At 45.1% G+C, this 284,697-nt stretch overlaps 10 protein-coding genes and 2 pseudogenes across 53 annotated transcripts in view; 3 read left to right on the top strand and 9 right to left on the bottom strand.

The window, feature by feature from the left end:
- Positions 1–72,664, bottom strand: part of TAF1 (TATA-box binding protein associated factor 1) — a 122,868-nt gene extending 50,204 nt beyond the window's left edge. For 6 of the 15 annotated variants that reach the window (XM_082376960.1, XM_082376959.1, XM_082376950.1 and 3 more), the window contains exons 1-32: positions 72,234–72,664; positions 71,102–71,216; positions 70,844–70,960; positions 67,409–67,528; positions 66,045–66,286; positions 65,459–65,677; positions 64,850–65,068; positions 64,289–64,496; positions 62,546–62,722; positions 62,052–62,179; positions 61,851–61,958; positions 61,560–61,733; positions 60,944–61,117; positions 60,610–60,714; positions 58,630–58,830; positions 58,319–58,460; positions 57,772–57,902; positions 57,041–57,121; positions 38,869–39,018; positions 38,571–38,690; positions 38,090–38,265; positions 37,326–37,504; positions 35,675–35,888; positions 26,598–26,763; positions 24,989–25,200; positions 21,739–21,847; positions 21,430–21,528; positions 20,961–21,138; positions 17,743–17,810; positions 16,209–16,331; positions 14,328–14,420; positions 14,165–14,249 (exon numbers count right to left, since the gene is read on the bottom strand). In XM_082376960.1, the coding sequence (XP_082233086.1) occupies positions 14,165–14,249; positions 14,328–14,420; positions 16,209–16,331; positions 17,743–17,810; positions 20,961–21,138; positions 21,430–21,528; positions 21,739–21,847; positions 24,989–25,200; positions 26,598–26,763; positions 35,675–35,888; positions 37,326–37,504; positions 38,090–38,265; positions 38,571–38,690; positions 38,869–39,018; positions 57,041–57,121; positions 57,772–57,902; positions 58,319–58,460; positions 58,630–58,830; positions 60,610–60,714; positions 60,944–61,117; positions 61,560–61,733; positions 61,851–61,958; positions 62,052–62,179; positions 62,546–62,722; positions 64,289–64,496; positions 64,850–65,068; positions 65,459–65,677; positions 66,045–66,286; positions 67,409–67,528; positions 70,844–70,960; positions 71,102–71,216; positions 72,234–72,434 (4,834 nt within the window). In that variant the 5' untranslated portion in view covers positions 72,435–72,664. Of the gene's footprint in view, positions 11,334–14,164; positions 14,250–14,327; positions 14,421–16,208; positions 16,332–17,742; positions 17,811–20,960; positions 21,139–21,429; positions 21,529–21,738; positions 21,848–24,988; positions 25,201–26,597; positions 26,764–35,674; positions 35,889–37,325; positions 37,505–38,089; positions 38,266–38,570; positions 38,691–38,868; positions 39,019–57,040; positions 57,122–57,771; positions 57,903–58,318; positions 58,461–58,629; positions 58,831–60,609; positions 60,715–60,943; positions 61,118–61,559; positions 61,734–61,850; positions 61,959–62,051; positions 62,180–62,545; positions 62,723–64,288; positions 64,497–64,849; positions 65,069–65,458; positions 65,678–66,044; positions 66,287–67,408; positions 67,529–70,843; positions 70,961–71,101; positions 71,217–72,233 lie in introns of those variants that run through there. The other 9 variants (XM_082376956.1, XM_082376949.1, XM_082376961.1 and 6 more) reach the window with 5 other exon arrangements.
- A 3,660-nt stretch (positions 72,665–76,324) lies between these two features.
- Positions 76,325–84,501, bottom strand: LOC309620684 (rho-related GTP-binding protein RhoG-like; annotated as a pseudogene). Its single transcript, XR_014249885.1, has 2 exons — positions 84,400–84,501; positions 76,325–79,728 (listed from the first exon to the last, which is right to left on the bottom strand). The product of XR_014249885.1 is annotated as a rho-related GTP-binding protein RhoG-like (transcript).
- A 14,760-nt stretch (positions 84,502–99,261) lies between these two features.
- ITGB1BP2 (integrin subunit beta 1 binding protein 2) lies at positions 99,262–132,422 on the bottom strand. Of its 4 annotated transcripts, none has more exons than XM_082377440.1 (11): positions 131,823–132,422; positions 131,518–131,567; positions 131,372–131,428; positions 131,149–131,294; positions 130,177–130,271; positions 130,012–130,070; positions 129,799–129,869; positions 129,580–129,679; positions 129,196–129,309; positions 128,885–128,947; positions 99,262–99,486 (listed from the first exon to the last, which is right to left on the bottom strand). In XM_082377440.1, the coding sequence occupies exons 1-11, from the start codon at positions 131,884–131,886 to the stop codon at positions 99,385–99,387; spliced, it is 921 nt and encodes a 306-aa protein (XP_082233566.1). In that variant the 5' UTR covers positions 131,887–132,422; the 3' UTR covers positions 99,262–99,384. The 4 variants fall into 4 exon arrangements, with proteins under 4 accessions (XP_082233566.1, XP_082233567.1, XP_082233564.1 ...); XM_082377438.1 differs by lacking the exon at positions 99,262–99,486 and adding an exon at positions 128,117–128,524; XM_082377441.1 differs by lacking the exon at positions 128,885–128,947.
- Positions 132,423–132,525: 103 nt separating this feature from the next.
- Positions 132,526–153,567, bottom strand: NONO (non-POU domain containing octamer binding). Of its 4 annotated transcripts, none has more exons than XM_082377289.1 (12): positions 146,039–146,145; positions 145,300–145,356; positions 140,450–140,609; positions 139,125–139,318; positions 137,580–137,881; positions 136,591–136,686; positions 136,200–136,396; positions 135,770–135,854; positions 135,237–135,339; positions 134,615–134,654; positions 134,279–134,388; positions 132,526–133,543 (listed from the first exon to the last, which is right to left on the bottom strand). In XM_082377289.1, the coding sequence occupies exons 3-12, from the start codon at positions 140,598–140,600 to the stop codon at positions 133,409–133,411; spliced, it is 1,413 nt and encodes a 470-aa protein (XP_082233415.1). In that variant the 5' UTR covers positions 140,601–140,609; positions 145,300–145,356; positions 146,039–146,145; the 3' UTR covers positions 132,526–133,408. The 4 variants fall into 4 exon arrangements, with proteins under 4 accessions (XP_082233415.1, XP_082233414.1, XP_082233412.1 ...); XM_082377288.1 differs by having other exon boundaries at positions 145,300–145,351; positions 146,035–146,137; XM_082377286.1 differs by lacking the exons at positions 145,300–145,356; positions 146,039–146,145 and adding an exon at positions 153,336–153,567.
- On the top strand, positions 153,161–168,647 carry ZMYM3 (zinc finger MYM-type containing 3). 7 transcript variants are annotated; one of them, XM_082377013.1, is made up of 25 exons: positions 153,161–153,261; positions 155,066–155,751; positions 156,736–156,779; positions 157,104–157,176; positions 157,610–157,904; positions 158,142–158,319; positions 158,673–158,891; positions 159,184–159,334; positions 159,586–159,701; positions 159,869–159,955; positions 160,083–160,233; positions 160,486–160,658; positions 160,865–161,030; positions 161,710–161,807; positions 161,890–162,052; positions 162,329–162,441; positions 162,582–162,756; positions 162,941–163,087; positions 163,534–163,637; positions 163,967–164,135; positions 164,435–164,586; positions 165,181–165,295; positions 165,883–166,137; positions 166,922–167,039; positions 167,163–168,647. In XM_082377013.1, exons 2-25 carry the CDS (start codon positions 155,085–155,087, stop codon positions 167,353–167,355), a joined length of 4,122 nt encoding a protein of 1,373 aa, XP_082233139.1. In that variant the 5' UTR covers positions 153,161–153,261; positions 155,066–155,084; the 3' UTR covers positions 167,356–168,647. The 7 variants fall into 7 exon arrangements, with proteins under 7 accessions (XP_082233139.1, XP_082233140.1, XP_082233137.1 ...); XM_082377014.1 differs by lacking the exon at positions 153,161–153,261 and adding an exon at positions 153,641–153,680; XM_082377011.1 differs by lacking the exon at positions 153,161–153,261 and adding an exon at positions 153,736–153,860.
- An 82-nt stretch (positions 168,648–168,729) lies between these two features.
- Positions 168,730–175,602, bottom strand: LOC309620699 (large ribosomal subunit protein eL33 pseudogene; annotated as a pseudogene). Its single transcript has one exon. The product of its transcript is annotated as a large ribosomal subunit protein eL33 pseudogene (transcript).
- Positions 175,603–178,297: 2,695 nt separating this feature from the next.
- Positions 178,298–222,206, bottom strand: GJB1 (gap junction protein beta 1). 5 transcript variants are annotated; one of them, XM_082377496.1, is made up of 2 exons: positions 222,093–222,206; positions 178,298–179,807 (listed from the first exon to the last, which is right to left on the bottom strand). In XM_082377496.1, exon 2 carries the CDS (start codon positions 179,789–179,791, stop codon positions 178,937–178,939), a length of 855 nt encoding a protein of 284 aa, XP_082233622.1. In that variant the 5' UTR covers positions 179,792–179,807; positions 222,093–222,206; the 3' UTR covers positions 178,298–178,936. The 5 variants fall into 5 exon arrangements, with proteins under 5 accessions (XP_082233622.1, XP_082233619.1, XP_082233623.1 ...); XM_082377493.1 differs by lacking the exon at positions 222,093–222,206 and adding an exon at positions 184,831–184,969; XM_082377497.1 differs by lacking the exon at positions 222,093–222,206 and adding an exon at positions 182,839–184,733.
- NLGN3 (neuroligin 3) lies at positions 200,834–243,240 on the bottom strand. 4 transcript variants are annotated; one of them, XM_082377110.1, is made up of 8 exons: positions 241,420–243,240; positions 238,205–238,861; positions 237,506–237,565; positions 233,504–233,563; positions 231,770–231,919; positions 225,402–225,587; positions 222,093–222,882; positions 200,834–221,456 (listed from the first exon to the last, which is right to left on the bottom strand). In XM_082377110.1, the coding sequence occupies exons 2-8, from the start codon at positions 238,659–238,661 to the stop codon at positions 220,613–220,615; spliced, it is 2,547 nt and encodes an 848-aa protein (XP_082233236.1). In that variant the 5' UTR covers positions 238,662–238,861; positions 241,420–243,240; the 3' UTR covers positions 200,834–220,612. The 4 variants fall into 4 exon arrangements, with proteins under 4 accessions (XP_082233236.1, XP_082233237.1, XP_082233238.1 ...); XM_082377111.1 differs by lacking the exon at positions 237,506–237,565; XM_082377112.1 differs by lacking the exons at positions 233,504–233,563; positions 237,506–237,565.
- Positions 243,241–243,319: 79 nt separating this feature from the next.
- On the bottom strand, positions 243,320–265,298 carry MED12 (mediator complex subunit 12). Of its 9 annotated transcripts, none has more exons than XM_082376930.1 (46): positions 265,046–265,298; positions 264,428–264,532; positions 264,029–264,220; positions 263,733–263,892; positions 262,837–263,018; positions 262,538–262,648; positions 261,938–262,192; positions 261,426–261,572; positions 261,163–261,262; positions 260,895–261,031; positions 260,534–260,665; positions 260,069–260,195; positions 259,354–259,583; positions 258,755–258,835; positions 258,453–258,623; positions 258,106–258,250; positions 257,889–257,939; positions 257,447–257,565; positions 257,104–257,247; positions 256,501–256,664; positions 256,169–256,300; positions 255,516–255,743; positions 255,195–255,339; positions 254,901–255,021; positions 254,439–254,540; positions 254,221–254,334; positions 253,794–253,969; positions 253,446–253,625; positions 252,310–252,381; positions 251,726–251,859; positions 251,396–251,557; positions 251,044–251,155; positions 250,795–250,884; positions 250,193–250,302; positions 249,832–249,967; positions 249,403–249,564; positions 248,050–248,424; positions 247,676–247,859; positions 247,315–247,520; positions 247,083–247,160; positions 246,936–246,990; positions 246,773–246,860; positions 244,619–244,844; positions 244,070–244,216; positions 243,813–243,894; positions 243,320–243,595 (listed from the first exon to the last, which is right to left on the bottom strand). In XM_082376930.1, exons 1-46 carry the CDS (start codon positions 265,142–265,144, stop codon positions 243,552–243,554), a joined length of 6,513 nt encoding a protein of 2,170 aa, XP_082233056.1. In that variant the 5' UTR covers positions 265,145–265,298; the 3' UTR covers positions 243,320–243,551. The 9 variants fall into 9 exon arrangements, with proteins under 9 accessions (XP_082233056.1, XP_082233057.1, XP_082233050.1 ...); XM_082376931.1 differs by having other exon boundaries at positions 247,083–247,157; XM_082376924.1 differs by having other exon boundaries at positions 246,773–246,990; positions 265,046–265,297.
- Positions 265,299–265,744: 446 nt separating this feature from the next.
- IL2RG (interleukin 2 receptor subunit gamma) lies at positions 265,745–271,688 on the top strand. The gene is made up of 8 exons (XM_082377365.1): positions 265,745–268,227; positions 268,422–268,575; positions 268,789–268,976; positions 269,174–269,313; positions 269,720–269,882; positions 270,442–270,556; positions 270,807–270,876; positions 271,218–271,688. The coding sequence occupies exons 1-8, from the start codon at positions 268,008–268,010 to the stop codon at positions 271,392–271,394; spliced, it is 1,227 nt and encodes a 408-aa protein (XP_082233491.1). The 5' UTR covers positions 265,745–268,007; the 3' UTR covers positions 271,395–271,688.
- Positions 271,689–271,833: 145 nt separating this feature from the next.
- Positions 271,834–274,454, top strand: LOC309620149 (uncharacterized protein CXorf65 homolog). Its single transcript, XM_082376216.1, has 4 exons — positions 271,834–272,515; positions 272,718–272,852; positions 273,187–273,291; positions 273,714–274,454. The coding sequence occupies exons 1-4, from the start codon at positions 272,353–272,355 to the stop codon at positions 273,986–273,988; spliced, it is 678 nt and encodes a 225-aa protein (XP_082232342.1). The 5' UTR covers positions 271,834–272,352; the 3' UTR covers positions 273,989–274,454.
- Positions 274,455–274,633: 179 nt separating this feature from the next.
- Positions 274,634–281,760, bottom strand: FOXO4 (forkhead box O4). Its single transcript, XM_082377265.1, has 3 exons — positions 280,856–281,760; positions 276,389–277,454; positions 274,634–276,066 (listed from the first exon to the last, which is right to left on the bottom strand). The coding sequence occupies exons 1-3, from the start codon at positions 281,318–281,320 to the stop codon at positions 276,059–276,061; spliced, it is 1,539 nt and encodes a 512-aa protein (XP_082233391.1). The 5' UTR covers positions 281,321–281,760; the 3' UTR covers positions 274,634–276,058.
- Between the last annotated feature and the right edge of the window lie 2,937 nt (positions 281,761–284,697).

The raw sequence follows: 284,697 nt of genomic DNA, 5'->3' as shown, positions 1-284,697 counted from the left end.
AATGATAGAGATCTCTATGTACTAACAATAAGACAGGATCAGTAAAGATGTCAATTCTCCCCTAATTGATCTATAGGTTTAACTCAATTCCTATCAAAATCGCAGCAAGACTTTTTTGTAGATATAGACAAGATTCTTCTAACATTTACGTGGAAAGGCAAAAGAATAAGAAAACAATTTAGAAAAAGAATAAAGTGAAAGGAATCACTCTACCTGATGATAAGACTTACTACATAGCTACAGTAATCACGGCAATGTGCAGAGGGACAGATACATAGGTCAGCGGAACAAAGTAAACCCAGAAACAGACCCACACATTTAACTGATTTTTTACAAAGGTGCTCACAGCAACTCACTGGAGTAAGAACAGTCTTCTCAACAAACAATAATGGACCAATTGGACATCCACAGGCAAAAAGAAAATGAACCTCAACCTAAATCTCATGCCATATATAAAAATAAATTCAAAATGGGTCATGGGGCTTCCCTGGTGGCGCAGTGGTTAAGAATCTGCCTGCCAATGCAGGGGACACGGATTCAAGCCCTGGTCCGGAAAGTTCCCACATGCCGTGGAGCAACTAAGCCCATGCGCCACAACTACTGAGCCCACGCGCCACAACTACTGAAGCCCGCGTGCCTAGAGCCTGTGCTCTGCAACAAGAGAAGCCACCGCAATGAGAAGCCTGCGCACCGCAACAAAGAGTAGCCCCCGCTTGCCACAACTAGAGAAAGCCCGCATGTAGCAATGAAGACCCAACGCAGCCAAAAATAAATTAATTAATTAATTTTTTAAAAAATGGATCATGGATTTAAATGTACAACAATAAGAGAAAACCTTTGTGACCTTGGGTTAAGCAAAGACTTCTTAGAGACATACCGGAAGCACAGTCCAAAAAGAAAAAATTGATAAATTGGATTTCATCAAAATTAAACATTTATGCTCTTCCAAAGTTACTGTCAAAAGACTGAAAAGAAAAGACACAGGCTAGAAAAAAATCTTTGTAAATCATGTATCTAGGGACTTCCCTGGTGGTGCAGTGGTTAAGAATCCGCCTGCCAATGCAGGGGACATGGGTTCGAGCCCTGGTCTGGGAAGACCCCACATGCCGCGAAGCAACTAAGCCCGTGCGCCACAACTACTGAGCCTGTGCTCTAGAGCTCGTGAGCCACAACTACTGAGCCTGTGTGCCACAACTACTGAAGCCCGCGTGCTGCAACTGCTGAAGCCTGTGAGCCTAGAGCCTGTGCTCCACCAACAAGAGAAGCCACTGCAATGAGAAGCCCGCGCACCGTAACGAAAGAGTAGCCCCCGCTCGCCGCAACTAGAGAAAGCCCACGAGAAGCAATGCAGACCCAACGCAGCCAAAAAAAAAAATCATATATCTAATCATATATCTAATAAAGGGCGTACCTATAAAGAACCCTCAAAACTCATTAATCATAAGAAAACAACGCAATTAAAACCAGGGCAAAGAAATGAACAGACACTTCACCAAAGAAAATATATGGATGGCAAATAATCACATGAAAAGATGTTTAACATCAACAGCCATGAGGGGAATGCAAAGTAAAAACACAATGAGATAGATGAATGAATACAATTTTTTAAAATAGTGGTAATACTAAATACTGCAGAGAAACGATGATTCATACATTGTTGGTGGGAATGCAAAGTGGTATGGGCACTCTGGAAGAGTACAGCAGTTTCTCACAAAACCACACATGCATCTACCATCATATTCTTAAGCATTTATCCCAGAGAAATGAAAATTTATATTCACACAAAATCCTGTACACTAATGTTCACAGCAGCTTTATTCATAATAGCAAAATACTGGAAAACTGAATGTCTTTCAATGATTGAATGGTTGAACAAACTCTAGTGAGATGGAACACTACTCAACAATTTAAAAAATTAACTACTGACACACACAATAATCTGGATGGATCTCAAGAGAATTATATTTAGTGAAAAAAATCAATCTCAAAAATATTATATTATTCTTTATATAACATGCTCAAGTTTCAAAACTATAGAGATGGAGAAGAGCAAAGAGGTTGCCAGGGAACAAGGAGAACGGTGGGTGCACGTGGAGGGACATGGAGGCAAAGGGGTAGCGTCAGGGAGTTCTTTTGTGATGACAGACCAGTTCTAAACCTTGATGGTGGTGGTGGTGGTGTGATGGCATAAAACTGCATAAAACTATACACATGCACAAATGAATATACATTTTTTTAAAGGTGCAAATTGAATAAGGTCTGTAATCTAGTTAATGGTAATGCATCAATATCAATTTCCTGATTTTGATATTGAACCACAGCTATGTAAGATGTCACCATTGGAGGAAGGTGGGTGAAGGGTATATAGGACTCTACACTATTTTTGTAATTTCTTGAGTCTAAAATTATTTCAAAATGGAAGCTTAAAAAAGAGGATCAGGATATATTCATGAGCAAAGAGAGCAACTTACAGAATAATTATCTATAAAAATGACAATTTTTGTAAAAAAAACCCCAAAAGTTAAAAACTATTTATGTGTAATTACTTAACATGTTTTGTATAAGTACAGAAAAAAGTATAGACAGATATACGCCAAACTGTTACCTCTAGGGAATAAAACTATGGGAGATAGGAGCGGGAGGGCAGGAACAAGTGTTTGTTTGTTTTTTTTTCCCAGGAGAAGGATGGATTTACCACTTGCAGCAAGTAAGGAGAACACTGGGGATCTTTCCCAAAGCAGTGTCTCCGGAAGAAGCTTTAATATTTAATTCTATCTATTTCTGTATTGTTTGACCTTTTTGTAAGTATGAATTATTAAAGAGGTCTATCTGACAGGAATGTGAATGATAGGTTAGAAAGAGATAAGTCTAAAGGCTGGGACACTGGCCAGGTGACTACTTATTGTAATAATTTAGGCAAAATATAATGAGGGTTTTAGTGATATGCTGGAAGTTGGGGATTTATTCAAGGGAAAGAATCAAAAATAACTCTGAGGTTTCCAGATGTAGCTACTCAGTGACGCTAGTACCTCATTCAACCCAGATTGGAAACAGTAAAGGAGTGAGTCAAGTAAAGGACAGAGGGAGAAAACTGGAATAGAGAAAGGTTGGAAGAACACTCAGTTTGAAGCATGTTTCAAGTTCCACTGGGACATCCAACAGGAAATGTTCAGCAGGTGGTTGGGATATATATAGATCTTTCCCCAGAATAGAGTTGAGAGTCATCAGGGAAGAGGTAGTAATTAAAGTTGTAGGAACAGGCAGAAGAACATTCAGTAAAGGAGATTGAAAAGGAATGGTCAAAGAGGTAGGAGGAAAGTAAGAGCTGAAAGTTGTTATGAAGCCAATCATACTACAGTTTCAAGGAAGAAAGGGTCAGTAATGTCAAATACTGGGGTGAGGTCAAGATAAGGACTTGAAAAGTGCCCACTATACCAGGCAATTATGTAATACTGTTCACTTGGTATGCCGGGCAGGGTAGAACCAGATTAAAGCTAAGTGAGGCATGAATGGCAGGTAAAGAATAGGAGAGAGACGTTACATATTCGTTTAAAAGAAAAAAGAAAAGAAAAGAAAAAAAAAGAAATCCTCATCCATGCTACAACATGGATGGTTGAACCTTGGAAACATTATGCAAAGTGAAATACAAGCCAGACACAAAAGGACAAATATTCTATGTACTGTATGATTCCATTCATATGAGGTACCTAGAAGAGGCAAATTCACAGACAGAAAGTAGAATAGAGGTTACCAAGAACTGGGGGAATGGGAGAATGTGGTGACTGTTTAATGAGTACTGAGTTTCTGTCTGGGATGATGAAAAGGTTCTGGAAATTGATAGTGGTGATGGTTGCACAACACTGTGAGTGTACTTAATGCCACTGAATTGTAAACTTAAAAATGGTTAAAAAAGGTAAATTGTTATGTTGTGTAGATTTTACCATTTTTATGATCAAAAGAGATTTTATTCTCTTCAGTGATGTGAGAGACTTAACCTGTATGTAGGAATACTTATATCTTGGCCCCAATCTAAGGAGAGTCATTGACAAAAAAAAACAAAGAACCTTAATATTTATTAATGGCCAAACTTACAGAGTAGTCTCAAGGACAGACTTAAAAACTAGTATACAGAAATACTTTAAGCATTATATTAACCTATGAACAATACTATTCTTCAAACTGATTGAAACCTTTAGATTTAATAATCACTTTGGGGGCGGGGAGCACATGTACAACAGTAGCAAAACTTTTAAATTAACTAGGAATAGGGACTTCCCTGGTGGTGCAGTGGTTAAGAATCCTCCTGCCAATGCAAGGGAAACAGGTTCGATCCCTGGTCCGGGAAGATCCCACATGCCGTGGAGCAACTAAGCTCGTGCGCCACGACTACTGAGCCCACGCACCGCAACTACTGAAGCCCACGTGCCTAGAGCCCATGCTCTGCAACAAGAGAAGCCACTGCAATGAGAAGTCCGCGCACCGCAACGAAGAGTAGCCCCTGCTCGCTGAAACTAGAGAAAGCCCACGTGCAGCAACGAAGACCCAATGCAGCCAAAATTAAAATAAATTTATAAATTAATTAATTAATTAATTAACTAGGGAAAAACTCAACAAGAAAAAAGTAGATGCTCAATAGCAACAAAAACTATAAAACATATAGAAATAAACAAAAGATGCCTAGAAATTATACAAAAAACCTAGAAGTTTTTGTTGCGGGAGGTAAAAGAAAATGTGAACAAATGAAGAAACATGAGCTCCTAGATGAAGAAACGTATTATTATAAAGATATACACTCTCTTCAAATTAATCCACAAATTAAAATGTCAATATTATCTACCTACCTACCTATCTATTTATGGACAAGATAGAATCTAACAAAAATGATCCTAGAGTGTATTTAGGATACTTGGGTGAAGATAGTCTAGCAGAGGAATTTAAAATTATAAAGTCTGAATGATGATCACAGTGATACTATCTGGTGGTAACAGTGCAGATTGGATAAACAAACACATAAAACAAAACAGAAAGCTCCAAAATAGGTTCAAGAATATATATAAGAATTCAGTATATGATAAAGGTGGTATTTTGTACTAATGTAGAAAAGGATAGTCTATTCCATAAATACAACTTGGACACTGGCTGATCCTTTGGAAGAGAAAATAAGTTAGATATTTACCTTATACCTTAGATTCTATTTATAAAAATCAATAAACATTCAAACGTTTAAAATGTTATATGTATTAGAAAAAAATACAGTTGGATATCTTGGGGGTAGGGAAGGTCTCTTAAACAATTATACCAAAGATAGAAATCATAAAGGCAAAGACTGATAAATGTAACTACATAAAAATGAAGTTTCTGTATGTCAGAAAATACCATAAACCTAAAAGACCTCTGGGCATGATAGAGTAACTGCTATTGGACTAGTCTTCCCACTGTAACCGGAAAACTGGAAAAAACATGAAACAACTGTTTCCAACCAGGAAGTATAGGACTGTGATTCTTGGGAGAAAGGAAATAAAGGAAGTGAGCCCTACAATTGTCCTTGGCTTTCTGCCAAACCCAAGAAAAGCACAGCAGTCTCGCTAAGCCATAGAGCCAGATAGTGGAGTCTGAGGAGGCTAAAACAGCTGTAAATTGCAGGACAGATCTGGAGAGAAGAGAACTCCACAGAAAAATAACCTAAGATCTTCAGAAAGGCTCTCTTGAGTCTTCAGCTGAATACTAAGCTGCACACGTACATGACAAAACTCCGGAAAGAGTCCTATAAGCAGAACAACTATTAGAGCTCACACAGGGTTGGGAATTACTCAAACAAAAGTGTAGGAAAAAACTACCCTAGAGATTTTTTGGGTAAATTTATTTTTTATCTAATCTAGATTGTAGGGTCCTATTGAGCATTCTAAAACATCAGGCACTCAGATTTTATGATATATCATCTACTTATTGTAGGTAAGATGGCTTCTTCTTGGAGTTGACTTTTTGGTTTGAAGAACACCGGAGGAGGAACTTGCTAGGAAATTCTTTGGGAAAAGGGATTTCGTCATGAATAGCTCGGCATAATCTATTGGTACAGACTATGCAGTTTACCTTAAATTTAAATCAAACGTTAAGTATTAAGGCCTCTGCCAACTACTTAAGACTTTGTGGCTTTGTTAAGACCAGTAAAAAATGTGGGCTGTGTTTTTCAGATAGGATTTCTTTATCTGTATGACTCTCTCACTGACATGGAATGTTGTGTGCCTTTTAAGACTACTGCAAATAGTTCCAATCCCAAGTTTTGGGTTTCCTTGATTATTAACATTCCTTCAAATGTAATTTGAACATGAACAGAGGCTCTGAGATTGATTCAGTACCTATGTGGTATCTGGAAGGCCTAAAGGCCTAAACTCCGATATCAGTGTGCAGTCCATCACCACCACCTCAAGTACAAGACTGTGTCCTCCAATGTGTACTGCATACTTCCAGGTGCAGTTTCATCTGGAGTATTACTTATCTTCCACTTGTTGCCCGATGATAACCTTAGTGTTAAGCATTCTAGCTACGTACAATATAGCTCATGTGTCATATACATGATAATACGGGATATGTCAATGAAGGTATATAAAATGCTATGGAAATACGCCACTATGCAGTGTGATATTATGTGTGAAGGATCTGAATGGAAAGAGTCAAAATAATGTTAACTAGAGATACCATTCTACTAATTTTGGTTAGTAAAATTTTTTGAAATAAAAATTTTAAAGCAGGGAATAGATTCCACATGGACTTTGTTACTGTTAATTAGAAACAGGCAGGTTCGTATCTGGCCAAACCAACACAGTTTTAAACAAAAGTATTATTTTGTGTATAGTACCTGATGGTAGGAAACATCTCATATGTGCCTTCAACTCCATGATGGGTGTCCTATTAGTATAAAAAATGTGACATTTCTTATCTCATGACACCACTTACCCTTACAGCCCTATTCAGAGGTTTCTTACACTCTCGCCCACTGGTTAAGGATGTGGGGAAGACAGCCTTCCAGGCTGTCCACTGCTGCTACCAAATTATTATTTACTTCCCCTTGGGGAAAAGAAAAAAATCCCTCCTACTTTGAGGCTTGTTCTCTACTATGCCAGAGGTTGAAAACCAGCTGCCTTGGAGCCAGATTTGGCCTGCAGATAGATGTTTTTATTTGGCTTGCACAGTTAAAAAAAATTTTTTTAACTATTTTGCAAATACGAAAAAATTGGGAAATGTCATACACACACAAATCCAGATTTTCAGCTTCTCCTGAAAAATTAAGATACCTAGTGACACTGGATACTCATCTCCTTAGGAAAACAATCAGATGTAGTAAAGTACAAGCCTCTTTAGATGGAATATGTACTCTTCCAGTTTACCACAATCCACACCTGGCCCACCTCACTCATTTACATTACTTGCCTGGCCCCTATAGGCCACTTGAGTCTGAGATCTTTGCTCTTCACCTTTACTCACCATCATTAACCTACTCACATTCACCAAGGACTTGCACACCTGGCACAATCTTCTTGGCTCCAAATCCCTCCCCATCATGGTGGGTTACTCTAACGTTCACATGTACCACCCATCCAAAATCCTTGCAAATCTTCATGCCAATGGTTCGCATCTCCACTCCAGCCAAACATATCCACGACTATATCCAGAATGTTGTCTTTACTAAAAACTGCTTCACCTCTGAAAGTTTCAATGCCAATATACTACACTTCCTTATCACAGCCTTGTATCTGTCCAGTTTTTTCATTCTCTCTCTCTGATCTCAAGGAAACTTGCATCCCCATTAACTCCTGTCTCTATCAAGCCTCTCCTGGCTTTAGTTCAAAAACTAAGGCAATGTGTAGCAGTATACTGAAGAAAGCTATAGGATCACTGTCATTTATCTTTCTTCATCAGCAGTTTTACTTGAAGATGGAGGTGAGAGTGGGGGTGGGGGAGGGGGAGGATATAAAATAATTTGGTAAGAAATTTGAAACATGTTAAAGTACAAAGAGATTTCGCCTAATACAAAATCAGTATAAATTTAAAAGATAAAACATGAATTGCCAAAGAAACTTCAAGCTTTTGTAGAGCTGCTTTGGGATAGTCCCCCTAAACTAGAGGCTATGTAGTCATAATCCTCTGCTATAAAGGGACCTTTGGTGACAAAGTTTGAGAAGCTCAACCATCAACTCTTTTTTTCTTGCTAACACTATCAATTCCCGATCTTTGTGACACATCCAGAAACAAAATCCCAATCCTGAATCAATTCTACCATCTGCCTTGTTTCCTCACGTGGTTTGATGAGCACTGACAAGTTACCCAACTGTGCCAATTGATGCTGTTATAAAAATGAATGATCTCCAACTTCAGCTGGACCCTCAAAGGCTGCTCAATGTTTCTGAAATGTCTCTAAGTCAGCTCCTTTTCAAATTTCCTACAACAGATAATTCAAACCCTTATCTACATTTCTCTTCAAATTCTCTCTCCCAACCACCTCACCCACTCTTAGCAAAAGACCCCGTTTCCTACTTTGCAGAGAAAATGAGAGGCTACTGGGCAGAAACTTTCTCAATGTTTATATTCCCATTCTCATAGGGATCCTATCTTATATTCTTAATTTTCTTCTCTTTCACCTATACAAACGTCCCCTCTGTCCAAATGCCTTCGTCCCCTCCAAAACATTGATTACAGTCTTCCATCTTCCCTTCACGGGCAAATTTCAGTCTCCACTTAATTCTCACTCATTTATATCTTCTGTAGTCTGGCTTTTGATTCTACCACTGCACTGAAATAGCTCTTCTAATGACCGTTCTCTTTGGTCTTCTCCGTAGCACTTCACCTGTTGGCCATTTTCCTCTTCTCTTGGTTTCCAGGACATTACTCTCTTCTGGTTTTCCTTCTTTCACTCTGGTCACTCCTCAGTATTCTCCACCTGATCCCTTAAATGTTGATTTGGTATTTGTCGAGTATATTCTCATCCTACATTCTCTCTTAACAGTGGTTCTTAACTTTTTTGGGTCACATACAACTTTGGTAATATGATAAAGCTATGGTCTGAAAAACATACAACCATATTTCACCTACAGCATCAGGGGGTTCAAGGAATGTACCCTACTCCCTATTTGAGCTCATCCACTTATATTTTTATATGCTGATGATTTGAAAAAAATATCCATATGTACAAATAGTACAGACTTCTCTTCTGAGCTTTGGACCTCTATATAGCTAACTACCTACTGAAAGTCTTCACTTGGATGTCCTATCTCAATACAAGATAGCCCAAATTGAACTCTACCACTTTTCTCCAAAACCACTCCTCCTGTATTTCCTATTACAGTCAGCCCTCTGTATCCACAGGTTCTGCAACCATGGAAATCAACCAACTGTAGATTGAAAATATTTGCAAAAAAAATTCCAGAAAGTTCCAAAGAGCAAAACTTGATTTTTCTGCACACTGGCAACTATTTACATTGTATTTATAACTACTTACACAGCATTTACATTGTATTGGGTATTGTAGGTAATCTAGAGATGATTTAAAGTATATGGGAGAAAAAAAAAAAAAAGTATATGGGAGGATGTGTGTAGGTTATATGCAAATACTATGCCATTTTATATAAGTGACTTGAGCAACTGTAGATTTTGGTATCCATGGGAGTCACGGAACCAATCCCCCGCAGATATCAAGGGACAACTGTATTAGTCAATGGCACCACCAGTTTGCCCAAGTCAGAATTCTGAATGTCATCTGACTTATCCATCCTTCCAAAAAACGGAAATTTCTTTATTTTTAATTACAAAAGTATTTCATGCTCAATTAAAAAAATTCAAACACCTAAGTACAAAAAAGTATAAAGTGAAGATTATCCTCCACCTCTCCCTTTAGTAATTCTACTCTGTGACAACAATTGAACAAAATAGTGACTGAGCCCTTTAGATGGGGGATGTGCTCTCCAGTTCATCCATTCCTACTGAGCCTGTTTTACCCATTTATGTTACCTGTCTGGCCTCCATAGGATCTGAATTTGCAACTCCTTCTGTAAATACTGTTGAGTGATCTAGTTTTCAACAGTACATATCTTGGATATATTCTGATATCAGCATATGTAAGGTACAGCTTTATTTGTTAGCTAATCTACCATTCTGATGGCTAAACAGTATTCTGTCATATAGATGTACCGTAATTTAACCAATTTCCTATTGTTGGATATTTAGAACGCTCCTATATTTTTGCAATTACAAACAATGCTTCAATTACAAACATATGTACATTTGTACGTATGCCTTTGCAAACCTGTGTGGAGTATTCCTTTGAGAGATGAACTTGCTTAGTCAAAGGGAATACACATTTATAGTCCTCTAAAAAGTTTGTACTGATTTATGTTCTCACCAAGAGCATAAGAGTACTTGGCATCATTTTGAATTCTCCCTGTCCTTTACCCATACCCTCAACTTCCAACCATTTATGAAGGTATCAATCCTACTTCCTCAATATCTCTACCATCTGTCCCCATCTTTCCATTCTTATTGCTACTTAACTTAGTTCAAGCTCTCAGTACTTTTAACTTGGACTGCTGTCAATAGTTTCTTTACTGGTCTCCATATTTCATTTCCCTTCCTATCTATTCTTCAGATAGCTTCCAGAATGATCTTACTAAAATACCTGTTATGGTGGTCTGTCCTTTTAAAGGCATACTAGGCCTTTCATTACTTGGCCCCATCTAACTTTAAAAACTAATCTCTTAACACCAAAACTAGCTCCCACTTTGCACCCTAGCCAAACTCAACTATTTGCACTGCCCTATCCAAGGCACTCTCATCTTTTTAGCATTTGCACTCTCTACCTGGAACTTCTTCCCCACCCTTCTCCACTTGACTATTTGCTTGGCACAGCAGGTGCTCACTAAAGAATTAGCTACAATAATCATCATCCTTCAAAATTTAGCTCAAAAATCACCTCCTCATGAAAGAGTTTCCTGCCTTCCATACCAGTAGAAAACTTGAAAAGATGAAAATGAAGGCAACCGCAACCTTACATCTCAGAAATAATCACTTATCACCAGCACGTCTTTTTTCTATGTATCTTTTCTTAAAAGCATAACTGAGATGACATAAAGTTATGTGTTCTGCTTTTCTCACTTAACATTCTAAGCACTTTTGTCATTAGTTTGTTTTTTTTAACACCTTTATTGGAGTATAATTGCTTTACAATGGTGTGTTAGTTTCTGCTTTACAACAAAAAAATATGGAACGCTTCACGAATTTGCGTGTCATCCTTGCGCACGGGCCATGCTAATCTTCACTGTATCGTTCCAATTTTAGTATATGTGCTGCCAAAGTAAGCACTGTCATTAGTTTTCAAAATAAGCTTTCAATCTTTACATAGCAATCCATCATACAGGTGGCACAATAACTAGTCATTCCCTTTACATTAACCGTTCAGGTTATTTCTAATTAATATAAATGACATTATCATGAACAGCTTTGTCTATATCTCTGATTAGGATAGATTATCCTACCACGTGCTAAGCACTTACATGCATTATTTTATTTAATCCTCACGATAGCCCTCTGAGGAGGGTATTATTATTTTCCCCATTTTACAGAAAAGAAAGCAGAGTCTAAGTTACTTGTCCAAAGTCACAGTGCTATGAAGTGGTGGGGCCAATATTCAAATTCAAGTCTACCTGACTATAAAGTCTGTTCACTTAACTATTTTTAAGTCTCAATGCTGTCAAAGAGCTTTCTAAAAATGTCTAACAATGTTACACTGCCAACAGCATATGTGAGAGTACCTGTCTCACTAGCATTTTGAATACTTCCATTAAAAAAGAAATTGAAAAAAAAAAAGAGAAATTGAGCTCATCTAATAGGCAAAAAAATGGTCTGTTTCAATTTGCATTTCTTTGATTACTAGGTACAACTGAATATTCATTTTCACTTGGTATTTAATTTTTGTCTTCTGTGATTTGTCCATCTGCCCTCTTCTCATTTCAATTAGCATCTTCTGGGTTTTTCTTGTTGCCTTACATAAGCTCCTCATAAATCTGCCCTCTATCTTCAGGCAGCCATTACCAGGCCAAGCATCCTCTCTGTAACACTCTTGCTTGCTTATTACTTGTTATACTCATTTTTAGACACCTGTGAGCCTGCCAACTTCTATTACCAGAATTTTGGCTGATTAGCTTTAGGTGCTTTCAGGAGACAATAATGGAGAAATAAATGACCTGACAGAAGTCATTTCCACTTTCCAATCAGCAGTAAGAAGGGCACAAGGGACGATGCAGATTCTTTTAACGCAACCCAGATGGAACAAAAGTGGAAGGCTCATCTCCTACAACTTCTCTTTTTTTTTTTTTTAAATTTATTTATTTTATTTATTTATTTTTGGCTGTGTTGGGTCATCGCTGCTGCGCGCGGATTTTTCACTAGTTGCGGCGAGCGGGGGCTACTCTTCGTTGCGGTGCGCGGGCTTCTCATTGCGGTGGCTTCTCCTGTTGCGGAGCACGGGCTCTAGGCATGTGGGCTTCAGTAGTTGTGGCTCACAGGCTCTAGAGCACAGGCTCAGTAGTTGTGGCGCACGGGCTTAGTTGCTCCGCGGCATGTGGGATCTTCCCGGACCAGGGATCGAATCCGTGTCCCCTGCATTGGCAGGCGGATTTGCAACCACTGCGCCACCAGGGAAGCCCTCCTACCACTTCTCTTAATGAAATATATAGGTTCTAGTCAAGTACAGTTCCTTGAACTTGCCCTGTTCTTTCATTCCTCCATGATATTCTATTCACTATACCCAGAATACCCATTTCCTCATCTGTCTTTCTGGTTGTCCCCTCCGTCACCTCCTCTTTCTAATTCTCTGTCCCTTCTATCTGGCAAACTTAACAGCCACACTACTTGGGTTCCTGAATATTGTGCAGAAAAGTCATACAATCAGGTGGATTTTTAGCTGAGACCTCAGTATGCTAGGCAATTCTCTCAAATGCCCTTAGCTCCCTCTTCCGTTTTGCTTCAGGAGTTATTTGGGATTGTCATTTTGCTGCCTAATTCTTTCAACGTTTTTCCATTTAGGATAATGTAAAAGCTCTTAAGTATGACACACGGCATACACTAGGCCCTCTTATGATTTGACACCTGTCTACTTCTCTATATATAACCAGTCATTCATCAACATGTACACTTAACTGCAACCCCAATAACTTGTTTCTTAAACCCAAGATGTAATTTCAGGTCCCTGTGCCTTCATATATTGCTCTTCTCCCTGCCTAGAACCCTTTCTCCTCATTTTTTGGTTAGCAAACTCCATTGATCTTTAGAACTCAGCTTAAGAAAACTCCCTTCCCGAAAGCTTCCTCTAATCCCACTCTGATTTAGATATCCTGTTTCTGTTTTCCTTTGGCACTCTGTGAATGCATCTAGCATAATACTTAAGTTCTGTAATTTTTCTTTTCTGTTTTCCCAACTAAACTATAACCAATTTGGAGGCAGAGAACATATCTAATTTGACTTTATATTTGTAACATCTATCAGTGCCAACACATATTAGGTGCTCAACTGATGTTCACTTAAGTGAGCCATTCAAAACTGAACTGTATTAACTTGTTTATGAAGCCTTCCCTAACCCTTAGGTGAAGGTACTCCTTCCTCTCCTCTAGGGCACTTTGTACATCCTTCTAATATAGCCCTTGCCAAGCTGCATTTTAACTGTTTCTCTTCACTGACATGAGGACAATGATATCTTTCCCACTGGTAGATTAAGTAGCTAGCACAGCACCTGAGATACATTATTCAATCATTTCACATATTGAGCAAAAACTCCATGCTCTGAGGAAGCACACCCATAGGTGAGTTTTCACATCTCATGGAAAGCAGTGATGGCCCAAAGTAATATCCATTTGATTTTTATTCTCATCTCATTTTTCGGTGCTTTCCAAAGTTTAGAAAATAAATATACGTTGTTTTTTCATCATTAAATGTTATTAGCAAACTTTACAGAACACACTAAAGTACATGCCTGTTTAAAAAAAAAATGCAGAGTAAGTCACATGACTGATTCTGCTGACTATCATGGCTCAAGCCTGCTTTATGCACTTAAATTTTAATAATGCTAACTAATGTTGGATGGATATATTGATGGAAAGAGAAAAAAAGGAGAAATACCCACCATTGTATTTAACACTGTTGGCCAGAATAAGGTTGACATCGTCTAGAAAGCTCTCCCGACTCTGATACTTGTGCTTGGAGATATTCTGTGATTAAAAGAATCAGGGACTCAGATACACAAAGTTACTTGGTTCCCAAAAGACATTTTAGACCAAATCACTCACCTTACGTATGGTCTCTAAATCCATTGGACTGACAATCACTTTGTAATAATCTGGAACAAACTTCTTATTAACTGGGTGATGAAATGGCCAAGACTAGCAAAAAGAAAGCATGAGAAATTAAATGGAAACCATTCTTTATACCAGAGATTCTCAAACTTCACTGGGTCACAAATATTCTTAAGACTCCGATAAAAGCTATGGACCCTTTTCCCAGAAAGACACATAATCATACAAAACTTTGCATATAATTTAAGGGGATTCCTTTATGGGTTCATGTGCCCTGGTAGGGTAAGGATCCCTACTCTATATTCACAATTAAAATCTCTCATTCCCTTGTCCCATGCAGAAGGTTTACACCAGGGGTCCCCAACCCCTAGGCCATGGACCGGTACCGGCCCGTGGCCTGTTAGGAACCGGGCCGCACAGCAAGAGGTGAGCGTCGGGCAGGCAAGTGAGTGAGCAAGTGAAGCTTCATCTGTATTTACAGCCACTCCCCATCGCTCGCATTACCGCCTGAGCTCCGACTCCTGTCAGATCAGCAGCGGCATCAGATTCTCACAGGAGCGTGAACCCTACTGTGAACTGCGCATGTGAGGGATCTAGGTTGCACGCTCCTTATGAGAATCTAATGCCTGATGATCTGAGGTGAAGCTGAGGTGATGATGCTAGCGCTGGGGAGTGGCTGCAAATACAGATTAGCAGATGATAATTAATGATAATTAGCAGAGAGGTTTGACTGCACAGAGACCATAATAAATCAACGGCTTGCAGACGCATATCAAAACCCTATCAGTGAGTGGCAAGTGAAAACAAGCTCAGGCCTCCCACTGATTCTGCATCATGGTGAGTTGTGTAATTATTTAATTATACATTACAATGTAATAATAATAAAGTACACAATAAATGTAATGCGCTTGAATCATCCTGAAACCGTCCCCCACCCACCATCCGTGGAAAAATTGTCTTCCACGAAACCGGTCCCTGGTGCCAAAAAGATTGGGGACTCTGGTTTATAGCGTTACTGCATACACAACATACGTCTACAACAGAAAAGGAAACTCAGTTCAGAATTCCCTAGGGAGGATCATTACAACAAAATGATACACAGAATCAACATGGTACCCCTGCCATAAAGTTGCAAGACAAAAAATGAAACAAAAAACAACAAACGCGGGACTTCCCTGGTGGCACAGTGGTTAAGAATCCGCCTGCCAATGCAGGAGACATGGGTTCGAGCCCTGGTCTGGGAAGATCCCACATGCCTCGGAGCAACTAAGCCCGTGAGCCACAAGTACTGAGCCTGCACTCTAGGGCCTGTGCGCCACAACTACTGAGCCCGTGTGCCGCAACTACCGAAGCCCGCACGCCTAGAGCCTGTGCTCCACAAGAGAAGCCACCGCAATGAGAAGCCTGCACACTGCAACAAAGAGTAGCCCCCGCTCACCACAACTAGAGAAAGCCCGCGCGCAGCAACGAAGACCCAACGCAGCCAAAAATAAATAAATAAATAAATAAATAAATAAATAAAAAGACAATGAATGCTGGGTAATTATCAAACTCTCATTTGTTAAGAAGCACCTCTAAATCCAAAACCTCCCATTAGCTGGCATCCTAATTTCTCTCCAGGGCTATTCAGGAGCATTAAAATACTGAATGCCAACAACAGGTATAAAGAACCTCTCTATATCACAGATTCCTGGCCTCTTTGATTTCAATAATGCACTCATAGAGCAAAACGGTTTCTTTTTAAAATTATATACCATGTTGAATTGACAAACACCACGCTCCAGACTCTCCAACATACATACACATGCATACATCCTTTCACCCTTTCCCCTCCCCTGTACTATCTTCACAATATTTAACACACAGACCACTTACATCTGGAACTGCCATCATTTTCTGGGTGACAATGTTGTCCAGAATAAAAGAAAATGCCACTTGGTCATCATCATCCAGCAAGGGGTTGATAGCTTTCTCTAAACGAGCCAATTTGTCTTCTTTCTGACATGAAACAAAGCAAAGGAAAGGCAGGGGTTTCCCTGAGGTATAATCACCATAGAGTATTAAGGATAATTTAAGGTTCAGTTGTCTATTGCCCTTCTCCCAAAAAGCCTAACTTTGAATTGTGGTCTATTCAGTTCCAGACAAAAAGTCCAGATAAGAGAAATAATATTCCAGTAAAAGGATCAAAAGAGATGTACTGACCAATTCCTTTAGGTATTCTATCTTCTATTCTTGTAGAACATCAAAAATATACATCCCTGGGCATCAATAGCTTAGCTCCCACAACAAACACATCTTCACCAAATTAAGTTTTAATTATCAGACTGCTTTTGCCATAAAACTATTGCTGAAAACACTGAACACATTATTGTTGAGTAGTGACTTTTGTGTAAGGGAATCTAACCCAATAAATTCATTTTAGACTGTACTAGGAAAAAGTTTGTGTGTCAACTGCTCCATATCCTCACTCACTAAAACTCAGTCTTTTGTTTTTTTGTCTTTTTAAATTTTAGCCTTTCTAAGGGAGGTATGCAGTGTTAACTAATCATGGTTTAAATCTGTATCTCCCCGGGCTTCCCTGGTGGCGCAGTGGTTGGGAGTCCGCCTGCCAGTGCAGGGGACACGGGTTCGAGCCCTGGTCTGGGAGGATCCCACATGCTGCCGAGCGGCTAGGCCCGTGAGCCACAACTACTGAGCCTGAGTGTCTGGAGCCTGTGCTCCGCAGCGGGAGAGGCCGCGACAGTGAGAGGCCCGCGCACCGTGATGAAGAGTGGCCCCCGCTCGCCGCAACTGGACAGGGCCCTTGCACAGGGACGAAGACCCAACACAGCCAAAAAATAAAAATAAATTTAAAAATTAAAAAAAAAAATTTGTATCTCCCCAATGATCAATCAAGTTGAGAATCTTTTCATGTTTACTGGCCATTTGGTTATCCTCTTTTATGGAATTTCTACTTCAATATTAACATCATCATACTTATATTTTTTAAGCCTATTAAGGTACCATTTTTTTTGTTGTTAAGAAGATGAAATACAGATAGATTATCTTTTAAAAATTAAAATTTCTCCCTGCCAAAACAGTCCCTTAGCTTCAGCTGACTTCCTGGGAAGTCAATTTCCTTGGCCCTTTCTAAAGAGTTATGTGGATTTTATATTTTAATCGTAGCCCTACTATTTAATAGCCATGATGCCCAAGACAAATTAGTTTCTTCTATGGACCTCAGTTTTTCCATCTACAAAAGGGAAGGATTAGACTACATGATTTCTAAGGTCCCCTCCAGACTCTAACGTACAAAAGACCGGCTACTCCCTCATTTCTCTACTCTTCCTTCTGTTACATTCCCTACTTCCTCAATACTGGTACCTGCCAGCTTCATTCTACTGCTTTTCTCTCATTTTAAATGTCTTACCTCTTTAAGTTTTTCATCACAGAGATCCAGCATGGATTGAGAGATCTGGGTCAATGAGTGCTTCGGCCCTAGATTACAGAGGAACAATAAAAGAGATGGGACCACTAAAAATGGGAGGCAAGAGCTACCAACACCTCTCCAGATTTTTAACTCATTTACTTAATCACCTAATATGTGCCAGGCACCAGCCTAGCTGCTGGGTTAGACAAATGTATCAGTCTTATCTCCATTTTTCAGTGCCTAACACATAGCAGATGCACAATATGGATGAATAAACTAATTTTAACTCTCTCCCTTATTTGTGTATATCCATACATAGCAGTACTACTGTCGATACTGTTGCCTTTAATACCTTGAAAATAAAACTATGGATGGGGAATGACAATTTGTTTAAGGATGGCTAAGGAGACCAATGAATGATTTATAATCTTTCCATACTTAGCATACAAAATTTGTGACTGCAATTTTTGTTTGCAGAACTCATGGTTTGTGATGTCCACCCAACATATGGCTAATCCAAAGCCTTTGTCAGAAAAGAACCTCCACCCCACCTCAGACTATTACTTTAGTTTCCCTGAAATCCGTAACAAGAGCTTCACAGAATCCTCCAACTATCTCCTACATTCCCTGCTTATGGCTACCCTAATTTAAGCTCATCATAGGGATAGTGAAAACATTTTCATGTAAAAAAACAGTAATTCTGGCTACTTCCTTTCGGTATACTTTCTTATCTTCCTCTGTCAATTCTTTCGTGTAAGTGCTCCCCAGAGCCTAAAACTCAGCTCTTTTCCCAACTACTTATTAATTAGTTAACAGGGATTTGTTTATTCATTCAACAACTGTTTAATGACTGTCTGTGATATGTTCAATGTTGAGAATAAAGGGAAAATAAGACACAGTCCCTACCTTAGAGAGTTCTTGGTTTAGTCAAAGAAAATGATACGAAAATAAAGCATTGCAAGACAGGGTGTAAGTGCTTGAAGTATCTACAGATGAAATGATATGATGTCTGGAAATACAGGCTAAACAATGAACAAGACTGGCCATATATGCTGGTGATTGTGGAACTGGGTGAATAGGTGCACTGAAGTTTATTTACTTTCTCTCTACTTCTGTATATGCCTAACAATTTCCATAATAAAGTTTTTAAAAAGTGAGTGTAAGTGCAAATAGAGGAATACACTGATTACTACGAACTATGGAGGGGTTGCAACGTGTTTTAAGTTGTTTTACAACAATTAAATCTGAGTACCAGGGAGGAGTAGGGAAGGCTTGTTGTGAATGACAATCGAGCAGTGTTATTAAAACAAGAGAAGTCTATCAGGTAGACAGTAGGGCTGAAAAACATTCCAGAGGGAGGAAAAAGTATGCAAAAACATGCTAAGTAAGCAAATTCATGGAAACATGAAACAATAAATTTCACAACAGGAATCACAAGTAGTTTGGTACAACTGGAATACAGGTAGGTATGTGTGGAGGAGAAATAGGAAATGGAACTTGGAAAGGCAAGAAGGGACATATTACAATGGTCTCATAGGAGATACAAAGGCACTGGAGATTTTAAGCTAGAGAGTAATTTTTCAAATTTGTGTATCAGAAAAAAATACCCTGTCAACAGTATGAAGAATTAAGGCAAGCAGCAGAGAGAAAGTTTGGAAGCTATTGCAAGAGGTCAAACAAGAGACGACAAGGGCTTCAACTAAGATACTAGCAATGGAGACCAAAAGGAAGGGGATGTATTCCGGCAAAATTTAGAAGGTACAATTTATGCAACTTAGTGATCTATGAGTATAGGTCAGGGAGAGTGGAATAACAATGGCCAACATTTCTAGGTTGTACAACTAGATGGACAGCAATACTAGCAATGGTGGCACTACTACTATTAACACTATTATCCGCATTTGGGTATGAGGAAGAAGGAAGATTGAGTTAGAGGGTGACGTGGTGAAAGTCATAACTTAAATTTCCAAATTTTTACGAACACTGCCACCTAAATGACCCACAAGTACCTCAAGCTCTGTATTTTCAAAGTCAACTCTTACCTTCCCATTCCCCTTCCAAGCTGATTTTTGTTTATGCATTTATCCTTGTCACCTTGAATGACAGTTGGGACTAATAAATTTATTCTTCCTTTGTATGTGTCTGGTACTCTGCTAGGCCCTTGGAATACAAAGATGAATAGTCTCTCTAGGAGGTCACAAAGTGATGGGAAAATCAGATATATAAACAATTATATATAACACATAAGAGCTATAAAACTTGATTTAATTGTGTTAGGGGGGGCACAGAGGATTGAAAAAATGGGTGCTTTGGGCAATCTGAATAAGTCTTCATGAAGAGATGATATGAGTTGGTCTGGAAATATGAATGGAAATGGAATAAAGGGCACTCCAGACAAAGGGCAAATACTGTACAAAGGCATGAAGACATGGTATAGGATATTTAGTTAAATACAACATAGAGCATAGCAGGAGTCTCTATCTATAGTAGGTCTGGGAGCCAGTCACTGGAGATGAGACTAGATAAATGGGTCAGGCCTGCTTGTGAAACGTATTAAAATCTAGGTACTACTATTGTCCCATGTGTGCAGGTAAGAAAACTGAAGAGGCTATGAGAGGTTAAATAAGTTGTCTAAGGTAACTCAGTTAGTAACTGGCAGAGCCATAGTTCATACTCTATCTGTAACCTTAATCCCTACACTAAGGATACAACTGGAAACCAGAAAACTTTATCCTCTACATGCAGAAGCTATACTGTTGCTTGAACTCTTTAAGACTCAGAAAACAGATTTCTTCCTCCTTGCCTTTCCAGCTTTTGAGCAAAGTAGACATATAACAGCCCCCATAACAGATTTGTAGACCAACTCAAAGACAAATATGGTCAACAAGCACATACTCTGTGGGGGTTCCATCCACACTGAATGCCCCTCCCTTCTGTTTACTTAGGCTCACTCCTATCTCCCACTGCTTCTCATGCAATTGTTTCATTTCAACAGATTCTCTAAATTCTCTAGAGGATACATAAAAAAGTGGGAATAAAAAGAAGCAATACTTATTAAATGATTAAAATGTACATTACCTGATTTTCATAACCCCAAAATGCACTAATACATTGTAGGTCCTTTCAGTCAGTCCAATCTAGTCTAAATTTAGGACTAGTAAGGGATAAATAAGGATCTGAAAGGTGACCTTTGCAGTCAAAGAACAGGTGATTCTTACCATTGTAGGTTGCACTATTTTTCACAATTAGCTCCAAATGCTCTCTGAACTCTTCCCGAGATGGGTAGAGGCGTTTACGCACATTTTCACGGAGCGTCTGTAAGTCCATTGGTCGGGTGATAATTTTGTAGTAGTCCTTTACAACCTTTGCATTGACTGGAGTGTGGAAAGGGTACGTCTGTGCAAACAAGAACCAGCATCATCCATGAGCAAAGAACAGTTGCCAGACCAATTCCTGAAGACTCTCTCACATCTTACCTGTCTCTACCTGGCCATCAACTCTCAAAGGAATCTTTCTAGATGGAGCAGGTCTGTTTCCTCTACTAAACTGTTAAAAAATAAATGAAAAACTATATCCCAAAGACTTAGGAGTTCCAGGTTCCTAGGACTACACTCTACTGCCATCTATCTGAAATCACACAGAACAGCCTTGCCACCCATACTGTAGATCTGAATGCAATGAACTCACATTTGGAAGATCTCTCATGTCATTGATGATAGACTCCAAAATGGATGACAATGTCACCATGGGGTCTGTCCGGCGCCGGTGAATGGACTTATGAGGTCTCTAAGGAAAAATAAGAATGCTTCTTTAGATTAAAAAAAAAATAAACACAATAAATATATATTTTGGAAACCCTGTAATGAACAGTACACGTAATTCTCAGGGCAAGGCCAAAGGGAGAGAAACTAAGGCTATATCAGGGCCATGGCTTAGAGGGCTGGGGGAATTAATGAGAACCCTATCTGGTCAGAAAGCAGCAATGCCAATACTCACATTCAAATAGTCACAGTGAACAGTGGTTCCAACTCGCCGTTTCTTCTTGGGAGGAAGTTGCTGCTTAGGGAACTTGAGAACCAGAGATTTTCTGCGAACCTCATCTGCACTGCAATCAATAACACTTTCATAGTGTGCAGTCCCTATTTCTAGTCCCCAGAAAAAAAGCAATTACAATGAAAAAGTCCAAAGTACCTGAGCATGAGCCTGGGGAGGAAAAAGCCAAACCAAAGGCCAGACATCCACATTCTAAGGCTCAGATCAGGCAAGGCCTCATAGGATCTCCAAATTAATAAAGAACTAGGCAAGCCACAACTTCACCTCAGTTTCCTATTTGGAAGATAAGGGAACTAGGCTAAAGGAATTTCAAGAATCCTCCCAGCTCCAACATTCTATCTTTGGGTTAAAGGGCTAGGAAATTTAACTTACTCAGAATAGAAACAAGGAAGAAATTAAAGCAGGTTTGAAAAGAAAAACTAATTTGAGTCTCCCTCAATCATTAAAAGCCCATCCACCTTTTTCCCTTCCATCATATGGGATCAAGATACTACATTTTCCTTTTCTAATGTGCTTCAAGACGTGACTACTATAGATATTGATAAATTAAATTAACGAGGATGGAAAACAACCCTCAAATCTAAACAGAAACAGAAACAAATGAATATAACTGCATATCAAATTAATTAAAAATTATATACTCAAAAAAGAATTCAAATATATTTTGAATATAATACCCTGACTGTACAACTTCAGTGGCATATAATCCAAGGACAACAAATTACAGAAAACACCTTGAACCTACTGTACAGATTTGTTGTTGGTAGTAGTATTGGTATTGTAATTCTCAAACTATTTTGTACATATCATAGGACAGAGCAAATGAATAAATATATTGATGTTGGGAACCAAAGAAAGGATAAAAATATGAAACGGAGGAAGATGAGGAAGAAGCTGTAGATACAATTTGAATTGGAGGTATTGATATGAAGTTGTGATTTACAATATATGTATATTTCCTAGTTCTGTCTACTAAGGGCCTAGAAGCAATGACATCTCAGTGGCAATGAGCATACCTAACACCTAGATATTGGTTTCTAAATACCATTCCCCAATAAAAGGGACCAGGACTCCCTGAGAAATGGCTGATTCTGGGTCTGGGACAGGGAAATTTCAAGGACAGCCTGGAACATCTCGTGCCAAAAAGCAAAGAAGTTTTCAAAATTTATAGGGTCATTTCAACAGGACACAGGTCAGGCTTGAAGGGATCAAATTTGGGGCAATCTGGCCATCAAAATTAATAATGATGTTAATAGATTTTAATATATTAAAGTTTCCAAAAGAAAGAATTTCAGAATCTATAGTAATACCCAAACAAAAAAAGGGAGGGGGAAGCTCTTCACAGAATGCCAGTTAATGTAGAAAGAATGAAAAGAATTAGAAAAACCACCATTAAGCAACCCCCAATGTAATAACTGAGTTATCAGGTAATGATCATCAATGGATGTTAAAACTATTGAGAGAAAGATTGTTAGCAGGATAGACCACAGTCCCTAGTGACACCTTGAAGGCAGCCTCTGAGCAGAGGACCCAGCTGAGCTGTGCCCAGACTCCTGACCCATAGAAACTGTGAGATAATAAATGTATGTTGTTTCAAGCTACTGAAAAAAAAAGGGACTTCCCTGGTGGTGCAGTGGTTAAGAATCCGTCTGTCAATGCAGGGGACACGGGTTTGATCCCTGGTCCGGGAAGATCCCACATGCTGCAGAGCAACTAAGCCCACGAGCCACAACTACTACTGAGCCTGCACGCCACAACTATTGAAGCCCGTGTGCCCTAGAGCCCACGTGCCACAACTACTGAGCCCGCATGCTGCAACTACTGAAGCCTGCACGCCTAGAGCCCGTGCTCCGCAATAAGAGAAGCCACTGCAACAAGAAGCCCACGCACCGCAATGAAGAGTAGCCCCCACTTGCCACAACTAGAGAAAGCCCACGTGCAGCAATGGAGACACAACACAGCCAAAAAAAAAAAATTAAAAAAAAAAAACCAGGATATTCACCCACATATTAATTACAATGGAAAAAACATACCTTTATTATAGAGGAATCTGGGGATTAACACTTTAATAAGATAATCAAAATACTGAGAAAACCTGACGTTATCTGCTTCCTGATGTGGTGCAGTAAGTACATAATACCACCTATGTTGTAATCTTGCCAAAGACATTTACTCTGAATATAATCAATGGGAAAACAGACAAATCCAGAATGTGGAATATTTTATGAGACCATTGGCCTGGACTCTTCAAAACATTCAAAGTCATGAAAACCAAAAAGGTGGGGAGGATAGTTCTAGATTAAGAGAGACTCAAAATACTTAATGTTTGAACTGGAATTGGATCCTGAAGGGGGGTGAGGGGCAGGCAATAAAGGACGTTGAGACAACTGGGGAAATTTGAATAAGGACTGAATATTAGATCCTATTGAATTAATGTTAATTTTCTTACGTGTAGGAATAGTATCATGTTTGCCACATCTTTATTCTTAGGAGATGTGTGCTAAAGAATCTGAGTGAAATGCCATGATGCCTAAAACTTCCAAATGCTTCAGCAGAAAGAAAATGTTTTAGATATATAAAGATGAAACAAATGTGACAAATGTTAACAGCTGGTGAATTTAGAGGAACAACAAACTTTATTATTTCTTCAGCTTTTCTGTAGGTTTGCAATTTTCAAACTAAAAATTTAGGGGAGAATTTTTTTTTATTTAAAAACTTTTCTACTTGATTATCAAATTCTCTGAGGGCAAGAGACAGATAAGTATAAGCACAGTTTGTCTCCTTAATCTTTTTGGATGGTCCATTATCAGAACATCTGAGATCAGGGACCTTACAAATATTACAAGTGCTGGAAGTAGAATAGGAAGAGCATCTACTATATGCCAGGCACTATACTACATTTTTTATATAGTCTCCCTCATTTTACCTTCATAGCTACCATTGTAAGGGTGATTTTATTTTGTAAATAAGGAAACTAAGACTCAGAAAAGTTAGGCAGCATGCCCAAGGGCAAGTGGTGGAGCTTAATGAGTGCTTCACAAGACTAATTTTCATTACCGGCAACAATTAGTGAGGAAAATCCATCAAAGTTCCTATGTCCTACATTCCACTTCAGAGAACACATCACATCCACCCCTGCCACCCATTGATATCACCAACCTCCAACAGATCTCTCCCACCTGCTATCTCTTACCTCTCAATTAGCTGTTTCCCTAAGACAATCTTGGTCCCTTCAACCTTGATAAGTTCTTCATTATCATTATGAATGACTGTCTTCTCCAACTCTTCCTCCTGCTCCTCTGTCATGGCAACAGGGTTGGAAGGTGGAGCATTTGTTTGATAATAAAGGGGGCAGAATTTGTTTGTTCTCATGTGCCCAATGGCACCACAAGCCCCACATTTCAGCTGCAAAAGGAAAAGTATCAACACGTCAGAGGTAAGCAGGCTTCTTTGTGTTAGCTTTAAGAAATATACAGAAGGTAGAAGAGAAACAAAGGCAGGCCCAGAACTTTTATTCTAACAATCATTATATGCCTTTCAACCAGAAGGCACTGGACAAAAGTGCATGTATGGAAATGACACATTAAAAACAAAATGAAATCCAGAGACTGAACATTACTTTAAAAACCAAGTGAGGGAGAAAAGGGAGAGGATTTTTACCCCCAATTTAAGTTGTAAACTATGAAAATATTAAATATGCGTAAGAAAGGCTATTGGAAGCCCAAGGCTGCATTCAGCCTCACAGGCAGCCAGCATGGGTGTATTCCCAGCCTCAAGGAAGAGGCTTAATAATACCAAGTCTCCGGGAATTCCCTGGTGGTCCAGTGGTTAGGACTCCGTGCTCTCATTGCAGAAGGCCTGGGTTCAACCCCTGGTCAGGGAACTAAGATCCCACAAGCCATGCAGAGTGGCAAAAAACCTGAAAAAACCCAAGTCTCCATCTTACTTTTGCAACTGCCCTCAGTTTCATCTGTAAAGTGGATCAATACTGTATCATACAATACTTATATAATATCGCATAGAAGAAAGAAACATTAAAATACTTGATGACCTCAGTACGTGTTAACAGCAGCTCACACTGGTTGAGAATTTTACACTTTATAAAGTGCTCCTCATGCATTATATACTTTAATACAACACCAGTGTGAGACAGGTATCATTTTATAGAAGAGAAAACAGGTTTGGAGAGGTTACGGTCACAGAGCTACTAAATGGCAGAACAAGAACCTGAACCCAGATCTTCTGTTTCCGAGTCCATGGCTCTTTCCACTGTACCACAGTTGCCTCAATTTTTTTTTTAACATCTTTATTGCAGTATAATTGCCCCACAATGGTGCGCTAGTCTCTGCCCCACAACAAAGCGAACCAGCCATACACATATATATAGTTGCCTCATTCTGTGATGCACGTTACAGTTACACTGCACAGTAATATCTGGAATCCCACCTAAATTATGCAAAGCAACCTGTATGTTTTTTTCTGTTGCTTCTTTTAGTACATGCAATTTAAAAACAAGATGTGTTCATGTAAGTACATACATGTACATGTTAAAAAAAATGCACCACACCTATCTCAACTCACAGAAAATATTTCCAATGGATGAAGTATAAATGACACCCAATGACACCAGATCAAGTCTGGTGTTGTCAGTAGCAGTCGCAATAGTACTAATAACACCCAAGTGGCCACATCAATTCAAACTAGTTTTCCACAATACTGCCCTCATTCCCAGTAAGGGAGGATGCCAAAAGCTAAGGGAAAAGGTATGCTTTCTTAGTTATGATCACACCACATATACTTACTTTTAGGTCAGGACGCTCCTTCATTTTTTTGGGCTTCTTCTCAGGAGGACCCTTAAGCTTCTCCTTTTCCTGGTTTCGCTTAAGCCGCCTCAGTTGCTCTTGAATCCTCCGCCGTTCTTTTCGCATCTCTTCTCGATGCTGTTCATCAAAAAGGGCAAATTTACGACTAAATAATGGGGAAAAAAAAATCACAGATCCATAAGCAAACTTAAACCAAGAAGACTGTCCTGATAGCAAACATCTCAGAACTAAAGTAATCCACCAAGAATGAAACAAAAGGGGCTACCTGGCATCCCCATCTACCCTGCTCATCAGTCTTCCACGAGCAGAGAGGCACCTCTCTCAGAATGAGAAGCCCTGAGGAGTCCCTAAGATTTTTGCCAACCAACCAATGAAAACACAAAGGACCCAGTGGAACTAAAAACATGCCTTTATTTTGCAGCAAATTTGGAATTCTCCCTGTGATTTGGCTTTGTTCAAACCCAAAGTTCTAAAGGCAAAATGGTTCCCAATTAACACAGACTTCCAGGGACAACTGTGCAGAATCCTGTCACTAAAACTCAAGCATCAGGAGGAACCAAGATGGTGGAGTAGAAGGACGTGCTCTCACTCCCTCCTGTGAGAACACCAGAATCACAACTAGCTGCTGCTGGACAATCATCGACATGAAGACACTGGAACTCACCAAAAGATACCCCACATCCAAAGACAAAGGAGAAGCCACAATGAGACGGTAGGAGGGGTGCCATCACAGTAAAATCAAATCCCATAACTGGTGGGTCGGTGACTCACAGACTGGCGAACACTTATACCACAGAAGTCCACCCACTGGAGTGAAGGTTCTGAGCCCCACGTCAGGCTTCCCAACCTGGGGGTCCGGCAATGGGAGGAGGAATTCCTAGAGAATCAGACTTTGAAGCCTAGTGGGAATTGATTGCAGGACGTCGACAGGACTGGGGCAAACAGAGATTACACTCTTGGAGGGCACACACAAAGTAGTGGGCGCACCAGGACCCAGGGGAAGGAGCAGTGACCCCAGGGGAGACTGAACCAGACCTACCTGCTAGTGTTAGAGGGTCTCCTGCAGAGGCGGAGGGGGTGCTGTGGCTCACGGTGGGGACAAGGACACTGGCAACAGAAGTTCTGGGAAGTACTCCTTGGCGTGAGCCCTCCCAGAGTCTGTCATTAGCCCCACCAAAGAGCCCAGGTAGGCTCCAGTGTTGGGTTGCCTCAAGCCAAACAACCAACACGGAGGGAACCCAGCCCCACCCATCAACAGTCAAGTAGATTAAAGTTTTACAGAGCTCAGTTTACTGAGCTCTGCAGCAACAGTCAGCTCTACCCACCACCAGTCCCTCCCATCAAGCCTCTTAGACAGCCTCAACCACCAGAGGGCAGACAGCAGAAGCAAGAAGAACTACAATCCTGCAGCCTGTGGAACAAAAACCACATTCACAGAAAGGCAGACAAAATGAAAAGGCAGAGGGCTATGTACCAGATGAAGGAACAAGATAAAACCCCAGAAAAACAACTAAATGAAGTGAAGATAGGCAACCTTCCAGAAAAAGAATTCAGAATAATGATAGTGAAGATGATCCAGGACCTCGGAAAAAGAATGGAGGCAAAGATCAAGAAGGCGCAAGAAATGTTTAATAAAGACCTAGAAGAACTAGAGAACAAACAAACAGAGATGAACAATACAATAAATGAAATGAAAACTACACTAGAAGGAATCAATAGCAGAATAACTGAGGCAGAAGAACGGATAAGTGACCTGGAAGACAGAATGGTGGAATTCACTGCTGCGGAACACAGTAAAGAAAAAAGAATGAAAAGAAATGAAGACAGCCTAAGAGACCTCTGGGACAAAATTAAACACAACAACATTCGCATTATAGGGGTCCCAGAAAGAGAAGAGAGAGACAAAGGACCAGAGAAAATATTTGAAGAGATTATAGTCGAAAACTTCCCTAACATGGGAAAAAAATAGCCACCCAAGTCCAGGAAGTGCAGCAAGTCCCATACAGGATAAACCCAAGGAGATATTTGCCGAGACACATAGTAATCAAATTGGCAAAAATTAAAGACAAAGAAAAATTACTGAAAGCAGCAAGGGAAAAATGACAAATAACATACAAGGGAACTCCCATAAGGTTAACAGCTGATTTCTCAGCAGAAACTCTACAAGTCAGAAGGGAGTGGCATGATATACTTAAAGTGATGAAAGGGAAGAACCTACAACCAAGATTACTCTACCCGGCAAGGATCTCATTCAGATTCGATGGAGAAATCAAAAGCTTTATGAACAAGCAAAAGCTAAGAGAATTCAGGACCACCAAACCAGCTCTACAACAAAAGTTAAAGGAACTTCTCTAAGTGGGAAACACAAGAGAAGAAAAGGACCTACAAAAACAAACCCAAAACAATTAACAAAATGGTCACAGGTACGTATCGATAATTGCCTTAAACATGAATGGATTAAATGCTCCAACCAAAAGACACAGGCCTGCTGAATGGATACAAAACCAACACCCATATATATGCTGTCTACAAGAGACCCACTTCAGACCTAGGGACACATACAGACTGAAAGTAAGGGGATGGAAAAAGATATTCCATGCAAATTGAAATCAAAAGAAAGCTGGAGTAGCTATACTCATATCAGATAAAACAGACTTTAAAATAAGGAATGTTACAAGAGACAAGGAAGGACACTACATAATGATCAAGGGATCAATCCAAGAAGATATAACAATTATAAATATATATGCACCCAACATAGGAGCACCTCAATACATAAGGCAACTGCTAACAGCTATAAAAGAGGAAATTGACAGTAACACAATAATAGTGGGGGACTTTAACACCTCACTTACACCAATGGACAAATCATCCAAAATGAAAATAAACAAAGAAACAGAAGCTTTAAATGACACAATAGACCAGATAGATTTAATTGATATTTATAGGACATTCCATCCAAAAACAGATTACACTTTCTTCTCAAGTGTGCACGGAACATTCTCCAGGATAGATCACATCTTGGGTCCCAAATCAAGCCTCAGTAAATTTAAGAAAACTGAAATCATATCAAGCATCTTTTCTGACCACAATGCTATGAGATTAAAAATGAATTACAGGGGAAAAAAACGTAAAAAACACAAACACATGGAGGCGAAACAATACGTTACTAAATAACCAAGAGATCATTGAAGAAATCAAAGAGGAAATCAAAAAATACCTAGAGACAAATGACAGTGAAAACACGACGATCCAAAACCTATGGGATGCAGCAAAAGCAGTTCTAAGAGGGAAGTTTATAGCTATACAAGCCTACCTCAAGAAACAAGAAAAATCTCAAGTAAACAATCTAACCTTACACCTAAAGGAATGAGAGAAAGAAGAACAAACAAAACCCAAAGTTAGCAGAAGGAAAGAAATCATAAAGATTAGAGCAGAAATAAATGAAATAGAAACAAAGAAAACAATAGCAAAGATCAATAAAACTAAAAGCTGGTTCTTTGAGAAGATAAACAAAATTGATAAACCATTAGCCAGACTCATCAAGAAAAAGAGGGAGAGGACTCAAATCAATAAAATTAGAAATGAAAAAGGAGAAGTTACAACAGACACCACAGAAGTACAAAGCATCCTAAGAGACTACTACAAGCAAATCTATGCCAATAAAATGGACAACCTGCAAGAAATGGACAAATTCTTAGAAAGGTATAACCTTCCAAGACTGAACCAGGAAGAAATAGAAAATATGAACAGACCAAATCACAAGTAATGAAATTGAAACTGTGATTAAAAATCTTCCAACAAACAAAAGTCCAGGACCGGATGGCTTCACAGATGAATTCTATCAAACATCTAGAGATGAGCTAACACCCATCCTTCTCAAACTCTTCCAAAAAATTGCAGAGGAAGGAACACTCCCAAACTCATTCTATGAGGCCACCATCACCCTGATACCAAAACCAGACAAAGATACTACAAAAAAGAAAATTACAGACCAGTATCACTGATGAATATAAATGCAAAAATCCTCAACAAAATACTAGCAAACAGAATCCAACAACACATTAAAAGGATCATACACCACGATCAAGTGGGATTTATCCCAGGGATGCAAGGATTCTTCAATATACGCAAATCAATCAATGTGATACACCATACTAACAAATTGAAGAAGAAAAACCATATGATCATCTCAATAGATGCAGAAAAAGCTTTTGACAAAATTCAACACCCATTGATGATAAAAACTCTCCAGAAAGTGGGCATAGAGGGAACCTACCTCAACATAATAAAGCCCATATACGACAAACCCACTGCAAACATCATTCTCAATGGTGAAAAACTGAAAGCATTTCCTCTAAGATCAGGAACGAGACAAGGATGCCCACTCTCACCACTATTATTCAACATAGTTTTGGAAGTCCTAGCCACGGCAATCAGAGAAGAAAAAGAAATAAAAGGAATACAAATTGGAAAAGAAGAAGTAAAACTGTCACTGTTTGCGGATGACATGATACTATACATAGAGAACCCTAAAACTGCCACCAGAAAACTGCTAGAGCTAATTAATGAATATGGTAAAGTTGCAGGATACAAAATTAATGCACAGAAATCTCTTGCATTCCTATACACTAATGATGAAAAATCTGAAAGAGAAATTATGGAAACACTCCCATTTACCACTGCAACAAAAAGAATAAAATACCTAGGAATATACCTACCTAGGGAGACAAAAGACCTGTATGCAGAAAACTATAAGACACTGATGAAAGAAATTAAAGATGATACCAACAGATGGAGAGATATACCATGTTCTTGGATTGGAAGAATCAACATTGTGAAAATGAGTATACTACCCAAAGCAATCTACAGATTCAATGCAATCCCTATCAAATTACTAATGGCATTTTTTACGGAACTAGAACAAATCATCTTAAAATTTGTATGGAGACACAAAAGACCCCGAATAGCCAAAGCAATCTTGAGGGAAAAAACCGGAGCTGGAGGAATCAGACTCCCTGACTTCAGACTATACTACAAAGCTACAGTAATCAAGGCAATATGGTACTGGCACAAAAACAGAAACACAGATCAATGGAACAAGACAGAAAGCCCAGAGATAAACCCACGCACCTATGGTCAACTAATCTATGACAAAGGTGGCAAAGATATACAATGGAGAAAAGACAATTTCTTCAATAAGTGGTGCTGGGAAAACTGGACAGCTACATGTAAAAGAATGAAATTAGAACACTCCCTAACACCATATACAAAAATAAACTCAAAATGGATTCGAGACCTAAATCTAAAACCGGACACTATAAATCTTTTAGAGGAAAACATAGGAAGAACACTCTTTGACATAAATCACAGCAAGACCTTTTTTGATCCACCTCCTAGAGGAATGGAAATAAAAACAAAAAATAAACAAATGGGACCTAATGAAACTTCCAAGCTTTTGCACAGCAAAGAAAACCATAAACAAGACGAAAAGACAACCCTCAGAATGGGAGAAAATATTTGCAAATGCATCAACGGACAAAGGATTAATCTCCAAAATATATAAACAGCTCATTCAGCTCAATATTAAAGAAACAAACAACCCAATCCAAAAATGGGCAGAAGACCTAAACAGACATTTCTCCAAAGAAGACATACAGATGGCCAAGAAGCACATGAAAAGATGCTCAACATCACTAATTATTAGAGAAATGCAAATCAAAACTACAGTGAGGTATCACCTCACACCAGTTAGAATGGGCATCATCAGAAAATCTACAAACAACAAATGCTGGAGAGGGTGTGGAGAAAAGGGAACCCTCTTGCACTGTTGGTGGGAATGTAAATTGATACAGCCACTATGGAGAACAATATGGAGGTTCCTTAAAAAACTAAAAATAGAATTACCATATGACCCAGCAATCCCACTACTGGGCATATACCCAGAGAAAACCGTAATTCAAAAAGACACATGCACCCGAATGTTCATTGCAGCACTATTTACAATAGCCAGGTCATGGAAGCAACCTAAATGCCCATCAACAGACGAATGGATAAAGAAGTTGTGGTACATATATACAATGGAATATTACTCAGCCATAAAAAGGAACGAAATTGAGTCATTTGTTGAGAAGTGGATGGATCTAGAGACTGTCATACAGAGTGAAGTAAGTCAGAAAGAGAAAAACAAATATCGTCTATTAATGCATGTATGTGGAACCTAGAAAAATGGTACAGATGAGCCAGTTTGCAGGGCAGAAGTTGAGACACAGATGTAGAGAATGGACATATGGACACCAAGGGGGGAAAACTGCGGTGGGGTGGGGATGGTGGTGTGCTGAATTGGGCGATTGGGATTGACATGTATACACTGATGTGTATAAAATTGATGCCTAATAAGAACCTGCAGTATAAAAAAACAAACAAAACAACTAATACTAAACTTTCATTGGGTTATCTGTATGGAAATATGTCAATATAAATGTTTCAGACATTACATGAAATTTCTAAAAATCTTATATTTGTATTTGTATGGAAATATGCATGGAAATATGTTAATATAAAGGTTTCAGACATTATATGAAATTTCTAAAAATCTTATATTTGTATTTGTATGGAAATATGTTAATATAAATGTTTCAGACATTACATGAAATTTCTAAAAATCTTATATGTTCTGGTATAATGTTATAAGTAATAATCCTAGCTATTACTTTAAAATGTATATCTCAGAAATAACTAATTTTCTTGTCAACTGCATTATTATGAACTTTCATCAAATCTTTAACAGTGGTCATTTTTAAGTCCTTTGTCATTTACAGACAGTTCTGGGTGTACTCTGATGCTTTTGCAAATACGTTCCTATAAAAGGGTTTCATCTTCAAGAAATTCATGGAAAAGACTCTGACAAGTACAGGTTTCTGGTAACTGACTGTACTGCTGAACTGAATGAATAAGCATTTTCAGAACTCTAATGAAAAACAGATGAACTCATAAAAGTGCTAACAAAAGATCAAGATAAAAAAAAAAATTAATTACATGGGACTGAGTGAACTGATGAGGATGAGTATAATTTTTGTGACTTTCTGTCAGAATTTAAAAAAAAAATCCCACAAGGACTCAGAGGCAAAGAATATACAAATCAATTTTCACTGCAAAGTAAAGCAGCTGTTACAGTGGAGGATTACTGGACTGAATGTCAATATTATGACATAGTATGAGTGTGTTTCATGTTTGGTAATTGCAATCATTGTTGCTTTTGTTGTGGTCATCCATGTACAATGCTTGGTGTCAGTCTACTTATCTCTTGTAAAAATAAAATACAGTTTGTGTGTGTGAAAAAAAAAAAAAAATTACAGTGAGGTATCACCTCACACCAGTTAGAATGGGCATCATCAGAAAATCTACAAACAACAAATGCTGGAGAGAGTGTGGAGAAAAGGGAACCCTCTTGCACTGTTGGTGGGAATGTAAATTGATACAGCCACTATGGAGAACAGTATGGAGGTTCCTTAAAAAACTAAAAATAGATTTACCGTATGATCCAGTAATCCCACTCCTGGGCATATACCCAGAGAAAACCATAATTCAAAAAGACACATGCACCCCAATGTTCATTGCAGCACTATTTACAATAGCCAGGTCATGGAAGCAACCTAAATGCCCATCGACAGACGAATGGATAAAGAAGTTGTGGTACATATATACAATGGAATATTACTCAGCCAAAAAAAGGAACGAAATTGAGTCATTTGTTGAGACGTGGATGGATCTAGAGACTGTCATAGAGAGTGAAGTAAGTCAGAAAGAGAAAGCCAAATATCGTATATTAACGTATGTATGTGGAACCTAGAGAAATGGTACAGATGAACTGGTTTGCAGGGCAGAAGTTGAGACACAGACAAACAAACAAAAAAAACAACTAATACTAAACTTTCTTTGGGTTATTTGTATGGAAATATGTTAATATAAATGTTTCAGACATTACATGAAATTTCTAAAAATCTTATATGTTCTGGTATAATGTTATAAGTCATAATTCTAGTTATTATTTTAAAATGTATATCTCAGAAATAACTAAATTACCTTGTCAATTGCATTATTATGAACTTTCATCAAATGTTCACCCATGGTCATTTTTCAGTCTTTTGTCATTTACAGACAGTTCTGGGTGTACTTTGATGCTTTTGCAAAAACGTTCCTATAAAAGGGTTTCATCTTCAAGGAATTCATGGAAAAGACTCTGACAAGTACAGGTTTCTGGTAACTGACTATACTGCTGAACTGAATGAATAAGCATTTTCAGAACTCTAATGGAAAGCTGATGAATTCATAAAAGTGCTAACAAAAGATCAAGATAAACAAAAATTAATTACATGGGACTGAGTGAACTGATGAGGATGATTATAATTCTTGTGACTTTCTGTTTGAATAAACCCCCCCCCCCCAAAAAAAAATCCCACAAGGACTCAGAGGCAAAAAATATACAAATCAATTTTCACTGCAAAGTAAAGGAGCTGTTACAGTGGAGGATTACTGGACTGAATGTCAATATTATGACATAGTATGAGTGTGTTTCATGTTTGGTAATTGCAATCATTGTTGCTTTTATTGTGGTCATCCATTTACAATGCTTGGTGTCAGTTTATTTATCTCTTGTAAAAATAAAATACAGTGTGGGGACTTCCCTGGTGGTCCAGTGGTTAAGAATCCTCCTTCCAATGCAGGGGATGTGGGTTCGATCCCTGGTTGGGGAACTAAGATCCCACGTGCCGCGGGGCAACTAAGCCTTTGCGCCACAACTAGAGAGAAGCCTGCATGCCATGTAGAGCCCGCGCACCACAACAAAGACCTGATGCAGCCAAAATAAGTAAATTGAAAAAAAAAAAAAAAAGCCAAAATACAGTGTGTGGGTGTGGAAAAAAAAAAGAATATTCAAAAAATAAAAAAAATTAAAAATTAAAAATATAAAAAACTCAAGCATCCACCCTCACTCCCTTCCCCATCATTATCATTCTCCTTATCGCACTGGAAAGTGGGGAGGGAGTCAAACTCACATGAATTCCTCATCTTTTGTGGTCCGTATACGCACATAGGCATCAATGACAGCTGGCTTTCGGACGGTCTCACAGCGAACATATTCCTTCCCCTCTTCATCGCGAAACGTGCGATAAATCTTGAGACAACGGCCAGTGGCAGAAGAGTTAAGGCTAGTCACAGAAGCTGTGTCATCATCTCTGTGATTGTTTCCTGCTGCTGCTGAACCTGCTGCTGCAAGGCAGAAAAAGATTTCCACACATTCCCCCTACCACCCAAATGGCCATTTTCTTGGGGTTGAGTGGAGACTCCGAAGCTCAACATCCCACAGAACTATGGTTCTACAGAAAGCATCAGTCACCACCAGCCCCAAGAATACACTGAGTTGTCCTTTCCTGACTTCATTTTACCACTGTCAGTGTTCTCGTTTTTGTTAGTACAGAAAGTTCTGAAAGGATCTCAAAGAAACACGTTTGTTATATAGGGGACAGAAGAGCAGTAGCTGTATTCTGATTCCTCTGAACAACAGCGCAAGAAGAAAGTCCAAGCAGGAAGCAGTTGATGGTCACATTATAGAAAAGCACCCAAGCACCCACGGGAAATAGATGGCACCACAGAAAAAATCCAGAGTCTCAAGGCCTAGAGTATGCTTCTCCAACTTTAATATGAATGAATAGGAATCATCTGAGGATCCTGTTAAAATACAGATTCTAATTCAGTAGGTTTGGGGTGAGACCTGAGATGCTGCATTTCTAACAAGCTCCCATGTGATGTAGATACTGCTGGTCCAGGACCACACTAGAGGAAAGGCTTTATCACATCTTTACGAAGTAGCCAGAACAACAGAATTACACAAAGCTTTTACAGAGAGGAAACAAAGGAAAGGCTACTGTGAGTGAAAATAGTCATTTAAATCTTCATCTTCAGCCTTTATCCTCTCTCTCAGTATCTACATCCAAGTTTTCAACTGCCTGCTTGACATCTATACTGGGAGTATCATGGGGACCTCAAACACCACATATTACACCTTTCCTTCTTAAACCTGCTTCTTTTTCTGAAATTTACTACTTTAATCAATGGTACCACCACCATCTTTCTAGCAAGCAAGAGTGAAATCTTAAGGTCCCTTTGATTTTTCTCTTTTCATTCCCAGTGACCAAATCCCAAACCAGTTTAGGCCTTTCTCATTCCCACCGTCAACTTATGCAATTTTGGGTTGGTGATTTTAAACTTTTTAGGGTCTAAGACTCCTTTGAGAATCTCCTGAAAGCCATGGATCTTCTCAGAAAAGGCACATTTGCACAGAATTGTACATGTGATTTCAGAGGGTTCATGAACAACCCCCCAGTTCATCCACAGATTCTGTATTAAAAACTCTTACCCTCTAGGATGAATGCCCAGAAAACTCAATTGATGTACAGCACTGATAGCCCTGGCTTGGCCAGGCCTAATACAGACAGAGGCAGTAGTGGACTGGCAGCATCTCTTCAATTTGTGCCCCACAGACAAACCTAGAGTCCAGTTTGCAGAATCTCTCTACCTCATCTATAGGCTTCCCTACACTCATCCCCTACTTCTTCTGCCTCCAGCTTTACCTCAGTTATTAGCGTGGTTATTTACACTTTCTTGATCTTTCTTTTTCTTGTCTGTCTGTGAAGTCACTACCCTCACCCAGTAGCATCCGCTGCAGTTCCTTCCGCTCCTGCTCCTCCCGCTCACGTGACAGCTGAGAGCTGGTTTTCTTATTCTGCAACATGTTCTCGATGTTCTTTCCCATCTCCTCAAAGTCACTGTCTTCAGCTGAGCTGCTATCTGTGTCAGTTGATAAGATTTCAGTTGATGACAAAACCCTAAAAAGAAAAAACAATGTTAAGAAGAGGGAAACATAAATGTGTAGAAACAACTGAAGAAATACAGTTTTAGTTTAGGCAAGAGTAGGAAATTGAGAAATCAACCTTAAAAAAGAAATATTCAAAATCCACTAAGACATGGGACCCTGAACAGAGAAGCTCTACAAAGTTTTCCCAGAAATTTAGTCACAAGGCAAGTTCAAAATATGAAATAGTACTGCAACTCTTTCACAATTCCTGGAAAAAGCCTGAGAAACAAATCAGTACATCGGTCATTTTTAATAGGGCATTACCATCCTCTAACCACTAAGCCTACTGTTGCCTATCACCACTGTAATGGCTGCCAGGTCCAAGTAGGCCACAAAAGTTGCCATGGAACCTAGCAGTTCTTGCCATTCAAAACCTTTGCCAAGCTGCTTTGAAGGGAGTAGGTACTCTAGCAGTATTATGAATAGACACCACCCTGAAATCTCAGATACCTGACCACTAGTCACTTTATTAGGTGACCTTCTCTTCACTATAAAATCATGTCTGGGACCCCTCCCCTTTCCAGCTTGGATTTTCTACAGCACTAAAACAACACACTTGTTCTGCAGGTCAAAGATGCGCTGACATTCCTCTTTGTAACGCTCTTGATGCTCAGCCACAGAAAACCTTGATCCACGGGCAAATTTACTCATGGGCCCCTCTCCAGAGCGGGCCTGTTCTGTTGACATTGTGCGTACTACATCGATCACTTCCCAGCGGGACAACTTTTTAATCTACAAGAGACACACACACACACACACACAAATCATTCAGGGATTTCAAAGGACAAACCAGGGTACACGGTTAGAGAGTTAGACCAAAACCAAAAAAACAAAAAACACAACAACAATGAAATCACCCAAAGCAGGTTAAACAGAAAGCTTTGGGAAAGCTAACTCCTGAAAAAGTATCTAAGATCCAGTTTACCACAACCTACCCTACAAAATTCTCCAGATTAGTTCCTAGCATCTGCCTCCAAGCTTTTCCCTCTCTATACAAAGCCCCTAGGAGCCTGTAAGTCTTCCTCTTCCACACCCACCTCTTCCTCAGGCACGCCAAATTTACGTAGAAGTTGCTTGGCATTTTTCAGTGAAAGGCGACGGAGGTCTGCATCTGTTCCTGTCACTGTCTTCTTCACTGGCTGAGGCTCCTTATCATCCTACCTCAGAAACAAAACAAGAGAGAATCCTAGTAAGCTGAACTCTTTATGGTAGGCATTTAAGTCATCCTGTCAACATTTTAATGGCTTTCCAGATCCCCACCCATTCATCTCCATTCCTTAACCTCTATTTCTTCCTCCCTTGATTTTTAACCTCTAGAAATTCAGACAGTCTCACCTTCTGCTGTGTTGGTTTGTTTGGAATCTTCACATAGGAGAATCCTTCACCACACCCTGTGGGATCTGCCACCCCAGTCACCTCCAGGAGACACTTGCCCTTCATGGCAGCAATGAAGGCCCTTGTGGTGTTCCAAGGAGCAGTGCGAACCTGAGTTATAGAAAAAGATTCAAAGGGTGGTGGGAAACATTTGCTCTAGCCATACTTAGAAGGTGGGGATAATTACAATAATGTACAATTTGATGCTTTCTTAAACTGTCCACAGAGATCAATAGTTACATAAAGCTGCCCAGTACTCAGCCTGCTGTTCTTTCCTATGGTACTTAAATCATGATAATAAATAGAGGCCAAGATCTCAGTCAGTATAAGTAGGAATATGTGGAACAGTGGTACCCCCTTCAGCCCCATATCCCTTGGGTTTGACTGAGAGTTCTAAAAGACAGTGTTGCCCCCACCCTCACGATGCTCAAAGAGTTAAGTTAGATTGATGACCACATTTGATTGCCCAATTGCTCAAACGCCTTCTTCAGAATGACTCTCACAATTAGATGATAAGCATGCTTTACAAAAGCACTGGCCCCAATCCCAGTAGCAATAAATCAAAGTGTATTCTACCTCTGCCACTGGTTTGGTCAAAAAGGCCTGTCCTCTCCTGGGACCCTGAATAGTGTTCATCAACCCCATAAAATAATCAGGCAGTTAAGACAAGGGGAATGTGCTTGTCCAAACAGACCAGTCAAGAGTATAAATTATTAGCTAGAAAGAGGCCAATTCTCTACTCAAGATTCAATCTTGAAGGCCATTCAACAGAATCTTTAATTTTGGAAATTCTTAGACATCCACTCACTGTTAACTCCAACCTCAAAAGAATAGTACAACAATGCTTCTTTAGTCACTCTGCCTGACCTCACTGACAATCATTCACTCACTTAACAAATATTTATGGAATATCTAGCACATGTCAAGCACTACTTTCTCAAGGACCTCATGTTAGTGAGGGAGAGATAAATAAACCAACAAATTCAATACTGCATGATCAGTGCCATGATAGGAAAGTAAAAAGTGCTGTATGTACACAAAGAAGGAAAGGATGGTGATCCAATCTGAATGAAGGGTGGGAGTGAGGGCAAGAGTCGGGGAAAGCTTCCAGGAGAATATAACTTGTAGATGAAAGCCAGATGACAGAGGAGTGGAGAGAAAACATTCTAGGCAGAAGGAATAGCAGTTGCAAAATCCTAGAAGACAGCAGAAAGAAATTAAGGGAACTGAATGAACTTCAGTATATTTGGAGCTTAGAGTATAAGATGGGCAGTGACAGATGAGAGGAGGTGAGAGTTGTATTACAATACAAGACCAAAATCATGTAGAGCCTTATGAATCATGTTAAGGATTTCTTCCTAAAAGAAATGAGGACCCAAAGGAAGTCTTTGGGCAAGAGAGTGATATGACCAAATTTTTGTTTTAAAAGATCATTTAATTTTTTTTTTAATTTATTTATTTATTTATTTAATTTTTTGGGGTTATGTTGGGTCTTCGTTTCTGTGCGAGGGCTTTCTCTAGTTGCGGCGAGCGGGGGCCACTCTTCATCGCGGTGCACAGGCCTCTCACTATCGCGGCCTCTCTTGTTGCGGGGCACAGGCTCCAGACGCGCAGGCTCAGTAATTGCGGCTCACGGGCCCAGTTGCTCCGCGGCATGTGGGATCTTCCCAGACCAGGGCTCGAACCCGTGTCCCCTGCATTGGCAGGCAGACTCTCAACCACTGCGCCACCAGGGAAGCCCGATCATTTAATTTTTTGACAAATGGTACTAGAATAACTGGACATTCATATGCAAAAAAAATGAACCTTAATCTACACCTTGCACCTTAAACAAAAATTAACTCAAAATGGATCTAACCATAAGATCTAAAACAATAAAACCTTTAGAAGAAAATATAAGAAAAAAACTTTGCAACCCTGAGTTAGATTAAAATATCTTACATATAACACCAAAACCACAAGCAACAAAGGAGAAGATTTACAAGTTAGACTTCAGCTCTTCATAAGACACTGCTAAGACAATTAAAACACAAGCCTCAGATTGGGAGGAAAATCTTTGTAAATCACGTACCTGATAAAGAACTCAGACCTAGAATACATAAAGAACTCTCAAAACTTTAGAAGAAAACAAACAACTAATTAAAAATAAAAATGGGCAAAAGAGATACAGACCCTCAACCAAAGAAGATAACTGGATGATAAATAAGCACATAGAAAGATGCTCAACATCTTTAGCTATCAGGGAAATGCAAATTAAAACTGCAATGACAGGAGCATTAACCAAGATGGCAGAGTATAAAGACGTGCTCTCACTCCCTCTTGCGAGAGCACCAGAATCACAACTGGCTGCTGGACAATCATCAACAGGAAGACACTGGACTTCACCAAGGAGGATACCCCACGTCCAAGGACAGAGGAGAAGCCACAGTGAGACGGTAGGAGGGGCGCAATCAGAGTAAAATCAAATCCCATAACTGCTGGGTGGGAGACTCAAAGACTGGCAAACACTTATACCACAGAAGTCCACCCACTGGAGTGAAGGTTCTGAGCCCCACGTCAGGCTTCCCAACCTGGGGGTCCGGCAACGGGAGGAGGAATTCCTAGAGAATCAGACTTTGAAGCCTAGTGGGAATTGATTGCAGGACGTCGACAGGACTGGGGGAAACAGAGACCCCACTCTTCGAGGGCACACACAAAGTAGTGTGCGCATCGGGACCCAGGGGAAGGAGCAGTGACCCTGGGGGAGACTGAACCAGACCTACCTGCTGGTGCTGGGGGGTCTCCTGCAGAGGCGGGGGGTGGCTCTGTTTCACCGTGGGGACAAGGACACTGGCAGCGGGGGATCTGGGAAGTGCTCCTTGGCGTGAGCCCTCCCAGAGTCTGCCATTAACCCCACCAAAGAGCCCAGGTAGGCTCCAGTGTTGGGTTGCCTCAGGCAAAACAACCAACAGGGAGGGAACCCAGCCCCACCCATCAACAGTCAAGTGGATTAAAGTTTTACGGAGCTCTGACCACCACAGCAACACTCAGCTCTACCCACCACCAGAGCCTCCCATTAAGCCTCTTAGATAGCCTCAACCACCAGAGGGCAGACAGCAGAAGCAAGAAAAACTACAATCCTGCAGCCTCTGAAACAAAAACCACATTCACAGAAAGATAGACAAGATGAAAAGGCAGAGGGCTATACACCAGATGAAGGAACAAGAAAAAAACCCAGAAAAACAACTAAATGAAGTGGAGATAGGCAACCTTCCAGAGAAAGAAATCAGAATAATGATAGTGAAGATGATCCAGGACCTCGGAATAAGAATGGAGGCAAAGATTGAGAAGATGCAAGAAATGATTAACAAAGACCTAGAAATTTAAAGAACAAACAAACAGAGATGACCAATACAATAACTGAAATGAAAACTACACTAGAAGGAATCAATAGCAGAATAACTGAGGCAGAAGAACGGATAAGTGACCTGGAAGACAGAATGGTGGAATTCACTGCTGCGGAACAGAATAAAGAAAAAAGAATGAAAAGAAATGAAGACAGCCTAAGAGACCTCTGGGACAACATTAAACGCAACAACATTCGCATTATAGGGGTCCCAGAAGGAGAAGAGAGAGAGAAAGGGCCAGAGAAAATATTTGAAGAGATTATAGTCGAAAACTTCCCTAACATGGCAAAGGAAATAGCCACCCAAGTCCAGGAAGCGCAGAGAGTCCCATACAGGATAAACCCAAGGAGAAACACGCCGACACACATAGTAATCAAAGTGGCAAAAATTAAAGACAAAGAAAAATTATTGAAAGCAGCAAGGGAAAAACGACAAATAACATACAAGGAAACTCCCATAAGGTTAACAGCTGATTTCTCAGCAGAAACTCTACAAGCCAGAAGGGAGTGGCATGATATACTTAAAGTGATGAAAGGGAAGAACCTACAACCAAGATTACTCTACCCGGCAAGGATCTCATTTAGATTTGATGGAGAAATCAAAAGCTTTACAGACAAGCAAAAGCTAAGAGAATTCACCACCATCAAACCAGCTCTACAACAAATGCTAAAGGAACTTCTCTAAGTGGGAAACAAAAGAGAAGAAAAGGACCTACAAAAACAAACCCAAAACAATTAAGAAAATGGTCATAGGAACATACATATCAATAATTACCTTAAACGTGAATGGATTAAATGCTCCAACCAAAAGACACAGGCTTGCTGAATGGATACAAAAACAAGACCCATATATATGCTGTCTACAAGAGACCCACTTTAGACCTAGGGACACATACAGACTGAAAGTGAGGGGATGGAAAAAGATATTCCATGCAAAGGGAAATCAAAAGAAAGCTGGAGTAGCTATACTCACATCAGATAAAATAGACTTTAAAATAAAGAATGTTACAAGAGACAAGGAAGGACACTACATAATGATCAAGGGATCAATCCAAGAAGAAGATATAACAATTATAAATATATATGCACCCAACATAGGAGCACCTCAATACATAAGGCAACTGCTAACAGCCATAAAAGAGGAAATTGACAGTAACACAATAATAGTGGGGGACTTTAACACCTCACTTACACCAATGGACAGATCATCCAAAATGAAAATAAATAAGGAAACAGAAGCTTTAAATGACACAACAGACCAGATAGATTTAATTGATATTTATAGGACATTCCATCCAAAAACAGCAGATTACATATTCTTCTCCAGAGCGCACGGAACATTCTCCAGGATAGATCACATCTTGGGTCACAAGTCAAGCCTCAGTAAATTTAAGAAAATTGAAATCATATCAAACATCTTTTCTGACCACAACGCTATGAGATTAGAAATGAATTACAGGGAAAAAAACGTAAAAAAGACAAACACATGGAGGCTAAACAATACGTTACTAAATAACCAAGAGATCACTGAAGAAATCAAAGAGGAAATCAAAAAATACCTAGAGACAAATGACAATGAAAACACGACGACCCAAAACCTATGGGATGCAGCAAAAGCGGTTCTAAGAGGGAAGTTTATAGCTATACAAGCCTACCTCAAGAAACAAGAAAAATCTCAAGTAAACAATCTAACTTTACACCTAAAGAAACTAGAGAAAGAAGAACAAACAAAACCCAAAGTTAATAGAAGGAAAGAAATCATAAAGATCAGAGCAGAAATAAATGAAATAGAAACAAAGAAAACAATAGCAAACATCAATAAAACTAAAAGCTGGTTCTTTGAGAAGATAAACAAAATTGATAAGCCATTAGCCAGACTCATCAAGAAAAAGAGGGAGAGGACTCAAATCAATAAAATCAGAAATGAAAAAGGAGAAGTTACAACGGACACCACAGAAATACAAAGCATCCTAAGAGACTACTACAAGCAACTTTATGCCAATAAAATGGACAACCTGGAAGAAATGGACAAATTCTTAGAAAGGTATAACCTTCCAAGACTGAACCAGGAAGAAACAGAAAATATGAACAGACCAAATCACAAGTAATGAAATTGAAACTGTGATTTAAAATCTTCCAACAAACAAAAGTCCAGGACCAGATGGCTTCACAGGTGAATTCTATCCAACATTTAGAGAAGAGCTAACACCTATCCTTCTCAAACTCTTCCAAAAAATTGCAGAGGAAGGAACACTCCCAAACTCATTCTATGAGGCCACCATCACCCTGATACCAAAACCAGACAAAGATACTATAAAAAAAGAAAATTACAGACCAATATCACTGATGAATATAGATGCAAAAATCCTCAACAAAATACTAGCAAACAGAATCCAACAACACATTAAAAGGATCATACACCACGATCAAGTGGGATTTATCCCAGGGATGCAAGGATTCTTCAATATACGCAAATCAATCAATGTGATACACCATATTAACAAATTGAAGAATGAAAACCATATGATCATCTCAATAGATGCAGAAAAAGCTTTTGACAAAATTCAACACCCATTTATGATAAAAACTCTCCAGAAAGTGGGCATAGAGGGAACCTACCTCAACATAATAAAGGCCATATATGACAAACCCACAGCAAACATCATTCTCAATGGTGAAAAACTGAAAGCATTTCCTCTAAGATCAGGAACGAGACAAGGATGTCCACTCTCACCACTATTATTCAACATAGTTCTGGAAGTCCTAGCCACGGCAATCAGAGAAGAAAAAGAAATAAAAGGAATACAAATTGGAAAAGAAGAAGTAAAACTGTCACTGTTTGCGGATGACATGATACTATACATAGAGAACCCTAAAACTGCCACCAGAAAACTGCTAGAGCTAATTAATGAATATGGTAAAGTTGCAGGATACAAAATTAATGCACAGAAATCTCTTGCATTCCAATACACTAATGATGACAAATCTGAAAGAGAAATTATGGAAACACTTCCATTTACCATTGCAACAAAAAGAATAAAATACCTAGGAATAAACCTACCTAGGGAGACAAAAGACCTGTATGCAGAAAACTATAAGACACTGATGAAAGAAATTACAGATGATACCAACAGATGGAGAGATATACCATGTTCCTGGACTGGAAGAATCAACATTGTGAAAATGACTCTACTACCCAAAGCAATCTACAGATTCAATGCAATCCCTATCAAATTACCAATGGCATTTTTTAAAAATTTATTTATTTATTTTTGGCTGTGTTGGGTCTTCATTTCTGTGCGAGGGCTTTCTCTAGTTGCGGCAAGCGGGGGCCACTCTTCATCGCGGTGCGCGGGCCTTTCACTGTCGCGAACTCTCTTGTTGCGGGGCACAGGCTCCAGACGCACAGGCTCAGTAGTTGTAGCTCACGGGCCTAGTTGCTCCGTGGCATGTGGCATCTTCCCAGACCAGGGCTTGAACCCGTGTCCCCTGCATTGGCAGGCAGATTCTCAACCACTGCGCCACCAGGGAAGCCCCCAATGGCATTTTTTACGGAGCTAGAACAAATCATCTTAAAATTTGTATGGAGACACAAAAGACCCCGAATAGCCAAAGCAGTCTTGAGGGAAAAAAACGGAGCTGGAGGAATCAGACTCCCGGACTTCAGACTATACTACAAAGCTACAGTAATCAAGACAATATGGTACTGGCACAAAAACAGAAACATAGATCAATGGAACAAGATAGAAAGCCCAGAGATAAACCCACGCACCTATGGCCAACTAATCTATGACAAAGGAGGCAAAGATATACAATGGAGAAAAGACAGTCTCTTCAATAAGTGGTGCTGGGAAAACTGGACAGCTACATGTAAAAGAATGAAATTAGAATACTCCCTAACACCATACACAAAAATAAACGCAAAATGGATTAGAGACCTAAATGTAAGACTGGACACTATAAAACTCTTAGAGGAAAACATAGGAAGAACACTCTTTGACATAAATCACAGCAAGATCTTTTTTGATCCACCTCCTAGAGGAATGGAAGTAAAAACAAAAATAAACAAATGGGACCAAATGAAACTTCAAAGCTTTTGCACAGCAAAGGAAACCATAAACAAGACGAAAAGATAACCCTCAGAATGGGAGAAAATATTTGCAAACGAATCAACGGACAAAGGATTAATCTCCAAAATATATAAACAGCTCATTCAGCTCAATATTAAAGAAACAAACACCCCAATCCAAAAATGGGCAGAAGACCTAAATAGACATTTCTCCAAAGAAGACATACAGACGGCCACGAAGCACATGAAAAGGTGCTCAACATCACTAATTATTAGAGAAATGCAAATCAAAACTACAATGAGGTATCACCTCACACCAGTTAGAATGGGCATCATCAGAAAATCTACAAACAACAAATGCTGGAGAGGGTGTGGAGAAAAGGGAACCCTCTTGCACTGTTGGTGGTAATGTAAATTGATACAGCCACTATGGAGAACAATATGGAGGTTCCTTAAAAAACTAAAAATAGAATTACCATATGACCCAGCAATCCCACTACTGGGCATATACCCAGAGAAAACCGTAATTCAAAAAGACACATGCACCCGAATGTTCATTGCAGCACTATTTACAATAGCCAGGTCATGGAAGCAACCTAAATGCCCATCAACAGACGAATGGATAAAGAAGTTGTGGTACATATATACAATGGAATATTACTCAGCCATAAAAAGGAACGAAATTGAGTCATTTGTTGAGAATTGGATGGGTCTAGAGACTGTCATACAGAGTGAAGTAAGTCAGAAAGAGAAAAACAAATATCGTCTATTAATGCATGTATGTGGAACCTAGAAAAATGGTACAGATGAGCCGGTTTGCAGGGCAGAAGTTGAGACACAGATGTAGAGAACGGACATATGGACACCAAGGGGGGAAAACTGCGGTGGGGTGGGGATGGTGGTGTGCTGAATTGGGCGATTGGGATTGACATGTATACACTGATGTGTATAAAATTGATGCCTAATAAGAACCTGCAGTATAAACAAACAAACAAAACAACCAATACTAAACCTTCATTGGGTTATTTGTATGGAAATATGTTAATATAAATGTTTCAGACATTACATGAAATTTCTAAAAATCTTATATTTGTATTTGTATGGAAATATATATGGAAATATGTTAATATAAATGTTTCAGACATAACATGAAATTTCTAAAAATCTTATAGGTTCTGGTATAATGTTATAAGTAATAATCCTAGTTATTACTTTAAAATGTATATCTCAGAAATAACTAATTTTCTTGTCCACTGCATTATTATGAACTTTCATCAAATCTTTTTTTTTTTTAATTAATTAATTAATTAATTAATTTTTGGCTGTGTTGGGTCTTCGTTTCTGTGCGAGGGCTTTCTCTAGTTGCGGCAAGCAGGGGCCACTCCTCATCGCGGTGCGTGGGCCTCTCACTATCGCCGCCTCTCCTGTTGCAGAGCACAGGCCCCAGACGCGCAGGCTCAGTAGCTGTGGCTCACGGGCCCAGTTGCTCCGCGGCATGTGGGATCCTCCCAGACCAGGGCTCGAACCCGTGTCCCCTGCATTAGCAGGCAGATTCTCAACCACTGCGCCACCAGGGAAGCCCCCATCAAATCTTTAACTGTGGTCATTTTTAAGTCTTTTGTCATTTACAGACAGTTCTGGGTGTACTCTGATGCTTTTGCAAATATGTTCCTATAAAAGGGTTTCATCTTCAAGAAATTCATGGAAAAGACTCTGACAAGTACAGGTTTCTGGTAACTGACTGTACTGCTGAACTGAATGAATAAGCATTTTCAGAACTCTAATGAAAAACTGATGAACTCATAAAAGTGCTAACAAAAGATCAAGATAAAAAAAAAATTAATTACATGGGACTGAGTGAACTGATGAGGATGAGTATAATTTTTGTGACTTTCTGTCTGAATTAAAAAAAAAATCCCACAAGGACTCAGAGGCAAAGAATATACAAATCAATTTTCACTGCAAAGTAAAGGAGCTGTTACATTGGAGGATTACTGGACTGAATGTCAATATTATGACATAGTATGAGTGTGTTTCATGTTTGGTAATTGCAATCATTGTTGCTTTTGTTGTGGTCATCCATGTACAATGCTTGGTGTCAGTCTACTCATCTCTTTTTTTTTTTTTTTTTTTTTAATGATCTACTCATATTTATTGAACAACTTGGTGCCAGGTTCCAATGTTTAGTCATTTTATTTAGGCTTTTGGTTACTACACTTGGTAAAATTTTCTCATACACTTTCCCTGCAATTATATATGCTGCCACTAGGTAACAGTAGTCGTATCAGTATTCTGGGAGGTGTGTGTTTTGCCCATGTCTCAGGTAAGAAGCCACCTATTACAGACTTATAAGTTCGCATTTTTTTTTTCCACTGTAACAGCTCCTTTACTTTGCAGTGAAAATTGATTTGTATATTCTTTGCCTCTGAGTCCTTGTGGGATTTTTTTTTTAATTCAGACAGAAAGTCACAAAAATTATACTCATCCTCATCAGTTCACTCAGTCCCATGTAATTAATTTTTTTTTTCATCTTGATCTTTTGTTAGCACTTTTATGAGTTCATCAGTTTTTCATTAGAGTTCTGAAAATGCTTATTCATTCAGTTCAGCAGTACAGTCAGTTACCAGAAACCTGTACTTGTCAGAGTCTTTTCCATGAATTTCTTGAAGATGAAACCCTTTTATAGGAACATATTTGCAAAAACATCAGAGTACACCCAGAACTGTCTGTAAATGACAAAAGACTTAAAAATGACCACGGTTAAAGATTTGATGAAAGTTCATAATAATGCAGTGGACAAGAAAATTAGTTATTTCTGAGACATACATTTTAAAGTAATAACTAGGATTATGACTTATAACATTATACCAGAACATATAAGATTTTTAGAAATTTCATGTAATGTCTGAAACATTTATATTAACATATTTCCATACATATTTCCATACAAATACAAATATAAGATTTTTAGAAATTTCATGTAATGTCTGAAACATTTATATTAACATATTTCCATACAGATAACCCAATGAAAGTTTAGTATTAGTTGTTTTGTTTGTTGTTTTATACTGCAGGTTCTTATTAGGCATCAGTTTTATACACATCAGTGTATACATGTCAATCCCAATCGCCCAATTCAGCACACCACCATCCCCACCCCACCGCAGTTTTCCCCCCTTGGTGTCCATATGTCCATTGTCTACATCTGTGTCTCAACTTCTGCCCTGCAAACTGGCTCATCTGTACCATTTTTCTAGGTTCCGCATACATGCATTAATATACGATATTTGTTTTTCTCTTTCTGACTTACTTCACTCTATATGACAGGCTCTAGATCCATCCACGTCTCAACAAATGACTCAATTTCGTTCCTTTTTATGGCTGAGTAATATTCCATTGTATATATGTACCACGACTTCTTTATCCATTCGTCTGTTGATGGGCATTTAGGTTGCTTCCATGACCTGGCTATTGTAAATAGTGCTGCAATGAACATTCGGGTGCATGTGTCTTTTTGAATTACGGTTTTCTCTGCGTATATGCCCAGTAGTGGGATTGCTGGGTTATATGGTAATTCTATTTTTAGTTTTTTAAGGAACCTCCATATTGTTCTCCATAGTGGCTGTATCAATTTACATTCCCACCAACAGTGCAAGAGGGTTCCCTTTTCACCACACCCTCTCCAGCATTTGTTATTTGTAGATTTTCCGATGATGCCCATTCTAACAGGAGTGAGGTGATACCTCATTGTAGTTTTGATTTGCATTTCTCTAATAATTAGTGATGTTGAGCATCTTTTCATGTGCTTCGTGGCCGTCTGTATGTCTTCTTTGGAGAAATGTCTATTTAGGTCTTCTGCCCATTTTTGGATTGGGGTGTTTGCTTCTTTGATATTGAGCTGAATGAGCTGTTTATATATTTTGGAGATTAATCCTTTGTCCGTTGATTCATTTGCAAATATTTTCTCCCATTCTGAGGGTTGTCTTTTCGTCTTGTTTATGGTTTCCTTTGCTGTGCAAAAGCTTTGAAGTTTCATTAGGTCCCACTTGTTTATTTTTGTTTTTATTTCCATTACTCTAGGAGGTGGATCAAAAAAGATCTTGCTGTGATTTATGTCAAAGAGTGTTCTTCCTATGTTTTCCTCTAAGAGTTTTATAGTGTCCAGTCTTATATTTAGGTCTCTAATCCATTTTGAGTTTATTTTTGTGTATGGTGTTAGGGAGTATTCTAATTTCATTCTTTTACATGTAGCTGTCCAGTTTTCCCAGCACCACTTACTGAAGAGACTGTCTTTTCTCCATTGTATATCTTTGCCTCCTTTGTCATAGATTAGTTGACCATAGGTGCGTGGTTTAATCTCTGGGCTTTCTATCTTGTTCCATTGATCTATGTTTCTGTTTTTGTGCCAGTACCATATTGTCTTGATTACTGTAGCTTTGTAGTATAGTCTGAAGTCAGGGAGTCTGATTCCTCCAGCTCCATTTTTTTGCCTCAAGACTGCTTTGGCCATTCGGGGTCTTTTGTGTCTCCATACAAATTTTAAGATGATTTGTTCTAGCTCCGTAAAAAATGCCATTGGTAATTTGATAGGGATTGCATTGAATCTGTAGATTGCTTTGGGTAGTATACTCATTTTCACAATGTTGATTCTTCCAATCCAAGAACATGGTATATCCCTCCATCTGTTGGTATCATCTTTAATTTCTTTCATCAGTGTCTTATAGTTTCTGCATACAGGTCTTTTGTCTCCCTAGGTAGGTTTATTCCTAGGTATTTTATTCTTTTTGTTGCAATGGTAAATGGAAGTGTTTCCATAATTTCTCTTTCAGATTTCTCATCATTAGTGTATAGGAATGCAAGAGATTTCTGTGCATTAATTTTGTATCCTGCAACTTTACTATATTCATTAATTAGCTCTAGCAGGTTTCTGGTGGCAGTTTTAGGGTTCTCTATGTATAGTATCATGTCATCCGCAAACAGTGACAGTTTTACTTCTTCTTTTCCAATTTGTATTCCTTTTATTTCTTTTTCTTCTCTGATTGCCGTGGCTAGGACTTCCAGAACTATGTTGAATAATAGTGGTGAGAGTGGACATCCTTGTCTCGTTCCTGATCTTAGAGGAAATGCTTTCAGTTTTTCACCATTGAGAATGATGTTTGCTGTGGGTTTGTCATATATGGCCTTTATTATGTTGAGGTAGGTTCCCTCTATGCCCACTTTCTGGAGAGTTTTTATCATAAATGGGTGTTGAATTTTGTCAAAAGCTTTTTCTGCATCTATTGAGATGATCATATGGTTTTCATTCTTCAATTTGTTAATATGGTGTATCACATTGATTGATTTGCGTATATTGAAGAATCCTTGCATCCCTGGGATAAATCCCACTTGATCGTGGTGTATGATCCTTTTAATGTGTTGTTGGATTCTGTTTGCTAGTATTTTGTTGAGGATTTTTGCATCTATATTCATCAGTGATATTGGTCTGTAATTTTCTTTTTTTGTAGTGTCTTTGTCTGGTTTTGGTATCAGGGTGATGGTGGCCTCATAGAATGAGTTTGGGAGTGTTCCTTCCTCTGCAATTTTTTGGAAGAGTTTGAGAAGGATGGGTGTTAGCTCTTCTCTAAATGTTGGATAGAATTCACCTGTGAAGCCATCTGGTCCTGGACTCTTGTTTGTTGGAAGATGTTTAATCACAGTTTCAATTTCATTACTTGTGATTGGTCTGTTCATATTTTCGGTTTCTTCCTGGTTCAGTCTTGGAAGGTTATACCTTTCTAAGAATTTGTCCATTTCTTCCAGGTTGTCCATTTTATTGGCATAAAGTTGCTTGTAGTAGTCTCTTAGGATGCTTTGTATTTCTGCGGTGTCTGTTGTAACTTCTCCTTTTTCATTTCTGATTTTATTGATTTGAGTCCTCTCCCTCTTTTTCTTGATGACTCTGGCTAATGGCTTATCAATTTTGTTTATCTTCTCAAAGAACCAACTTTTAGTTTTATTGATCTTTGCTATTGTTTTCTTTGTTTCTATTTCATTTATTTCTGCTCTGATCTTTATGATTTCTTTCCTTCTGCTAACTTTGGGTTTTGTTTGTTCTTCTTTCTCTAGTTTCTTTAGGTGTAAGGTTAGATTGTTTACTTGAGATTTTTCTTGTTTCTTTAGGTAGGCTTGTATAGCTATAAACTTCCCTCTTAGAACCGCTTTTGCTGCATCCCATAGGTTTTGGGTCGTCGTGTTTTCATTGTCATTTGTCTGTAGGTATTTTTTAATTTCCTCTTTGATTTCTTCAGTGATCTCTTGGTTATTTAGTAATGTATTGTTTAGCCTCCATGTGTTTGTCCTTTTTACGTTTTTTTCCCTGTAATTCATTTCTAATCTCATAGCGTTGTGGTCAGAAAAGATGCTTGATATGATTTCAATTTTCTTAAATCTACTGAGGCTTGATTTGTGACCCAAGATGTGATCTATCTTGGAGAATGTTCCGTGCGCACTTGAGAAGAACGTGTAATCTGCTGTTTTTGGATGGAATGTCCTATATATATCAATTAAATCTATCTGGTCTATTGTGTCATTTAAAGCTTCTGTTTCCTTATTTATTTTCATTTTGGATGATCTGTCCATTGGTGTAAGTGAGGTGTTAAAGTCCCCCACTATTATTGTGTTACTGTCGATTTCCTCTTTTATAGCTGTTAGCAGTTGCCTTATGTATTGAGGTGCTCCTATGTTGGGTGCATATATATTTATAATTGTTATATCTTCTTCTTGGATTGATCCCTGGATCATTATGTAGTGTCCTTCCTTGTCTCTTGTAACATTCTTTATTTTAAAGTTTATTTTATCTGATATGAGTATAGCTACTCCAGCTTTCTTTTGATTTCCCTTTGCATGGAATATCTTTTTCCATCCCCTCACTTTCAGTCTGTATGTGTCCCTAGGTCTAAAGTGGGTCTCTTGTAGACAGCATATATATGGGTCTTGTTTTCGTATCCATTCAGCCAGTCTATGTCTTTTGGTTGGGGCATTTAATCCATTCACATTTAAGGTAATTATAGATATGTATGTTCCTATGACCATTTTCTTAATTGTTTTGGGTTTGTTTTTGTAGGTCCTTTTCTTCTCTTGTGTTTCCCACTTAGAGAAGTTCCTTTAGCATTTGTTGTAGAGCTGGTTTGGTGGTGCTGAATTCTCTTAGCTTTTGCTTGTCTGTAAAGCTTTTGATTTCTCCATCAAATCTAAATGAGATCCTTGCCGGGTAGAGTAATCTTGGTTGTAGGTTCTTCCCTTTCATCACTTTAAGTATATCATGCCACTCCCTTCTGGCTTGCAGAGTTTCTGCTGAGAAATCAGCTGTTAACCTTATGGGAGTTCCCTTGTATGTTATTTGTCGTTTTTCCCTTGCTGCTTTCAATAATTTTTCTTTGTCTTTAATTTTTGCCACTTTGATTACTATGTGTCTCGGCGTGTTTCTCCTTGGGTTTATTCTGTATGGGACTCTCTGCGCTTCCTGGACTTGGGTGGCTATTTCCTTTGCCATGTTAGGGAAGTTTTCGACTATAATCTCTTCAAATATTTTCTCTGGCCCTTTCTCTCTCTCTTCTCCTTCTGGGACCCCTATAATGCGAATGTTGTTGCGTTTAATGTTGTCCCAGAGGTCTCTTAGGCTGTCTTCATTTCTTTTCATTCTTTTTTCTTTAGTCTGTTCCGCAGCAGTGAATTCCACCATTCTGTCTTCCAGGTCACTTATCCGTTCTTCTGCCTCAGTTATTCTGCTATTGATTCCTTCTAGTGTAGTTTTCATTTCAGTTATTGTATTGGTCATCTCTGTTTGTTTGTTCTTTAATTCTTCTAGGTCTTTGTTAATCATTTCTTGCATCTTCTCAATCTTTGCCTCCATTCTTATTCCGAGGTCCTGGATCATCTTCACTATCATTATTCTGAATTCTTTTTCTGGAAGGTTGCCTATCTCCACTTCATTTAGTTGTTTTTCTGGGGTTTTTTCTTGTTCCTTCATCTGGTACATAGCCCTCTGCCTTTTCATCTTCTCTATCTTTCTGTAACTGTGGTTTTTGGTCCACAGGCTGCAGGATTATAGTTTTTCTTGCTTCTCTTGTCTGCCCTCTGGTGGTTGAGGCTATCTAAGAGGCTTGATGGGAGGCTCTGGTGGTGGGTAGAGCTGACTGTTGCTGTGTCAGTCTACTCATCTCTTGTAAAAATAAAATACAGTGTGTGTGTGTGAAGAAAAATAAATAAAAATAAAACTGCAATGACAGACCACTTCACACCCACTATAGGCGGGCAATAATAATAATAGCAATAATAATAAATAGAAAATAACGAGTGTTGATAAGGATGTTGGAACACTGGAACCCTCATACACTGCTAGTAGGAATGTAGATGGTGCAGCCACTGTGCAAAAGTCTGGCAGTTCCTCCAAAGGTAAAACAGAGTTACCATACAACCCAGCAATTTCACTTCTAGGTATTTACCCCCCCGCCAAAAAAAATGTATGTCCATATAAAGATTTATACATGGATATTTAAGGCAGCTTTATTCATAATAGCCAAAAACTGGGAACAACCAAAATCCCCTTTGACAGGTGATTAAACAAACTGTAGTACATCCATACTGTCGTATACTACGCAGCAATAAAAGGAACAAACTATTAATACACACAACCACCTGGCTGAATCTCAACATAATTAGAGTGAAGAACACAGACAAGAAAAAATTTACACTTTCAACAAATGGTGCTGGGAAAATAGAATACCCATGTACAAAATAATGAAGGTGGACCTTTACTTTACACCATAAAGAAAAATTAACTCAAAATGGGACAAACACTGAAATGTAAGAACTAACAATGTAAAACTCTTAGAAGAAAAGACAGGGGAAAAGTTTCCCGACACTGGATCTGGCAATGATCTCCCGGATATGGAACCAAAAGCACAAGCGACAAAAGTAAAATTAGGTAAACTGGACTACATCAAAATTTAAAATTTCTCAGCAACAAAGGACACAACAGAGTGAAAGGCAACCTATGGAATGGGAGAAAATATTTGCATAACATGTATCTGAAAAGAGGTTAACACCCAGAATATATAAACTCCTGCAACGCAACCACAAAAAGCAAACAACCCAATTCAAAAATGGGCAAAGGGCTTGAACAGACATTTCTCAAAATAAGGCACACAAATGGCCAACAAGCACATGAAAAGACACTAATCATCAGGGAAATGCAAATCAAAACCACACTAAGATACCACCTCACACCCATTGAGATAGCTACTTATCAAAAAAACAATAAATAACAAATGCTGACGAAAGTGTGGGGATGTTGGAACTCTTATACACCATTGATAGGAATGTAAAACAGTGCAGATGCTTTGAAAAACATTATGGAGGTTCCTCAAAAAACTACTGATAAAAATAGAATTATCATATGATCCAGTAATTCCATTTCTGGGTATATATGCAAAAGAATTGAAAGCAAGGTCTTGAAGAGATATTTGCTCACCCATGTTCATAGCAGCACTATTCACAACAGCCAAGAGGTGGAAACAATGCAAATGTCCATCAATGGATGAATGGATAACCAAAATAATATTCCATGGTATATGTGTGTGTGTATACATATCACAGAATATTATTCAGCCTTAAAAAGGAAGGAAGAGCTTCCCTGGTGGAGCAGTGGTTAAGAATCTGCCTGCCAATGCAGGGGACACGGGTTCGAGCCCTGGTCCGGGAAGATCCCACATGCCGCGGACCAACTAAGCCCATGCGCCACAACTACTGAGCCTGCGCTCTAGAGCCCATGCGCCACAACTACTGAAGCCCGCGCGCCTAGAGCCCGTGCTCTGCAACAACAGAAGCCCACACTCCACAACGAAGAGTAGCCCCCACTCGCCACAACTAGAGAAAGCCTGCGTGCAGCAACAAAGACCCAACACAGCCAAAGATAATAAAAAACAAAACAAAAACTCTCAAAAAAAAAAAAGGAAGGAAATTCTGACACATGCTGCAACCTGAATGAACCTTAAGAATATTATCCCAGATGAAATAAATCAGTGATATAAAAACAAATACTGTATGATTCCACTTAGGTGAAGTACCTAAAGTAGTAAAATTCATAGGGACAGAAAGTAAAATGGTGGTTGCCAGGGGCTAGGGGAGGGAAAAATGGGGAATTACTGTTTAATGGGTAATAGAGCTTCAGTTTTGCAAGATGGAAAGAGTTCTGGAGATTGGTTGTATAACAGTGTGAATGTACTTAACACTACTGACTACACACTTAAAGGTTAAGATGGTAAATTTTGTGTATGTATTTTACCAATTAAAAACAAAAGAGTACATGTAACTGTATGATTCCATTTATCTAAAATTCTAAAAAGTGCAAACTAATCTATAGTGACAGGAAGCACATCAGTGGTTGTCAAGGGACAGGGAGGGTAGAGAGAAGGGAGGAGAGAGGAGAAAGGGATTTCAAAGAGGCACGAAGAAACTTTTGGGGGTGACAGATACACTCATTATCTTGTCACGACAATTTCACAGGTATAAACATACAACAAAACGTACCAAATAGTACACTTTAAACATGCGCCGTTTATTGTATGTCAATCATCTCAATAAAGCTGTTTTTTAAAAAAAGGATAAATGGGATGTACTAATAAAGATTAAAGCTGTACCTCATCATCAATCTTCATCTGGAAATCTTCCTCATTTTCTTCTTCTGGAGCAAAAAAGGACTTCTCACCATAGCCAGCATCCTGGAAGAGGACAAATCCATGCGTAAGACAAAGCACAAGTTTCAATGAATACCAAGTACAGAACACCAAAGCCCATTTTGCATAAAGAATGGATTCTGTAAAGTCTTAGGCGTACCTATCACCATTCTACATCCTTAGGCTAATACATGTGGATAGTTAAGGCCCATAAGGAAGCGAAATAGAGATGCTCATTAACTCAGTGGGACAGAGCTGTGCTATCCCACCCCAGCTAGATCTTTCCTATTTTGGCCTGATAAGGACATTATGCTTCTCTAAACCACATGTCCAGCATCATCATCATCTCTGCCCACCTGGAAGGCTATGGAAAACAACTAAGAAGTACTTTCCCTGCTAACACACCTGTCTTACAAAGAACAGAGATTAAAACCACCACCCAAATGAATGAGCAACCATTTTCAAAGCAAAACAATATGCCCTAAGTCCCTCACTAAGCCTTCCCACTGGTATTTAGCTACAAGGCAGTTTACCCCAGAACTGATGTACACAGAGTACATCATACAGTTTGACTTTATAAATAATTGGTAATAATCTAGTAACCATCATTCGTAAGCCAGTGAGAAAAGTCTTCATCCTCATCTCTCTGAAAAAAACCCATAGGCATAAGTAGTGCCTAAGAGGAAGGTGTTCACCTTCAGCCGCTGCTCTGCAGCTATCATGCTATAATAAGCGCAGCACTGCTCTGGAGACACCATAGCCCTGATCTCCTCCTCAGTTGGTAAACGAAAATCAGACTTCAGCACCCACCAGTTTGAGTCCATGCCTAGAAAAGACAGAGAAAATGAGACCATTCTGAATCCCAAAGGCCCTTTCATTGACAGCCAACAGGGATGGCAAAACAAGACTGAACTAGGCAATGTCCTAGAAGGTATCAGGCCTAGCCACAGTTAGCCTGACTGTCCGGCAAAGAAAAGCCCTGCTGCTAGGTTTCCTACATCTCACGTAAGACATCCAACAATCACACTGAATTTCCTGACAGGCAAGATTAAATAGCAAAAAAAAAAAAAAAATTAAATAGTAATCAGAGCCTCCATAATTAGAAGATTTGCTACCTCCTTTTGATGACTTTATTGTTTTTTTTCTATTTTATTAACTGTATGTTTATCCTTTTAACTGGAAGCCCTAATTCCTTTCTTGGAGAGAGGCAGAGAGGACATATAATCAGTCACAACTGATGACCTGTGCGTTTGAAGTCAGCGCAGAGCTTTAGCCTCTTCCGGATGCTGCTTTCTGAATGGGAAGGAAAGGCTTTTTTTATATCTTCCATTCGGATCCGCCGTGGCCGATCTTTACTCTTCCAGAACAGGCGGTAAATAAAAACCTGCCCAACAAACCGAATTTTTTTTATTTGGCAAAGTAAGGATAAAAGTCCTCCCCAGGGCCCCTTCCCCTGCTAATCCCCTATGTGTTTTGATCTTTCCTGGTGTGCCCCCAAATCCACATATCCTTTGACGTACACCCAGACCCCCTCCCTATCCTCTCATTCTTACTTGGAGAAAGTCTCGAATATGTGTATTGGCCCTTTTGGAGTTGGGCCCAGGAACTTCAAACAAGGGGCACTGCTGTCCAACCACAAAAATATCCACTAATTCTCGAATATAGTAACCTTGTCTTGTGCGAATGATAAGGAAGTCAGTTTCTGGCATCTTATGAAGATAAATTGGAGCACGAAAAAGATTGTTCTCAAATGCCTAACAAAAATAAAAACACAAAAGTTATATACAGAGAAACCCTGGAAATTTAGTAAACTAATGAGAAAGGAAAATCAAGCTTGTTTGCTCTCTATCCCCATTATGCCATCTAAGGTGTATCGAATAACGTAAACAAATTATAACATGGAATATCAAATGGGATTAGACAGATAATTTTTTACCCACTGGCTACCTTTAAGAGTCAGTAGTGGGGAAATTACAGGATTTGGATTCAGATGACACTGGCTCTGCTACTCACTGTATGATGTCAGATAAATTACTTAATATCTATGAGCTTAATTTTCCTCATCTACAAAATGGAGATATTTAAAACGCCTATACCTCACACGATTGCTATAAAGATTACATATGAAAATCACTTTATAAACTAACAAGTACCATACTACTACCCTAGACCTAGCATAGCCCTTGACATAATATGTGAGATCAAAACATTTGTTAAGTAAATTAATAAAAAAATAAAACAACAAAAACAACTAATGAATTAGAAAGTGTGCTAGAAAAGACAGACCAAACATGCAGGACAGAAACATTTGAGCTTGTTTAAGTAGCAGCCAGATGAGGATCAACTATCACAAGAACCTGTGATTCTAAGGAAAGACTTCTCAAAAAAATCAGAAAAGTAGAAAAGAGAGAGGATCTTCAATAGATAGGTGTGGAAAGAAAATTCTAAATGTGGAAAAGAGTTACAGGAGAAGGTAAAAAGGGATCTCTCTGAGAGACTACAAAAGTAGCCACAAAAGAAGGGGATGGACTGGTAGAAAATCTCAATAGCAAGTTACAGGGATAGGAACTCCAGGAACAGTATGAAGGTGATACTCAAAATTTGGTGGGAAATGGACTACAGATGTAAAGGATAAAAAAACAATGTGCTTTGTGGATGTTTTAAGAGAATAAGCAATAGAAACAATGGAATAAAGTAGGTACAAGAGCAGGTAAAATGGTTAAGATTGCCAAGAGAAATGAAGTGGGGCGGGAGTGGGGGGGGAACAAGGTAGAAGAGTGCTAAAGATTTCCTCACATCATTTGTGGACCTCTGTACCTTCCCTTAACAAGATATGTAAAAGCTAGGTTAGCAGAGGGCATCTCTATACCCATCAGAACAAAGAGGGGAAAAAACCATTTCACTACAGCTGGGGACTGTAAGTAGCACAGTTCAGGGTGGTTCAATACTCAAAATGACCACGACTACTATAATCAAAACATACCCATCTTACACATACAAATTAAACATTCATAAATTAACTATAGTAAATTTTTTTTTAAGATTTTTTTTTAATGTGGACCACTTTTAAAGCCTTTATTGAATTTGTTACAATACTGCTTCTGTTTTATGTTTTGGTTTTTTGGCCCTGAGGCATGTGGGATCTTAGCTCCCCAACCAGGGATCGAACCTGCAACCCCTGCATTGGAAGGTGAAGTCTTAACCACTGGACCACCAGGGAAGTCCCTATAGTAAATTATTAATCCCAGGTTGACTTCCCTATGCCACCCAGATGTTTCTGGACTTCTTACCACTATGTATTTTCAAAAAACTATTGCAAATTTAACTTACTGAATAACATAATAAGGAGCCAGTTTCAATAAAAAGATGCAAAAAATTTTTGGATTATAATCATTTTTAGTTTATATTGCTCTTTCCCATATTTGATGTATAAATAGTATCTCAATCAACTAGAATTGGTCCTTTCCGGGCTGACTAGCTCCTCATCTGTCAATTTCCTTAGGAAAGAGTTACAACAGGAAATAATTCCTCACCTGAAGTAATTGTCCAGGATGGAGTGAGCCTAGAAAAGGAGATGTATGGCAGTAAACAGTTTCTCCATATTTACAATCTGGGGCTCCGGGATCTTTTCCGGGTTTCTATAAGGAATGCAGCAGACCCAGTTATTATCCCAGAATATAATCAATAAGCCTACACAAAATATTCTATGAGCATAGCATTCTACTAATAGTACTACCTGCAAAATGGATATCATTCCTTCCTCCCAATAAATTCCTAGTATAAAATAACAAAATACACGTTCACATATGATCACTGGATATTTAACTACAGCTATACTAACAACAAAGATTTTCTGAGCAGACTCACCCGCTTATAGTAGTTTTTAATCTTGGTTGCCATGCCAACCTGCATCATTAATGGTCCATTTTCCTCACTATATTCTGCAAGAATAAGATCTCCATCTTTGCCTGTGAGGTCCTGAGGTGTGCGCATGAAAAACATCTCTCCACCACCTGAAGCTTGCCTCTCTTGTTCTCTCATCTGCCGAGAACAAAGACAATACGGTACAGCTACTGACAGGACAATAATTACAGAGTGATGTTGTTCACTGAGACATCAAAAACTTTTACTTGCCTTTTTTTTTTCCAACTTCATAGCAAAAATTGTCAAACATAAAGTCAAAACTATGAACACCTATTATCCCACCACTTAGATGTAACTTTATATTTTGCCATATTTGTTTTATCTGTAACTATCTCTCAATAGATTTTGCTGAACCGTTTTTCAAAGTTGCAGTTACCATGGCACTTCACAGCATTTTCACATGCATCTCCCAAGGACATTCTCCTAAATAACCACAATAACATTCTATCACATCTAAGAAAATAAATAATTTCCTAGTATCATCTAATATCCAGTCCATCTCCCCCATTTGTACTCCAATGTCTTTTATAGCTGTTTTCTTCTAACCAAGATAACCAACCTTAGCCTTCTTTTTGATGTGCTTTAGCAAGGGCTGGACTGAGTGGGGACCTGGCTGAGATAGTGCCCCAAAAGAGTACTTCTTCAGAGGTGGGCGATGGAACTGCCGTAGTTTAATGGGCCCCATGTGGGTGGGAAAGAAGGGCTGCCGTAATTCCACAGCAGGAATTGAGTGCTAAGACAGAAATATAAGGGTTCAAATTAAACTCCAGCCTAGGCAAGATTTACCCATATCCTCCATCAGAAGAAAGCAGTGGTTCCCATTCACCACAGAAAAAAATGCTACTTTTACCTGGATAATATTTCCTCCAAAGGTGCCTCGAAGACCCTGTTGCTTAGGGTAGTAATATTCATCATTGGAGAGATTCCATGGATCTTTCACTTCTGGCTGAGACATGTTCTAATGATACATCATCAAACCTTAGTCAGACTACCCTTCTCCATTACCTTTCTTTGTTCTTCTAAACACCAAACCCCTTTTCCCTTCACAGACCTGCTGTGGTTCCTCCTTGATGACTCCTGTTTTCCCTAACAGAATTCGACTCTTCTTCAGAGATGATTCCTTCTTACTCTCCTTGGAGGGAGAGTTAGAAGTAGCCTCTTCCTTTTCATCTGGAATTTCTGAGGAAACAAAAGTCACCCTGGAGTTGTTATCCCTGAAGATTCACCTTTCCTACTGACACCTTTGCAATTCCTAACCAGATTTCTCATCCTTCTCCAGACCACTTCTAGTCCATGATTAACTCCAACCAAACTACACTCCTGACATCTCCAAGGTACTACTTTCCAACATTCCTACCTTATGAGTTTTCCCTAAACAATACACAAATACTAGAAACTGACAGCCACAACTTTGCTGTCTCAAACTGCTATCGAGAAGCTTCTAGTCTTGACCTTCCCAACCCTTCTGATTTGCTCCTGCCCCAGACATTAGCAGAGCAAGCTGTCAATTATGGAGGAGAAACACTGACCCAGCCAGTACCATACCCAAAATGAGGTTCTCATCATTGGGATCAAGTGTCAAAACAGGAGGCTCCAGGAACCGGGGCATGGCCTGAGCATCCCAAATGATATTGTCCTCCCAGCGTCCATACACTAGCTCCTCATTGTCAATGGGAAAAATGGAGTACCAAGGTTTGTCATCATCCAGGGTTGCTGCAAAACCTAGTCAAAACATGAGGAAACAATAACAAACAAAACATTTATGCCCCCTTCAATTCTAGCAAAGGGAAAAGGAGCAAATGCTAGTAGTTACTCATGTGGCTACTGAAAAGGAACCTAGTGGATACAGTGTACTTTTAAAAATGTTGCAGGGCTTCCTTGGTGGCGCAGTGGTTGAGAGTCTGCCTGCCAATGCAGGGTACATGGGTTCGAGCCCTGGTCTGGGAGGATCCCACGTGCCGCAGAGCAACTGGGCCCGTGAGCCACAACTACTGAGCCTGCGAGTCTGGAGCCTGTGCTCCGCAACAAGAGAGGCCTCGATGGTGAGAGGCCCGCGCACCGTGATGAGGAGTGGCCCCTACTTGCCGCGGCTGGAGAGAGCCCTCGCGCAGAAACGAAGACCCAACACAGCCATAAATAAATAAATAAATAAAAATCTTAAAAAAAAAAAAAAATGTTGCAGACAAAAATGTTCACTGCAATGTTTTTTTATAATAGTCAAAATTTAAACAGCTAAATGTTTAATAACGGACTGATTAAATAAATTATGGTAATAAATGATGGTAAAATATGCTAACAATAAATGTAGTAAAATACATTATATTTAAAATACAATAATTATTGGTAAATTATGAAAACATCCATGTATGACTGCTATGTAACTAATAAAGTGTTTAGATAGAAGGGAAGGAAAAAGAAAAAAAACTATTTCTTAGATTTAGAAGACATTTTTGGTTTTCCTCTGAATTATAAAAGAAATCCAGATTAACTCAAGAAAATTTGGAAAATACAGGAAAGGTATAAAGAAAACTGCGACGCTGTTTGTGATCTTACAAACTAGAAGGAACCACTGGGAATCCCATAGTATATTCCCTTTTAGTAAACTTTCTGTTTATATAGTGTGTTTTTCTTTTTCACTTATGCAAACAGGGTATCAAATATGCCCCTTCATATCTGGGGGTTTTTTTCCATTTAAAATGAGTTTCCCATGTCATTAAACATTTTTATGAAGAGCTTTAAATGACGTAAAATAATATTACATTACGTGAAAAACACAACATGTAAAATTGTACCTATAGGAATGAGCTCAGCTATATACACACAAAAGACAGAAAACTGAAAGAAAAATACACCAAAAAGTTAAAGCTGATAGTCTCTAGATGGTAGGATTACCAGTGATTTTTGACACTGTACTGTATCTTCAAAGTTTTCTACATTAAGCATAGCATACCTTTTTTGAGTGTCCACGTGTATTTAAGGAGGAAAAAAGCAAATTCTAGAATGATAAAGATAAAGGGCCTTTGGAAACAAAAGTAGACTATAAAGATAAAAGCATTGTTACAGTTCCGAAAGATCTTTAACTTCAAAGTAGTTTTCACATTTTTCTAATGAGAAATCAGAGTCCAACCTAGCTCATTAACAGTGTAAAAAAAACATTACAGACTAGAATCAGGGCTCAGATCCAAAACATTTCACTGTCCCTCAGCAGCCAAGATCACAGCTAAGCCTACTTAAGATGACTGAGATGAAGGACAGTTTGTGCTGGACACAGCAGGCATAGATGCACACCTTGTTGAACATTGTAAGCCATGGCATTCCTAGTCATGCTGGAAGGAAGCCAGCCTGCCAAGCTTGCACGCTGTGGTTTTGTCCCTTTGTGTTTGACATCCTCCCCATCCCAGATGATATCATCCTCCCAATGCAGCTGTGTCACCATCAGGAAGTTTTCATCAGCCAGAAGATCAGTGCCACTGCTTTCCTCAAGTTTCCTTAAGTCCTACACAAGCAGGAGAGGAACAACAAATCCCTGAATGGTCACTCGTCAGAGTTCCCACTCCAAATCCCACAACAGATACATCAAATGTGGTCTCTGACTTGAGAGAAGAACCTGATGACGAAGGAGCATCTGCCTCCTCCCACTCCTAGTCTGGCGCAGCACTCATCTCACAAACAGAATCCTTGCAGTGGGGCCAAGTTGCCAGGGTGATATACCACACCAAACAAAAGGCTTGGACACCTCAATCTCCCACCAAGGAAACCCTACCTAGTGTCTCCCCAGTTGAAAAGTAAAGTAAAACTGATAGGGCTCTGGGCACAGTGATTCCTTTCTTACATACCAGTGTTACTTACCTCCATCATTCTACATTTCATCACAGGTTCAAGTTCCATCTTTCTCAGTTTGAAGCCATAGTCAAACCCACTGCCATCTTCAGGAACACCCAGCATATCATACCACAGTCTAGCAGGACCATAACGCCACTCAGCCACTCTTGGTTTGGTGTCTGTCACTTTATCTGTATCTCCAGTTGACTGGGAAAACTTGGACTCCACAGGAGCCATCATTGTGATCTGTAACAGAATAAAGTAGAGGGGAGGAAGATATCCTGATCCCAGATGCCCTAAGGCTACAGGGAGTTAACAGGCAGGAGGGGAACTCAGAGGAGCCATAAGGATGATTCTTGAACAGGACTGCAGTTAGAATGTAAACAATGGAGGTATATCATGGCATACTCTATCATTCAACTTTCCTACTCATCAGTGTATCACCATCTGCCTGCCCCCAATACTTTTCTATTACAACAGGGAAGGGACAGCCACTGGGATTGAAATCGTGATTACTTAATGATAATCAGCACGGGACACTGCCTGCTAAGGTATTATTTTCAATTTAGACATAAGCTAGGGAGAACTCATTTGTTCCCCTCTTAGATCTTAATTCCAGATCTCTACTTTGCCTACTTCATCATCAGAGAGACACTGCTCTGGAGGTGGTGGTGGAGCGTAGTCGTAGTTCCACAAAGATTTCTGGTTGACTTCTGATTCTACTGAGCACTCCACCTCCTGGATCTGCTCTTCCTGTATTAGTTCACGGTGCTTCTTCTTCCTCTTTCTCCGAGCACTCCGCCAAACAGATGGGACATTCTTCCCTGGTCCAAAAAGACGTAGGAAGCGTAACACCTAGAACACAAAACATGCTTCTATGTCAGAGACTCAATGTCATATAGGAAAACAGTAGCTCTGAGTCTGGAAACTCCCTTGAGGATTCTACTCAACTGTGAGGGAGGGATCAAGAAATGCTGAACTCAGATTTATAACATCTACCAAGAAAGTAAAGTGCTCCTTAATAATTTGGACTAGTTCTTTTAAAACAGAAAGGACAACTTCTAATGAGAATTCTATAAATCACATGTACTATCAATGCACAAAACTTAAAAAAAGGAAACCCTTAGATTCTACCCATTCCGTATTCAGTATCTTAACAACACAACCCAGTATCTACAAGAGGGCAGTGGTTTGCAATGTGGGCATTCTCCACAGAAAGTACCTTCCCAGGACGAAATTCTGGGAAAAGTTCTGTGACACTCGGCAACAGCTTGGTGGCATCATGCTGCATAATCCCAGCCAATGGTAGGGTCAGCTTTCCATCCTCAGATTCTGCCTGTGTTGCTTCCTGAGGTCCCATCTCAGATTCTGAGTCAGAGGAACTACTGAAGTCCACTTTCTCTGAGGCCAAAGAGGAAGGGGCAATGATGGAGGGCAAGATGATGCCTTCTCCATCCTCAGACACTGCAACAAGGAAGAGAAACCCCTTTGGCATGTAACTGTGAGCATATTTCCTCAAATTCAGCCAACACCCACTCTAGGCTTAAGCATGGCTCAGTGGCAGGGGATACAGTTCCAAGCACCCAGATTACTAGTATGCAACCCAGAAAACTCATTCCAACTCATTATCTCCCACCATCCCCAACTCACCTTGTACCTGGTACCCTGGGGTTGTGATGAGAGAAAACAAACACTATTACTACATTTACTACTTTCTGTAAGTATATTAGGTTAAAGAAATGTGACCAATAGAAAAATTACATAACACTTTTATACCAGTCAGGCCTCATGTCCGATTCAGGGACCCATAAACTGGAGAGATTTTTTAAGCCCACAGGGTAACAATGAAATTATTTAGCATAAAATAAGATCTATGCCACAAAGTTACCAAATGCTACTTAGCCTGCAGACTAAGAAGGAAATGGCTTAAAACTCTAATAGGAGACACTTAGGTTGACATAAGCCTCAAAATACAGGAGATCAAAGACACTGCTCTTCCCCAATCTTCTAGCCTAGAACAGGGTTACTTACTGCTGTTGCAGACATAGGAATAGGTGAGATGATCATTAAAGACCCTGCCTTTGAAATCTCTGACTCTGACAGCTGGCTCTAAATGACTTATACACATTCTAGGTGCCTTCCTATTTAATCATTTCTTTTAAAGAGAGTCATCTAAACAGGTAGTTTCCAAATACCAGTACAGATCAGTTGCATCAGAAATTACTTGGGGGAATTCTCTGAAATCCCTGAGCTCTACCTCAGATCTTCTGAATCAGATTCTCCAAGGGTGAGAGTCAGAAATCTGTATTTTTTTTAAAGACTTGAGGTGATGCTGATGGGCAGCCAGATTTGAGAACCACACTGACCTAAACTACTTTTTCTTGAGCGCATGTTAAAATACTGTTGTCAAATGTTTTAAAAGTAAAATTTCCCTTTAATACTGAAATTTGAAAATTGTATGAATCACTTCTAGAAGTTGTGTCTTTTCCTAGCAGCTTAATTTTGATAGCCCCCTATGAGCATGCCAAAAATTTGGATCAGGAATGGAACTTGCTCCTTAGAAAAAAATAGACAGTCTCTACTTACCACCAGTAATAGCATCCTGGTCCTTATCCTTCTTCATTGGTCCTGGGGGTGGAGGTGGAGGAGGCATCAACTTGCAATCAATGTCTTCACAATCAGCATCATAGTCATCCTCATCATAATCTAATAAAACCAAGAAAGTGATCTCCTCAATATCCAGAATGTCACACAACAGCCTTGAGCTCCCTTGTCATTCAAGAATTTAAAGCACCACATGAAGAACTAGGCAGATGCCTTGAGAACACACAACAGATGCAGCTTCTGCCTTCAGAAAGAGATGACACCATATCACCAAGTGCTGTTAACACCATGTATATCTCATACAGGAATTTAGGAAGCTCCCAAGAACTGTTTAAAACCTTTGCTCCTTCTCCTGGTCAAACCCTGTTCCTTTATTTTCATGCTACTCAATCTCATAACTGAATTTAACATTCTTCTTTCCTCTGTCAGCTTAAGACTGGACTTTTTTCTCACCTCCCAAGTCTTTGACACATTTTTTTCTGTCTACCTTCTACAGTCTGTTATTCTTTTCACTACCCTTTAACCAGTGGCATCACTCAATACTTAGTCCTGAACACTCTGCTTTTATTCCTCTATACACTCTCCATTCCCTTTCTAAAGAATCACATTTATCCAGACTAAACTCAAATCTGTTATGTCTTGCCCTGACTTAGCCCCTCTACGATTGCACTGCATGTTCTGCTGCCTGAAGAGCTTTTCCATTCATATATTCAACAACTGCATTTCGTATCACACTGAAATATCCTTCAACTCTTTTAAATTCCCTTTTGTTACTATCAATACCACCTCCATCCTCATTTTCCCAGCTTATGATTTTAGCCTCCTGTCTCCTTCATCAATCTCTTACCCCCAACACACCTTTTCCAATCAATCATTAATAGTAGTCATTATAGCAACTTCTATTCACTGAGCTCCCATTATGTGCCATGTACTTTTAGCTATTTTACCTATAATCCTCCCAATAATGCTGCAAAGTAGGAATTATTCTGAGATACAGAAGTGAAGTGACTTAGGGTCATACATGTTTTAAGTGACAAAGTCAGAATTCAAGCCTGGTTTAACAACAAAGTGTCTTTCCAACACGCTTCCTCACTCACCAAGTCCTACCGATGTTTTATCAGCAACTCTCAAGTCTGACCCTGCCTATCATTTTCCACAATTGTCACCCTACTCCAGACCTTGATAACTTTACATCTAGCCCACAAGAACTGTCTCCAAGTTAGTCTGCTCCTTTACCCTTTTTCTAATCAAAACCCCAAAGCAACAAGCATCACTTTTCATTTTCATTTAGGAAGGAAAGACAACTAACATTTATGGAGCATCCACCATGACACTGTCCTATGTAGGTGCTTTCATACCATGTGATAATGAACTTGAATTCCCACCAAAGTCCTATTAATGAGGTAGGTATTAATACACTTACTGCAGAAAAAAAACTGACAGATTATTACAAATGAGAAATCCAAGCCTCAGAGACTGAGCAACTTTTCCAGGGTCAAACTAAATATGGAGTTGGGACTTGAACCTATGACATTCTGACTCCAAAGTCCATCTTCTTTTCATTATACCATCCTGCTTCTTACTCAACAATCTATATCAGTTTACAATTCTTTATGGCAGCAAACCCCAAGTAATGTGTACATAAAGGTGCTGTCAAATTGCTCTATGGTTGGTTCTTACTTGTTTTCCACTCCTTCCAAGAAAACCTGCTGGCCAATTCCCCGCACACTACTTGCTTATTTCTATCTCCAAACCTTTATGCAAGCCATGTTTCCAAACCACAATACCCTGCTGCGTCCTCTTCATCAAACCTTATCTTTCAAAATTTTGCTCAAAATTCACCTCCATGAAGCCTCTTCTAATGACCTCCATCTACTTCTAATTATTCCAAAGAAACACCCTTATCAATCAAGCCGTGTGAAGGGGCCAATGCCAGGGAAGGAGGAAGCTAAGGGCATAGATAAAGGTACCCTCAGAGGACAAGAGAACTTGGAAATGAGCTTCCCACACTGACTGAGACTCTATCAAATACAGCATCCTCCTTTTCCAGGAGGTCAGCTCACACAACCCAACTAAGAACCGCTCACCTATCCTCTTCCTTACCATTCCTAGCCAAGACAACAAATCCAAAACTGAAAATTACAACATGCCCTGAAAAATCAGAGCTGCTACCACCTCCCCCTCAGCCTATGTCAGGGTGCTCAAACAAATAGTTATGCTATTTGACTTAGTCTGGCAGCCCTTCAAAATTAAGTATAACACTCTATACAGAAATATGAGCTGGCAACTAGTTTATGTCTTCTTATTATTAATAATTATGTTTTGCATTCATTTATCTCACCTTCCCCAAATGATAACAATATCCCTGAAAGTAAGGCCTGTATCTTCTATTTTTCTAGGTTACTTCTTGTGTATGTGGTGCAGTTAATTCTCTTTATATAAGAAGCACCCAAATCTATTAACTGGCTCTGAAGAAACTAAGTTCAGCTCTCTACCAAGGTTTTATCTATACTTCTCAGCAGCCTGAAATCTAATTCAAAGAGGTGGATAATGAATAAACAGTGAACAACTTCACACAAAGTCCCAAACAGTGAAAGGTAGTATAGGGCAGTGGAAAGAATGAACTAGGATCAGCAAGTCTAGGTTCCAGACTACAGAGCCGAGCTCCTCAAAAATCAGAAAATGGATTTTATTATCTTTGTACTTTACTATCACAGTTTATAGGACATAACGGGTGCCTAATGCCTAATAAACTGAAATGCTGAATTAGAAGGTCTGCCACTAGCTAACTACAGAACTTCTGATAAAGTTCCACATTTTATTAAAGTTTTCTGAAGTTCCAGGTTTCCATATCTATGAGGAGGTAAAGAATAAATAACCACTAAAACCCCTTCAAACTCTGACATTTTGATTCTATAATGTAGCACCTTATACCAGGGAGGAAAACCTATGTTGTGAGCAAGCATTAAGCACACTGTGTCGCCCAGGTAGTGAGTGATTAACAGAAGTTGAGCCGATAAATACATGTGCTCGTTTATATACAACATTGCATACTTAATCTTTCTTGAACTACCAATTCCTTGAGGGCAAAGACTGAGTTTAAATAGCATCTAAAACAGTACTGTGAACCCCATAGGTACTCAAATACCAGATGATAAGGAGAAGAGAATTATCATCCTTATTTGGCATTCACCAAGAATATGGGACTAACCAGTATGAGGAATAAAAGCCTGAGTATAGTAACGCTGCCCCAGAACACAAAAGAGGACAGCAGCTACTTGGAACTGAGCTGACAAAGGGAGAGAAGCAAAGACATAAAGAGCAGAAACAATGACAGAAAGCTTGGATAGAAACAAACTGGACTACACAGCAAGAAAATGTACTGGAGTGCTCTTACTGATGGCACCAAAGAATCACCTGCATGGCAAAGGGGCTGCAAGGTCCCCATTGTTTGCTGGTATCTTCGGCTTTCATCTTCTGCTACCTCATTAATGTCTGAATAGTCCACAGCATCTTCTGTACTCCTGATCCATCCTATAAATAAAAGGTGGGGGGGGTAGATCTAAACAAAGAGCAAGAAACTTTCACTCCCTCAGATAATTCCCATTGAAAAGTACATGTACAGTAAGTGGCTAGCCTCCTCCCCCACCTTACTCCCCATGACCCAGACTTCACCTTCATCATTTACCAGGGCACCGTCAGTCCCAATCCATTCTTCATTTGCTGTGAGTTCAGTGATCAGGCTGCCCAGACCCAAAGCCCCCAAGCCTGCCAAGTACTTCTTACACTCCTGAAAAAGGGACAGCACCAGAATCAAAGACAATACCTAAACCTAAGTTTCCCACACCCACAAGGCTTATTTCCCAGATCCACGACAAAGCTATAAATCCATCTGAAAAACGACTCGGCAGCGTGCTAAAAGCAGCATCGTATCTGAGAACTGTAAAGTACATCTTCCACTAAACTCCACATTGATCAGATCTTTATTAACACATCATGTCCAATTTCATCACCATCCTTTAAACTAATGTAAGGAAAGATTATTCAAGGAACCCCCACCAAGACTAAATAAATGGAACAGCAGTTGCCTGAATAAAGGCTAAGGAAACTGAGGTCATTCCGATCAGAGAAAGCAAGGCAAGAACTTTACTGCTGTCTTTATTGTGTGTTGCAGGGAATGAGGAATATTGGTCAGTATTTTCTCCTTGAGGAGACGAACTTAAGATAGGTGAGTGTCAGGCACAAGAAACAATTTCATGAATGTCAGTGAACGGTGGGAAAACTATGTAAGAAGTGCACTGGGACCAGAAGGGGTCTGCCCCGGATGGTTTGAACATTGGCTGTTCTAAGAACTGGGACCTGAACCACGTGATTTGGTGCAGGTCCTGTCCTCTCGCTCTAGAGCCACCTCTAGTCAGCGGTGGCACAAACGCAGTTTCAAGAATCTCCAAGGTTCTCGTAGCAAAGGTCTGAAAGCACTCTCACTAGGTTAAGCTGCTATTTTTCCATCTAACTAGCTCCAAAGCCACCCATATCAGCGCCGCTGACGTCCCAGAGCTTGCCTACTGTTCTCCTCTCTTGTCTCCACCCTCGCCCAAACTGAGCCCCCTCGCTCTCCGTTACTGCACGATCTACTGGCATGGCAACTGCTTCTCTGGTCCTCTTCGCGTACGTTAAGTGCGCCCTCTCACTGAGGGAGGGCCGCATCGCCCTCTTTTTCCGGTTCCTAAGACCACTCAACTCTCCTCACTCCACCTTTTCCTTAGCCGATCCACCCCCAGCCCTATCCCCACGCCCACCCCCTCACATCATCCAAGACGCTTTCCCCCTCCAGCTGCCCGGCTCCATTGATGTTGCCGAAAAGGAAACCGGTTAAAGAAAATGGGCCGCCTCCAGCGGAATCTTCATCGCTGTCCGTGTCTGACATGATGGCGGCGTAGGCGCCGGCAGCCGCTACGGGGAACAGCAAATCCCAGCCTCGCCCCACAAGCCGGAAATAAAAATCCATGTCGGCCAGAAGTGACTCACAGAGTTCAGTGACCAGCCCCTACCGGATGCGGAATAAAGAAAAAAAGAACCGGAAAGGCCGCCAGTCCTACGAGAAAGGAGAATTGGTGTCACTACCTTACTAGAGGCTTTTGATTGGACTATACGCGATCAGGAGGCTGGATCTGTGAAAAGCGGTTAGTCAAAGAAAATGTTCGGTCCCGCCCCCTTCCACTTACCTAAGCAGGAGCTGTCTCAGTGCACTGGGGGGGGGGGGGGGGGGGGGAGGGGAGGGGAGAGAGAGAGAGAGAGAGAGCGCTTCCTAGGTCACGTGATCTACGTCCTGGTAACCGCACGTAACCACGCCACAGGACACGGAAGTAAAGATTAGAACCGGTTTTTCTTGTCTGTGTTGTCTCCTCCTGTACTGTTTCGTTCGAAAGAGAAACTGGCAGTGTGCCAAAGGTACCTTTGCAGTTAGTTGTTTTGAATTGACATTTACCCGTAGAAATGGATTTCCTCCCCCCTTTTTTGGGGGGGAAATGTGAAAGTAAAAGATAAGTAAAACGAGCAGGCGACCCTTCACCTAGATTCACAATTTTAACATTTTTTTTTTAAAGATAACTGCAACTTTTTTCAAAGTTATTTATTTATTTATTTATTTATTTATGGCTGTGTTGGGTCTTCGTTTCTGTGCGAGGGCTTTCTCTAGTTGCGGCAAGTGGGGGCCACTCTTCATCGCGGTGCGCGGGCCTCTCACTACCGCGGCCTCTCTTGTTGCGGAGCACGGGCCCCAGACGCGCAGGCTCAGTAGTTGTGGCTCACGGGCCCAGTTGCTCCGTGGCATGTGGGATCTTCCCGGACCAGGGCTCGAACCCGTGTTCCCTGCATTGGCAGGCAGATTCTCAACCACTGCGCCACCAGGAAAGCCCCCCACAATTTTAACAGGTTTTTTTTCCTGAACCATTTAAAAGTGAGTTACAGATATCGTGATTCTTCACCCCTAAAAATAGACTTTTTTCTACACAACCACAATACCATTAGCACATCTTTAAAACTTAACATTAATTCAATATCACTTAACATACAGTCCGTATTTAAATTTCCTCAGTTGTCCTAATTGGAGCATTTTACATTTCAATCCGGGATCCACTCAAGGTTCATGCATTGTATTTGTTTATCTCCCTTTAGTCTCTTAATCCAGAATCCACCAGCATTTTTCTTTGTGTTGCATGACACTACGTATTTGGAAGAATCCAGGGAAGTTGTCTTGAAAATATTCTATAGGCTGAATTCGTCTAATCTTTTCTTCAAAGTGATTCCGGTTAAATATCTTACCGGTCATCAGAAGGCACAATGTCAGGTTGTTCCAATGTTGGTGATGCTAAATTTGATCACTTCAAAAAAGTGGTGTCCACCAGATCTCTCCATCGCAATGGCACATTTTTCCTTCTGTATTAGTAAGTAACCTATGGGGTGGTACTTTGAAATTCTGTGAATATTCTGTTCTCTATCGCCCTTGCACCCAAAGGTTTTAGCATCCGTCGATGATCGTTGCCTGAATCAATTATATTGGAAGAGTGCAAAAGGGTGATTTTTCTAATTCTTAATTCCTTCTATATTTATTAACTGGACTTACTCAGTAAAGAACTTTCCCTTTTCTTACGTCCTTTCTTGTATTTTTATTTTAATGTGTTACAATCTAACAGCATCATTATCCTTTTTGATCCTCAAACTGTTACAAATTTGTCCAATAGTTACCACTTCACTCTGGCTCCTGTATCCTTTTGACATGACCCCAATTAGTCTTTGAGCACTTCCTTGCTTTTTGGCACAAGATGTTCCAAGCTCACTCTGTGCATTCCCTGTCCTGGATCTGATATAAGACATTTCTCCAAGGAGCCCTGGTTCCTTTTAGTGGGGAATGGTGTTTAGAAAGTGGGGCATCGGGACTTCCCTGGTGGTCCAGCGGCTAAGACTCCGCCCTCCCAATGCAGGGGGCCCAGGTTCGATCCACATGCGACAACTAAGAGTTCGTGTGCTGCAGCTAAAGATCCCGCACGCCGCCACGAAGATCCCGCGTGCCGCAACTGAGACCCGCCACAGCCAAATAAATAAATAAATTTAAAAAAAAACAAAACAAAACTGGGGCATCATTGCTTGTAGGCCCTTTCAGTGGAGAGAGAGAAAAAATTTTTAATGAATGAGTTTATACTAATACCTTCGATTCAAATCTAATACCACAGGGTTCTCCCTCACCGTTCCCCATTTCATATTTGTATCTTGCTTCTCTTACAATGAAAACTCTGGTTCCTAACACCAATATATTACTCTTTTCAGAATTACAAGACCAATACCACTACCAACAGTTAACCTAAGTAAAGTTCAGAAGTTCTTTGCAGTTTTCTGTCCTTAGACTATATCCTATTAAAAATTACGTGAATCTTTTTTTTCCTCTGTGGAGTTGTTTCCGTTTGTATTCAACTTTAGGATTTGCTTTTATTGTCCTTTTTAATAAAAAGGATAAAAATTTTATACAATTTTTATTTTTAAAAAATGTAAACTTTTACATGGTTCAAAGTCAAAACTATATAAAAAGCTATTTCCAGAGAAGTCTTGCTCCCATGCCTATGCTCTCTGCCCCATTGTCACCCACTCCCTGTAACCATTTTCATTAATTTCTGGTTTATCCTTCCTGTGTTTATTATTTTTTTCAATTGAGGCGTAATTGACATTAACATATTAGTTTCAGGTGTACAGCACGATTCGCTATTTGTATTTCCTGTGTTTCTTTTTGCAAATATATGCAAATGAGTATGTTCTTATCTCTTCTTTTTCGTTATATACCCATGTATTGTTTGATTCTGTTTATATGAAATGTTCAGAAAAGACAAAGATTAGTGGTTGCCTAGGGCTGGGGGTGGGAACGGGGATTAACCGCATGAGGGATCTCTTTGGGGTGATGGAAGTGTTCTCAAACTTAATTTTGGTGATGGTTGCATGACTCAGTAAATTTACTAAAAATCATTAAATTGTACTTGAAATGGGTGAATTGTACAGTATGTAAATTATACCTCAATAAAGCTGTTTTTAGTAAAACAAAAAACATGGTTTTGCACTTCTTTACTCGTGCACTTACTAGTGTACCAGCGCTATTTACAGTTGCCAGCCAGGATTGGGGGAGTGGTTCTTTGTGGTTTTTTTTGGGGGGGGAGGAGATCAAACCCACTCCCTCAGCAGTGAAGGCACAGAGTCCTAACCACTGGACCACCAGGGAATTCCCTAGTTCATTTTTATAACAAACGGGAAGGAGATTTTTCTGAGATAACTGGAAGAGGCAAAAAATATTAAATGATATATCTTATCTTCACAACCCAGCCCCTAGCACAGTCAAGCCTGTAACACAGTAGGAGCTTGATAATTGTTTACTGAATGTAGTGTAATAAGTGAGGAAAATCACCAACAAGGAACTAACTGGTCTGTCATTATTGAAAACCAGGAAATGAAGCTAAATCCTGGGGATGAATAGGTAGGGGGTGGGCAGGAACTAGACAATCAATGTTAGCAGGGCAGACAGTTCCTTACCCTGATTATCTGATGTAGAGAAATAAGCACAGCTACGCATAGGTGCCATGTGCAATATGACAATTATAGTTATTTCATCCTTTGCAAGCTGAAAAGCATTTAGAAACCACTCAAAGCAAAGGGGTGGTGGTGAGGAATTGCTTTGATTTTTTAGAAAGCAATGGACCCAGTAAAATCAGAAAAGTTTACTACCATTCCTTATGAATAATTTAAAAGTGATATTAGCATGTTAGTCTTCATACAAATTCCTTTCAAGTATAAAAACCAAGATGTCAGTGTATGCTTAAGACTATTAAATCAGACCAATACAAAACCACTCTCTCAGACTTGTGGATCACACCTCCATTTATTAGAGGACACAAATTTGCCCAAACCAAACCCAGGCTTACATTTGGGAATTTGCCAGGCAAAGGGAGAGCAGGAGGCACTATTAAATTAAAATCCAACTTAAAAGATTTCAGTAGCTAAATAGAAAGTTCCCAGAGACCCAGGTGACAGCCATGTTTCTAACCCCTTTGAACCATGAAGTCCTGTGAGCACCCAAGGTGGCATCAATCAGAACATCCTGAGACTGGAATACACTTTCATTTGGCTGCCTTTGGGAAAACCCAGTGACTCTACCCAAGGGCAGTGGGCACAGTGCCCAGAAGCCAGTTGACTTCTACAGTGGCCACGTTACTGTAACAGTAGCCCCACTTTCCAAAGTGTTACTGGGCCTTAGTTGAGGAGGTCCACCCTCACCCTCTTCTAGTTGACTCACTTCTCATACAGAATCCCTGCCACCCTCAGGAGGCCCTGAGTCACACACTGGAAAATAGATACAGTACATTGGACCTGAGATAGAAGGCAAGCGCTGGACAACAGTATTCATCCTGGATCCTCCACAGCTTTAGACAATCAGCAGTGTAGAAATATACACCAATGAAGTACTATGTGGAGTGGAGGGTACAGTCATGAAGGAAAAAGAAAACAAAACACTAGTCCACCGTGAGGGAAAAGGCAACCAGAAGAAAAGGAGGAAGAATAGAGAATTTACATAACCATTTTTAGAAAATATTTATTTATTTATTTATTTTGGCTGCACCGGGTCTTAGTTGAGGCAGGCGGGCTTCTTAGTTGCGCCAGGCAGGATCTAGTTCCCCGACCAGGGACCAAACCTGGGACCCCTGCATCGGCAGCGCAGAGTCTTACCCACTGGACCACCAGGGAAGTCCCTACATAACCTTTTATCTTCTATCAATACTTGATATTTGACCTCCAGGTTCCAGGTTCTCCAAGAGTAGCGTTGCCAGATTTAGCAAATAAAAATACAGGATGCCCCATTAAATTTGAATTTCAGATAAACAGCAAATAATTTTTTAGTGTAAGTGTGTCCCAAATATTGCACTTATACTAAAAAATTATGGTATTTTATCTGGCAACCCTCTCCAGGAGGTTCAGTTAGCCTGAGGTTACTCTGATCATATCCCGTCAAAGGGCAACAGCAAGATGATCACAGAGCGAAGCTCAGGCACTCCACCCACCCCAAGGGGAGGTATGTGTTCCTTTTAGCTCCATTTCCCAAACTCTCAAAAATCCCATGCTATTCTGGCAGGGTGAGAGGATATGTGCACAGTGGAGTTGTCAACCACTATTTGCCAGGCAGAGGAGTTAAGGTTTCCTTCCATATCAAATGAGGAAGGTCAAAAATACAACTAGGGAGAAGGAGCAGCAGGCCCACTGAGCAACTCCAGCAACACCGCCACCAGGGCGACGACAGCCCTGCGGCCTGGAAACCCAACGTACCCCAGCCCTGTTGGAGCAACCTCAAAAGGCACACAGGGCTGAACACACACACAGGGAGATACACAGAGGAGGGAGGAACAGGAAGAGAGCAAGGTAGTCTTTATAGTGACTCAGAGGAATGACAGCAGAAGAGAAGTATCAGAGGCATTCACAGAATCCCCTGACAGTGACTGGCAGGACATTTTATTTCATTGGTCGTTTCATTGGTTTTATTTAGGGGGTTAATCTTCAGTGGTCTTTCCTTCAAGCGGAAGGATGATGAGAGAAAAAAGAGCCACACAGAAGCCTCAGAGACACAGCTCTTCAGAGGGACTGTTCATTACACATCACCGTGCCTATTGTGCTAGCAGAATCTGAGAGCAGATCTGAACATCAGATCCCACAGCCAATATACTATCGTGATTAAGTGCCAAACCCACCTCCTGAGGATGGAAGAGGAACCAATAACAAGGCCATGGCTGGTAAACATTCCTCTCAAAGGCATGAAGAGGGAAACAGCACAAAGAACAGGACCACATTATGCTTTTTTCACAGTCTCCGCCATGGGAATTCCCAGTGCCTTGTAATCCAGCATCTCTAAAACTGTGTTCCCAGAGATGTTAATAGGTGTGTTGCATGGGACCAAAAAACAAAAGTTCAGTGAAATAAGTTTGGGAAATACTGCGTACTTATTAAAAGTTATAACTTCCTGCAGTAGAAGAAACGATTTGGCATTATTTAAATCACTGGTTCCTGCCTTATTTGACCACAGAACCCTTTTAAGAAACATCTATTACCATCTCACAGAACTCTAGGAATGCTGCTTAACCATTATTGCAAAAATATCTCCTCTCAAGAATGGAAAGAGCATGTCAACATTGGGAACACCCAGGAATCACACATAAGATGGTTTCCAAACATTAGTATATCAGAAAGCTTAAGGCAATGATTTGAAAACTTGGAGAACCTTGTCCTTCTGGGAGGCACTTGCTCAACGGTAAATACAGCCAGGGACGCTGAAATTAGATTTCAAACAGCCAAGCAAAAGCCTACAAACAACAGCGCTAGGCTGCTCTGCTTAGTCGTGGCCTGGCCAGGACAGAAAAGAACAGCGCTTGGTGGCATCTCCTCTTACCACTTCGACAGGAGAGACACACACACTCTCACTCTCTCAAACTTCCTCCAAAAGGTTCAGACCAAACTTCAAAGCAGCCAAGTGCAAACTAGCCTCTCTTTGTTCCTCCAAAAGCTGAATAACCTGGAGTCTAGGGTTTCCAGGGGAAGAGATAAGTGGCTCACGCTGGCATTGTTAAATGCTGTCAAAGGAATTCCCCCTTATTCTCCTTAGGTGCAGTCCCCAAGCAGCACCCCAAAAGCTATAAGAGGACACACTTCTTGCTGTTCTTCTTTGTAGCAGGGTAAAGCACAGCCCGGACAGCTTCTGAAAATACCTCATGGACCCCATCCTGCATCAGGGCTGAACATTCCAGATACTTCACAGCCCCCACCTGCTTAGCCAGGGAAGTGCCTTGCTGAGGAGTTGTGGGCACTAGGCTCTGTTCCTTCAGCTTCTTCACTGTCTCAATGTCACTTCGCAGGTCCCTCTTGGTGCCTACCAGCAAAACAGGTACATTGGGGCAATGATGGGAGACCTCTGGGTACCACTTATGCCTCACATTGGCATAAGAAGATGGGTTGCCAATGGAGAAACAAATGACGAAGATATTGGTCTGGGGGTAGGAGAGTGTTCGCAGTCGGTCATACTCCTCTTGGCCGGCTGTGTCCCACAGGTTCAGGCTGACGATCTGGCCGTCCACAGATGTCTGGGCACTATAGTTGTCAAAGACAGTAGGGATATACTCCTCGGGAAAGGCGTTTGTCGTGTAACTGATGAGGAGGCAGGTCTTACCTACAGCCCCATCTCCCACAACCACACATTTAATCGTCTGCATTCTTCCCTTGGAGTCCTACGGACAAGAGAGAAAGAAAGAATGTTCACAGACATCTGGTTAATTTCAGGAGCCTAAGCCGTATAAACATTTCTCTCTGAGGAGAAAGAAAGGAGGTGAGACCCCCCCACACCGCCACCGCCACTTGCCTGGCCTCTTAACACTATAGAAGAGTCAGCTGCGAAAGGTTGCAGAGGGCAGGAATTCTTACCACGGAGTCCATGGACTGCTAGAGGATAAGCTTCAGTAGATTCTAGAAGCCACCTCTGCAGCTGTGTGCAATATTATGTGCATAAGGAAATTTTTCTGGAAAGAAGATCCAAAGCTGTCATCAGACTCTCAAAAAGGACTGTGAGCCCAACAAGATAGGTATTTATGTTGCAGTATCGTCATAAGGTCTGCGTATACAGTATCAAAGGTTCTAAAATATAGCAGATGCTAAATAAATGTTAACTAATTAAAAAACAAAAAAAATTGGCATAGAAAGAAGGTTCCCAAGGTTGAAACGAAAGGAAACACATCTCTTACTTTGGGTCTGTGGCTATAGACTTAGCAAAGGACACTCTGTTCCTGAGCAACAGTGACGTCATAATACTGGAGAGGAAGGTAGGCCAGTCAGACTCAGCCATACAGAGAAGCGGCTAAGAGTCCAGACTCTGAAGTCAGACCTCCTGGAGTCGAAAACCAGTCCTCTCTTTTCCTAAGCTTTGTGAACTCGGGCAAGTTTTTAACCTGAAGCTTACATGAAAGAATGCATGTGCTGTATGCTGTACTTATTAGTGCCTGCCACATAGGAAGTACTCATTAAGTGTTAGAAGCTACTATGACTTCACAGAAATTACTAATCTGCCGGGGAAGGCAAAAGTTCTATAATGTGAGTACAATGCTAGACAAACCAGGGGGTCTCACCCCTTCCGACCTTATCTGAGTAAAACTACATGTCATAACACCACTATATTCTCGTCCATTTCTTCAGGAATCAAGTATTTGTGAGTTAATGGTACAACACAGATGATCTCCAAGGAGCACGTTTACTATGAGCTCCCATGTCTGTACCCCCTTATTAATATTCTGTCAATGCCCTACTGTGTCAGTGCCTCCACAGCACTCCATTTTCTTTAGCTTCTTAACTAGTACCCTCATTTCAGACCCGATCCTCACAGCATTAACTTCAAGTGTCCGAACATGGAGGAAAGCGGACACATTATCATATGTATTTGATTATGGAAAAAAATTTGAGAATCAATTAGTTTCTCACCTTGGGAATGTGGGGGAATAGACGCATTCCCCCATCCTGCTGTCTTATTAGCTAAGGTCTACATTAGGTCCATATCATAGACAAAAACCAGACAAAACACAACAGCTCATTTTGGGTCAAGGGAAAAAAAAGTTGGCCTTCTCAGCATGCTTCGCACAGGCCCGCTAGGGGTAGCTCTCTCCTCACACAGCCAGCTCTGCCCAGTGAGGCGTTCCACCTAGAAGCCTTCCTTTCCTTGGCACAGGTCCCACAGCTAAAAGTCCAGAGCCTGATTCAGCTCTAGTAGGCAATCATCCCAGAAGACTCACTGACCATAGCTGTCTTTTTCCATCTAGGAATATGCATGAGGATCAAACACACAAAGTCAATGGAAACAGGGCAAAGTCACCACCACACTCCATGAGAATAGCCTTCCTTGACTTTTCCAGTTTGGATTCATTTCTTTTGCCTCTGATAGCAATCACTGCCTGTACAACTCATCTTCCCAGCCGCCTCTACGTATCATCCAGTGTCTCTGCTCAAAGTGACTGCTTTCAGGACAATAGTGCATCTGAGGGGGTTGCTGAACTAGAGCAAAACTCTTAGGCACAAAGACCGTTTTGCATCCCAAGTTCAGCTCCTCACCTCTATAACTAGGAAAAGCCATCTACACTCTTTTCTACTTGTTTACGTCTACCAGTGCTCCTGGTATATATAATAAATACCAGGCCTACATGATGAAATGCACCTAGAACATCCCAGGTCTGAACAAAACCAAAACACCCTCACCTATAGCAAACTCTCAAAGAAAGGGAAGGTTCAGCAAAAGTGGGAGGGGGCTGCTTTGTACAGTTGACTCATTCATTCAGCCCACATATTCATTATACGATTTTCTCTGCTTGTGTGTATATTTGAAATTCTCCATATTTAACAAGTTTAAAAATAAGACTAGGGCTTCCCTGGTGGCGCAGTGGTTGAGAATCTGCCTGCTAATGCAGGGAACACGGGTTCGAGCCCTGGTCTGGGAAGATCCCACATGCCACGGAGCAGCTGGGCCCGTGAGCCACAACTACTGAGCTTGCGCGTCTGGAGCCTGTGCCCCGCAACGGGAGGGGCCGCGATAGTGAAAGGCCCGCGCACTGCGATGAAGAGTGGTCCCCGCACCGCGATGAAGAGTGGCCCCCGCTTGCCGCAACTAGAGAAAGCCCTCGCACGAACCGAAGACCCAACACAGCCAAAAATAAATAAATAAATAAATAAAGTAGCTATAAAATTTAAAAAAAAAATCAGTAGATTCAACTGACTATGAAATTCTATATATAGATTTAAAAAAAAAAAAAAAGACTAAAAAATATAATCCAAGAGAATTGAAGACAGGATCTCAAAGAGATAATCGCACACCCATGTTCATTGCATCATTATTCACAACAGCCAAGAGGTGGAAGCAACCTAAATGTCCATCGATGGATAATGGATAAAGAAGAAAAAAAAATATATATATATATGTATAATTCAGCCTTAAAAAGAAAAAGGAAATCTTTTCATACACTACAACATGGATGAACCTTGAAGACATTATGCTAAGTGAGATAAGCCAGTCACAAAAAGCCAAATATTGCATGATTCCACTTATATGAGGTATCTAGAATAGTCAAATTCATAGAAACAGAAAGTAGAATGGTAGTTGCCAGGGGCTGGGGGAGGGGGAAATGGGTAGTTGTTTAAGGGGTATAGACTTTCAGGTTTTCAAGATAAAAAAATTCTAAAGATCTGTTGCACAAAAATGTGCATATACTTACTGTACTGTACACTTTAAAATGGTTAAAAATACTAAAAATAAAAATAATAGTTTTTAAAGGGCTGGGAACTCTGAGAGAAGGCTAGGAGTTACAAGAGAGAGGCAAATATTCTGTTTATCACCAATATGAGAAAAGGTTGTTTCGTTCAGCTCCAGCATCCAGCACAATGCTGTCCGGTTACAGATCACCCATAGCTTTCCCCTCATCACCACCGCTATCCACACACTCTCCCAGGCACTACTATGCACAATGCACTGCTAGGAGGGACTCAAAAAAGGGTTAAAAAAAAAAAGAACGATGATAGAAGTTTATAGTCTTAGGGTAAAGGCAGGACTTCTATAAGAAGGTAAACAATAATACACAGTAAAGCATGGTCCAGAGAAAAATAAGTTGCTATGAGGAAACAAGGGGAAATTAAAAACTGAGAGCCTGTTACAGGCATTGTGTAAAATACTTTCACATATCTTATTTAAGCTTCATAGTAGCACTGTAAAGTAGACATCACCTCAGCTCAGAGATCATTAAATATGTCTCTAGGATTGGAAATTGGAAGAGGCCTGGAGCTGCAGAGACCAACACCTCAGAAGGCATTCACTTTTAACCTTGGAATTACAGTTTCTTCTAAATCTTCCATTCTCATCTGACAAAGCATCCTTCTTCACATGTACATTTCCCAGCAGTCACTTTTCTCCTAGGTTAGAGGCACAACATAAAAGACCCCATAACTGGACTTCCCTGGTGGCGCAGTGGTTGAGAATCTGCCTGCCAATGCAGGGGCACGGGTTCCAGCCCTGGTCTGGGAAGATCCCACATGCTGCGGAGCAACTAAGCCAGTGTGCCACAACTGCTGAAGCCGGGGCGCCTAGAGCCCGTGCTCCGCAACAAGAGAAGCCACTGCAATGAGAAGCCCGCGCACCCCAACGAAGAGTAGCCCCCGCTCCCGCAACTAGAGAAAGCCCGTGCGCAGCAACGAAGACCCAACGCAGCCAAAAATAAATAAATTTAAAAAAAAGACCCAGTAGCAGTAAAGACAAGAATGCAGCTCAGAATATTACTATTTCTAGCACATTCTCCCCCCAAGTCTCACCCTTTCCAAAAGTCAAACCCACTTGAAATCACTCTTTCTGAAACTAAAACAATTCAGCAGAAGACCCTCATTTTTATTTACTACTTTCTGCAACTTAGTTATCTACTAAATCCGGGAAGCTTTTTCACATTGAAGACTGACTTTTTGGTTCAAGTCCAGTCAAAGACACCCCAGGGCGAAGGAAGCCATGTGAACTCTCCCCAATCTGGAGCCAGGGGAGGCTATCCTGCGCTTGGAAACTTAACCAGAGAGGCAATTCTAGTGACCCATCGATAGCCACCGCAAGCCCGCTCGGCCCTTCCCTCACATCCTTTCCACCGAGGGTCCTTGGTTCTGGGACTTCAGATGGACTCGTGAGCCTGGGACAGAGAGGTGCCTCACGTCGGATTCACAAATAGGAAGAGCTGGCTCGATCTTCCCCGCTATACATACAACTCATCCCACTCTCAAATCCCTTCCATCCAAGGAGTGGCTCATGTACTAAGGTAACCGTCCCGGGGATGGGGAGACTCGAGAAAAGAGCGGATGAGGGGGCCGCCTGGGGGATGGTTCTCCATAAGGATTACCCGGCAAAGTAGTCGTCCTCCCGCGCTGTTGAACCGCCGCTGGCAGAGCCTCCCAGGCGTCTCTCGCTGGGCTGGGCAGGCTCGGTGGGCTCGGCGCCACATCCGGGCAGCTACCGAGCCCCGCCCCCGTCGTCGGACGCCGTCCCCCACCCGGTGCCCCGCGACCTCCTGGGAAATGGAGTTCTAGCGCCCGCCGCGTGCTCTGCAAGTCACTGGCTTCTAAACTACACCTTTGGGTAATCAAGGATCTCTGGGGTCCCAGTTCCTCGGTTCGGAGGTCCCCGAGCTTCACATTTCCCGTGACAAAGTGAGGCCGCCTCCTCCTCCCCAGACCGCTGTTTTCTCCTCAAGACAAATATTAACATAAAGAGGCAGTCAGGGAACTGAAAAAGTGTTAGTAAAAACGGAGGCGGTAAAAGAAGAGTTAAGGTAGCTGTCACCATATATTAGTTTGCATTTTCTAGAGTTTTATATAAATGAAATCATACAGTATGCACTCTTTTTTTTTAACAGCTTTATTGAGATATAAATTCACAGACCATACAATTCACTCACTTAAATTGTACAATTCAATAGTTTTTGATATATTACATTATTAATTTTTTAAAATAGTGGTAAATATATATAACAAAATTTGCCATTTCAACCATTTTTAAGTGTACAATCCAGTGGCGTTAAGTACATTCGCAATGTTGTGGAACCATCACCCTTGTCTATTGCTGAAACTTTTTCATCACCCCGAATAGAAACTCTGTACCACTAAGCAATAGCTGCTCATTCCCCTCTTCCCACAGCCCCTGAAAACCAACCTCTAGTCTACTTTCTGTCTCCATGAATTCGACTTTTCTAGCTACTATTCATCTATTGATGGACATTTGTATTGTTTCCAACTTTTGACTATTGTGAATAATGCTGCAGTGAACACTGGTGTACAAGAATATGGTTTTGTTGATTTTTCTCTATTGTTTGTTTTCTATCTCACTGATTTCCACTTTGATCTTCATTATTTTTGTTCTTTGAGTTTTATTTGCTCTTCTTTTTACTGAAGTGAAAGCTGAAGTTATTGTTTTGAGACTTCCTTCTGTTCTGATATAGGTGTTTAGTGCTTAAAAATTATCCTGTAACTGTTGTTTCAGCAGAATGTCATGAATTATATGGTGTGGTTTCATTTTTATTCAGTTCAAAATATGTTCTAATTTCTTTTTTGATTTCTTCTTTGTCCCATGTGTTGTCTAGAAGTGGATTATTTAGTTTTCAAATATTTGAGGATTTTCCAGAGATGTTTCTGTTATTGATAGGTAATTTAAATTCCATTATTCATATTTTGTGTGACTTGAATCCTTTCAAATTCATTGAGACTTGTTTTGTGGCCTAGAATATAGCCTATCCTGGTAAATACTCCATGTACACTTGAAAAGAATGTGTATTTTGCTGCTATTGGGTGGACTGTTCTATAAATGTCAACCAGGTCAATTTGGTTGATAGTGTTATTTACTTCTACTATATCCTTGCTCATTTTATGCCTACTCGTTCTATCAGTTATTAAGAGTATTGAAATCTCTGACTTGAATTGTGGATTTGTCTATTTCTTTTTACAAGTTTAACAGTTTTTGATTCATGGATTTTTTTTTTTTTTGGCCGTGCCACGCAGCATGTGGGATCTTAGTTCCCGGACCAGGGATCGAACCTGCACCCCCTGCAGTGGAAGCGCAGAGTCATAACCACTGGACCACCAGGGAAGTCCATGATTCGCGTATTTTATAGGTCTTATATTAGATGCACAAGTGTTTAGAATTGTTATGTCCTCTTCATTAATTGACCCCTCTATCATTATGAAATTACCTTCTTTATTCATGGTATCTTTGCTCTGAAATCTACTTTGTCCAATATTAATATAGCCCCTCCAGCTTTCTTTTGACTAGTGTTATCATGGTACATCTTTTTTTTACATACTTTTACTTTTAACCTATTTGTGTCTTTGTATTTAAGGAGTATTTTTTGTAGGCAGCATACGGTTGGGTCTTGCTTTTTTTACCCAATCTGATCATCTTTACCCTGTAACTGGGGTGTTTAGACCATCTACATTTAACGTGATTGTTGATTTGTGATTGTTAGGTTTGAGTCTGTCATCTTGCTATTTGTTTTCTATTTGCCCCATCTCTTCTTTGTTCTCTTTTTCTGCCTTCTTTTGGATTAATCAATATTATTTTTATTCCATTTTATCTCCTTTGTTGGCTTATTGGCTATACCCCCTTTTTTTTTTGGCCACATTGAGCGGCATGTGGGATCTTAGTTCCCCAACCAGGGATCAAACTCACGCCCCCTGCATTGGAAGCATGGAGTCGTAACCACTGGACCACCAGGGAAGTCCCTAGCTATACCTCTTTGTTTTTTTATTTTAGTGGTTGCTTAAAGGTTGATGGTGTACATCTATAAGTTATCAGTCTACCTTTAAGTGTTTATTATACCACTTCACAAAGAGTATAAGAACCTTACATTATTATACTTCCATTCTCTCTTCCTGGACCGCTCATTGTGCATTCTACTTTTATCTCATGATACATTGTTATTATTTTTGTTTAAACAGTTACTTTTTTTTTAATTTTATTTTTTTTGGCTGCGTTGGGTCTTCGTTGCTGCACTCAGGCTTTCTCTAGTTGCAGCGAGCCAGTGCTACACTTCGTTACGGTGCACAGGCTTCTCATTGCGGTGGCTTCTCTTGTTGTGGAGCACGGGCTCTAGGCACCCCGGCTTCAGTAGTTGTGGCTCGCGGGCTCAGTAGTTGTGGCTCACAGGCTCTAGAGCGCAGGCTCAGTAGTTGTGGCGCACAGGCTTCGTTGCTCCGCAGCATGTGGGATCTTCCCCAACCAGGGCTCAAACCCGTGTCCCCTGCATTGGCAGGCAGATTCTTAACCACTGTGCCACCAGGGAAGCCCTAAATAGTTACTTTTTGTTGTTGTTGTCTTTTTAAATTTTTATTTATTTATTTATTTATTTTTGGCTGTGTTGGGTCTTCGTTTCTGTGCAAGGGCTTTCTCTAGTGTGGCAAGTGGGGGCCACTCTTCATCGCGGTGCGCAGGCCTCTCACTATCAAGGCCTCTCTTGTTGCGGAGCACAGGTTCCAGATGCGCAGGCTCAGTAATTGTGGCTCACGGGCCTAGTTGCTCCGCGGCATGTGGGATCTTCCCAGACCAGGGCTCGAACGCGTGTCCCCTGCATTGGCAGGCAGATTCTCAACCACTGCGCCACCAGGGAAGCCCTAAATAGTTACTTTGTAATACTGCATTATTTAGAGCAGTTTCAGGGTCACAGCAAAATTGAGCGGGAAGGTAGAGAGTTCCCATGATACGTCTGTTACAATCAACAAACCTACATTGGCACATCATTATCATCCAAAGTCCACAGTTTACCTTAGGATTTATTCTTGAAGTTGTATATTCTACGAGTTTTAACAAACGTATTCACCATTATAGTATTATACAGAATAGTTTCACTGCCCTAAAAATCCTCTGTGGCCTGCCTATGCATCCCTCCCTCCCTCCTAACCCCTGGCAGCCACTGATCTTTTTACTGTCTCTTAGTTTTGCCTTTTCTAGAAGGTTATATAGTTGTAATCAATCTTTAGCCTTTTCAGATTGACTTCTTTCACTTAGTAATATGCATTTGAATTTCATCCATGGCTTTTCATGGCTTTATAGCTCATTTCTTCTTTTTTAAAAATAGAGTTTATTTTTCAGAGTAGTTTTAAATTCAAATCAAAATTGAGCTGAAAATAGAGAATTCCCATATATTCCCTGCCCTCTCACATGTACAACCTCCCCCATGATCAACATCCTACACTAGAGTGGTACAGCTTTTACAATTGATAAACCTACACTGATATGTTATTACTACCCAGAGTCCATAGTTTGCATTAGAGTTCACTCTTGGTGGTGTACATTCTATGAGTTTTGACAACTGTATGATGACATGTATTCACCATTATAGTATCATACAGAATAGTTTCACTGCCCTAAAAATCCTCTGTGGTCCACCTATTCATTCCCCTCTCCCCCCAATATCTGACAACTGCTGATCTTTTTATTGTCTCCATAGCTTTGCCTTAGTTGGAATCATACCATATGTAGCTTTTTCAGATTGGCTTCTTTCACTTAGTAATGTGCATTTGAGGTTCCTCCATGTCTTTTCCTGGCTTGATAGCTCATTTCTTTTTAGTGCTAAGTAATATTTCATTGTCTGGATGTACCACAGTTTATCCATCTACCCACTGAAGGACATCTTGGTTGCTTCCAAGATTTGGCAATTATGAATAAAGCACTATAAACATCTAAGTGCAGGTTTTTGTGCAAACATAAGTTTTCAACTCATTTGGATAGACACCAAGGAGCATGATTGCTGGACCATATGGTCAATTATCTTTTTAAAACAGCTTTATTGAAATATAATTTACATACCATAAATTCGTTCACTTTAAGTGTACAATTAAATGATTTTTAGTAAATTTACAACGTTGTGCTACTATCATCACAATCTGATTTTAATTTTTTATTTTTTTCATGTCTGATTTTAAAACATTTCCATCACCCCAAAAAGATCCTTCATGCCCAGTTACAGTCAATCCCTGTTCCCAACCCCCGGGCAACAACCACTAATCTACTTGTCTCTAAAGTTGTCTTTCCTGACCATTTCACATGAATGGGATCACACAGTATATCATCTTTTTGTATTTGGTTTCTTCCACTTAGCGTAATGTTCTTGAGTTTCATCCACAATGTAGCATGTATCAGTATTTCATCCCTTTTTATTGCCAAATTATATTTTTTCTTTTTAAATCAAATATATAGAGGTATAATTTATATACCACTAAATAAGCTCATTTTAAGTTTATAGCTTGATGACTTCTGACAAATGTATGCACCACATAATTACTACCACAGTCAAGACATACATTTCCATCACCCCCAAATAGTTCCCTTGTACCCCTTTGCGGTCAATCCTTACCACCCCTAGCCCCAGAGGACCACTGTTCTGCTTGCTGTCACTGAAGATTAATTATACCTTTCTAGAACTTCATATAAATGGAATCATAGAGCATTTACTCTTTTGTGTCCTTTTTTTTTTTTGGAATAGGATATCTCAGATAACTGAGCAACTGCTCCAGAGAAGCATGGTTTTCAGCACAGTTTTATATCTTGTCAGAACAAAGAACATCAAACAAGTTAGGGATACATTCCTTCAGAGTTTCAAAAAAAAGCAGATCAGTACATACACAGTGAGTCTCTATGGCCCTGGCACCTGGGAAGGGAGTCTTATCATCGAAGGAGTACTAGCACTGGTATCCCAAAAGGGAGGCATTTAATCTTTATTTTTAATATGGACATTATTTCTGGTCAGTGTACCCTTTTCTTTAATAATTACAGCAGGTGTACAATGTATGTTTGATAGGCCACAAGCAGGTTGTTTTAGCTAGCATAAAATTCAAGTTAAATCATGCATAAGCCAGAATGACTTCCCTCATACCTCAATATGTGAAAATTTCTTTCATCACATTGTATATGATAGCTTGATAGTTACCTTCTTAACTTGTATAAGTATTTTGATTTTTCAAAAACCATGAGCTGCTAATTATTTTCTCAGCATAATATTTCTGAGATTTATTCGTGTTGTGGGGCATAACAGTAGTTCATTCCCTTTTATTGCTTAGTAGCATTCAATCGCAAGGATATATAGCAATTTGTTTCTAGTTTGGGGCCATTATGGATAAAGTTGCTATGAATATTGTATATAAGTCTTATTGACGAAAATAATAAATAATCTATAATAGGAAGAGAAAAGAGTTTTACTTGAGCCAAACTGAGGACTATAGCCCAGAAGACAGCCTCTCAGATAACCCTGAGGAACTGCTCCAGATAAGCATGGTTTTCATCACAATTTTATATCTGGTCAGAGCAAAGAACATCAAACAAGTCATGGATACATTCTTTCAAGGTTTTCCAAAAACAAACCAAAAACCAAATTGGCATGTGCACAGCGAGTCAGTACTGGCCTTGGCACCTGGGAAGGGAGCCTTATCATGGAAGGAGTATCAGTATTGGCATCTCAGGAAGGGAGGCATTTAATCTTTATTTTTAACATGGACCTTGTTTACTTCCGGTCAATGCGTCCTTTTCTTTAATAATTAAAGCAGAGTTACAATCTATGTTTGTTAGGCCGCAAACAGGCTGTGTGCATAAAATTCAAGTTAACTCAAGCCAGAATGACTTCCCCGTACCTCAATATTTGAAAATTTCTTTCATCAATCAGTCGTTTTGTGGACATATGTTTTCATTTCTCTTGAGAGATACCTAAGAGTGGAATTGTTGGGTCATTGGGTAGGTGTATGTTTAACTTTGTATGTTTAACATTTTAAAAAACTATCAAATAGTACAGCAAAGTGGTTGTACCATTTAAAATTCTAATGTATGCGAGTCCTGGTGCTCCACATCTTCACCATCACTTAGTATTGTCTTTTTAATTTAGCAATTCTAGTGGGTATATATAGTGGTATTTCACATGTGTTTCCCTGATGCCCAATGATTTGAGAAGCTTTTCATTTACTTAATTGCTATTGATACATCTTTCCTGGTGTAGTGTCTGTTCAAATCTTTTGCCCATTTTGTTATTAGGTTGTTTTCTTATTTAGAGTTGTAAAAGCTCTTTATATATTCTGGATACAAATCCTTTCTCAGACATAGGTATTGTGAATATTTTCTCCCACTCTGTGGCTTGCCTTTCATTTTCTTAAATGAAATAGCAGAAGTTAATTTTGATGATGTCCAATCAAATTTTTCTTTTATGCTTAGTGCTTTTTTTTCATCCTCTCCTATATAAGAGAACATTGCCTATATTCTTATATATTTTATAGCTTTTGTTACTGTTGTGAATGAAATTTCATTTTCTACTTAGTTATTGCTTATATAGAAAGTTATTGATTTAGATATATTTTATAAGTGGCCATCTTGCATGTAAATATTTCTTTTTTGTTTAATAACTTGTAAGTTGACTCTCTTGGATTTTCATATCAACTGGAAATAATGACAGTTTTGTCTTTTTCTTAATATTTATTTATTTATTTATTTATTTATTTATTTGGTTGCACCAGGTGAGCTCCTTAGTTGCAGCATGCAGGCTCCTTAGTTGTGGCATGCATGTGGGATCTAGTTCCCTGACCAGGGATCGACCCCGGGCCCCCTGCATTTGGGAGTGTGGAGTCTTAACCACTGCACCACCAGGGAAGTCCTGACAGTTTTGTCTTTGCCTTGCCAGTATTTATACCTCTTATTTTGATTTCTCATTTCATGGCATTGGTCAAGACTTCCAGCATAATGCTAAATGGTAGCTAAATTACCTATGAAGGTCTGAGATTAGATTTTGGAGAATAACAGTGAGACTGGAGAGAAGCTAGAGTCACTACAAGGAAAGAATCAACAGAATTTGGTAACTAACTGAATAAGGGGAATGAAAGAGAAACACAAGTTAGAAATAACTAGGATGTTAAGCTTAGGAACAGGGAGAATGAAATATCCATGATCAGAAATGAGGAAACGAAGAGAATTACTTGGCATGGGGGAAATCGTAAGCTCAATTTTAGATATTTTCAGTTTGAGTTTACAATAGGGCTTTCATGCAGAAGTGTCCTGTAGGCAGTTAGAAATAAAGAACTGGAGTTTGGATGAGAGGCCTGAGCTAGAGATGAAGATTTTAGTCATTAACAAAGGTGATGTTTATTTTTTAATTGATGTATAGTTGATTGACAGTATTATATTAGTTTCAAGCAAAGGTGATAGTTGAAACAGTAATGTAGATTAGTTACCTGAAAAGGAAAGTTAGAGAAAAGAGAAGAGTTCAACATTGGGCCTCAAGGGTACAGGTAGGAGGAAGTAGAGGAGCCAAGAAAAAATAAAAAAGAAGGATTTAGAACAGAAGAACATGCAGAATAGCTTTAAAAGTTATGAGGAATAGTCAACAGTGTCAAATAGGAAAAAGAGCTTAAGGGAAACAAGGAGTGGGAGTGGCAGAGCTTCCGAAATTGTCAATAAAAATATATGAAGGATGGGGCTTCCCTGGTGGCACAGTGGTTAAGAATCCATCTGCCAATGCAGGGGACACGTGTTCGAGCCCTGGTCTGGGAAGATCCCACACGCCATGGAGCAACTAAGCCCGTGCGCCACATCTACTGAGCCTGTGCTCTAGAGCCCGTGAGCCACAACTACTGAGCCTGCGTGCTGCAACTAATGAAGCCCACGCATCTAGAGCCCATGCTCCACAACAAGAGAAGCCACCACAATGAGGAGCCTGAGCACCACAACAAAGAGTAGACCCTGCTTGCTGCAACTAGAGAAAGCCCACGCGCAGCAACGAAGACCCAATGGCAGCCAAATTAATTAATTAATTAATTAAATTTAAAAAATATATATCTGAAGGTTGACAACTGCAAAATAAAACATTTTTGAGCTACTAAGGGAAAACTAAATACAGACTAGGTATTAGATGATATTGAGAAATTATACATTTTATTGAGTGTGATAATGTTATTGTGGTTGTATTTAAGTCTTTATCTTTTAAAGATATGAGCCAAAATATTTAAAAGTGAAATGATATGATGTATAGGATATGCTTTAAAATACTCCAGCAAAGTTTTAATAATAATAATATTAATAATAATAAATGCGAGGGATAAATAAGACAATAATAACAGAGTGTTCGTTATTACTGAAATGGGTGATGGGTTCATGGGGGCTCATTATACTATTCTCTCTTCTTTGTATATGTTTGAAAATTTCCACAATGAAAGGTTTAAAAATGCATAATTTGGTATGACCTCCAAGATATATCGTTAAGACAAAAGCAAGATTCAGAACATGTGGATGGTATGCTATCATTTGGATAAGAAAAAACTTAAAAGAAAGACCATGAATGTTTGCTTGTATATGCATAGAATATCTCTGAAAAGATTCTCAAGTAACTGATAACTTTAGATGTTTCCTAGAAGGAGAACCTGTATGGCTTGGGAACAAGAGTGAGAAGGAGATTTTTAAATTGTATATCCTCTTAAAACGTTTGAAATTTTGAAACTATGTTAATATACAAAAAAGTAAATAACACTGAAAATAAATAATTTCTGATAATATGGTTTTGACTGTTGTACAACTGTTAAGAAAGGATTCCTAAAAAAATTTTTTAAAAGAAAAAAAAAGGATTCCTAAAATAAAAGGTATAATGTAGCCAATAATTTTAATAAGTTTAGAACCAAAATTTCAACTAATTTTACAAAAACATTAGAGGTGGGAAAGAATATGAGGGGAGAACTATAGGTACTAAATAATTATTGCTATGTACAGAAAAAATGTAAGTTTAAATATGTTTTTAATATAGGGGTTATTACTCATTGACTAGAAATGAGAACTAGAATTAGAGGGAAAAAAGGAACAAGGACAACTTGATCAGCCAAGCAACCAGACAGATCAATGCAGAGACAGAAGACTTGAACAAGACTATAAACCAGATGACTGTTGGCTCGGGGCTTTGGATAGCCTCAGGATGGGAGGTGATAGCCAGGGGAACCAACCATGTGATTAGAGGATTGGAACTTTCAGCCCCATCCCCTGACCTCCAAGGGAGAGGGGCTGGAGATTGATGTAATCACCAATGGTCAATGATTGAATCAAACATGCATATCAAAATGCACTCCCAGAAATATCCTAACCAAAGGAGTTTGGAGAGCTTCCAGGTTGGTGAAGATGTGGAGGTACTGAGAGGGTATTGCACCCAGAGAAGTCATGGAAGCTCTGCACTCCTTCTCCCATAACTTTATGTATCTCTTCCATCTGGCTATTCCTGATTTTTATCCTTTTATAACAAACCAGTAATCTAGTAAGTAAACTGTTTTCCTGAGTTCGGTGAGCCATTCTAGCAAGTTATCAAACTCAAGAAGGGGGTTGTGGGAACCTCCGATATGTAGCTGCTTACTCAGAAACACAAATGACAACCTGGACTTGCAAATGGCATCTGAAGTGGGGGCACACTTGTGGGACTGAGCACTTAAATTGTGGGATCTGATGCTATCTCCAGTTAGATAGTGTCAGAATTGAGTTAAACTATAGAACACCCAGTTGGTGTCCGCTGAGATCTGGAGAATCTCTTGGTGTGGGAAAAACACTCACACATTTGGAATACAGAAGTATTCTATGAGTAGAGGAAATGAGTATGTCCCTTTCACAGACAATCTACCAAAAATGGCCCATAAAGAAATAGAAAATCTGAAAAGACCTATAACTACTAAGGATATTTAGTCAGTAATTGAAGACTTCCCAACAAAGAAACACTCAGGATTAGATGGCTTCACTGGTGAATTCAATCAAACATTTAAAGAAGAATTAATACCAGTACTTCTCATTCTCTTCTAAAAAATTGAAGAGGAGGAAATACTTCATAACTCACTGTATGAGGCCAGCATCACCCTGATACCAAAGCAAGACAAAGACACCACAAGAAAAGAAAACTACAGGCCAACATCCCTGATGAACATGGATGCAAAAATCCCCAACAAAATACTAGCAAACTTATTTCGACAGCACATTAAAGGGATCATATACAATGGCGAAGTGGGATTTATCCCTGGGATGCAAGGATGGTTCAACATATGCAAATTAATCAATGTGATATATGATATTAACATAATAAAGGGTTTAAATCACATGATCATCTCAATAAATTATATATATATGTATGAATACACACATACACACACACAGTTGTAGGGAAAAAGTGATCTACAGATTCAGTACAATCCTGATCAAAATTCCAATGGAATTTTTTGCAGAAATAGAAAAATCCATCCTAAAATTCTTTTGGAATCTGAAGGGACCCTGAATGGCCACAACAGTCTTGAAAAAATAACAAAGTTGGAGGACTCACACTTCCATATTTCAAAACTACCAACTACTACAAAGCTACAGTAGTCAAGACGTGTGGTACTGGCATAAGGAAAGAAATATAGATAAATGGAATAGAACATAGAGCCCAGAAATAAACCTTCACATATATAGTTAATTGATTATCAACAAGGTGCCAGAAGATTCAATAGGAAATTGACAGGCTTTTCAACAAAAGCACAGGCAACAACAACAAAAAATAGATAATTGGAATGTATCAAAATTAAAATATTTTGTGCATCAAAGGATACTATCAAGAAAGTGAAAAGATAATGTATGGAATGCGAGAAAATATTTTCAAATCATATATCTGATAAGGGAATAATATCCAGAATAGAAAAAGAACTCCCACAACTCAAAACAAAAAAACAAACAGCCCAATTCAAAGATGGGCAAAGGGACCTCCCAGGTGGTCCAGTGCTTAAGACTCCAGGCTCCTAATGCAGGGGGCCCGGATTCAATCCCTGGTCAGGGAACGAGATCCCGCATGCCACAACTAAAGATCCCGCGTGCTGCAACTAACGATCTCGTATGCTGCAACAAAGATCTCGCACGTGGCAACGAAGATCCCGCATGCTGCAACTAAGACCCAGTGCAGCCAAATAAATAAATATTAAAAAAAAAAAAGATGGGCAAAGAGCTTGAATAGATATTTCTTCAAAGAGGATATATACAAATGGCCAATAAACACATGAAAATATGCTCAACACATCATTAGTCATTAGGGAAATGCAAATCAAAATCACAATGTGATACAACTTCATACTTATTAGGATGGCTATGATAAAAAATGGAAAATAACAAGTGTTGTTGAGGATGTGAAGAAACTGGAACTGTAGTCAATTTATGACAAAGGAGACAAGAATATACAATGAAGAAAGGACAGTCTCTTCAATAAATGGTGTTGGGAAAACTGGACAGCCACATGCAAAAGAATGAAACTAAACCACTATCTTACACCATACACAAAAATTAACTCAAAATGGTTAAGACTTAAACGTAAGACCTGAAACCATAAAACATCTAGAAGAAAATATGCGTGGTAAGCTCCTTGACATTGGTCTTGGTGATGATTTTTTGAATCTGACAGCAAAAGCAAAAGTAACAAAGGCAAAAATCAACAAGTAGGACTACATCAAGCTAAAAAGCTTGTGCACAGCAAAGGAAACTATCAACAAAATGAAAAGGCATCCTATTGAATGGAGAAAATAATTACAAATCATACATCTGAAAAATACAAAGAACTCATACAACTCAATAGCAAAAACAAAAAAACAAAAAAACAATCTGGGCAGAAGATCTGAACAAGACATTTCTCCAGAGAAGACATACAGATGACCAACAGGTACATGAAAAGATGATCAACATCATTAATCATCACAGAAATGCAAATCAAAACCACAATGAGATATCACCTCACACTTGTTAAAATGACTATTACAAATAAAAAAACAAACACACACAAACAACCCAAGAAATAACAATTGTTGGCAAAGATGTGGAGAAAAGGGAACACTTGCTCACTGTTGGTAGGAATGTAAATTGATGCAACCACTATGTAAAACAGTATGGAGGTTCCTCAAAAAATTAAAAATAGGACTACCATATGATCCAGCAGTTCCACTTCTGGGTATTTATCCAAAAAAACCCAAAAATACTAATTTGAAAAGATATATGCACCCCCATGTTCATTGCAGCATTATTTACAATAGCTCAGATATGGAAACAATGTAACTGTCCATCAATGGATGAATGGATAAAGAAATATATATTATTCAGTCATTAAAGAGAATGAAATCTTGCATTTTGCAACAACATGGATGGATCTTGAGGGCATTATGCTAAGTGAAATAAGTCATACAGAGAAAGACAAATACTGTATTATCTCTCTCATATGTGGAATCTGAAAACAATAACAACAACAACAATCTCCAAGCTTACAGATACAGAGACCAGACTGGTGGTTGCAAGAGGCAAAGAGGGGTTTCAAGAGGTGGGGAGTAGGGGTGGGAGAAATGTGTGAACTTTTGGGGTTTTTTTAGTTTAAATAATTTTTTAAAAAGGAAATTGGAACTTTTGTACATTGCTGGTGGAAAGGTAAAAATGTTTGCAGCTACTGTGGGAAATAGTTTGGTGGTTTCTCAGAAAGTTAAACATAGAATTACCATATGATACAAAAACTCCACTGCCAAAGAAATTGAAAGCAGGGACGCAAACAGATACTTGTACACCAATGTTCACAGCAGCATTATTCACAATAGCCAAAAGGTAGAAATGACCCAAGTGTCCATCAACAGATGAATGGATAAATACAATTTGGTATATACATGCAATGGAATATTATTCAGCCATAAAAAAGAATAACATTCTGATATATGCTACAATAAATATGAATCTTGAAAACATTATGCTAAATGAAATGAGACAGAAAAGTTCAAATATTGTACAATTACACTCATATAAGGTAGGTACAATAGGCAAATTCATAAAGACAAAAAGGGGGCTTCCTTGGTGGCACAGTGGTTAGGAATCCGCCTGCCAATGCAGGGGACACGGGTTCAAGCCCTGGTCCGGGAAGATCCCACATGCCGTGGAACAACTAAGCCCATGCACCACAACTACTGAGCCTGCACTCTAGAGCCTGCAAGCCACAACTACTGAACCCACATGCCACAACTACTGAAGCCTGCGTGCCTAGAGCCTGTGCTCCACAACAAGAGAAGCCACCACAACGAGAAGCCCGCGCGCTGCAACCCAGAGTAGCCCCCGCTCGCTGCAACTAGAGAAAGCCCGCGTGCAGCAACGAAGACCCAATGCAGCCAAAAATAAAGATAAATAAATTTATATTTAAAAAAAGACAAAAAGTAGAATAGAGTTTACCAGGGCTGTTGGGAAGGGACAATGGAGAATTACTGTTTAATAGGTACAGAATTTCTCTTTGGGATGATGAAAAAGTTCTAGAAATAAATAGTGGTGAAGATTATACAACATTGTGAATGTACTTAATGCCAATGAATTGTACACTTTAAAACGGTAAATTTTGTGTTATATATATTTTGCCATAAAAAATGCAAAAAGAAAATCAAAGGCCAAAGGAGAAATTCAGAAAATATATTTCAACCCACATAACAAAGGCCTGATTTACCTAGGACACAAACAGCTTTTACAAAGCAATAAAAAAGAGAAATAGAAATAGAAAACTAGGCAAAGGACATGAACAATACACACACACACACACACACACACACACACACACACACATGGAAAGAAATATATGTGACTTCTAAGTATATTAGAAAGCTTAGGGAATTCCCTGGTGGTCCAGCGGTTAGGACTCTGCACTTCCACTGCAGGGGGCACGTGTTCGATCCCTGGTTGGGGAAGTAAGATCCGCATGCCACACGGCACAGCCAAAACAAAAATAAACAAACCAAAAAAAGCTTAACCCTACTCATGATAAAAAGATTGTGTTAAGATACCACTCTTTTCCTATAAAGATGACAATATCAGAAAGTTTGATAATATATTGTTTTGGCGAGGCTGCAGAGAAATACTCTCATATTTTGTTGTTGGATTGTAAATTGGTATATTTTTTGTAAGGCAACTTATCAAAAAAATTTTAAAGTGTGCTCACTTTGGCAGCACACATACTAAAATTGGAACGATACAAAAGATTAGCATGGCCCCTGCGCAAGGATGATACGCAAATTCGTGAAGCGTTCCATATTTTTGAATGTATGTATAACTGAATCACTTTGCTGTACACCTGAAACTAACACAACATTGTAAATCAATTATACTCCAATAAAACTTTTTTAAAAAAGAAAAGAAATTTTAAGTACATATGTCTTTTTATTGGCAAGTAACAGAAAACCCAACTCCAATAGGCTTAAACAATAAAGAGGATTTATCAGTTCAAATAACTGCAAATTCCAGGGGATAAGTGAGCTTTGAAATTGGTTTGATTTTGTGGATCAACAATATCACCAAGGACCTAATTTCCTTCCATCTGTCAGTTCAGTCGTCCAAAGTGTGAGCTCCACTGTAAATCTGACTCCCTTCTTGGTTGCAAAAGGGCTGCAGCACTTGAAGTCTTCATATCAGCTACACCATACTGTCCAAAAGAAGAGACAAAGCTGGCTTTTGTTCTCTCTCAGAAGAGCAAAGAAAAACAAAAACAAAAAAAACCCTTCTTCCCCCAAATACTTCAAAAAATATCCTCTAACATTTCACTGACTTGCATCATTGGCCCATTCCTGAAATTTCCCCTTGACAGGACAATAGTATACATTGATTGGCTAAGGCCTGGGTTGCTTGAACCAATAACTGAGGCATGGGGGATGGACTTACCCTGATTGGGTTACATGTGTGGTGTACCCCCTCCAGAAGCTGGGAGTGAAATCAATTCTACCCCCTTCAAACTTTATGACTGCTAAACAATGGGGAAGATATGGAATGGATGTTGGGCAGAGAATAACATCAACCACTATATACTTTGATACAGCAACCATACTTCTAGGAATTTATCCTAAAAATATGCTGACCCATGTGTACAAATAAGTATGTTCAGGGAGATCGTTTATAATAACAGGATATTGGAAACAACCAAAATGCCTGGCACTGGTTAAATAAATTATGATGTAGCCATACAAAAGAATAAGGCAGATGTAAATGTATTGATATGACACAATCTCAAAAATATATTAAGCGAAAAAAGCAGAGTGAATAGCCTGCTACCATTTGTGACAAAAAGAGAGACGAAATGGATATATGGATATGATATATTTTAAGTGAAAAAAGTATGATAAACTCCCATTTTCATCAATAACCAGACAGATAGATATCCAAACACATGTGCACACACACATATATACCCATTTATACTTGTATATCCATGGTTTGCATAGAATATATCTGGAGGATAAACAAGAAACTGACAGTGGGGTTCTCTGGAAAGGGAACCAAGGGAACTAAGGAATAGGGGTAATATATAACTTTAATTGTATATCCTTTTATATTGCTTGAGTTGTTTTTTACCATGTGCATGTATTTTTAGTTAAAAAACAAAAATATTTATTAGTTATAGGTTTCTATTTTTTACCTGTCAGATTATCAAAGATAAAAATATTTTTTAGGGCTTCCCTGGTGGCGCAGTGGTTGAGAATCTGCCTGCCAATGCAGGGGACACGGGTTCGAGCCCTGGTCTGGGAAGATCCCACATGCCGCGGAGCAGCTGGGCCCGTGAGCCACAATTACTGAGCCTGCGCGTCTGGAGCCTGTGCTCCGCAACAAGAGAGGCCGCGATAGTGAGAGGCCCGTGCACCACGATGAAGAGTGGCCCCCACTTGCCACAACTAGAGAAAGCCCTCGCACAGAAATGAAGACCCAACACAGCCATAAAAATAAATAAATATATATATATACATTTTTTTAATAGTTTTATTGGTCAAGATGGCATAGTAGGAAGACTCTGAGCTCACTTCCTCTCACAGCCACACCAAAATTACAACTATTTACAGAGCAACTATTGATGAGAAAGACCAGAATCTAGCAGAAAAGATCTTCTACAGCTAAAGACATAAAAAAGGAACCACAGTGAGATGAGTAGGAGGGGCAGACTCACAGTATAGTCAAGACCCACACCCCAGGGTGGGCAACCCACAGATGGGAGAATAATTACAATTGCAGAGGTTCTCCCCATGGAGAAAGCGGTCTGAGCCCCACATCAGGCTCCCCAGCCCAAATGTCCAGCATCAGAAAGATGATCCCCCAGAAAGTTTGGCTTTGAAGGCCAGTGGGGCTTACTTTCAGGGGAGCCAGAAGGCTGTGGGAGACAGAGATTCCATTCTTAAAGGGTGCACACAAAATCTCACACACTCCAGGACCCAGGGCTGCAGCAGTAATTTGAAAGGAGCCTGGGTCAGACCCACCTGCTGATCTTGGAGAGTCTCCCAGAGAGGCAGGAGGCAACTGGAGGTCACCCTGGGGACACAGACACTGGTGCTGGCAAGCGCCATTTTGGAATACTCCCTCTAGTTTATTAGCCTGGGGACCCAGCCCCGCCCCTGCCCATCAGCCTATAGGCACCCATACTGGGATGCTTCAGGCCAAGCAGCTAGCCAGGCAGTGACAGCCCCACCCACCATCAGGCAAGCTGCCTTAAGACCCCCTGAGCCCACAGTTTCCCCTGGACACAGCCCTATCAACAGAGGGCCCAGGACCCAGCCCCACACACCAGAGCACAGGCACTAGACCCAGGACCCCCAGGGGCCTGCAGCTAGAGACCCCAGGACCCAGCTCTGCCTACCAGTGGGCAGGCACCAGCCTTAGGACACCCTGGGACCTGGACCCACCCACCAGTGAGCAATCTCTAGCCTTGGAAGCAGTCTCACCCACCAGTGGGCAGACACCTGCCCAAGGACAACTGCAGCCCCACAGCCTGCACTGGCAGGACTCAGACCACCCACCAGCAGGCTGGCACTAGCCCTGGGACCCACTGGGCCACGCCCTCACCCACCAGCAGGCCAACACCAGCTCTGAGACATCTTGAGGCCCTCAGCCAGCTGCTCTAGGATCCATCCTCAATCACCAGTGGGCTGACACAAGCTTCAGGACACCCCAGACCCTGCAGCTATGTCAAGAACTGGCCTCACCTACTAGTGGTCAGACTCCAGCTCTGGGACCCCTGGGCCCTTCAGCCAGAGACCCCAGGACCTGGTTCTACCCACCAGTGGGCTGGCACTAGCCCCAGGACCCAGCTTCACCCACTGGTGAGTGGGCACCAGTGGCGAGATCTCCTGGACTCAAACCCCACCAACCAATGGGTGGACACCAGCCCCAGGATCACAAAAGCCTGCCTTGTCAGTACCCAGCTGAAACACCAGCAGGCAGAGAGCAGCCCTGGGAACCCCACAGACCATGACTCTTCCCACCAGCAGACCAACTCCAGCTCTGGGACACCTTGGGCTCCTCAGCCAGTGGCCCTGAAATCCATGCCAGTGGGCTGACACCAGCTTCAGGACACACAGGACCCTGAAGCTGGAGACACCAAGACCTGGCTCCACATACCAGTGAGCTGGCACTAGCCCTGGGACCCCCTGGGCCCTAGCCACACCTACTAGCAGGCCAACACCAGCTCTAAGATGCCTTGGACTCCTCAGCCAGCCACCCCAGGATCTAGCCCTACTCACCAATGGGCCAGTACCAGCATTGGGACACCTGGGAACCTGCAGCCAGCAATGTCAGGAACCAGCCCCACTCACCAGGGGGCCAACACTAGATCCAGGAACTCCAGCCCCACAACCACCCACCCTAGAACAAGATTCTGCCCACCAGTGAGAAAGCACTAGCCTGGGACCCCCCCAGGGTCCCTCAGCCAGGATCTCATGACCCGGCCCTGCCAACCAGCAGCTGGTAGCCTCCATGCAACGCAGGGCCTGACAACCAACCAAACCAGGGGTGAGCCATGCCTATGAGACCACCCACAGTAGTCAGCCCACCATAACAGAAGGACCCACCCAGCCAACATAGGGGGCACCCCTAGAGCATATAGCTCTGGTGATAACAGGGAGGTGTGCTGCTGGGACACATAGGATGTCTCCTACAAAAGGCCACTTCTCCAAGGTTAGGAAACATAACCAACCTACCAGATACATAGACATAAAAACAGCAAGTTAGGCAGAATGAGGTGACAGAGGAACATGTTCCAGATGAAGGAACAATATAAAACCCCAGAAGAAAAACTAAGTGAAATGGAGATAGATAGGCAATCTATCCAATAAAGAGTTCAAGGTATTGATCATAAAGATGATCAAAGAACTCAGGATAAGAATAGATGAACAGAGTGAGAAGTTAGAAGTTTTTAACAAAGAGTTAGAAAATATAAAGAAGAACCAAACAGATGAAGAATACAAGTGAGATGAAAAATACACTAAAAGGAATTAACAGTAGACTAAATGATACAGATGAATGGATCAGCAAGCTGGAAGATAGAGTAGGGGAAATCACTGAAGTGGAACAGAAAAAAGAATAAAAAGAAATGAGGACAGTTTAAGAGATCTCTGAAACAACATCAAGCATACTAACATTCACATTACAGGGGTCCCAGGAGGAGAAGAGAGAGAGAAAGGAACAGAGAACATATCTAGAAGACATAATAGCTGAAAACTTCCCTATCCAGGGAAAGGAAACAGATATCCAGGTCCAGGAAGCACAGGGTCCTAAACAGGATCAACCCAAAGAGGACCACACCAAGACACATTGTAATTAAGATGGCAAAAATTAAAGATAAAGATAGAATATTAAAGACAGCAAGGGAAAAGTAACAAATACCATACAAAGGAATTTCCATAAATCTATCAGCTAACTTTTCAGCAGAGACCTTTCAGGCGAGAAGGGAGTGGCACAATACATTTAAAGTGAAGAAAAGGAAAAACCTACAACCAAGAATACTCTACCCAGCAAGGCTTTCATTCAGATTTGATGGAGAGAGCAAAAGTTTTACAGATAGGCAAAAGCTAACTGAATTCAGCACTACCAAGCCAGCTTTACAAGAAATGTTAAAGGGACTTCTCTAAGTGAAAAAGAAAAGGCCACAGCTAGAAACATGAAAATTACTAAAGGGAAAAACTCACTGATAAAGACATATAGTAAAGGTAGTAAATCATCCATGTACAAAGCTGTAGGAAAGTTTTAAAATAAAAGTACTAAAATAATCTATATCCACAGTAAGTCATTAAAGACTACACAAGACAAAAAGATGTAAAATACGACGTCAAAAAAGTAATAATAGGGAGAAGGGAGTAAAAATGCAGGGCTGTTAAAATGCATTTGAAATTAAGAGATAAGCAGCTTAAAGTAATCACATATATGTGTATGTACATTGAGATATATATATATATATATATATAAATATATATATCTGATGGTAACCACAAACTAAAAATCTGTAATAGAGACACACACAAAAAGAGAAAGGAATCATCCAAACTAACACTAAAGATAGTCACCAAATTACAAGGGAAGAGAACCAAAGAAGAAGAAAGGATTAAAAAAAATTACAAAAACAACGCCCAAATAATTAGCAAAATGGAAATAGGTACATACCTATCAATAATTACTTTAAATGGAAATGGACTAAATGTTCCAATCAAAAGACATAGAGAGGGACTTCCCTGGTGGCGCAGTGGTTAAGAATCCGCCCGCCAATGCAGGGGACACAGGTTCGAGCCCTAGTCCGGGAAGATCCCACATGCCGCGGAGCAACTAAGCCCGTGCGCCACAACTACTGAGCTTGCGCTCTAGAGCCCTCGAGCCACAACTACAGAAGCCCGCGCGCCTAGAGCCCGTACTCCGCAACAAGAGAAGCCACCGCAACGAAAAGCCCACGTGCCACAACGAAGACCCAACACAGCCAAAAATAAATAGATAAAATAAATAAATTTATTTAAAAAAAAAAGACATAGAGTGGGGACTTCCCTGGTGGTCCAGTGGTTAAGACTCCACACACTCCCAATGCAAGGGGCTGGGTTTGATCCCTGGTCAGGGAACTAGATCCCGCGTGCCACAACTAAGACCCAGCACAGCCAAATAAATAAATAAATAAATATTTTTAAAAAATGACATAGTGTGGCTGAATGGATACAAAGACAAGACCCATATATACACTGCCTATAAGAGACACACTTCAGATCTAAAGACACACACAGACTGAAAGTGAGGGGATGGAAAAAGGTATTCATGCAAATGGAAATCAAAAGAAAGCTGGGGTAGCAATACTTATATCAGACAAAATAGACTTTAAAACAAAGACTGTACAAGAGACAAAGAAGGATGTTACATCATGATTAAGGGATCATTCTAAGAAGATACAACAATTGTAAATATATATGCACTGAACATAGGAGAACCTAAATACATAAAGCAAATATTAACAGACATAAAGGGAGAGACTGACAGCAACACAGTACTAGGTGATTTTAACACCCCACTTACATCAATGGACAGATCATCTAGACAGAAAATCTGTAAGGAAATTCTGGCCTTAAATGAAACATTAGTCTAAATGGACTTAATAGATGTATATAGTACATTCCATCCAAAAACAGCAGAATATACATTCTTTTCTAGTGCACATGGAACGTTCCCCAGAAGAGATCATATGCTAGGCTGCAAAACAAGTTTCAATACATTTAAGAAAACTGAAATCATATCAAGTGTCTTTTCCAACCACAACACTATGAGTCTAGAAATAACTACAAGAAAAAAAATTGCAAAAAAACACAAACACATGGAAACTAAACAATATGCTACTAAACAAACCAATGGATCACTGAAAAAATCAAGGAAGAAATTTTAGAAATATCAATACCTGGAGACAAATGAAAATGAAAACACAATGATCCAAAATCTATGGGACACAGCAAAAGTAGTTCTAAGAGGGAAGTTTATAGCGATACAAGCTTACCTCAGGAAATGAGAAAAATCTCAAATAAACAACCAAATCTTACACCTAAATGAACTAGAAAAATAAGAACAAACAAAACCCAAATTTAGTAGAAGGAAAGAAATCATAAAGATCAGAGAGAAAGAAATGAAATAGTGACTAAAAAAAACAATGGAAAAGATCAATGAAACTAAGAGTTAGTTCTTTGAATAAAAACAAAAATAAACAAATGGGACCTAATGAAACTTAAAAGCTTTTGCACAGCAAAGGAAACTATAAACAAGACAAAAAGACAACCCTCAGAATGGGAGAAAATATTTGCAAATGAATCAACGGACAAAGGATTAATCTCCAAAATATATAAACAGCTCATGCAGCTCAATATTAAAAAAACAAAAAACCCAATCAAAAAATGGGCAGAATGGGCTTCCCTGGTGGCGCAGTGGTTGAGAATCTGCCTGCCAATACAGGGGACACGGGTTCGAGCCCTGGTCTGGGAAGATCCCACGTGCCACGGAGCAACTAGGCCCGTGAGCCACAACTACTGAGCCTGCGCGTCTGGAGCCTGTGCTCCGCAACGGGAGAGGCCGCGATAGTGAGAGGCCCACGCACCGCGATGAAGAGTGGCCTCTGCTTGCCACAACTAGAGAAAGCCCTCGCACAGAAACGAAGACCCAACACAGCCAAAAATAAATAAATAAATTAATTAATTAAAAAAAAAAATGGGCAGAAGACCTAAATAGACATCTCTCCAAAGAAGACACACAGATGGCCAAGAGGCACATGAAAAGATGCTCAACATCGCTAATTATTAGAGAAATGCAAATCAAAAATACAATGAGGGACTTCCCTGGTGGCGCAGTGGTTAAGACTCCACGCTCACAATGCAGGGGGCCTGGCTTCGATCCCTGGTCAGGGAACTAGATCCCACATGCATGCTGCAACTAAGAGTTTGCATGCCACAACTAAAGGAGCACACGTGCCGCAACTAAGGAGCTGGTGCACCAAATAATAAATAAATAAATAAATAACTACAAGGAGGTATCACCTCACACCAGTTAGAATGGGCATCATCAGAAAATCTACAAACAACAGATGCTGGAGAGGGTGTGGAGAAAAGGGAACCCTCTTGCACTGTTGGTGGGAATGTGAATTGATACAGCCACTATGGAAAACAGTATGGAGGTTCCTTAAAAAACTAAAAATAGAATTACCATATGACCCAGCAATCCCACTCCTGGGCATATACCCAGAGAAAACCATAATTCAAAAAGACACATGCACTTCAATATTCATTGCAGCACTATTTACAATAGCCAGGTCATGGAAGCAACCTAAATGCCCGTCAATGGACAAATGGATAAAGAAGATGTGGTACATATATACAATGGAATATTACTCAGCCATAAAAAGGAACGAAATTGGGTAATTTGTAGAGATGTGGATGGACCTAGAGACTGTCATACAGAGTGAAGTAAGTCAGAAAGAGAAAAACAAATATCATATATTAATGCATATACATGGAACCTAGAAAAATGGTACAGATGAACCGGTTTGCAAGGCAGAAATAGAGACACAGATGTAGAGAACAAACGTATGGACACAAAGGGAGGAAAGTGGGGGTGGGGTGGGATGAATTGGGAGATTGGGACTGACATATATACACTAATATGTATAAAATAGATAACTAATAAGAACCTGCTGTATAAAAAAATAAATAAAATTAAATTTTAAAAAAAATTTTAATTAAAAAAATAAAATTGTACCCTACAAACTTGCCATAAAAGAAAGAGTTAGTTCTTTGAAAAGATAAATGAAATTGATAAACCTTTAGCCAGACTCATCAGGAAAAAAAAGGGTCCTGGGCTTCCCTGGTGGTGCAGTGGTTAAGAATCTGCCTGCCAATGCAAGGGACACCGGTTCGAGCCCTGGCCCGGGAAGATCCCATATGCCGCGGAGCAGCTTAGCCTGTGCACCACAACTACTGAGCCTGTGCTCAAGAGCCTGCAAGCCACAATGACTGAGCCCACGTGCCACAACTACTGAAGCCTATGTGCCTAGAGCCCGTTCTCCACAACAAGAGAAGCCACTGCAATGGGAAGCCCGCGCACCACGACAAAGAGTAGCCCCTGCTCACTGCAACTAGAGAAAGCCTGCGCACAGCAACGACGACCCAACATAGCCAAAAAAAAAAACCAAATAAATAAATTTTAAAAAAAGGGGGTCCTAATCAATAAAATCAGAAATGAAAAAGGAGAAGGTACAACCAGCACCACAGGAACAAAAAGGATCATAAGAGATTACTACAAACAACTGTATGCCAATAAAATGGACAACCTAGAAGAAATGGACACATTCCTAGAAATGTACACTCTCCCAAGACTGAACCAGGAAGAAATAGAAAATATGAACAGACCAATTGCCAGTAATGAAACTGAATCAGTAATAATAATAAAAAATCTCCCCAAAAACAAAAGTCCAGGACCAGATGGCTTCACAGGTGAATTCTACCAAATATCTAAAGAAGAGTTAATACCTATCCTTCTCAAACTATTCCAAGAAATTGCAGTGGAAGGAACACTTCTGAATTCATTCTATGAGGCCAGCATCACGCTGATACAAAAACTAGACAAGGATATCACAAAAAAGAATTATAGGCCACTATCATTGATGAACTTAGATGTAAATATCCTCAACAAAATAGTAGCCAACCAAATCCAACAATACATTAGAGGATCATACATCATGATCAAGTGGGATTTATCCCAGGTGTGTGAGGATGCTTCAATATCCACAAATCAATCGGTGTGATACACCACATTAACAAACTGAAGAATAAAAATCTTATGATCATCTCAAAAGATGCAGAAAAAGCTTTTGATAAAATTCCACATCCATTTATGATAAAAATAAACTCTCCACAAAAAGTGGGTATATAAAAAAAAAAGGGAATTCCATGGCGATCCAGTGGTCAGGACTCTGCACTTTCACTGCCGAGGGCCCAGGTTCAATCCCTGGTTGGGGAACTAAGATCCCACAAGCCATGCAGCACAGCCAAAAAAAAAAAAAAGTAGGTATAGAGGGAACATACCTCAACATAATAAAGGCCATAAGCCCACAGCTAACATCATACTGAATGGTGAAATGCAGAAAGCATTTCCTCTAAAGTCAGGAACAAGACAAGGATTCCCACTCTTGCCACTTTTATCAGCACAGTATTGGAAGTCCTATCCACAGCAATCAGACAAGAAAAAGAAATAAAAGGCATCCAAATTGGAAAGGAAGGAAAATTGTCATTTTTTACAGATCGCATGATACTATACATAGTAAATCCTAAAAACACCACCAGAAAACTACTAGAGCTCATAAATGAATTTGGTAAAGTTGTAGGATACCAAATTAATACACAGAAATCTGTTGCATTTCTATACACTAACAACAAATTATCAGAAAGAGAAATTAAGGAAACAATACCATTTACAATTGCATCAAAAAGAAGAAAATACCTAGGAATAAATCTAACTAAGGAGGTAGAAGACCTGCACTCAGAAAACTATAAGACACTGATGAAATAAATTGAAGATGACATAAACAGATGGAAAGACATACTGTGTCAACGGATTGGAAGAATTAATAGTTAAAATGACCATACTACCCAAGATTGTGTACAGATTCAGTGCAACCCCTAACAAAATACCCATGGCGTTTATCACAGAACTAGAACACATAATTTTAAAATTTGTATGGAAAAACAAAACATCCCAAATAGCCAAAACAACTTTGAGAAAGAAGAACAGAACTGGAAGAATCATGCTCCCTGACTTCAGACTATACTACAAAGCTATAATAAACAAAACAGCATGGTAATGGCATGAAAACAGACAAATAAATCAATGGAACAGAATAGAGAGCCCATAAGTAAACCCACGCACCTATGGTCAATTAACCTATGACAAAGGAGGCAAGAATATACAATGGAGAAAACACAGTCTCTTCAATAAGTGGTGCTAGGAAAATTGGACAGCTACACATAAAAGAATGAAAGTGGAACATTCTCTAATACCATATACAAAAATAAACTCAAAATGGATTAAAGACTTAAATGTAAGACCAGAAACCATAAAACTCCTGGAAGAGAGCATAGGCAGAACTCTCTTTGACATAAATTGTAGCAATATTTCTTTGGATCTGTCAACTAAGGCAAAGGAAACAAAAGCAAAAATAAACAAATGGGACCTCATTAGACTTAAAAGCTTTTGCACAACAAAGAAACCATCGAGAAAACAAAAAGGCAGCCAACTGAATGGGAAAAAATATTTGCAAATGATATGACTGATTAGGCGTTAATATCCCCAATATATAAATACTTCATACAGCTCAATACCAAAAAACAAACAACGTGATTAAAAAGTGGGCAGAAGACCTGAACAGATATTTTTCCAAAGAAGACATACAGAGGGTCAACAGATACTCAACACTGCTCATCATCAAAGAAATGCAAAATCAAAACCACAATGAGATATCACCTGTCAGAATGGCTATCATCACAGAGACAACAAATAACAAGTGTTGGTGAGGATATGGAGAAAAGAGATCCCTAGTACACTGTTGGTGGGAATGTAAATTGGTGCAGCCACTGTGGAAAACAGTATGGAGATTCCTCAAAAAACTGAAAATAGAACTACCATACAATCCAGCAATTCCACCCCTGGGCATATATCCAAAGAATACGAAAACACTAATTTGAAAAGATACATGCACCCCAATGTTCATAGCAACATTATTTACAATAGCCATAACATAGAAGCAAGCTACGTGTCCATCAACAAATGAATGGATAAGGAAGATGTGTTAAACAATTAAATTTTGCCACTTGCAACAACATGGATGGACCTGGCGTGTATTATGCCTAGTGAAATAAGTCAGACAGAGAAAGGTAAATACTGTATGTTATCACTTATATGTGGAATCTAAAACATCAAATAAATGAATGAATATGAGAAAACAGAAACAGACTCACAGATACAGAGACCAAACTAGTGGTTACCAGTGGGAAGAGGGAGGAGAAAGGGCAAAATAGGGGTAGGGGATTAAGAGGCACAAATTAATAAGTATAAAATAAATAGGCTACAGGGATATACTGTACAGCGCAGGGAATATATCCAATATTTTATAATTTAAATGTGACAATCTATAAAAATTTTGAATCACTATTATATACCTGAAACTAATATAATATTATAAATCGACTATACCTCAATAAAAAAAAATTGTTACTAGTTGGCAAGGATGTTGGGAAACAGACCCTTAAATATACTGTTGGTGGATTTGTAAATTAGTACATCCTCTTTGGAAGGCAATTTGGCAAAATCTATTAAAATTAATAACACACATAATATTTCACTTAGCACTTACACATCTAGGATTTTATCCTACTGATATGCATAATGGCAAAGATGCATGAATAAACACATGCAGTGTAGTAGTATTTATAGTAACAAAAGACTGAAAACCATTTATATATCCATCAATAGAGGATTTGTTAACTACATTATGATATATCCATAAAATGGAAGTTAATTTTAAGAAAGCAGACTTCTACACAGCAATGAAAAAGAACAAACTATATACATATATATATATATATATATATATATATATATATTTTTTTTTTTTTTTTTTTTTTTTGGCCACGCTGCGTGGCTTGCAGGGATCTGAGTTCCCTGACCAGGAATTGAACCCAGGCCCCCAGCAGTGAAAGCCTGGAATCCTAACCACTGGGCAGCCAGGGAATGCCTAAGAACAAACTACTGATATATTCAAAATAGATGAAGCTCACAGACGATGCTGAATGAAAGAAGTCAGATGCAAAAGAGTACACACTCTGTATGACTCCACTTATATGAAATTCAAATATAAGCAAAACTAATCTATGACTATAGAAGCCAGAAAGTGGTTAATCTTGGGACTGAATAATGACTGAGAGAGGTCACAAGGAGCTAGCCTCTGTAGTGCTGGAAATGTTCTGTATTTTGACTTGGGGGAGGTTTCATAGATGTATACATACACAAAAACATATACTTCAGATTTGTACATTTTTCTATATGCAAGTTATACTTCAATCAATAAAAAGAAAGAAATGAGGGGACTTCCCTGGCAGTCTAGTGGTTAAGACTTCACCTTCCAATACAGGGGGTGTGGGTTCAGCCCCTGATCGGGGAGCTAAGATCCCACATGCCTCGTGGCCGAAAAACTAAAACAGAAGCAATATTGTAACAAATTCAATAAAGACTTTAAAAATGGTCCACATCAAAAAAAATCTTAAAAAAAAATAAAAATAGAAAGAAAGAAATGAGGTAAATTATATACTGATATGGAATGAATTTCAAGACATATTTTAAGTGTGTATGGAGATATATATCTCTGTCCATATACACATATATGGTGCACGGGCAGTAAAGCAGAGGAAACGATGAATAACTACAACTCTACTGGGTAATTGCTAGAGCAGACTTTTGCTCTGAAGTCATCTGATCCCTCGTGGCCTACGGCCTTAGTTTTAAAAGCCCCATACTGGGCACTTCCCTGGTGGCGCAGTGGTTAAGAATCTGCCTGCCAATGCAGGGGACATGGGTTTGAGCCCTGGTCCGGGAAGATCCCACATGCCGCAGAGCAATTAAGCCCATGCGCCACAATTACTGAGTGTATGCTCTACAGCCTGCGTGCCACAACTACCGAAGCCCGTGTGCCTAGAGCCTGTGCTCTGCAACAAGAGAAGCCACCGCAGTGAGAAGCCTGCACACCGCAGCAGAGTAGCCCCCACTCGCCGCAACTAGAGAAAGCCCGTGCGCAGCAACAAAGACACAAAGCAGCCAAAAATAAATAAATAAGTTAAAATGTAAATAAATAAATAAATAAAAGCCCCATACTTACAGGTGATGTCTAATTGGAGTTCAGGCAAAGAATAGAGAAAACAGTGGAGCAGCAGTATTTGAAAAGAAATAACTGAGAATTGATGAAAAATGCCAATCTTAAAACTCAGGAATCCCAAACAGGAAAAAGAAACAAAGAAAGAAATCCCCACCCAGACACATTTTAATGAGACTTAAGAACATGAAAGAAATCTTAAAAGCAACAAGAGACTTTTAGAAGTATACTACTTATAGAAGTATACAATACTACCTATGACATATTCTTGCCCCTCAATAGAGGAAAAAATAGAACCTAAATCTAAATCTAATCAAGCCTCTAGTTCTAATCAATATTCAGGAAATATAAGGAACAGGGAAACATTACCACAGGGATGCAATTACTAAAATCCATTTTATGCAAAATGCTATAGGACAAACCACCCAGTTTCTTGAACTAATAAATCCCATGGGAGAAAAAAAAAACGGGGGGAGAAGGAAGGGGCACCTATAGATTAAGAGATTTGAGAAACATATCAACCAATTGCAGTGTATAGCCTGTATTTGGATCCTGATTCAAACAAACTAAAACTAAACACACAAACATTTATGAGACAATCAGGAAAAATTGAACAATGACTGTACATTTGATGTCATGAAAGAATTGTTCATTTTTTAGAGGTGGTGGTTTTGTTATAATGTTTAAGAAAAGTCCTTATATTTTAGAGATACATATCAAAATATTTATGGATGAGATGAAATAATATGATGTGTGATATTTGCTTCAGAATAATCTTGTGTGGGTGGAGGAGCAGGGGTTAGTGAAATATAGATGAAACGAGATTGGCCACGAGTTAATAATTACTGAAGCTAGGTGACAGGTACATGGGAATTCAGTATACTATTTTCTTTACTTTTGTATGTTTGAAATTTTCTATAATGAAAGTAGGGAAAAAGAGCCAAAAAGAAAAGACAGATTGATTACCTGCAAAGAAATGACTGACAGCTGATTTATCAACAAAAAAAACTGGGGTTTAGAATAGTGTTTATAGTATGCCACTATTTGTGTAAAAAATAACATATTCACATATATGCTTATATTTGCATCAATTTATCTCTGGTAGTTCACCTAAAAATTGTTAATAGGAATTGCTTCTCTGTAAGGGAACTGGAAAACTAGGGAATACAAATGGGCAACTCTTCACATACCATTTTGTACCATTTGAATTTTTTACCTTATGCTTGTAGTACCTTAAAAATATTTTCTGGGAGGGAGACGCAAGAGGGAAGAGATATGGGAACATATGTATATGTATAACTGATTCACTTTGTTATAAAGCAGAAACTAACACACCATTGTAAAGCAATTATACTCCAATAAAGATGTTAAAAAAATATTTTCTCAGTAGGCTAGGGACAGGAGAATTTTATAACTTGATAAAGAATATAGAAAACAACTGCAATCATCATACTTAATAGAGAAATACTAGTGGCATTCACCTTAAAGTCCGAACAAAACCAAGAATATTCACCTGTTTTCACAACTATTACTGAACGTTGCTCTGCAGGTTCTAGTCAAAGCATTAAGACAAGAGAAGATAAAAGTTATAAATGTTGTAAAGGGGACTTCCCTGGTGGCGCAGTGGTTAAGAATCCGCCTGCCTACTGAATAATATTCCACTGTCTAGATATATCACAGTTTATCCATTCACCTACTGATGGACATCATAGTTGCTTCCAAGCTTTGTCAATTATGAATAAAGTTGCTATAAACATTTGTATGGAGGTTTTTGTGTCACTGTAAGTTTTCAATTCATTTGGGTAAATACCAAAGGGTATGACTGCTGGATTGTACGGTAAGAATACGTTTAATGTTGTAAGAAAACCACCAAACTGTCTTTCAAACTGGCTGTATTATTTTGTATTCCCACCAGCAATAAATGAGAGTTCCTGTTTCTCTTTAAAAAAAAAGAAAAGAAAAGAATCCGCCTGCCAATGCAGGGGACATGGGTTTGAGCCCTGGTCCGGGAAGATCCCACATGCCGCAGAGCAATTAAGCCTGTGTGCCACAACTACTGAGCCTGCACTCTAAAGCCTGCAAGCCACAACTACTGAAGCCCACGTGCCTAGAGCCTGTGCTCCGCAACAAGAGAAGCCACTGCAGTGAGAAGCCCACGCGCCGCAACAAAGAGTAGTCCCTGCTCGCCACAACTAAAGAAAGCCTGCGCACAGCAACAAAGACCCAACGCAGCCAAAAATAAATAAATAAATAAATAAACAAATAAATAAATTTTTAAAATGTTGTAAAGGAAGCATCATAAAATGTCCTTGTTTATATATGATATATCGATAATCTAAGAGAATGAACTGATATACTATTAAAATTAAACAGAAATAGAGTTTAAGTTTTAAATCAATAACTTTTCTCTATAAAAACAATATCCAATTAGAAAATATAATGGGGGGAAAAAGATCCCATTCACAGCAGTAAAAAAAAAAAAGTGATAGGAATAAACCTAACAAGAAACGTACAAAATAATGACATGAATAAAATTATAAGATATTACCGAAGGCTATAAGTATGAATATTTGACAAATGGATAGATGTACAATATTCCTGAATGAGAAGTTTCATAATTTAAAATTGTTTTCAAAGAAGTATAAATTCCTATAACAATCTCTTTGGGATTTGAGAGGATAGGGTGGGAGTACTGAACAAGTTGGTTCTGAAGTTCATCTGGAAGAACACATAAAAAGAGCCAAGAAACTTTTAAAAGATAGAAATGAGGGAAGACTTACCTACTAGATATCAAATTATTATATAAAGCTGTGATATGCTTCAAGAATAGACAAATATATCAATGGAACTGAATAGAGAGGCGGTTACGTGTGAGAATTTAGTATATAACAAATATAGCATTTCAAATCCCTTCTGAGGCACCACTAAAAGTGTACCAAAATAATATATAAAGTATGTACAAACCCAAAAGGACAAAAAGTTCTTGGGGTTTTCTAGATGCAAGAGAAATGGTAGCTGAAATAGGAGCTGGGAAGAAATTTTGGTCTAGTACAGAGGATACAGATAAGAAGGGGCCATTTTACCAGTAAAACTATGGAAAGATACAAGACACCAGGTACAGCAGAGGATGGACATGACATATGGGGCTGAAAACAGAGTTTAATTGAAATTCTGTACATTAATACAGTAAACCCCCCCTTATTTGCAGGGATACTTTCCAAGACCCCCAGTTGATGCCTGAAACCACGGATAGTACCAAAACCTATATATACTATGTTTTTCCCCCTATACATACCTATGATAAAGTTTAATTTATAAATTAGGTACAGTAAGAGAATATCCGAATTGCCAGCATTTACTCTTGCACTTTGGGGCCATTATTAAGTAAAATAAGGGTTTCTTGAATACAAGCACTGTGATACTGAGACCTCTGATAACCTCCAGGAGGTTACTAAGTGACTGATAAGAGGGTAGTGTATATAGCATGGATATGCTGGACAAAGGGATGATTTACATCCTGGAGTGGGATGTCACAAGATTTCATCTTGCTATTCAGAACTGTGTTCAATTTAAAACTTATAACCCAATCAAAAAATGGGCAGAAGACCTAAACAGACATTTCTCCAAAGAAGACATACAGATGGCCAATAGGCACATGAAAAGATGCTCATCATCGCTAATTATTAGAGAAACGCAAATCAAAACTACAATGAGGTATCACCTCACACCAGTCAGAATGGCCATCATTAAAAGTTCTACAAACAATGAATGCTGGAGGGTGTGGAGAAAAGGGAACCCTCCTACACTGTTGGTGGGAATGTAAATTGGTACAGCCACTATGGAGAACAGTATGGAGGTTCCTTAAAAAACTAAAAATAGACCTACCATATGGCCCTGCAATCCCACTCCTGGGCATATACCCAGACAAAACTATAATTTGAAAAGATACATGCACCCTTATGTTCATAGCAGCACTATTTATAATAGCCAAGGCATGGAAATGACCTAAATGTCCATCGACAGATGAATGGATAAAGAAGTAACATAGATGGACCTAGAGATTATCATACTAAGTGAAGTAAGTCAGAAAGAGAAAGACAAATACCATATGATATCACTTATATGTGGAATGTAAAATACGACACAAATAAACCTATCTACAAAATAAAAACAGACTTACAGATATTGAGAACAGACTTGTGGTTGCCAAGGGGGAGGGGGTGGGGGAGGGAAGAACTGGGAGTTTGGGATTAGCAGATGCACACTATTATATAGAGGATGGATAAACAACAAGGTCCTACTGTATAGCACAGAGAACTGTATTCAATATCCTGTGATAAACCATAATGGAAAAGAATATATATATATGTATAACTGAGTCACTTTGCTATACAGCAGAAGTTAAACACAACATTGTAAATCAACTATACTTCAATAAAATTTTTTTAAAACTTATGAATTGCTTATTTCTGGAATTGTCCATTTAATATTTTCAGACAACATTTGACTGAGGGTAACTGAAATCGTGGAAAGTGAAACCATGGATAAGGGGGACTACTGTATTCAGTAAAAAATGCTTACCCTTTCCTGTAACCAGAGGAAGTGCAAAATAAAAATGAGATACCATTATTTGCATATCTGGTTGGTAAAAATATTTTTTAATGATAACATAAAGTATTGATGAGGGTATTGGGGAAAATGGTACCTCATACACTGTTGGGTGACCATATAAATTGGAACAGCCTTTGTGGAGGGAAATTGAGCAGTATCTATTAACACTTTAGATGTGTAAAGATGTATATACCTTCCTTCCAGCAATCCCACTTCTAGGAATCTATCCTCAAAAAATAGTAGCACAAATATTCAAAGATACATGTATAACGATTTTCATTGCTGCATAATTTGTAACAATAAAAAATTATAAACAACTTGTGTTCACCAATAGGGGAATAGTTAAATAAATCATGGCATATCCAGACGATAAAGTACTATGCAACACAAAAAAGCATGTCAGATATCTATATATACTGACATGGAAATATCTTAAAGGACAATAAAGTGATATGCTTAATGATTAAGTAAGTTACAGAAAAATATTATAGAATGATTCCAAATTGGCCAAAAAGAAAAAAACAAATTTCTCCATATAAATGCAGGTATCTGCTCAGATTTTTACTATGTCTCTACATGTTGTATGCCAATATCTGTTTGTAAATGTATAGAAAATATTTGTAATGATACACACCAAACTGCTAACAGTGACTTCCCCTGAGAACAATTTAAGGGTTCAAATATTGTATTTTCCATTTTTTTCACATCTGCGAGTTTTTTGTTTTTTTAAAGATGAAGGGAGCTCATACAAAGTAAGTTGAATGTTTAAGTGTCACATTGAGGCAGATGATACTCAAATCTATCTTCAGCGCTGACTTTTCTCATGAACTCTAATTTTGCATTTACAATTAACTGCCTGCTAGCATTTCCACTCTTATGCTTTGCCATCATTTCAAACTCGTACCTAAAATAAAATTCATTATCGGATTATTCAAATAATATTAGTTCTAGTTCCCGGTTTTCCTGTTTCTGTTAAAAGTACTAGCCTTCTACCGTTACTTAAGTTTGAAGACTTGGAGTAATTATCTTATACCCTTCCCTCCCCTATCAGAAAAAAAAAATCAAGTCCAGGTTTTTTTTTCTTCCTTTTAAATAATAACTTTTGTGGAAAAACAAAAGACCCCGAATAGCCAAAGCAATCCTGAGAAAGAAAAACGGAGTTGGAGGAATCAGGATCCCTGACTTCAAACTATACCACAAAGCTACAGTAATCAAGACAGTATGGTACTGGCACAAAAACAGAAATATAGACCAATGGTACAGGATAGAATGCCCAGAGATAAACCCATACACATATGGTCACCTAATTTACGACAAAGGAGGCAAAAACATACAATGGAGAAAAGACAGCTTCTTCAATAAGTGGTGCTGGGAAAACTGGACAGCTGCATGTAAAAGAATGAAATTAGAACACTACCTAACACCATACACAAAAATAAACTCCAAATGGATTAAAGACCTAAATGTAAGACCAAACACTATAAAACTCTTAGAGGAAAACATAGGAAAAACACTCTTTGACATAAACCACAGCAAGACCTTTTTTGACCCACCTTCTAGAGTAATGGAAATAAAAACAAAAATAAACAAATGGGGGGACTTCCCTGGTGGCACAGTGGTTAAGAATCCACCTGCCAGTGCAGGGGACATGGGTTCGAGCACTGGTCTGGGAAGATCCCACATGCCACGGAGCAACTAAGCCCGTGCGCCACAACTACTGAGCCTGTGCTCTAGAGCCTGTGCGCCACAACTATGGAGCCTGCATGCCTAGAGTCCGTGCTCCGCAACAAGAGAAGCCACTGCAATAAGAAGCCTACGCACCACAACAAAGAGTAGCCCCCGCTCGCCACAACTAGAGAAAGCCCGTGCGCAGCAACAAAGACCCAATGCAGCCAAAAATAAATACATAAAATAAATAAATTTATTTAAAAAACCCAAAAAACAAATGGGACTTAATTAAACTTAAAAGCTTATGCACAGCAAAGGAAACCATAAACAAGACAAAAAGACAACCCTCAGAATGGGAGAAAATATTCGCAAATGAAACAACAGGCAAAGGATTAATCTCCAAAATATACAAACAGCTCATGGAGCTCAATATCAAAAAAACAAACAATCCAATTAAAAAATGGGCAGAAGACCTAAATAAACATTTCGCCAAGGAAGACATACAGATGGCTAAGAGACACATGAAAAGATGCTCAACATCACAAATTATTAGAGAAATGCAAATCAAAACGACAATGAGGTATCACCTCACGCCGGTCAGAATGGCTATTATCAAAAAATCTAGAAACAATAAATGCTGGAAAGGGTGTGGTGAAAAGGGAACCCTCCTGCACTGTTGGTGGGAATGCAAACTGATACAACCACCCTGGAAAACAGTATGGAGTTTCCTTAAAAAACTAAAAATAGAATAGAACTACCGTATGACCCAGCAATCCCACTCCTGGGCATATACCCTGAGAAAACCATAATTCCAAAAGAGACATGTACCACAATGTTCATTGCAGCACTATTTACAATAGCCAGGACATGGAACCAATCTAAATGTCCATCGACAGATGAATGGATAAAGAAGATGTGGCACATATATACAATGGAATATTACTCAGCCATAAAAAGAAATGAAACTGAGTTATTTGTAGTGAGGTGGATGGACCTAGAGTCTGTCATACAGAGTGAAGTTACTCAGAAAAACAAATACCAAATGCTAATGCATATATATGGAATCTAAAAAAATGGCACTGATGAACCTAGTGGCAGGGCAGGACTAAAGATGTAGACATAGAGAATGGACTTGAGGACACGGGGTGGGAGGGGGAAGCTGGGGCGAAGTGAGAGTAGCATCGACATATATACACTACTGAATGTAAAATAGTTAGCTAGTGGGAAGCAGCAGCATAGCACAGGGAGATCAGCTCGGTGCTCTGCGATGACCCAGAAGGGTGGGATAGGGAGGATGGGAGGGAGGCTCAAGAGGGAGGGGATATGGGGAAATTTGTATGCATATGGCTGATTCACTTTAGTGTACAACAGAAACTAACACAGTATTGTGAAGCAATTATACTCCAATAAAGATCTATTAAAAAAAAATAATACCTTACATGTCTTCTTCATAACTTTCTTTGCCACCCTAATTCAGGCCCTTCATTAAACAAACATTTATTAAGCACATATTATATATGTGCTAGGCAGTTTTAGGTGCTGGGTATAGTGAAGAAAGACTTATATGCTAGTGAAAGAGAGAAATAATGTATGAGCAAAAAAATAATTATGCAATAATATTGTTAGCATTTATAATGCTTATCCTGTAGTAGGCACTGTGATAAGCTCTGAGATAGATATGTTATCTCATTTAATATTCCTAATGACCCTATGATATAGGCACTGTTATTAATCCCATTTTATAGTTGGGGAAACTGAGGTCCATAGCTCTTAAGTAGTTTAAGGTCACATAGCCAGTAAGTAGTCAAGATTTGAACCCAGGCAGCCTGATGTTATAGTTTGTCCTCTTAACTGTTATGCTATATTGCTTCTCATGTAAGGAAACCTCAGTTGATGATAAGGGATATGGGGAAAATAAAATAGGGTAATGTGATAGTAACTTGGAGAGTGGGTGCTAATTTAGAGAAGATGGTCAAGAAAGGTTTGACCTTTTTTTTTGGAAGAACTCAAGTTTCACCTGTGAAACTTCTCACTCAGCAGTTTGCCAATTGCATAGGCATCATGCAGTTACTATGTCTGTATTTCCTGCAAATTGGCAGCTGGATCCAAAGACTAGATCAAACTGAGGTCCCATCCCTTTCGTATGACTACAGGATAGACATAATGTCTGATGTCTTTTTATAATCTTAGAAGCTGCTGATGCTCACTATCTCTATTTATCAAGGATTGCAAAATGGTGATATTCTAATTTCATTTCTTTTTATTAATTGGAATCGTTTTGGAAAACATGTCCTTTCATCTACTATTTTGTTACCCAGTTCATCTAGGAAAGGAAGGATAAATGCTTGATTCTCTCCCTTTATTGATTAAATTTTGAGATAATGAATTGTTCCTCTATCATGAGTGGTGATATTTGAGCTGAGACGTGAGTGACAAGAAAGAGCCAGCTATTCAAAGACCTGGAGGAAGACTATTCCAGGTAGGGGGAACAGATAGTACAGGGGCACTGAGGAAGGAGTGAGTTGAATAGGTTCAAGGAACACAGAAGACCAGCAATGGCCACATTACTTTCACTCCTACCTGTGTTATGGACTGAATGTTTGTGTCCCTCTAAAATTCATACATTGAAATCCTATCCCCCATTGTGATGGTATTAGGAGATGCGGCTTTGGGGAGGTAATTAGGATTAGATGAGGTCATGAATGGGATTAGTGCCTTTTTAAGAGTCATGAGAGAGCTTGCTTCGTGTCTTCGCTCTCCACCTGGTAGATGTCCCTCACCAGAACTTGACCATACTGGCACCCTAATCTCAGACTTCCAGCCTCCAGAACTGTGATGAATAAATTTATGTTGTTTATAAGCCACCAAGTCTATGGTACTTTGTTATAGCAGCCTGAACTAAGACATATCTCTTAAATCCATTATTCTCTCCTCCATTCTTACTACCACACCCACTTAGTCTGAGGTCTCATCTTTCTCCCCTGCACCACTGTGATTATCTTCAACTGGTTTCACTGCCTCCAAGTATCTATCTCTTCCACCCTAGTCAATTAACTTCTTACCTACCAAAAGCTTTCAATTCAGTGTATAATTCTTTTTGGTGAGAACGCATCTATAATTTTATTAACGGATGTCACTGGCAAAATAACAGTGATTTAATGGAAGGAGGTGTTTGCTGGAAAGTATGCTGGACACCAAAGAGCACAGGCTTTGTACTCAAAGCTGGATTTGTGTCCCAGCTCTGACACTTGATAGCTATGTGACCTAGAGAAAATTATGTAACCTCCCTGAAGCTCAGTTTCCTCATCTATTAAAAAAATAATAATGCTTTTAATACATTGTTGTGAGAATTAAATGAGAATATAAAATCTCATTTGATATATATAGTATAGAGAGATAACAGAAAAAATGTGTATATATATACATATTTTATTACAGTGCTTAGATCATAGTAAAGAGTAGGTTTTTTTTGTAATACTCCTCTCACCATGTGTCTTGCAGAACTTCCAGTTTTAGTGATGAATTCCACCTGTTTAAACTTCAGTCATTGCTAAGAGCTGTCTGACAAACATCTGAGAATATCCAAAACCTAAGGACCCAACGGGGATCTTAGAAGAGAAGCTTGATATCGCATCCCTGTAGCCTAGCAGAGTCCCTTCGACAAGCCTATCTGGGAACCAGCGAGGCCCTTAGTTGATCAGTGGTATCTCACACTGATATAACGCTTTCCCAACCACTTTTTGTCTCTGATCACCTCATACCTAACCTAAGTGGGACCCCTGGGTACTTTACCTCTCACTTCATCCAGATCAGTAATTATCTCCCAGTTACACCAGATTTAGTGTTACTGACTCTGGGACCCCTGCCTCCACTGTCCTCTTTCTCCCTGTCTGCTCCCAAAGTCCCAGAACATTGCTAGAGGGAGAACCAAGCAGACCAATATGAATTCATGCTGTCCAATTTCAACTTGGCCCTTGCAGCTGCTCAGCAACCCTTTTATTTGTCTCATACATTCCCTGGCACTCTCAGAGGCTGTTCCAGACCTTCCTCTTCTCATATTCCAGCTCCTCCTGTTCCACTCCTTCAGACTAGTACACAAACTTTCATCAGATGTTTGACAATTCAGTAACATTTTTAAAAGCTTTTTAATGGAGAATTTAAAACATGTACAAAAGTAGACTGGATAGTATAATGAATCCCCATTTACCAAACACTCAGCTTCAACTAGTATCAACTCTTGGGCACTCTTGTTTCATCTATTTCCTCTGTCCTGTAATATTTTGGAGCAGATCCCAGACATGACATCATTCCATACCTAAATATTTCAGTATGTATCTTTAAAAGTTAAGGATCCTTTTTAAAAAATCATAATGGTAATATCATTAGCACACATAAAATAAACGAGCAATATTTCCTTAATATCATCAAATGCCAAGTCAGCATTTACATTTCCAATAGTTTCATAAATGTCAAAAGAATTTTTTACAGCTTTTTTGGTTTCAATCAGTATCCATATAAAGTGCACACATTGTGATTGGTGGATATGTATTATATGTCACTTTTAAACTGAAGGTTCCCCTTCATCTCTTTTTTTCCTTGCAATTTTTTTGTTGAGGAAGTTGGACTGTTTTTCAGTAGTTTCACAGTCTGGGTTTTGCCAATTCCATCTCTGTTGTATAGATTAACATGTTTCCTTGACCTCCGTTTGTTGTATATATTGGTAAGATCAATAATGTCTGTACAATGCATATTCTATATTCATTGTCCTGCTTTCAATGGTGTGAGGAAATTGTCCATGTGACCAAAGAAATGGAAGGTGTCTGGCCTGGAGAGTTACTCAGGAAGGAGCTAGGACCTCTTTAGCAGGACTGAAACAGATGGCTCGATAAATAGTAACGGAGGTCCAGGCAAGATAGGATGGGTGAGGGGCCATGTAGTGTCAGATTTCTACTCTGCTGGTATGTAGAGCAGGACAGTCAGGGAAGCAGATCACGCTGAAGTCAGAACTAGAAAAGGAGAGGTAGCACTTGAGGCAGCAGGTGGGATTATTTCTCAGGGGATTACTCTACTTGCTATACCCTGTTTTCTAAATATATCTTACTCATTTCCACCTCTGTGCCTTTGCCCCGGATGTTTCCTCTGCTTGGAATATCATCTCCTGTCTCTCCACCTATCCAAATCCTACTTATCTTTAACGACCAGTGCAAGTTCCCTCCTTTCCGTATTTTTGCTTGTAGAGTCATAAAGTATCTCTGAAAGGATAAATAAGAGATCAAGAACATTGATTGCTTTCCCGGGAAGGAAACTGGATGGCTAGAGGACAGGGCTGGAAGGGAGAACGATATTACTGATTTGCTGCAGGAGGGACAGTTAATCAGATGAAAGTGTCTAATATGAAATCTGTGTAAGTAGAAGCAGGGAGATTGGAATTTGTAGTTTGAGGAGAAAGAAGAAGTTCTGGAACAGCCTCTGTGGGGAGAGTGCCAGGGAATGTATGAGACAAATAAAAGGGTTGCTGAGCAGCTGCAAGGGCCAAGTTGAAATTGGACAGCATGAATTCATATTGGTCTGCTTGGTTCTCCCTCTAGCAGTGTTCTGGGACTTTGGGAGCAGACAGGGAGAAAGAGGACAGTGGAGGCAGGGGTCCCAGAGTCAGTAACACTAAATCTGGTGTAACTGGGAGATAATTACTGATCTGGATGAAGTGAGAGGTAAAGTACCCAGGGGTCCCACTTAGGTTAGGGATGAGGTGATCAGAGACAAAAAGTGGTTGGGAAAGCGTTATATCAGTGTGAGATACCACTGATCAACTAAGGGCCTCGCTGGTTCCCAGATAGGCTTGTCGAAGGGACTCTGCTAGGCTACAGGGATGCGATATCAAGCTTCTCTTCTAAGATCCCCGTTGGGTCCTTAGGTTTTGGATATTCTCAGATGGCTCTAGAACAATGACTGAGGTTTTAATCAGTAGCCATGTGACCTCAGGCTAGCTCTGTCCTTCTCTGAGCTTTGGTTTCCTCATCTATAAAAATTGGGGATAATAATACCTACCTCACAGAGCAGATGTGAGGATTAAATAAAATAATGTGGGTAGAAGTGCCCCACACAGTGGCATTCTATACATGATACTTTACTCCCTCAGCAGGTGAATACAATCTTCCTTAATCCTAAAGTTGATGCAATGGTATGGTAAATATGTTATCACTTTATAGACTAGCAAAACCTGACTGTCAAGAAAAATCCTATTTTCAGGGAATTCCCTGGCGGTCTAATGGTTAGGACTCGGTGCTCTCTGCTGGGACCCGGCTTCGATCCCTAATGGGGGAATTAAGATCCCACAAGCCACGAGGCAGCTGAGGGAGTAAATCTGACTCAGGAGAGACTCAAAAAAGAGATATCACTCCTCTAATTAAGAATCTACATTTAAGGGAATTCCCTGGTGGTCCAGTGATTAGAACTCGGCGCTTTCACTGCCACGGGCCTGGGTTCAATCCCTGGTTGGGGATCTAAGATCCTGCAAGCCACGTGGCGCAGCCAAAAAGAAAAAATCTACGTTTAAAAAGAAAAGGCCAGGCTTCCCTGGTCACACAGTGGTTAAGAATCCGCCTGCCAACGCAGGAGACACGGGTTCGAGCCCTGATCTGGGAAGATCCCACATGCCATGGAGCAACTAAGCCCGTGCGCCACAACTACTGAGCCTGTGCTCTAGAGCCTGCAAGCCACAACTACTGAGCCCGCACGCCTAGAGCCCGTGCTCCGCAACAAGAGAAGCCACCGCAGTGAGAAGCCTGCACCGCAACGAAGAGTAGCCGCCACTCGCCGCAACTAGAGAAAGCCCGTGCACAGCAATAAAGACCCAACGCAGCCAAGAATCAATTAAAAGAAAAAAAAAAGGTCTATAATGCCTTTTTAACTCTCTTTTAAATCATGTTCAAAATCCTTGATCTAGCATTTTAGGCTCTTGCCAATCTAGCGACACTTCACTTGACTTTTTTGTTCCCTCGCTTAAACATACCCTTCTGAGGGAATTCCCTGGTGGGCCAGTGGTTAGGGCTCCGTGCTTCCACTGCAGGGGGTATGGGTTCAATCCCTGGTCGGGGAACCAATACCCTCTGATATGTTAGCAGTGGTTACAAACAGCAAAAAGACTAAACTTGGAGAGAATCTGAAGAGGAGCATTTACTTCTTACTCCATATACTTCTGCATTGAGTCTTTTACAGTGACAATATGTATTGCTTTTGGAATTTATAATAAAACACAAAGAGTAAAATAGAACAACTTCCTACCCAAGCCTGGCTCTCCCTACTCTTCCATATCTATCCAAATTTCTCATTCTTCAAATTTCCATTCAAAATGTATTTCTTAACCCTCACATTTATGGTTAATTGGTTTTCAACTAGGGTGCTAGGACAATTCAGTGGGGACAGAATAGTCTCTTCCACAAATGGTGCTGGGACAACTGGATATCCATATGCAAAAATGTAAAGTTGGACCCCTACCTCGTACCACATACAAAAACTAACTCGATGGATCAAAGACCTAAATGTAAGAGCTAAAACTATAAAACTCTCAGAAAACATAGGAGTAAATTTTCATGACCTTGGATTAGGCAATGGTTTCTAGGATATGACATCAAAAGCATAAGCAACCAAAGGAAAAATGGATAAATTAGACTTCATAAAAATTAAAAACTTTTGTGTATCAAAGGACACCATCAAGGAAGTGTAAAGACAACACAGAGAATGGGAGAAAATATTTATAAATCATATATCTGACAAGAGACTTGTCTCCAGAATATATTTTTAAAATACAACCCAATAAAAAGACAAACAACCCTATTAACAAATGGGCAAAGGATTTGTATAGACATTTCTCCAAATAAGATACAAAAATGGCCAATAAGTACATGTAAAGATGCTCAGCATCATTAGCCATCAGGGAAAGTCAAAGTAAAACCACAATGAGATTCCACTTCACACCCACTAGGATGGCCATAATAAAAAAAGACAAGTAACAAGTGTTACTGAGGATGTGGAGAAATTGGAACCCTCATACACTGCTGGTGGGAATGTAAAATGGTGCAGCCTCTTTGGAAAACAGTCTGGCAGTTCCTCAAAAGGTTAAAAGTTACCATTTGACCCAGAAATTACATTCCAATTACACTTGGTATATATCCAAGAGAAATGAAAACATATGTCCACATAAAACTTGAACATGAATGCATGGGAGCATTATTATAGGAGCGTTATTCATAATAGCCAAAAAGTGGGAACAACCCAAATATACCTTAGCTGATGAAGAGATAAACACAAGTGGTACATCTACACAGTGAAATATTATTTGGCCATTAAAAGGAATGAAGTACTGATACATGTTATAACATGGATGAACCTTGAAAACATTATCCTAAATGAAAGAAGCCTGTCACAAACAACCACATATTGTATGATTCCATTCATATGAAATATCCAGCATAGGTAAATCCACAGAGGCAGAAAGTAGATAAGTGGTTGCCTAGGGCTATGAGTTTGGGGGGGACACTGGGAGTGACTGCTAATGGGTACAGAGTTTATTTCTGGAGTGATGAAAACATTGTAAAATTGATTGTGGTTGTACAACTCTGAGTACACTAAAAAGAAAACCTGAATTTTACACTTTGAACAGGCAAATTGTATGGGATGTGTATTGTATCTAATTAAAGCTGTAAAAAATGTACTTCTTCCATGGAGCTTTCCCTTTCTACTACAGTCCACATTAATCACTCCATTCTCTCAACTCCTACAGCTTTTCAAAACTGTACTGCACAATTTAGCACTCAGTTAAACTACCTGAAAATGTTTATTATTATCTCATGTAGAGCCTTGACTTGTCAGCCTGACTACAATTTTCCTGAGAGGAATGAATGAGTCTTCTGTTTCTCAGATACCTCTAAACCACCTAACATATAACTGGGCACATAGTAAGTACTCAGTAAATACTTGGTGGTTGTGAAGAGTTGATTACATGTGCTTTTTTCACACATGTGTGTTGCACACACACGGAAGTTGGAGGGAATGAATACAATCTTAGATAGTGAGGTGAGAGAACGACACTATGTGAAACTGCAGAATACAAGATTTATTTAAGGGAAAAAAACAGAATGGTTGGGACACTTTTGTTCTCCACTCCTTCTGCCTCCTGCTGCTCAATGACACCACATGGCCAACCATATCCTGGTCTCTGAGATCCTAAGGGAGTCACTGAGGTCCTATCTAGGCACTTGACTGTCTGGTGTCACTATTCCCCCATCACTTCCTCCTCTTCCTCCTCCTCTGTCCAGCTCAGGTCATCATCTGAATCCTCAGATTCTTCCTCATCCATCTCTAACCCAACCCCTGCCTTAGCCTTCTCAGCCAGTGCATCGGGGTGCTCCAGCTGGGCCCAGGATCCTGGGTCAGCCTTGACCAGGGAGATTTCAACCCGAGATGGCATCAAGGAGACAGAGCTCTGCTCCACGTTTATGACCTGAGGAGGAGGGAAAGATAGAGGAACACAGAAGAGAAAATGAGGAAATCAAAGGGATTGGGGTCAGGGTAGGATGGTGATGAATGACAGGGAGAAAAATAAAAAATGCAAGGTGGGGAAAAATATAGGGAAGGAATAAGTAAGGGAGAGAGAGAAAGAGGAAAGAAAGGGGAGTTGGGGGGGAGAGGGAGAAAAAGAGGGAGGAAGAGGGAGAGAGAGAGAATATCAAAGCAAATGAAGAGAAAACCTCCACTTTCCCACTACAACTCCTTCCCTCAAGACACCCTCTATTCATTCCAGTCTGGCCCTTCATTTTACCCCATCTGCCTCCCCCTCCTGTGCCCCCTTATCTTCACTTACCCCCCAGAGCTTCATCTGTGCTTGGAACACACGGTTACCATCAAAGACAATGTGGACATGAAGCTGAGAGAAAAGAATTACAGGGGTAGTAACAATCCCAGAAGCTCAGAACAAGTCATTAAGACAGAGAAGCAGGCCAGTGGTGTAATCCCTACATCCACGGGTCAGCCAGATAACCCTGACCTAACAGCTCTACCTTCCTCTCAGAGGACTCTGGAGCCTACATGTTTACTGCCTACGACGACTCTGCCTGTAAGATTATAATATCACCCAATTCACTGGCTTCCCATCCAGCATCAGACGTTCCTCACCTCAGTTTGACTGGCCTTCACCCAGTTGAACGCAGGAAGTGGAATCTGACCGTATACAGTCACCACTACTAAGGAATCTGTCTGGTGCCAATCATGACGGCAAGACGCTGGCAGCTAAAAAGAAGATGTGAAAAGTGGGTGGTAAGAATGAACTCTTAACCCAAGGGGCGTTCTCATGGTATATGTGGAGGAGAGACAGAGAGTCTCAGAAAGATTAACACCACCTCATATTGCAAAACCACTGGGCTAGTAAAGGATAAGGAGCAGAATCTTATTTGGTCCATGCAAAAGGGAGAAGATACAGAGCTTGGCCATGAGGTACAGGGAGAAGAAATTATTTTGGAATTGGGTTCTAATCAAGAGTTCAGGAAAGTCGGGACTTACCTGCTTCCCCCAGTCATGTCTACCAACTCTGCACCCTGGCTGTGCCAGGAATGCCCCAAAATCCAGGGTCTGGATACCACAACAACTCCAAGATTTCATCCTGAGGTAGGAATAGAATTCAACTGACTCTCCTCTCCCCTCCCCACAAGCCCCCACTTCCATCTTAAGGTCAACATTGGGAGAAACCTGTCTCACAGCCCACCCAGTCCCCTCCATCACCCCTCATGGAATCGAGGTGCTCCTGGGTGGTAGGTACATGGAGTAGCATCACTCTCCGGGCCTTGGTAAACCTAAGACAGATAAAGGAGAATCAGGAAAAGAATTGGGTCATTTTAAAATGTACCCTATGCAGCCTCATATCTATACCCAGTCATCCCTCAGGCGTGGCACCTCTCAACCACATGCTTGAGTCCTCCACAAACTCTCACTCACAGCATCACATCCTGGGTTCTGGCAGCTGGCACCAGTCTGGATCAGACTACTGTCAAGTCCTGGGCAAAGGAAACAGAGTCAGGAACCCTATTAATTTCCTCCACCCAACTGCAACTTTCACTAAATTCCTGCCTGTGAAGCCTGTCCTACTAAAGACCCACTTACCTGCTCCAGGTTCTTGGTCTAATTCCTTCTTTTCCAGTGCCATTCCCAGGGCTTGGGATATATTTAGCGGAAGCAGCTTTGGAGGCAACTCTGACCTAGGGAGTACGGGTGGGGTGATTTAGTCCTGACCCACTAACCGTGATCAACAGCGCCAACCTTCCCACCAGTGGTAACGGAATCGAAGAAGTCTGGTGAAAGTGGAGCAGGGTTAGAGAGGATGGGTAGCAACCCCATTGCCAATTTTCTTCTCTGTGGACATGCCAAATCCTTGAACCCTGGGGAATTCCCCAGGGCTCCTCTTGCCCATCTACTCAGTTGCTCTAAATCCAACCATATTTCTCTGCAGAACTGCATCATTCCCTCTTCTTCTTCATCTAATTAGTTGTAGACCTAATATGGCTTTCTTCTGTTGCTCATACTATTTCCACAAAATTAACTTATTCTTCTCTGCAGTCTCCTGGCTGCCAATACTACTACATCCTTTTCTTGACGCAAAACTTATTTTAAAGCTCTTTTCCAAAAAGAAAAAAAAAGTCATTCTCAACAATCCCCCTTGTATTATAACTAAGTATGTATTCATGAGAGGCTATCTACTCTATTGATTCAAAATACCTATCCCGGGACTTCCCTAGCGGTCCAGTGGTTGACTGTGCTTCCACTGCAGGGGCACGGGTTCAATCCCTGGTCAGGGAACTAAAATCCCACATGCCAGACGGAGCGGCCAAAAAAACCCCCCAAAAAACAAAACAAAAAAACCTCACAGAATACCTATCCCATCACCCCGTACCACTTTAGCACAAAGGACATTATTTCTGGACACAAATTTCCCCTAAGGCACCGAAGATACACCAAGCCCTGACCCTTGGGTCTCCTCACATCTCTAGTCACTAGTCCCAAACCTCAATGACCCATTAATCACTCCTAGTAAGCTCCATGAATGTAGGAAAAACCCAGGGACCTCCTCCTCTTTACTTGGGCCTCTCCCGGCGCAAAGTCTCTGCTGACTTTGGAATCGTATTCGGAGGTTTTTGCTCCTGAAGTGAACTGCTTGTGGCAGGGCCCTCAGGTTGAGGGGTCTCAGGGAGCTTCTCAGCACAGTGTGGTCCCACAGTACAGCCCTAGTACAGATAAGGAGAGAGGATTAGGGATAGAATCCTTCTATTAGGGGGAGAATCCCAGGAAGTAAAGAATTTACCTTGATGTTTAAGAACTCAGAGAAATCTACAGTTCGCTTCCGGCAGCAGGACCAACCCTGATAACAAGAGATCCAGCTCAGCTTAGATTCCTGGCTATATTTCTTTTGTGAAATGCTCTTGCTATCCCCCCTTGCCTATTCCTCACCTTAAGTGCATCATGGAAGATGGGGACCCCAGGGTGATGGCAACAGGAATCTGTGGATACCGGTAGAAGGATCAAGGAAGGAAAGATACTATACCAAACATCACTTCCTACCTTTTTTTCCCAGGTTTATATGCTTACAGTCTTTCTGTATGATGTAAAAAAAATCAGTAAAGACTGAAAATCACTCAGACCAATTAAACTATGGCAGTACACTAAATTTTTTTCTTTCTTCCTTTAACAGACTGCCCACAGCTGACAACTCCCCCAGCACTCACAGAGCTCCTGGCAAGGTCAGGATTACTCACCAGGAAGGTTGGTTTGGGGGTCAAAGTGCTGCCCACAGCCTTTGTTATGGCAGAGTAGAGACATGGAGGCGTTGGTAGAATTACTGAAAGGGTGTTTCAAGGAGTCTGGCTGCCGAGTGGGGAACACCTCTTAGTCAGGAGGCTTTTAGCTGCCTGGAAGGGCCAGCTGTTTCTATCTTTAGTTCAGGAGGCGTACACCTCCTAACATGGGCAAGGGAACTTCAATTGGTCTTCCCAGCCAATAGGAAAGAGCTCAGGAACATTTTAGCTCTGAGGCTCAAGAAAAAAGGATCAAGCAGAGTAGGGCTTGGAACTTGGGTGAGGTCAGCTAACCACTGCTGAGACGGTTTTAGATTTACCATGCCAATTCCAAGCCTCTGACATACCAGCAGCTGCTCAGAAATGAATACCAATTTTGAGCCCCCTCCCAGCTTGGTGAACGTACCCCAATTCCTCCAGCCTGTTGTCTCCCTCTTTCAGAGCAGCAGCTTTCCTCCCATCCTCATTACTTCTGTGTACCACCAGTAGCCCCGGATCTTTGTCTACCACTTCAGTCATAGCATGCATCCAACCTCCCCATGTTTGCCTAGATGGATGATTAATACTTTAAGCAAAAGGTCATAAAGGATTATTCTTATAGCCTTGTGCTCATCTGAGACAGAACTCCCCTCCCTCCCTGCCCCTTCAAAAACAGCACAGAAAATTAAAAGGCTTAAAATGTATTTTAATAAGTTGATGTTGCATTATTTCATTTCTCAGAAAAACTCCAAAGGTATCAGGGACAAATCAATCATGGTACACCAATAAAAAATGCACAGCATAACTACCTAAGATAGGCAAAGCTAAGAGCTACTGTCTGACCTTCAGCATACAGCAACCCTATTCTCAAGATTGTACTAGGCCTATCAAGAAAAGCTGTGAACAGCAATATCATAGACACAAAAGGGCCATTTCTGGGTTGTCCTTACCCAAGAAAAAGATGGAGGCAAGTTTAACACAAGAGTTTTTTTAAAGATATACTAAATGAAAATCTCTAAGAGAAAATGTCTTCCTTAGGACACGAAGGGGTAATATATGGGATATAACAGAACCGCATGTATGTTGTCTGTGACCTCTGTGGACATCTGCCTGAATTCCCACCTGGGAGTGAATGGAGCAATGGGGCCAAGGTCATTGGGGGATGTTTAGTTTTTGTGGTATATGTGGCAGTGTCTCTGGGATGGGGGGGTGTAAGGACAAGAAAGCAAATAGAACAGGGTGGACAAAGAGTGGAATGATTAAGATTAATGGCCCTAACTGGATCCATTTTGTCATGGCTCCCCGCCCCTCAGGCTCTCAACAATCACATGAGACTTTAGGAATGCACCACACAGAACTGGTTAGTTAAAGGATATACCACACAGAACTGATTTGTTAAATATCGCCCCTCCCTTACCCTCTGCCTCCAGCATACTCCCTAGAGTACTACAGGCAGGGAAGACCTAACTATTGGGAGGAATCCCTAACACTTTTCCAGGGTAGAATTCGGCTAGTCCAAAAAGGGTCCTTCTTTTAAGGGTTTTGGGAAACTAGACACTGCAATTTTATTAGTATCGGCGACGTTTGTTTGGAGCAAATTCAGCTCCAGGAGCTGCACGGTTGAATGCAGGAGGGGTTCCACCAATTGCCCCAATTCCTTCCATTGTAGCAGCTTGGCCAAAGCGTTCAGTTGTTGGTGGGGTCTTAAAGAGAAAGAGAGCAATGTTATAACAGAACCTATGCCCTAGCTTCCCACCCATCTGTAGTCCCTCCCCCGGAGGCCATTTCCACCCAACTATTCAAGGCTCCTGATGGTAGGGTTGACTAAGCCTGTTTAGAACTCTAGTGGCTATCCCTAAAAGGAAAGTAGCCTGAAATACAGTCCTACCCAACCATCCTACCTTTAACTTTTTATCCGTATTTCTACATGCTAAGCAATATTACACACTAAATTCCTAGGCTGGATAAGTGCTAGCCAAGTCCTTTTTCCTGAACCAGGTATATGGACGAGGGCAGGCCATCACTCTTCAGCAACCTTAAGCCTAACTAATTTAAACATTTTGACAGTAGAACTAAAACCGCCTCAGGATTGTATGAGCCATAAAGCTTTTGGACTCACATCTATTTTATGTGATAATGCCTAGCCTTTGTTGCCTTCCCTCCAAAGAGGAACCTGTTCACCCAGGGTAGCAACTAAACAGTCAATCAAGACTACCCAGTCAGACAATTATTTGCTTAACTCCTGGGTAAAATATAGTTTGAGACTGGGTTTGCACAAGACTCCAAACAAAGATCTTGAGGTAATATTTTATGGATAACAGTGATCCTAAAAACTGTTATCTGTAGCAAAATTGTGGCAGGCCCAGGGACCAAGAAGGCAAAGTTCTTCCTCCTCCTATTACCATTTAGAGTTACTATAAGGCCCTGCAGTTTATTACCAATCCCAAGGTTCCATCTGGCATCATAGTGGCAGGTCCTGGAGGAGCTGGGGTACCAGCTGGCACAGGAGCAGGGGGCATAGCGCCTCTGTTGTTTATGCCCATAGCACCTAAAGCAGAGCAGTGTGATCAGTATAGGAGACAGAGGTTGTCAGTCTTTCTATGCCAAAGGAAATAATTCAAGATCTCTGGGCTAAGACATGTTACCCTCCCACCAAAATGATGCTCCCAGAAATGTCAAGCCTCTTAAATTTGGACTAGGTAGGAGAAGCTACCTAGTTTACCAGAGACGAGACAAAAAAGGAAATCAGAGCCATTAACCCCTTAAGTCCTTACCTCCCATAGCCATCTGGCCCATCCGTATCTCCTGCTCTCTCTGAAAAACAGAAAACACTCAAGACAGTCCACGACAGCACTGCATTCATTCTACCACAATCCATTGAGGCCCACATACTAAGGGAAGTAGACAGTGATAACACATCCTAAGTGCCCTGAAACCAAGCTGAGGAAGAACATCAACAATACCTCCTTGAACTCATTACAGTTGTACAATTAATTCAAGATTAGAGCTACTAGGACACAAGTCAGAGTTTCCTATTAGGAACAGAAGGAAAGATGAAAGAAAAGGAGAGACATAGCTGATTTCTTCTAGGGCTCCAACCTGTGCAACTGCCAAGGACATCAGAAGACCAGTCAAGGCTGCTACAGGACTGGGTCTATCTGATCCTCCAGTCACTGAGTTTAAACAGCATACACTGGCCCCCCAGCTTTTCATCCTAAATTGCCTGTGAGGCAAGAAGAGCTCCTCTTCAAACCTTACCTTTCCTTCCTATGAATGCTTCTTTCTATAAGGAGTGTCATAGAATGGAAAAATTGGTCATATCCTAGTGTGTTTTAATAGTCCTAGTGGACAATTCATGATGAGTTTTTCATATCAGGGGCACATGGGAGATAATACCGCATCAGGGAATGTTCCCTTGAATCCTTCCTGCTGTCGTCGCATCATTTCTTCTTGTTGCCGCCGCATCTCTTCCTCACGGCGCCTGCGCTCCTCTTCCTGCCTACAGAGATGTCACCAAGATATTTAAGCAGAGGCATTCCAAAACTCGAACAGATTATCTTAATAGGGGACTCAGCCAAGGAGATCAAGAGCCTACTGAAAACTATCGTAGCTCTCCAGGAAACTCACTGTTAAATGTGCCCAGCCCTAAAACAACCCAGATGTGTCCTTCAGGGAAAAAAGTTCTTTCCCAAAGAAGCCAATCTCATAAGACCAGCACTCAGCTGCTTTCCTCTTTAGCGCAGTCCCAGGAATTCCTAGAACCATGGGTACCTGAAACATCTCCCATCTAAAGGGAGAACTTGAGAAGCAGCCAGGAAATATTTGCCAACATATTTACAAATGCATGAGGTAGCATGGTGGTAGGAAACAGGAGAGAGACATTGCATTTTAAAGTTGTCAGAGAAAAAGGGTTGGAAAAAAAGAGTTACCTGAGCTCCAGCTGCTTTCGTTTTTGCACTTCTTGGTTGTGCAGCTCTTCCATCCTCCTAAGTTCTTCCTGACGCCTCATCAAATCTATGAAAACAACAGACTGATTGAGAGTATTCTTCATGCTCCTCATATAGGCCCAGTAATTTTCCATAAAGATAGATCCAGAAAGCAAAGGGGATATTTAATCCCCAAGTGGCCATCCGAGGTATCCAGATTCCAAAAATGAAGTCAAACCTATTATTTCCTTCTCCACAGAATCCAGTATCCTCTGCCACATCTCCAAGCTCATCTGCCTACCAAGATCAACAAAATATTTCAGAGAATAAAAGTTGAAGTTTAGGCCTTTCTCTACTGATTGATACAAAGAAACTCCTGAGAATAGTTACTTTGTCCTTCTTCTAGTTTTAAGACTTACAGGCCCATACTCACCCTGCCTCATTAGCATGACCTGGTGCTCATGGCGAGCAGCCTCCATCTCCATCTCCAGCTTCTCACGAGCTTCCTTAATGTTTCGGTCCACTTGGTCCTGCTGCTGCTTCTCCATCTCAATAAGTGCCTTCCAGCGCATGGCATACTCATACTCAAAGGAGCCAGGCTGTGCAAATCTGGGTGGCTGCTCTCGCTCCCTATACACAAGGTTCCTGGGTTACTAAAACTTCTGCCCAAGATTTTCCCAACGAACACTACATTCCTCCCGAGGGCCAAGACAATGGCTGCCAGTGAACACATACAGCGAAGATGTGCCTCTTTTACACATCTCTTTACAAGCTTCCTTAAGAACAGGCAAACATCTAACAGGGAATCTGTCAGGACCACATACTTGTGAAATTGCTGGTTCTTTATAACCAGCTTCTCTGGGAGTCCCTCTTCATCATCTAACTGGTCCATGGGCTCCACAGTCACAGGTCGAGGAAATCTGGGAGAGAGATGCTCAGTGTTAATCAAATTATACCAGCACAGTGAACTAGTTAGGGGTCAGGACTGGACAGTTAAACATACTTCTGAAGGGGCTTTTATACCCAGTCCTAAGTAACCACGCCCTTTTAATGGCATTATGTGGAATCTGGGGTTGACAGGATAGTCAGGTTTCAGATCTCTGAATACAGTCTTTAAGTAGGTAGAGGACTTAAGTGCAGCCTTTATTTATTTATTTTTAAATTTTATTTATTTTTTTGGCTGCATTGGGTCTTTGTTGCTGCACATAGGCTTTCTCTAGTTGCGGTGAGCAGGGACTACTCTTCGTTGCGGTGCGGGGGCTTCTCATCACGGTGGCTTCTCTTGTTGCAGAGCACCGGCTCTAGGCACGCGGGCTTCAGTCGTTGTGGTGTGTGGGCTCAGTATTGTGGCGCATGCGCTTAGTTGCTCCGCGGCATGTGGGATCTTCCTGGACCAGGGATCAAACCCATGTCCCCTGCATTGCCAGGCAGATTCTTAACCACTGGGCCACCAGGGATGTTCCAAGTGCAGCCTTTATATATGGTATCTACAGAACTCAAGGTAAGGACTTGGGGTAAATATTAAGAGAGATGCTGCATGCACAAAACAACTTTTTAGAGTTCTAAAACTTCAACATAAGGGGAGATTTAACACTGATTAAATGACAACCTACTGAAAGACTGCAAATGTTTATTTTTTTAATCCTCATACCATTTCCATTAATTTAAGAGTACACTGAAAACTCTACTAGAGCTGAATTATATCAAAAGTCTTTAAATGAACACAGGAACATGGTTCTTAAGAGGCTAACTCCCCAGACCACAGAAGAAAGTAGCATTTAAGGTGTGTTTCTGAAAATGACCCCTCACTCACGTGGTTAGCAGGAAGGAGCCTTCACTGCATCTGTCCAGAGCTTTCCGAGCAGCTGGCTTCCCTGAGAATTCAACAATGCCTTTTCCTGAGGGCCTTCCTCGATCATCCACAATGACTACAGCCCTCTCCACCTGGCCGAACACAGAAAAGGCTTCCTCCAGCAGTTCATTGGACACATACTGAGGAAGGTTTCGGACTGTAAGGGATGCACTATGGCAGGCAAAGCGCACACGCAGCTGCTTTCCACGGAGCGGCATGTTGTCCAGTTCCACTTTGGCGATCTCTGCTAGGGTTCGTGTTTCCTAGGAAGCAGAGGAAAGTCAGAATAACTCAGTTGGACAAAGACCACCTACACAGCCATCAAGAGCCTCAAGTAGAATAGCTCAATGTCTCCAAAAAAACCCAAAAAACCCTTGGCAACAAGCATACAAAGAAACGTGGATAGAACTGGAAGAATGGAGTCAGGTGTTTCAGATAACTCTTTGGTTAGCCTAATTGCTCTGATGGCCTTGCAATATATCAACTGGAAATTCTAGAGTTAATACCACTTACATGGTCACTGGTATCATAGGCTATTCTCTGAAGTGTTAACAGATCATCTGGACAAGAATGACCATCATAAAGCCTACCCTTACAATACAGCAGCCAGAATTATTTTAATTTTTGCTAGCTACATACAAGTTTAACCAGAATCACTATGCCCTACAAAAGGCCTCTTTAGAACCACAGACCTTGATGAGACCCTCCACATTACTGAAGAGGAAGCTGAGCCCTAGAAAAAATGACTTGCCTAGATAGTTAGTGGTAGATCTGGAATGAAGACTAGTTCTGACCGTAACATCCAGTGATCTTGCTAGCACATTATGTTCCTCATTTATGGAGATAGATTATGCCCAGAAACGTTTTCCCCATGCACTTAAAACACATTTCCTAAATCAAATCAGATTTTTTAAAAAAGATCTACACTTAAATTTTTTAAAAAAATAGATACAAATAAAACTGCTCCCTCAAGGTTTTGACAAATCTTAAGTGAGATAACATATGTGTAAGGGCTTTGGAAATAAATTATATAAACCTTGATCATTACTAAAATAAAAAGCTTTTTTCATTTTTTTGGAAAAAAATCTAATTTATTAAAACATTTGTGGGGGGCGGTAAATAGGAGAAGGGTAGAGATAAAACAAAATTAACTATGAGTTGATAGTTACTGAAGCTGGGTAACGAGTACGTGCAGGTTTATTATACTATTCTCTCCACTTCTGTATGTTCGAAATTTACAAATTAAAACAAAAAAAGTTCCAAAGGGCATACTTTAGCCCCAGAGTCCTAGGCAAATAAACCTATGTTGTCCTTGAAACAAACAAAAAAAAAACCTATGAGGAAAAATTAAAATAAAATATGCATTTTTGTCCTGTTCTACCAACTATAACTATAAGCTTTTAATATCATCTGAGAATTATTTCTACTGCCTAACTTTCCATATCCATCATTCCCCAGCTTCCCCACCTTTTAGAGCACATGCTCTAAAAGCCCACAGTTGCTCACCAAGCGGATAAAGCCAAAGCCCTTGTCCTTATGAATGAAGACTTCGCCTGCCTTCCCATATTTCTCAAATAGTTTCCTCATTTCCTCCTCAGTGATGTCAGGAGGAAGATTGCCCACAAAGAGCCGGCTACGCTGGGTGAAGGTCTTCTCTCCTGGTTTCCTAAAATTCTTCAGGTCAATAGTCAAGCCTTCATCTGAGAGAAGACACACAGTCACATTCTCAAAGAGTTACAACTGCTGCTAGATGGGCAATATAATTGCTGTAGAGAAGTCAAACACCATTTCCCAATGGAATCTATCCACTAACCACTTATCAGTAAATTGCACCTTAGAATGTGAAAGCAGTAGGCAGAGATCTGGGGAGACTTCTCAACAACTCTACTATGGGCCAGGAGCCACCCTGGACTAACTCAGAGACAGAAAGAGAAAATTAAGCAAGTCAAGGAGCCCTAGGTCAGAAGGGATCAGATTTTTACATTTAAAACATAATTGCTCCATTTCCCAATCCCTCACTGATCTTCATAACCTTAACAGTTCCCATTCTTTCAGGCTTGGGGTAATGGGATGAAAAGAATGAGTTAGGGAAGAGTATTCTTTGTAGGAATCTCTGGAAATAAAGAGGGTTGAGGTTGGTTGTAGTCTTAAGAGGCACACAACAGGTGCTCAAAATTTGCTGAATGGATGGGAACATACCTTTAAAGACCTTTTGCTCTGATTAAAAATGGGGTGGCACAGGGACTTCCCTGGTGGCGCAGTGTATAGGACTCTGGGCTCCCAATGCAGTGGGCTCGGGTTTGATCCCTGGTCAGGGAACTAGATCCCACATGCATGCCGAGGCTGGGAGTTCGCATGCCACAACTGGGAAGCTTGCCTGCCGCAACTAAGACCCAGTGCAACCAAATAAATAAATATTTTTAAAAAAATGGGGTGGCACAGGCCCCAAGATAAAAGTATAATACCTAATACCAGACTTCTTCTCCATTAAGTCTTAAAGACCTTTTCTATATTTTCTCTATGTACTAGTCATCTGATGATGACCTCTAAGAACCAAGCTCTGAGGTAAAATATGCAGCCATCTGTTTAGCAACAGAATGTGCCAATGCAGCAAAGCAACCTGTACTCAACTGCTATCCCACATGTCTGCTCCTTATTTCAGAGAATCAGCCTTTTTCTATCCTAAGTATTAAGAGGTAAATAGGGAAAAGAACAACAAAGGTGTGCTGCAAAGGCCCATTACTTTATAATCCCAAGAGTCTAATCTAAAAATCAAGAAACTGTTCCCAAGAAGGGACCTATTTCTACCCCATTACCTAGCATGTACTCACTTTGGCTGCTGGCTTGCTGCCCATTTGCAGGTATTGGTGGAGGTGGTGGCTGCTGCTGTTGCTGCTGGTGGTGCTGCTGATGGTGATGCTGATGATGTTTCCTTGGAGTGTGGTTTTGTTTCTCCAAGTTAAAAGTTTTATTGCTCTGCATTTTTGCACCCTAAAAAGAAACGGTAGAAGGTCAAATACATTCAGTGCTAAGAACACAATCAGCCACCTTCCTGATGACTTGTATGTCATTAATCACCTTTGGTATTATTTTTAACAAGTATGGCAAAGGAGTACAATTCAAAAATCTAAAAACCACCAGCACTAGCAGTTATGTTGTACATAGAAACTAGACAAGTACTAGATAAGAACAGCTTGCACTAGAATGACTTGAGGAAACTTCCAGTTCAGTAACTATATGCATTAATAGGAAACTACTTTCCCAAGAGAATCTACTCCCTAAAAATTGGCCTTATCATAATATTAAAGCACACTTTAAAACACAATGACTGAAACAGATTCTAGTTATGAAAAGGACTAATAATAAGTCCTGTTCTTCTCTGGTACCTTGCAGTCCTAGCCTACAGTAGATACTGTGGAATGAACAGCAGGAAAAGTATGGGCTGTGGAGTTAGATACACTTAGATTTGAAGCATGGTCCTAATACTTACTTACTATCCATGTACTATTTAGTAAATTACTTCTGCACCAGTTTCTTAAGCTGTTATAAAGGGAATAATAAAAATACCTACCTCTCAAAGTAGCTATAAAGATTAATGAGTATGTGAAAACACTAGTTCTGTACTGGCATATAGGAAACACTTGGTAAATACTGCTATTAATCACAATGGAAAGATAAATGACTACCAAAGCAATAAAAGCAGCAAATACAAAAATATACAATCATAAAATCTTAAATTCTGTCATTTAAAAATCAACATAAGGGAGTTCCCTGGTGGCCTAGTGGTTAGGATTCTGGGCTTTCATTACTGTGGCCTGAGTTAAATCCCTGGTTGGAGAACTGAGATCCCATAAGCCACACGGTGTGGCCAAAAAAAAAAAAAAAAATCAGCATAAGATTAAATGAAAACTCCTGGTATAATCCAGACTGAATACAAAAGTTGATGGTTTTAAAATGGAAATTTCCTAATGGATCAGGTTAACAAAGTGAGGACCATCTTCCTCATCCAAAGGCAGTTCTCCACTAAATTAAAGGGCAAAATCAATCCTGAATCTTTTCCCCTCAACACAGGACCCTCCAGTCAGATTTAACTGAAGGAAAGATGCAGAAAAGGACCTCTTCCCTGAATACTCTATGATTAACATCATGATTCCTTTAAAATAAATTATATTCCTCAGACGAAAAAAATGTGACAAAGGCTTAATAACTGTTGATTCTGAATTATGGGTATATAAGAATACTTCTACGTGTATAAAAACTTTCTAATACATTTTATATCATATCCCACCAAAACTGAAAACATCAATGCAATTAAGTTCTGTATCCAAAAGTTGTTTCATAAGACAATAGGTAACAAGAGCTATCAAGATGTCCCTATTCTTTTAACTCAGGAATTCGACTTCCAGTAATTTATCCTAAGAATATCATTTTAAAATTTAAAACTACATCCATGAAATACTCACTGTAATGGGCTTTCTGGTAACAAAAATGATAAAAATGACTTAGGTACCCAAAATTAGGGGCAGTGTCTTTAATAAATTGTGGTACATCTATACAATGGAATGTTACACGGCATTAAAAATTATAAAGACCATGTAAACATGAAAAATGTTTGATGCTTTAAGAGGGGAAGTGTTTTTTTAAATGCATGAATGTAGATAAGAAACAGAAGGTGGGCAAAAATGAAATCTGTCCTGCTTGTAGGTTGATAATTTTTTTTACTACTTTTTTAAACTAATTCATTCAACAAATATTCACTGAATGCTTACTATTTGCTAGGGACTATTCTAGGTGCTTGGGATGCCTCAATGAACAAAGCAGATTCTTGCCTTCAGCAGTGATAACCTTCCAGTGAGAGAAAACAATATACATAATAATTAAATTACACAGTACTTAAGAAGAGGTTAAGTGGAGGGGAAAATAAAGAAAAGGGGGCAGAGGGGGGAAAAATGGACAGGGGGTGGAAGGGGGAAGATTGCAATTTTAAATAGACCTGTGAGGTTAGCCTCACTAGAAACCTGACATTCAAGCCAAGACTTGAATTCTCTCATTTATATCATTTCATCAATCTTTTGTTTCTCACTAATAAGGTACAAAATACATCTTTAACATAGAAAACGTAGAAATAAAAACAAAAATAAAGAAAACCCCGAAGACCCACCACTAAAAAAGTCACTGTTAACATTTTGGTATACCCTTTCAGTCACTGATTTATACATTTGTATGTATTCTAAATGGTATATTCCATGTCACTAAATCTTCTACATTTACTGTTAGCGGACAAAGTATTCAGCTGTCAACCAAGCCCCTATTGTGTTGGGACACTTGGGCTGTTTCTAACTTTTCACCATTATAAACAATGCTCACAGCTAAATCTTGGGGCACCTCCATGACTAAATATTCCTCCCACAATTTCCATTTTTGCTTATTTACCTTCAAAACATATACTGTCATTTCAAAACTGCAATCATAAATGCATTGTTGTATATTCACCCTTTCCCCATTTCTATAGTGTCAATTTATACTTTTTAATGGCTACATAAAGTCCAATTGGATGTACACTAATTTACTAAACTACTCCCTATGAGACATTTAGGCTGTTTTCAGCTTTTTCCTATTACAATGCTGAAATAAATACCTTCTTGCTTATAGCTTTCTGTTTATTTCCTTAGGATAAATTCTTAAAAACAGAATAATTAAATGCCTTTGTGACTCTTGCCACATAGTGTAACAACTTTAAACACCATGAATAAGTGTACCAGTTTCACAGCAAATGGGATACCTTAAAAAATGTTTTTAAAAACAAGATATAAGTAGGAAATTAAAACACACAAAATTTAAAGTCTACCCCAGCTACAGGTGAGGATAGGTAAGTGGGCATTATAATCAGATCTTTTCCTATTTGAGTCCCATGAATCAAACACCTCCCTTCCCCTGACCCCAAAGTGGCCTACAGCAGAAACTTGAATTATCCACAGCCATTTCTCCAACTAGTTCTTCTTACTTCTGGCTAGAATCCAAGGAGCCTCTTTTTTTTTCCTCTAGCCTTTAATTTAAGAGTCCGTGGCCCCAGCCTCAATACCCTGCATCCCATTCAGGAACCCACAATGTGTATGTTAACAGAAATCCTTATAGAGATCCACTCAAAACTGAAATATTAAAAACTTTATATTTACATCCTAACCACACCTCACCACTCCATTTCAAAAAAGGCCATTTTACAACTTAGTAGAAATGATCTCCTTGAGCACTGGGATGTCCTAAACCATTTAGAATTACTTCAAGGGAGGTTATTTTTGGTTCTAGAAAGTGTAGCCTGGTAGTTAAGATGATAATACCAGATATTTATTGACCACTATATGTCAGGCACTGTGCTAAGTCCATATTATCTCACTTAATGTGCATAACTATCATTCTTCTGAATAAGAAAACTGATGTACATCCAAGGTCACACAAAAATGTGATGGAGCATGGAGTAGAACTCAGGTCTGTTGAACTCTAAAGCTCATACTAATCCCTATGCTACAAACTGTGTAATCAAGCTCACCTTGATTTTAGAGTTCAGAATCCAAAAAACTTACTAAAATGTCACTTAACCTCTGAGCCTCAGTTTCCTCACCTGTAACATCTATCTCACAGGGCTGGTTATTTTGACTAAATGAGGTCACGTAACACAGCAGTCACTTGTTCCTGCTGGCAACCACTACCTCTATTTCTACATATGGTGGGTGCTCCAGTTAGACAAATGTCATCAATTACATTCTTCCCCTGCTCTTCTGCATTCTAGCAAAAATTATTTTTACAACCAAACTGCCTACCTTTGTGTTGAATAAATGTCTCCAAAATGCCAATCTTTATAATCTTTCCCTTCAGTTTTTTATTTCCCAAGCAGGCATTCAACGGTGAACACTAAATATTGTATCAATCACCTAAAACAGTGCCCACAAAGTAGCAAGTACTCAGTAAGTATTATCCCTATAGTGTACTTGTGATGATGACCACCAATATAATTCGGAAGTATGTGCAGGTATCTTGGTAATAAATTCACTGCCCCCTAACCACTGGGTCTCTGAGAAAAGAACAAAGCATAAAGATCAGCAGTAAGGATTTCCGTCTACTTATCTGCCCTTAAGTCTAACCCTGATGGACTTTCTTGAGAGAAAACACATATTTATGTTAGAAAAACTGGTGCTATTTGCAACACAACTGCACAAATGTTCAGGTACAGGACCAAACACTACATCACATATATCTGAAATCTAAATAAATGTCCCCTTAATTTTCAGGAAAAGGATCAACTTTTTAAGTGGAAACTGTGGGGGTAAACCTAGTAAAAATCTACCAGACGGAGATGGCTGCCTGGAATGTGGACCAGCCTGAAAGCTGTAGGAGGCACTGGCATGGTAAGGTCCTTTCCTAAGAGTCTCTTAGGACCTTTAGTAATAAGGAAGTCTGACAAAGAAGCAATGTAAATGCAACCAGTACCCTCCCATTAGAGTTGCCAGATGTATCAAATAAAAACACACTACAGTTAAATTTGAATTTCAGATGTTAAAATATGAATGATTTTTAGTATAAGTCCCATGCAACGTATACTAAAAAATAATCTGTTGCCTACGTGAAATTCAAATCTAACGGGGTGTCCTGTATTTCATCTGGCAACTCTACCCCCTACACCTACCTCAACTTCCACTGAAGATAGCAAAGTGCCTCCCAGTCCTCTCTAACCTCGACTTCTCTGTTAAGAACACAAAGAAAAGCATCAACTTACGACAATAATTTTTCCAAATGTAAAATACCCGATACAAAATCCATAACATTCATTTTCATTTTAAAAAGTGATGTCATAGATGGGTCGAGTAGCTAGGCAACAAGACCAAAAAAAAAAAAAAAGCCTCCAGGAACCTGCCTAGGAAAGCGGCGAGGTCTGGACTAGCAGATGAACTTCCCAGCTAAGAGTTTCGCCAAAAAAACATCGCTGGGAGGGGGGGCGCTTTCTCCTCCGGAATTAACGGCCTCAAGAGGTCGAGAGGAGGAGCACCCGACAAAGCGCCTCCTCCTGCAGCCCGCGACTTCAGGGCTCTCGGATAATAGACCCCACACCCTCAGGCCCAGGGCGGCTCAAGGGCCGGGTAACTTACTGACAGGGCTCAGATTCCAAGATGTGTCGCACAAAGAAAAGAGGCGGGAAGGGAAACGGGAACCAGGTTAAAGCCGAAGGCGAGGCGAGGGGAGAGCGATGGGCCCCCGCGGGTGGGCTGAGGAGGCCGTGTGGCGGCGCGGACAAGGCCTCAAGAGGCCTCGGAACGAACGGCCCAACTCCCTCCAAACCCAGCCTCGCTCTCGCCTCTATCTTCACCGATTGTCGCGAAAAATCCTACCCCCCTCTCGAACAAGAACTAAGTCGTCCCCAAACTCACCCTCTACCGACTGTTCTCTCCTCAGAGTAAAGGCGACGCTACACGGCCTCTACCGTCCCGAGAAAAGAGCGCGCGACCGCCGGAAACCAGACGACGGAGCTCGGTGGCTCCCAAGGGCTACAAAGTGGCGTTCTCTATTGGTTATCTGACTTGCCAATCAACGTTTATCTCCAGAGGCGGAATCGGTTTTCCACGATTTCTTCGATCTTATTGGCTACCGAATGCGAAAGACTTGAGTTCGTGTGAACGACAGATGGGGACAAAGAGCGAGGCTTTGTACCGAGTGCGCATGCCCAAGTTGCGTCCGCTAGAGGCGGAAAAGGAAGGGGGGAGGGGGATAAAGGGTTGGAAGGAGAGACATCAACGGACTGACTGAAAGACCGAAAGACCAAGTGATGGGAGGGGGAAAGGAGAGGAGAAAAAAGGGAGAGAGAGGAAAGTGGAAAGAGTGAAACAGAAGGGGAGAAAATGTGCGCGTAGGCGTGCTCTGAGAATTCCTGCACTGCGCCTGTACAAGCAGCCAGAGTAACAATGTCATTGTATTCAGTGTAGTAGATCTAGACTTTTCCTACTGAAAAAATGCCCCGCCATGTTTCTTTTTTCACACTTCCTCATTAGGGCTTGCACTCTGACACTCCTTACTTAATCTGATTTTCTAGTTGCTTCTCCTGCTGCCAGGTTTACTCCTAAAGCCCAGCTGAAATAGTCATCACTATGGCTATGGTTATAGAAAGGGATGGGGGATGGGGGATCGATACTTTAGTCTCTGTGTGATTACAAAGAATTGTAACCAGTACCCTCATTTCCATGGTAACCAGGGAACCCAGCAGTCCAAACATCACTATTCCCACGATTTACAGAGAGACTCAACAGGTGTCATCATTGCCATGGATACATTGTAGGCCTCCAGATCAGACTGATTCTATATTCCAAAGGATGCCAATTAGGTAATCACCTTCATTTTTCAGTAACGCCTAACTAGCCCTGTGGTTAATCAAGGGCTACAACACTCAAGTGATAGGTGTTTGTAGTTAATTCCCACTAATTAACTAATTCACACTCAAGGTTTCAGGGTGTTCCGACTGGCACCACCTTATGTGGGGACACAGGGATCTAGAGCCTGTCTAGAACCTTCTGCAATGACAGAAATGTTCTATATCTGCTCTGTTCAATACAGTAGCTACTGGCCATATGTGGCCATTGAGGTCGTGAAATATGACGAGTGCAAGTGAGGAACTGAATTGTTAATTCCATTTCATTTTAATTAGCTAAAATTTAAGTAGCCACATATGGCTAGTGGCTACCATATTGGACATATCTAGACCAATGGAATTGTTATTTTTGAGAATAAATAACACCTCTATTATGAAAAAAGAATTCCTCTATTCTGAAAAAGGCATTTTTTCTTGCTTACAGAAAAAAAAAAATCAAACAATACCCAAGAGTAAAAAGAGAAAAGTCTCTCCCTCTATTCATCCCAGTGATTACAATTATGACATTATTGCATTTCTATTTTCTATGTTTGTACTGTCCTGGTCAAAGGGAAAACTTCATACCTTTTTATACATGTAGGATTAAGCTATACATGCTTTTCTGAGCCATGACTTTCTCACTTAAAATACTTTAGCTATCTTTCCATATAGATGCATAAAGATCTATGAGGACTTTTCATATCAAATATTTTATAGATTCCAGCATGATGGTTTCTAGTATCTGTTAAGTGAAAAAATACATAGTTACAAAAAAGCTACTATGGGACTTCCCTGGTGGCGCAGTGGTTAAGAATCTGCCTGCCAATGCAGGGGACACGGGTTTGTGCCCTGGTCCGGGAAGATCCCACATGCCATGGAGCAACTAAGCCAGTGTGCCACAACTACTGAGCCTTCGCTCTAGAGCCCGCAAGCCACAACTACTGAGCCTGCATGCCACAACTACTGAAGCCCACATGCCACAACTACTGAAGCCTGCGTGCATAGAGCCCATGCTCGGCAACAAGAGAAGCCACTGCAATGAGAAGCCTGCGCACCGCAACGAAGAGTAGACCCCGCTCGCCGCAACTGGAGAAAGCCCACGTGCAGCAACGGAGACCCAATGCAGCCATAAATAAATAAATAAACTAACAAATAAATAAAGCTACTATGGATTCAATACCATTTTAATGAACTTTTTTTTAAAAATAAATTTATTTATTTATTTTTGGCTGTGTTGGGTCTGTTGCTGCGCGTGGGCTTTCTCTAGTCGCGGCGAACAGGGGCTACTCTTCGTTGCAGTGAGCAGGCTTCTCATTGTGGTGGCTTCTCTTGTTGCGGAGCACAGGCTCTAGGCACACAGGATTCAGTAGTTGCAGCACACAGGCTCAGTAGTTGTGGCTCGTGGGCTCTAGAGTGCAGGCTCAGTAATTGTGGCGCAAGGGCTTAGTTGCTCCGTGGCATGTGGGACCTTCCCGGACCAGGGCTCGAACCCGTGTCCCCTGCATTGGCAGGCAGATTCTTAACCACTGCACCACCAGGGAAGTCCCACCTCCCAGGTACCTACCCAAGAGAACTGAAAACGTGTTCACATAAAAGCTGGTAAAAGTGAATGTTTATAGCAGCGTTATTCATAATAGCCAAAAGGTACATCAACTGATGAATGGTTAAGCAAATACGGTATATCTGTACAATGGGATATTATTCAGTCATAAAAAACTAATGAAGTTCTGATACATGCTACAACATGGATGAATCTCGAAAACATGCTAAGTGGAAAAAGCCAGTCACAAAAGACCACATATTATATGATTCTATTTATATGAAATGTTCAGAATAGGGGAATCTATGGAGAAAAGAAGTAGAACAGTGCTTGCATAAGGCTTTGGGAGATGGAGAGATGGGGGAAGATAGCTAAAGGGTACAAGGTTTCTTTTTAAAATGATGAAAATGTAAAATCGACTGTGGTCATTAATGGTTGCACATATCCGTGAATATACTAAAATCCATTAAGTTGTATACTTTAAATGGGCAAATTGTATAGTATATGAATTCTATCTCAATAAAGCTCTTATAAAAAAAAAGAAAGTATAAGTGGGACCTAAAGAAGTAATAATAACCTAAGTTGATTTCCCAAGGGACAGCACCATAGCAGAAAGTCCTGTACAGATCCTGGAACCCATATAGACCCTAGGGTGTGTGTCTCATAAAGTCAGTTGACCTCCTGTGGAGTAAATTAGGATATGTTGCCTCCCAAGTTGGGAGAGATGTTTGGACAGGAGAGAGTGAATGTTAAAGAGTGGCGTGTAGGGGCTTCCCTGGTGGCGCAGTGGTTGAGAGTCTGCCTGCCAATGCAGGGGACACGGGTTCAAGCCCTGGTCTGGGAAGATCCCACATGCCGCGGAGCAACTAGGCCCGTGAGCCACAACTACTGAGCCTGCGCGTCTGGAGCCTGTGCTCCGCAACAGGAGAGGCCGCGATAGTGAGAGGCCCGCGCACCGCGATGAAGAGTGGCCCCCGCTTGCCGCAACTGGAGAAAGCCCTCGCACAGAAACGAAGACCCAGCACAGCCATAAATAAATAAATAAATAAATAAGAGTGGCGTGTAGTCAGAATCACACTAAATCAGACTGCCACCATTGGACTTGCTGATAAGGAGGAATAGGCATGCTTTTACTACATTTCACTCATTCTTCTTCGTTTTTTTAAAATTTTCAAATAATATTGTGTTTTAAAAATTTCTTAGCAATACAAAAAGAATTTTGCTCTCAATAGAATATTCGTTTGATGATTTTCACTGAAGCAGTGTTATTGACTCTCTGCTTAATTTTTTTATTGAAGTATAGTTGATTTACAATGTTGTGTTGATTTCTGCTGTGCAGCAAAGTGATGCAGTTATACATATATACACACTCTTTTTTATATTCTTTTTAAAATTATTTTTATTTATTTTTGGCTGCGTTGGGTCTTGGTTGCTGTGCGCGGGCTTTCTCTAGTTGCGGTGAGCGGGGGCTACTCTTCGTTGCGGTGCGCGGGCTTCTCATTGCGGTGGCTTTTCTTGTTGTGGAGCGTGGGCTCTAGGCACGCAGGCTTCAGTAATTGCAGCACACGGGCTCAGTTATTGTGGCACGCAGGCCCTAGAGCACGTGGGCTTCAGTAGTTGTGGCTTGCGGGCTTAGTTGCTCCGAGGCATGTGGGATCTTCCCACACCAGGGATGGAACCCATGTCCCCAGCACTGGCAGGTGGATTCTTAACGACTGCGCCACCAGGGAAGTCCCTATATTCTTTTCCATGATGGTTTATCACAAGATATTGAATACAGTTCCCTGTGCTATGCAGTAAGTAGGGCCTTCTTGTTTATCTATTCTATATGTAATAGTTTGCATCCACTAACCCCAAACTCCCACTCCTTCCCTCCCCCAACCCCCTCCCCCTTGGCAACCACAAGTCTGTTCTCTATGTCTGTGAGTCTGTTTCTGTTTCATAGATAGATAGGTTAGTTTGCATCATATTTTAGATTCCACATATAATTGATATAATGTGGTATTTGTCTCTTTTTGACTTACTTCACTTAGTATTATCATCTCTAGGTCCACCCATGTTGCTGCAAATGGCATTGTTTCATTCTTTTTTATGGCTGAGTAGTATTCTTCTTTTTAAAGATAAAGATGAAGGTTCCTTATCTTTGCCTGCCTGCCTTTGCTCCCCTCTTGCTTCACTCTTACCTCTCTCCTTATATTATAGAAATATTACTACAAGTTGAGTTCATTGAGGCTTTTATTCCCCTCTCTCTCCCTTATTCATTCGTCCACCAATTCATCCAACAAACATATCAGGGACTATGCTAGATGCTGGAGATAGAGATGAGTAAGAACTGGTCCCTATTGTTGAGGAGCTCACAGTCTAGCATTTCCCCAAAGTCTCTCTAAATGCATATTTCCTTTTCTTCATTCCATGGTACTTTAGAATGGTATAAGACATTAAATAAGAATCCATATGTTTCCAGAGTTGGTTCTAAAGAGTGAACTTCACTCTAATCAAATGGCTGCCAAATAGTATCTCCAATTGTTTGATCAAGTTACATGTAGCCTTGCCTGTCATAAAAAAATAAAAGTTTGACACCCAGCAGTAGTTAGTTAAGTAAAGCATGGCACATGCAAATGATGGAATAATATACAGCCATTACAATTATGTTGTAGAACATACTGTACAAGATAATTCCAATTTTGTAAAAAAAAAATATGCAAAAAGAAAACAAAGGACTGGAAGGATATACATCAAAAAGAGTAGTGGTTATCTCCAGGTATGATGGATAGGATAAAAGTGATCATTGCTTTCTTCTTCAGACCGTCTATGCTTTCCAAAAATTTTACAGTGAACATTTATATTTTTTGTAATCAGAAAAGGATATATATAATTAAAATGAAAGAACTCTCATGAAGACAGGGACTGAGTTTTTACCTGTCTTATAGTGTTTACAGAACTTTAGGAGTGCTTTATAAATGGTGAATAACAAGTAACAGAATTGAGTACTATGCCATAAATGTAACAAGGCTGAAAATGAGTGTTGAATTGCAGGCCACACTCTTACTCAACACCTTCCCTGTCATCCCCCATCAGCCCATTTATGTTAGAGCTTTTCATCTGTGGCTGATACATACTCAAACCTATCAACTATGGGCACTCTTGGCTTACTAAAAGAGAAAAAGTAGATATTTATTTTAAGGACATGAAGCTTCCAGGGTGTGAAGTCCCAAACCTTTCATAAGTCAGCTCTATTTCTCTTATAATAATAACAAGTATCTATTAAACACCTGCTATATGTCAGGCAAGTGCACACCTCACTTAATCTTAGTAGCATTGCTATGCGGTATCATTATCCCCAGTATTTCTTTCCAGTCTTTTTCTAAGTATACATGTATATAGAATTTCTCTACAAAGTTGGTATCATATTTTAACTCCTATAAAAAAATGTAACATTATATCTGGAATGTTTTCGTGTCTCATTTGCTTTTTTAATAGACTTTATTTTTTAGAGTAGTTTTAGGTTTGCAGCAAAATAGTAATTTGTAGTAATGGTTGTTAATTACTACATCCAGTGTATGAATATAACCAAAATTGATTTGACCAATTTTCTATTGTACATTTAGATGGTTTTCTTATCTCTGTTTTAAAGATGAGAAAAATAAGACCTGGTGACTTGACAAGAGACAAATCCAAAGTCAACTGGTTAAAAAGCAGGCAGAGTTGAGATTAGAATTCTGGTCTATCTGTCTCCAGAACTCATACACATTGCCTCTGAATACACCATCAGCCCCCTTTAGATTGTCTCCCCTCAATTTGAAACCAGGCATTCTCCACAACGAGAGCAGTCAAGGATCCAAGCATGTGTTGAGAAGGGCAGGCAATACAAAAGAACGACGTGACCCAACTGAGATGGAACAAATTGAAAATGCAAAAGGAGGTACAGGGACACAGAAATAAGCAGAAGGTGTGAGATGGATACACAGTATACTGGTTAAGATAAAGAGAAAGCTGCGTTTGGGAAACCTAAAGGGGAAAACTCTTGCTTTTATCTCTGTATATAGGAGAGAGCAAAGATAACCTCAAGGCCATGGGGGGAGCCAGGAAGGATAAGGTTTCTGAGAAGGTGAATGAGACAAGGGAGAATAAAACTCCGGAGGACTACAAGGCTAGGAGAGGCTTAGTGTGGGAAGGAAGAAAGGCCCAGGGCAAAGAGGCAGGCCAGAGCAGGCACTGGACACCAAACCTAAAAATGTGATGGGACTCCCTTCCAGCCTGAGCCTCTTCTAGTATCTCAGATACTAAATACTCTCCAGCACTTAGGGGTCGGAGGGGTAAAGTGGAGAGAGCGGGGATTGTAAAGTGCTCTAACTCTAATGGGGACTGAGAACGGATCCTGGCACACATTTTTTAAAGCCAGTAGGCCTAATGCTAATGCCCCCTCCCCCTACCCCACTTCCCTAGCTTCAACCCCAGCCACACCCACACGCTAAGGACCATCCAGGAGGGGGAGTGTGTGTGTGCGCGCGCGCGTGCGTGCTCGTGCCTAAGAGAGCCTGAGAGACAGAGACGAGACAAAAAGAGACCGGGAGAGAGAGAGTGCGCGCCAGAGTGGGGGGGGGGGAGAGAGAGAGAGAGAGAGAGAGAGAGAGGGACAAGGACAGAAAGAGGGAGGGAGGGAGACAGAGACAGAGAGACAGAGAAAGGAGGAAGGAGAGCTGTCGGCCTCGGTGAGGAAAACTACTGAAGAGATAACGCTGGGGGCTCCTGCGCGAAGACTCAGGGAGAAGATCTCAGAACTTACCCTAAGACCGTGGAAGGAGTGGGGGAGTGTCTTTGCAGGACCTGGTTTTGGGGTCATCAGGCAGTAACGGCTACTGCATAGGCGTTGTCACTGAGCCAGAGCCATTTAACTCGCCCTGGGTGGCTGGAGACCAGGCTTAAGACACCCCACAACTCTGAGTCTCAGAATGGTTAGGGGGGCCCGAGGCTGCAGACAAGGGGAGGAGGGGCACGTGAGGGTTGGGTCACTGCCTCCCCCCACCCTTCGCTGTCACTCATTACCCCAACAGTCGCCCAGGGGGCGGGCCCCGGAGAGGTGGGGTTGGGGGGGAGGGTAATCTTGGCAGGCGCCTGCGGCATGGCGTAGGTAGGGACTGTTGAGGGGGGCGGACGCCGGGGGGTTGAACACGAGTGGGAAGCGGAGAGAGACACGGGGAGGGGGAGGGGACCGGGAACCATTTGAATGAGAGGAGGGGATCACGGGTAGAGTGGGCTCCAGGAGGTAGGGCGGGCACGGGTGTTGACGGGGGCCAGACTCTCAAGCCAGGTAAGGGAAGCAGGTGCGTAGATCTGTTTTTTGTGGGTTAGTGTACTCGGCCCTTTGGTGGAGAGGGGGTGCCGCCTTCCCCGGGGGCGGGCTTCCAAGCTCCGGAGGCTAGCTTTTCCTTCTCAACTAACGGGGCCCCGGGCGGGGGCTCAAGCTCCATCTCCAGTGCCGACGTTCCACTCCACAATTTCCAGGCGTCCACTGGGCTGGGAGTCTCGCGCCGGGGGCCGGCGCTGTCTCGCGAGCCCCCTCCTCGAGCCAGCCAATGGGGTTGGTTGCTGGCGCCGCCCGCCCGCCTGGTGCAGAGCGCTGGGCGCTGTGAGCGGCGCTGCCATTTAAAGGGGCCGCGACCCCTGTCCCGGCTGCTAGGGAGGGAGGTGGAGAAGGAGCGCGGGGCCGTCGCTGTCTGCAGTTCTAGGCTTGTAGCCGTTACACTAACCCTGCCGCAGGTAGGGGTCGAGCCTGATCAAGCCGAACCGAACCTGCAGGCGGGTTCTCGCAGTAGCCGGGAGGGGGGTCTAAGGAGAGATCGTAGCTCCAAAATGTCTTCCTGTAAATGCCTGAGGTGGGGGGTGGGCAACAGGAGAAGGAGGACTGGGGGAGCAATAGGAAAGGGGGACTGGGCTGAGGAAGTGGGCGACCCTGAAAGGTAACTGCGGGGGGAGGGGTTAGGAAGGGCAGTTTGTGGGGGCGAGGGAAGGGCTGAGGGAGGATCATGCAACGCGGGGAGGGGGGGTGGGGCCAGACAGGGTGGGTAAAGACTGGGGAACTGGGGGGCTCTAGGAGAGAGGGGAGGGGATAGAAACTGAGATCGCGGGGGCGGGAAAGGCTCCTGTTGGCAGCGGCCCTGGGAGACTCTAAGGGGGCGTTCAGCCCGAGTTGTGGGGGGGAGTGAAAGGTGAGGGGGGAGGGGAGCTGGGAGTTGCAGTGGGGTGGCGGGGGCTAGGCGGGCGGGTGGAACGACGGACTGCCTGGCGAGTGGGGCACAGGGCCAGGGCGGGGGGCGCCTCTCCCCACAGGGGGCGCTGTATGTTGGTGGGGGGAGTGGTCATTTGCACTAAAGCCTGTGGAAATGCTTGTCGGTTGTGGTGGGGGCGATTCAAGAGAAATCCAAGTGGATGATGGGGTGTGTCCCAGAACCTATATAAGAAGGAATTCTGGCGAAGACCACCTCTTCTGTCCTCTTTTCTACCCCTAACCTACAGCCCATATCCAGTCATCCTCATGGACCCCAGTGATTTCCCCAGTCCGTTTGACCCATTGACCCTGCCAGAGAAGCCCCTGGCTGGAGACCTTCCAGTAGACATGGAATTTGGAGAGGATCTACTGGAATCCCAGACTGCCCCAACTCGAGGATGGGCCCCCCCTGGCCCTTCTCCATCCTCAGGAGCCCTGGACCTGCTTGATACCCCTGCTGGCCTGGAAAAAGACCCTGGAGTCCTGGATGGAGCCACTGAGCTGCTGGGGCTGGGGGGGCTGCTCTATAAAGCCCCCTCCCCCCCAGAGGTGGACCATGGTCCTGAGGGGACCCTTGCATGGGATGCAGGAGATCAGACCCTAGAGCCTGGACCAGGGGGCCAGACCCCTGAGGTGGTGCCACCTGACCCAGGGGCTGGGGCAAATCCCTCTTCACCTGAGGGGCTACTAGAGCCTTTGGCTCCAGATTCCCCAATAACCTTGCAGTCCCCACATATTGAAGAGGAGGAGACCACCTCCATAGCTACAGGGCGAAGGGGCTCCCCTGGGCAGGAGGAGGAGCTTCCCCAAGGGCAGCCACAGAGCCCAAATGGCCCCCCCAGCCCTTCAGTGGGAGAGACTCTGGGGGATGGAATCAACAGTTCTCAGACTAAACCTGGGGGCCCTAGCCCCCCTGCACACCCTTCCTTGCCAGGTACGTTGCCTGATCAGCTGGAAAATCAAGGATGGGGAGAGGGTGGGGGTAAGGAGGGTGGCTGTGTGTTTGGGGAAGAAGTTGTGGGAGGAGGGTGGAGAGATAAAAGTAGGGATGTGTATGGAAGAGTGGGGGGTTTGGAAGGAGGAGTGGGGGTGTGGTGAAGAAGGTTAAGGAAAGTAGGGGTAGGGGGAGCTCAGTGGCTGTGGAGGAGAAATAGGGGTGAGGTGTCAGGGGGGTGGGTTGAGAAGACTGGGTTTGGTGGCAGAGGTTCCCTTTTTCTTCCCCCAGTGGGCTTTTGGTACCAGGATCCTCCTTCCTTTGGGATTTGGGGAGGACACCAGGCTTCTTGGTTCTAAGATCTTTCTAGCTGTTTTGTTCTAGATGAGACTGGGGTTTCTGGGTTTGATGAATGATAACTAGGCTCTGGAGCCGCCAAGTGCATAGTGATTTCAGAGGAATGGTAGACATGCAGGGCCTAGGATTGTGTCTCTGATAGGGGAGGGCCAGCCTAGACTTGAGAGGCTCGCATTTCTCCCCAATTCTGCCTAGTGTTGTGCCTCTCCCAGGCTGTGACCAGGGTCTTAGGACTTATATAACCACCTGAGTCCAGGGGAACCTCCGCATACATTAATGCTTCCTTCTTCCCTTGCTACCTTTGGGTGGTTGCATTTGTTTTTGTTGATAAACTATAAATGCTTGATGAAAGGTGTGTTACTTGTGTTTCCTTAACTCCCAATGATTGGGACAGAAAGCTGGTGGGAAGGTAGGATTTTTTTCATGGAGAATAGCTGCGCGCCGCTCCCCCACCTTAGTGCAGAGCTCAAGGTAACCCTGAGAGGGGCCCCAAGAAGCCACAGGCACTCGAGTTTTCCCTTTCAGTTTTGAGTAAGTTCTTCCCCAGGAATGGAGGCGGGGGTTGGGCCAGGGAGGGGGTGGTGAAGGCAGGCTCAAGATTTAGGTTGCTTTCTGCTTCCTTTGCAGGAGATGGCCTGACTGGGAAGGCGAGTGAGAAGCCGCCTGAGAGGGTGAGGGGGGGAGGGGATTGGAAGGAGTCTGGTTCCCCCTGTAGCTCTGGGAAGGACAGACCCTTCATTTTCCCTCCCAGATGTTGCTCTGTGGAGGGTGTGTGTGAGGAGAGTTAGGAGGAGGGAGGGAGCGCTTGTGTCTATTGCTTCTTAAGGAGAAAGTCCAGCCTCCTTTTCTCCCCTCCTCCTAAGGGCAGGGCCAAGGGTCCCTACTCTCCCTTCCCCCTCCTATTTCTGTACCCCCCCCCCAAACCCTGTACTAGCGCAGCTGGCCCTTTAGCCTGCCCCTGGTGTCAGCTTTCCTCCCCTCCCCATGTTTCCAAGGTGCAGAAGAGAAGCGAGCGCGTTAGAAGAGTAGAGCCTCCAAAACCTGAGGTTGTGGATTCCACTGAGAGCAGTGAGTAGGCCTTGAGGAAGTGTGACCCAGTGGGATGTGGCGGGCCATGGATCTCCTGGCTCCTGTAGTGGCGCACTCTGCAGAGTGCGAAGCGCCTGTCTCTGCTCTGGGTTGGCATGGGAACCAGGGGCAGTGGGGGAAATTGAAAACAAGAGCAGTGAGAATGGAGTTTCCTGTTTCAGCTCTGCCATCCCTGTCCCTGAATCTTCTCCCTTGGATCCCTCCCTTCCCCTCCCTGGGAGGTTACAGAGTAACTAAGGGAGAGTGACACCGGGTGGCTTGAGATTCCAATGTAATAGGGGCGGGGTATAAAGCCAAGGACTACAGAGATTGGGGATCCCAGGATCAGCTGAGCTACCTGTTGGTCAGGTGGTAGCTGGAGGCCTGGTCCCTCAGCCTTTTCTCCCCGCCCCCCCCCCCCCCACTTCCTCAGTTCCAGTGTCAGATGAGGATTCTGATGCCATGGTAGATGACCCCAACGATGAGGACTTTGTGCCATTCCGGCCCCGGCGCTCTCCTCGCATGTCCCTACGCTCGAGCGTGGCTCAGAGGGCTGGGCGCTCAGCGGTAGGCACCAAGATGACTTGTGCCCACTGCCGGACACCACTGCAGAAGGGCCAGACGGCCTACCAGCGCAAGGGGCTGCCACAGCTCTTCTGCTCTTCATCCTGTCTCACCACCTTCTCCAAGAAGCCCTCCGGCAAAAAGACCTGTACCTTCTGCAAGAAGTACGTGAGGGTCCCGGGCTGTGGGGAGGGCAGGGATCGGGCTGGGAGTAAAGGGTGAGACAGAGACTATGTTGGCAAGAACGTAGCAAAGTGGAACTGGGAGAGAGGTGACTTGGGGGGGGGGGGGGTCCGAGAGTATTTTGGTTCTGTGGTCATTGATCCCAGAGGAGGAGGGTGGAGGCTGATGAAATGAGAGGGTGGTACTGAGTGAATGTGCAAACCTGTCCCCACCTCCAGGGAGATCTGGAACACCAAGGACTCAGTTGTGGCGCAGACTGGTTCAGGAGGCTCCTTCCATGAGTTCTGCACATCTGTCTGTCTCTCTCTGTATGAGGCCCAGCAGCAGCGCCCAATCCCCCAGTCTGGGGATCCCGCCGATGCCACTCGCTGCAGTATATGCCAGAAGACTGGAGAGGTGAGGAAGCTCGATGGGGGCTGATTTACAGAGCCTGGCCAGCCCTGAGCTGCCCCTGCAATCCTGGGGCTGCAGGGGCCAGGCCCTGTGGAAGAGGGGAGTGGGGAGGGGAAGCAGCCATCGTGAGGGAGCATATTCAAGGATAGAGCTTCTCCAGGATGTGTGCAGCTGGCCTTCCTTGCCTCTCAGGACCTCACCATCAAGTCGGCAGCCCGATGTGCAGGTTGGGGGGTCCCTGGGCCCACTGTCTGCTGTGAAGGTCTAGGGTGAGGCGGGGTGGGCTGTCCTTGCACTAGGGTGGGTGGTGGTGGCCAGGCCCCAGCTCAGGGGGTGTGTGTGTGTGTATGTGGCAGGTCCTGCACGAGGTCAGCAATGGCAGCGTGGTGCACCGGCTCTGCAGCGACTCTTGCTTCTCCAAATTCCGGGCCAACAAGGGACTGAAAACCAACTGTTGTGACCAGTGTGGGGCTTACATCTACACCAAGACCGGGAGCCCTGGCCCCGAGCTCCTCTTCCACGAGGGCCAACAAAAGCGGTTCTGCAACACAACCTGCTTGGGGGCGTACAAGAAGGTGGGGCCGAGGGAGTAGTGCATTAGAGGGCTGTGGAAGGGGGTGCGGTCCTTGGGTGAGAAATAAAGGTGCCTGACGGGTCGAGGGCTGGGAGAAATAAAACAAATAAAGGGGGTTTCAATTGTATCTGTTATGTTTTATTTTTGAAGCTGGCTGGTGGATACACAGGTCTTTGTTATCTCATCATCTATACTTTTTTTGTATGCCTGAAATATTTCATGTTTTAAAAATTTAAAAAAATAAAAGTGAAGGGACAAATCCAGCCTCAGCCTCTCCTTCCCCATCCTCACAGAAAAACACACGGGTGTACCCATGTGTCTGGTGCAAGACCCTGTGTAAGAACTTTGAGATGCTATCCCATGTGGACCGTAATGGCAAGACCAGCTTGTTCTGTTCCCTGTGCTGTACCACCTCTTACAAAGTGAAGCAGGCAGGGCTCACTGGTAGGTGCAAAGCCCTCTTCTCTGAGACCCCTGCTGGCCTTCCTTCCACCTCCCATACTCCCTTCTTCTAAAGTAACCCCTGCTGCCCGACTTCAGCCCCAATCACATCTTCCCGTGGATTTCCTGTTCCATCTCTGCACTGCCTTACACCTTCTGTGTGCTCTCTCTCTCTCTCTCTCTCTCTCTTTCTCTCTCTCTCTCTCTCTTTCTCTCTCTCTCTTTCTCTCTCTCCTTTTCTCTCTATGCCCCAGGCCCTCCCCGACCCTGCAGCTTCTGCCGCCGCAGCCTCTCTGACCCCTGTTACTACAACAAGGTTGATCGCACAGTCTACCAGTTCTGCAGCCCCAGCTGCTGGACCAAGTTCCAGGTACTCCAAACCCTGGACCAGGGATAAAGGGTGTGGCGACGTAGAGAGGGTATGAGATTTGGGGTAGGTAGGCCTGGGCAGAGCAAAGAACAAGCCTGACTTCCCCTACCCCTACCCGCCCACCACACACATCTTGCCCCTCCCTTACTTGTCTTCCTTCCCTCCAGCGCACAAGCCCCGAGGGGGGCATTCACCTGAGCTGTCACTACTGCCACAGCCTCTTCAGTGGCAAGCCTGAGGTCTTGGACTGGCAGGTAAGATCCCCACCCCCACCCACATCTTGCTACACAGAGACATCTGTCTGAAGGGGTCCTTCCACTTGGCTCTCGCCAGGTCCAGATGTCACAGCCCTGCCCTCCCCACCCTGTGCCCCCGTCCCAGGACCAGGTGTTCCAGTTCTGCTGCCGTGATTGCTGTGAGGACTTCAAGCGCCTTCGGGGTGTGGTGTCCCAGTGTGAGCACTGCCGGCAGGAGAAACTCCTGCATGAGAAGCTCCGATTCAGTGGGGTGGAGAAGAGCTTCTGCAGCGAAGGTAAGGAGATGGGGAAGGGGCAGAGGGCTCTGTACCTCACAGCTGGGGAGAATGGCAGATTAAGTAAGGAGGGCTTGCAGAGTGGTCCACGGGGCCAGGGCCTTCTGCTCAGGACGCTCTACGCCTTCTGTCCCCAGGCTTTGGGCACGGGAGCTTGTTAGAGGGTTCAGGTGCACTGCCTTGAAAAGGTTGGGTCTCACGGCCATGGAGATTTCTGCGTCTCTGGACTCTTCCCTCTTGCCCCCTTTCCAGGCTGTGTGCTGCTGTACAAACAGGACTTCACTAAGAAGCTGGGATTGTGTTGTATCACTTGTACTTACTGCTCCCAGACCTGCCAGCGCGGAGTCACCGAGCAACTGGACGGCAGCACCTGGGACTTCTGCAGCGAGGACTGTAAGAGCAAGTACCTGCTGTGGTACTGCAAGGTAAGGGGGGCAGCACGTTACAAAGGAGGGAAAAGGCGGCAGGGAGCACGGGCTGTTGTGCTGCCATCAGGGTGTGGGCCGATCTCCAGGGAGGGGGCTCCGGCTTACCCAGCCTCCAAGGGGAGCAGCACGACTTATCCCAGGGCAAAGGGCCCACCCAGCACATTTTAGGGAGGCAGGTCTGACCATCCTGTTGACACCCTCAGGCTGCCCGGTGCCATGCCTGTAAGCGCCAGGGGAAGCTGCTGGAGACCATCCACTGGCGTGGGCAGATCCGTCATTTCTGCAACCAACAATGTCTGCTGCGTTTCTACAGCCAGCAGAACCAACCCAACCTGGATACCCAGAGTGGGCCCGAGAGCCTCCTGAACAGTGAGTCCTGGGCAGGGGGCACAGTCTGTTAGAACTGGCCTGGACTCTTCTGATCCTGGGCCTGGCCCCTTTCTGCTTCCTCTCCCGCTTTCACCTCATCCCTGGCCAGAGGTCCTGGTACTGCGTTCTCTTTCAGCTTCCGGACTGTAGAGGTACTAGAGGAGTCTCGTTTAAAAGTTCTGAGAGTTTAAAAAAAAAAAAAAAAGGTTCTGAGAGTTAGATCCTACTGATTTTCTATAAGGGATTTATTGTAGGGAATGGGTACCTGCCCAGGTAGGGTGGGGCATATGGGGGCTGTGGTTAGTTTTAAGAGAGAAGGAAGTGTTGGCATAAGCTCTGCCTTTAGTGAGAGTGAAGACTGTTGTTTCTAGAATGTTACCCCGGCCTCTCCGCACTCCAGGGGTACTAAACTCCTGAGGGCCATCTAAATGGAAGGCCTTAAATTATGGGTCATTGCTGGGACACTATTTTTCATCCTTGGCAGCCAGGAGCAAAGAATCTTTTGGGCCGCTATTGCTGGGACCTAGACAAGACTAGACCTGGGGGCGGGGGTGGAGGGAAAATTTGAGACTTCCCATTCATATTTGGTGTTCTCTTAATGAAGCTCTCCTGGAGCAGGGGTGAGGAAAACGGAGAGCTAGTGCCTCAGATGAGAGCTTTCGTTTGCTTTGATCTACAGGCCAGTCTTCTGAGGCGAAGCCCCAGACACCCTCTCAAACCAAAGTGGAGAACAGCAACACTGTAAAGACCTCAGAGGAAAATGGGAATCTGGGCAAGGTCAGGGCAAAAGCCAGGGGGGAGGATGGTCTCAGAGGAGGGTACCGTAGTCAGTGGCACTAAAATTCCTTTGTCTCTGCAGATCCCTGTGAAGATCCAAACAGCCCCTGCTGCTCCCACCCCTCCTCCACCCCCACCGCCCCCAGCAACACCCCGCAAAAACAAAGCTGCCATGTGTAAACCACTGATGCAGAATCGGGGGGTCTCCTGCAAGGTGGAAATGAAGTCCAAAGGGAGTCAGACAGGTGAGTGAAGGTGCCGAGACGCCACAGGCTGTGTTCCTTGGTCTTGGGCCTCCAGCCCTGTGCCTGGGAGCTGGACGAGGGGGTTTCTTAGGTGGCCGAAGCATCCTGCATATTGTCATCCTAGAATCCCAGAGTTGTCTCTCAACATTTGGTTCAAGGGCAGTTTTGTGACACTGAGCACGTGTTAGAGCTTTGGGGGGGTGACAAGCACCAGGTCCTGGGTCAGATGTGACCCATCTGGCAGGCGCTCTGAGAAGACCCCTTTTTTGTCAGCAGAAGAGTGGAAGCCACAGGTGATTGTGCTGCCCATCCCAGTGCCCATCTTTGTGCCAGTGCCTATGCATCTGTACTGCCAGAAAGTCCCGGTGCCTTTCTCAATGCCTATCCCGGTAAGTTTTCCTGCCCTTCCTGGTGGGGGCCTCCTTTACCCTCCCAGGCTTGAGACCCACCCTGCCCCCTCCCTCTCACCAGCCGTTCCTCTCATCTGCTGGTGTGGTTCTTGGCGTTTAGTTGGGATTCGTGCCTCCAGGTGCCTGTGCCCATGTTCCTGCCCACTACCTTGGAGAGCACAGACAAGATTGTGGAGACCATCGAGGAGCTGAAGGTGAAGATCCCTTCTAACCCCTTGGAGGCCGACATCCTGGCTATGGCAGAAATGATTGCAGAGGCCGAGGAGTTAGACAAGGCCTCATCTGACCTTTGTGGTATGCCATGGACAGCGGCGGTGAGGGAGACAGGGTGCTGCCAGTCTGTCTCTGCCTAAGGGGGCGGAGAGTGGTGATCTCGGTGCCTGGCGGGATGGGGGAATAGTTGGGATCAGCCCCTGAAAGCCAGTTGAGGGCGCCAAGTAGGAGCTGCAGGGACTAAGCCAACCTCTCTGCCTCCCAGATCTCGTGAGCAACCAGAGTGCAGAGGGACTTCTGGAAGACTGCGACCTGTTTGGGCCAGCTCGGGATGATGTCCTGGCCATGGCCGTCAAGATGGCCAATGTGTTGGATGAGCCTGGGCAAGACTTGGAGGCGGACTTCCCCAAGAGTGAGTAGGATTCAGGGCGTGCCCGCTGTGTACAGTAGCATTTGCGCCGTCAGGAAAGGAGTGTTGCTTGTTACCCCGAGCATGACCCTAAACCGAAGACTCTCACAGGGAGCGGTGCCGGAGATACCAGGACAGGCAGACCATTCTATGCTTGAATCTTGTTGTTTTTTTTTTTAATTGTGGTAAAACACATAACATAAAATTTACCATCTTAACCATGTTTAAAAGTTTACAGTTCAGTAGTGCTAGGAACGTTCCCATTGTTGTGAGTTTTTGTGTGTATGTCCCTCTGAGCACGTTCTCAGTATATAGCTTTGTCCTGGTGACTACAATGAAGCTGTCTCAGAGGCTCATCTCGAGTCAGGTGAACAAGTAGCAGGGGTGGGGTGGGAGGACTATGGGGCTGAGGTCTTAGAAAATTGATTTCTTCTTCCTTTCCCCTCTAGATCCTTTGGATATTAACCCCAGCGTAGATTTCCTGTTTGATTGTGGCCTGGTAGGGCCTGAGGATGTGTCTACTGAACAAGACCTTCCCCGAACCATGAGGAAGGTGAGGGCTGGGGCTGCTGTATCCACAGAAGAGGGATGGAGGCTCAAAGGGCGGGGTGGGGGGTGGCTTTCATAGCCAAGTCAGCAGCCTTAGTTTCGCCTTCCCTAGCCTCCTTTCTCCACCACTGTGAATGCTAAGGTACAGCCAAAGTCTGCTCTCTCCCCAGTTCATCAGAGGTTATAAGAGCTCTTCCTGGGGTTCTGCGCTGTGGAAGCTTGCTGTGTTCTTTCATCAGTCCCCACCTCCCCTGGTGGTGAACACTGTCCTGACTAGCTTCCATGGTGCCCTGGCCTTACCTCCACCACTCCCTCCTTTCTCTTCCCCTCCAGGGTCAAAAGCGGCTGGTGCTTTCAGAGAGCTGTTCCCGGGACTCCATGAGCAGCCAGCCTAGCTGTACTGGACTCAACTATTCATATGGTGTCAATGCTTGGAAGTGCTGGGTGCAGTCGAAATACGCCAATGGAGAAACCAGCAAGGGTGATGAGCTGCGCTTTGGCCGTAAGTACCCAGGGGAGGAGGAGGGGAAGGGGAGCAGGGGCAGGGCTGTGATTCAGCTGTAGATGTCTACAAGTGATAAGGCTGTGATCACTTAAGGGTATCCTGTGAAGATGGGGAGGAGTTGCAGAATAAGGGGAGCTGCCGTCTAGGTTTCAAGGCTGAGGGCTCTTTGTGTAATTGGTGGGTTTGTTCTGGAGCTGGACGTGACTAAGGGGTGAAGGGGTTAATGGTGGAGCTAAAGGAAATTCTTAATGTGCAGTTGTCTTAATGCCAGCCACCTCCACTGTGTATCACTGCAGCCAAACCTATGCGTATCAAAGAGGATATTCTGGCCTGCTCAGCTGCTGAGCTCAACTACGGTCTGGCCCAGTTTGTGAGAGAAATCACTCGACCCAACGGTGAACGATATGAACCTGACAGTATCTACTATCTGTGTCTTGGCATCCAACAGGTACCCCTTGCGCCCTGCCTCACTTGCCGTCACTTAACACAGCAGGCAGAGTCCCACCAGAAATGATCCTGTCCCACTCCCTGTTCCTCACCTTGTTTCCTGCCTTGAGCAGGCAGCTTGCCTTTCATCTCCTACTCTAGACACGACAAGAAATGAGAATACTCTTCTAAAATCAAAGCTGTGTTCCAGGACTTTTGACCAAGGAGCAGTCTTCATTGCTCTGCGGGTCCCTTTGTCATCCTGAAACCCACTTTAGGAGGGGAGGGATGGGCAGAGCTGGGTTCCCTGAGTGGTGGGGTAATGTTTGGTTCCCAATGGGAGACGTCAGCCATGCCTCAGCTGACAAGGGGGTCTGGGCTTGTGAAGAAGCGGCTGTGACACATCTCTTCCAGACTTCCTCCTCTTCCAGCAAGGCCTCAGCTCCTCAGAGCTGTAGGTATACCTGGGGAGAACCACTCTGGATCACTAAATCCAGCACCTGTTTCCCGTGGGCTCCTAACTGTCAAGGTCGCCATGCCTGGGGCCTTCGGCCTCATCGTCTTTCCTCTAGGGCCTAGAGTCTAGCTCTATGTGTGTCTGTTTTTCTTTTTCCAGTACTTGTTGGAAAATAACCGAATGGTGAACATTTTCACGGACCTTTACTACCTGACTTTTGTTCAAGAACTCAACAAGTCTCTGAGTACCTGGCAGCCCACACTCCTCCCCAACAGTAAGGGACAGGGACTTAGCAACCCCTCCGCCCTTTCCTCCGTTCTTCCAGTGCACCATTCTGAGTCCAGGGCTCTTGGGTCTGCCACTCTTCACAAAAGGGTCTGAGCGTAGACGTGTGTAGTTGGGTGCCTCAGGGTTAAGAGCTAGAGGAGCCAGAGCCCCTGTCCTTGAACATAAGGAGGGGATCAAGACTTAGGTCTGAAGAGCTATCTCTGGGACCCAAAATGGTGACCAGGGTTTGAGTGGTAAGTGAAGGAAAAAAAGGAAGAAGTTGTGGGACTCCTCAAGGTTTACGTCGACCTGCCTGTAACTTGAGGATGGTGAGCGAAGGTCTGAATGCAGGTGGAAACCGTTAAAAAAACTATCCCCCCCCAAAAAAACCCCACCCCAAACCGAACCAAAACAAACCCAAAAATCCAGCCCTCCTGTGCAGTATAGCGAGGCGTCAGGGTTTTACATGCAGTGGTCCCTTACCGAATGAGTCTGGCGTGCCCAGTGCTTGTGAGCGGGACATGTGGGAGCAGAAGCGGTTGGGTTTGTGTAGTCAATCCCTCCTGACCAGCCTCTCCCCCTTGCCCGTTGCAGATACGGTGTTCTCCCGAGTGGAGGAAGAGCACCTCTGGGAGTGTAAGCAGCTGGGGGTCTACTCGCCCTTTGTCCTTCTCAACACCCTCATGTTCTTCAACACTAAGTTTTTTGGGCTGCAGACGGCTGAGGAACACATGCAGCTCTCCTTCACCAACGTGGTGCGGCAGTCCCGCAAGTGTACCACTCCTCGGGGCACCACCAAGGTGGTGAGCATCCGCTACTACGCCCCCGTCCGCCAGAGGAAAGGGCGAGGTACGAAGCTGCCCCCTCCTTTGCTTTTCCCCCTCTCTGCCCTCCCCTTCCGTGCCCCACCGTGCCACCAGGTTGGCCCTCTCCATTGCCCCCAGCTTCTCTATCCTTCCGTTCCTGGGTTTGCAGAAAAGATGAAAACAGCCAGTCCTTCAGTCCGATGGGCAGTGGCTATTGCATAAATAGGAGGTCACCCAGCTGCCTGTTTCCCACTTTTCCTCATTTCAGGGCAGTTTACTTTTGGGGCTTGGGGGGGTTGGACAGGTGGGAAGCTGTTGGGTGGGTTTGGCTGAGGGGAAGAGTTGACAAGAGTGAATGACAGCCTTTCTGTCACTCTTAGCTAGTGGGCATAACTGCCACAGCACCTTGGTTTCCATTCTGGCCCTGGAATCAGTTCCCAAGGTCCCTTCTGAACCTGAGCCTCTACCAGGACTAATGTGCCAGGGGCTGGGGCCATCGCTGTTTATCCCGGAAGGCAACCCCAATCTTGCGGTAGGGTCTGTTTTGTCAGTTTGTCTGTGTAACTTCTGAGATCACCTCTTCAGGAAATCAACTTGGGGAAGATGATGGAGACCTTAGCAATGAGAACCAGGGTTCACTGCAGAGCAACACCCTACAGAGCGTTGGGTTGGTACAGAGAGACTGACAGACTCTTCTTCTGCCTTTATTTCTCCATGAGACTGTTTTGTGTCCTGAGGCCTTCCCCCCGTGCCCTGGACTGTGCTCTTGGAGGTGCCTCGTTGAGACTGCACTTTTAAGGAGTCTGGTTCATTCGTCTCCTCCACAGACACCGGTCCTGGGAAACGGAAGAGAGAAGACGAAGCCCCCATCTTAGAGCAGCGTGAGAACCGCATGAATCCCCTCCGCTGCCCTGTCAAGTTCTATGAATTCTATCTCTCAAAATGGTGAGTTGGCAGGTTCGCAGGAATGGCATAAGCGGGGGGGACCCACAGGCTCTACTTCGCCCAGGAACTGATCTCTGTCCTCCCGCCCCACCCCCACCCGCACCCCCACCCCCACCATTGCAGTCCCGAAAGCCTCCGGACTCGCAACGATGTGTTCTACCTGCAACCCGAGCGGTCCTGCATCGCCGAGTCACCTCTCTGGTATTCTGTGATCCCCATGGACCGCAGCATGTTGGAGAGCATGCTCAATCGCATTCTGGCTGTGCGTGAGATTTATGAGGAGCTGGGTCGTCCCGGGGAGGAAGACCTGGACTAAGCCCACGTGCTGCCCGGATCCATCTTTCACACCAATGTCTGTCCCGTGGCCACGTCCCACAGGGCGACTGGCCCAGGAACCAATGCTACTCATTCTGAAGGGCGCTGACTGCCCTTTTCTACTCATCCATTCCCTGCCTTCCCTAGGAATCCCTGGCTTTTGTCTTCTCCCAAACCACTTGACAACCACAGGGCCCCAGTCCTCTGTACTGAGGGACTGGTCTCCCAGTGATGGGCAAAAACCAGCTAGGCCATTTTCTTTATGTTTCAGAGTAAACCCCTTCTCCTGGGGCCAGACTCTGGGTGGAGTGTTAATGGCTCTGGTGATCCTGTTGGCTTTGGGTTTCCTGACCCATCCCACATAGGTAAAGGCCCTTGTTCCTAGGTTTGGCCAAGGGAAGAACCCAGCTGCCTTCTCTGCCCTGTGCCCACTCCCTTCTCTACTCTTCCCCGGTACCAAGCTAAAGGGTCTTGTATGAAAGATACGAGAGAAACCATGAAAGTAACGAGGGGACCATTTACCTAAAACACAGAGCTTAGGCAGTCTTCCCGTCCCACGAGATAACTGGTGGTTGGAACCTCCTCCTCGCCACCTTGTTCCCCCTCTCCACCCCTGTAAGCATCAACCCTTGGTGCTGCGATTAAATAAAATCTTCCAAATGCTTTCTTTCCCTCAAAGGCAGAGAATGACTCTTAAGTATGGGGAGCAGACTCCTGTCCCCTTGGTTTATGTGTTTGTCTCTCTCTGCCATCTTAGGTTGGCATGAGCCATGGTGTCAACATGCTTAGCCCCCTTCTGTAACTGCTTCCCTTTAGTTCAGTGGACAGAGTTCCCAAGGCAAAAACTACCTTGTGACTTGGGTTGGGGCTGGGTTCCCCACTCTTGTTCTTCCCCCATCGTGAGAGCCAGGCCTAGCCTGTGTGGGCCCTGGGTCATGCAGGATGGGATCTGTAGTCAAAGGATAGGTGAGGAGCTGTGGGCGTGGGTCCTGCCCCCACTGCCTCCATCTCCTCTCTTCCCCATCTTGCCTCTGTAGTTCCAGAAAACTCTTAGCATCTGGCAAAGGGGGTACCCAGTTCTTTCCCTGTTGGCTTTGCTGTTCCCCCGCCTCCTTTTTGTGTTTTTATAACTGTCACCAGTTTAGCCACTGTTTAAATTGTATATATTGTTCTGAGGCGCCTGGCCTGTCCCTTCAGTGAGCCATGCCCGCCCTTGTGTTGTAGTGAGAAGCTGTTGTCACGACTAACCTTCTGTCTCTGGAATTGTTTGTTTCAAATAAAGAGTTAAAATTGTCTTTTGCCTTCACTGGGGGAGGGAGAGCAGTGTATGGAGGGGTGAGGGATATAGAGGAGCAATGCTGGACCACTTCAGATCTCTCAAGGTATAAAGAAGTGAGGTGTCCCACCACAGGTTGAGAATCATTTTTACCCAGCTCACTGAACGGACCCACTAGGAGTATGGTCCTTGTTATAACAAGTTTCCAAACACTTAAGGGAAAAATTTATTCAGCAGCTGTCTATTAAGAACCTACTGTGTTTAAGGACCTAGATTCCATTTTTCGGAGAAGACAGAGATTAACTAGACCGGGATCCTATCCCCAGCAGGCTCCCGGGCTAGAGGGGAGACAGAACGGTGCACAGTTAGTTGCAAGACAGGCAGAATGAAATAAATACCTAGTGCTATGGGAGAGCAGAGGAATAAGGAACTCATTTCAAGTTTACAGGGGGGTTGTGTCCAAGTTCACGAAGGGAGGTGGCATTTGACCCGGGGCCTCCAAGAGTAGGTAGGAGGGGTTGGGGGACCAGCACAATCAAAGGCTGTGATTTTCTAACCCGGGAGGGACAGGATCAGATCTGTTGCTCTAGGGAGGAGATGCCTGGGACGATATGAAGGATCGGGGGTGGGGCAGATCTGAAGGCCAGGACAGCAGTGAAAGGAGTGTGGCTAAAGAGATTCTGTGAGCCTCGATGGGGATAGAGAAGCAAAAGAGAGGATGAATTCAAAATGAGTTTCAGACATTGTGAAGGTCAAGTCTGCAGGCTATGGAGGAGAGGGAAGAATCGAGCGTGAAACCAAGGTTTCTAGCCTTGATGATTGGGAAAGTGAGACACTTTTTTTTTTTTTAACAAGAGAACAAATCCACACTTTATTTACTTTTCAATAAGTTTAAATCCTTGAAGGGTACGGCGTCACACTGATTCTGTGTCCAATGGCCTTAGCACGAAGGTTCCTTCGGAATTTGGCACAAACCATGCCACTGTTTCCATGAGCGTGAGTTACCTTTCCCCAGATTACTCTGGTTTTGTTAGGTTTTCCACCAGGAGTTAACTGTGTTGTTCTTTGCTTTGTACACCTAAGCACATCTCTTGCCTAGATAGAATTCAGTTTCATCCCGAGCATAAACACCTTCAATTTTAAGAAGAGCTGTAGGCTCCCTCTGGTTCTGGAGACACCGCTTATAGCCAGCAAAAGTGGCCTTGGGCCACAACCTTCGAGACGTATTTGTCGTTTTAGAAGTCCTGTTTCCAGCAGGCCTCCACAGGCTCCAAGATGCCTGAAACAGCAAACGTGAGACACCTTTAACCAAGTTGGGAAACATTAGAGGCAGGGTTTTGTTGTTTTGTTTTTTGGGTTTGTTTGTTTTTTCAGGGGAGTAGCGGTAGGAGGAGGTTGGTAGCAAGTTGAGGTTTTGATCACGTTGGGTTTGAGACTCCATTGAAACATCCATGTGGTGGGCTGTGCAACATGGCATAACAGAAAGAACACCCAAACTTGAGTTCTTAATCATAGCTCTGCCACTAAAACTTGGGCAAGCCTACCTTTTCGAGTCTCCCCTAAAAAATACATTCATATTCTGCCCTGACTTTCTCACAGAATTGTTGCAAAGGTCAGATGAGAAAATGGATATGAAAGAGCAATATTGATGCTAGATATTACCATATAAACTAGGCAGTTGGAAATGTGGGTCTGAGGCTTAAAAGAGAGATGAGTTGTCTGGTTTTTTCCAGCTTTATTGGGATGTAATTGATATATAGCATTGTATAAGTTTGAGGTGTACAGTGTGTTGATTTGATGCACTTATATGTTGCAAAATGATTACCACCATAGCGTTAGCCAACACCTCCATCCTGTCATATAATTACCGTTTCTTTTTTGCGGTAAGAACTTTTAAGATCTCTCATAGCAACTTTCAAGTACATGATACAGTGTTGTTAACTATAGTCACCATGCTGTACCTTAGATCCCCAGAACTTATTCATATTAGAACTGGAAGTGTATACCCTTTGACCAACATCTCCCCATTTTCCCCACCCCCTGGCCCCTGCAAACCACCGTTTTACTCTCTGTTTCTATGAGTTCGGCTTTTTTGGATTCACTTATACATATGAGTGATATCACACAGTATTTGTCTCTCTCTATCTCGACTTGTTTCACTCAGCATAATGCATGAGGTGTCAATTTAGAAGTCATCTACAGAGGGCTCCTAGCTGAAGCTCTGGGAGTGGACAGGATCATTCAGGGGAAAATAAGGAGAGAAAAGGACAAAAAAAAATGGTACCTTGGAGAATATCTCCGGTTAACCAGCGAAAGGAACTGAGAGGGAGAGACCAGAGAAGTAGGAAGAGCCCCAGATCTGCCAGGTGCCAAGGGTAAAACCACCTGATGGAAAGCTATCCTCATACCCCAGGCCAGGATGAAGTCTGTTAATTTGCTTTTACCTTCTCCCATCCTCAGCAGGGCCCAAAGCCATCTGGCTCTCCTACCTCCTTCCCCTACTGGAACGGAGAAGGGTTTGATGTCATTTGTGCAACTAGATTTCCGCTCTGTGCCCACCCTTGTGCTAATCACTAGGGATACGAAGATGAGTAAGAACTTGGGGTCTGTTCTTGAGAACTCCCCAGTCTGATAGGACCAAGGCTGGGACTAAGGTGAGGCAATTAAGGTACTTAGGGTGCAAAGTTTAAGGAGGCACTCACTGCTGGGGTCAGGCGAGTATAGGGTTGGCATTTGAGCAACCCCGAGAGCGAATGCCTCCTTAAATTTTGCACCCCAGGTGCCTTGATTGCCTCACCCTAGTCTGACCCTGGGGAAGACTCACGTGTCAATAAAATGGTCAAGGTAGAAGGTAATTGTTATTCATTCCGTCCCAGGGAATCAAGAAAGACCACAGAGGTGCTATGGGAGCTGGGTTCTCATGAAGAGTGGATAGTTTATCAGGCATAGAGGTGCAGGGATCAGTGTGCACAAAGGCATGGAGGTAAAAGAGATCTCGGAGTGTCTTCAGGGAAGGGTGGTTGGGCTGCAGAGGACGTGGAGAGGGCACAGTAAAAGGGGTGAGGAATGGTGGGAGCTGTTGCTGGGTGAGAAGGGATCGGGTTGTGAAAGGCGTCCAATGCCACGCCCTGCTAGGGTGACCAACCATCTCAGTTTGCCCAGGACCTCCCCAGTTTTAGCCATGAAAGCCCAGCAACCCGGGAAACCCCTCGGTCCTGGCAAACTGAAACAGTCATACCTTATCCTCAAAACAGTGGAAAGCCATTAAAGGATTTTCACAAAGAACTGGCAGGATAGGCTTCATGTTTTAAGGTGACTCCAGCATGTCTGGGTGGGTGGAGGAGAACTGGGTGCTGAAGAAACCTGGGAGGCCAGTTACAGGGAGCCAGTGGCACGGAAATGGGTATGTGCTTTGCCTATGGCCTCTGGCAGACATGAGTTCCAGATCCCCGGCTCAGCCCTTTCTTTCCTAGCTGTTTGGTCTGACCAAGTTACTACGTGGCCTGTTTCCTCATCTGTAAATTGGGGCAATAATGGCGCTTACCTCCATGGATAGTGAGGATTAAGGGAGATACGGTTTAGCACAGTGCCCAGCACACAGCAAGCACTTAATAAATATTAGCTTTTTTAAAAAAATTAATTAATTTATTGATTGATTGATTTTGGCTGCGTTGGGTCTTCGTTGCTGCCCGCGGGCTTTCTCTAGTTGCGGCGAGCAGGAGCTACTCTTCATTGTGGAGCGCGGGCTTCTCATTGCGGTGGCTTCTCTTGTTGTGGAGCACAGGCTCTAGGCGCGCGGGCTTCAGTAGTTGTGGCACGCGGGCTCAGTAGTTGTGGCTCGCAGGCTCTAGAGCACAGGCTCAGTAGTTGTGGTGCACGGGCTTAGTTGCTCCGCGGCATGTGGGATCTTCCCGGACCAGGGCTCGAACCCGTGTCCCCTGCATTGGCAGGCGGATTCTTAACCACTGCGCCACTAGGGAAGCCCCCTAAACATTAGTTTTTATTGTCCACATTATCAGTTAGGAGATAATTTCAAGGCCTGAAGGAAGGCAGCAGCACGATGGGACTGCTGAGGAGGAAAGGGACTTGAGAAAGGTTTGGGAAGCTGACTTACCAGACTTTCTTTGCTGGTGAATTGATTATATTTTAGCATGAATGATTTTTTGTTGGCATTAATCCCCCAAAGTATCTGCTTTTCAAGACTTTTTTATCTCTAATTGTGGAATGAAAGGCTTTGTCCCCTTGAAGGAAAGGCGGAGGGGAAAGAGAAAGGGGCAAGGGAACTGCTGGAAAACCAAGCATGTGTTTGAGATCCCTAAGGTTAAGGGAAAGAAATGGTGGAGTTTTCAAATGCTTATCTTGATCTAGGGGGTTGAAAGGTACGGGTTCTGAATAACTCTCTCGCCCCATCTTGCCTGCACTCCCCACATTGCCTTGCTTCCCAGGGATGGACAGTTTCTGGATCCTGCTCCAGGCAGAGATCTCACAAGACACCCTCTCCCTCCAGACTGCCCTTCCCTGTCTGAGCACAGGGCAGCCCCTTCCTCAGCTTTCACCGTTTCTCTCTCTTAACCTTAGGGCCCCCACAAAGCACATCTTGTTTTCCAGCAGTTTAATATTTTCATATCGTACTGAGCTTCCCCCACCTCACCCCACCATCATGAAACCCTTCCTGAGGCAGCGTAGAGTGGTTACTTTGGTGTAGAGGAGCTAGCACAGATTTTGGATTAGAATAGGCCTAAGTGTTCATTCTAGCGCTGCAGTTTTCAGCTGGACATATTACTTAACCTCTCTGACCCTCCATTTCCTCATCTATAAGCATGGGTATAGTAATAGCTACGTTGCCATTACTGAGATGATGTATGTAAGTGCTTAATTTAGCACCAAAACTGGTCCATACTGGGTGCTCCATAAGCAGTCTCCTTTCCTTTCATCCGCCTAAGTTGTTTGTAAGACTGGGAATAAAGTTTCAGACTTTATTATGATTGAGACACATGCTTTTCATTAAAACTACATTAAGAATTAAGACCGCCACCCCCCCACAGCCATCCTTCCACTTATATCTGAATGTGGCCATAATTACCGCTACGTGTGTGCAAACATGCAGACTTGCGTACTTCAGCGCACACACGGCAATTGACAACTAGACAGTCAAGAAAGCACCGTTAGGTGAGACAAAGAGTTTAGTTCAGTGTTTCAAAGAGCTGGTGAATCGTTGGAGGGTGGCAAAGATGGTGAGAGGAAATAGAAATACACACCTGTATAGAGCTTACTATCAACTAGGCAATATTCTAAGTGCTTTTTATGTAATGAATGCATTTGATCCTCACTACAGCCCTGTGACATATGTACTATTATTATCTCTATTTTACAGAAGAGGAAACTGAGGCATAGAGTGGCCAAGTGACTTGGCGAAGGTCACTATGCCGTACCGACTTTTCACAGGGGCTTCAGTTGACATGGAAGACATCCGGTCACCATCCTGAGTAAATTACACTTTCTCTTTGAAGTCCATTGAAGTCCACTGTCAAATCGCTCTGCCATTTCTTCCACAGTTCACCGTCAACCTTAATGCATCGATCTTGGATCTCCTCAAGATCTCCACAGTCTGCCTACCATGATGAGTACAGAATTGCCTACAAGTCTAGTAGGGGCCTAACTTTAAAAAAAGAAGGGTCCTGGGGCTTCCCTGGTGGCGCAGTGGTTGAGAGTCTGCCTGCCGATGCACGGGACATGGGTTCGAGCCCTGGTCTGGGAAGATCCCACATGCCGTGGAGCAGCTGGGCCCGTGAGCCACAATTGCTGAGCCTGTGCGTCTGGAGCCTGTGCTCCGCAACAAGAGAGGCCGCGATAGTGAGAGGCCCGCGCACCGCGATGAAGAGTGGCCCCCACTTGCCGCAGCTAGAGAAAGCCCTCGCACAGAAACGAAGGCCCAACACAGCCAAAAATAAAAATTAATTAATTTAAAAAATTTTTTTTTAAAAAAGGAAGGGTCCTGCCTGCGACAGCTGACAGTTCAAATTCCTGTGTAAATTTCTCCACACAGCATATGAGACCCTTCATGACCTGGCCCCAACCTACTTTGCCAGTCTCACCTCCTATGACGCCCCCCACCTGCCATTCCTGGCATTCTTTGCTCTAGAACACACTCTACTCCTTCAAGACTCTGAGCCTTTGCACATGCCTCTGTCCTCTTCCCTGCTGCCCTTTATTCAACAGGCTAAGCACCTATTGTGTGCCAAGGTTGTGAAAGTAATTAGCACACAATTTGACAAGCGCTCTAATCAACCGCACTACTACAACATCCTGTGGGGATTCAGAATGGGGGGAGGACTCCTTCTCCCTGAGGGACTTGGGAGGGGGCGAGGAGAAGAGAGTTGAGGGCTTCACATAGGAAATGACTTTTGAGCTGAGTCTTGAATGATTAGGAGTCTGCCAGTCAAGGAAGGGGAAGGAAACCGCTAAATTATCTCTGGCTCCTCCATCTCCCCACACTCAGACATCAAGTCCTGGTGTCGATTCTACATCCGAAGTGTCTCTTATGTTGGTCTCCTCTTTTTCCTCCTGCCACTGTATGAGTCCCACAGGCCCCACTTGGGCTATTGCCCCAGTTCCATAGCTGGTCGTTCTGCCTCTCATTTTTCCAACCCCCAATCCACTGTCTGTAGCTGCCAGAGTGAGCTCTCCAACCGCAAATCTGAAGGTGGCACTCCCCTACTCAAAACCCTTAATGGTTTCCACCAGCCATAGGACAGTCTTAACCCCTTATAGTGACGTACAAGGCCCATCATACGATGGTCAGAGTTTACCTGTCCTACCTCCCCTCTAGCCATTCCCCTCCTCAAATCCCTCGCAGCAGATTATTAGTCTAAGTCTGAAGACAATACCATACACTTTCAGACATCTGTGTGGTTTCTGCCTGCTTTATTCCCCCTCCCTAGAGTGCCCCAATCCTTTCCCCACCTGACAGGTTCAGACTGGCCTAGTCCAGGGATCAAAGAGAGCCCAGCTTGGTGGGCTTTTATAGCCCCTTCTCTCCCACAGGTCAGGTCTGGCATTTAAGTACTGTGGAATCAGTAAATGGAGCAAGCAGTCCCTTCTAGCCACCACTGTGTGCACCCAGGCTGTCTGATTGGGCATCTGAATCAGTTCATGGTTGCCATGCCAATTCTCTATGGAGACTGCAGCCTGCTTTGAAATCCCAACTCAGTTGGCTGGGGCCTCGACTACTCTCCTAGTTCGGCCAGTCCCTTCATCCAGGAGCTGACTCTGTTCCTTTGTCCCCACCTCCTGGTATCTCTGCACACAGATGCCTTTAGAAGACCATAAATGTCCCTAGAAGCACCAGTGCCATGAGAGAGAGTGCAAGAAGCTCCTATTACCAGGCCTTTTCTACCTCCAGATCAGACCCCTTGAATATCGACCCTTAAATGGATCATGCTCAAGAGAAGTTTGCGACATCTCCTGGACTTTGCTGTTTGGACTGCTGTCCATTCCCTCGGGGAGCCAACCCTACTGTTGCCTAGTTCCTTCCACTATCTCCAGCCTAGCTGAACCGGCCTCACTCCTTTCTGGCTCGTTGTGAGTTCTAGCATGCCCTAAGGCTGTGGCCTCAGTGCTCGTGATACTATCATTCCTTACTTTACAGTGTGTATGTAACCAGCTTTTGAACACATCTTGTTTGATTCTCACAAAAGCTCTGTGAAAGAGGTAGAGAGGTTATCATCAATCCTATATCGCAGATGAGGAAGCTGAGACTCGGAAAGGGTAAGTATGATGTGTCCAAGGGGCTAGAGCTAATAAATGGAGAACCAGGTTTCCGAATTCCATCACCGTCTTCACTACCCCGGTCACTCTTCCAAGTGTCTACTGTGTGGCAAGTACTAAGCCCCGCTTGCCTCCTGTTTCTCCCTTACACGATTGTGACAGAGCCTCAAATACAAAAGTCAGTCCTGGGGTTAGCCTGCCACACCCTCCTTGCTATCTTGTGTACACCAGCTCCCCTCAAGCTTCCTTTGGCCTGCTCCCACCTGCTTCACAGCAAACAAGAGTGAGAGTCCTCCTTTTGGCTGGAACACCCAGTCCGGTAGCTTTATTGTCCCACCACTGCCCCCTGGAGAGGAAAGTCTGGATCTGGAGATGGAACCTCTTTCCAAGGGGGATTCGTAGAATCTTCTGAAGAGAAACTAGATGTCTGAGGTGAGGGATTTAACATTTCTCAATGTGAGAAGGGCATGAAGTTCCTTTGTTGAACCAGGATGGATTTTTAAAAAGAAAAGCTTTCTCTCGATGGCCTCTTGGACAGAGAGGAGATGCTGTTGTTTGTGTTGTGTTGTGTTGTGTTGTGTTGTGTGTGGGTGGATTTCAATAAGAAAAGAAATCTCCCTACCATGAGGGGGTGGGGACCTCTCCTCTGACAGAGTATGCTGTCTGTTTCTAAGGAGGAAGGAAATTTCTTGCAGGAAAGGAATGTCTCTCTTTTAAGAGAGGGGGAAGCTCTCTCTCAGGATTGCTGAGTGTGTGGGAAAGGAATACTTACTCTCTCCTTTCTTTTCTAAAGGAGAAACCTCCTTGAATGAGGAGCCCTTCCAGGCTTTCTGTCTGAAGGGAAAAGACTGTTTCTGGAGAACAATTCTGATAAGATTATGCCTGATTTTCTCTTCCTTTCTGATATACTTCCCACAGGGAGTCAGCATTCTCTGAGAGGGAGTGGCAAATAATTTTTTCTATTAAGAGGTAGGGAAGCTGAGGGGAGAAACTTACTGTGGGGAAAACTCTTACTCCGAGGGGCCATTGGTGAGGGCAGTGACTCTGTGATGGGGAACCCTCATGGAACCGGGGGAGTCCTTTGGGAATCCGAGGAGCCCAGAGTGTTAAAGGGAGCTTAGAGAGGTGCTAGGCCAGCCCTTGTTTGCTCACAAGGAAGCTGAAGCTTGGGGAAGGGAATGCCTTGCTACTAAGTGACAGAACCAGGAGTTGAACCCAGCTTTATCAAGTGCCAGCCTGGAGCTCTTCCTACCACAGCTGACCGAGGGAGAGGGGGCTACCTGCTTCTTGGGCGACTGATGCTGGCCAGGAAACTGCTGCTGCTGCTGTGAAATGTTTGACCTGTGTTAGAGGCATCTCTGGGGTGGGAGGCATTGATTCCTGAGGGAAGGAAACTGGGGGATGCCGGCTACCCTCTCCGACTTGCGAACTTTCTCTATCATTTCCTGTCTCTCCAGGAGGAGTTGTCGTTTTAATCTTTTTAAAATCAGAGGAAGGGGCCCAAGGAAACTTTTTGAGGGAATGTAGATGTTTTATAATAGATCGTGGTCATGTTTACGAAACTGCCCACAATTACCAAAACTCAATAAACCGTATACTTAAAATGGATGAAAAAATCACATCAGAGGAAGGGGTAAGTGAATTAGAGCCCAATAAAGCTGTTATTAAAAAATGGGGGGGGGGAGCCCCAAACCAAAACAACAAAAAACAGGAGAGAATGGCCCCGGGCCTGGTTTTGCCCGGCCTGGGGGGTGACGATCCCTCCTTGGCAGTTTCAGCTACTCAAGTCACTATCTCTTTTGCCCATTCCTTTCTTGATCAGCAAAAAGCCAAGGCCAGCTCATCCAGGGGTGGTCAGAGGTTGCAGGAGAAAGAACTTCACAAACACACAAGCCACCTCTTCGTTTACTGTAAAATCCTGTTTAATGTGTAACATTTCAGGCAGAGAGAGGCCTTAGGGACCAGAGGCAAAGGCAGCCCTGACCAACCCCCACTCCAGCTTATCTGCCTGCTTCTCCCTCCCTACCTCCTCCACCCCAGACATGTCCTCCTTTTCCTTGGGCCGGCAAGCACTGTTCCTCCTTTTCTTGCGTTTGCTACCCTCCCTTCTCCACCCACACGTCCACAGCACCCTCCCTCTACTCCACTTGCCCACATCCCTCCCTACTGATGTGACTCCAGAAATAGGGTATCTGACAGCACGGGGTTAAGATTAGTTTCATAATTGGAGATGTTGTCAGAGCATCCTACCTCTGGTCCCCAGTGGTCCCAGGGAGAGGAAGAGGGAAGTGGAAGGGATGCAGGCAACGAGCACGGCCCACACCCCCAGTAGCCTTGAGTGCTGGCGTGGGTGGCCTCCAGCTCCCCACCCCTTCAGCCCCCGAGGCAGAAGGCCCTGGAAGGAAGGGAAGTTGGGAGGGAAGGAAGGTTTTGATGGAGCAATCCCTAGCAGTCCGAGGCCTGTGCACCGGCAGGGGAGAAGGAGGGGCAGGCCCGTGCAGGGTCGGGGACGGGAAGGGAGGTTGCCTGGTCTGTGGCATCAGCAGGCCGAGCAGCGGTCACTCTTCTCGGCCAGCCCGGCCCCGGTGCCGGGGCTGCGGCGCAGTATGTCTTTCAGGGAGCCGTCCTGCTCGCTGAGCAGCTTGTTGATCTCGTTCTGCTTGTACTCAGGTGAGAGGCGGTGGCCGAAGCCCCCGGAGCCCTTGCGGGAGGGCGGATTGGAGCGGCGCTGGGCTCGGCGGGCACAGGCCCGGAAGATGAGGTACACCACCTCGGCCACGTTGAGGATGATGCAGATGCCGGAGGCGGCCAGCATGAAGACGGTGAAGACGGTTTTCTCCGTGGGGCGGGACACGAAGCAGTCCACTGTGTTGGGGCAGGGGTAGGCCTCACATTTGACCAGCCGCACCATGGCGTAGCCAGGGTAGAGCAGATAAAAGACGTACATGAAGGCGGCCTCGAACAGCAGCCGGAAGACCACGCTGATGACATAGGTCCACCACAGTGTCCCTGAGATGTGGACCTTGTGCCTCTTCACCTCCTCCAGGTGTAGGGGGTCCCCGTGGCCCTCAAGTCGCAGCATTTTCTTTTCTATGTGCTGCTGGTGAGCCACGTGCATGGCCACGAGGAGAGCTGGGGTGGAAACCAAGATGAGCTGCAGAGACCACAGACGCACATGGGAAATGGGGAAAAAGTGGTCGTAGCAGACGCTGTTGCAGCCAGGCTGGAGGGTGTTGCAGATGAAGGAAGACTTCTCGTCACCCCACACACTCTCAGCAGCCACCACCAGCACCATGATTCTGAAGATAAAGATGACCGAGAGCCACACTCGGCCAATGGCAGTAGAATGCCGGTTCACACCACTGAGCAAGGTGTACAAACCTGTCCAATTCATCCTGCCTCATTCACACCTGCAAAACATGAGCCACAGAGCAAGCTGTCAGGAAGCTGGGGCCGAAAGCCAGACACCGTAACACTGCCTGACACCCCCTTACCCCTTCCAAGAGCCAGTGACAAGAAAGGAAGAAGGAGAGTCATAGCTTTCCTCACCACCCCCTCTCCCGTGCTAGCCTCTCCTTCTCTTTCTCTTCCTCCTCCTTCTCCTCCTCCCTCATTCACTTGATGACTTGACCTCCCTGAGCCCCATCTCCCTTCTTCGCCTTCATCCAACATTCTTTCCTCTCCTGCCCTTTGCTGCCAGGCCCATCTTGTTCTGCCATCGGCCATCCTCTTTAGCTCCCCCTCCCCCAGCTCCTTAGAGTCTGGACCTGGGGCAAACCCAACAAAGCCTCATTACCTTGGGGAGCGCCTATCCCTGAGGCCACCCAGACAGGTCCCCTATGGTCTCATGTCTGTGCAGGGGGAGTGGTCCCTGGGTCCGCGCCTGCGTCCCAATTCATCGCCGCCCGGTGCTGGGGAGTCATATGCTGCTTTATACCCAGTGTCTGCACAATGGGACCTTTGTGGGGCTCTGAACAACGCCCTTTAGAATTCAGATCAAACGCCCTGACTTCCGCCCACCCTACACACAGAGCACTTGTGTCCCAGCGCCGGACACCCAGCCTGCACCCACCTGTTCTGTGCCCGCCCGGTCCATCGCCGCACCCGCCCCATAGCCCCACCAGAAGAATGGCCACAGCGGGGCGGGCGGGGGGAAGATGGAACAAAGACAGGTGCATGTAAGAGGGGACCCGGGGGAACCAGGAGGCTCTGGGCTGAGGCCCTCTCCGGTGACTCTACTAGAAACTTAGATTCAGCAGGATTTTTCCTAGGCTTAGATCCTCTCCAGGGAATGGGTGAGCTTGAGGTTAGGAAAGGGAGCTCACATTTATCAAGCCAGGAACTGTGCTAAGCGTTTTCCCATACATTCTTTCTTTTGACCCATTTAGCAAGCGTCTAAGGACTGTTACCCCAGTCTTTCCAGCTGAGGAAGCTGAAGCTCAGATAAGTTAAGTAGCTCACTCAAGATCACACAGCTGCAGTGTTTGAGTAAGATGAAACACAAAGGTATCCGCAGCAGAAGTCTAGGCTCTTTCCACGGTATAATCCTTGTGCTTTTGCAGATGGTGTCCACAAAAGCGAAGCCTGGCAGTTGATGACAACAACAGCAGCAGCAGCAGCAACAAAAGCAAAGGCTAATGCTACCCATAAAAGCACAAGAAACAAGGAAGCTGCTGACCAGTGAGTACAGTCCAACTCCAGTGTCATGGAGCAAACCCTGACCATCCCTCCTTGAGCCCATATCGAGGGTGGCCAGGTGGGGACAAGCCAGGAGGAGAAAGCAAACGTTAAGCAAGCAAACAGAAAGTTAGAAGATGGAATAGGTAAGAGTCACCTAGCTTTGGGTCTGAATCCTGGTTCTTCACTGGCTACAACTTTGGGCTGAGTTACCGAACCTCTGAGTCTGCCGTGTTCATCTATAAACGGGGTTAATACCCAGGGTTACGGTAAGGTTCAAAGAAGCAACCTGCAAAAGTTCTTAGCGCAGCTGCAATTTCATAGTTGGTGATCAAGGGAAGTAAAAACCTTATCAGGAAGAGAAAACAATGTGGCTTCGGAGGAACTAAGTGATCTGCCAAACCCAATATCCCTCTTTTTTCCTTCCCAATGCTGTTGTTGACCTATAGTGTCTCTCTCAGACAGAACAGACTGTTCCATTGCTGCCCTGCCCCCAAGTCAAGCATACATCGTAACTCCTGGTTTCCTGAGCTTGTCGGTTGCTCTAGGGAAGAAATTCCCCTCTGTCCCTTAGGCAGGCAAAGAAGGCCTCCTTCTCCCTCCCACCACTTCTGCCATTAAGTTGCAAGGAGATCATGCTGGAAGCCGGGAACTGGCTGTGAGAGCACACAGGCCTGGACGCAGGGGCAGTGGTTGTTGTAGGGGAAAGGGTAGGGTATTAGCGCTGGAAAAGCTGGGGGGAACGGAACGCAATGACAGGAACTAGGGGACGAAGGGACGGTCCATGGGAGATAGATTACTTCTCTGAACAAGGTTTCTTCATTTAGCTTAACAAAAAAGCCTCAGCCAGTTTATGCTGTGGGCCTAAACCAGTGTGGGAAAAGCAGGGACGCAGGTGCCCTTTCTCCCAAGCCTGGGATTCTGAAGGCACAGCTGCTACAGGAGGTACCCCGGGAAGAAATGCTTCATCCAGTGAGACATGTTTGTTAGAGTCAAAAACAGGTGGTCGAGGAGCATTATTAAGAATAACCATTTCCTGAGCCCCTCTTTCGTGCCAGGCCCTTGCACGCACATGATCTCACGTGAACCTCAGAACAACCCCGTGATGGAGGTGTTATTTGTAATCCTCATGTCACAGATGAGGAAACTGAGGCAAAGGAAGGTGAAGGGACTTACCCCAGTGTCACAAGGGTCGTGCAGTGAGTACGTGCCAGAGCTGGGATTTGAGCCAGGTCAAGCTGACTCCAGAGCCCATACTCTTTCCCATAAGGCTTTACTGCCTCAGCTACAATGATCATTTTTCTTTCTATGAGTGCGTTTTTAGAAACAGAGAGATCGAAGATTGGTCTGGCTTTTATTCTCCTCTAGCCCTTCTCCCCTTTCCTATAACTCACAGCTGTTTTCCTCTCCTCCCTTCCCAGGGCTTTCGGCGGCCTCCTGATTTGTTCTGTTTCCCCTTCCTTACCTTTCTCCAGCTGCTTCCTCAAACCCCAAAGCAAACTTCATGTGTTCTCTTCTCTCTGTCCCTCAGCGGTGCCCCACAGACAGCCTGGCCACCCCTGAGTTTCTAGGTTCTTGTAGCTCTCCGCCTCCCATCTTCTTGAGCCCTCTGGGACATAGCCAGGAGCTCCCTTTGGGGCCCCTAAGGACCCTTGTGCAGGCACTGGGATCTCAATTTTTGCTCTCCCTTTGGAAGGAGAGCTGATCCCTATGTCAACATCAATACCTCAAGGGTTTCACTTCAAAAACATCCAGGGGACTTACCTGATTTTGAAATCCAAACTGTTTTTGTGACTTTGGGTTAAAGTCCAGGTATTGATATGCTCTGTGTTGCTCCAGGAGTGTTTTGCTCTCATGTTTAATTGGACAAGACTTCTCTGACCATGTCAGGCTCTGGCCTTGTCCTCATATTCAGATTTGCCCAAGCACTCAAGCACAGTTCCAAATCAGGAGATTGTCCTTAGTGCCTCCAGCTAATATTATACCCACTTCTCAGACAAGGCAGTCGAGGCTCGGAGAGGTTAAATAATTTACCTCAGTGACAGCTGCACTGCTGCTAAATGGAGTCAAATTTCAAATTTGTTTTCCTCTGACGCCAAAGCCTTTGTACACGGACAACCTCTCTTCCTTAAAGGACACTGCATTCTGAGACCAGGCCCGTAACTCAAAAACGTATACTCCTTTCCACATGTGCCAGCATGCGTGGGTATGCGTGCACACACACACACTTTCATCAAGTCTGTCTCTCTCTTTCTGCTCCCACCTCTTCCCTGTACCTCCTTCCAACTCCTTGTGTCTTTCTGGTTTGGGGAAGAGGGGCCTGGCTGGGCTGGCTGAAGTTACACTCAGCCTCAGACTCCACACTCCCTCCCCTGTTTCACAGGCAGCCTCTGGCCAGGAAAGGACAGGGACCTTTCTCTGAGATCTTCTCCTGAATTTTGGGCTGCCTTCATCAGTTTGGCGTGGCTAAGACCAAACTCCTCCAGCCCTCTGCCTCTTCACCTGCTTCTCTTCCCTGCCTACCCCCTGTGGTTCCACAGCACCTCAGTCGCTGCACTGTTCCCTCCACGCTGCCATACGTATTCTGTGTCCAGGCTTGGGTCAGGGCCAGTCTAGCTCATTCCAGTTTTCTTCTTCTCTCACTCTGCCATGGTCTTTCCATAGAACTGCTAATATCAGCTCCCTTCATCACTGTTTGAACTATACCCTCTTACACCTCCATCAGCTCTCTGACTTCCGGTTGCTCTCTACTTGGGCTTATTATAGCAGCCACCATTTATGAAATACCTACTGTGTGCTAGAAGTGGTCTGTTCCTTGACTCTTATCCTCACTACAACCCTGTGAGCTGTGGGTTATTGTCTGCAATTCACAGAGGAGGAAATGGAGGCTCAAAGAAGCTGAGTAACTTATCACACAGCTGGTAAGCCAGTGCTGGAGCTCAGATTAGGATTCATGTTGGCCCCTCACCAAAGCCTGGGTCCCTTCCCCATTGCTCTGCTGCATCCTCATATATACTTCTCTCCATTCAAACCCCTCTTGTCTCTATTCTCCTCTCCCCATCTCATTTTCTGAAAGTCCATGCATTCTGCAGTACCATTCCCAACAGCTGGAACAACTTTTAAACAGCTGGTGGGGGGGGGAGCCACCCGTCTTTTAGATCTCCCAATCATCAGTTACTCCAAGCTCAGCTTGAGTCTCCCTGTCTCCCTCAAGAAGATGGAAATGCATGCTCCCAAATCTTGGCCCCATTGGCTGGGCCTGCTGAGTGCACTGTATTCATCCGCTGACAGCCCCCATGTTGGTTGCACGCCTGGTTTACCTTCTAATCAGGGAAGGAAAACAGCACCTGGCAGTGCCCAGAGGCCCCACTGAACCCTAACCCTAACCCTGTGTGGCAGGAAATGTCTTAAAGAGATAAACTTGGCCACCCTGAGCTTGGTGGGGGCCCCTCAAGTCTTTCTGGGGATTTGACCCTGTGGAGATGAGGGGGATTCTTGTCTGGGAAAAAAAAGAGTGAGAGCAGAAGCAACACGGAGCCTGGAAAGAGGATGAGTTGAGGGTTACAGAGAGAAACTAAGCAAGCCTGGCGGGAGGGGCCTCAGCCCAGCTCAGAGGGAAGCAGAGAAGGGATCTTAGTGGCTGAATGCTGAGCCCAAGAGAAGGCAAAACCCCGGCCTCTCCCCAGCCCCCGCTTCTGCCCTCCTGGGCCACACCAGCCCACGGGGCCCACCTCCCTCAGCCCCCAGCTTCCTCACCTGGCTGCTGCTGCCCTTTCCCAGGGAATGTCTGCAGGCGTGTCTGCACTATGTCACTAGGTACTGTCAGCCCAGTCCAGGGGAGGGACAAAGAGCCCAGAGCTGGAGCCAGATATGGCCCACAGCCCAAGAGGAACCAGACAAACATTAACCAGCCCTACCTCCTCCCACACACAATCATTAAATAAGATTGATCCCCTGAGCTCCCAGTGGCTTTGGAGAGACAGATCACATAGCCTGAAGTTACTGCCCTGTCCCAGAGGAAGAGGGGCATCATCGTCACCCATGTACGCATATTTAGCCCAGTCTGGGAGACTGAACTGGACCTGGGCTCATCAACAGTCCTCAGCCTTCCCCCACCCCCTGGCCATAGGTAGATCCAATGTGTGGGTGAGCTGCAGAGAGGGTTCCTGCACTGGGTGCCATCCCTTCCATCCCTTCCAGCTCCCAGTCTCTAAAATGATATGACTATGGGGAGAAAAAAAAAAAAGTCATGGGCAATGCTTACTGGCCCCTTGAGGCTGAGGTGGGAGACAACAGTGCTTCCCCCACATGGCAGTACCAGGGTGCTCTTTGGCCGTCTGTTTATTGCCCATGCCCTGAGTGGCTAGGGATGGACCAAAGTATTTCCAATCCCATCCCAGAACCCCAAAACCTCTTCAAAATTGCCTTCTACCCTCGGGGCCAAGGCAGTTGAACCACAGAATGTATCGTGTGCAGCAACAGATCTTGGCAATCATTAAGGTAAACAGAGAATGTCAACCATTAACTGAGGGATCAGTCCAGTTTGAAGGAAGGTTTACCTGAAGATCCTGCTAATTCTGTGACCTGAGTGACAGTGAAGAAATAAGTGAAGTCAGCAGAAACTGGTCCCCTGCCTTCTCTTCACCCCAGCCCAAGCTCACTGCCAGAAAGAGAGCCAGAGCTCCGGCTTCCCTTGGCCATACCCGGGCGTATGGGTACATCAATTGATAAGTCTTTACTGGACACCTGTTGGGTACCCAGTACTGGTTACATGCCAGGGGCAGATGGCAGGAGAGGGGAAAACACCCTAACTGTTCTTAAGGAATTTATCAACTTCCGGAGGAGACAAGACCAAGACTCAAAAGTTGCCATGAAAAATATTAGTGTATGTTCAGTTACGTGGTTCTGACTTGGACTGCTGAGGGAGTTCGAAGAAGGGGAAGATGAGGGTAAATTGAGGTAATCAGGGAAGGCTTCCTAGAGGAGGTGAGGCTTGAGTGGAAAAGTAAAGGATGGGGGGCTTCCCTGGGGGTGCAGTGGTTAAGACTCCGCCTGCCAAGGCAGGGGACATGGGTTCGAGCCCTGGTCCAGGAAGATCCCACATGCCGCGGAGCAACTAAGCCCGTGCACCACAACTACTGAGCCTGCGTGCCACAACTACTGAAGCCCACGTGCCTAGAGCCTGTGCTCTGCAACAAGAGAAGCCACCGCAATGAGAAGCCCTCGCACCCCAACGAAGAGGAGCCCCCGCTCGCCGCAACTAAAGGAAGCCCGCGGGCAGCAACAAAGACCCAAAGCAGCCAAAAACAAATAAATAAATAAATAATATGTGTATGTATGTATGTGTGTGTGTGTATATATATATATATATATAGAGAGAGAGAGAGAGAGAGAGAGAGAGAGTAAAGTATGGGTGGGAGTTGGAAAGGTGAAGCGTAGGGCTAGCATTCCGGGGAGGAAGAACACTGTGAGTAAAGGCACAAAGGTAGGAATGAGTGGGGCATGTCTGGGAGACAGAAAGGAGGCAAGACTGTGTTGGGTGGCTGTGGACAATACCATCAGTCAGCTAAGGGGCTCAGAGCAGGAAGGATATTTAAAGTCAGGTAGAGAATTCCTTCAGCGAGTGTCTGGTAAACTTGGTATAAGGCAAAACTGAGCTAGACACCATGGGGGACAGACTGAATGCCATTCTTTGGCGCTTGGCAGTTCCTGCTGAGAGTACAGGTTGGAGTGGATAAAGAAGATTAGCTTTTCTTGAGTACTTAATGGGTGAAAGGCAATGTTCAAAGTGCTTTGCAAGTATCACTTCGATCCTCAAAATAGCCCTCTGTGGTCTTCCCTGGTGGCGCAGTGGTTAAGAATCCGCCTGCCAATGCCGGAGACACGGGTCCGAGCCCTGGTCTGGGAAGATCCCACATGCCGCGGAGCAACTAAGCCCGTGTGCCACAACTAGTGAAGCACGCGCGCCTAGAGCCCGTGCTCTGCAACAAGAGAAGCCACCACTATGAGAAGCCCGCGCACCGCAACGAAGAGCCCCCCCCCTTGCTGCAACTAGAGAAAGCCCGCACACAGTAGCAAAGACCTAACCCAGCTAAAAATAAATAAAATAAAAAATAAATAAATTTATTAAAAAAATATAGCCCTCTGCGGTATATGTTATTAATATTCCCATGTTACAGGGGAATTAAGGCACACAGAGGTTAAGTGACATAACTGAGGTCACCCAGCTAGCAAGTGACAAAGCAAGATTTGAACCCAGGGAGTCTGGCACCAGAGCTTGTTAGTTTAACCACGACATCACAGCTGATAAGCTCTATAGGTCCCATGGAGTATCTGAGTGAGAACTGGTCTTTGACTCTAGAAGGGTCTAAGCTAGCAGGAGAGATGAGAGGTATACCCGAGTATCTACAACAAGGGAGTATGTCCTAAATGACATACGTAGATATGAGGGGCCAGAAGGCATTCAGATGTAGGAGTATTAAGGTAGGTTTTATTGGAAGAGGCAGAGTGGGACATGGGTCATAAAAAAGATAGAGAGGCCAGGCATTCCAGGTGACAGGAAGCTGTGAGATGTTTAGGGAATGGTGGGCAGACCTGTTTGACCAGAAGAGAAAGCTCCTATAACAGAGCTCCCAGGAAGGGAAAATACAGGTCAATATCAGTGTGTACTCATTGTTTCTTAGAGTTCTGGCATGATTTCTCTAGGGTGCTTGCAGTTCTAAGCTACAGGAAGTCTTTTAGTTTGTAGCTGTATAAAAAATACTGTTGTTAGAAGCCACTTGTCCTCTGCCTGCTTATTGCTGCTTGAACACATCTTCTGGATGGGGAGCTGCTGCAAGAGAGAGGAAAGGCGAGGGGAGAGAAGGGAGAGCAAGGGAGAGGGAAAGAGGGGAGGAAAACGGAGAGGAGAGGAGGAAAACTGTACTGCAGGGAGCAGTGCAAATCCATTTGCTTCTGGTAAGCAGCTAAAATCAGCGTCTGCCTTGAATCCTAAGCAGACTTTCTTCTTACAGTGGACGTTTTGGGGGAATATTAAAATTTTTTTACATCAGACTGTTTATTTCCTCAGATTCACTCAGGGAGATCTTCATTAGATCTGGAAACATACAAGATAAGAGACCCTAAACATAAGCCTGCTGTCTCCGGCGCAGCTCAGGCATTAGCCCAAACAAGGGCTTTCCCCGTTCTGTTCCACCCAGGACCAGGACAGTTGCTGGAAAAAAACTGATCACTTTATTTCAGAGCACATTTCACCAGCAACATGGTCATAGTTCAGAGGTTCTGAACTCATCAACAGAATCAGCAGGCCAGTGGGAGCTCTGCTCATTACACCCCGGAGCAGTGCCGGCTGCCTCGGCACAGCGATCTTGAGGCTTCCCGGGACGGCCTGCAGCAGTACCGCCTTGCATGTGGAGTCCATCATCCAGCCCGTCCCTGGGCCTCATTACCGAACAAAATGTGGCATTTTGTATGGCTTTGATCAATGAGACAGCATTGCTGTATGGCTCAGCAATCAAAGGGGACAGCTTCCCATATAAATGTTGCTTAAGACACACAGGCCAAAAAGATCTTCCCAAATGGGTCCATAAGGTTAAGGAAATGGCTAACCCTGAAAATCTGCAGAACATTTCAAAAGTCCCCACCCCAGCTCAGGCTGTGGAAGGTTATGCAAACTGTTTCCATAAGGGCTGCTAGGGAAAAATGGAAGTTGTCCTGTATTCATAATTGGTTTTGGTTGTCACAAATCCTTTTTAAAGGACACATAATTATAGGAATGAGTTTGTGCCTCAGGAATTCATATTCTTAGAAGAGGTCAAGAAGGGGGAGTTATCAATATTTTTTCAGGAGAGTTTCTGAAGAACTGGACACAGATAGTGCACCAATTCACTTGACATTAAGCATATACCTTTTGCTCTCAGGACAGTTTGGAGCAGGGAACAAAGCAAAGGTGCTTCAGCCCTCGCCCTCAAAAAAACTAAGAGTGTAAAATATCCTGAAACCAGCCCCACATGGTCAGGATAGTGCACTCATTCTACCAACAGTAAAGCTTATTGATTTCTTGGGAGTAAGAGCATTAAGCAGCACCATATCCGCTCCCTGCAGTTTGAAATTCACTTTGCCTCCATTTTTGTATTTTATCAAGACCCGAATTCCTGGGGTTTGAGGAATGGTACTGTATTTCACTGGCGTCTGATCACTGCACCAACAGAGGGTATGCTTGCAAAAGACTCCAGAAAATTCCACATCATTTCAGGTAGCGAAGTGAAACAAGGGTAATGGGAAATTGGAACTTTTGGGCTTCCATCTTAATGCTACAGCTTGATGTCCATTTCCTGATCTTTCTGCTTCGGGGTACAGTGCACTGTAGGACCCAGGGAGCGGTGCAGGGGAAGAAAATTCCTAGGTTGCATCCAATCCCAAGGGGTCTAGACGTAGCATGATAGCAGTGAGGAATCAGAGAGGGGTCCAGCTTATAGCCAGAAAAATGGGGCCAAGAGCCAAGTCTGAAGGGTGAGGCAAAAAGGACACAGAAGAATTTAGCTTGTTCTGCTAATTGTCCAAGTTTGCTAATTGTCCAACCTGATGAGCTGACGCCCTGCCCATTAAGCTGTTAATAGTTTAGTACTTTCTTTCCAGTTTCCTTTCTTTTTCTTTTTTCTTTTTTTGTTTTTGGCCACGCCCCACAGCCTGTGGGATCCTAGTTCCCCGACCAGGGATCGAACTCAGGCCCTCAGCAGTGAAAACTGCGGAGTCCTAAGCACTGGACCACCAGGGAATTCCCACCAGTTTCCTCTCTTTACATATACAACGATCACTGAAATCATACTGTATATAAAGGGGATTTCTTTTTCATAGGATCCTTTTCCAGGACTTCCAAGTAGAAATGTATTGGTCCATCACCCACCCCCTCAAACTGATAATCCAATAAAACATGTAAATCAGGCCCTAAATAGAAGCCCCGAGGCTCATCACTTCTGTCTAATCTTTGGACTTCTCTGCTCTTCCCTCTGTCACCCAAGTTTGTCAACAATAACACCATGAATGCCTCATCCAGAATCCCTCTGCCTCAGCAATCAGAGCCACTGCCCCTCTTATTTCTCTGAACTACCCAGTGCTCCTAGGTCAATACCTAGGGGAGTGCCAGGCTGCTGATGACACCCTGAAGGTCAAGGCTTCTGTTGACAAGCATTGCTCATAGGAGGGATGGTAGGCTGTCTAGGTAGGAAACCCAGGCACTTTTTCCCCAACTCCACCTGCCCCAGTCAACTCTGCTGCCAATTAAAAGACTGATTCCTAGGCCCATTCAGATCCCTGAAATCACGAACCCCATTGCCTTCTGCCTAAAGCTGCCCCCGTTCCTGTTCACGTATATCCGTCTACCCTACCAGGGATACGGAGCCAGCATGTGTGTTACAGGGATTCCTGGATAGCCCCACCAACTTGGATTCCAGGGAGAGAACTGTGGGTCAGAGGGGTACCCCTAAGAGCTTGAGTCCAACCTTAACTCTCATCCATAATGCTTTGAGCCAACTCACCTCCAACCCCAGCCAATACAGTGGTGTGTGTGTGTGTGCGCGTGTGTGTGCGTGTGTGTGCACGCGCGTCACAAGGAGAAAATAGGATCTACTCCTATATACCTTCTTTAAACTGCCAAATCAGTCTCTGCAACAGGCTCTGAGCACTGTATAAAAGAGGGAGCTCTCATACCTCTTCATCCTTTACAGCCTTCATTCTAACTTGCCTACTTTCCTTAATTTGTTCCTTGCACCTGAATAGGACAATCCTGCTCCCAAGCCTCTCAGACAAAGATTTTGTCTCCCTTCTATTTCCACCCTCATCTTGCCTTTTATTTAAAGATTACGGTTCTCCTCTATGGCTTTGCTGCTCTGGGCCTCCTCGTGTGAAAACCTCTCTATTTGGATGCCCCTAGGATCCTTTTCCCTCTGCTCGCCCCAGAAGCAGACACATCCTGAATCAGGATTCCATAATCTATGGGGCCTCTGCTTCAGATAAAAAAGTAAGAGCTTCAGATTCTCTGAAGAGGCCTCCATTTTGGTTGTTTTTTCCTCCTACAAAAGACAAGGGTGATTGAGCTACTTCATTGTCTCCTAGGCAATGGGTGTTCAGTGGCATTGGATTTGCCAGCATGAGGGCGCTTTTCAGAATGTCAAGCGGTTATTGATTGCTGAATCTGTGTTGGTGCTTTAATAAACATAAACTGCTCTTTCTCACTGTTGACATTTCACCTCACAGTGTTGGGGATGGGTTGAGCTGTAGCATGCACTGAGGTTTGGCATTATTCCTAGAGAACAACATTGTCTACAAAACTGAGTTACACACCTTGATAAAGAAGCCCTGACTGTTATCACATGAGTCACAAGAACTTCCACAATGATTTCATACTTATCACAAGCTTTTGGGGAGGGCTCTTTTCCAAGTATTAACCCACACTTTAAATTAGGTAGCCACATACGTAGCATTGGAGTGTTTCACTCAGTTCCAATGATGGTAAGTTTGTCTCTGAGCCCAGAAGAGCAATTTCTGATGTTGATTCCTTGAGCTGGCTGTTGCTTCCAATTCCACACTATGCTGTACCCCTTACACTGAAAATCTGAGTGTCAGAAGACCTTCATAACTTACCCCTCTTCAGGGTGCTTAAAGCCACCACACATAGTGTGGGAGTCTTAAACTGGATGATATCTGAAAGTGGGCTTCTGCCCTATGTCTTTTCCTTCTTAAACACATTTTTTGAATGACATGTCTATACTTGCCGTCTACACTTCTTCATCTCCCGTTCACTTTTCCATTCCTCTCCAGTCCGGCTTCTGCCCCTGCTCCCTACTCCATTGAAATAGTTTTCACCAGGGTCACTTTGTTGCTAAATCCAATGACATCCCTCAGAACTAGTCTTACTGACTCTGAGGTGTTGGATCCAGCTGACCACTCTCACCTTCTCTAAAGTTTCTTCTTCTTTGATTTTTCCCCTTTTATATTAATTTTTTTATGTTTGCTGTTACACAAGTAATGCACGTTCCTTATGGAAAACTGGAAAATACCAAAACAAATCATAAGGATAAAAATAAAAATAGTCTGTAACAGGAGCCTGCGAGCCACAACTACTGAGCCCACGTGCTGCAACTACTGAAGCCCACGCGCCTAGAGCCCGTACTCTGCAACAAGAGAAGCCACTGCAATGAGAAGCCCGTGCACCACAACGAAGAGTAGCCCCCACTCACCGCAACTAGGGAGAAGCCCGCGTGCAGCAACGAAGACCCAACGCATCCAAAAATAAATAAATAAAATAAATAAATTTATATATTTTTAAAAAGTGTTGTTATAGGGACTTCCCTGGTGGCGCAGTGGTTAAGAATCTGCCTGCCAATGCAGGGGACACGGGTTCGAGCCCTGGTCTGGGAAGATCCCACACGCCACGGAGCAACTAAGCCCGTGCACCACAGCTACTGAACCCACGTCCCTAGAGCCCGTGCTCTGCAACAAGAGAAGCCACTGCAATGAGAAGCCCGCGCACCGCAACGAAGAGTAGCCCCTGCTCGCCACAACTAGAGAAAGCCCGCACGCAGCAACGAAGACCCAACGCAACCAATAAATAAATAAAAAAGAAAAAAAAATAGTCTGTAACATCACCACCCAGAGATAACCATTACTGCAAGGTGTGAAACCTTAGTCATTTTTCAATGAAAATATATACTTTTAAAATAAAATTGTCATTATACAATGCATATTACTTTTATTGAGGTATAATTGACATGTAACATTATATTGATTTTAGGTGTACAACATAATGATTCAATATTTGTATGCACTGTGAAATGATCACCACAGTAACTCTAGTTACCACACATAGGTACAGAATTTTTTGTGTGATGAGAACTTTTAACATCTACTCTCTTAACAACTTTCAAATATGCAATACAGTATTATTTACTACAGTCACCATGCTGTTCGTTACATCCCCATGACTTATTTTGTAAGTGCAAGTTTGTACCTTTTGACTCCCTTCATGCTTTTGCCCACTTTCCACCCCCCACCTCTGGCAATCACCAGTCTGTTCTCTGCAATATGTATTATTTTATATCCTCTTTCACTTGCCATTATATGATGACCATTTAAAAACTGTCATTAAATATTTTTCTAAAACATTTTTTAACGGCTACAAAGTCTCCCTTGAATTTTTTTTTTTTTTTTTTTTTTTTTACGGCAGCGTTGGGTCTTCGTTGCTGCGCGCAGGCTTTCTCTAGTCATGGTGAGCGGGGGCTACTCTGTTGTGGTGCGCTGGCTTCTCATTGTGGTGGCTTCTCTTGTTGCGGAGCATGGACTCTAGGTGTGCGGGCTTCAGTAGTTGTGGCACGAGGGCTCAATAGTTGTGGTGCACGGGCTTAGCTGCTCCGCAGCATGTGGGATCTTCCCGGACCAGGGCTTGAACCCGTGTCCCCTGCATTGTCAGGTGGATTCTTAACCACTGTGCCACGAGGGAAGCCCCTCTCTTGAATTTTGTTACACTTTTCTCTACTGGTCTCTCTCTTGTCTCTCTGATTGCTCCATGCTTTCCTTTTACTCTGCCACTTAAAATGTTGATGTTCCTCAGAGTTCCACTCTCTCTGTTCCTGTCACTTTTCAGACTCTCCTTGAGTAGGCTCATCTAACCCATAGCTTCAAACACAGATAGATCCAAATCTGTATCTTCAGGCCAGACCTCACTCCTGGTCTCCAAATATATATATCATGCGCATCTCACCTCTTCTTCTCCCAAACCTGCTGCCCCTCTAGTGTTCCCTTATCCCATTGAATGGTCTCATATCCACCCACTGCCCAAGCCAGGAATCTGGGGAGTCAGCACTAGCTTCCTCCCCTTGTTCACCCGCCTATCACTCCATATTCGATACATAACTAAACCCTGTAGGTTTTGCTTCCTTGTATCTTTCAGCTCTTTCTCTTTCTTTCTATTCTGCTTCCACTGCCCTAGTATAGACTCTGATAATTTTACGATTGGATTAGTAAACCAGTTTCCTTACTGTCTCCCTACCTCCATTCATAGCCCCTTCCAATCCATTCTCCAAACTTTATTCAGAGTGGTCTTTCTAAAATATATATCTGATCATATCCTTCCCCTGCTTCAAATGCCCCCTTGGCTCCTCACTGCCTTTAGGATAAAATCTGCCTATAACACCTCTTCCCCACTTCTTTGCCAACTCTTCATTCTTTGAAACTCAGCTCAGATAGTCTGCCCTTCACGTACAAAGGCTGAGGAGAGGTGAGAGGTAGCCAGTGGCCTTTTATGCTAAATTCAGGGGTTTAGGTTTGGATCCGTCCACTTTCTCTATCCCTCAGTTTCTCCTCTGTGCTGTATATCTCTGTGATAGCACCTATCATAGCCCACCATATTGTCTGTTTACTTGTGTGTCTCCTCTATTAGAATAATACTTTTCTTTTAATTAATTAATTAATTTTATCATTTATTTTTGGCTGCATTGGGTCTTCGATGCTGCACGTGGGCTTTCACTAGTTGTGGCGAGCAGGGGCTACTCCTCATTGCGGTGCGCGGGCTTCTCATTGCAGTGGCTTCTCTTGTTGCAGAGCACGGGCTCTAGGGACGCGGGTTCAGTAGCTGTGGCGCACGGGCTTAGTTGCTCCGTGGCATGTGGGATCTTCCCGGACCAGGGCTCGAACCCGTGTCCCCTGCATTGGCAGGCAGATTCTCAACCACTGCTCCACCAGGGAAGTCCCTAGAATAACACTTTTTTTAAAAATATAAATTTATTTATTTATTTTTGGATGCGTTGGGTCTTCGTTGCTGCACGCGGGCTTCTCCCTAGTTGCGGTGAGTGGGGGCTACTCTTCGTTGTGGTGCACGGGCTTCTCATTGCAGTGGCTTCTCTTGTTGCGGAGTACGGGCTCTAGGCGCGTGGGCTTCAGTAGTTGTGTCACACTGGTTTAGCTGCTCCGTGGCATGTGGGATCTTCCCGGACCAGGGCTCGAACCCGTGTCCCCTGCATTGGCAGGTGGATTCTTAACCACTGTGCCACCAGGGAAGCCCCTAGAATAATACTTTTTAAGGGCAGAGACCGTTCATCTCTGTATCAGTACTAGGTACCTGGCACGTAGTAGGTGTTTAGAAAAATTTTAATGAATGACAATTGAATTAATGATGGAGGTGGCCAACAAAGAAATGAACTTGAGGTTTTCAACCTGTCCTTAAACTGTCAACATGAGAATGCAGGGAATTCCCTGGCCCAGTGGTTAGGACTCTGCGTTCTCACGGGCCTAGGGCCCGGGTTCAGTCCCTGGTCTGGGAACTAAGATCCCACAAGCCACGTGGTGCGGCCGAAAACATGAGAATGCAAATCGTCTTTTATCTTGGCATTACTCCAGGCATCACTTCCAGAATTGGGATGATCTGCAGAGTGGCCTTAGCTAAAAGCTGTGTCCAGTATGTCCTGGAACAGATCCTGCTACTGAGAGACCATAAAGGAGTGTCACACATGCCAACCTACTTGGCCTGCATCACCCATCACAGTTACCCACTCTTCCGAGGGAAGTGATCCAGGGAGCTCAGTCAAGAATCCTTTTCCATACTACTCAGCCATAAAAAAGTACGAAATAATGCCATTTGCAGCAACAAGGCTGCAAGTAGAGATTATCATACTAAGTGAAGTTAGTCAGAAACAGAAAGATAAATACCATATGATATTACTTATATGTGGAATCTAAAATATGGCACAAATGAACCTATCTATGAAACAGAAACAGAATCATGGACGTAGAGAACAGACTGATAGTTGCCAAGGGGCTGGAGGTTAGGGGAGGCATGGAGTGGGAGGCTGGGGTTAGCAGATGTGAGCTTTTATATTTAGAATGGATACACAACAAGGTCCTACTCTATGGCACAGGGAACTATATTCAATATCCTATGATAAACCATAATGGAAAAGAATATAAAAAAAGAAAATGTATATATATATAATGTATATATATGTATGTATGTATGTATAACTGAATCACTTTGCTGTATAGCAGTAATTAACACAACACTGTAAATCAACTACACTTCAATTTTTAAAAAAAGAATCCTTTTTCAGGGAAAGAATAATTTCTGGATCATGATAGCCTCCCTTTGCTAAAGGCTCCAAAGAGGTTCTGCTTCCACCTCCTCCCCTCTTCAGCACCAGTCACTGCTCTCTCCAGCTATTTGTAAACCCGCTGGCAGGGGACAATGGACCTGCATTGACCTCAGCTTATTTTAAAGAATGTGTGGGTAAGAACTTCATCTGAGTTGTGTCACGTCTCCTACCTTATCACCCTCGAGCAAACTGTCAGGTTGAACCAAGGCTTCTCTGAAGCACACTGTTGAAGATTTTCCAACGAGGTTTCCCAGATTTTTCTTCTCTCAACATGTCACTCCATGTTCGGCAACAGGAGTTGGTCTTGCTGAATTACTAATGAGCTGATGTCTCAAGACTTGGCTCCACAGTTTTCCTCTCCTTTTCATTCCTTTCAATAAATATTCGTTAAGTACCTATTGTGTGCCAGGAACTCTGTTAGGGGCCGTGGAGGATGCAAAGATGAAATGAGACAAGTCTCATTAGTTGTTTAAATAACCAGTTTGAATAAGTGAAATGTGTTAAACAGAAGTATAAGCAATATGCTTTGGGAACACAGGTGAAGAAAAGGGGGACAGGAACTCTCTAAACACTTATCTATGTTGTCAACTACTATCACATATGTTATCATAGAGATTAATTCTGACTGGGGAAATCTGAAAAGTATTCATGCACTAGGACATTTAGTTGGGTCTTGAAAAATGAATAAGAATTTGACAAGAGGAAATCAAAGTAAGACACTCAAAGTTGAAAGAACATTATGTAAAAAGGCAACTGGGCATGAAAGTGCATGAGCTATTCAAAGAACACAGAGTTCTGGGCATGGCTGGGTCATGAAGTATAAAAGGGTAGTGTGGGTAATGAAGCATGGAAAGGTGGGCTGGCAGCAGACTTTGGAGGAGTTTTGATGCCTAGCTTGGCCATTTGAATTTTATTTAGGAGGCAATGAGGAACCACTAAAAGCTTTTCGATGAGGGGAATGACAAGATGGAAATGAAGCTTTAGGGAGATTAATGTGGCAGAATGAACTGGGGATGGGTAAAAGAGAGGTTACAAGAGTAGGTAGAAGGCTGTGTCAATAATCCAGGCACAAAGTTACAAATATTCAGTCTTGGGAGGTGGCAGTGGTGACAGATCCAATAAGATTGCAAGAGGCAATATGGCTCAGGACAAAGCCCATGGATTGGGGGCTCCAATAGCCCTGGGTTCCAGTCCTGACTCCTATTTACAGGCCATGGGGATTTACCTTTCACGGATTCAGGTTTCTTTTCTGGAAAAGGTGAAGCTTAGAGAAATAATTATCTTCAAGTTCTCTTCCAGCTCTAATGGCCTCTGGTTCAGACTAAGTCACTTGTCCAATATCACAGAGCCAGGATTTGCTCCCAGGAAGTCTTGTCTCTAGGGGCAGCGTGCTTAACTCCTATACGACTAATCGACCAGATTTGGTAAGGGATTAGCTGTCTCGGAGAATGAAGGTGCCATTGATATGACGATGGAGTCAAAGAAGGAAGCTAGCCTTGTGGGGAAAGATGATGTTTCAGGCATGCTGAGTATGAGGTGTTGGTGGAACATCTGACTAACTGTTGAAAGGGTGGGAGAGCAGCTCTGGAGAGAGGCAAGGGTGGGAGATTTCAAGCTGGTGATCAAAAAACCTAAAGGCAATCCTAGAAGCTGTGCAAACCAATGAGTTTATAGAAAGAGGAAGTGAGCATAGGAGAGCAAAGAGCAAAGAACTATGGGAAGTGAGAAAAGGGAAAAAAAAAGACAAGGAAGGAACAACTGACTGTGAACCTTGAACCAGCTACTTCCATTTTCTGGCTCTTCTCTCTCTTCATTTGTAAAATGAGGGGGTTGGCGCAATTAAGTGATAAGGCTGAGACATCCTATGCTTAATCAGAGAAGATAGAAGAGAAGAGAATGTCATGGAAACTGAAGAAGAGAGTTTCTAAAAGAAGGTTTGAAGAGGTCACTTGCATCCAGTGGTGCAGAGGTGTCAGGAATTGAGGACTTAGATGAAGCCACTGCATTTAGCAGTTTAAGAAGATCCTCTCCATGGACTTCCCTAGAGGTCCAGGGGTTAAGACTCCACGTTCCTAACACAGGGGGCGCAGTTTCGATCCCTGGTTGGGGAACTAAGATCCCACATGCCACGTGGTGCGGCCAATAGGTTTAAAAATGAATAAATAAATAAAAAGACCCTCGCCAAGGTAAGGACTTCTCCCTCTCTCTCACACCACTAATTTCCTGTACAATATTCCACAAAATTCCGTTCTCTGCTCTTCACAGTGGCTCAGCCAGTCTCCGAGATTATAAGGTGACTCAAAAATCTCTGGTGTGTGGGACTTCCCTGGTGGTCCAGTGGTTAAGAGTCCGCCTTCCAATGCAGGAGATGCTGGTTCGATTGCTGATCGGGGAACTAAGATCCCACATGCCGCAACTACAGAACCCACGCTCTCTGGAGTCCATGCGCCACAACTAGAGAGGAGCCCCCGCACGACACAACGAAGAGCCCATGCACCACAAAGAAAGATCCCACGTGCCGCAACTAAGACCCGATGTGGCCAAAAATAAATACATAAATTAAAAAAAAAATCTCTGGTGTGAATGAAAAATCTTTGGTCCAGGGACTTCCCTGGTGGCGCAGTGGTTAAGAATCCGCCTGCCAGTGCAGGGGACACGGTTCGAGCCCTGGTCTGGGAAGATCCCACATGCCGCGGAGCAACTAAACCCGTGTGCCACAACTACTGAGCCTGTGCTCTAGAGCCCGCAAGCCACAACTACTGAGCCCACGTGCCACAGCTACTGAAGCCTGCGTGCCTAGAGCCTGTGCTCCGCAACAAGAGAAGTCACTGCCATGAGAAGCCCGTGCACCGCAATGAAGAGCAGCCCCCCACTCTCCACAACTAGAGAAAGCCTGCGCGCTGCAACAAAGACCCAACACAGCCAAAAATAAATAAATAAATAAATTTATTTTTAAAAAAATCTCTGGTCCATACCTTCCTTTTGCACTTCAATTCACATTTCTAACTGCCTATTGGGCATTTCCATCAGTCACTGAAATTTAGCTGGCAGTAAAAATAATAATATTAAACATAATAACTAACATTTATTGAGTACTTACTCTATTTTGTCCTATATGGTAGGCATTTTATTATCCCCACTATGCAATGAGGAAACAAACTCAGAGATGTTAAATAACGTGTCTAAGATCACACAAATGGAATGTTGCAGAACCAGGATTCTTCCTGATTCCAGAGCTCGAGAGCTTAATAATTCACTATGATCAATCACCACGTCATCATCTTTATTTTCTAAATCAGCTCAACTGCGTTACTTTGCTATTTGTTTCATTCTCCTTCAACATCTTGCCACTCTCTTAGAACAGGTTCTCAGCCCCTCGTGATCAGACAGTTATGAAAGTCTCTCAAGTCCACTTGCAGTTTGACCCTTCCAATTCTGGACATGTGACTAATCTAGCTTCAAAAAACTCTGGAAGCTTCTCATTACCTCCATTAAAGTCCAAACTCACTAACATGCCCTTCATCTGTACTGAGCCGCTAGTCATCCCCAAACATGGCAGAGACATTGCTGTCTATAAGCCTTTGCCTATGTGTCCCTCTACCTAGAATGCCCTCCCTACCCGTCACCAGGAGAACTTCCACTCATCTTTCAAATCCCAGCTCTAATGTCATTTCCTCCGTCAAGACTTCTCAGATTCCCAACCCCTTCTTCCAACAGAAATTATGTTCCCTCCTCTGTGCTCCCAGACCTCTATGTCTGTCTTCTACTACACTATGAGCACCTTGGGGACAGTGACCTCACCTTGATCTTCTTCATATCCCCAACGACCAAGGCACCCAATAAATGTTTGCTGGAGTTGAAAGAAATTGTAATACTCACCTACTGTATATTTGTTATTTAACATATGGTAACTGGTATTGCTACTGCGAAAAGAAATGCCCAGATTCCGGTTTTCAGAAAAAGTAGTTCACACTCACTGTCTTCACTTCCTTACTTCCCCCCATAATTCAATCCCTGCATTCTGGTCTCTGCCCCAACCACCAGCTTTCATTATGTTCGTAAGTGGCTTCCATATTGGAAAAGCCACAGACATACTTCAGAGGGAACTTCTCAGTAGTATTTGATACTAAGAACAAATCTCGTTTCTAGAAAACTACTCTTCCTTTGACTTCCATAATATCATGCTCATGATTTTACTCTGCATTGTCCTCCTCTGGCTTCTCCATCTCTGTAGATGTTGCCCAGAATTCTAGCCTCAGTGTCTTCTTACTCCAAGACTCTTGCTGAGTGATGTACTTGACTTTCTTGCTTTCAAGTACCATCTGTTTGTTGATGACTCCTAGAGCTCTATTTCAGGTTTTGATGGTTCCTTTCCACCTCCACCCCTCCAGCTCATTCCAGCTATTCCCAGTGTGAACATCCATTTCTCTACAAACTCGCATATTCCTCTTCTGGAATCTATGCAAGGTCAATAGATGAATATATCTTCATATATAGTCTTCACCTCACATCCGGGAAGGTTTTTTTTTTTTTCCTTTCTTTCTTTCTTTCTTTTGGCTGCGCTGGGTCTTTCTTGCTGCACAGGGGCTTTCTCTAGTTGTGGAGAGCGGGGACTACTCTTTGTTGTGGTGTGCGGGCTCCTCACTGCAGTGGCTTCTCTTGTTGCGGAGCATGGGCTCCAGGCGTGTGGGCTTCAGTAGTTGTGGCACGTGGGCTCAGTAGTTGTGGCTCGCGGGCTTAGTTGCTCAGCGGCATGTGGGATCTTCCCAGACCAGGGATCGAACCCGTGTCCCCTGCATTGGCAGGTGGATTCTTAACCACTGTGCCACCAGGGAAGTCCCTGGGAAGGTTTTTAATCCATTTATATGCTATGGTGAAGGGCAAAGTTGCTGGGCACTCCTGTGAGTGTATCAGACAGTGATTATTTGTGGATATAGTGGTGTCCATCATAAGCACATTAAACTGAAATGAATGAATTCACCTAACGATTTATAGAGAGAGAAAAAAATATTTAACTAGTCCAGATCCCACCTTTGCCACCCCCCGCCCGCCACTATTCCCAATCAACCCTGTAGTGAGGTACTATAGGAAATGTGGATGTAACGTTTTCTCCAAATTGCTCTCCAGCCCCATAGGAATCTCATGACACCAAGCGGGGTTTGAATTTACAGATTTCCCAACAACATGGCTCCTAACTGCGTGTGTACAACTTCATCAGTGGCTCAACTCAAGAAACAGCAATCTGTCACAAGCTCTGTTGAATTTCTTGAGATAAAGTATGTTGGTCTCCAGTGTGATATCTTCCTCATGGGTTTTTAAAGGGTGGGTTTAACTACTGTTGCTTGGGAAGAAGAAAAAGGGAGGAGGAGTTGATTTAAAGGCAACTGAAAGAAACATGTTAAGTAAATAATAGTACAAGTGGTCACATGGGTCTGTCAAAAATTGTGAAGGTTATTCTTGAATGACTAAAGCTTGGGAAATATTGTCAGAGTACTCAGGTGAGAACTGGGCTAAACTGTCCTGGGAGAGTCTAGCAAGACACTCTTGCATCGAGTTGCAAAAAAGATTAAATTACAATCCAAAGGGTTTGTGGAGGACGGATTCCTGATCCTGACTTGCTGGTATCTAGGAGAGGGCTAAGGGAGCTTATTCCAAGAATGCAAGTGTATGGGCAGGCCCTTCAGGAAGAGCTGGGCCAGGGCAAGGACCGAGGCAAGGGTAGAGAAGCCCTGACCTTGCTAGCTCTAGACCTGTGTTTCCAACGGCCTTCTAAATATTTCCTAGATGTTCCTCAGGCACCTCTATTGGTATGCTGGAGTCAGCCTGTACTGGCAGTCGGTTGTTAATTTTTTAAAAAGACAATTTTTTTTAGAGCAGTGTTAGTTTCATAGCAAAACTGAGAAGAAGGTACAGCGACTTCCCATATACTCCCTGCCCTGACACATGATAGCCTACTTCATTATCAACATCTCCCACTAGAGTGGTACATTCAAAGTCCATAGTTTACCTTAGGATTCACTCTTGTTGTTGTACATCGTATGCGTTTGGGCAAATGTATAATGACATATATCCACCATTATAGTGTCATACAGAGTAGTTTCACTGCTGTAAAAATCCTCTGTTCTCTGCCTATTCATTCCTCCCCCAACTCCAGCCCCTGGCAAGCACTAATTTTTTCACTGTCTCCAAAGTTTTGTCTTTCCCAGGATGTTATATATTGAAATCATAATTATGTAGCCCTTGCCAGTTGGCTTCTTTCACTTAGTAAGGTGCATTTGAGGTTCTTCCTTGTCTTTTTATGGCTTGATCACTCATCCCTTTTTATGAAAAATACTCCTTATTTGGATGTACCACATTTTATTTATTCATTCACCTAATGAAGGACATCTTGGTTGCTTCCAAGTTGTGGCAATTATGAATAAAGCTGTAATAAACATCTCAGTGCAGGTTTTTGAGTGGACATAAGTTTTCAACTCCTTTGGGTAAATACCAAGGAGTGTGATTGCTGGGTTGTATGGTAAGAGTATGTTTAGTTTTGTAAGAAACCACCAAACTGTCTTCCATTTTGCACGCCCACCAGCAATGAATGAGAGTTCCTGCTGCTCTATATCCTCACCAGCATTTGGTATTGTCAGTGTTCTGGATTTGGAGGATTCTAATAAGTGTGTAGTGGTATCTCACTGTTGTTTTAATTTGCATTTCCCTGATGGCATACAATGTAGAGCATATTTCTGTATGCTTATTTGCCACTTGGTTATCTTCTTTGATGAGGTGTCTGTTAAGGTCTTTGGCCCATTTTTAAATTGGGTTGTTTTCTCATCATTGAGTTTTAAGAGTTCTTTGTATATTTTGAATAACAGTCTTTTATCAGATGTGTCATTGGCAAATATTTTCTCTTAGTCTGTAGCTTGTATTCTCATTCTCTTGACGTTCTTCACAGAGCAGAAGTTTTTCATTTTAATTTTAAGCTTATTAATTCTTTCTTTCATGGACTGTGCCTTTGGTGTTGTATCTAAAAAGTCATTGCCATACCCAAAGTCATCTAGGTTTTTGCTTATGTTATCTCCTAGGAGTTTTATTTTTATTTACTTTTATTTTTTGGCCACACCACGTAGCATGCGGGATCTTAGTTCTCTGGCCAGGGATCAAACCAGTGCCCTCTGCAATGGAAGTGCAGAGTCTTAACCACTGGACCACGAGGGAAGTCCCTAGATCCATTTTTTGGATGTAGATGTCCAGTTGTTCCAACCCTTGTTGAAAAGGCTGTCTTTGCTCCATTGTATTGCCTTTGCTCCTTTGTCAAAGATCAGTTGGCTATATTTATGTGGATCTATTTCTGGGCTTTTTATTCTTTTCCGTTGATCTTTTTGTCGATTCTGGCACCAATACCACAATGTCTTGATTACTGTAGCTTTATAGTAAGTCTTGACGTTGGGTAGTGACAGTCCTCCAATTTTGTTCTTCTCCTTCGGTATTGTGTTGGCTATTCTGGGTCTATTGCCCAGAATAAATTTGCTGATATCCACAAAATAACTTGCTGGGATTTTGATTGTGGTTTCTTTGAATATATACATCAAGTTGGGAAGAACTGACAGCTTGACAATATTGAGTCTTCCGGTCCATGAACATGGAGGATCTCTCCATTTATATAGTTCTTTTTCACTTTTGTTCATAAGAGTTTTGTAGTTTTCCTCATATATTGTACATATTTTGTTAGATTTATATCTAAGTAGTTGATTTTGGAGGGTGCTAATGTAAATGGTATTGTGTCTTCAGTTTCAAATTTCACGTGTTCATTACTGGTATTTAGGAAAGTGACTGACTTTTGTATATTAACCTTGCTATAATTGCTTATTAGTTCCAGGAGTTTTTTGTCATTGTTGATTCTTTTGTATTTTCTACATATCATCCCATTTGCAGACAAAGATAGTTTTATTTCTTTCTTCCCAATCTGTATAACTTTTCTTCTCTTTTCTTGTCTTATTTCATTAGCTAGAACTGCCAGTACAATGTTGAAAAGGAGGGGTGAGAGGGGACACCCCCTAATCTTGGTGGGAAAGCTTCAAGTTTCTCACCATTAAGTATGATGTTAGCTGTAGGGTTTTTGGTAGATATTATTTATAAAGTGGAGGAAGTTTGCCTCTATTCCTAGTTTACTGAGATTTTTTTTATCATGAATCAGTGTTGGATTTTATCAAATGCTTTTTCTGCATCTACTGATATGGTCATGTAATTTTTCTTCTTTAACTTATTGATGTGATAGGCTACCTTAATTGATTTTTGAATGTTGTACCAGTCTTGCATACCTGGGATAAATCCTAATTGATCATGGTGTATAATTCTTTTTATACACTGTTGAAGTTGGTTTGCTAATATTTCATTGAGGATTTTTGCATCTGTGTTCATGAGAGCTATTTGTCTGTAGTTTTCTTTTCTTGTAAAATCTTTTTGTTTTTTTTTTTAATTAATTAATTAATTAATTAATTAATGGCTGCGTTGGATCTTCATTGCTGCGCATGGGCCTTCTCTAGTTGCAGCGAGCGGGGGCTTCTCTTGTTGCGGAGCACAGGCTCTAAGTGCGCAGGCTTCAGTAGTTGTGGCACACAGGCTCAGCAGTTGTGGCTCGCGGGCTCTAGAGCGCAGGCTCAGTAGTTGTGGCGCATGGGCTTAGTTGCTCCATGGCATGCGGGATCCTCCTGGACCAGGGCTCGAACCTATGTCCCCTGCATTGGCAGGTGGACTCCCAACCACTGCGCCACCAGGGAAGCCCTTTTTTTCTGGTTTTAATATTAGGGTAATGCTGGCTTCATAGAATGAGTTAGGGAGTGTTCCTTTTCATTCTATCCTCCAAAAGAGATTGTAAAGAATTGGTATAATTTCTTCCTTAAATGTTTGGGTGAATTCACCAGTGAACTCATCTAGCTCTGGTGCTTTCTGTTTTTGGAGGGTTATTGATTCAATTTCATTAATAATTAGGCCTATGCAGATTGTCTATTTCTCCTTGTGTGAGTTTTGGCTGCTTGTTATGAGTTATGCTCATAACTCATAACTTGAGTTATGCTTCTATTTCAAGGAATTGGTCCATTTCATCTAGGTAGCCAAATTTGTGGGCATAGAGTTGTTTGTGGTATTCCTTTATTATCCTTTTATTGTTCATGGATCTGTAATAATGACCCCTCTTTCATTTCTGATGTTAGTAATTTGTGTTCTCCCTCTTTTTTCTTAGTTAGCCTGGCCAGAGGCTTATCAATTTTATTGATTTTTTTCAAAGACTCAGCTTGTTTTTGTTGATTTTTCTCTATTGATTTCCTATTTTCAATTTCATTGATTTCTGCTCTACTTGTTTTTTCTTCTGCTTATTTTGGATTTAATTTGCTCTTGTTTTTTTTTTTCCTGTTTCCTATGGTGGAAACTTAGATTATTGATTTTAGATCTTTATTCTTTTTGAATACAAGAATTCAATGCTATAAATTTCCCTCTAAGCACTGCTTTTGCTGCATTCCACACATTTTGATAAGTTGTGTATTCATTTTCGTTTAGCTCCAAATATTTTAAAATTTGTCTTGAGATTTCTTCTTTGACTTTTGTGTTATTTAGAAGTGTGTTGTTTAATCTCCACGTATTTTGGGATTTTCCAGTTAACTTCCTATTATTGATTTCTATTTTAATTCCACTGTGGCCTGAGAGCAGACATTTCTCTCTACAGCCACCCCACCTTTTTGATTCTTGTTTACAAAATACATCTCATCTCATTAGATTTGGCTTGATTATTTACATAAATGCAGCAAAAATATGGTAATTGACCACATAGGCCTTTTAAAGTTTGCTTTGCTGGAACTGTTCATGAAGAATCTCATGTTAGACTTTCAAAAGCCTTCTGGAAGCCAAGCTGAGAACTTGCCATCAGATTTCACTTGCAATACCTATAGATGCGGGTGAATTCCTCTTTTTTTGAGGTCTCCAAAATAGCCCAAGATTCCTGGGCCTTCCTTGCAAGAAGTGACCTTCTTTACTCACCTGTAAGTCTGGGAACCTTGTAAGCCAGGTACCAGGCCAGTTTTCTCAAGAGGACTTTGTAAGTATTGGCTCCATAAAGTCAACCTTAGTTCCTTAAAGCTGTCTGGTCATATCTGATTCTGTGCATCATTTTCAAATATGACATTCCAATCAACATCTTGGTTATATATGCAATGTTTCTAATTATGTCCTGTTACAAGGAGGACAGATTCCTATTGAACTTATGCAAATAATTATATTGCCATGGAAATAAGAATACTCAATAAGAGTTTTCAAATTCTGGAGAGAGGACTTCCCTGATGGCAGAGTGGTTAAGAATCTGCCTGCCAATGCCGGGGACAGGGTTCGAGCCCTGGTCTGGGAAGATCCCACATGCCATGGAGCAACGAAGCCCATGCGCCACAACTACTGAGCCTGTGCTCTAGAGCCTGTGAGCCACAACTACTGAAGCCCATGCACCTAGAGCCCGTGCTCTGCAACAAGAGAAGCCACCGCAATGAGAAGCCCACGCACCGCAATGAAGAGTAGCCCCCGCTCACCGCAACCAGAGAAAGCCCGCGCGCAGCAACGAAGACCCAATGCAGCCAAAAATAAATAATATAAATAAAAAAAAATTCTGAAGAGATCAGTTAGGGAGAAAATATAAGTTTCATTTCTGTTTACAAAAGTACAATATACTAGTTGTCATGAGTATAGCTAACTAAAGAGAAAAGAGAAAGGGGTTCCTTGAACCCAGCAGCAATATTCCAAACAAAAGCTATAATCATCCTTCATCAGTTCATTCAGTGCCATATAATTCATTCTTGTTCTTCTTGATCTTGGGTTAGCAGTTTAATGAACCCATTAGTTTCTCCACTGGAGTTCTGAAAATCCTAAGTCCAGTGGTATGGTCTCAAAATTATTTAAGTAATGCCATCAGAAGCCTGTGCCCCAGATTACCTGGCACAGTCCTTTCTGGGGCTTTGAGACTAATTGTTAAATTTTCAGGAATTTTGTGAGTGGGTTGACGTCACATTGGTAGCTTGAAATTGGCTACGGTGGGTGTATTTACACCACAGAAATCAGTAAATTAAGGATCCCCCCCACCTTCCAGAACTGGTAGTTAAACATTTACCAGCACAACACCGGGCACCTCCAACTCAGCATATCCCAAACTGAACTCCTTATCTCCTCCCATAAAACCCACTCCTTACCCTATATTCCCAATCTTTATGTGAATGATGTCACCACAGATCCAGTTGTCAAGCAAGAAATCTTTGGCATTGTCCATGACTCCTTTTTCCCCATTACTCACCACGTTAGTCACTGAGACTTGTCAGCTCTCCCTCAGAAATATTTTCCTGAACTAATCCTCTCTGTCACTATCTTAATTCAAGCTCCTATCATTTTTTGCCTGCACAATTGCAATAACCTCCTGAGTGATCTGCCTGCCTTCAGTACATCTGGGCACTATTTCCCATGCAGTCTTCCCGAAATACCTCAGTGCAATCCCATCACTTGTCAACATAAAGACCACAGCTGGGTCTCCTTTACCTGTGGGAGAATGTCCAAGATTGTCAGCAGCACCCACAAAAGCCTTCATAATCTGGCCTCAGGTCTTCTTCAGCTTCATATTCCCCACCCCTCCCTACTGTATACCCCATGATCCGGTATGAATTGCTTATTGTCCCCCAAATGTGGCCTATTCTTTCAAAACTTTAAGCCTTGGCCCATGGTATTCCCTCTGCCTGAAATCCTCTCTACCACTCAGAGCCTGGGAAATTTCCCCTCTTCTTTGAAGACCCAGCTCAGAGTTAATATTCTCTGTGAACTCCCCAAGGAAAGTTAGTCTCCTCCCTCCTCCACACACAGAGTCTGTTTGTTCCTCTAATATAGAACTAATCACCGTTTTGTAGCTATCCGTTTTATAGGTCTGGCTCCCCCCAGTAGACTGTGTCTTACCCCAGAGCCTAGCACAGCGCTTACAACCTAGTGAGAGCTCAAAAAATGTTGAAAGAAGAGATGGGAGGATGAATGAATGGAGTTGATTCCTAGCTCTAATAACTGGGCTGTTTCCTGGTTTGTTGTATAGAAGCCCGTACTTAAAGCCCCATTCAGGTGCTCCCAGCTCCTTAGTCCTACCTTGGTGCCCTGTCTGGCACCTTAGTCTTTGCTAGAATAGTGCTTCATCTGGCTCTTGCCAGACGTTTTGACATCTGGCATCCTGCTCTGGAAGCCCAGGCCCCATGGCAGAGCCTCTGTCACTGGCTGCCAGAAACTCTGGCTGCCAACCACCTGCCTATCTGGGCTTCCTCCTAGTGTCTGCTGTATCCTGGTTACCCTGATGCTTGCTCTACCTGCCTGTCTAAATAGCTGACTGGGGACTCTGCTGCTGCTTCTGGGATCTTCTGCTTTACCTGGTCTACTTTCAGAGTCCTGGCCCTCCCTGTTTTGCTTCCCCTGCCATCAAAGGAGTTCCATTTCTATCATTGTCCAACTAGAAGATTAGGTAAAGCATACTGATTAAATTCATGGGCTCTAGACTCTAACTGCCTAGATTCAAATCTCACCTCTTCCACTTACAGCCAGCTGTGTGATCCTGGGGCAAGTCACTTCATCTCTTTGAACCACAGTTCTCTCATCTACAACGTGGACATAATAATGATACCTACATCATAAGGCCAATGTGAGATGTAAATAAGATAATGTGCTTAACACAGTACCTGGCACATAGTACGTACTCAATAACTATTTGCAATCATTCTTATTTTTATGTTTCCAATATCTAGGACAGAGTTGGCATTCAACAAGTGTGTGTTGAGAAGGGAGGAGGAAAAGGAATAACAATCAGTGGTTATTCAAACTTTCCTGATCAAAGTCTACTCCATCTGCAAGTTCCACTCCCACCTCAGGATGTAAATACCTTGTGGCCATTTGGTTCTGTCACTCAGCTATTTCTGAAATCGCACCTCCTCTAGGAATCCCTTACAATTAAGAGCCAATAGCTTCGCTTGTCCCAATCTACCTAGATCTAAAACTCTCACAACTGCCCACCCCCACTTTCATCACCATTACATGCATTTATCCTGATTCCTTAGCCACAAACGGCACTGATCCCCAGATGTGTCACTGGCCGGAACATCTCTGGACTCCACATTTTACCACATTCGCCCATTTCTCCCCTCCCATCTCCATGTGTTAGTGTTTTCTGCATTTTCGGTGTCACTCACTCCTTGTTGCCTTCGATGGTCAGGGCAAGGACTGTGTGCAAACTAATGAGGACAGACACAGCTTTGGACAGAGAAACGCTTCCAAATTGTTTTTTGATGAAGATGAAGGAGAGAAGGTGGAAGCAGAAGCTGAGGAGGGGACAGGATTTGTGTCCCCACTTACTCTTCACCCCAGCAGGGGCAGAAAGCATGCTGCCTCTTTCTTGTTCATTGGCTACATTCCTCTCAGAGGCCAGAGGGGCAAGCCTGGACAATGCAAATGAGCTGTGTGGATGGGACTTAGCCAAGGGGCCTCCAAAGGGAGAGCAGCGGGGCTGCCGAGGAGGGAACAGAAAAGGAAGGTGCCTTACATATTTCTCAGCACCTTCTTTTCCCCAAGCAACAAACTACTCTTTTCTCCCAGAGACACAATACCAAAGTGCATAAGCTCCCTCTGAATAGATGCCCGAGTCTGAGAGCACTTTGCAGACTGGGTGGTCCCTGAGTCTCTAGCCTTTGGTATGATACTCAGACTCCAGGGAATTTGTTGTGCACCCACTCTGCACAAAACCCTATACAGGCAGTGTTAAACCTAGGCAAACTAAAGCTTTCAATAACAGGCTTTAGCTGTGGCATAAGAGACAGAGAGACGTGGTGATGGGTGTGTGAGCATGAAAGAGCAACTGAGCCTACAAGTGCCCAAAGGGGACAAATTCAGCCAGTTCCTTGCCAACTTCCTACTATATATTTTCGCTGGTGTCACTTGACCCTATCTGGGAAAGCATGCTGTGAGGACACTTGCCCAGGTGAAAGTCCATTCATTCACTTATTTAAATGGACTGGGTCGAGGACAGCTTCTAAGTTCAGTCTCAGCCCCCTACTTGTTTTGCGCACCGCCCCCCACCCCCAATCGCCCACTTCCCTCTCCACGCCGTTAACGACTCCAAGTCTGTTTCCCCTTTAGGGCCGTAGTTCCCAGCACAGCTGTCATATGTGCCTGATGCAGATGCCCAAGAGACCCACAGAAATGTTTGAAAACTTCCAACCCTAATCGCGCCTCCCCTTGAGTCCTCCCTTTGCGAGGCCAGCCGCTGAAGCGGGGCTGCTTGACCTTTGCTAGGAACTCAGAGCTGCCTGGGGTTTGCAATTGAACTGGAAACAGAGGCAGAAGCCAGCCCCCATCACGAGGAAGAGAAAGCTCAAAGAACAGTGACGGGTTAAGCTCCTTATAAGGAAACGAACCTTCCCGTTCCTGCGCGGAAATTGTGTTTTTTTTTTTTGCTTCTGTATGTTTCAAGTACACTGTAAAAACTACACTCGATAGGATTCACAAAAACCGTTCCCCCAAGGGTGGCGGACAGCTAGGAGCCAAGAGAGATAGGATGGGCGGGGCGGGTATAAGGAAGGAGCGTCAGCGAAGAATTTAAGGGATGAGTCATCAAAAAGAAGCTGGGAAAGAGAGCGGAACAAGTAATCTGAGCTGGGAAGGAGACGAGCATTCATTAGGCACAGACCGTGTCAATCACGTCTGCTCCACAAATGACCTGAGAGCCTCCCAGGCTTCTCAGACCGGAAAAAGGGTCTCAGTGGGCGGTCGTAAGGCTTTGAAATCGGAAAAGACAGAGCGCGAGCCGTAGTTAGAGGAGTGTGCTGCGGCGCAGGCAGGCTGCTTGGAAAGATGGCGTTTGCCATCAAGGTCGCATGGCCACTTTAGGGGACTAAGTGAAATACTAGTGAGAATGATAGGAACAGCCAACTAAGGATTCAGATTTTCAGAAGCAGCCTCGAATCCAAATTTGTTTTGCCAATTAAACTCATAAGCACACTTAGGTTTGTCAGAGCATAGGTCCTAAAAAACATAAAAACGATATGGGAAGGGGTGGAGTTTCACCGGGGCTCTTCTCTCTCAGGGAGCAGGAAAGTGTGGGAGTTACCAGGGGTCAGGGTGACTGCGCAACCAGAAGGCAGCTGGGTGCCTGCCAGAAGGCAAGGTGGGAGGCCGATTCTGCCCGGGACTGCCAATCTCACCAGATCTATGTCAGGCTAAAGTCTAGGCAGCTTGGTCTAACTTCTGGCCTCTCACCTGTTTTGCAAGGTTGCCTTGACACAAAAGGACTTGGTTGGGTGCCCTGTACATGGCACCAGGTAAGTTCACCTACAGTTAGACTTTAGCTGATCCAGGATAGGATAAGGAATGTTAGTTAACCCCTAAACCCATTTGTTTGTATGTTCTTTTGTTAGTCTTCTTATCTGTTTCCTAGCAGATGTTACTTAAAAAAAATTGGCAACCCAGTTGTAGCTAAACTACAGGATAAAAAGGGATTTGTTAACTTCTTGGCCAGTCCCGGTAGGGGGCCTCCACTCATGCCTCCCTGTTTTGTAGGGACCAGGGAAGAGCTGGGACATATAAAAGTAGTGATCTGAGAATGGAAGCATTCTAATCTAGCTGATTCCTTCCATTTGCACTTCAGCCATTTTCAGTCTCCCACCCACAATCCATAATCCAAACTGAGAGCTACCCAGGATTCCCAGCACTCAGAGAAGCCTGCAAAAGCCGTGCCTGAGAAGATGGGGGCACAACAGAAAAGCAGACTTCAAGGGTACCTGAGAATGCAGGCAGTGGCAGAGGGATTCACCTCTTCACTACCTCAGTCTTGTCCTTACTCAGCTCCGGCCATCCCAATTCAAGCGACCCCCTCAATCTACCCTCTACGATTACCCCATTGTGAGGCATCATCAGACCAATTCGGTTTTAGTTTTATCGATCGCTTTGAATCTATTCAGGAATGGGGTTTGAGGGCAAAAGGGGCTACCATCTGTTCTACTCTCTGAGACCCCCCCCCCCATTCTCCCTCCCCTAACCTTTTAGAAGGGCTGTAGGAAGCCTAAGCATAGCCTCCGGGAACAGATTTCTCATGGAAGAGTTCGGGCTCAGTCATTCTAGAACAGTATAACTCACACGGGAAGAAACAGAGGTGAGCTCATGGGGGAACCAGACCTTTTTACTGTTCCTCCCTTGGCCACCCTAGAGGCTGACAACAATGCCTCTTGGTCAGATCTGAAAGAGAGGTCTTGTAGCATCTGTTAACGGATATTCAAGCCATCGTAAGAAAGTGTGTGTGAGTGGGGGGGGGGGTGGAGGAAGGGGGACACGGCAAACACAATCCTGTAGTACTTGGGTAAGCACACATCTCCAGGGGTACTCTGGGGGAAACTGGAGCTTTAACGACAGAGGAAAGGATGGCCATGAGGCCTGCCTGGAGCAGCATTTTCCCTTTCTCCCTCTTCTTTTCTGTTACCCAGACCCCAGAGTGACTCTACCCTACTGGAAGGAAGCTTGCCTCATCCTAGATGCTGGGCGGCGGTCCAGTGCTCTCAACTTAGGAAGGAGGCTGCTATATTCCATCTCGGACACTAGGTGGCACCAAAGTATAACCATAACTCCAAAGAAACCGGCAGGAAATGGACCTTGAGAGTCCTTGAACTATTTTTCTCTCCCTCCCCGCTCCCCACGTGGAATTGAAAAATAAGAAGCCTTTCAGATATGGTTGATAACTCTCATTCAATAAAAACGCTTGAATCTTTAATCTTCCAGCTGAAGATTCCAAGGATTTAAATGCAGCCTCAGTCCTCACCCTTCCCGGAGACCTATTTCTCAGCGGCAGATAAGGAAAATGGGACTTCCCTGGAATCATTTCAGATGCCTCCACCCTCCAGAAGAGTTGTTTTTCTTCAAGGTGGTCAGCTGAGGAGTAGCAGACATCAAACCTCGGCGGCTCTGCTCAAATCCTGGGCCCCCTTCTGAAGGGCTCAGTGCTCTGTCATGGGCATGCTAGGAATGACCATGTCTAAACAAGTTGTGATGTGGCCAACCAGCCTCATGGCCTCTTAAGTCAAACAGGACTGCTTCCAGCCCCTCGGACACGCTCCATAAATCCCCATTCCCAGGCTCCTCCACCTGGAATTCTGTCCACTCTCAGCTGTTTCTGTCAGATCCAAGCCACTTGTTGAGGTGCAGATAGAGCTCCATGAAGCCTTCCTTCATTTCCCCCAGTCTGAAGGGACCTCCACTTTTCTAAGTTACCATAACAACTTGTGCCATTTGCCACTATTCTTCTACTTTATGTTATAGTTGTTTGTGAACATGTCTCCCCTACAAAATTATGAGCTCCCCAAGGGCAAGGACCATATCTTATGTATCTTTTTTATACCCTGTACTGATGAACACAGTAGGCACTCAATAAATAATGATAATAATATCTTACATTTGTATGGTGCTTACAGTTTACAAAGCACATTCACATCCATTTTCCCATTTAATCCTCACAACAACCCTGTGAGGTAGGTGTTATCACCCCTGTTTTACAGATGAGCAAACAGACTCAGAGAAGTTAAAGAACTTGCCCATGGTCATACAGCTGGGAAGAGGTGGAGATGGGTCTGAATGCAGTTTTTCTGACCCTAAATTCAGTTCTTTCAACTTTCTCTACCTGAGCTGGTGGCTGGAAATTCCTTCGTGGAGACTGAGGTCATGGAACTCATCATGGGACTGGGGAAAAGGGAGGGGAAGATCTAAAGGTCAAACTCCTTTCATCTCTGCTCCCTTCGCTCCCCCCTCCCTTGTTTCCAAAGAGGATTTCAGAATGCAATGTTACTTTGTTTAAGAATGTCCTGGTGTGAGATGTCCTTGTGGATAAGAAGAAAAAATGTGGGGTGAAGATAGGACGGTAAAGGTGTATTCACAGCCGGTGACTAATGGATCTTTGGAGGCCTGAAGGGAGGTCCCTGGCCTGTCCAATAATTTAATTAACGACTTGGATCAGGACATTGATGGCATGCTGGTCAAATTTGTAAATGATGCTGGTTTCAGGAAGATCCCAAGAGGCCATAATGAACCAGGAAAATGGAATGTAAAGTTTCATAGTCTAGTTCATCAAAACCAAATTCTTCAGTGCAAGGGAGGAGAGACGTGACTCTGTGTGAAAAGGTTTCAGGTGTTTGAGGTGCCTGTAGGCTCATTATTTTTGACATTAGCTGCCTGCAATGCTAATGAATTCAGGGCTAGGATGTGGGAGATTACAGTTGTGCTTTCTTCTCTGCTCATTAGACCACAGTGGAGGACTGTCTTTAGCCTTGGACACCACACAAGAACAGGGGCATTAGCAACCTGGAGCACGCACAAAAGACGGAGACCAGGAGTGTGAGGGGATTTTAGAATCATCGTCTATGAACCTGGAGAAGGGATCAAAAAGGGGATGGTGGTGGATCCGGATCAAGTTTTCAAATATTGGAAGCTTCATCATATAGAAGAAGGAGTCATCTTGTTTTGCTCGATAAGAGGGACAAAGGGCATGTGCTCTGGGAAAACATATTTTGACTCAACCTAAGGAAGAACTTTATGATGGTTCAAGATGACCAAATATTATGCAATGGTCGGCTTTGAAAGGACAAGATATTCCCATCACTGGAGGTATTTAAACAGAGAGAGGCAAGATAACTATTGGCAAAGAGGTTGCAGAGGGGATCAAGCATCAGATCATAAGGGTGAGGAATTAGGCAAACGTTAAGTCAGCTTCTGACACTGTAATTTGGGGATTCAAGTCAGGGGTAGGGGTGGGGGCCAGAGGTGAAAATCGTTGTGGCCCTCAAAGTAGGTACCTCCCAACCAGTTACTATCTCTGCTTCCAGCCTGCCCTGCACCGAGACTCCAGTAATATTTTTCTGAATACTTTATCATGAGACTTTCCAGCTCACGTATCATAGAATCCCAGTAACTCTAGAGGTCATCCGGCACAGTCCTTTATCAGATGATTTCTTTGCCTTTGAATCACCCACATGGAGTGATTGTCCAGTCACTGTTCGAATATCTCTGGTGATGGCGAGCTGCCTACCGTTTGGGGTAGTCCATTCTAATTTCAGAGACTATTACTAATCATTAGAAAGTTCTTCCTAAACACAGCGAAATGCTTATATCAGGCTGTTGAGATTAGGAATTTTTTTCTTTTCTGTTTTTGAAACAGTCGGTAATAAATTTTAAAAGGACTTCAAGAGGCTGGAATCATGAGCCAAAACTTTTATTATCATTTTTTTCATTATAAAAAAGACAGAAAAAAAGCCTCTTCCTTCTGTTGAACCAAAATCTGCTTTCCTGTAACTTCCACCCATTAGATCTCAGAGCCCTTGGAGTCATACACAGAATAAATCTACAGCTTCCTCTTCACCATGAGCCCAGTAGTGATTTGCTGACAGTAGACAAATTTCTCTGGGGATTTGCTAGTCCCCTCACTATTCTCACCCCTCTTTCTCTGGCTGTACTTTTGTTGACATGTCCTTTGAAGTGTGATGCCTGCATTGAACGGAGGACCTCAGGTGTGGTCTGACCAGTGCAGAGTAGCACAAGATGATCACCTCCTTTATTCTGGACGTTATACTCTTCTTAATACAACCCAAGGTCACAATACTTTTTGTAACAACCAAACCGTGCTTTTGACTCATGGATCATGATGAGTTTTCATTTATTCTAAAACCCTCTAAGCCACATCTCTCACTTCCTACGGTTTGTACTGTTACATTTTGGAATTCAAATCGGTGACTTCATATTTGTCCCTGTAAACTTTGATTTTGCTATAGCGAGTCCAGCCTCATGACTGGTATATATCATACCAGCCTCTTGACATCGCTACGAATTCTTATTCTGTCATCTCACATTTTGGCTCTCTCTCCCAGCTATGCGCAATTTTCAAATTTGATCTAGTGACATTAAAACAGAAAGAACCCTTTTGTGTGTGGTGGTTCAACTGGTTAAGAATCGCTTAGAATCCCCACATTTCTTTATATTGTCCCAAGAGCATTCTCCTCATCTGCCCATCGAGTCACCCTATCAAAGGAAATGAGCTTGAGTGGGGAATGATTTGTTTTTCCTGAATCCATGCAGGGGCTGAGTGATCTTCTCTTCCTTTTGTAAGTGCTCACCAATCCTCCTTTTAATCATTTGTTCTCGAATCCTGCCTTCAATCAATATTTAACTCGTTGATCTCAGTGACACGGCAGTGTGCATCCCTTTCACCCTCCATGGGGTTTTCAAAGACATCACCAGTTGTCCTGCCACTTGAGCTGCAGGTCATCATAATGCCCTGGGCTGTTATTGACCTAAACTATGAGATGGAGTTGCTCAGAGCAGCTAAAGGCTCTCTGGGACTAGACTGCCTTGAGGAGCCTCTCTCTGGGGCTCACTTTGCCCCCTTGACTCTGAAAATCCTTCTCTTTGCAGAAGAGAAGGAACACAAGGGTTGCCGAGGAGGTTTTGATTCCTCTCTGTAAAACCATTAGCAAATGAAAAAGGGTGCCCCATCACTCACCTGGTAACACCCAAACTCCTCAGCTGTTATGAAGACCTCCACAGCCTGCCTTTCCAATCTGATTTCCCACCATTTAACTTGAACCCTCTACTTCGGTCAAGTCGGTTCCCTCACTGCTCCTCAAGCACATCTAGACCTTATCTCCATGCTCTGGCTCAGGACTTTCTCCCAACTTGGAATGCCCACTATTCCACCCACCCACCCAGATCTCATCATAGCCTCTCTTGCAATTTCTGTAGCTCCTTTAACCTTTATCATACAATTAGAGTCATAGAGATTATGCATGTCACTCATTTGATCATAGTTCAGTTTTGTCTTCCTGACAGTATGCACACCAAAGGGGGTATGTTTTATCCCTCATGGTATATAAACCAGCACAGGGCCTGGCCTACAGTCCTGATAACCATCCTCACTTCCCACAGAGATTTTCCGCAGTGACCAACCTCTGACCCTTCACACACACCACAAGTTCAGATCCCAAGATAGCTGTGTCCAGCTCCTCAAAGGACTAATATAGAAACTAGATAAATCTAGGGATGCAGGCTGGACCTGGTCTAGGCACTAATGATTTTTGCAGTGTGAAATCAAATCTAACTATACCCTTGGCCCTTTAAACAAGAACCTGGGCTTTTTTAGCTGGGCTCAGGGCTGGCAGTCAACAAGGGGGCCAAGAACACTCAAGGCACCCTGGGACAGCACTGACTGTCAATTAGACTGAAACCCTGCCTGCCTTAGAGGTCACTCAGACCTTTTGAAGGTGTGAAGACCAACTATAATCTCTCACTGATGGGTCCCAAATAGGATTGGAGCTGGGTTTGCTATGGCACCTTGAGTTCTTAGAGGAGAAGCAATGTCTAAATCTTCCCAACTAGAAAGCCTCCTAATTTGGAGGTACACACACACACACCCCAGAAGAGGAGGCCCAATTTGGTAATATCTGACATGGAGCAATGAAAGGATCATGACAACAAAGACTCTGAATTGATCTAAAATGGTCACGTAACGCAGCCCTCTCTGCCTTCAGGAAGGTGAGCACCATTGCTTTCCTTAGTCATTCACTCAATTTGGCAACTATTATTAAGGACGTACTACGTGCCATGATCAGCTCCTATCTACAGCAAAGTTTTGCCTTGTGTCTAACAATCTTTTCCCCTCTGTCAGTCTCAGAAGGAACGGAGAACAGATCACCAGCTCTGTCCTGATTTAGGAGTTACATTTTTGAAGATGGTATAGCACACTTGTCATATAGTAGGTGCTCTACAATGATTGAATGTTACTTCATCAGCTTCTTCCTTTCTAAATTAAAAAAAACAAACAAACCCTAGTCCTTTGGCACATTGTTTTTGCTCTTCTCCAGACCCTCTGCAGCTTTTCCACATGTGCTGAGAATGTGTTGACCAAGGGCAGACCCACGACTGTTTTCAAAGGCCTAACCAATACTGGGTAGAGTGGAGAAAGTTGAGGACCATGAGAAAGGTCATATGTTACTGGACTGCATTCTAGATCTGTTTCTAACACTGTGACATTGTGCTTTTCTGAGCCCATTTACCCAATTATAAAACAAGTGGGTTGGACTACATGACTCTGAGGTTACTTCCAATTCTAAAAATTCGGACTCTGATTACTTCCCAGTGACTCCATACTAAATTTTTGTTATTATATGCTAGTATCTGAGTTAGGTTTGGAAAGAAGGAAGGAAGGGAGGGAGGGAGGGAGGAAGAGAAAGAAGAGGGTGGGAGGGAGCAGGGGGGGAAGAGAAAACCAGTTCTACACCATGGACTCAGACTCATTCAACTCGTGACCCACCCTGCCAGCCTCCCCCCCAGTTCTTTTTTTCTTTCTTAACTAACCTGGGTCAAGTCAATCACTGCCCATCTCTCTCGTCCCCACGTACCATATTAGTATATTAGTCCTCGATTTTGGTCTTTGTACTACCTTGTGTTCGTCCCCTCTGAACATCATCCTGTTGTGTTGGTTCATCTCCCTCATTTTGCCAGGGTCACTTTGAAGAATTCTATTCCTGGTTTCTGAGGTGTCAGCAACCCCGCCCGACTGTCACACTTGATGAACAGACTCCTGGTTCAGTCCTTCAAGTCACTGAGAATAATACGATACCATAAGGCTAACTCTGCGGAGCCCATTGAATCTGTCCCCCAGGGTTGACAGGGAGCCACTGATCACGATCCTGGAGAGGAATGCTCCCAGAGCCCCAATGACTCCTCCAATTCTAATTCACAGACCAGGAAACCAGTATCTCTGGGGAGGAGAGGGCCCCCTGCTCTGTCAGTCACCCAAGGCCAGGGAGTCCACATATCTGATGCTGCACTGGATTCAGACATGAAAAAGAATTTCAGCACGTTAGAGGGCAGACCTCCTCCCAGCCCCCAGTCCAGGACGAGGGCGGGGGTGGTGGCAATGGTGGCAGTGGCAGAGGCAGCGGCGGGTGGTGGCGGCGGCAGCAGAGTGGTGCAGTGAAGAAGGAAGTGTTTTTTTTGACGTTTCATTAGGAGGCCCGAGGTGCTGAGAGAAGGCTTCAGCTGCAGGAACCCAGAGCTTTGGGGGGGTAGGGGGGTGGGGACTGCAACTTGATTAAGATTGGAGAGGCCTTCGTGCAGGGGGCCGGTAGTGTGCTGCCCAGACTTGTATCAGCTTAAAGGCACAGGATGCAGAGGGAGGCGCCCTGCCGGGAGGTCTGTTGGGCAAGGCCTGTGCAAGGGAGGCAGGTTGGGAGTGCTAACTGGATTTTTTATTTTTATATCAAGACACTGTGTTTAAAATTTTTACAAAGGACAAACTCCGTGGGTTTCCGTTAGTGTTTTAAGAACTTTTCTTTAAAAAAAAAAAAAAAAGCCAACAACAACAAAAAACACCACCTTTTTGAAAGAGAAATGACAGACACAAAAGAGACTCTGTAAAGAAAATGGGGGGAATTTCTGATAGCATTATCCCAAGGGCAGAGGCAGAACCCAGATTGTACCCGGGGCACCGATAATCACATGGCCTCCACAAAACCTCCTTCACCAAATCTGCAGTCCCCTGCCTGGTCTAGCTAGGCCGATGTTCCTGGCCTCTGGGGGACGCAGGTCACCCTGTGGTCTCTGCAGCCCTCCGCAGAGATACAGAGGTGGCTGGCAAGTTGCCCCCTAAGGCCCTCCAACCCCATCCAGTGAGAGCCCCTTCCTCCTTCTCCCCATGGTTTTGCTCGAAACTGTTTCTTTCGTGGGGGCCATGTTCCTTGGTCGGATTGTGTGAGCACTGGGAGTTCCAGAGCCAGAGAGACCTGGGCCTGGAGCCCTCCCTTCCGGAGCTTCTTTGCACCCACCGGTTGGAGAAGCATTTGTTCCAAAATTTTTTTTAAAAATCAACAAAAACAAGACCCAGAAAAAAGACCAAGTCTGGGGGAGAAAGAGCTACTCTGCTCTTTAAAGCTCCCAAGTCTGGAGTTGGTCGGTGGTGCAGTTCCAAGAGAGGTGGAAGGCGAGCACCAAGGGGGTGTCCAGCTGGTGCTTCAGGCTCCCCAGTAGTGTCTGTGGTCAGGCTCGGGGAGCCGGCTTCAGCTGCTGTTCCACGGGTCCTCAGTTTCCCAAGGACTCGTTTGCGTCCCCATTTGAAGGGTTTGTTCAGGTTTACTTCCTTATTTGTGTTGTTGCACATGCGGGTGCATGCCCACATCTGTCTATGTTTGTGCAGGTGGGTCTGCTGTCGGGTGTGGGTGAGTGCGTATACATATATGTGTGTGTGTGTGTGTGTGTGTGTGTGTGTGTGTGTGTGTGTGTGTGTGTTCGTGGATCCGGGAGGGACAGAGCCGGGATATATGCTGTGCTCTGGGCTGCAGCTATACCCGGGTGGTGGAGTGTGAGTGGGGCAGCCCGGTACTGTTGAACCCTGCGGCAAAGGTGTTATAGGGGTGCAATGTCTGCAGCCCCACCAGGGAGTTGGGGATCATAGTGATAGTGTTGGGGGTCATGAGTGGGATGTCATCAGGGGAGCGCCGCAGGGTCAGCGTGTAGTCGGGCAGTGCAGTGAGGCGCAGGGTGTCATGGGGGGGACCCGCCTCACACTCGTGGTGGGTGGGGCCCAGCTGCAGTGCTGCCAGCTCCTCCTCGGGAGCAGCTCCCAATTCAGGAGCCCCGGCTCCCCTCTGAGGGCTGGGCTGCCGCAGGGGCTCCTGACGCCGCTTGTCCTTCCGATAGTAGAGGGCGGCGAAGGCCAGGACATTAAGGAAGAGGAGGGAGGCCCCCACGGCGATGGTGACGCTTAATTCAGTGGAGTAGTCACGAGGGTTCTCCACCAGGAGCGGCCCTGCATCCTGGTCCCCGTTCCAGGACCCTTGGGCGTTCTCGTTGCTGTAGGCGGGGGAGATGGCTGGCCGCTTGGTGCTCCAGGTCTTGCCATTGGGCCTGCGGGTGATGTGGGAGCTGTGGGTGGTATCCGGGGGCGGCACTTTGGTGGTTGTGGACGTGTAGTGGAACATGTCATGCAGGTTGTATAGGTGGGGCACCAGGTGTTTCCAAAAGGCCACCTTAGTGGCACGGTAATGATCGCGGACCCTTGGCTTCAGGCCGATGTGAAGGTAGAGCTGGTCTCGGGGATTGTATTTGGACCAGGCCACTTCCTCAAAGCGGTTGGCCTTGGTGTGAATGAACTTGGTGTCCTGGGGGACCGGCTTGTTGGGATCCCTGAAATACCACATGGAAATCTGGGGTCACCACTCTACCTAGACGAGGAAAGGGCCCAGGATTCTTCCTCTCACACCCAGCCCTAAACCCCTTTCCCAGTCCAAAATGTCCCACCATTTCCATCTTTTTCAGGGTCCTTCCCTCTGTCCATACCCCTCTTTGTCCCCAGGCCTTGAACTCCTATTGCCCATGGCATCATGGAAAGCATCTCATCCTTCCCTGCGCCCATCCTGTGAGATCAACCTATAGGACGCTTCTTCTTCTCACAAGCTACAGAGCACCCATCAATCTTTTCAGCTGCCCAATTTTTCCGAAAGCCCTTTAAAAGCTCTTTCTGAGTGTACTTTATTCCCACTTCACATGGCCTCCGACCATCTAACCTTGAATCCCATAGCTCTGCCAGTAACTCTCACTCCTGCTCAGTCCTAATGCTGAGTTCTGAGCCTCAACAAAATTTTTAAGGGAAGGAAATGGCATGAGAGACTAGAAAAGGGGACGTAGGAAGAGGGATGAAGGGGTTACCAATCAAGATTTGGGGACTGTCTTAGGAAGGGAGATGATGGAAGAGGTTTGGATAGAGGAGCAGAGGGGAGGGCATGCTGGGGCCCCAAAGAAGAACCCCCAATTTCTCCTTACCCGGTCTTGGCAAAGTTGGTCCAGTAGGTCATGACGACAGCACTGAGCATAACGTCATTCTTGGAGAAGTTGCAGGGGAAAAGGTCAGTGGGGCCTACCATAGGGACACCGAAAACGTAGGGTACTTCATCCCCATGAGCTGCGTCTGACCAAGCAGGCTTCATGAGGCTCTGGCAGTGATGGTAGAAGGCGTAGAAGTAGGTAGGCGAGCCATAGCGGGCGTGCAGATCAGCTGTCACCACTGAGGGCTCCACCCACTGGTGGTCAGTGAAGAGCGCCACCAGTGTTTTACGGCGGGTCTCAGGATTGTCACGGTCTGCCCAGTCTGTGTACATGAACTTGATGGTCTCCCGCAGGGTGTCCTTACCCTCAGGATAGCCGTACAGATTGTCCACAAAGTTGGAGACTGAGTAGTCAAAGTCAGTGCCAGAGACACCATCCTCAGGGTCCACCACCCCTTCCACAAACTTGAGCCCCTCACCCTGGTTGACACCTAGCATGATGTCATAGTTGAGGAACTCGCCCTGTTCCATGAGAATCTCCGGGTCATCAGGAATGACATCACCGTCAATCACGGGGCCAAAGGCCACATGGTAGCGGGCAGGCTGGATGTCCTGCTCTACCAGCTCCTTGGCACTCTTTTGCCGAAGACAGTCCACCATGTCGACGGTGTCTAGCACGTTACAGCCTACCTTGTCTGCCAGCAGGCTGGTGTACTTCACCGGTTGGTAGTTCACAGCCCAGCTGGACAGAGCAGAACCACTTTGGATGATGGCCCTCTGGAAAAGCCCTATAGAAAATAAGCAGCACCAGGTCAGATCTGTCGTGTCTCTCACAGCCTAAGCCTCCCTTGCTCGTCCCTGAGGGACAGATCGAACACCTCATTCCTTTGTTACTGAGGCTGCCCTCTGGGTTGAATGGACTGCAAAGGACGAGTAACCCTTTCGGCTGGAATGATGGGTTAGGACCAGAGGAGGGGTTGTTGGGCTCCTTTCCTGACTGGTCCCCTGCCTGCTTCTTGCTTCCTTATTCTGGGTGATGGTTGGTAACTTGGGGGTTAAGGAAACGCCAGGAAGAATTAACCCCTTGGGTCCCAGACATCAGCTTCCTTATGCTCCCTCTCTTTATCTCTCCTTGTCTTCCCCTCTTGCTTCCTGCCCAGCTGGGCCCAGCTCTGTGCCAGCACACCACCAGGGAGCTGGCGCTTCCACCACAAAGGGGTCTTTTTCATGAGAGATGAGAAATGCAGGCAGGAGAGAGCCTCACATTCTGGGAGTTTAGGGAAAGATTCCCGAGGGCAAAGGCCCTATGGTCTGAAAGTCTCCAGGGAACGTGCCCTCCCAGGCTGTAACCTCCACAGACACTTTCCTTTTCCTGAAGCTACTGCTGCCTCAGATCCAGATTTCCCCCTAGGTGAGAGGGAACCAGTCCCCCAAACTCAAAAAGTAGATGATTCTTCCCCCCTAGAGAAAAAGGTATCATTCTCTCTCTGGCCCCAACATTTCCAAGTAAGGGAGAACCTGGCCCTCAGGTGCACAGTTCTGTTCCTCTAAGAGAAAGGGAGTTTATGGGACTTCCCTGGTGGTCCAGTGGTTAAGACTCCATGCTCCCAATGCAGGGGCCACGGGTTCGATCCCTGGTCAGGGAACTAAGATCCTGCATGCCGCATGGTGCGGCCAAAAAAAAAAAAGAGAGAGAGAGAGAGAAAGGGAGTTTGCATGGGTGAAAAAGAGAGGGAGAGAAATATAGATGAGTACTTAAGTGAGCCTTACTTTTTGAAAGATTATTCTCCATTAATCAGTTACAGAAAAACAGAGAGAATAAATCTTTTTTTTTTTTTAGATTTTTTTAAAAAGTCTTTATTGAATTTGTTACAATATTGCTTCTGTTTTCTGTTTTGTTTTTTTGGCCACAAGGCACGTGGGATCTTAGCTCCTGGACCAGGGATCGAACCCACACCCCCTACACTGGAAGGCAAAGTCTTAACCTCTGGATCACCAGGGAAGTCCCAAGAGAATAAGTCTTTAAAGCAGCCAGGTCTCCAGGGACGCAGGCCCCCTATGAGACAGAGAATAGCAGCACACCAAGAAAAGGCCTTCTCCTCCCAGGGAAATAGTCCCTAATCAGAGGAGGCACCGTTCCTCTTTCCAAACAGAGGCACCCTCACAACTAGTCACTTCACCCTCCTTGGTGGAAAAAAAGGAATTCCTGTTCCCGTACTGTCACCTAGAAACATATTCTAAAGGAGGGATGTACATCCAACATTCCCTACATCCCACCTTAGTCTTCCCTCACGGAGTCCCTGGAGGGATAGAGACAGAATTTCTAGGTCAGAGAAGGTGATTTTTGTCCTTCAGAAAGACAGGCCTTCTTCAAAGAGAGACTGCAAGTCTTCCTGTTAGAATATCACTAACTCATAAGGTTGATTTCAGTAAAAAAACGTGTCCTCTCTTACAGCTTTCCTTATCTTGGAGAAGGACACTTATTTTGGGAAGATCTCTTCTTTGCGAGAAGCTCATCTTTGCCTCTCAGAGGTAGAAAGGGCTCTTATAGTCCAGAGGTGAAGAGAACACTTCCTGCTGAGCAAAAAAAAAGGCCCTATTTGGTCCCCTTGGAAGGGTCACTGGCAGGGGGACCCACAGCAAGGAGAGAGGTTTCCCTTTGGGCTAAAAATGAAAGTCTCCCTTAGAGGGGGTTGTACAGCCCGGGGGGTGGGAGAGGTCTGGTCTGGAGTCTGATAAGAGCTCGCCATCCCTCAGACAAAGCCCACCCGCAGGTTTGTAATCCTCACTTCGGTCCCATCTCCCCCCCCCCCCACTCCCCCCCCCCCCCCCCCCGCCGTCAAGGGCAGTTCCCGTCTTGCACAGACTTGTTCTTCAGCGAGAAAGGCAGAGAATGTTTCTTACACCTAAAAACTAATTTCCACTCTAGAGCTCTACCCGAAGTCATGTGTCCTTCCCACACGGAAAGATTTCCCCCCCGCCCAAAAAGAGCCGTTGTCCTTCAGAGAGACATTCTACTCCCACGCTCCTCAATAAGACTCCCACATCAGGAGAACATTCCTTTCTCAAGATGTAAATGGGATTCTCTCCTTCCCTCTCTCACAGTGGGAGAATTACATCTTCCCCTTGAGAAACATTTCCCTTCCACTTCTCCCCAAAGGGACACCGAGCTGGCAGGTGAGGGCTGCTGACTCCCCTGGATGCTCCTGGGACATGGAATTGGGCACCCTGGAGCCTGGAGGGACTGGGGCTCAGGGTCGGCGGCCAGCACTTGTCTAGTTCCTGTTTCGTTCCAAGAGCTACTCACCCTCAGAGTGATGCGACAGCGTGAGGAGGCTGACACAGGACGCGCCAATGCCCGAGCCAAAGACGGTGATACGGCGGGGATCGCCACCGAAGAAGGCGATATTCTCGCTCACCCAGCGGAGGGCCTGGATTTGGTCAAGGAGCCCATAGTTGCCCTTGGCAGCCTGATCGCCAGTGCTCAGGAAACCTGGATTCAACAAAGGGCACGAGGACAGTGAAGGTGGAGGGATGGAGGATTTGGATGACGGTGACAGTTGGGGGCATGAGGACGGAGGATGAGCATGCAGCGCAGCTCTTTCCACCCAGCTAGCATTAACCATTGCTCCGTTCTGCAAGGACCAGCGCCATCACTATAGGAAGGATCAGCTTCCTACCTCCCACCCATTCTCCAGTTTGGAAGGCGAGGTCTCCAAACCATTCAAAAGGGATGCATCCAGCTGGGAGACTTAAACTGCAGGAAATGCAAATGACCAGGACCCAGCATCCTCTGCCCTGATGTACCAGCCGGGACATTACCCTAGCACCTGGCAAGATAGAGTGGAAAGAGCAGAGACCCTGGAGTCAGTTTGGTTTGAGTCCTGGCTCTACCACTTACTGGCCATGTAGTTTTAGGCAAGTTATTGAGAATCTCTGGGCTCTAGTTTCCTCTTCTGTAAAATGGGGATAAAATACTTCAAAGGGCTGTAACAAGGATAAAATGAACATAAGCATCTCGAATATGCTCAGCACGTTACACATCTATGGTTACTTCTCTTTCCCCATCCTTCTCTCTCTGGAGGAAGTGAAGATCCCAAGAGGCTACAATTCCTAAGCCCTCCTTGCCCCTCCTGTCCAAGGTCGTCCACTTCCACTTCCTTCCAGGGTCTCGGATGCCCCCTTCTCTTCATTCTCATGGCAGGTCCTCACTTCCCCCTCCTCCAAGACCTAATGAATCGAAAACTCTGGGGATGGGGCCCAGCAATCCGTGTGTTTAACAAGCTCTCCAGGTAATTCTGATGCCTGCTAAAGTTGGAAAACCACTGGGTTAGACCATCTTTTTCGTCTAGTGCAGAAATGGGGAAGTCAGTGCAGTGCGGTTACCACAGAAACAGGTCTTCCTGCCCACCCACTGGGATTTGCTGCTGAGGAGACATGTCACCATGGAGACTACCTTCCCACCCACCTGCTGGGATTTGCTGCTGTGGAGACTTGTTGCCATGGCAACTACCTTCCCGCCCACCTGCTGGCTATCCCACAGAGATGTCCTATATTCCCCCCCACCCTGCTTCCATTTTAGTCTGATCTTGCTGCTTCATTTTTTCTCTCTTCCCTGATCCTTAGGCTCCTTGGAAGGCTCTATCTTCTCCTGCCCTAGGCTTTTAGAAAGGTTCTTTCCAAGTGGGTAGCTGTGGTGCTCCTACACATTGGAAACCTATACCTGGGTGAGTATTTTTTGACCCCACAGTTAAAAGCTCATTTGTAGCCCCTGGGATCAACTTTGTGGGAGGCCATGTTTGAGGAGGCTCCCTCAGCTCACGGAGAGTTCTCTGACGGTCCTGGTAGTCCACGGGCAGAAGCTGAACTTAAACAGACTCAAGCAGGCACAAGACCCCATCACTGTCTTTCTTGAGTCCTTTTGTTTCTAGTTTCTGTAAAAGAGCTCATTTCACCCTCTTCAAGTGTGTTATTAATTTACCTTTGGTGCAATTAAGTGTGTAAAGTACTTAGTTATTCCTCCCAGGACTTAGTCACAAGCCCTCTTTAGCCCCAGGTTCCCGATGAAGAAATGAGAAGGAATTAGAGAAAGCCTGAATGAGGATGAACGGAGGAGCTCTTGTTCCTCTAGACAAGAGAACCAGCTTCTCCTTTGCCTGGCTCATTCACAAGCTGAAGTTGCTCCTGCAAGTCTTAAAAAGGTATGCTGACCGAGATCCATCCCGGCTGTCCAAGCCTTGCGACCCTCCAGCAAAAATCACTATGTGTTTCTCTTAGCCTGCCTGTCCTCTCTCCCTCCTCTCTCCTTCCCCTGTTTTCTCTCTTCCTTTTCTCTTATTTACGCAATAGCAGACTTGGCTTCAGTCTTTGCCAAGGTATCGTTCAGTGAAATGTGTCAAATACGTCTGTCCTAACCAGCAGGAAGAGCCTGCATTTGGATGCAGTAGATTTCTCCAACATGTACCAATTTCCTGGGTTAGAAGCAAAGGTCTGAAAGGGCTGGGTGGAGGATTTGACCATCACTCTCTGCTCCCTCAGATCCCACAAACCTCAGGATAAGAGGCACTAAAGCCTGTGGATGACGTCATGCCAACCATCCTACTACAAGCGTCCTGCTTGAAGTGCTCTATCCAACAGGCTCAGGCAGATGATACAGCAAACGTCGCCGACCACAAGCACACAAAAACCTGTCAGTCTGGGAGAGCGGTCACTCGCTACTAGCTCCCCAGTAGCTCAGTCACCCACAGAAACCATGTGAGAATGAGGGCTGAAACACCAAACTCCACAAACTGTTAGAGCAAATCTGAGCCAGTCTCCCTGGGCCCAAGTTTATACTGCAGTGCATGGTAAGCTGCTTGTCAACAGAAGACGGGGGAATCTGGCACATTGTATCAAAACCAGGTATCTGTGTCACCCAGGGCTTGACATTTACCAGGTTTTCAGATTGCCTGAAGGGTACCTGAACAAGAATGTAGGATTAAATTCTGAAACCCAGAATAAAACTCGGCAAGCCCCTACTTCCTCAGCCCCAGGGATATCCACATCCTGTACCCTGCTGGGGTCCCTTTCTTTTGTTGGTCTCAAGCCCAGTGGGGGCTTCTCCAATTATAGCTACCCCTCTGCCTTGGATGGGATCCATGGAATAGCCTGTGACATTCTCCAAATACATGAATCACCAAGATGTCTAAAGAAGCACCTTGGAGGAAACCGTCTGTTTGGGCTCAGGGCTCAGAGAAGCTGATGGGGGGGAGGGTGAATGAATGCATATAATTGAGGTCCAAAACTGGCCACCTGTTCTGGGATGTTTTGGGAAACAAAACAACAAAGCCTCAGCTCTACAGCAAAATCCCCAAGATTCAGGGACAAACCCGTGTTCTAAATCTGGCGCCAAGAGACAAAAACATCTTGAATGTACCCAGAAGCCAATCAGTGGCTTATTGATTACATTTGTGTTCCAGAGCGGGCACTAAAGGGTACACAGGAAGTGGTGGGGAACTTCTGGCCAAATCTCAGTTTATGGCTCCTTCTGAGGTTTGGGTAATATTAGTTTGATCATTAACTATTTAAGCCCAAAGAATAAAAATCCTACCCCGAGATGTGCTGTTCTGGTTATCCAAACGAGAGGAGGTTATAAGGTGGTGGTGGTGGGGTCTTTTAACCTGAATTTCGTGGATGAGTTTCAGTGGGATCCATGAAATAATTTCTGTAAGTGTGTGTGTGTGTGTGTGTGTGTGTGTGTGCACGCGCACGCACATGCATTCTTTTGGGGAAGAGTCCATAGCTTTCATCAGAATTTCAAAGGGGTCCAAGACTCCCCAAAAGGTTAAGAACTTCTGATATACAAGCTTAAGGATTAGAGCAATTGAAGGGTTGTGAAGTAATCAGCAAACCAGGATATCATAGGGAGGGCTCGCCAGCAATAATAGCCTTCTGTGCAGCCCACAGCTCCCAACTGACACTTCAAATCCTGAGTCCTCTGTCTCCTTTCTGCCTCCTTTCTGTGTGTCACTCTTATCCTCTTTTCTCTTTCCCGTCCTTTCCTTCTCTTCCTTATTTTCTCCTCTCTTTTCCCCCGATGCTCCACTCTCTCTTTTCTTTCATTCCTACCTGGTCCGATCATTTGGAACTGAAGCATATTCTTAGTATTCTCCGTGCTTTCCATTGATCTTTAGAGACTGGAGCTTTGTGTTGATGATTTTTAAAAGCAACTGAGTTGAATATTTTCTGTCACTCTCATTTAGAAAATAAAGTAACACAGTTAGTTCTGGCCTTCAACTACCACGCACGTGTGCCTGTGTATCTGTGTGTGATTACGTTTGTAAACACATTACTCTTCAGGAACTATGCAGCCCAAGTATGTGGGTTTGCAGGCACCTTCATGGTACCATTTTTACTGTCAGAGACTCAGATCCCCTTTCTCAACAGGACAGAACAGCTTACAGGACAGAGCCTTGCCATGATGTCTGTGGCAACTCAGAGAGACAGAGGAGCAGTGGCAGAACCATGAAACCCAAGGCCCACTAGACTGTGGAGAGGCCAGGGAGACGCCCTGCATACGTCACACCCAGCATCAAGATGCCGCTGAAGGGAACGCAGGCTCCACGTTTTTCAGGGAATATCATTTCTCTCGTCTGAACTCCCAAAAGGTGTCTTGCTATCCCACATAGTATTAAGGGGAAGTCAAGAGAAGATTGCCTTTCCGTGTACGTAGATGCACCCAGAAGTGAAACGCGGCTCTGGGGCCTCTGGGATGCCAACTGGCAAAGCCACATACTCAAAAGCAAATTAAAATAGGGTCCTGTCAGCCAACAAGCCCTGGAGCAAGCCGTGCCTAATTGCTCGTTCAGCACCCAGGCCTGCAGACCTGAGAAACAGCCCAGACACCCACTGGGACTCAGGACACCAGCCCTCCGGGCAGGAAGTTGACTTCTTTGTGCCACTCCAGGGCTATGGGGCCGCGTGTGCCCTCGGAGGCCTGGGTGAGCATCCGAAAGGGAGCGAGGCCCTGTGTGCTTGGTCGCCCTCTCTGAGGCACTTGTTTACCTCAAGACCTTGGCCACAGTTAAGCATTAACAGTTAGTTACCAAGTGAAGGCACAGGGTAGGGGGGCAGCCTAAATCACCAAAATAAGCGTGTGGGTGACAGAGTAGGAGTGGGGAAGGGGATATGGGTGTGTATCAGGAGGTATTTGGGAAGTAAGTGTGTGTGTGTGGGAGGGAGATGGTGTAATGGATGGGAGTGTATGGGGATGTATGTGTGGAGAGAGTAGAAGAAATGTGCAGTGTATGTATATGGGATATGTAAGTGTGGGGTGTGCATGAGTGTGTATGCGTGTACGGATATGGATGGCCAGGTGTGGGGATATGGATGCACGTATATTCGTGGGGTAGGAATATGTACATATGTATGTATTGGACATATATATGCCAGATGTGTATAGGAAGAGTGTGTATGTGTGTGTGTGTGTGTGTGTGTGTGTATGTGTATATGGGTATGTGTATCGGGGTCTGTGGGTGTGTATATAAGGGGAGATGTGTAAGCGTAGTGCATGGGATGTGTATGTAGATGTGGAAGCAGGGAGATGAGGGGTACGTGCGTAGTATCTGTGTACCGTGGGCTGGGGAGGTGTGGACGTGCAGGTATGGCTCCCGCATGTGTAAGGAGGGGAACGCTGGTTCGTGTTTGTGTAGGGAAGGTGAGGGACATACGTGTGTGTGTGGCTGTTGGAGGAGAGGTGGAAGTGGGGTGTTTAGGGGGACGTGGATCTGTCCATGTATGTGTGGAAGGAATATTTGTGTACATTTAAGGTACATATATGTGGGGTTTGTGCACGGATGTGAACGTGCAGGGTGTGGGTCTTTGTGTAGAGTGTATTATGGGGGTAGAGGAAAGCGTGAGCGTGGGGGCACATGTGGTGTATATGGGCACAGATGTGGATACAGCGATGTGGAGGGAGAGATACATGGGAACGTGTGTGTGTGTGTGTGTGTACGCATGCATGGAAGGTGAGAGAAATCTGTGTAGATGTGCGGTATGGACGTGGAGTGTAGAGAGGCATCTGGGTATGTGGATATGTGCATCGGGGAGACTATACGTGTGCAGTGTATGGAGTGGTGAGGGAATGTGCATATATGTGAGGGGGTCTGTAGATGTAGATGTAGGGGTCTGTATGTGTATGAGTGTGTATGTGTGCTTGGGGGGATGAGAGAGAAATAGATGCATGCGGGTGCAGGTGGGCAGCGTGGACGGTGGGCGTGTGAGGGTATGTGGGTGTGTGGATATGTGATTGGCTAGAAGGAATATCTGTGCATGTGTGGGGTGTTTAGGGATGTGGGGTGGGTGGGTAGGGATGAGGATAGGACACCAGAAAATGAATCGACTCTACAAAACTCAGCCAGGCAAAAGTCTGGAACCAGAGACCTGGCTGGAGACCTAAGAGAAGGTGTGAAGTTTGAATTGAATTTCCAGTGGCATCTCAACATTCCAGGAACGGGCTTAGGGACACCGTGGGGAAGCCCCGGGCAGTTGGGTAGGGGCTATGGGATAACAACATTGTGGCCATGGTCGTTAGCACCAGCTAGAGAACCAAGGCGGCCTGTTCTCAGCTCCTCAGCCTTCTTTCCTCCCTCCTTGAGAACCCAGGCTTCCTTCTAGGCACCCAGCAGGGAACCATACCTAGCACTCCAACCCGATAGTTGAGGGTGATGACGATGACGTTGCCATAACTGGCCAGGACGCTGCCGTCAATCATGTTGCCTGTCCCTTCCATGTAAGAGCCTCCATGGATGTAGACCATGACAGGCTTAGCGCCACTGTCCCGGATGTCTGCAAGGAGAAGGGGTGAGACACAGGCTGGGTAGGCTGCCCTTCCTCCCCCACCCCCGCCAGCCCTGGGTGGGGGGGTGTGGGCAGCAAAGCTATCCCAGGTGCCAGGACACCACCGCCATCTCTGAGGGCAGGACTCATGGGGCTGTTCGGCCCGGAGCTTGAGCATCAGCCAGAGAAAGTTGGACGTCGGTGATGTTTTTAAAGACTCTGGTTTCAAGTGCCTCCCAGCAGAAGGCAGCCAGGCGTTCCTGATACAGCTAGGTCTACAGCAGCCGTGGCTGGGCCCTGGGGGACAGGGGGAGGGGGGAAGAGAAAGGGCAGGTCCCTTAGCCGGATCAGTGAGTCCCTGCCCCGGGCACCCAGGAGTCCTGGGACCTGACATGGCTTTAGAGAGCAGGGGCTGGGGAGCCCTGAAACCCCCAGGACTAGACCAGTTACATGGAAATACGGCCATTGGCAGCAGCTGGCCCCCCAGTGCAGACAGAGACAAGAGGGGCGGGAATAGGGGGTGGCACAGGAAGAGAACAAGGGAGAATGTGGGGACAGGGGAGTGAATGGCAGAGATGGGGGTGTGTGTGTCGGGGGGGGGAGAACCTTACTGACATGGTTTCTCAGCCATGTGCTGGTTTACCCCATTCTCCCCGGGCATCAGGCAGACTTAACTGGAAACACTGGGGATGGGGAAGAGGTGGGGGCAGAACTAAGAATGAGAGAGCCTGCCCTCAGGCAGCTTTAAGATGAAGATGGAGCCTCCGCAGAGGCCACTCAACGAGAGACCTTTAAGCGGCTGCTCCCAAGCCCCGAGCAGTGCGGCGACAGGGCTGGGCGGCCACGAGAAGGCTCCCGGCCTGATCACCTCGACCTGAAGCCTCTCGGCCTGTGAGCTGGACCACACTCTGCCGCACCGGCACAGCCCTACCAGCCACCAGTGGGCCCCCCTGAGCTGTGTGGCCCCCAGGCCAGGGCTGGGGCATGGAGGCAGAAGGGAATGCTCTCTGCTGCCGAGCAAACACAACCTGTTTTCCTGAGGAGGAAGGAAGACTGGTTCAACCGTCACCCAAGGACCTTATGCCATCCACTGACTGGGCTGTGGCGTCCTGGCCTCAGCCCGGTGCTTTGGTCCAGTCCTTGTGGCCCTGTCCTGAACCTAATGCAGCCCCTGGCCCTGAGGCCATCTCTCTCTTTCTGGGCGAAGGCCAAGGAGATTCTAGGTGCCTCTCCTCGCCCCCGCCCCCCTCAGTCCTGCTTTCTCTCCACTCTCCCTGCTGCTCAGTAGGGGCAGGTGCCCGTGAACCACAGAAGATGGGGGAGGAAGCTGTCTCTGGGCAGTGGGGACCGGGGCGAGGAAGATGCCCTCCCCATGGCTCTGCTCGTGGTCCCCTGCTCCCGCCAGCCGTGTCCATCACCCTGGAACTCCCAGTGGCCGACCAGGCCAAAGATGGATGAACAGCCCCACGGCCTTGTACAGGAACAGAAACACACCAACGGACGGACAGACAGACAGACGGGGCTTCTCCCCATCGAGAGGGGGAGGGGCTCTGTGCCATGCACCAGCCGCCGCGCCCTGCAGCCCCCAAATACCTTCATCTTCATCCCCGTCATTATCCGCTAAGTCCTCGCCCTGTTTCTTAGCGCCGGATCCTGGGGACCAGACACGGGGAGACACAACAGCACAGAACAGAGAACAAAACAGAGAGAGAATTCAAAAACAGCATGACTGCAGTGTGGCCCAGCAAGCCAGCTCTGGGCCTGGGCCCAGGACAGGCAGGAGGGATGGCAAGAACTGAGGGAATGGGTGGGCTGAGGCCCAGACCTTCATCAGGATGATAGTGTTGCAGGCCCCTGCTGTGCTGGCCTCCCTGCGCCTCCCTGTCCCCAGCAGCCTGTCTCAACCAACCACCTTCCCAGTTAGGAAGGAGGTAGCAGCAGGTGGGCCAGGGCACAGAGCCAGAGACCCACTCAGGGGAAGGACTTCTCCCGGGTGGAAGGGGCCGCACGTGTGTACACAGGCAGGCTGAGCTGGAGAGCAGGGGCAGGCACCAAAGGTGAGAGGCGGCATCGCCAGCACGTGTAGATACGGATATGAGCTGTTATAGGGCAGAGCCGGGGACCCCAGCCTTGAGCTATTCGGGCCCAGTGGGCAGGCTCAAGCTGGGCCTCAGCTGACCCTGATTCCCACAGGAGAAAATGGGAGATGAAGCTTTCCCTCCGGTCTTCCTCACTGGGGCCTGCTCTGGGTAATGGCAAATGGGGTTCCTGCCCACAGGAACCAGGCCTGAGAGCAGCAAGCATTGCTCTGAGATCGAAAGAGAGCCAGAGAGGGAGGGAGGGAGAGAAGGAAGGGGAAAAGGAGAAAGGGACATGAGAGAGAGAGAAAGAGAGAGAGGGAGAGAGAGAGAGAAAAAAACAGAGATAGGAATAATGGTAGCAGCTCCTACCATGTACCGAATGGTTACCATGTGCCAGACACTCTACTTCTGCCATACTGTTTGATCCTTACACCCCAATGAGGGAGGGACTATCTTTATTCCTGTTTCACTGATGGGGAAACTGAGGTTCAGAGAGGCAAAGTGACTTGCTTAAGATTGCACAGCTAGGAAGTGCTAGAGATGAGATCCAAACCCAGGTCTGCTTGATTCCAAAGCCCATGGTCTTTCCACTGCACAATGCCACCTTTCTGGGACGGGGGAAAGGGAAGGGAAAAAATAAGTCAGGAAAGAGGTGGAGCATGGGGGAGGCGGTGGTGGAGGGGAGGGGAGGGAAGGAAAGAAAAGAAGAGACTAGAGGAGAGAAGAGAGACGTTTAGGACCTGGGTGAGCGGGCCCCAATTCTCCTTCTCATTCTAAGGAGATGAGAAGTTCATCTAGCTTTGAGAAAGAGGACCCACCGCCTGGGTGCTAGTCAGTGTGTGGAAACAGAGGTCATTCTGCTGGCACCCCAGGGCTTATCCTGTTGTCTAAGACATCAGATACTCTCGGCCTGGAGGCAGCAAATAGCCCTCTTTCTCAGCTGGTCTGGGTTCCCGTACAGCTATTAATCAAAACAGGAGCCGCCCTCCAATTACAAAATGGCTTTTCAACCAGGGCAAGAGCCCAGCCTGAGGGGCAGAAACTGCCTCCGGCTTCCCGAACCTCCCGGGGCACCTACCATCTTAACACCTAACAACGACGGTACTGCCCTCAGAAACCCTGTGGGACCTGGGGTGTCATCACCCACACAGCAGACAGACCCCCAAACGGCAAGGAATCACCCATCCCTAAACATGAATTCCCTCCAACTTGATGGGGGTGGAGGTTGGGGGACAGGGCATATCTTCCCCAGGAAATCCTTCGCTTCCCCTGGACCCCGACTTAGAACATGCGTCCCGTTTGCCCCCCTCTGGGAAGGTCCCTGGGTTGCTGCATTGTCCCAGCCTCCTCCGTACAGATGCCTTTGCTCCCTCAGCTTAGCACTCGCTGAGCAACTCCTTGCTGCCACGCCTGTCCCCCACCCCCGGGCCAGCACGACCACCATCCCCCAGCCCAACACTGTGCTGCTGCAGGAGCCCAACGGGGCCAGCCCTGCCTGCCCTGCACACATCACAACCCTAACCACCCCTGGGGACGGGTCTCCCCCCAGGGGCAGACTTTTTAAGTCTGTTCCAAACGGCCAACAGGCCCTGGATAGGGAACTCATTTGAGCAGCTAAATGACCAGATGCCCTCTCCCACGCTGTCTGGAACCCGCTTCCCAGCTCGGCCTGTGGGGCTTAGCTAAACCAGCTGAGTTTCAATGCTAGGCTAGGAGTTTCCTCAGAGTAGCGATCAGGTCTTTAGTTATTTCTAAATCTTTCCTCCACCTCGTATCCCTCCACATCCCAACAGCACCTAGCACGTGGCCTTGCCCATAGTCAACAATCACGATTGGTAAGTGTTTGTTTGAACTTGACTGGAGCGTCCAGTTGGCTCTCTAGCCAAACTCTCAGGACTGGACTGGACTGGACTGCCCTAGGCTCTTACTGGTGCCCTGGGGGATCATTGCTCCTAGGAAATGGTTAGTGTCATCGCCTCCCCCTCCGCCACCCTGCACCCGAGTAAGCAAGTAACTAGTAGGAGCAGGTTTAAGAGACCCTCTTCCTGAAATCTTTTATACGTTAATGGAACGTTAAGACCAGAATAGTCCCCTACCACCTTCAGATGCAGAAACAGAGGTTCTCAAAGGAAAAGACTTGTCTAGGGTTTCACTGTGAGTTAGCAGCAGAGCTGGGACTCGGTCAGGCTTGTGGCTCCCAGACCCATACTCTCTCTGTGGCACCGCAATGCGTCTTCATTCGTGCAAAAACATGTTTACTGATTGCCTTCTGAGTGTGAGGTCCTGGGCTGGGTGTGGGGAGGTGGTGTAACGCTTATCCCCAGGGCAGCAGACCTCACTCAAAGCTTCAGTGAGCATCAAAAGCGCAACAGGCAGATCGCCGGGCTCTGCCCGCAGAGATTCTTACTTAGTAGAGGGCACTCAGCCCCGGGAATCCTGATGACCCCACTTGGGGGAACCCCGCCCTATGATTTCAAAGGAAAACAAACTCCAAGCTTGCCAAAGGGTTGTAGGGACCAGGCTGTGCTTTTCCACTTGTTCCTTAGTCTTACTGTTTCCAATTCAGTTCAACCCATCCACATTTCACCATTTGTTTCAGAGTAGGGGAGGTGGGAATGACCAGATGGGAGTTGCCTCACATGCTACAGTGGAAAGAACACGGCCCTGAGGGTCAAGAGACCCAGGTTTTGGTCCAGGCCCTGCCACAGACCAGCGACGGGGCCTTGAGCAGCAGCAAGTCACTCCCCTGGGCCTGTTTCCTCATCTGGAAAATTGGGATACCAATTCCTGCCTCATAAGCTTCCACAGAAGTGGGGGGGATTTTCTGAGGTAAGTATGCAAGTGCTTTGCAGAGAACATAAAGTGGTATTTGAACAGGAAGAATTATTACATGGGTGGAGGGCGACAAATTCCTCCCGGAAAGAGGGTCAATTTGCAATTCGGGATCTCGTGCCTCCTTCAGAGTGCTCACTTCCTGGAGACCCGCAAGGTCTGCCACCAGGCTAGCCCGGGTCACTCAGCTAGGCCCTGGCCAGAGGTGGTGGGCGGGGTGGCAGGGTTGCTACACCTGGCTGCAGTTTGGTCTAAGCTCCACCGCTGGAGAGTTGACTCCCGACTTTCAACCCGGGAAAGGGCACGGAAGGATGAGCTGGTGGCTCTCTCACCAGGAGAAGGTCAGAGCCTCTGGCTCCATCTCGGCGGCTTAGAGTTTCTCCTGAGGTGTCCCACAGGGAACCACTGGCTCTGTCTTTGGCACACGCTTTAGGGTGGACTTTGGGGCTGGGAAGTTTGGAAGAAATGGGGTTGCCGCTTCTGCTCTGAACCTGCCTTAGGCCACCAGAGCCTTCCTGAAGAGCAGCCGGGGCCCTCGGACGAGATGGAGCTTATGCCTGCTCACCGACCGCCCCCTGAGCCTGGGCTACTTGAAGGAAGGCTGGGTCCTCGGGGGCAAGGGCAGGTGGGCAGACAGCCCTCCCTCTCTCTCTCTCTCCCTCCCCGCCGGCTCGCTACCTACCTCCTTTCCTACAAATTTTCTTGTTGGGCTTTCGGGCGCATTCCTTGGAAATCCGCTTTACTGTAAAATGAATAAAAAACTAAAAAATAACAGGAGGCCTCTGCCCAGGGGCATGCACCCGCACCCCCCCCCCCAGGCCCCAAGAGCTGCTCTGCAGGCGGCACGTGGCAGAGAGCCTGTCCCACCATCTCCTTGCTTCTGTCACTTACCTTAGTGTGACCCCCGCGGGAGGAGGCATCAGCTAGTGAAAGAGGAGGCACCTAAGCACTGCCCACCAGGCTTGCCCCCTGCCCCCCACACACACCCAGCTCCCTTGGCCACACACACCTACCACCTCTCAGAGCAGGTGGAATGGCGACAGGGGGGCCCGGTGGCGCCAGCATCCTCCCGCGGGCAGCTGCCAGCAGTGACCCATACTCCCCCAGGGAACCCCCATCCAGCACCTGGCCCTAGACCTGTCAGAGCTCTCAGGCCTGGCCAGGCCCCTCCTGGTAACAGTGTCACTCACACATGGGAGCTCAGACAATGCTGGGAGAGGAAAGAACAGGGAGGAGGAAGGGGGAGGCCAAGCAGAGTGATGGTTAGAAGCATTTTCACAGACAGACAGTTGCATGCTGCACGGCACACCACCACATGCCAGCCACAAACACAGCGGGGCAGGTGGGAGGCAAGGAGGGCACAGTGCCTGGCCGCACTCACCATCCTCCGTGGGCACATAGACGTTCAGGTAGAGGCAGTCTTCGTTGGGCTCCTGAATGTAAGTAGCGACGATATCCAGGTTGGCCGTGAACCAGACAGGAAGCATGACTTCGGGCACAGCTGTGTGGATGTTCTGAGGGCACACTGGGGGAAAGTGTGTGGCGTTCCGGATGCCCGACCAGGATGGGGGTGGTTCAGGGGGCAGGAAACGTTTCTCGCCGATGGGGGGGGCTGCGTAGGGCACCCCAAGGTATTGGTCCACAGGCCCCAGGATCTCACTGGGCAATGGTACCCGGGCACCCCTTAGCTTCCCAAAGTGAGTATTGACTGTGGGTGCTGGGGCCTGGGTACTGGCCCTCAGCACCAAGCTCAGGAACCACAGGGTGAGGCACAGGCTCCGGCCAACTGTGGGCTTGGGGCTCAGGGACAGCGAGGGCAGGCCAAGCCGCAGCCACATGTTCCGGGCCGGGGGACTGGCAGGAAAGGCAGACTCCGGGGTCACAGCATCAGCCCAATAGGCAGCCCCTTCATGGCCACACTGACTTGGACCTCAAAACTGAGCTCTCGAGGGACACCTACAGGTGCCCGGCAACGTAGAGAGCAGGTCTTCCGAGCACCACAGCTTCAGAAAGGGGACTCCCTCAGGGCCAGACAGGCCTGTGGAAAGAGGGAAGTATGCGTCATCCAAGATGGTCGCGGAGGGCTATGGAGTGGGTCTTTGGGGCCCTGCTGCGCTTGGGCTATTCTCCTACAGTTAGGAGAGGTTTCCCATGCCCGGGGTTCCAGGGACCCTCAGACGATCTCCACTGCCAGTCAGAGCCATTCGCTGTGTCCGGGCCATGGTTGGAAAAGCCAAGGGGGTCGACAGATTGACAGTTGTTGCCACTGCAAGTTGCCAGTCCCTGACTTCAACCCCTCAGCCAATGGAGCTCATCGGGGTCAGCTGGAGCCAGAGTAGCATGTGGTAGTAGGCGATGGGAGAACAGGAAATGGAGCTCAGGCTCCTGGGCACGCTGCGTGGACACTGGGCTCCCAGCCCCCAGGACCCATGACCCCACACAGGGACCTCAACGTCAGGAGACGGTAGGATTGTGAACCTCACTCCAGGACTAAGGCAGAAGAAGGGAACACAGCGGATAGGCAAAGGGGCCCCCAGAGAGACCCCGTCTCCCTCTGGCAGGGCAGGGGGCAGGACAGCCATTCACCAGAGTCCCCAGACCCTCCTGTACGTTTCTCAAAGCCCTCACTGCTCCCACATCCTTAAGCCTTGGTCCTTTCTGTCAGCTATCTCTAATTCACATGGGGTGCCAGAGACTAGCACCCTAGGCATTGTTGATGCTCAGCCAGTGTAAAATAAACAACAGAGTGCGGGGGACACACACTCAGAGACTCACAGAAATAAACTCACAAACACTGAAAGAGGGAGTGAGAGAGAGCAAGCCGGGACAACAGACACCGTGATGTTCACTCACAGAGACATACATTCCAAACCCACAGAGATCGCCTCATATAGTCCCACATTCTGAGACAGAGAGCTTCACAGAGCCAGAGACTCACAGAGAGATACATTCAGAGACACACGCAGAGACTTACTGAAACATAATCACACACACATCGCATAGGTAAATATCCAGAGACACATGCAGCATAATGGTGACACATAGGTGGAGACAGAAACAGAAACAGCAACACACTCGAGGCACACAGGCCTTCTGACAAAACAGTTGTATAGTCAACACATATACACAGGCACACACAGACACTTCCGCATGGACACACACACACACAATTTAGTTTCCCCCTATTTCTCCCGCCTTCCAAGATTGTAGGCCTGCTCCTTTAAGAACTGGCTGAAGGGGTGGGGGGAGGGAGATTGGGAACGCCCGGCAATCGGCCACCGGGAGAGGGGAATGAGAATGTGTGTGTGTGTGTCGTGTGTGTGTGTGTGTGTGTGTGTGTGTGTGTGTGTGTGTGAGAGAGAGAGAGAGAGAGAGAGAGAAAGAGGGAGAGGGAGAGGGAGGGAAAGAGAAAAAGAAGGAGGAGGAGGAGGGAGGGCGGGCAAAGCGACTAAAGGGGTGGGGGCTCAGAGGAAAAGGGGAGCAAAGTATGGGTGGTTAGATCCCAGACGCTGCCCAGAATGCACCCGGGTGGAGGAGAGGAGGGGACGGGGAAGGAAGGGGTAAGAGTAGGGAGGTGGGGCAGGAGGGAGTGGGTGTGTGTGTGTGTGTGTGTGTGTGTGTGTGTGTGTGTGTTGGGGGGGGATAGTCCGCAGCTGAGTTCACACAATCCCCCCATTCACCGTCTCCATGGCAACTCCGGGGCACAGACCGCTCATTCACACGGCTTCCCCGCCAGCAACCCCCCCCCCACACACACCATTAACCCCCTCGGTGCCGCCCCTCCCCGCAAATTCCATTAACCCTTTCAGGATGCCTCCCTCTCCAGTAACCCTTCAGTACCAAATGCCATTCTCCTTTGAGTCAATTTCCTGCAGCCCCTCCCCCCGTGAACACCTAGACAAATCGACCGACCCCCAAACGCCCTCTGTACCCTAGGACCCACTGTGGGTCTTCAAGGCCAAGATCTCCATCCTGGTCCAACTTGCAATTTGGGAGAAGACAAGGGGAGGCGGCAATGCCGGGGATTAGAATGGCATCTGGGGGTACTTTCTGGGCTGGAGCAGTATTGGGCGAAGGGCATTGTGCAGGAATGGACTGGTGTCAAGAACTGCAGCATTGGGGGCTATGCGGGTTCGGAATAGTATTGGGGGACGGAGCTGCATTGGAATGGGGGAGGATAGGATAAAGGCCTCCATTGGGGGGGGGCTGCAGAGAGTGGGGGAGGGAGCCTGGCTGTGAGATGCTATGATGGAAGAGGGATGGGGCTGCACTGCGGGGGAGGGGGGACTGGCAATGTACTATACAGGAATGGGGCTGGGGGCCTTCAGGAGGGGTATTTTGATGAGCATGCGGGCCGGACTGTGGAAATAGAGGGACCATGGGCGGGAGGATGATAAGGGTGCGGGATTCAGGGAGGAGGTGGAGGAGAAAAGCGGGGGAGGATTGGGGGGTCAGGGGTGCTGATGGAGAACGTGGGGTTGAGATGGATGGGGAGCACTGGCTGGGAAGTGGAGCACCCCAGGATTGGGGGGGGGGATAGGATCGGGGCAAGGTATGGGCAGCTAGAGGATGAGAGACCGGGGCAGGCGGCCTCACCTGTTCCCCGGGCTGTTGCGAGCGACTGAACCGGGCCACGGACCACCCATATCGCCTCCAGGCCAAGGGCTCCGCACCCGAATCCCCGAGATCTGCTCTCCGGCAGCCTGGCTGCTGTGCCCGCGCACCGAGGGGGCGCGCTGCGCGTGCCCGGACACGGGGGGGCGCGGTCCCTGCCATTAACTCCTTTTGTGCCAGAGATGGCTCAAGTCCTGGGGCATGGCCCAATTCCTCCCAGGCTCAAGCACGCTCTCCTCAAGCTCTCTCCCCACCCTCTCTCTCACGCCCCTCAAGTCACAGTCAGGTGATCTTCCGGGGCAGCTAGTCCAAACTTTACCTGCAGAGCTTGAGACCTTGAAACAAAGGGAGAAACTGAGGCACTGTCTGCAGGAGTCCCCAGTCACACTCCACGAAGACCCACCTCCACCTCACTTGGCATCCCTCACCTCTCCTCAGCACCAGCACCACTCAAGCAGCAACCAGGAGGTGTGTGTGTGGGGGGGGGAGGCACTTTGCCCTCATCCTGTCACTTTCCCAAAGGTCAATGCTGTTCCTTTCTGCTGGGGCATGTCAGACTCCGGCTGTCAGCGTGCCAGTTGTCGGACCATTTCAGTCTCTCCCCTCCAGATCTGGCTGTCTTTGTGTCTTGTGTTTCTGTGTGTAGTGCACCTGTCCAGTTTCAGTAGCCCCCCACCCCAAGCCCCTCTGAGTGTCCCTTATCCCAGCCAAGCCTCTACCCCTATAGCTCCTCAGAATGTTTCTGTCAGGATAGGACAGGGCAGAAGAAAGCTTCAATCGTGTTCAACTTTACCCTGTCAGGGAGTTCCATGCCTTGTATACACAACTCTTAAACTTGGTAAGTCCCGTCTGAGCAAGGGCTTCATGGACCTCAAAGAGGGAATTTTTTTTTTTTTTTTTTTGTAACTTGGGTATTGACTGGTGCTCCTGGTTTTACCAGCACGCTTGACACTTCCCAGTAATAGAGTGCAACTATGGCCTGGACGGTATCCTGAAGTTGTCAAATCATCTGGTACCACCCACCCACGAGGCTGGGGCTGGCCCTCTTCCAGCTCCAGCCTGGGCATACCAGAAGACTCCATGGTAGTAAACCAGTTGGCTCTCCTGGATAGCCTTAGATCTAGGGCCCCAAACCTGAAGGCAAGGGGGCCGAGAATGGCCCCGCCGCAGTTCCAAACGTGACCCTGGAGCAACAGTTTTGAGTCTTCTCTACTGTAAAATGGGAGTGAGCAGGTCACCCTGGGTAACTGCCACGGTGGGTCGTGCGAAAACAAGCAGTTCCAGCAACAGAGCAGAGAGAGAAAAGGGTGCTTCCTTTTGCTGGTTTCTCTTCCTCCTAGAACCATACTGTCCTTCTACCACCTTTGTGGTGGCGACACTTGCCAATGGAGGGCAATGTTTCATCCCAGAAATGTGACTCAGGGAAGTTCTCTATCTAGGATATCACTTGGAACATTATGGGGACCACAGAAGGTGGCAAAAAGGGTAAGCAGTGTCTGTCACACCCCAGCCCGAAGCTTGTTCAAAACCCAGCATGTGGGATGGGTGGAAGGAGAATCAGGTTCCAGTGACTTTTCCTCTGGCCCAGCGGCCCCTCCCCAATCCCAGCGGTGTATCCTCCCATGGAGACAAACTATACAGAAGCTGCACCATCTAGCTGAGAAGGTGAACCGCCCTTACTGAGAGACTAAGGCCCCAACCCTTAACACGCTGCCAGGTTGGAGAAAAGAGAGGGTAGTAAGCCAATCAGAATTCAGAAATTTAGGGGGTGGAAGGTAAACAGGGGAGGTGATCTGAACAGAATGAAGGTGCTGACTTGCTGGTCCGGCCCGCACCCTTCCGAGAGCCCGCCCTTCCCGGACATGCAGACTCACACACTCCCTTTGCAAAGAAGCTCTGTGTATTGGGTGCAACAGCTCTGGGGTCTCTATATAAATAATATACAAAACCCAACAGCTCAATGCCTCACATTAACAAAAATACTAAAAACTCATTAAAAATGGAGCCTGAGGGAAGAGCCCCAACCACTACTGGTGCTAGCCCAGGAAGGGGACTGGGAATTAAGAGGAAAGGGTGGGGCCCCATCCAGTGCACAAGCAGTTCCTCCAGGTGGCTCAGTAGCGTCCAAATATGTTGGTACTGGGCTGTGGCTGGGTATCTGTGAAAAACCAGAGATTATCAGGGGTGGGAGGCCGAGCAGGGGTGGCGGTCTGCATTGAGGAGAGCCATTCAGGCACCGAGGGAAGGGATGGAAGGCAACGCTTCCCCTCACAACCGGGGCCTGAAGCAATCACCTCAGCTACTTTGGCCTCCCCCCCCCCGCCGGCCCCCCAGTTATTCCGTGGGGCTCTCCTTGGGAAGAAGGGTGGGCTTACTGGAGAGCTGTTGTTGGAGCTGCCGGACCAAAGCTGCTGTCTGCTGTTGTTGCTGGGTCTGCTGAAGCCCCTGGCGCTGGAACTGAGGTGAGAACGGCAAGTGGAAGACTGAACTCGAACCGTCCCCTTCCTTCCCTGTCCTCATGTCCCCACCCCTCGGCGGAGGGCCCTGCCTTGCCTCCCGCCTCGCCATGGCTGCACACTGTCCCCAGCCTGGGCCGCGGTCCCAGAGCCCGGGGCTGGAGTCCAGCAGCTACCTGGGGCTGGGACTGGGGCTGGGGCTGGGGAGGAGCTGCCTGCTGCTGCTGCTGCTGGTGTGCTTGCTGCTGCTGTTGCTGCTGCTGCTGCTGCTGCTGTTGCTGCTGCTGCTGCTGCTGCTGCTGTTGCTGCTGCTGCTGCTGCTGCTGTGGAGACAGAAGAGATCTGTCTAAGGAGAGCAAGGGGCTGAACCTCAGTGGTGGAGGGATGGGGATGGGGAAAGAAGCACAGGGTGGGAACTCTGGGTCCGCTGCCCTCCCCGCTCAGAGAGCTGCAGAGAAAAGCAAATCTGGAGCACCAAGCAGATGACCCCCAACTCTCTCCCACCAGGACCCCCGGAAAAAGGGGGAGGGAAGGAACTGGCTTCTTAAGCCCCCACTACGTGCCAGCTGCCCTGCCGGTGTACGTCCTTACACTGCCTCATTCAGTGTTGAAAACCACCTGGAAGAGCCTGTGCCTCTCCTCCCCCTCCTCCTCCCCCGCTCCCAGTCTCCTTCCTCCTCCTCCTCGGGCTCCCAGGTCCCAGACGAAAATCCTAGGGCCCTTACCCGCAGGATCTGCTGCTGCTGCTGCTGCCGGATGTGGTACTGTTGCTGCTGCTGCTGCTGCTGCTGCTGTTGCTGCTGCTGCTGCTGCTGCTGCTGCTGTTGCTGCTGCTGCTGCTGCTGCTCAGGCAGGATGGAAGCCGACCGGACGCCGGCCTGGACACCCTGGGCGCCCAGTGGGGTCATTGTGCCTATCATGGGTGTTTGCTGCAGTGTCTGGTGGGAAAACCTACAAAGACAAGGAGGCGCAGAGATCAAGGCATGGGCTGTGGGGAGGGGGTGGGGGCAGATGAGCCCCAGGTCCCTGACCCCAAAGAAACATCAACAGGCCATTTCATTCACTCCTCCTGTCACCAACCAGAAGAGCCTTTTTGGCTTCTGACCGATTTCTAGGTTGGGGAATGAGGAGCAAAGACAACACTCCATTTCAGTGGCTCCTAACCTTCGTGGTTAGGAATTTTTCAATTCTGTTGTAGCTGGTTTTCTCTTATGAAAATGAAACACAGTCTTAGCACAGGCTAGGCATTCTATAGATACCCACTGAGGTTGTTCTGCTTATCACTGTTGTTGGTCCCCAGTAACACGTCAGGGTCTTGGAGACTGTTGAGTTCTATTGCTCCTTACACCTTCCTAACCCCAATCTGTACTTCACTGCAACAGGCTACTGGCTGGGCCCGTCTCAAGTCTTCTGTCACCTTCCGTATGCATCCTCTCCATGAATTCCACGTTAATCTCTCAACACGCCCAAATCATCACATCACTTTCCTGATCAAAAGAATGCTTTCTGGGGACTTCCCTGGTGGTGCAGTGGTTAAGAATCCACCTGCCAATGCAGGGATCACGGGTTCGATCCCTGGTCCGAGAAGATCCCACATGCCGCGGAGCAACTAAGCCCGTGCGCCACAACTACTGAGCCTGCGCTCTAGAGCCCACGAGCCACAACTGCTGAGCCTGTGTGCCGCAGCTCCTGAAGCCCACATGCCTAGAGCCCGTGCTCCGCAACAAGAGAAGCCACTGCAATGAGAAGCCCGCACACCGCAACGAAGAGTAGCCCCTGCTCGCCGCAACTAGAGAAAGCCCGCGCGCAGCAACAAAGACCCAATGCAGCAATAAATAAATAAATAAATAAAATATAAATAAATTAAAAAAAAAAAAGAGTGCTTTCTGGGATTGTGTCTCAATCCCTCACCGAACGTTCAAGGCTCTCTCTCAACCTGCCCACTCCCAGCCTGTCCCTACTCCTTCCCTGGCACGAGTCTTACATTCCAGCCAAGCTCTTCTCCTTCCTGTCCTCCCAGCCACCCTACTCATTCAGGTCCCCATGTCTTTGTTCATGCTACGTCCTCTACTTGGGATCCCCCTCCTTCTCCTCCTCCCTGCAAATCCAAATCACAGCTATGCTTCAAAGGCCAACTCAAGTCTGACCTCCTTCACGGAACTTTCTCTGGTGACTCAGGCCCACAGTGATATCATCCCGCACTCTTCCTGAATTCCCATTTTACTTCATGGCACCCAACTGCACAGCTGATTATATCTTTCATCACTGTGTTCCCTAAGTGTTCTTCTGAGTAAGTCTCCTCTTCCCAGGTATAGTAGAAATTCTCTGTGGTGAGGGACTTTGTATTTTTTTCAAATAGCTTTCCTCACCCCACCTGGTCCTAGCATAGTGCTGGCCACACAGTGGGCCTAAGGCACGTCTAAGTAAGGGACTTTTCTTCTGGTCCACCCCGCAGTGTTCTCAACCCTAAGCTGCAGAGCCTCAAGCCATGACTCCAAAGTCTTAACCAAGGCCTGACTGACGTTCAGCACGGTGGGAGAATGTGTTCGCTGGTCCATTCCAGCACTAAACTGCTCTAACAGTGGCTGGATGACTCCTTACCACACACTGCATCTATGAACCCCAGATCTTTCCTTTTCTTAGTCATATATAAATGATTTCCCCTCCCTGGTCCTCGAAGAAATGTTGGGAAGCAGGTGTGAGAATACTGGCCGCCAGGGTCCCTTCCAGCTCTGGCATTTTGTGGCGACAGGCCAGGTGGCCAGATAAGTGTTCTTGACGCCTCCAAAAGTTCTGACTAGTCCCATCACCTCCAGGCCCAGGTTTTCCCAAATCGAAAGCCTCAGTGTGTCTTCACGACCCCCGGCTCCCTTGGGTACCTTTGAGTGGAGGTCAGCCCGTGTCCGTAGGTTGGGGCCTGCTGGTGCACATAGCCACTGGGCCGCTGCTGCAGGTGGCGGGTAGGATCTACAAGAGTAGGATTGGTAGAAGAGTGGGTGCTCTGATAAGGCTGGCTGGAGTAGCTGGGGGGCACCATGGTACCTGCGGGGCCTGTGTGTTGCTGCAATCCCACATGAGAAACGTAAGGAGTATAGCCCTGGAGGGAAGGAAGAGAGACGGAGTCAGGGCCAAGACTGTGCAGCGCAGGCTGCCTCAAGCTCCCCGATTCTCACCATCTCGTGCCCTTACCTGGGAGGTCTGCAAACCGTAGGAAGAGCTGGGAGTCATCTGATGGACAGATGACTGTCCCAACATCCCCTGACTCTGCTAGAGGGAAAAAGGAGACAAACTCAAACTCAGGAAGGGCTTTCTGCCACCTCGTTTCTTGTATCTCCTACTCTGTGTGTCCTTGTGAAGATCCCAATCCCTGTGACCCTCAAAAGCCCCTCTCCCTGACGGCCCTCCCTACGGCCCCTCTCACTATCTTTGCCTGGAGCTGTTGGCGAAGGCGCTGTCCTTGGGGCACCGCAGGCTGCTGCTGTCGGTACACAGGCGTCTTGTAGGAGGAGGGTTCCAGTCCCATGACGCCAGTCATGGTGGTGGGCAGCACTCCAGGGTAAGGTGGTCGGGTCGGCAGCTTCTGCATCGGTAACCGCACAGGGCGGTACGGGTCCACACGGGGGCCACCTGGAAAGGGGAGCAGGCTGACCTCTTTAGGCTCTTCGTCCCTCTGTGCCCTGCTCAGCGCCCCGGGCATCCACAGCTCCTGGGAGGAGTGGCATCGCCCCTCAGGCGGAAGGCACGTTCGGGTCAGGCTCTCGTGCCTAGTAGCTGGCACTCACCTGCCGGCAGTGGCTGGTTCTGGGTGTAGAGGCCTATGGAGCCCTGCCTGTAGCTAAGGTGGGATATGGAGCCAGGGTTGGTGTGGTGCAGGAGGTCCGGAGGCACTGTCACTCCATAGGGGCCACTCCGGCCTGGGCCCATTCCATAGTCCTGTGTGAACGGCACAGGGGGAAGGGGAGAGGGCTGGGGTCAGGTGGGGTAGGAGGGGGGAACAGGAGCTGGATGTACGTGGTTCCCTGTTCTAATTCTAAAGGTACCCCTTCCCCAGATGCCCCCAGCCCTCCCACAAACCAGCCGCTCGACAGAACCAGGAAGAGAGAGGGGCTGGGGAAGGGGTGCGACGGGGCTGTGGCGAGGTGGCAGCGGCGCTCACCTCTGTCTTGGCGGCCGGCTGGCTGCGTTTCTTGCCCTTGGTGGACTTCTTCTTGCGTTCCTCGGTGCTGGGGGGAGCGGCCCCAGGTTTGTCAGTTTTGGGGGGCTCTGGAGCCTTTTTCTCAGGCTCCAGCAGGGCGGGGGCTGGGGGCTCCTCATCTTCCGGCGGCAGCGGCAGCGGCTCCAGGTAATAGGCGCGGGGCCGGGGCCTCAGGTGCGTGTGGTACAGCAGCAGCCGCTGCTGCTCCTCTCCACGGGCCACGCGCCGGTCCACCCGGACTGTTCCAAACCAGCCCCAAGACAGTGGCGCTGATGGCTTCAAGCCTTCAAAAAGATCCCAGGGGGAGATCTTTTGTTTGGTGGAAACCTGTAGACCCTGCTCCGGAAAATGAGAAACAGTGAGCTGTTGAGACTTGGAAAACAGAAGACAGAAGACTTGGAAAACTTGAGGACTTGGAGGAGAGGGAAAAGTATCTGTTGGCAGTAAGAGAAAAAAAAAAGTCATGGGTAGATTCAGGGAAGATGGTGAAAGGAAGACACATGGACACACGGACACACGGACACACACACACAGAGGAGAGAGAGTTAAGAGGAGATGGGGGGAGCAGAGGGAGACAGAGACAGACACTGACAGAGGAAGACAGATACAGAAACAGGAAGGCCGAGAAAGAAAAGGCAGTGAGAGACTGAAAACAGGCAGAGAGAGAGAGACAGAGACAGGGAGAGAAAGAGAAAAACAGGAAGAGAGAGACAGGCAGAGAGAGAGAGAGAGACAAAGACAGGCAGAAACACAGACAGAGACACACTGAGCCAGGAAAAGAATGAAGAGTATGGCTATATGGACGGGTCGGACTTTGGCTTTTGAACTCCGTGTTCTCTTTCTCCTCTCCCTCTACTACACACAATGATTATGGTTACTCAACAAATACTGCAACTGACAAAGAGAGGGGACAGAGAAAACTGTGCAGAGATGGGTTGACAGGGTCGTGGGGAGAGAGATGCAGGGATAAAGGGGGTGCAGGCCGAGGTGGAGCAGTATGGGAGGCAGGTGGGGCAGAGGAAAGAGGAGGGTAGGGTGCTGAGAAGTGGGTGGTACGTACAAAGGTGGGTGGGGGTGATGGGAGGTGCGGAGGGGTGAAGGGAGAGACCAAGGAAAGAGACGGAGACTCCCAGGATGGGAAGAAGAAATGTGAGGAAAATTAAGTGATTAGCTCAACACCCCAGGGATGGCTCTCGCCCACAGAGCCTGATAAACCTGTTGCAGCTACAGAGGTTAATGCAGGGGAGGCTCTGACCCAAAGGGGAACAAAGGTGGGGAGCGGGGAGCAGGGTATGGGAAGACAATGGAACATGCCTCCTTCTTGAAGATGGAGTCGAAGCCGGCAATCTTGTTGCCTTTGGTGTCGATAAGGGAGCCCTGCGGCTCACATGTGATGACATCTCGGGTCTGCTTGGGCAGTGGCAGCAGCTGGCGAACTTTTTCCAGACTGTCTGACTGGCGCTCCCCCAACTCCTTCTGCAGGCACAGAAGGACAGGACAAGAGTTCAAGGACACAGGAAAAGAGGGACGGGAAGTCTCAGGGGACAGCACAGAAGCTGGCACGAAGAAGACACTCGGTAAATCCTTACCATATGAATAACGAAGAAAACACGGACGTGCAAGGGAAGGGTAGGGGGCTCTGGGCAGGACGATGTCGCTGAGGCTGGACCGAAAACGCAAGGTCAGGGAATAGGGAGCTGAGACCCCAGGCCTCTAGGCCTCGCCCTCGCCCCCTCCTCTCACCCGCAGCTTCTTCACCAGGTTCATGTAGGCACGCTTGTTTTCCTCCATGCTGCCCTGGGAGATGCTGGACATGTCCGCAGCTAGGGTGCCATTGATGAGCACGCTCAGCATGTCCAAGACGGTGGTGAAGAGCTCACTGTGGCAGGAAGCCGGGGGGAAAACCAGAGGATAAAGAGTTTCAGACAGACAGAGACAGCCGGGCTGGACACGAGAGGGAGCGGGCACGAAAACCGTGTGGGCAACCCCGGACCGCGGAGTCCGCAGTATCAGCCACACCGATTGCGGCGGGTTGTGCACCTGGCGTCAGGGAAGGGGATCCTCTCGGGTACAAAACTGGAGGGAGGGGATGGGGATGCTTTACTTGTTGGACTGCATGTCGACAGTGCCGCTGATGATGATCTCCAGGAGGAGCACAGCCCACTCTGTGGTCTGCTGGGTGCTGCGCTGCACCGTGTCAAACATGCCCCCCACCTGCCAGGGCCACAACAAGTCAGTCAGATGGCTCAGGGGCGGAGTGCAGCATTTAAGGAAAGCTTAGATTAGAACCTGGGCTGGATGTCACTCGGGACACCTGAGGTCAATGTCCCAGTTGTACCTATGATTTGCTACATGATCTCAGGCCAACGACTTAATTCTTGACATCTCTCGGCCTTGGTTTCCTTACTTATAAAATGATGGAGTTGGACCAAAGGACGTCCAGGATCTCATTCAACATTTCACAATAGATGTCTAGGGCTTCTCGGGCCCAGCCAGAATCTAGGATACTGAGGCAGGGTCCCTGCAAGGATCCAGTCTCCTTAACCACTTTCAGGTCCTGCGTCCTTTAGGAGAGCTGGGCTAATATGTGAAGACCCAGAAGAGCCTGGGCCCTCCATCCTCACCCTCGCCTCCCTGGGCTGGGGCTTCTTTGTCTGCAGTCCTAGCCCCACCCCTTTCCTTCTTCTCCCCAGCTCCCTCTCTCACCAGGTTGAGCCGCAGTTTGAGCGCCTCATGCATTAGCTGCTTTGGCTTGCAATCGTCTAAGTACTGGTCATCTCTCCAATTATTCACAATCTAAGATAAAAACAAGTACAACACACAGGTCAGGGATCTTCTCGTTTCCAGGCCAAAGCACCCAGGGTGTTCTTGTCAGAAAACACTGAAGATTCAGTGGCCTCTTGGCTGCATCCTTCTCTGCCCTCCTGCTCGGCTCCAGGGCCCAGAGACCTGTACCTGGTGGACCTGGCTGTAGAGGGAGGTAAGGAGTCCCTCACGCTGCTCGTCCTGACCCTTCAGACACGTCAGCACCAGGGATAAGAAGGGCTGCTGGCTCAACAGGGACATGCTAGAGACGGGAGGAAAAGAACAGGACCATGGGTTGTAGGTCAGGCAACTTCCAACCTCATTCCTCTGAGCCCCAGACTCTACTCTTTTAAGATCTAGCCTCTTGCTCAACTATCACTCTTATCCTCTGTCCGTTTTTCTGATTTTGATCCTCACCTCTTTGCCCCAACTTTTCTTCTTCCCTGGGTATGCCTCCTCTCCTTTCTACCCCTCAATCCTGGCCCCCTCGTAGCCGCTTTACCTCTTCTGCTTTTGTCGATCACGTTCTTTGCGCGAAGAGGAACCCAGGTGCTGGCCCTTCTCCAATTCTTCCCCAGCAGCCTTTAACACATGCCCCTGGACTGAGGTGGGCAGTTTGGCAATGAGAGGAGCCACCAGCCATACACCAGAGCGCTCTAGGGAGCTGGAGAGATGGCGCGCACAGGGTTACAGAGGAGCCGGGCAAGGTTGGAACAACCCATCCTCTCCTTTCCTGATGGACATGCCTGGCATCTCCAGGTGGCTGAAATCATTTACACTACCAGAGGAGAAAACTCAGAAGGGGATGGGTCCTAACACGTTTCTACCCAACCTGAGCACGGGCTTGGTCTTGCTGCTGCTGGGCATGTTGCTTGCAGTGTTTCCAGAAGATGACCCTGTCTCTGCAGACTGTTGGAAAACCTCGATTGTGGCCTTGGCGATGTTCTCTAAGAGGGAGTTCATCTCCTGAGGAGGATGAAAGGCACAGGGGTGCTAAATAGGTAGCTGGCGGCAAAGGCAAAGAGATGGTAGGAGAGCTGGGAGATGAGGACATAGGAAGGCATCCATGGAGGTTGATGGGAGGCTAACGGACACAACTCTGCTGGGTGTCATGTCCTCCAGCACCTCGTAGTATTTCTCCAATGGCCCACTGTCTTCTCCTTTACATACCTCCTTACAGCTGTGGCCACAGAAACAGCCTCTATGGCCACCGCCACCAACCTTCCCCACAGCTCAGAGCCCCAACACTCCCAACCCATGTCCCTTATCATCGGCTCCAAACGTCCACCATCTTCCCATCCTCTCTGATCTCCAGAACCCAAAGGTAGGACCTAGGTTCTTCTATGGCGGCCCACCTCCCTGACATGTGTCGCTGGAAGTAAGCATGGGAAAAGAGAGGGCCCGGGCACCACTCACATTGTTAGGGGTCTGCTTGATCATGAGCTGCAGCTCCAAGGACGACTGGCGCATGGTCCACTGGTCCAAGTTCTGTGACAGAGACCGCACCCACAAGCTAGTCATGATTGTGTCATCCCAGCCACTCAGCACCCCGATGCCAGCTCCTGATCTCTCACAACCATGAATCACATATGCCTGGAGGTCTGAAAGGGACCTCTATGTCCCCTCTTTAGGGAAGATCATACCTAAATAGTCCAAAATGACTGAAAAGTCTCTCCTATTTTAAAAGCGGTTCTGGAAAGATTTCACATCTTTCCCCAGTTTCCTGTTCCAGAGCCTCACATTCCTTAGCATCAGGAAGTTCTGCTTAATGCTTAACCTAAATCTTTGATGTTGAAGTTGAAGCTCGCCGCTCCTGTTTCCAACCAGCTGCTCAAAGTCCTTTACAGACCCGAAGGCTAGTCTCAGCTAATCTCTCTTTGGCATTATCTCCTCTGGGCTGAAGAGGCCTCATTCCTTTAGCTTTTCCTCAACGGCTTTATTTTTCCACCCTCCAGTCACATGAATGTCTGCAGCAGCGTGGTGAGGCAGGAAGGGCACAGGCAGACCTGGGCTCATATACTGACTCTAAACTTCCTAGCTGTGTGAGTTCCTGAACCTTGGGCAAGTTACTTAGCCTCTTCAAGTCTCAGTTTCCTCACTGGTCAAATAGGGATATTCTTACCTACTTCGCAGGGTTGTAAAGAGTAAATGAGAAAATCTACGTAGAGTGCTGAGCATGGTACCCCGCATGAAGCAGCCGTTCGATAAGTAATAGCTCTTCGGTAGTATTACTACTCATGACTGAGCCATGACCAACATGCCAAACATACAAGGCCAAAAACTAGGCCTCCCAGATGCTATGCCTCCCACTGATAAGCTAGAGTCCTACTCCAGATAGCTGTGCACTCACCCAACAGTTCACTCTCGAGTCTAGACCATGTTGGCTTAACTTCGAAACCCATGCTGGAGCTGTTTCTCTCACCACCTTTCACCCACATCCTCGTTCGTCTTCCTACTTAACTCCCTTTCTCTTTTTCTCTCAAGGTTCCCGTCGTTTCACCCCAGGCTCAGGCCTCACTGCCTCCTCCAAGACCCCCATCGCCTTGGCCTACCTGGAGAATACGCTTAATGCGTTGCCGCTGGGGGTTTTCCCCATCCTCATTGTCCAGCAGCCGATGTGGGTAGCAGATGAGCTGCATGAGGCGCTGGGCCTGGGCGCTACTCAACACTGGGTCTTGCAAGTCATTGCTGTCCTCACACAGCGATTTAAGGCAACGTTCTCCTACCCATTCCTGAGGAAGCCGAGAATCAGGGGACTGGGGCAACCAGTAAGTAAGTTAGGAATAAGGGGGATGGACTGGGGGGTTGGTGTATGGCAGGGAGGTGGTGTGATCATGATAGGAAACAGGACTATATTATATAGCGGCGTTTAGGAGGTGTGGGGGGAAGGTGAGACTGACCTGCTGGCAGATGCTGCGTAGCACGTACTTGGCATAGACATCCAGACTGGCTGTCTCCACAGAGATGTTGCGGCCACCCTGCCTCCGACCGCCACTGCCACCTCCTCCCTCCTCCTCTGGAAGTTCTTCTGTTCCTCCTGTCACAGTGAAGCCTGAACCCTTCAGTTCCGCATCCCCTGTGGTTCACAGGCAGGAGATAGGGAGGGCAGAGTGAGATCCGAATGCTGTGTGGAGACCCACCCCGGACCCACAGAAGCAGCAACTCCCCAGATCCTGCCCTATGGGACAGAAATATACTTCCCTCCCTCGTCTCCTCCCCAAAGGTCAGAGGGACCACCTTCAGGAGAGAGAAAGACTGTCCTTTGTAGTTTAGCTGGCGCTCCACCCTATACACACTTCTGGCACCACTCCCTTCCTACCCCCATACCAAGTACAAACACAGCCTTGAGAACAGCAAACACAGCTCCATCCACAATGCGGTTCTGGGAGGCAGCCAGCAGGTGGCGGTCACAGGAGGAGCGGATTCCTACCGTAGGCTTGTCTGGGGAGGGAGACAGCTGAAGTCAGGGGAAGCAAAAGTAGAAACGGTGTGGGTGGGGTAGCCACACTTTCCACGGCTGGCCGGCTCGGATCGAGGTCACTTACTTCCGTCCGACTGGCAAGGATTGAGTTGAGGTGTCTTGAAAAGGTGGAGGAGGATGCGGCAGGTAAGCCGGGCCCCCGGCTCAGAGTCCTGCTCACTGCAAGCTACAGAGAGGAAGACAAAGCAGAGGGGAAAGGATGAAGGCGGACGGTATGTGGGTCTGTAGGTGGTGAGGGGCTAAAAGGGAAGCTGAGGCCAGGCGAAAAGAGATAAAACATTGGAGGAGAGGTGGGGTAGCAAACTGTTCTGCAGTGTAAGGGGAGTACCTGGAAGGGTCAGGAACCGGAAAGATCGGGGCTGCAAATGCAGGGTTAGAAAGACGCCCCTCCCAGCCTGAGGCGCACCACAGGACTGGCCTCTGGTGCCACCAGGAGCCCCACACTGAACAACCAGAGTGCGGCCGTCCAGTGTGTATTGAGACTGGGGGGTCTAGACATTCTAGGGGTTATGGATTGGTAGTTCACCAGCATTAAGGAGCGAAGGGATGGCTGCACAGCGAATCAGATCCTCCAGTAGCAAACACTGCCGAGCGATAAGGATGGCAACAAAAGTGGCCAGGGAGTCATGAAAAGACAGGTCACTGACCTGGAGGAAAAAAGCAGACAGACACCAGGACTCAGTGTGGAGAGAGGGCGGCTACTCAGAGCGCTTGGCCTCCACTCTGCAAAACTCTGTCCCTCCGCTCCTGTGATTACTGGGAGCAGACCCCTGCCCCGGGAAATGCCCGGTGTCCGGCACTCCCCCACCCCCAGTCTCACATCTACATTGCAGAGGAGGTCGTTGAAACCACAAGTGCCATTGTTAGAGGAGCAGCACAAGGCCTTAAGCACTCCCAGCCACTCTGCACTCAGTGACTTGCAATAGCCGGTCAGCTCTGCACACAGGATTGCGATGTCATTCACCCTGGGGAAAAGTACAAATGCCCTCAGGAAAAACCTTGTTCCGGCAAAACCTCAGACTCATTAACTTTTCATCTCCACCCCGGCCATAACCAAGGTTGCAGTACCTCCCAGGCATCTCATCCCTCCCAATATCAGGCGGGAGCGTGGTGCCCATTCCTCACTCAGTACGCCCCATACCTATCGGGATCATGGTGCCCCACACAGACGTGCATAAGGGCATTGCAGACAAAGCTGTAGCGGTTAGCAGGGTTCTCACTAAGACTCTTGCCTAGCCCTGTGTAGGTGAAGGTGTGAGCGGCAGGGTTCTCCAGAGTGTCAATCATGAACTCGGGTGCCCAGCGCATGTTGGATTCTGACGGCTCCACGTTGCAGTAGATGGTGTTCTTCACCTTGGAGCAGAAGTCGCTGCAGGGGTGGGGGAAAGGAGAGAGCAGCGTTGAGGAAGGGCTAGTGAGCTAGAGGGATGGTCAGGAAAGGGGAGAAAAGAAAAAAAAAGGAGAATGTGAGGGACAAGGGGCCTTAGGGCAAGAAAAGGGGAAATGGGACAAAGCAGACCGACTGGGCAGGAAAGGAACCCAGTGGGAAGAAGGCACAGGGGCCTCTGGAGGCGGGGAGGAGGAGTGTGGGCCTCGCAGACATGGGCTGGAGGCAAGGCTGATGAGGAAGGAGGCCCACTCTCAGGAACCAAGAACACGCAGAGGACACCATCCCCAAATGACCCTGCAGAGACAGCAGGGTCCTGGGCTGTGCTCTGCTCCTGAGTGGGGCAGTAACGGGAAGGAGACGGGACGAGGTCCCACTCTCTACCCCTTACCTCCCATCTCTCTTACCTGAAGAGCTCCCCAAATTTGCTCTTTAAATGGCTACAGGAGGTGTACAGATCATAGAGATAAGCAAGGATACAGCGCTCTGCGGAGGAGCCATCGGACCGGTTCATCCCATGCTTGACTACGCCACACAGCCTGTCACGAAGGGGCGAGGTCGAGAGGTGTGCCTGGGGCAATGGCAGGCCGGGGGCGCAAAGATTCCCGTCCCTTGGCAATACTCTCTCCCCTCCCCACCTGAATGGCACGCACTTCCGCACAGTGAGAGCCCCACATGTTCTTCGCAGGCCACTTCCACCAGCATTCACCAGGGCCCTGCATTTTGAAGCCCTGCTTACCCCTCAAAGACCTGTGCCATCTGGTCCTGGTTGAGGATGAGGCAGGCGTGATAGTGCCGCAGGACAGCCACGATGCACAGGCACAGGCTGGTGGTGTAGCTGCCCACCAGATCCGAGGATTTGAGAAGCAACTCGGCCTCAACTACACTCAGTTCATTCAGTAGCTAGAGCAGAGTGAGCGGGGGTTGAGAAATGAGAAGAGGCCTTGAGTATTACACATAACCCCCCTTCCTGTGAGAAAACTGGAGCCCCTTCCTGCTGGAGCTGCCTCAGCCTGGAAGGGCCCTGGTGCCATACGCCACTGTCCTTTATTCTAGTAACGACAAGCCACGTCAATGATCTAACCAGTCTCTGGGATACAATCCTATGAACCTCACAATGGGAGGACAGTCTGTGCCCAGTGCTCTAATCCGTCTCTCGGGTCTCCCCAGGGAGCACTTGAGTCTCTATTCCTGCTGGCTTAGCTCATGGGTCACTCCCCCCACACTAGTCTCTTGGTCCCTCCAAATAGCCTGGGACACTGGCTTGAGCCTCTCCTCCTGTCCTTATGACCCTGTACAGCACAAACCCCTTCCTCCACCCTCATCTCCCCAACTTCCCCACCTGAATGGCAAAGTCGATGAGGCCACTGATGCTGAGTGAATATTCCATGAGGTCGAAGATGAACTGCACATGCTGCACCAGAGGCAAGTGGTATGACATGCCAAGGGCAAAGCTCGTGATCTGCTCCAGAACATTCCGGGAGACCTGATAAGGGCAGTGGGAGTGAGACAGGAGTGGAGAGAGGTGGCAAGAACCAGGGAAGCAGGAAAGGATGGTGGAAGGGGATGAGACCAGGAGGCTCAGCCTGCCTGAGGTGGGGGTGGGGGTGGGGAAAGACAAGGAGGAAAGGAAAACGGGACAAAGAGACCGGAATGTGGGAAGGGGGCTGGACTTAGGCCCACACCTGAGCCGTGACCTGGTGTTGGTCATAATGTGAAAGGTGCTGGAACTTAGCAAAGATATCCTCGGCAGTGGGGAAGGCTTCAGGCCGGTTGCGCCGCCGCTTCTGCCCGTCCTCCCCACCTGAGGGGACAGTTGAAAGGGACCAGTCAGGACAGGGAAGATAACTAGGTGACTGGGGGTCGGGAGGGGGGGTATGGAGAGAAGGCTATGGGCGGGGAAGGGGAAGGAAGGGAGGGAGGGAGAGAGGGAAGGAAGGAAGAGGGAAGATGGGAAGGGAGGGTCAAGGAAGGGGCGGGGGAGGGATGAAGGGAAGGGGACAGTGAAGCAAAGGTTTGGAGGACCACAGACTATGTGGACCTTAGAGGAATACGTACAGGGAGGTGCTAGGTTGAGGGAGGGAAGGGAGAGGGAGGGCGGGCAGTATGGGGCTTACTGTGAGGTACCTAAGAATGTCAGGTCTCCAGGATTCAGAGGCACAATAGGAGCAAGCTGGTCTGCAGAGGGGGGGAATGAGGGGGGAAGTTTCAAAAGGACTAGAGCTCTCAGGAGACTCCAAGAGACAGGACATCGGGACATGACTGGGAGTTCCCTACACTGGGGAAGGGAAGACTGACTAGGGCGCTTTTTGGGGGAGATCCATTTAAGGCGCCTCAAACCCACCAGTTTCCGCTGTCCCTTTGCGGTTCAGAACCTTCAGGATATCCTTGGTAATTTTCTTGATGGCATGGCGGGCATCATCTCGCTGCTTTCCCACCCCAAACAGTACGACCAACCGCTGGTTGCACTCATGGCTGCATGACTCCTCCTGCATCCCAGCGGCACCATCAGACTCCAGCACGGATCGCTCTCCCTCCTCTTAAAAGCATGCTCCATGCCCCTCAGCATCCCAGTGCTCAAGCCCTTCCCAGCATACCACACCCTCAAGGACAGCTCCAACCCCTCGGCACAGTCCTTGGACAGAAACCTGGGCTCAGAACAGATGGTCGCAAGGTGTTGGGGAACGGTACCTGGGGGATGGGAAAGTGCGTGGCATACTGCACATGCCGCGGCTGGTCATAAAGAACCCCAAGGGTCCCTTCTAGCTTCTCCTTGGGTGGGGGCTTCACCTCCTTCTCAACATCTGGTTTCTCAGGGGATGGACTGCCCTTCCCCTCACAGGGCATAGTGGGGGAGAACAACTAAGAGAAAGGCGAAAGGGCAGAACGTTTAGAGGAAGACAAAGGGATGAGGGGGCACAAAGAAACTCCCCAAAGTGGCATAACGGGAGGACCTCAGGAGCTGGATTCTCCCACACCAGGATCTAACTTACTGAGAAATCAGGCTTCTCCATGTCCTCAAAGAGCACACTGGAGCTAGGGTCGATGTCCATAGACTCCGAGAGCCCTGGATCCTGAGGGCAGAGAACAGAAGCGAAGCTGCTTTAGCCCCGAGGAGCTGCTCCCCACCATCTAGAAAAGTTGACCAGGGAGTCGAAGAGAGGAGACCATATTGGGAAAAGCACCAGTTCCAGATGCAAGCCTTGACTGGTCCCTTAACCTCCACAGGCCTTGGTTTCCTTCAGCTTTAAAATGAGGATAAGAATACCTCACAAGGTGGAATTCCCGGCGGTCCAGTGGTTAGGACTCAGCACTTTCACTGCCATGGACCCTGGTTGGATACCTGGTGGGGGGAACTAAGATCCCACAAGCTGCGCGACACAGCCAAAAAAAAAAAAAAAAAAAAAGGATACCTCACAGGGCTGCTGTGAGGATCCAGTGAGAAAAAGTGACATGAGAGTGCTTGCTAAACTGCAAAGCACTAAGCAAATCTTACCCTCGTCACTAGGTAAAGGATTCCCAGAGGATTCCAGGAACCAGGAAGATGGGACTGTCAGAAGAAATGATCTAGGGCAAAGAAAAGCCCCCTCACCTCCAGCTTGCTGCTGCTGCTGCCCTCAGCCTCCTTGCGCTCAGGGTCATCGGCAGGGTCATCAAAGGGAGAGGGAGGCCGGGGACCAGGGGCTCCGAAGGCAAGGTCCCCTCGGGAGATGAGGGTGCAAGTGTACATGTTGTGGGAGAAAACATCATGTCGAATCAGTTCACAGAACAGCAGTACCAAGTTAAAGAATTCCACTCGCTCGCTCTCACTTCGGGGGTCCGCTGGAGAGAAGGGATGAGAAAAGATGAGTTAGGGGAACACGAAAGAGACGGGCAGAAAGAGAGAGGGACACACCTAAGGCATGGTGCTCCTAGGGTTCCTGAAGTAGGCAAGAATAGCAATGACTCAAAAAAAAAAAACCCAAAAAACCAAAAACAACAACAACAACAATAAAACCAAAACTGTTGAGGGATAAAGTGTGGTTGGTTACCCCAACTCCTGCCCCACACACCATCTCATAAAGGAATACAGCATCTCTGCTATTTATACGTGAAAATGCTTCGATCGTATGCTCCTGCTTTTATTCTTCTCTTTATTTCTCTACTCTGTTAAACTGTAAGATGAGCAAAGGCTAGAATTATGTCCAAAAGTCATTCTGCATAGAGCTCAAGACAGAAATATATCCAGAAGGCCCTTCATATGCTTTCTGATGACAGGGATGGGTGAGTCTAGGCAGAGGTAACCAGAGGGTTGCAGGGGTCCATACTCAGCATGGGAGCCTGTGTATCCAGAAACTGCAGGAGGACATCCTGGAAAATGGGAGCACTAGGAGCAGAAAGGGAGCCAGAGGCTATGGAACCCTTCTCATCTGCGGCTTCCGATTCTCCACAACGCTGTAAGATGAGAGAACAAACTGTAGGATTGGGTTTTACCTGTTTCTTCACTCGTCCATGTGCAATCCTTGAACTACTGCCTATTTTGGATCCATCCCAATCTTTTCACTTCTACCCTCCCCCCCTTGACTCCCATTTTCTTTACCATCTCCCAGCTGCAGCCTTGGTCACTTCTCTAACTCTGACATCGATCCACTCCTTTCTACTTTTGCCTTATGTCCTCAACTTTCCCTGTACATTCTCTACCCCTTCTTCACTCTCACAACTTCAACTTTGGTCCCACTACCAGCTCAATGTGGCTCCGACCCCAGCTGCCACTGCCCCATGGGCCCCCTAACCTCAGCCTCAATCTCTGCCTGTCTCTTCTCCAGCAGCTTGGCTACCACCATCGCACGATGACGACCAGAGCGCTTGCAGCTGACAGCCCATTCACACAGTAATGATACCACAGCATCATCATCTGAGGAGATCTGGAGACCAAAGGAAGACCAAAGGGGTGAGTAAGGTAGAGTTGGGGACAAAGAACTGAGTTCCAGTCTCCCAGCGACTAGGCCCCATCTTAAAACATCCTAGGCCCAGTAAGACCGGCTGTCTCTTCAGACATCCTCTGGTTTCAATGCCTTGCCAAGCCTTCCCCTCATATATACTGTTGCTCTTGCTCTGTTTTTCACTTCTTCTCTTCCCCTTCTTGCTTATTACCTCGTGCCCATCCTTGCTAGGCCCCAATCCAAAGATTCGATTACAGAGGGAATCAAGAGAGTTGCTGAAGTCAGAGCGCTCAAAACTATGGCTGTCCAGCACTTCCAAAGTATGGAGCACCCGTCCAATGGTGAAGCCTGAGGAGGAAAAGTGGTAAAGGGGACTTTAACTAGAGGCCCGATGTACTCCAACTTTCAGATCTATATGTCCTTACCGTCCCCATCCTTTCCTCAAACATCCTTCTTACCGTCTGTCCTCTGGCACCCACCTGCAGTAGCTTCTTGGCACTTATCAAAAGACCAGCGAACCTCAACGGCCTGTCCTCGCTCCTTGATCTGCTGCTCAATCTCCCGCAACTTTGCACGGACCTGCAAAGAGGAAGGCTTTAAGGATGTAGCAAGGCATACAATAAAGGCCAGGGCTCCAGGCTAAAAGAATAGTAGCAGACTCCGAATCACTATTTCTGAAGGAGTAACTTAAGCCTCTCACATCCCAGTTGCCTGGGGATACCAGGATATTGGTCAGACTTACCTGCTGAGTGAAGGCACTGTTGCCCTCTGGCATGGGCAGGTTGGAGGGGGCAATAGGCAGGTGGTCAAGTGGTGAGCCAGTCTTGATTCGGCTATCAGTCAGCGAGTAGTGCCAAACCAGGGCACTAGGACAACACAGGAGGATGGTCTGCCAGACAGGAACAGCTAAGTCAAACTCAGTTATCACGGCTACCTGTCTAGAAGCCCATTATAAGACCCAATCTTTCAGTTTCTGATCCAAAGTTATTCTGAGCCCCTGGGGTGGCATCACTCCATCTCTGAGCCCCTCCCCTCATCCACTCTCCTAAAAGGCTTTGGGCCTACTATTTAGACCTGGAAGGGAACTAACTGAAAAGGAACTAAGACCCCAGAAATGAGAAGCCAACAATTTCCAAGCAAGTACTCAGTGCCTACTCTCGCCTCCAATTTAGAACCGCTCCCATTTTCCAGGACAGGCACCTGAGTCTTCTCAAGATGCCTTTTAATACTTCCATGGGCCCACCTAGTACCTACCTGAAGGATACAGCTGAGGCCAAAAACTAGGGGCCGGTGCTGAGGGCACATAAGCAGGTCACTAAAGGGTGTAGAGGGTGTGCTGCTAGTTGGGGGCTGAGGAGCAGGGGTCGTGGGCAGTGTGCTTGTTGACTGAGCAGACATCACATGAGATGAGTGACTGCTCACGCCATCCAGCTGCAGGGCCAGTCTCCGTGTACAGAAGTAGGCAAGGCGGCGGGAGAGGTATGCAGACTGAACGAATTCCCCAGAGTACTGTCAAGACACGATGATTAAAACCCCCCAGTTGGGGACTTCCCTGGTGGCACAGTGGATAAGACTCTGCACTCCCAATGCAGGGGGCCTGGGTTCGACCCCTGGTCAGGGAACTAGATCCCACATGCATGCCGCAACTAAGAGTTTGCAAGCCACAACTAAGGAGCTCGCCTGCCACAACTGAGGAACCCTGGAGCCGCAACTAAGACCTGGTGCGACCAAATAAATAAATAAATATTAGGAAAACAAACAAACAAACAAAAAACAGTTCTCTCCAAGGGACATTGCTTTCACGTCTTACATCTCCTTACATCCTCCCTAGACCCCCCAAATCCTAGGCCTTACTCGAAGCAGCAGGGGCAGCAGCAGTTTAAGCAATTCATCCTCTCCAGGGCGGATTTTCTCAAAACACTCAAGTACCCAGGTCAGGAACTCATGTCTGTCCAGCATTCCGTCCTATGGGTACAAGGGATGGGAAGAGGATTAGTTTTGCTGAGGGACTATCAGAGATGAGGCAGAGGAAGTAAAGGAAAGAATGAAGAGAACCATGAGTGGGGCAAGGTGGCAGGCAGATTCTGTTCTATGCTGGCAGAGTGTGAGGTCAGGCTCAATCCCACGTCCCACACGACATGCCTTCTTCCTACCTGAAACATGAACATGGCCAGCTTCTCATTGTAGTCCCACTGCCGGATTGCCACCTCTACATCATGGGGCAAGGGCCCTATAGTAGAACCACAGCCCCCGCTTCCGGAAGGCCCTGGCCGGTAGTATTCAGCCATCTTTTGCAGCTGCTCCCATAAGTACTTGGTGATGATCTGAGTCCATTCTAGGGAAAAGATGGGAATAGGGCTATTTTATACTGTCCCTTTGCTTAGAACACCTTCTGTCCCCCACCCCCAGTCACCATACTTCTAAATCCTATTCATCCCCTTAGGCTCTAGTCAAATGCCACCTTCAACAACAAGGTCCTACTGTATAGCACAGGGAGCTATATTCAATATCCCATAATAAACAATAATGGAAAAGAATATGCAAAAGAGTGTATATATATATATGTATATATATGTAAAACTGAATCACTTCGTTGTACACCAGAAACTAACATGACATTGTAAATCAACTATACTTCAAAAAAATTAATTAAAACAAAACAAACAAAGAAACAAATGCCACCTTCCTAAAGCCTTCCCAGGTGTCCCCAAAAGAAAGTAATCTTTTTGTTCACTGAATTCTCAAAGAACCTTCTGCCTCCACTTTTGACACTACGCTTCTATATTCAATGATGGGATTCATACATATGCCTTAGCATCCCTACTAGACTATACGCATCCTAAGGGCAGGGGTTAGGTAGTGGTCATCTTTATAGCCCAGTACATGCACACAGTAGATACTCAAGATACTTGATGCTTACTAATTGAGTGAATGCAAGATACAAGCAGAAGCAAGGAATACAGATGAGGAAGGAGAATAATTGCAAGGGTCTCTCTACCACTCCTGGAAGCGATCAGTGGTGGGACCTCTGGTATTAGGAGTTACTCACCCATGAAAGGGTCAATGACATGTCTCTTCTTAACCTTGGTCTCTGTGATCGCTGCATAGTAGGCACAGGTCATCTTAATGAGCCAGGCAGCCCGCATCACAGGCACTGTGTACTTGGCCAAGTACCCAAACACTTCTTCCTTCTTACTGAAAATGGGGACCTGGATGGACATCGCAAATAGTGAGACCTCTCTCACCTCCATGAGCTGGCACCCGTGTAGCTTCATCTGGGAATCGGAGGGTACTTGGTACCCGCACTCCCCTCCTTGGCCTGAAGAACAGGAAACAGTACCTCACCTTTTTGGCTAGTTGTGTGAGTGGCTTGGTGCCAGCCAGATCGGTGAACCAGGTGTTAATGGCACTCTGGGATCGTGCAGTCACCAGCCAGAAGTTGTCCTTCTGGTTCACCTGGGGCTTCCTTCTACCGGTGTCAGGGAGGGTGTTACAACGTAACTTCTCTGCAATAATGCTGCTGAAGTTGGAACTGATCTGAGGGAAGAAAAGTACACCTCAGGGTGGGAAGAAGGGGCGAAGAAGTGGTTGTGCCTTTGATGGGCAAATGCCAATGTGGTAGCATTAGGTTATGAAGGAAAACTCAGCCATTTAGGTCAGCCCTTTAAGTCTTCCCAACCCAGGGCCTTTGCCCCTTCTCAGATTCTTCCAGCCTTTTCCTTCAGCCTGGCAGGGTTGTCTCACCTTGGCAGGATTGAAGTTGACGTTCTTGGCACTGCCATGTTCATCCCCAGAGACAGCTGGCTGGTTATTGAAACCTTGTTTTACATTCAAGGCCGTTAGTTCATCCTGAGGCAGGAAAACGACATTTTAGCTTTTTTTTTTCCCTTGGGGGTGGGAGTGGGGGTGGGGGTGGTGGGAGAGGAGGGCAGAAGAGAGGGGAACAAGGGGGGAAAAAGGTAGGAGGAGGATTCGGATATTCGGTCCAAATATTCATTTGGACCCCACCCTCACTAAGATTCCCAATTCCCCAGAGCTCGCTCAACGGCACTCTGCCCCTGCGAGCTTGCAAGCAACCGTAGCTCACCCAGCAGCCTCAGACAACTTTCTGAGCTGTGTGTGTGTGTGGAGAGGGGGGCGCCTCCAGCGTGGCCCCGATATCACTCCCGGTTCGCGCCCAGGAACCACCCCTCACCCCCACTAGGTCCTACTCTCCTACACCAGCCCACTTTACTCTTCCCCCTTTCGGGACTTGCGCTCCCACCAAACCGCCCCGCCCCCCCCTTCCCGGAGCCATCAGTTCTTCCTCCTATGGCGATGGCTGGCCCCTGGCCCCGTGGGAGCCCGGATTTCTGAACTCACCTCCTTCTGTTTGGGATCTTGAGGGTATACATCGGGAGGCCCCAGCCGCGGCCGCTTCAGGGGCCGGTGTTCGTAGCTCAAGATCCCGAAGGCCGCCATCTTGCCCAGCCCGTAGCGCCAGAGGCGCCAGCCGGGCCCGACCGCGGGGGAGGGGGAGAGGGAGCCGAAAAGGGGGGCGGCGGTGGCGAGGACGGCAGCCGAGAGACAACAAGGGGGCACATTAGAAACTCTCGATCATTGCCGGAAACTACCGAGGGAAACCGAGGGACGCCGGGAACCGTCGGACAATACCGACCGCAGCGGGGGCGGGGGCGGGGCCCATCCCGGCGTGGGGCGGAGCTCCGCGCGCGGGGAGCTTTTCCGCCCCGGCCGCCGGAGGATCGATTTCACTCAGTCAAGATCCCTGCAACGTCCGCCAGCCAGGCGCTGGGGATACGAACCCGCGAGGCGTGAGTCGGCCGCGGCGCTGAGCTCCGACTGGAACTGGATTCCCAGCGCCTCGCTCAGTTCTCGGCCTAGAATAAGTGCTCGAACGTCTGTGCGTTGCTTAGAAACTCTGCCTTTTGCAAACCGCTTCTTTGTTTCTTAGTTCCTGCATCTGAAAAATGGGTGTACTAACACCTTCAAGGGACTGTTGCGAAGATTGGAAACTATGTATGCCTAAGAACGCACCTATTAAACCCTGAAAGGTCGGCTCTAATCTTTATTAGAAACTATGTATGCATAAGAAAGCACCTATTAAACCCTGAAAGGTCGGCTCAAGGTCTTTATGGTCTAGCCCTGAGGTTCTTAACCTCTTCTGCTTCACAGTCCCTTTGAAATGCTGATGGAAGCTATGGCCCTTCTTCCCAGAAGAATGCACGTAGAGATATACAAAACTTTAGATACTTTGCCGGGAGATTCTTAGACCCCCTCCTGAAGTTCACTCACATATCCCCTAAGGGTCCATGAACTCCAGGTTAAGAACCCTTGCTGTATCGAAAGAGGCACCTACTGAGTGTCAGATGCTTTTCAGACATTGTCTCCTCTAATCCGCAAAAAACCCCTATGAGTTAGGGATTATTATTGTCTCCATTTTGTGGATGAGGAAGCTGGTTTTCAAAGAGTGGAAGTTTGCTTGCCCTATATTATATGGCTACTGTGTAACAGAGCTGAGACTAGGATTTTTTCTTGTCTCTGTCTCTCACTCTCTCTCTTTAAAATAGTGTATCATCTCATTGCTGTTCTTTTTTTTCCTGCCTTTTTAAATTGCAGTATATTCGATGTACAATATCATATCAGTTACAGGTGTACAACATAGTGATTGACAATTTTTAAAGTTTATACTCCATTTATAATTATTATAAAATATTGGCTATATTCCCCGTATTGTACAATATATCCTTGTAGCTCATTTTATACATAATAGTTTGCACCTTAGTCCCCTACCCCTATATTGCCCCTCCCGCCTTCCCTCTCCCCACTGGTAACCCCTAGTTTGTTCTCTGTATCTGTGAATCTATTTCTTTTTTCTTATATTCACTACTTTGTTGTATTTTTTATCTTTTTTTTTTTTTTTTGGCCGCGCGGCTTGCACGATTTTAGTTCCCCAGTTCCCTCACCAGGGATGGAACCCGTGCCCCCTGCAGTGGAAGCGCGGAGCCCTAACCACTGGACCACCAGGGAATTCCCTGTTGTATTTTTTTAGATTTCACATATAAGTGATATCATACTTTTCTTAACTCTTGATATTCTTTCTATGATGGTATTGCCTTTTAGAGAAAAGATAGAGTGCTGTAATAAAAGTAACAAATAACAATAAATAAAAAATAATAAAATTAGCACATAACAAATAAAAGTAACAATAACACAATGCTATTGAATCACAATGGAAAGACAAATTAATTCTGATTGGGGAGAGGAAGACATATTGGAGGAGGTAACATTTGCGCTAACCCTGAGGAATTTAAACCCACGGAAAATTAGGGTGGGTTAGAACATAAGCACAGTGCCTGGCACATATTAAGGGCTCAATAAATGTTTACTAAATAAACTATTTATGTAAATAGTGTCTCTAATCAGCTCTGCGTTTGGGGGAAGATACATCTGGCAACAGAATGAAGAATGGATTAGAGAGCAGGGGGCCTTTGGAAAGGGAGGCCAGGTAGTGGGTTCTAGTACTAATCGTGACTAGAGGGAATGAAAGGCTGATTTAGCACCGTGGCTCTGGTCATGGAAAGGAGGACACGACTGGGAGAAACACAACAGAAGTAGAGCTGATAGGATTCTCAGGGTGAGAGAGACGGAGGAATCGAAGATGACTTTGAGGTTTGAAGTCTGGGTGACTGAGAGGGTGATGATACCATTAACTGAGATACGGAACACAGGAAGAGAAGCAGATTCAGGGGAAGATGAGGAGTTTGAAGCCAGTATTGTTGTTCCTTCATTTCCAGAATCTGCTTCTAAGTCAGACCTCCTCACCAGTCACAATGGGGACCCAGCTCTCGCAACAGCTAAGGGTGGCTATTCTGGTTTGGATAAGGTCAGAGGAAAGATAGCTATAGATGCGCCCATGGGAGCCAAGACTGCAATTTCCATCCAGCCAAGACAGTAGAGCTTTGATAGCAGTTTCAGGGTGACTGAGCCAAGGAAGGAGCATAGCATAGGATGGAGGGAGGTTCAGACCCTCCACTATGTGGGATAAAATAATTTAGATGAGAAGGTGGCCGGGAGCGGTGGTGGTGATGAACAGATCCTTCCCAGGATCTAGGTAGTCTGAGGTTTCTTGGGTCTGTGACAATATTGGATACCCAGCTTTAGTCTCTACTTAACACCACATTGCAGTGGTGGTGTTACTTCTACAGATTAGATTAACACCTAATCTCCCAGAGGATTTAGCCTGTGTCATAGCACACATTCACCACACCCTCCGTAAAGCCCTGGCTTCTAAGGTTCTTTCCACCGGAAGTTATGACAGAAGGAAATGTGTGGGTGGGGAGGGGTAGTGGGTAAGGGGCCCAGGTTCCTGACACAGTCTACACCCAGGGAACGAAGAGTAAGCGCCATGTTGAAGCCGCCATTGCCACTCAGATCCCTCTTATTCCTGCAGCTGCCTCTGCTGGGGGTGGGGCTGAACCCAAGTGTCCTCACGCCCAATGGGAATGAAGACATCACAGCTGGTGGGAAACCTGGGACTGGAGGAGGTTGGTGAGAAGGGAAGCTGTGGGAAGGGGTCCTACTGAATTCTGGAACCTGCCACTGGACATTGGAAGGTTGCAGGCAGAGTTTTAAGAGTACCATGGGGAGGGCAAGGGGAAGGGTTCCCTGCCTCACGCTGCTTCTTCTGACCATCGTGTCTTCTCTTCCCCTCCCCCACTTCATTTTCTCCCCAACCTAGACTTCTTCCTGACCTCTACACCCCCTGGGACCCTCAATGTTTCCACTCTGCCCCTCCCAAAGGTTCAGTGTTTTGTGTTCAATGTCGAGTACATGAATTGCACCTGGAACAGCAGCTTTGAGCCCCAGCCCACCAACCTGACTCTGCATTATGGGTAAGAGAAGGGGAGAGGGGATCGTACGGGGGAGGAAGAGGAGGTGGGCTAGATGTGAGAGACTGCGTGGGGACCAAGAGAGTATCCCAGGCTCCCCACTATTTTCTCATGGGGTAAGTCATAAGTCAGTTCAGAGGAGCTGAGGCTGGGCTGTGGAAATCTGGAGTACCCAAGTTTACCTCACTGTTCTTCTTCCTTGAAATCTTTCTCTAGGTACAAGAACTTTAATGATGATGATAAACTCCAGGAGTGTGGCCACTATCTGTTCTCTGAAGGGATCACTTCTGGCTGTTGGTTTGGAAAAAAGGAGATCCATCTCTACCAAACATTTGTTGTCCAGCTCCAGGACCCATGGGAACACAGGAGGCAGCCCGAACAGTTGCTAAAACTGCAGGATCTGGGTAATTTGGAAAGGAGGATCAAAGGATATTGTGGGGTATTGGAGTATATAAACTAGTGTTCTTTCACCATAAGGGTACTTGGGCAGAAAAGAGGCGAGGAATAGAATGGGGAAGGGAGGAGGGCTCAGGCGCACTACCTTCAGGATCCTGACTTGTCTAGGCCAGGGGAATGACCACACACGCACACCTATCTCCAGTGATCCCCTGGGCTCCGGAGAATCTGACACTTCGCAACCTGAGTGAATTCCAGCTAGAACTGAGCTGGAGCAACAGACACTTGGACCATTGTTTGGAGCACCTGGTGCAGTACCGGAGTGACCGGGACCACAGCTGGACTGTGAGTGAGTGGGGATAGCAGCTCAGGCTGAGCAAGTGGGGATGAAGGATTCAATCAGCCAATAGGAAGGCCTGAGCCCCAGCTCCCCTTCTGTGCCTCCCAGTTCCCCTGCCCACCTTCCACCCTCCTCTGACTCCTTTCCCTCTCATCACCAGTGAGTTTTCCTCAAGGTTTCCCTACCCATGCTCTTCCCAAAACCAGAAAGGCAAGTAAACAAAAGCAAGCCTTTAAGGAGGCATTAAATTCTAGGCAGTGAAGGGAGCAGTGTGGCTTGAGTAGTCAAGAGAGGAGGGAGAAACTGGGAAGAACCAGAAGATGACCTGGGGGGTGGGGGTGGGGGGCAGCAGTTTCCGTTCTCCCTTCTTTTATAGACACCCATCTTTCCCTCACCCTCTTTCTCCTCAAGGAACAAGCCGTGGACTACAGACATAGCTTCTCTCTGCCTAGCGTGGATGCACAGAAATTCTACACGTTCCGTGTTCGAAGCCGCTATAACCCACTCTGTGGAAGCGCTCAGCATTGGAGTGACTGGAGCTGCCCCGTCCACTGGGGCAGCAATACTTCAAAGGGTAAAATGGGCCTAATGCATCACCCCGACCCATGAGCCCAGGAACCTTTCTAGCACCACTGTCTTTTGCCCTACCTCCCTACCCCTAAGCCCCCAAACTTGGTGGCTCATCTCCCCTCACTGTTCAACTCCAACCCCCAGGAAGCAGGATTTTTCTGTGTAGGGTTGGATCAGTGTGTTGTTACAGTAGGGGGGTGGATTGGGAAGGAGGCTGAGGGGGTCCTCAAAGGGGATACAGAATGTATAAAATTTCCCTGCAGCATTCCCAGAAAGCCTGCATGGTAAAGATGGCTTTGGAATCAGGCAAATCTAGGGTTTAAACCTGCCTCTGCCACTTCCTACCTCTTTGACCTTGGGCACATCACTCACCTCTTTGATTCTGTTTCCTCATCTGTAAAATGGAGATAATAATTGCTCCCCGCCCCGTTCAGGAGTTATGAGGATTAACTATACAGATAGCGTTTAGCACAGTGTCTGGCACCAAGTTGGGGCTCTAAATGTTGGCACGTAGTAGGGGCACTACAAATGTTCGGTCTCTTTTCCTTTCCTCTTTTCGATAGAGAATCCTGAGAATCCTGAGACTCCTTCGTTGTTTGCATGGAAAGCTGTGCTGATCCCCCTTGGCTCCATGGCATTTATCGTGAGCCTCATCTGTTTGTACTGCTGGCTGGAACGGTGAGAATTCAGAATCCCAGAAAAATGAGGTGGGGGTGGTTGGGAATAGGGGAAGAGGGTTATTACCGGGTCTCCAGGAGTAGAGGGCGGGACAGTAAGGAATGAGGGATCACCCAAGTGGGCATGGTGATGGAAGGAAGATGCAGGCACAGACAACACAGAATCACTACATTCCATGTGGGAGAACTGGGAGAAGGGTAATACAAGAGCGTAACCGATGTATTCCTGCTCCCTCTTTCTCCACACTCAGGACGATGCCCCGAATTCCTACCCTCAAGAACCTAGAGGATCTGGTTACTGAATACCATGGGAACTTTTCGGTGAGAACATTGTCATAGGCAGACTGCAGTCTGTCAATGGCCAACTGCCTGCCAGCTAGACAGACAGGGCATGGGGGGCAGAGGGGAGGGGAGGGGGGCCTGCACTAACAGGATGTGGCCGACCAGTTGGGGGATGGGCTAGACGCAGAGAGACACCCAGAAGAACTGATCCTAGATTGGTTGAGGCAGATGGAAACAGTGGTACTGAGGGCCCAGGAGTGTGTGTGTCCCTTCTGTAATCACAGTGGTTGCAGATCTTGGGAGAGTTCCCCTGGCACAGAGCCTGGGTCTTTTACTTCCTGCTCCTAATTGCGCCCTGACCTGGAGATATCTGTCTTTAGGCCTGGAGTGGTGTGTCTAAGGGACTGGCGGAAAGTCTGCAGCCAGACTACAGTGAACGGCTCTGCCACGTCAGTGAGATCCCCCCAAAAGGAGGGGAAGGGCCTGGGGGCTCCCCCTGCAGCCAGCATAGCCCCTACTGGGCTCCTCCATGTTACACCCTGAAACCTGAGCCCTGACACCCTGACAGAACCCCAGGGCCCTGTAGCCCTAAATTGTACTAACTTGCCCTCGTCCAACCAACCTGGGTCCAGTGCTCACCTCGCCCCCCTGTGGCTGATTTTGAATTTTGTGCCCCCTATAACTGCCTTCTCATTCAATATCTCCTACTTGAGAATTGCCCCTTTGCCCTGTCCATGTTTCTCATCTCCCCCAGCCCAGCCCTTCCTCCTCACAGCATTGCTTCTGCTGTCCCTCCCTCCCTCCCCCTTTCCATCTACCCTTCAACTGTTCCAGAAACGAATGAGAAATAAAAGTTCTGTTGATAATCATCAAGGAAGTCTGCTGTTGCGGAGGGGGAGGGAGCAAGGGAAACGTGGGGTGCAATGCGGGTGGGAGGCATGGTGCTGAGGGGAGGAAAGGGGCGCGGTGGATTCATGCTGCGGAGGCAGCGGCACTACAGACTCACTGGAAAAGAGTGCTGTTCCAGAAACGGACTTTTCTCTAGGTGCCCTACACTCCTTCTAGGGGCCAGTTTAGAGTTAGATTTACCATGCTGCCCCCATTTTCTTTTGTTGTTGTTGTTGCCCCCATTTTAACAAATCTTTTATAGGCCCCACCCAGGTTCTTCTCCCCTTAGCCTTACCTCACCTTCTGTCACACATACCACTTCTGACCTCATAATCCCTCAGCTGCAGCCTCAGGCCCCACCCCTAGGGATGCTGCTTATCCACAACTGCCCATAGCTCTCTCCTGTTTGCCCAGTCTGGACCTCCTCAGCCAATTTAATCCATCTTCCTCTCCAGTCCCCTGACCTTATGGGCCCACTTGGCCCCCCAAGGCCTCTAGAACACCCTCCTTCTGCCATGACTTATTAAGACTCTCTGAAGAGTGAGAAGATCTTCAGAGCATGTTCATCTTTATCAAACATGGAGGTGAGGGGTATCACAGAGCTGGAGTCTATGTGTAGGGTTGGGGATGTTGGAGGGCAGTGGAGATCACAGAGATGATATAACTGAGGAAGGACCACATGCCCCGTGCCATCTCTTCTCAGATAATCGGCAGTTTCTGGCCAATACTAATTGTTCTGTCCTCCTGTTGCTGCATTATGTCCGTCATGAAGTGGGGTTGCGTGATACAGGTGAGGAGTGTGGGGAGGGGACTCATGGCCAAGGGTCAGAAGTAGCAGGGTCATCTCTAGCCCTCAGGTCCTCCTGCTGGCAAGAAGAGAGCTCCTTGAATCCCGACAGCTTCCTCCAACACATTCTGAATAGGATCACTGGCCTCTTTTGCTCCCTCTCTCCCTCCTTAGCTGCCCCAATTACCCTTTGGTCTCCCTCCAGACACCATCGATTTGTGTGATGCAATGGGGACAATGCAGTTGTTTTTCCTGATGAAGACCCTTGGAGACTATGCCAACAAATTCCTTACAGCTCGAAACACCTACTACGTTTGTAGGGTGGAGCATGGGGCACCAGGTAGCGGCTTGGGAGCATTCCCCAGAGATAGAGCAAGGCCCCAAAGATGGACCGTGAACCTGGTCCTTCAAATAGGGCCCCCTCAACCAGATCCAAATTGACCGCCTCTAGTCAGCCTAAGAAAGGGCACTGCCTCTCTGACATTGGTTAGGTTAGTACATTCTATGCACCGCTCCCCACCTCCCCTGACCTGACCTAGGGATGGACCAGAGGGGAGAAAATAAGGTACACCAGCTCAAGGTAGTGTTGAGTGTTAGGGTCCTGAAATCTTGGGCTTTGGAAGGGTGGAGGCTGGGTGACGGGGGCTGGGGATTGTGCACTGCCGTGTTCACAGGAACTGGACTTAAGAATGCCTACAGAGCTTTTGTGCCCCTCCTTAAGAACCCAGAACCCAAGATAATTGGTAAGGAGCATGATGGAGGAAGGAGGAACATGGAGGGTACTGTATAACGGTGGGTGATGGAGAATATAGGGTGGGGCTGGTGTAGTCCATCAGGTAGGATCACAAGATCCTAGGAAAAGGGGAATAGGGTCTAGGGCCACTTCAGAAGGGATGTTTAGCTCAAACCAGGTGCAGTGTGCGTGTGTCACTCATCCCTCCTCGCTGTTTCTCAGCCATCTCCTCAGTACATCTCCCTATCCCCACCACATCATTCCCATCTTTCCCTTCACCTTTTGCTCTTGGAGTCTTGGTGTCCCGATTGCCACTGAAAAGAGCAAAGCTTAGGCACCTTCAGGTCACTCCTCAGCCTAGCTTTAGGCCCGGTTACTCCAAGTGATCATTTGAATGATGGGAGGGACAGGATGGGAAGGGAAGGTCTCCAGTCCTCAGAGGCGAGGGCACCTTTTCCTGATTCCTAGATGCCTTGCATACACAATGTGACCTCCTGAAGAGGGGTCAAATTGAACTGTTTAGAAGCCAAGAAGCCAAGAAAGTCGCTCCAATTGAATTGTCAGTGAAACTCCCAGTAAGACTTCCCAAACATGGTCTGTCCCAGCAACCTCCTTTCCCCACCAAGTCTACCGAAGGCTCCTCCACCCTGGCCCTCTGGGATGAATTTCCTTTCCAAATCCAACATCCATGCCCAAGACCTGCCTCTCACCTCTTTTGTCCTGCCTTCGGCCCTAGTTTGTAGAAAGCTTCCCTGCAGGGGCCTCTTTCTCTACTTACCGACCCTTTCCTTTTCCAGTCCAAATCATCAAGATGCTCAGATGAAGTGGGGACCACTCGCAGTGGTCCACTCTTTAAGACCAGAGGGAACATTATCCGTAGTAGGGATAAACATTGCTAACAAAATAAAGTGACCAAATGAGAGCAGCAATACTAGGTATGAAATTACTGGCATTTAATGTGAGGTTCCTTTTTTCAAGAAAGACTTCTTCTCCCAATATCTGCACCAAGGCTTAAGTCTGCGCCAGGCATTGTGGAGGCTCTCAGGGTGGGTAGGGGCAGCAGGAGCCGGCGGGGGCAAGCACATGGGTGGGGGTGAGGAAAGACAGCGAAGTCTAGCACAATGAGCCTTTGAGGGACAGAGTGGGGGGTGGGGTCTTCTCCAACCAGACAACCTCCCCCTGGGAGGCCTATCACAGCCTGCCTACTCCTGCTGGGGTTAGGTGACGGATGGGGATGGGCATCTTCCCCCCCCCCCCCCCCCCCCGCCACCGCCACACTCCACCAAGTCCCCGTCTGAAATTCCCCCACCCCCCACCAGTCTGCCTCTGGGCAGTCCCTACCTCCCCCTCCGCTATCCGCGTGGAACAGCGAGGCAGCAGAAACCAGAGCTGGTTATAGGCATTTATTGAATTTATTCATTTATTGATTTGACACACTTCCCCACTCCAATCTAGCACATGATACAATCTGGGTAGGCCAGGCGCTGACACAGGAAATGATGGGAACCCACAGCAGGGGCGGGGGAGGGGACAATGCAAAGGGGACTGGGGGAGGGGCTGCTTTGGGGGCTAGGGTGGAGAAGGAGCCCCAGATGGCCTTTCCTAGCAGGTGCTAGTAAACCTGATCCACATTCCCCTCCATCCCTGCTCATTTCCCAGACCCTCAGCCAAGCTCCCCAGCTCCCCTTTCCCTGTTCCGCCCCTCCCCCTGCCTGCCACTGCACACACTTCCACATAACCCCTGCAGTCAGGCAAGGGGAAGAAGGGCAGGGACAGCTGTCTGGGGCCTTGAACAGGGAGGTCTCTGTGCCTAACTTTACCACCCTAAATCCTTCCCTCCTTCTCTTCACCCCCCTCCCACCCCCTTCCCAGGCCACAGACTCATTCCTGGCCCTCAACGCACTCTCCCACCATAGCACGAACCCAGTGGGGGTCACACGAGAGTGTGACTGTGCCCCAACACCACACACTCCCAGGCACAAGGTGACAGAGTGAGGGGACCTGGCTTAGGGAAACTCCAAGCTAGTTCTGTGCAGGCCGTGTTTTACACCTGGTCCTCACGGGAGCTCTTCCCCTTGCCCCCTGCTCTCTGCTGACCTGGGGTTCTCTCCCCTACTTCCCCCATGTTTCCCGGAGTAACGTCTGTAGTGTTTGCATCAGGTCACTATGAGAAAGCCTTCAGAAAGAAAAAAGCATTCTCCCCATCACTAGCACCTTGCCACTGTTAAAAATCTCTATATTTGTGTTTATATTTCTTTAAAAGTTTATAAAAAGCCTTTCTGTTATCTGTAGCCTTCCAAGGGTGATTTGGCCTGGTGAGCCACTCCAGGCTTCAGACCTTGGCCCTTCCAGCTCCCCATTACCATCCCCCGCAATCCCACAACACTGGCCCAAGGGGCCACTGCATAAAAATCCCAGGCTCAACCCAGCCTGGACCAGCTCAGATAAGACTCTACAAAATATCCTGCTCCCAAAGGCAGGGGTAAGGCCACTGGTGACTTCACATTTCCAACAGTACTGCCCGCCCCTGCTACAAAACCTATGGGGTGGGAATGGGGGGGGGCCGAGGATGGCTCCTGAGAGGGGGGCCTTACCCCCTAATTGGCACAGTGAGAATAAACCCTCTCCCTTTCCCCCTCCCCTTTCCCTCCCCACCCCCAGCTTTATAATTTCCTCAACACCCAGGTGAGCAGACCCTACCCTAGGTCTAAAGCAGGGTCCCAAATTCCCAGGGAGGGGTCAAGGGTAAAGAGTGGATATGGGCACGCCTGGCTCCGTCTCTGAAGCAGGGAATAAAGCTGCCAGCCAATGGCTCAGGGATCTGTGGGAAGAGAAAACGGAGGACAACGTAAGAGGCTCATCTGGGGCATGACAACTTTCCACCATCAAGATCCACACCAAGGAAAACAGAGACGGCCCCTTCCCCACCTCTCCCATCCTACCTTGTAGGGGTGAGCACTGCTGAGGGGCCTGGAGGTCCCATATGGAAACTATGCCACTCTAACATGACATCCTCCCTCCAGTTCCCCGGCACCTCCAGCTACCCCTTGTTCTACCTCTCCTTTGCTCAATCACAGGACTAGCTGGACACCTAGGAGGAGGTATGGGTTGTGAGATGCTACCGTGATTCGGAGGTGCCGTACCTGGCTCAAAGTTGAAGTCCAGTCCTTCGCCCCCATCCATGAGGTCACTGATGATGTTATCCATGTCACACTCCAGATTCTCCATGTACATATCAAGATCGAGATCCTGAGGCATTCGGTCTTGGCTTGGAGCTTCAGTAGGAGGTGTGAGCACAGGAGCCCCCAGGGGCTTGGGGACGGGAGCACCCGCCATGACTGGAGGCGGTGCTGGTGCTATCATCGGAAGGGTGGGAACCAGACCGCTGGGGCCTGGAGCCTCTAGGGGCTTAGGACACAGGCCACCCCCTGTGCCTAGCTTACTGGAGGAAGGTATCCCCCCCAGCAACAGAAGTGTCGGAGCCTGGGACAGAATGGGATCTACCTGGGTCATGAGGACATCAGCAGGAGGTGGTGGCGTATCAGAGGTGAGCAGGGCCTCCAGGGACTGGGAGCTTGAGAAGCACCCTTCTCCCGCTGACAGGGGCCCCTCTGCTGGGCTGAAGAGGGAGGTGCTGTAGGTGTGTAAAGGGCCTGAAACCCCAGGATGCTGCAAAGAGAAGCCAGAGAGGCTGCTCCGAGACAGCAGGGAATGGGGAGATGTGAGATTGAGCCCATCTAACAGCTCCAGATCTTCTTTTAGGGTGGAAGGGACACCCCCAGCATAGCTGCTGGCCGAGGCTGGCATTTCCTCTTCCGCCAGCACCTCAGGCTCTGGCCTCCGGGGAGAGGGCCGGGTGCTGACAGTGCTAGCATTCGAACTGCTTCGTGGACGGAAGGTGCTCCACACGTCAGCTTCCTCGCGGCTTCGAGAGCAAGGGCTGCCTGACCACTTGGCAAAGTGGCCAACAGGGCTCCTCGGAGTGGCACCTTCGGGCGGAGCTGGCAGCACAGCTGGTTTCTTCTTGGGGGCCTTGCTGCGGCCCCGGAGCAGCTTGCTGCTGCTATCCATGGAGGCTGCCCGGCGGCGGGGCGCCTTGCCACTCTTGCCTCCCTCTGGATTCAGCATCCACCAAGAGCTCTTGCCGGTAGCCTCGTTGTGAACCTTGATGAACTTGCTGTGCAGGGACAGGTTGTGGCGGATCGAGTTCTGGAGGGGGCAGAGGCAACAGGAAAGGGAGGTCAGTGGCCGGCAGTGCAGTCTAAAAGGACGCTGGGATGCAGCGGGGGCATTCCTGGAGACGCAAAGCTAGTCAAATCCAGGGGGGAAAAGAGGCAAAGGTATGGGTGGGGGGTGGTGGCAGGGGATGAGACCACACACAGTTCCCACCCGAGCAATGAGCTACTCAGAGGGCACTGTGCCCCCCTCCCCGCCGCCCCCCCCCAAGAGCTCACAGCACTCTACCCCTCCCAAGTCTCTGGTGGCTGTCTGGGGCTTGTGGGAGTTGGGAAGACGCACTCCTCGTTCAGCAAGAACTAGGCTCAAGTGGGAAAGAGCATTCCACAGCTCCACCCCTTTCCTTGAGTGCAGGCTTGGGTGGAATTTACAGGACAGTGGCGCAACAGCAGCCCAGGACAGACCCACCCTGTCCTGAGCCGGTCCTCTGAACTGGCTGAGGGGCTGGAACCTCAGCAAGGCTGGTGCTCCACTCTGCACAGGGCATTTGGGCCCCGGCTCGCTATAGGATTGGCAGATTCCTTTTTTCTGATTTCTCCCAATTCCTGGACACACACCCTCAAGTACATTCAGGCCAGGCTTGTCCCTGTGCCTCAAATACACCAGGCCCATCCCTCCCTCCCTCCTTGTCCCGGGAAGGATCTCCCCTCTCTAAATTCTACTAGCTCGTCAAGATCAAGCTGAAGTCCTCTCTCTTTTCTAAAGTGGTTGCTTGACTTCTGCAGCCAAATTTCTTGTACAGCATTTTTCATCTGTTCCACGCAAATTTCCCCAATCTATATTATGCTGTTTATGGTTTCAAGTAATTCGTCTTATCAAGTGTAAACGCCAGGACATGTTGTCCAGGTGGGCAGCCCCCAGCAGTGCCCCCCTCAGAGTGCCAATCTCCCAGTACATAATCAATATTTGTTGCCTGATTGGTGGTTGGCCCTCTGGTGACGGATGGTGAATCTCCCCTTGAGGCTCCGTCAGCTCTTGAGTGCCTTGAGTATTAGAAGCTGTGTTCTTCCTTCCTCCCTCGCTGCTGATATTCTGCTAGAGATAAGTTTTTTTCTCCAGGGGCCCAGGGAGCTGAGATTGGCAGCTTCTTGAGCCCCCAGAGCAGCTTATTTCTACTGGCTGCTCCAGGCTAGTTACACCATCATTTTGTGTCCGCCCCACCCCACCCTCCAGGAACCTCCCTTCTCTTTCCTACCTCCTCTTCCCCACTTCTCCTCAGGAATTTGTGCATAGGATCTCCAACCTTAGGGGCATTTGACCTCCCACATGAAGCTCTTTAGTGTTTAGAAACTTGGGAGGAGCCCAGAAGGGCTTGGAGCAACTAGCAGGCTGAGGCTATGGACAGTCAGAAATCACTTCATGTGTTTCAGACTGATGCTCTAGATAAGGAGACCCTTTGCCTGGGGAAAGATGCTTAAGCAGCCTCTTGCTCCAGGGCTCTTTAGAAGTCGTTGTCTCCCTGGGACCCTGTAGTAATGGCATTCCAACTACTCTGGCTGCGTTATAATGTTTTTGGTTCCTTCAAGGAATCACACTTGTCCATCCAGCCTGGGCTCTTAGTAACTGAGAACCACAGTGACTTTTGGCACTGTGATTTCCCCCTCACCCCCTGCCTTTCCATCCTCTAACTCTGGGTCTACTGAGAAGGCTCATTCCTTTCCCTACTACTCAGTACCCACGAGTGCCAGTTGTTCATCCCCTCTTCTTTAGGCCTTGGAACTAGTACATTGTACAGCCTCCTACCTGGAGAGGTCGGCTCCCTAGAAGCCTACGGTTCTAACCTGTTGGAAGGGGGGCAACTGCTAATTGCTCCCCCAGCCACCTAAATTAAGCCTTCTTGTTCTAGGTGAGTGCCGCCCCCTGGTGGAGTGGTAGTAACCTTGGCACAGCACCAGGGAAGCCAGCTCAGGCTTGAGGTCTCCCCCTTGGAGTGGGGTGGGGGTGGGGAGTGGGAGGTGAGAGCCTTGGAGGCCCCAGATTTGGCCTGATTTGGTTTTGCCATCATTCCACGGCAGCATGGATTAGCAGAAAGAGCATATGATTTATAGTTAGACCTGAGTTCAAGTCCTCATTCTATCGATTTTGGCGAGTTTCCTAACCTTTCTGTACCTTAGTTTCCTAATACGTAAAATGTGGAATCTCAGAATTGCTGTGAAGATAAATGAAATTAAAATTTTTAATTACTTTGTAAACTGAAAAACCCCGTACAAGTGTAAATTCTAAGGAGGGACTACACTACCACAGCATAACTAACAACTCATGGTTATTTCTTCTACCCTGGAAAATGAACCTAAGGGAAAAGGAAAACAGCTGTGTAGGCTGGGTCCAAGGAGGGGAGCTCTGTATGAGCTGAGACTGTGGCGTGGCAGTCTACCCAGAAATAGTGCCAAGGGTCTCAGTCAGCTGTCCTGCTTTCTGTTCTGCCCAACCCCTAGGGATACTGCGGATCCGATCCCTTGATCTCTTATACCTAGGAGAAGACCCTCCTCTGCTCACTCAACCCTCTGTATTTCCTTGCATGTTGATCTCACCACCTATGGGGGCACAAGGCGTCAACAGGAGTTAAAGCTCCCAAATCTTGGGATTAGAGTCCCATATTTCCCAGGACAAGCTTTCAGAGCATCTAGCGAGATCTTTCCTCGCAGTTTCCTCATGGAAGGCCAAGGGAACTCCCAACCTTGTGCTCTGAAGTCAGAGCCCTATCTATTTTTTCCATGAATATTCCTCAACAGTAAATGAAAACTTCCCCCCACAACTGGGATAGCCCCTTACTAAGGAGAGTTTCTTGGCATTATATAGGGTAAACCGAGGCAGCCCCCCCCTTTTTTCTTAGTGCATAAGATCTGCTACCTTACCACATGGATATCACTCTTTTTACCTTTCGCCACTTCACTCCATCTTCTTGGGTAGCAGAGTCCTAGAACAGTACTTCTACCCTGAGGTATTGGGAGGCAAGCAGGGAATCCAAGTGATCCCACAGGAATGGGAGAAAAGGTGTTGGGGTGGGAGGTGGGGGAGGAGGGAAGGCTAGGTTCCTGTGGGGAATCCACACAGTTCCTGCTGTACATAGGATAAAGACTTCTCTGTGGGGATAAGTGTTTGGGGCAGCCCAAGCCAAAGTGCTGGGAGTGTTGAGCAGTGAGCAGAGAATTCAATTTTCTCCAGGGCAAGGACAGTGTCTTATTCATCTGTGATCCTCCAGCATCAAGCACCCAGCGGCATATACTATGTCTTAAGTAAATGTTTGTCTGAATGACGACGGAAGGTGGACCTCTGGGCTAGGGGTGTAAAAGGGGCCCCAGAGTAGAGGTAAGGAGACTGGGGGGACCAGGAGCAGACGGGTATTGGGACGGAGGTAAGGGGGTCATAGTTACCTTCCATCCTGCTGAGCTGTTGCTGTCACCCTTGTCCTTGAAGTAGGGCACTGTGCGGACCATCCACTCATAGATCTGGGCGAGTGTCAGTCGCTTCTCGGGGGCGCTTTCAATGGCCTGGCTGATGAGTTCTGCATATGACTGATTTCCCCAGGCATTCCGGCGGGAGCCTCCCTTCCGAGGACCTGTTACGGCCCCCAGGATCCCAGGCTGGGGGCCCCCTGCCGGGTCAGGGAGCCGGGAGGGCAACAGGGTCGGCTGGGAGCGCCCCTCCGAGCGCCCCTCCGTGTGTACCTTCTCTCCCAGACCTGACTCCACCTCGGCCGGCTCGGACGGCTCGGGAGCGAGCTCTGGTCGGGGAAGGGGCCAGGTGCAGGAGCGGGGACGGCTCTGGGGTTCGAAGTCGGGATCGAGGTCTACGAGCGCGGCAGCCTCTCTGGCTGAATTCTCATTCACTGGATCCATACGTGGAGTTGGACCTCCGCCGCTCAGCGTTCAGAGGAGCCTGCCACAGTCCCTCGCGATGCCTCCCCCCAGGGGGGAAGCACCGAGGGCCAGGAGGCACATTCCTGCCAGTCCTCAGAAAGTCTCGAACTTCCCCCTCGCCCCTGGACGCTAGCCCCTAAGCTGTCCCTTGCACACAGTTAGTTCTCTGATCCTCTCCTCCACTACAGTCTGCAGCCTTGGAGCTCTTTCCGAGACACCACCTGTAACCTTCGCCTAGCGAAGGCACTTTTTCCCCAACCTCTCACTCAGCTTCCTGCTCTTTTAAACCTGAGGCACCGTATCCCCTCACAAATCGCGCTCCCATCACCGAACGTCTCTTTAGCCGCAGTTCCCTCCCCCTTTTAAGTTGCTGCCCCCCGGACACTCCTCCCGAATTTCCTCCACCCGGATCACTGCCCTCCCCCACGCCCCGCTCCCCCGCGTCACTCGCCCCTCCCCTGACTCCCCCTCCTCCCGCCTCTTCCCTCCCCCCAGCTCTTACTCGGGTCCACGTCCCCGCGGCCCCAGCCTCTCGAATTCCCGCACCAATCCCCCTATCAAACCCCCCCACCCCCCGCCCCCCGGGGTTCCCTTTTGTTTTGCTCCAAGCTGCGGCCCCCGCCTGACGTCTCTGTTTACCACTCGCCGGGGCAGCCATCTGCGCACGCGCCTGGAGAGCGGGTTGGGAAACAGAGTTCTCTAGTCGTGCCAGCCTGGTCGGGCTTGGGGACTACATCTCCCGTCCTACTTCGCGGCCAGGAGCCCGATCTGGGTGGCAGGAGAGCGGCGTGGCAGGATATAGAGAGGGGGAACATTAATTATTAGAGGTCGTGGCGGACTTTTTCTTTTCTTTAAAAATCATTTTCTTCCTTTTCTCCCCTTCCCCCCTCCTCCCCTGTGATTCGGGATCGCCTAGATGAGCGTGTCGAGAGATGTTAGACCGTTCCGTCTTTCCGTCAGAAGAGGGCAAAAGGAAAAAATGCGGTCTCTGCAAGAAGCAGAAAACCGAGAAGCACGAAGCAAAGAACTGACTAGAGGATAGGCTTGTTTTCGTGTTGAGGAGTTGGGCGGAGGGCTTGGGGAACATAAACAAATGGTTAGCTGATGATGGTGTCTCCCCCACCGCTCTCGACTCCCCATACGCAGTTCCCATTGATAGTGCGGTTGCTAACCAGTTTTCTCCACTGGCTCTTCTGGCCTCTCCTCAAATATTGATATTCTCCAGGTTCCCATCTTCGGCGGCTTCACTTCTCATTCAACAGGTTCCAAACAGAACTCATTATCTGTTCCTGCACCCACACCCCTATCCTCTGGATACTCTTATCTCTGAATTTGGTTAATGGTTGTCCTAATCTACCCAGTCTCCTAAGCTAGATTTACCCTTCATCTTTTCATCTCCCTAAACTCCCACATCCAAATCCCAGTTCAGGATCTTATTTATCACTGGACTAAATTGCAGCATCGTCTTAATCAGACCTCCCACCACGAATCTTTTCCCAACTGCAGTTTATGTTCTGTGCTGTCAACAAAGTAACCTTTCTAAGAAACACTCCTGGTAATAACTAAAATTTATGGAGCACTTATTATGTGCCAGGCGCTGTGCTGACTGCTTTATATAAATTGGCTCCTTTACCCTCAAATCAACCCTGTGAGGTAGGTACCCCTGTCACCCCCATTTTCCAGAGAAAGACACTAATGCTCAGAGATTTAGTGACTTGCCCAAAGTCACACAGCTAGGAGGCAGGAGAACTGGAATATCACCTATATGTGATCATAGCATTTCCCTGCTTAAAACTTCCTTTGATTTTCCCCATTGCCTATGTGATAAAGTTCAAACTCCTTAGCAAGGCATACAGGTCTCTTCAGATTCAGGCACCTTTCCTGCTTCCTCTTTCACTGGGCACATTAAGTTCTGACCAGTTCGAGTTTCGCACTATTTCCTGGAAATGCCATACATACCCTTTTATACCTTTCCCTCCACATCCTGGGATGTCCTCCCTCTCATCATCCCTTCCCCAAGTCTCTTATTCTGGAAAACTCTTACTCAGCCTTCCTGGTCTCCCTCAGGTACAGTTAGTTCTCTGTCTTATGCATTCCCAAGCATTTTGTGCAGGCTTATGTTATATAGCATAAACCATATTATACTGTAATTATTTGCTTATGTGTATGTATGTCTCTTCCACTAAACTGTGAACTCCTTGAAGGCAGAGACAAGTTTTGTGTATCTCTGTGAGCCCACATAACAGACATTCAATAAATGTTTGTCGAATGAACGAGGTCAGGAATCGAGTGACCATTGCACTTGTGCATTTGACAACGTTTTAATAAATGTATCATATTTATTTACTGCCTGGCCATGTCCCATTTTTCCTGTTAGACGGCAAGCTCCTAGGGGTAGGGACTGTAATTTAACTTATCTGTATAGTGCCTAGTATTATACCGTTGGCAGTGTTGCTTGATATGTGCTCTGTGATGACCAGGCCTTCCTCCCATCACGGTTGTAAAGCCATACCACCCGGAGTTTTTCAGAGGCCGCAGCACATTAGACCTTCAAAGTGATATTAGTCTGCTCATGGTAACATAACCATCTTGGTTCTACATATTCCTGCCTTCTTCTACTCCAACACGCATTTGTCATGTAGAGGGTAAACAGAAGACTGTGTATTCCCACCTGAGGTCCAGACTAGAGGGACAGGAGATAGTTGCTCACAATGCCTGCGAACATTTCCTGCCTATGCCTCTTCCAGCACAGCCTGGAGTACTCGGAAAGTGCTGCACGAGCGGTGAATTTGGTAGAAGAGGGAGCCTGGTGGGCGCTAGGTCACAAGGAGCTCTCTTCTAACTGAAACAGGTGTGGTGGCAGATCATGAAGAGCTGCTGAGACAGGGAAATGGCAGGGTGGGGCAGGCACCTGTCGTGGCTTGAGTTATATCTTGCGTTGTCTCCCTTTGTGCATTTGTTTGAAAAGGTCCACCTCTCTACCAACTCATGTCCATCACCTTAAATTTCCAATTCAAAGCTCAAAACTTACATGCTCTTGGAAACTTTCCCCAACTAGCCCAACCTGACAGATCACTTAACAACTTTGCATCTCCTGAGCCTCTATGAACTCAGTTTGTATTCTTTCATTTTGTGCTTGGGGTTACGTGGCTTTTCGTTTCATGAGGGCATATTGTCTCCCCAACTAGAGTATAAATTCTTCAGTCAATCCACAAATGCTTATTGAGCCTTTACTGTTAAGATGAGGGTATACCTTGTAACTCCGGACAGATGAAAATGACCATAAACCATAGGACCTCCAGATGCTTTAGGAGGGTGAGCTGAAGGATCGATGGAATGGTAAGAACACCAAGACT

Source organism: Balaenoptera borealis (assembly GCF_965194805.1).
Source record: "Balaenoptera borealis genome assembly, chromosome: X".
Classification (NCBI taxonomy): Eukaryota; Metazoa; Chordata; class Mammalia; order Artiodactyla; family Balaenopteridae; genus Balaenoptera; species Balaenoptera borealis.
This window is presented reverse-complemented; position numbering and strand designations above follow the sequence as displayed.

What these genes read in the sequence shown, in the direction of transcription:
- FOXO4 (XM_082377265.1), bottom strand. Translation starts at nt 281,320, where the DNA reads ATGGATCCAGTGAATGAGAATTCAGCCAGAGAGGCTGCCGCGCTCGTA. An exon ending in ACAGCTCAGCAGGATGGAAG is followed by an intron (nt 277,455 to 280,855) that starts GTAACTATGACC and finishes TGCCCCCTCCAG; the next exon opens with AACTCGATCCGCCACAACCT.
- GJB1 (XM_082377496.1), bottom strand. Translation starts at nt 179,791, where the DNA reads ATGAATTGGACAGGTTTGTACACCTTGCTCAGTGGTGTGAACCGGCAT.
- LOC309620149 (XM_082376216.1), top strand. Translation starts at nt 272,353, where the DNA reads ATGTTGGAGGGCAGTGGAGATCACAGAGATGATATAACTGAGGAAGGA. An exon ending in AGTGGGGTTGCGTGATACAG is followed by an intron (nt 272,516 to 272,717) that starts GTGAGGAGTGTG and finishes GTCTCCCTCCAG; the next exon opens with ACACCATCGATTTGTGTGAT. An exon ending in GGTGGAGCATGGGGCACCAG is followed by an intron (nt 272,853 to 273,186) that starts GTAGCGGCTTGG and finishes CCGTGTTCACAG; the next exon opens with GAACTGGACTTAAGAATGCC.
- NLGN3 (XM_082377110.1), bottom strand. Translation starts at nt 238,661, where the DNA reads ATGTGGCTGCGGCTTGGCCTGCCCTCGCTGTCCCTGAGCCCCAAGCCC. An exon ending in TGACGGGGATGAAGATGAAG is followed by an intron (nt 231,920 to 233,503) that starts GTATTTGGGGGC and finishes TTCTCCTTGCAG; the next exon opens with ACATCCGGGACAGTGGCGCT. An exon ending in GCTGTCGCATCACTCTGAGG is followed by an intron (nt 222,883 to 225,401) that starts GTGAGTAGCTCT and finishes TATTTTCTATAG; the next exon opens with GGCTTTTCCAGAGGGCCATC.
- ZMYM3 (XM_082377013.1), top strand. Translation starts at nt 155,085, where the DNA reads ATGGACCCCAGTGATTTCCCCAGTCCGTTTGACCCATTGACCCTGCCA. An exon ending in ACCTGTACCTTCTGCAAGAA is followed by an intron (nt 157,905 to 158,141) that starts GTACGTGAGGGT and finishes CCCCACCTCCAG; the next exon opens with GGAGATCTGGAACACCAAGG. An exon ending in TATGCCAGAAGACTGGAGAG is followed by an intron (nt 158,320 to 158,672) that starts GTGAGGAAGCTC and finishes TGTATGTGGCAG; the next exon opens with GTCCTGCACGAGGTCAGCAA.
- ITGB1BP2 (XM_082377438.1), bottom strand. Translation starts at nt 131,886, where the DNA reads ATGTCTCTACTCTGCCATAACAAAGGCTGTGGGCAGCACTTTGACCCC. An exon ending in TCTTCCATGATGCACTTAAG is followed by an intron (nt 131,429 to 131,517) that starts GTGAGGAATAGG and finishes TCTTGTTATCAG; the next exon opens with GGTTGGTCCTGCTGCCGGAA. An exon ending in TTGCGCCGGGAGAGGCCCAA is followed by an intron (nt 130,272 to 131,148) that starts GTAAAGAGGAGG and finishes CGTACTCCCTAG; the next exon opens with GTCAGAGTTGCCTCCAAAGC.
- MED12 (XM_082376924.1), bottom strand. Translation starts at nt 265,144, where the DNA reads ATGGCGGCCTTCGGGATCTTGAGCTACGAACACCGGCCCCTGAAGCGG. An exon ending in TGTCATTGACCCTTTCATGG is followed by an intron (nt 263,019 to 263,732) that starts GTGAGTAACTCC and finishes TCTTTTCCCTAG; the next exon opens with AATGGACTCAGATCATCACC. An exon ending in ATGGCACAGGTCTTTGAGGG is followed by an intron (nt 256,301 to 256,500) that starts GTAAGCAGGGCT and finishes CCTTCGTGACAG; the next exon opens with GCTGTGTGGCGTAGTCAAGC.
- IL2RG (XM_082377365.1), top strand. Translation starts at nt 268,008, where the DNA reads ATGTGTGGGTGGGGAGGGGTAGTGGGTAAGGGGCCCAGGTTCCTGACA. An exon ending in GAAACCTGGGACTGGAGGAG is followed by an intron (nt 268,228 to 268,421) that starts GTTGGTGAGAAG and finishes TCCCCAACCTAG; the next exon opens with ACTTCTTCCTGACCTCTACA. An exon ending in GGGCAGCAATACTTCAAAGG is followed by an intron (nt 269,883 to 270,441) that starts GTAAAATGGGCC and finishes TCTTTTCGATAG; the next exon opens with AGAATCCTGAGAATCCTGAG.
- NONO (XM_082377286.1), bottom strand. Translation starts at nt 153,392, where the DNA reads ATGACCCCAAAACCAGGTCCTGCAAAGACACTCCCCCACTCCTTCCAC. An exon ending in AGGGAACATTCCCTGATGCG is followed by an intron (nt 134,655 to 135,236) that starts GTATTATCTCCC and finishes TCTGTTTTTCAG; the next exon opens with AGAGAGCAGGAGATACGGAT. An exon ending in GGGCCAGATGGCTATGGGAG is followed by an intron (nt 134,389 to 134,614) that starts GTAAGGACTTAA and finishes GCTCTGCTTTAG; the next exon opens with GTGCTATGGGCATAAACAAC.